Here is a 288,358-nt window from a genome sequence, read left to right as displayed (position 1 = left end):
CCCCCACGGGGCGCCGCGTCCACGGGGCCTCGGGACGTTTGAGGCTCCGCAGCAAGCAGGCGGCGGCCACGGGGAGGCGGCGACGGGGAGGGCGGAGCACGAGGCCCCGCCCCCTGCGGCCTCCGAGCCCGGAAAGCCCCCCCCCCCCCCCCCCCCCGGCTGCGCGGCGAGCAGGACCCGGGGGAGACGGGCTCGCTGAGGCCACGGCCACGGCGGGAGGGGCCACCTCCGCATCTGCCCGCCCGCGCCTCCCGTGTGCGGCCTGGGAGTGACGGGGGGGGGGGGGGGGGGCGGTGGCCTGGGGGGGGAGCCGGGCGCCGCCTCAGGGGGGGAGACCCGGCGCGGCCTTAGGTGAGGGAGGCCCCGGCGGCCTCAGGGGGAGAGGCCCGGCACCGCCTGGGGGGGGAGGCCCAGCGCTGCCTCGGGGGGGGGGGGGAGGCCCAGTGCCGCCTCAGAGGGGGGAGCCCGGAGCCGCCTCAGGCGAGGTAGGCCCGGCGCCGCCTGGGGGGGGGGGAGGCCCGGTGCGGCCTCAGGTGGGGGGGGAGCCCTGGCGCTGCCTCAGGTGAGGTAGGCCCGACGCGGCCTGGGGGGGGTAGGCCCTCAGGTGAGGTAGGCCCGGCGCCGCGTGGCAGGTAGGCCGCGGGCCCCTATGGCGGCGGCAAAGGGGCCGCGCCCCGCAGGCCCGCCCGGGGAGGCCTGTAGCTTCGGCCGCAGCGTCGCGCGGAGGCGGGGGGCGCGCTGTCCCGCCGGCCGCAGCCCCATGGCCGCTCCTCGTGTCCCCGCCTCGCGGTCCGCGGGGCTCTCGTCGCCGGGCGTCCTCGGCGCGGCTCGCCTGCTCGCGTGAGTCCGTGGGGGTGGCCGCCGCTCCCCGGCCCTGGGCCTCCCGCCGTCCCTCCCGCTGCAGGCGGCGCGGCTGAGCAGCCGGTGGCGGCGTCCGGGCGTCCGCGTGGGGCCTCCCCGTGCGGGCCACCCGCCGCCCACCCGCCGCCGGCCCAGCGCGGGCAGCTCCGGGGACCCGGTGACGCGGGCCCCGCGGCCTTGTGGGGCCGCGTGACGGAGGAGCCGACGGAGCGGGCGGACGTCCGAGCGCGTGGGCCGAGAATGGCCGAGGGCCCGGCTGCGGCTCCCGGGGGCTGCGGGGTCGCGCCCTCGGCCGTCCCCCGCGGGGACCGACAGACTCCGGGCGACGGAACCGGGCACGGCGCAGCCCCGGGGTGACCGACGGGGCCGCCGGGCGTCTCCACCACCGCGTGGGCCCCGCACCCAAGGCCGCTTCTCGGGCTTCTCCGCCGTGTGGAAACGCGTTTTGCGGGGGAGAGCGACGCGGCAGAAGCGGCGGCCGCAGTGCTCGTGCGCGCTCACACCTACTTGGGGGAAATCCAGGCCGGCCCGGGAGGGGCTTCGCGGACGCCGCGCCGGGAAGGAAACGTCGCTTCTCAGGGCGTAGGATCTTCTTTTCATTCAAAAAAAGAAAAGGTATTTCCTGTGGCGTGTAGACCCCGGGGTGGAAGCACGAGCGCCCCGGCCTCCCGGCGTCCCCCGCGCTTCCCGAGGACGCGGGACCCTGAGAGGAAGTGACGCCGGCACGTGGGGCGGCCGAAGCACGAGGAGGTGAGCCGGGGTCGCCGAGGGGGCAGGCGGTGCTGGCCCCGGCTCCTCGCCCACAGCCGCTCCACCGCGCCCTCGCGGAGACCTCGCCTCAGCCCGGGCCCGCCCGGCCACCCGGGGTCGGCAGCGCGCGAGCGGGCCCTCGGCCGCCCCGGCAGAGCGCAGGGCCCCGAGCAGAGGGCAGGGGACAGAAGCGCTGTTCCACGGGACGCAGCAGCCCCAGCAGACGCGGGGGTCACGGCGACGGGCAAGGAACAGGCGAGCGACGCCGTCGGGACCTCCAGCCCTGCCACGGCCTGCGGAACGGTTGCCCTGCGGGGCCCTGCCTCTGACACCTGTGCGTCGACGCCCTCCCTCCTCGACGGCGGGGCGGCGCGGCGCGGACGGTCACCTTAGTTCACGGGTCGGGACCGCTCCGCCAACTGCTCGGGGTGGCTCGGGGTGACGGGACATTTTTATTTTATTTTATCTTATTTATGTTATTTTATTCTATTCTATTCTATTTATTTTATTATTTTATTTTATTCTATTCTATTCTATTCTATTATTTTATTTTATTTATTTTATTTATTTATTTTATTTTATTCTATTCTATTCTATTTATTTTATTTTATTTTATTCTATTCTATTCTGTTTTATTCTATTTTATTTTATTTTATTTATTTTATTTTATATTTTATTTTATTTTATTATTTTATTTTATTCTATTTTATTTTATTTTATTTATTTTATTCTATTCTATTCTATTCTATTTTATCTTATTTATTTTATTTTATATTTTATTTTATTATTTTATTTTATTCTATTTTATTTTATTTTATTTATTTTATTTTATTTTATTCTATTCTATTCTATTTTATCTTATTTATTTTATTTTATATTTTATTATTTTATTTTATTCTATTTTATTTTATTTATTTTATTTTATTTATTTTATTCTATTCTATTCTATTTTATCTTATTTATTTTATTTTATATTTTATTTTATTTTATTTATTTATTTTATTTTATATTTTATTTTATTTTATTATTTTATTTTATTTTATTTATTTTATATTTTATTTTATTATTTTATTTATTTATTTATTTATTTTATATTTTATTTTATTATTTTATTTTATATTTTATTTTATTTTATTTTATTTTATTTATTTTATTTTTGGAGGAACATTTTTATTTTAGACTTAACGTTGGGACCCAGTTTCTTTTTGCATATTGCCTACTCCAACACTTACCTTCACTCTTTCAGGGTTTCAGCCTGGCTCGGCCACCCACTAGCTTTGCGGGGAAGAGCTTGACGTAAAAGCTCTCCTCCCCAGTTTCCTCTGCTGTGATGAAGAGATCATGCCAATCTCAGAACTGGGTTTTTCTTTTTTTCTTTTTCTCTCTCTCTCTCTTTTTTTTTTTTTTTTTTTGCTAAGACTAATTGACTTCATGTTTATAAAAGCATAACTCCCAGTACATAGAGAGTGCTTGGTAAATGCTATTTCCTTCTTCCCCATCTTTGAATATATTCCTTGTAAAGTGTTTTAACTGTTGGGAGTCGTTTCTTATGTTGTGCACGCAATTCAGCCGGGTGCTCAAGGAACGCGTAATGATCCCTTTCAGATATACGAAAAAAACTCCATTTCTGAGAGGTTAAGTGATTTGCTCAGAGTTGCACAGCAAACTGGTGCAGAATTGGAAGCCTGGCACCTACTCCTGTGATCGCCTACTCCTGTGATCGCCTACTCCTATGATCTTTCCAGAAACTTCTGTCTCTTGCAGCCCTTGCCTCCACCTGAAGGAAAACAGCTGGTTTACAGTTCCACCCCACGCCAATTCCAGCTCTTTGCTGCCTCTTCCTGGCCCTCCCTGCACTGAAGCCCCAGCTCCAATCCCATCTTACTTCTCAGGAGCTTTCCTCTTCCTCCACCTGGGGCTGGATGGTCAGGGACTAACAATCTACATGGCACATGAGTCAAAAGGAATTGGAAGGGAATGTTCTTTTAAATCAAAGGGTTGGATTAGACACCACCATACATATTATGTTGTTAAATATCTACAGCATGATAAAATCATCCCAAATGTCACCAATCCCTGGGGGACTTATTAATAATTAAGCATTTTTAGTTCACTTAGGAATGCAGATTCCATTTAACAAGAGAATGTACACTAAATATGTCCATTATATTGCAGCTTGCAACAGAGTATGTTAGAGATCGCAGCTGGGTTTCTCCAGGACAGATGACGAAGTTAATGCAAGGATCGGTCTTTTCTAAAGGCAGCGTGAGAGCCAAAAGTAGCATCCTGGATTGGTTTATAGGGTTTGCGTTTATTAGAAGTGTTTATTAGAATGACTAATAATGGAAGAGAGCCGACTTGGCAAGGGCTGGGGGAGAGCCAAGAGAAGCCCAGAGGAAATGGGATGGTCTCAAAGAATACAGGGCAAAGCAGAGACCCAAGGCCTGCAGTGGAGTGAACCATCTGCCCCCCGCCCCACGCTGTCACTGTTAAGGTTTTTAAGGACTGGAATAGGCTAAGAAGGGGTCCATCTATATGTTCCACTTAATGGGAAGGCCACTTACATTTTTATTTAGCTTTCTCCCAAAAGATACATGGCCCTGGTCCTACACACACACACACACACACACACACACACACACACACACACACACTTTTCTTTCAAAAGCACTATTCTTTATTTGCTTCGTTTTGTTTTTAAAGATACCCGATTCTCTCTCTCTCTTTTTTTTTTCTTCTCTATTTCCTGGGCAAAGTCAGAATACTGAATATCTTGAAGGAAAAAAAGGGAAGCTTGAAAACTGGTTGCCAATCTTCTTTGTGTCTTTCAGAGATTAACTGTTTTTTTTTTCCCTAGGCCCACCAAAAAAGGTCCCTTTTGAAGATGATCAAGGGGGAGAGGGAGAGAGACAGAGAGAGAATGAGAGAGAAAGAGAGAGGTGAAATCTGGGAAAATTGGTTCATCCAGCCTTTAGTCCTGGGGTTTTTCTAACTAGCTTTGCAATGTGTGATCTTTTGGGCATGTTATTTAAACTTTTTCTCTAGGCCCCTTTCCCTACCAACAGAAGTTTCCATGATCTAGAAAACCCCGCTAAGCCCTAATGTACCAGAAATCCAGGTTTGAAGCAGGAAGGAGCCTTCCTCTCAATGGTGCCTGAAGAATTTTGCAACCTTTTAGCAGAGAAAGACTGTGGTGGATATGTTTTTCCACTTCCTTGTTTCCTGTATTGAACTACATGCAAATCGAGCTGCTTCTTTACACCCTCACTGAAAGCACCTGCCAACCTAATAAAAGAGCCATAAACGTAGTTGTAAGGGCCCCAACAAAGCAGGATCCTCTCCTGACCAGGGAGGTCAGTGGGACAGGCTGCCACCAGGAAGGAGAAACCACAGGGAAGATTGTTGGCATGTCTATTGTCACCAACCTGGGTGCCAAAGGACTCGGCAAAGCGGAGAAGCAGCAGGACTTAATATGGAGAGTGGACTTGGCCTGCCTTACGGCCTCTTCACTTTCATCCTGAAGTTTTTAAGGTTCAAAGTGCAGCCAGAACTGCCTCCAGGGGACTTCTGGTCCGAAAAAGGTTGTGTGTGTGTGTGTGTGTGTGTGTGTGTGTGTGTGTGTGTCTGTCTGTCTGTCTACAGGAATCACTTCCCAAACGTTCTCTAAAACCACTCCTTCCTGGGGTGAGGTACAGGGTCCAGACAAGGGCACTGTTGAGTAGAGATTCCCACCCTACTCTCAGGAAAGAAAGGACACGGAGACAGAGGAATGTGAGCAGGAACGGGGGAGAGAGCCCAGAGGGCACAGGGAGCTATTTATCACCAAGCAAGCAGCCTTGGGAGACGCAGGGGAGGAGGGGCTGAGTTTCAAAACAAGTCGTGGACTTTGAGACTGTAAAAATGGTGGAGAAAAGATGACTTCAAGTTAAATAGATGAATAAACTCAGTTACCCTGGATGGTTTTCTTTTGCCACTAGTTTTCTCCTACTAATAACCAGCTCGTCCCAAATGCCAATGGCGTATACTCTATTTCACCATTTATAGAAGCAGATGGTAAGGTTTCTCGCTTTGCCTTCACACACACACACACACACACACACACACACACACATCCCATCACCACGGCCCTGACAGTCCAAGGAATTACTTTGCTCTCTCTCTTTAAAAAGTCTAGAAAGCACTTTGGGTATTGTCAAGGCTAATCAATCAGAATTATGCTTATAACTAAGGGGATCTCATGACCATGTTCATAAGTTGCTTCAGACAGGGACGGAAGGGTCATATCCAATGGGGCATGGCCTCGCCCTTCAGCAGATGAAAAAATACATGTGTACGTGTGTGTGTAGCGGGGGTTGTTACTTGGTTCAGCTGCTGTTAATTGCCCAGTCTGTGGCTCCTGGCGAAGAAAAGCATGTTAAAATTTCTAGGGCTCTAAGCATAATCACAGATTTTCCAAGTTTATAGGGAACCTAATGAATTCACTGCACACTGATTAAATTGTGGCCCCGAGAAGTTAGCCAGATTAAGGACAGGTCACCCAGCAGGTTAGCCACAGATCCAGAGAAGCAACATGGGCCTCTAGGCTCCTTGTCCTGTGCTCTTTCTACGCAGGGCAGATTCTAGGAGATCCGTTTGACAGAATTTCCCTTCCACTTTGTAGCCATATGATGGGTTTATTATGCAAAGTCTTTACCAGTCCAACTCTCCCCACCTGCACCTTCGCAAGGCCACACATCTGCATAGGGTCGGGGTGGGAGCACTCTGCTCCCACAGGACACTTGTTCTTTTTCATTAAGCCCTCTTTCTTTGTCCTGAGGTCAATTTCTCTTTTCCTGGCCTCGATGTCTTTTTCACCTCGGTCTACTCACATATACCAACACTTACATACGGTACCTGTAAGTTACGGGGATACCTACTAGAGCTGAGTGCAAGCCATAGTACCTGAACAGTCATGTTTAGCCTTTCCTATGTTCTTCCTTTGTGATCATGTGAAGGGTGGGACCTTTGAGTCCCATCAGTATCAAAGCTCTCCTTCTAGGAGGCGAGCTTACGTGACTTGCCCAAGAACAGGAGGCAGAGCTGAGAATGAAACAGTCCCCACAGAGTCACTGGCTTTTCTTCTCTCTCTTGGGCCACCAGACCGACCTGCCAAAACCGCATTCTACATCCTCACTTCACTCCTGTCCAACCCCTGGCAGAGATATTCACGGGCAACAAGTGGACATGACGTGAACACAGACAGAATGTGGAGAGGACGAGTGAGGCCTGAACAACGCAGTATGCACTGTTCAACACATTAGCCCCAAGCCATAACTAGATAGTATAATTAAGATTAAGTGAAATTAGGGGCACCTGAGTGGCTCAGTGGGCTTTTGGTTCAGGTCCTGATCCCAGGGTTCTGGAATCGAGCCCCGCATCGGCCTCACTGCTCCTCAGGGAGCCTGCTTCTCCCTCTCCTCCCTGCTTGTGCTCTCTCTCCATACCTCTGTCACTATCTTTGTCGCTCTCTCTCAAATAAAATCTTTAAAAAAAATTGAGTCAAAAATTTCATTCTGCAGTTGCACTGGCCACCCTTCCAAGTGCTGAATAGCCACAAGTGGCTAGTGACTATGATATGGGAAACTTCTATCGGACAGCTCTGCTAGACCCTAGGCCATCAGGGACTAATAAAAATAACTACAATTCATTGAGCGCCAACAGTATCCGAGGCACGATAGTTGGTGTTTTATGCCTATTTTATTAATCTCCAGAAAATCCATGAAGTACTATCGTTTGCATCTGAGAGAGGAAAGAACTGGTATTAGACATTCTTAATCATTTGCCCTTCGTGCTCAGTAGTAACTGGCAGAATTAGAACATGGACCAGTTAATGGCAAGCTGGAATATGAACTCCAGTTTCCTGTGGTGAGCCTTATAGACTGATCATACAGCTGACATTTACTGAGCACCTACTACTATGTGCCAGGCATTGTTCTCATGAGTAACATACATAAAAGGTCAGGACTAACCTACGGCTTGCAATTCCGATCTCTGTTTGCAGGGCCAGTTGCTCTTTCTAGATGGCCTCTCTCCTGCAGATGCCTCTGCTCGGAAGGTTCAGCTCCATTTCACCTTAGAGTTGGACAGCAAGGTCTGTTGCTTTCTCGGCCAAGCCGTCATCACGAAAGTCATGCTTGAGCAGATCTTGAAAGGAGTCCTTTGGCCTCCTTGAAGGGGTCCCACCTCAACTCACCAAGAGCATGCTGTTGACATTCCTTTCTTGACATTCGGTTGGCCCAGGAAAGACACCTTCAGTCCTGGTGAGCTGGTTGCGTTTCAGGCACTTTGGTGAACCTCTTATCCGTTAACATGAAGCAGGTCTAGTAGGCAACCCTCAGGAGCTGCCTCAAGAAGCTGGCCGTGATATTTGTGGCACTTGTCTGTAGATGTCTTTTGGTCTGGTCTAGAAGTAAGTGTTACATGGACACCGTACTCCACCTGCCCAGCCTCATGAAGATAGCTTGAAATTTTTTTTGGCCTATTTTTCTATTTCTTTGATACTTTTAGAGCATTACTGCCATCTGAGAAGCAAAATCCAATGGAGGTTTTCTCTTTTATGGGTGAAATTCTTGTGACTACCAACGGGGCTTCATTGCATGAGTTAGCATTTAATCTTGGTCAGCTTGTTGACTTTTCATACCCTTAGCAGTATTATAATTCTGCGATATGGTCCAAAATCCTCTGAAGATGGTTTCAAGGGGGGTACCTCAGCAGCCACCATATCACTTCATAAATGGCTTTCAGAGGGAGCAGCCTGTGAGTTGTCAAGTTGGAAGTACCTCCCTAAGACCTTGAAACTTAGGTTTCTTGATGTACCCTTGAACAAACACTCCACCCGGGCTCAAACTATTAGTGGTGTAGACTGGCGGTGGGGAATATCTTCAAATAGATCTTCCATATATTTATGGAATCCCATTGAGTTTCTGTAGTCAGATCAATAACAGGCCACGTGTAAGTCAACTCACATTATCAAAGACTTTTGTAAAATTGGTGGATACGTGCACTTCCTCTATATGATGTACCACAAACACCACAGGAAAGTCACTCCCACCTCACCACTAGAGCCCAAACACACAGCTGTCTTTCAAGGGTACAACTGACTTTATTGTGCAATCGTTGGTTTGCTAAGATACTGACATGAATTTTGCTACAATAGAAAAGTGTGGGGAGTTCACAAGTGCGGTCTTATTATTCTCATATTTTTTTTCTTCTAGAAAAGAACGATGAACTTGAAATCCTGCTGTATGTCCTTGGCACTCCACATAATAAAGAAAGGTAAATAGAGCTATCTAAGTAGCTTCTTGCACTTCAACTTGAAAATTTCCTCAGGTGCAGGCCCGTGACTACAATTCATGATTCCAGTTCCAGCTTCCTAGTTGGAACAAATTCATATTTTTAACCTAAACTGGCATGGCTACTCCAAGACATAGTACATTCTCTCTTGTGGAGAGACTCAAAAGCATGAGGTGATTGGCTATTTAGAGGGAGTATTGTGAAGGGGATTTAGAAACTGGTCCGGTGGCCAGACTAAATTACCCAATCAAAACCTGACAGGCTATGATTTAGCATGTTCTCTAGTCTGCAAATTTCTATATCCAGAATGCTCTACTCTTTAAACACATCAGATTTTTTTCTTCTCAGGGTCTTTGCCCACACTGTGTGTGTGTGTGTGTGTGTGTGTGTGTGTGTGTGTGTGTTTTCCTGGAATAGCAGCACATGGCTAGAGTGAGTGTGTGGTACAATTTATTGTTCAGATGTTGATTTAAGTGTTTTCTTCTCAGAAAAGTCATTATTAATCCTTCATCTGTGCAGGCACACCATGTTATTCTCCATCTCTGAGTCCATCTAAATTTTCCCCCAGAATGTACGCAGTTGTGAGTGTACCTAGCATTGTCTGCGGGTTGACTGCTTGGTAGACTCTAAGGAGAGATCCAGGTCTGTTGTATTCATTCACATATACCTGGGCTTAGTATATAATAGACATTTAAGCAATTGTTACACATTTAAGCAAATGTGTGACTGAATGAATAAATATTAAAATCAGATTAAAATTATTTCTAGAATCTAAGCCGCAGAATTTTTTGAGCTAGCAGACCTGCTTAGAGACACTCTATCATTTGTCAGTGAGACATAAATACCCTCAGTTTCTTCTTTTCCTTACCCTGTAAGATTGGTTGAGCTATGTAAATTTCTAAGCACTACATAATTGCTATTTTTGATTAGGTTACACACTGGGACTTGTGTACCATACCATCAGAAAGCCCAGCAAAAGAAAAAAAAATAGTGTTGTGTTCTGTTTTGGTTGTTTGTTAAAACAACAGCCAGGGCCTGGATGATACTGAGAGCCCACCGGCTCCTGTCCAGTTCACTTGGAACAACCTTATCAGCCTTCAGACTCCACATACCTCCAGCTCGTCTGACCAGAGTGGGCGGATCCTTGAAGGCTTCCTCTGGTCCCGTGGGTGGACAATGTCCCTGCCCATCTGACTCGTGGGGGCGGGTCACATTAAATATGATAGGACCAAAGTAGAAGGCACCAGTGACCAGATGCATCAGGAACAAAGAGGGAGGAAAGCAGGGCCCTGAAAATAGAAATCACATCAAAAAATAGATGACGAGTTGATAATGCCTTGAGGCCTTTGTTCAGGAACACTCTGGCACTATAAAGGGAAGAATGACAGCACCATATTCTCCTGTGAAGCATGAGATGGTTTTTCTTGAAGAGTTCTTCCCAAAGAAGGCCTTGTGGGTTGTGGCTAGCTCTGTTTTCCATTTTTATCTAGATTTGTTCTTTAACGCAAATGTTATTCTTTTTCCAAGGATTGCTGTATCATCACATTAACAATAAGATAAACAAACTTGACAAAAATTCACTGGAAACAATAAGTGTGGTAATTGCATATTCTTGTCCTAGGTATTCCTTTTTTGTTCTCAATTAAAAGCAGTTCCAAGCAGTCGTGTATGCCGTATCATTTGTTCACCTTAAATAAATACTTTTGAATCTAAAAATATAGCAGAAATAAAACTTTCTGAAAAAAATAAAAAACTGAAACTTAGAATCACATCAAAAATAAGGAGTGGATTTTTAGAGGATCTGGATGGTTTGCGAGAGGTGGAGGTTTCCTGACCAGCCAACTCTGTGAGGGCCTTAGATCTAGGGAGCAGAAGGGTTTGTGCAGAACAGCCCCAGAACGCTGAGTGGGAGAGATGCCCCATCGGAGATTTTAGATTTGCTCAGACTTAACAAAATCATGAGTTAACTATACTCATTGGCAGATATTTCATGAAAGAACAGGATTTCAAGTCGCACTTGGTCACCTCAAGAGTATTTCGTAGGATTATCATTTTTCATCACTCCGCTTCCATTAAACAGGAGATTCCTGGGCCATGAGTGCTGGACCGAGTTGCTGCCCAGGAGTGACCCGGCCACTCTCAGGGGCATGGCCTCCGCCACACGTTTCTGTCTGGAAATGGCCCAGGGGGACTTCAGGAAGGAGCAAAGTAAGCTGAGCACCGTAACTTCCATAGCCGATCTATGAAGTAGCCCGCTTCCACGCCCCTCGGGACATGGTAACCTGCCCCCCCCCCCATCTACAGGCTTACAACAGGATGCCCCAGAGATCTGCCCCAGCTTCCTTTTCTGTGCCCACATTTCCCCCACGACACGCTGCAACCAGCGCATCAGAACAGACACACTCATAATCAGACCAAAGAGCAGTGACAGCACTGGCAATTTTATACCTGGGCCAAGTGCCAGACCCGGCTGGGGGAAGGAGGTGCGGGCAGGGGAGGGAATGTCCTACCCACAACCCCTTTCAAAAATGAAGGTTGGGGCTGCTATTAACTCAGTCCTGCTAGGAGACTCGAGCCTGAGCTTTTCCCCCAGATGCTCTGGAGGCAAGGCCTTCAGATGAGGTCAGTGAGGGGCTTTTAGGCTCAGACATGTATACGGAACTATACTCGCAGAAGTGAGGGGGCGGGAGCCTCACTGTACCCCCCTCTGTAGCCTCTGGAAACCCAATGGTTTTCCGGAATGTTGCTAAATTAGTCACCACTGATACACCTCCTACAGCACCTCTGCCCTTCGTGTAAGCCTAAACTGTCTTGTTTGCTTGTTTATCTCACACTGTTTTCCTGAGTCAGGAATTCAGGGATAGCTTGACTGTGTGGTTTTGGTTCAGGGTCTCTCATGTGGCCAAGATGGTAGCCAGAGCTGCAGTCATCTGAAGGCTTGACTGGGGTTCAAGGATCCACTTCATGCAGGATGATGCCCTCCCACGGCTGCCACGCTGCCACCGGCTGATGGCAGGAGGCCGGCTCCTTGGTGTGTGGGGCCCCCATAGAGCTGCTTGAGTATTGTCAGCACGCAGAGGCCAGCCTTCCCCACAGTGCGTGATACAAGAGAGAGCAAAGTAGAAGTCACAATGTGCTTTCTGTGCTAGCCTTGGAAGTCACACACTGTCATTTTGTAACATTCACTTGGGTTGCACAAGTCAGCCCTGTTTAATGTGGGAGGAGATGACACCAGGACATGAATACCAGGAGGCAAGGCTCGGGGGCCATTTTGGAAGCTGGCGCCCACAGCTGCTTATTGGCCCTGCCACTGCACAGGGAATTGGTCCACGCATTGCCTGAGCTTCTCCCAGGAGCTCCACGAATCCGACGCTCGTGGGGATGCCCGAGCGTCCTTTCAGAGCAGGGTCAACAGCTCCTGACCTCCTGCCTGCCTTAGGCAGGTGGTGGCTCCAGCCACACCCTGGCCTCCGCGCTCTGCCTCGGTAGCCGCGCACGTGTGGGCAGTGCTAATGAGTCACCAAGACACGGGTTAGCCAGGCACACACTGCGGCCTAGAATGCAACCCTAAAGCAAGACCCTCCCCTAGAGAACCTTCCAGCTGGAGTGTTGCTCCAAAATGGGCGTCTGCTGGCCCCAGAAGGTCACAAGCCTATTTAAGTGTCTGAATGATACCTGTGAGGCTCTGGGGAGGACGTGCCCTCACTGGATTTCTGCTCTTTTCCTGGAGGCGAAACAAGCTTGCTGACTCGGGTGGGAGTAGGGAGGCTACCTGTTGGCCGTAGCCGGGCTCCTTGGGTGTCTGGCTGTGCAAATTCCAGTGAACCTCCATGATCTTCTGCAGGACCATCTAACCTAGCTTCCCACTGGAAGACGGGAAATTCTGAATTCACCGAAGAGATCGGCCCCGCTAGGCAGTGTGTGCACCTCACCTCCGTCAGTCTTCCCGGGAACCCCGGGAGGTCGCAACCAGACCACCGCTTTAGAGAAGAGCAAACAATCTCAGGGACCCTAAATGACCTGCCCAACTTCCCAGCTGGCAGGTGAGGGTCCAGGATTCCCACCTGCGTGAGTCCGCCTCCCCAAGCCCAGGGCATGTCCAGGGAGAGGAAGGCCAGGACCCTGGCAAGTGGCCACGGCCCAGCGCCGGCCAGGAGGAGGCTGGGGCCGAGGCCCACGGGGCCCACGGGGCCCACGGCCTTGGGGGGTGGGGGGCTGGAGCTTCCTGCTCTCCTCCAGCCCTTCTCCAGTCGGGGCAGCAGGGACGCGGGTCCCACTCAGGGGCAGAGTGTGCCCCCCCCCCAGGGAGGCTCAGGCGGTTCATAGTAATAGTTGCCGCACCGGCCCCCCCAAGCTAAGCACCGCTGTAAACCGCCCCCAGCCTTCCTGCGAGGTAAGTGTTCCTGCGGCAGGCAGCGGGGCCAGGACAGGGCGGCTGGGGAGCACCGGCAGCGGGGCCAGGACAGGGCGGCTGGGGAGCACCACAGGCCCCGGGCCCCGCTCCCGCTCCCGCTCCCGGCCCAGGGCCCAGCGCCTCCGGGGCCATCGCGGCCTCGACGCCCTGCGACGCACAGGCTCCTCGCGGGAGGGCCCGGGCCACGGGAGCCTCCCGCCCCCGGCCTGCAGGGTGCTCCCCCAGGCGGAGGCGGCCGCGGGGGGCTGCAGGCGGAGGGCTCGAGACCGGAGGGGGGCGGGGTGTGCTGGGGCTGGGGGGGGGGCTGCTGGGGCTCAGGGGGGAGGGGGTGCTGGGGCTCCGAGGGGGGAGGGGGTGCTGGGGCTCCGGGGGGGTTGCTGGGGCTCCGGGGGGGAGGGGGTGCTGGGGCTCCGGGGGGGTTGCTGGGGCTCCGGGGGGGAGGGGGTGCTGGGGCTCCGGGGGGGAGGGGGTGCTGGGGCTCCGGGGGGGTTGCTGGGGCTCCGGGGGTGAGGGTGGGGGTGCTGGGGCTCCGAGGGGGGGTGCGGGTGCTGGGGCTCCAGGGGTGGGGGTGGGGGTGCTGGGGCTCCGAGGGGCGGTGGGGGTGCTGGGGCTCCGAAGGGGGGTGCTGGGGCTCCGAGGCCAGGGGGGCGGTTCCGAGGGGGTGGGGGGTGCTGGAACTCCGAGGTGGGGGATGCAGGGCTCCGAGGCCGGGGTGGGGAGGGGAGGGGATGGGGGGTGCTGGGGCTCCGAGGCCGGGGGTGGGGGGGGCACCTGGGCTCTGAGGCCGGGAGGAGGATGCTGGGGCTGGGGTTCCGAGGCCTAGAGGGGGGTGTTGGGGCTCCGAGGCCGGGGCGGGGGGGGGTCGCGGCCGGGGCTCCGAGGTCGGGGGGGCGGGGGGGGCTCCGAGGTCGGGGAGGGGCGGGGGGTTCCTGGGGCTCCGAGGGCGGGGTGGGGGCCCCGAGCTGGGGGCTTCGGCGACCGAAGGCGGCGCGGGGGCTCCGCGCCCAGGGCCCGAGTTCCTCGCAGGGGTGGGTCCGCCCCGAGGGCGGGAGCCAGGGCCGGGGGGCGGGGGCGGGGGGGCTGCTCCCGGGCCGCGAGCCCCCGGAGTCTTTGTGTCTTCGGAACCGGATCCCCCACCTCGCTCCCCGCCCGCGCCGCCCGCCCCTCCCCACCCCGAGTCCCAGAGGAGCATCAGCAATTAGCCCGGGCGGGGGTGGGGGGGCCGGGGCGGGGGCGGCGGGACCCCCGCTCCTCCCCCTCCCCCCGCCCCTCCCCTCCCCCCGCCCCGATCGGCCCGGCCCGGCCCGCCCCAGGAGCCCGCGACCCGCCTGCGCTGCCTTCGTGCGCCCCCTGCCGGCCGCTCGGGGCCGGGCGAGCCCCCGGAGCCGGTCCTCGGCAGAGCTTCATCTCCGCGGACAATAGACAATGGAATTTTTTTTTTTTTTTTTTGGAACAATGATTTATTTTGGGGGGTGGGGATAAGGAGGAAGGAGGGAGGGAGGAAGCGGCAGTGTGTTTGTCATCGCTTTGGAAAAAAAAAAATCTGTGTTCTATCATTGTTTCTGCATATCCATTATATTGAGGACAAAAGAAGCCCGTTCTGGAACAACAAAGCCAAGGGAAGTGTTTTCTGGGGCTGACATTTAATTGTGCGCGCAAAGGTGCCACAGGAGCCTGCGGAGCGGGAGCGGGAGCGGGAGCGGGAGCGGGGCCAGGGGAGAGGGCACAGCCCCGGGCCCCAGCCCGACCCGCTGCTTGAGGCCGGGCCCCCTCGCGGCCCGCAGACCCCCAGGGCACACACTGCGCACAACCCCACCTTCCTTGCGGCTTTCCCACCCATCACGAGGCTTCCTAGCCGAGGATTTTCACAGCACCTCCCAGCTCTATTCTTTTACAGCCAACAGGGAAGACTATGCTTTGCCTCCCAACCTCTGTACACCTCTGTCCTTACCAAGATGATCCCAATTTTTAGGAGCTTTTAGGAAGCTTGGGGACACTCGGTCCAACCTCTGGTCTTACAGATGAGTGAGAGAGAATGCCTGGACCAAAGTCGCACAAATAATCTGAGGTGGAGGCAGCACCAGAACCTTTCTATCCTGAACCCTGGTTTCTATTGTGACCTGCCGCTGCACGTCCTCGATGCCCAGCACCCCCTGGCTTGCTCACCCTCATGGCCTCCTTTCTGGGAGAAGCCCATACACAGTGAGCTGTGTTGCACCAAGGTGGGTGATAAGCCCGGGGCGGGGGTGGTGGGGTGGACAGAAGCATTCCTGCTTGGTGGCAGTCTCTTCTTTCACTCCCCCTCTTTACCCTTGTCTCTCTGTGTAATGAAGCAGGGGAGGGGGGGGTGCAATGCGGATATCATTTTCAATTTATTTATTTCACTATTTTGATGTAAGTCCATATGTAAGACCTATTGTAATTATCCAAAACTCTCCAGAAAATGCTCTTCCTGGGTCTCTGGCCTTGAGCCCCCAGGGCTAACCTGGTTCCTGGGAACACAAGAAGTGCTTTCTGTCTTTGAAAACCGCTCAGTGGTCTCTTGGCAAGAGTGGTTTGCCCCTGGGAACCTGAATAATACAGATTTCCTTCTGAGGTTCATGAAAAAAAAATCCTTGGGGAGATGCAGATAGCTGATCACGCTGTAGAACAGAGACATTTTTCTTTTTCCACCTTCTAAAACATGCTACAACAGACGGCGCTCCCCGTTAAGCCCTTAACTGTGTCACAATGAGAGAAGAATCAAGTCTGAGATGAGAAGCTCAGTAAACATCTTTGCACATCCAAAATAAGGCAGCCCGTCACAGAAGTCTGCTTATTTTAAAGGTTGTTCAGTCTGTTTAAAGCAAATAGACCAATCTCACAGTCTGCAGACAAGTAGACAACAAGCAGAGGAAGTTTCAAAACAAAAGGCCAGAAGATTCCCTAACTCTCTTTAAACTGTCTTATAAAAAGCACAGAGGAAGAAGACAACACACTCGGCTTGCAAGCAATTCCTAAACCTTTCTGCTGGGTTTTGGCACTTTAAGAACTCGGGTTTATACAGGGGCCTCGTGAAATGTTAACAGGGAGCTTAGATCTCCAAATCCCCTAGTCTTCATTTGTTTGTTCCTTTTTTCCTTACCCGCTGTGATTCATCCTGGCTCTACAAAAAGCCCCACTGGTTCAATGATATTTTAATATGACAACCGCACACTTACAGACACCTTGCCTTGAGGATTTTGTGAGACTCAAATGTGATCAAATGAGATGATGTAGGTGAAAACACTTTTAAAAGTCTAAGGTACCCTTCAGATGTGAAGTGTTATTCCCATATATCCGAGGTTTTGAAAGTACTGAAGTCATCGGAGCACTTAGCATCACTGTTTGGCAAAGTTGTGATCCGGCCCATTTTTCGGGACTCAGCGGTTACGCATCTGGGGTAAAGCTTCATGTAAATTTTAGACTGTCCAGATCTCATTTTAAAGAATACCCTCGCGGCATGCTGGAATCTGGTAAGTGCTAGAACGCTGGTGACTCACTGCTTCCCCCATGTCCTTATTTGGTAGCATGCAAATAAAAATGATCATTTTCAGATTTAGAATTTCTCAGAGCATGGTGTGAGCAGCTATTTTTGCTTTTGCTCCAGTCACCATTCTGTGTAGTAGAAAGTGCATTTAGAGTTGTAAAAACTGTTTTTCCATTTGCAGCCTAAATTTAAATATGGAATACAGCAACCCAAGTACTCCCTCGGCTAGGTACAGAAGTCACCATGACTCAAGCCAGTACTCCTGGCACGTGGCCCTCGTTTCTGCCCATGAAAGGCCTGCACATCACTAGGTGCACAAGTATTCACAAGACTGTGTCACCCATGCACGTGGCATCTCTCTTTGGGGCACCTCAGGCGGGTGTTCTGTAACTCCTTCTCTTACCGTCTGTATCGGAGAGGTAGGGACTGATTGAAAGGACACCCAGTTTGTGGCAAGTGGAACCCTAAAGCGGTCCGCTGGCTTCTCTATTCCAGCCCCATGAGGTGCACAGCCCCGGACTGAAGAAATGATTGATGCCGCTCAAGATGAGCAAATCTTGAAACCCCAATTTTGCTCATAGTTGGCGCCCTATCTTCCTAAAACCAAGCCTGCTAGAAGTTTCTCCAGAGGTCGATGTCCAAATTTATCTCCTGCTCATGAGGCTGGCAGCTGGACCTGTTACCTGATTTAACCCCAGGCCCTACACAGTCCGCACCTTGAACCTGACCCGGCAGCCGAGGTCATGACCCCCTTGCTGTGACCAGGCCTTTGGATGTGAGTGTCCATGATGCCCCTTTGAGGACAACCGGTCCAGGCTGGCCAGCTGCAAGACCGATTTCAAGCTGCTTTCAATTAAACCACATTCCGGTGACTATTTCCTTTCTCTTTTAAAAGGAAACCTTCCGTGGCGTCTTGGGGCCAGGCTGGTGTCCCTAACTTCTTGGAAGCTTCTGTTTATGCGCTTTGTGGGGCAGGCTGATGAACATCAGCTCGCTCTCCTCTCCCGGCGCCTCCCTCACTGCCCTGGCTGCTCTCCCAAGCTCCAGCTCTTGTGGAGGACCAGCATCTGACGCCGCGTCCCAATGAAACAGCCGTCCCCGACTGGGCCTTGGCCACTGGGGCCTCGGAGGAGGAGGAGCTGGGCATGTGGCTGCTCGCTCGGCCTCCCTTCCCCTCCAGCTCTACCATCTGTACTGGGGACTTCTGTCCCTGTAAATTCTTGCAATGTAGGAAATGCCCAGTGGAAATGCAAAAATAATCATGTCATCTTTCACACATTTATGGTATTTTGGCAATGTTTCTAATAGCCGCTAAGGGACAAGAGTTTATCTTTCTATCTTACATCTCATAAATCTTTTCTTTTTCTTCCATCGCTAGCGTAAATTGTGCTTAGTCCAATAACAAGGTTAAAATTATAGTGCTTTTCATCATTACAGAGATGCTCTTGCCTCTGATGGGGACAACGCTACATCTAAAGCTTAGCAAATTTTTTTTTTTTTTTTCCCTTTGCCTGCATCGAGATGTTGTCTGGAAGACAAGATTTTCACTCAGCTGAGCGTCGGCTTTGTTCGAGGCCTCTGTTGGGGAGTGTTAAACACTTACGGGAGAGGCCTGTAACCTGCCGGAGAGTCAGGTACTGTGTGCCTCTGTGCTTCCCCGAATGTCTTTTCCAGACCAAAAAAAAAAAAAAAATAGAGGGATGGTGGGGAGGGTCATCTGAGGTATCTGGCAGTGGTGAGGAACCTGGGCTATCCATATAAACAAGTCACTTAACCTCTCTGAGCCTCAGGCTCCTCATTTGGGGCTAATAATCATGCCTCCTAAGTTTATTATGAGGATTTAAAGCAACAGAATGTGTGAAGAGCTTGCACAGTGGCCCGCACATAATAAGCCCTTGGTAAGCATTTGCCAGCATCCTCATCGTTAGCATTTCTATCCTGTCTCCACGTGACAGCCTTCTGCCCTGCAAGACCCTAGAGCTTCCAGAAGAATCCATGTAGCATTGCCATCTTGTACCTCTGGCTATGGCGTCATGACTTCCCAGTTCAGCTTCTGCTTTCCCAGGCCGGGAACGTTCCCTGGGCAGAATTGGCCACCAGCTCGTAGAAACTTGAATCCCAGGCAGGAATGAGGTCCTCAGCCAGCCGGCCTCTCCTCTGTACTACCGACTGCTGCTTCTCCCCACGGAGGTGGTCACGCTGCTCCCCTGTCAGCCTGCCACTCCCCCCCCACCACACAGGGGTCTGTCGGAGGTGATCTGGGGGACGTGCTCTTTCTACCTTTCCAGAAGTACATCCTCATCGATCACTTTCTGCAGCCTTCTGTGGTTCTCCCTGACGCCAGCTTCTGTTGCCAACCGTCCAGGAGACACCTCCATCCCTTCTCCATCACAAACCTACTTTTTGACTGAGGGTTCAGTTAGGATGTTTTCTGCATCTCCCCGAACAAGACGATCCATCTACTCAGGCTGTCATCCCTAACTGAGGCACTGACTCTTCTCTCTGGAACACAAGGCCAATGTCATGCCAACCACGCTCTCAGCTGAGCTCATTAGTCCAAGTTCCTTATTTTCAAACTCGGTCAGACATTCATTCACTGTAGAAGCGGAAGCGGCCTTTCGATGATGTCTGAGTTGGAGCACGGCTCTCTCACCAGAGTTTCGGGGTCTGCTTTCTCTTCTCTTTCTGAGCAATTCAGCTAGCCTCAGGAAGAGCTTGTATTTTCCTCTCTTAGGAAGCAAGCCCAGTGTGGAAACTATACTTTAGGTTTGGTTTTTGGAAAACGATGGATCATATGGACTGACCATTTCCTCCTAAACACAATCCTCCTAGCAAGCTAGCTAGCTACCGTCTAGGTGTCTCTCCATCATCGACCTATAGCGCTTCGCTGGTGACTTCCTTACATCTGACCCAGAGTACCTGCACCGAAGGGTAGATGTGCCAAGACATGGCTGACAACTGATACAATGGCCTGGTTTTTGCCAGACTCTGTTTGTCCTCAACAAGTGGGACTGGACACGTCTCTGAATTACATTATTACATTAGAATGCAATAGGGAAATGCCTGGAAATGCACAGACTGGCTTATGCTGAAGCTGATGTAAGTCAATGGAAAAATGCACTGGCAAGGTTCAGACACAGAGGAAACATCTTTTTCTCCAAAAGGTTGCATACAGCCGACCAGGGATCAATACTTACAAGATGAAAATGGGTGCTGTATTTTGATTTCTCTTTCTCCCTTGAAACCCCATTTCCCATTGGTTCTGAGTTCTTTCCTCCTTTCTTTACTTCACAATATCTCTCACTATCGTTTCTTTCTTTTCATTCCTACTCGAACCCTGGTCAAAGTCCTCTTAACCTCATGTCTGGTCCATTATAATCACATTCAGACGGCTCTATCTACTTCACCTCTTTTCTCTTTAAACATCATCCTAAAACTGCCACCTGATTAATCTTGTTAAAACACCACTTTCCCCAAACTCCACTGACTCCCAATCCTCCAACTGCCCTACAGGACAATGTCTCACATTCTCTTGCTATGGCATTAGAACTGCCCCCCCCACCCCCAAACAGGTCTCCAACTTGCTCATCCACTCCCCACCTTTCTCTATTAACCTCCACAACCTCCTCATCTAAAATGTGCTTGTGCCACAATCATTCCTGGACACACCTTTCCTTTTCCTTCCTGCTTTTCCAAATCTTCCCCTGTCTTAGAGAGGAGGCTCAAATGGACCCCCAGCTGGAAACGATCGCTCTCCTCAGAACATCCTGAGGTGCTGCTTGCATGATTAATTCCACGTAGGCATCAAACACTTTCTCTTGACTTTCCTTGTCATGTTTTGAATTGTTCCCTAGTTGTCATGTGCTTACCTCCCCTAGCAGGTCCCCGGTAGTGGAATTCCTCACACACGGTTGATTTGTAGTCCAAGTTTCTTCAGAAGTATCTTGCCCACGTCTTGCATTATGCAGGCATTCAAGAATGTTGGATTTACTGCATAGAAGAGCGAACAACTGAGAAGGAAAGCAAATGAGTCAAGCCATGTTCATCTACCAGCACAGAAAGGACACGTCCAGAGTTTTGTTCATGCGCATGTCGAATTTGAGGGGATGACAGAGAATGTGCTATTCAAAGGATTACGTACATAACCAGAATGAATCTTGTGAGGCCATCCTGCCCAGTTTCCTGGCTCTATGCCATCTGAGACAGAAACAGATCTGTCCTATGCTTCAAGACCCCGGAGATGGAAAGCCTTGGCTCCGTTCCATAGTCAAGTTTCCGAGCTACACTGCCTCTCCCTGTGACAGACAGTTCTTGAACCTGTCATGCTAGGCCAGTGCCCTGCAGGTTTAGTTTGCCTAAACTCCTACAGTGCATGTTTAAAATTTAGCTTCCCATGCTCATCCCCCAAAATAACATTTAGTCATTTGGGAGTGGGGGGCACATGGATCTGATCATTCTGATCCAGTGGTCTGGAGAACACCCTGGGAAAGAAGGAAACTACTCTGATTTAATATTGAAAGAAAAATAGTTTAGGCCTGTCAATTCCAGGACCATTTTCCGCAAACCTTAGAAAACAACTGATTAATAGTTTTTCTTAATAACTGAGCGTCCTTCCAGGAGTATTGTTAACCTCATGAATATTAAGCTCCAAGAAACATTTGCTGTTCCACACATATTTATTGAGCACCAATGTGCCAGGCATCATAGTTCTAAAGATGGATGAATTAAGTAATAAAGAAGGTGGATCCTCCTTTTGAGGAAGCTCGTAGCGTAGTGAGTGGGAAAATGAACCACTGTGGTAGGGATGGCGCTGACCTACCACCTTTCATCTGAAGTTGGGAGACATTATATGTGTCTGTGGCAGTTCAGCAAGGGCAGGCACTTGGGGTCCACTGTGCATGACGCTAGCCAGAAAGTATATATAATATGTCCCCTCCCCTGCTCCCGACTCTGTGCCTCTAGGGCAAATGAAAAGAAAATGCTGTCACCCCACCACTCCAACTACTTTCCAAAGGGGATGAGCATTATTAGTCATTCAATCAACCGTGCCTTATTAAACATTTAGGATGACTAGCACTCTGTAAGACATTTGGAAAGGACATTGTTCCTCCTTCCACCTGCCCTAGACTTTGCCATAAGAGTGTTATAGTTCTTCTCCATTCATTTGGGGCCCTTTGATTTCCCTGCCACCAGCACTAAAGGCTGAGTGTTCATTCCGTTCAGGAAATGAATATTTAGTGAGTATTCCAACATGTAAGGCACTTGCTAAGTGATGTAAGGAATATAAAGATGAATCAAGCACAGGTACGACTCTGAAAAACTCACCTCTAGTATAGAGACACATTGTGTGCAGAAATACCGTGCGGCAAAGTCAAATATAAGTACATATACCATGGGGGTTCCTTCCGGCAGGGTTGGGATTGAGAAAACGGGGAGAATGGGAGGGATGGGGAGTGAATGGGTCATGCCTAGGAGAGGCAAGTCCAGGTCTGGAGGTGTCAGCCTGGAGGTGTGTAGGGGCCTCCTGGAGAAGACGGCCAGTGGCTGGTTAGAAAATGTGTGCCCGGCGCACGGAGAGAGGTAGAGGCAAGACGCATTAGTGGCATATGGAACTACAAGACGGGGCTTTATTGCCAAGAGTCTTGCAGGCAGGAAAAGGGGAATTGAAACGTCAGAGATATGTGTCAGACATACCATATTTTCTTCTTACACAGCATGGTAATCACTGAGAAGCTGAACTCGTAAAATCTAAAAGGTGAGTTAAAATACTGTATTTACTCATATAACTAATAAAATACATTTGGTTTTTAATCCTTGCTTGTCTCGGGGGATGAGCCTAAAATATTTTCATGCAGCCTGGCCAATTTCTCCACGAAGTCTGTGAGGGGGAGATGTTTTAGTATCAGACGAATACTTTTGTGCTTATTTTACTCAGGAGAAATTGGAAGGAAGGAAACATGGAGTAAAGAAGAGAACAGGATCTCTTTCTCGTGGCTCCGATATGTCTTAATGACTGAGGAAAAAACTATCATGTGTTCTGACTGTGATGTGACTGGGATTATGTGCTTTTTAGAAGGCTGGGTTTACTCTCAGGGTCCCAAACGCTAGATGTCGCAGACCCCTTATCTTTGGCCTTTGGGTTAAAACTGTGATCTCCCAAAATCTGCCCCACAGTCCTCATGGGCTTTGCTTTTGGTTTTATCTCCTTTCTTGTCTTTTTATAGCCTCTTCTCTTTATATCCGATAAGGAGTGTTGGGTAGCAGAGGTAGCCAAGTGATAGGAGCAGGGGAAAGGGGGGGAAGCCAGTAGGGAACAACACGGAAGCGTTGATTTGAGAACTCCCTTCAAGTCACTGTTATAGGCACATGCAAATTAATGCCATGTGCATAATCCTCTGTGAATGTGTGCGTTCAGAAGATCCCAGGCAGCTGGATGCTGTCCTCAGAGGAGGTCCTGGCGGGGGTCCTTGCCAGAGTAACCAGTAGATCTTCAAAGACCTTGACACTCAAGTTTACTTTCTCGACGTCAGGTTCCCCTGTGGAAAATGACCCCTCGTCTTCCACAACTTAATTTAGGAGCATCAGTGTTGCAGAGTGGGTGTCCGAGCTCCCCGGAAGCCAGCCAGAATGTGCCAGGGCCGAGCTGGGGCACTGGAGGGGGGTGTGGTTGGCGCTGAGCAGGGCACTCTGCCTTCTGGATGTGCTCTCAGGAACTCCCGAGCCACACGCTGAGCAGCTGGGGGAGAGGGGAGCTCCTCGCTTCCGAAACACCCCACTCGGCCAAGCGGGCCTTTGTTTGAGGTGACTCTGGGAGTAAAAGCAGGTTATCATCACTGTACCCAGTGGTCTGATAGAGCAAACGGAAGAGCTCCGTGAGGTGAGGAGAGGTGAAGAGAAAATTAGTGAGGCTCAAATGGGATAATTGGAAAAGCAGAGGGAAGGCAGTAAATTATGCCTCTTTTGCTTGGTTTAGCTATCATAGCGCAAGAATGGATGAAATAGGTCAGCGACCCGCAGATGAAAAGCAAGATCAGGAAGGATCTGGGGGGGGAAGGGAGGCCTGAGCTCCCACTGCACTGCCAAGGGCAGCGGAGGGCCCCTCGGGGAGACAAACAGGGCTGGGGGGGGGACCACTTTCTCTGCCCGTCTGGAGGCCTTTCTCATGTTGTCAGAGCCTAGACCTGTCAGTAGGAAGCAGGTTGGAAAAACAAGTCTCACAGATGAAGACGCAAATCAGGAGAGGGGGTGCTAATGGCTCATGAGGGCCGGGATGGCTTCAGTGGAGCCTCCACCCCCATGGGCACCCTTGTTCTGTGACCTTGGGAGGTTAGGTAGCCTCTCGGAGCCTCAGTTTCCTCGAGCGTGATAAGGAAATAATTGAGCCAATAACGTCTTACATATAAGCTTCTTAGGACCCTTCCTGGACCTTAGGACACACAAGGCTCGCTGATTAACACTTCAGAGCATGATTTTCAATGCTCTCGAGGGCATTTTGGAAATCTGGGGGGCTTTGGGGAGCTGTTACAAGGTAGGAGGGACTACTGCCATTTAGCAGGTAGAGGTCAACAACAACATTTTCTTGCATCCCACGTGACTTTTGAGCATTCTACAGGGTAGTTTCATATATGAAAAACCTGACTCACGGTATGGGAACTTAGAACTTCACTTGTTTTTTTAAATTTACACGAGGTCTTTTTGCATTGTTTTAGCACACACTGAATTTTATACAACCATATAAATCAAGATGATTACACTCTGCTTTGTTCAGAGAAATGTCAAGAGCTGTTCATCGTCTCAGAAAAACCCCATCGCGGATGGAGAAACAGCCACCTGGATGGGCTGCCTTTGTAATTATTCCGCTGCTGGGGCCTCTCCACATCAGTGAGGCCTCATAACTTGATTGCAGCTTCCAAAGCCATAGCGCACGGTGGCTGAGCGTTCACTCACTGAAATGCCCCTTCTTATATTATAGCGTTGTGCTTTTCTATCGGTATTGCTATCTTTTTGAAGTGTGAAGAGTTACTTATTTTCTTCCGGATATTAAAGGGGGAATTATAAACCACTAGTTATAATAAAGAGGTGCTAACTCTGATAGGTTTGAACCTGCAGGTCTGGAGAGCCAAGCTCAGCACAACTGTTGTACTTCCCAGAGACAAGGATGTCCGAACCCAAATAGAGGGCATTCCACTTGGTCTAAATTACCCGTGTCCTCTCTCAGCTAGGTACTTGATGCTTGTTTGGTGGTCAGAACAGTTGGGAGCATTGCCGACCGTGCTGTCTTCTTGCCTTTGTGATTAGTATGGGCTCATCTGTCAAGTTTCTGTAGAATGCGTACCTTCAAGAGGAAAGGCCATCTTTTCTTCTCCGCATGTGACTTTTCTCTACTTTCTCACTCTGGGAGCCGGATCACTCCAGAAGTCCTCTTCCTGGGCTTTCTGTCCCCCTTCCCTGTGGAAAGAGCAAGTTTGGCCGGCAGGAAGGACTGGAGGACCCCCTTCCACTATGGTGCCTCTTGATTTGTCAAGCGCTATCTCCCCACCTGGTCCGCAGTCCCAGATCCTGCTGAGTAGGCCTAATCAAATCAACTCAGAGGTTCTATCTCTGACTTGATCACTGGAAGGCGTGTCATAGGGGAGGGAGTGGATCTGTGTACTCCCTGACATGGGCAAAGAGAATGAGGAGCACCTGCAGGAAAACTCTATGGTGGAGAATGTGCTAATCGTACCTTGAAAACGGTTGTGTGGCCAGACAGCCATGGGGAAGATGGCAAGTGGAGTCAGTCTTCTGAGAGTGGGTCCTGATCACCATTTCTTTCTATTAATACATTAGGTATGTTAGTGGTGAGGGAGTTTGAGTCTAGCCTATTGAAATCAGGAAAAAATAAAGAGCCATTATAAATATTTCAAAGTGTGTTCTGTGATCAAGCTCTATGCAGAGATGGACTATTTCCCAAAGATTAAGTTTTCCCGTCCCTAGGTATTATAAGAAAATAAAAAGGGAGGGAGGGAGGGAGGAAGAGTCGGAAGGAGGGAGGAAATCTTTGAGAAAAACTATTAATTAGGATTGAGGAGATCTATTAAGTCTCTGCCTAGGGCTCGTTGTATTTCCAAGGTTGGCCACAAAAATACCTCCCATCCCACAAGCTCTTCTGCAAACAAGTGAAATCTAACCCCCTTTTCCCTTGAATTGGGCCTATCATGAGAGCAAAATGCCACCTTCTGCTGAAGGAGAGAAATAATAATAATAATAATAATATATATTTCTATAGTGAACAAGAGGATTATTTGACACCAAACTAGACCACACTCACTGGACCTTGGAATCAGTTTACAAAAATGGATCTTTGACACAATCAAATTGGCAAAGATGCTCAAGAGTCAGTGGGAACAAGAGTGAGCTAGGAGACAGCAAACATGTAAGCAAGGAGAAGAAGCCCTCGGGGACCAGGGAGGCTGGAGGAGCCGCCGACCGAAAGTAGAGACCGGACCAGATTGGGGACTTGCTGAGAAAGGCTCTTTGTTCCTGGACAAGGTTGCATCAACACAGTCAGAATAGATATCAGTGGCTGGGACCTTCAAGCAGCTGACAGTGACCTTGGCTGGAGGATGGATAGTGCAGGGTCCTGGAGACACCACACAGAGCCGAGTGGAAATAGTTTCACAGGGTTACTGCAGGGCACGTTTTCCTCGCCGTTTCCCTTGGGTCTGTTTCTTGCTCCTTCCTTACCCTGTTCTGAATCAAAAGGCCTGACCTCTGCCTGTTGCTTTTCCAAGACTGGAGGATGGGAAGCACTGACAGTGAGTGGAGGGTGAGGAGAAGGAGAGAGAAACAGGAATGTCTTCCCCTTCCTCTTTGCAGCTGCTCAGCCTCTCTGGTCCACTACGGTGCCAGCCTCCAGCCCGTGACAATGCCCTGAGCTCCGAACTCCCTCCCCTCTTCCCTCTGCCTTGTGGCAATGCCAGTGTCCAGTCTCTGGATTCCTCGCTGCCCCGCAGCTGGCCTCTAGGCTCTCCCATCCTCGTGTAATCAATCCCCACATCGAAGCCCTTCTGTTTCAAATTCCCCAGTGGTTCCTGTTTGCTAGTTGGATCCTGACTCCTACACTGGTCTCAGGAGCTGGTCAGCTCTGATTCGAGAACCAGCTGGGGAGCACCTTGCCAGAAGAGATTTGTTGGCAAGCTCCTGGTGTTCAGGACAGCTAGGTGTGTGCCTGCCTCTCCAGAACCACATCAGCTGTTGCCTTTAGGAGGGACTTTAAGAGAGGAATTGAGTGAGGAAGAGAGGCTGGCTAAAACCTTCACTGCACCAAGGATACCAGCAGCAGGAGAAAACTTAAGTCAACTCCGTTTAGAAAGAACCAAGGTGCTCCGATGGAGGCTCATGAATTACTGAATTACCATGGCATCCTTGGGCCTCATCTGTTTGTATCTTGAGTCTGGTTTCAGACAGAACAGAGAATAATGTTGAGTGCCTCTAATTTAATATTCTGATAATATTTCCACCACATCAAATTCCCACTAGGACAAATGTATACAAATGAATCATTATAATTTCCCCCTCTTACCCCAGCCAAGTCACTTGGGCCTCTGCTAAGAAATGATGATAAAAGTGATGAAAACAAAACAAAGCATACATTATAATGTCATTTAAAAAAGAAAAGATTTCCAGGAGATCCTTTGTTGTACTGGAAGAGCACAAGCTGCATTTTTAAATGACTTTTTTGTTTTCCCTTTTGGATAATCACAGAGAATAAGGCAACCAAAATACTGCTTGGCTGCTGCTGAGGTCATCATTGTGCTCCTGCTGACACGCTGAGCCGGTCAGAGAGCCCAGGACCTCAGAGGAGGTAAGTATAGCCCTGGAGACACGACAGAAGGCGTCATTCAGAGGACGGAAGTGTTACGTTTGGCTCTGGTTGTACAGGACCCGGTCGCCATGCTGGGGACGAGGACAGAGCATACGTGCACCACGGGCCACCGTGGACTGCAGCGGGAGAGAGAAAGGCCATGTGGGACTGTGTCCTTGGGGGATATGATTTTTCATGCTGTGTAATGAACCTGCAACAGGGAAGGGCATTTCATTGTGGGTTTTACTGCACTAGGCAATTCTGACAGGTATATGGATACTTATTCCAACTTGCAGTCATAAGATGAAGACGGTAGTCGGGAAGCTGCCTGGCTTGCAGTGATGTATTTTGGAGAGAGGGCGTAACATCCAAAGTTCAGAGAACAACAGAGTACAACCATGAAGTCCTAGGGTCATTTGCTTATGTCTTCTACTCCCTTCACTAGAAACAGGGCTGCAACCAAACATCACAGGGCAGTTTAAAAACATGAATCTCTAGTTGGCAGTCCCAGCGGGGACCCCCCTTCAAGCCACACCAGCAAGGTGTCAGATGCGTGCATACATTGACCTCTTGGCCAGTACCTCTTCGAGGAGCTTCAATCAATGTCTCATGTAACAGGCCAACCTGCTGGGCCCTGTGCAAATTCCTGACTCACCAAATCATGAAATATAACAAAATGGTTGTTATTTGAAGGCACTAAATTTGGGGGCAACTTGTTATGCAGCAATAGCTAACTAGAACATACCCCTACCTAGACAAGTTTCTAATCTAGTCCCAGAAGTATCTTAGTAAGTACTGTTTGCCACTTAGTAGTGCTTCGGTGTCAAACAGCCATCAGCATCTTTAATGAGTGCCTGGTGCAAGCCCCAGTGATGCGCAGGATATGAAGCACAGGCTCCCGTTTCTGACCTACAGGATCTGATAAAATAATAATTATGGGATATTATTTATCGAGTGACTGCTATGAATTAGGCTAATAATTCTCAAAGTCGGTACTGAAAGATCAGTGTCCGCATCATCTTGGGATTGGTTAGAAATGCAAATCCTCAGGTCCTACCCCAGACTTATTGAACCAGAAACTCTAGGAGTGGGCCCAGCAATAGGTAGTTTAGTAAGCCCACCAGGTGATTCCAGGGCACGTGACAGTCTGAGAGTCACCTGAAGTACACACTTGACTTACTTGACCTCACTGAATCCTCACCGAACCCTGGGTTTCTCACTCTTGCCAGGACTGACGTTTGGGGCAAGAGAATTCTTGCTGTGGTTGACCTGTGCATTGTAGGATGTTTGACAGCATCCAGGCCCCTACCCACTAAGGCCAGTAATGCCTCTCTCCCCAGTTGTGATAATTAAAAATGTCACCAGACACTGCCATATGTCCCCTGGGAGTCAGAAATCACCTCCACATGAGAACCATGACTTTAACCCTATGAGGTAGTGTTTGAAAATAGACCCAGAATTGATTTTGAATGGGTATGGTAAGGCGGATAGACATGGAAATGGCTGTCACAAAGAAGTTTTTATTCAGAGTTCCCTAGAAACAGGAGGTGGTGTGCTACATCATGGGGAGGCCACAAAGCAGAGTACCAGGGTCAGTAAGGAGGCAGAGGGAGCAGGGGAAATAGAGGGTAAGAGCCTTTATTTTGGCTTCTGTGCAAAGGAAAGGGTGAGGCATGGTAAGTGAGCATAGGACTAGCTGGTTTGGATCATTTTAGTGGGCTCTGGGGCCAAAGGACTGTTCGTAGTTGCTCTGGGGAGATTAGGGCATGGGCTAGTGGTCAGAATATGAGACCCCAATAAAAGAGGTGGTTAGGGGTACAGGCTTTGGGTTGGTTGGCTCACACATGAGAAGGATGCTTGCAGCTAGTCCCTTGCCAACTCTAGGAATTGGCTAGCCCTGAGAGGGGCAGTCAGTCTCCTGGAGGTCAGCAAGGCCCCCGATGTCAAGGCATCAGCATACGAAGCAGTGCTTGATACAGGTAGGCACAGTTGTCCTATTTTATAGATAGCAAAGCCGAAGTGCACAGAGGTAACCTGTCATAAGTCATCTCTTCCCCAAGGGGAGGACCCATGTTGAAACTTAGGTCTATGTACCCCTCCAACCGTGCTGTTACCTGTGTGCTATACTGCTGTTCATCTAGCTGGTTGAGCACACGTGTGAGCATCTATAACTATATAAAAAGATACCTGACACAGCAGAGGAGGATGTTGAAAAATCTCTACATGAAATAATTACACGAAGCAATGAGGAGAAGAGATGGCCTACAGCGGTCAAAAAGGCTTTGTGGAAAATATGTCATTCAGACTGCTGGTACCATTATGCTTGCTGGAGGGTCTTGAAAGTTGGAGAAAACGAAGCTAGGCAAAACTGTGGAGAAAGAATATTCTGAAAAGATGGGAAATGATGTGATCACAGGCTCAAAGGCTCCTAGGAGTGTGCAAGGTCTGATGAAAACACCAAGTGTTAATAGGCTGCTTTGGTTACTTGAAAGTAGATTAGAAGGAAAAAGAAGAAAAGGGGGCTGCAGCTGGATGCCACCCACTTTAATAAGCTAAATCCATCAGAAGCAGTGCACGGAAGCACAAAATATTCAACATGATGAACTAAATATCGACACACACACACACAAAAATCCCCATTGAAGAGCAGTGCCATAATTCCAATGCCTGGGCTCCATGAAATTTAGAGTAAGAATCAAGCTGGAAATTTCTACTTTGACATCTTGCAAAATCTTCAGTTGGGCTGGGAGTGGGTGACCAACAGGGACTGCACAAAGAAAGCCCTTTCCACTGAGACTGAACGAGCGTCAAAGGCTTTGGGAAGGGGAGCGGAGCGCCATTCATTTACTTCGAGGTTTCTGGGAGCTGAGGCTGCGCCAGGCACTGTGCTGGACGACAGATCATTAGTCACGTTAATAAAACAGGATCTCTGCTGTTGAGGGACGAACAAAGTAGGGAGCTCACCCGGGCAGAGCAGAGGAGGCTTCTGTGCAGCCGGGCGGTGGAGAGGTACAGAACGAATGGGCACCTGTCCATGGGCACCTGTCCAGGTGGTGAAATCCCAAGAGGAACCTGCAAAGAGCAAGGTCCCTCCCTGGAGGCAGGGGTGCCCTCCGTCATCGCTCTCACGCCGCCGGGCGAGTGTCACAGTGCACACCATTGCTGGGGCCGCCCCCCAGGGGGACCGATTCCCTGGGTGACAAAGGGAACGCTACCCTCAGTCCTTGACAACTCCATCAATACCTTCGTTTCCAGTTGACATTTCCGCAGCAGGCCTTGGCAAGAATTTAGCCAGAATGCAAGCTCCAGCCGGGCTGAGATATTTGCCTATTTTGCTCATTGCCATATCCAGAGCGCTTGGCCCACATTAGGGACTCAGTGAGTCTTTCTGGAATGAACGAGTGGACACATACACATGCTAGAGGTAGGGGAAGGAAGGGCAGACGTCAAGAAGAAATAACAAGGGATCCCTGGGTGGCGCAGCAGTTTAGCCCCTGCCTTTGGCCCAGGGCGCGATCCTGGAGACCGGGGATCGAATCCCACATCGGGCTCCCGGTGCATGGAGCCTGCTTCTCCCTCTGCCTGTCTCTCTCTCTCTCTCTCTCTGTGACTATCATACATAAATAAATAAAAAAATAAATAAAAATAAAAAAAAAAGAAGAAATAACAAGAGAGGGGTACTTTTAATAAGGAGGTTGGAACATATGAGGTCTGGACTTGACTTTTACCAAAGTTCTGCGGTGTTTGGGGAGAAGCAAAACCCTCTGGTCTTGCTCTGCTGAACTAGAATTATGAGGTGAATGGCTGCGCTTAAACAGGCATCCTAAGAAATGGTGTGGTCATGACAAAATAACCATTCAGTGCCTTTCAAATCCTCCAAAGGCTCCTGTCTGTGACTATTTCGAACCCGCAGGCTGGGCCACAAGAATTCTCTGACGGGGCTCTGCGTCTCCTCGCTCACACACATCCACCAAGTCACTGTGGACTCAGGCCCCGGGAACAGCCCAGGTGCCCTGCCGTCACGCCTCCTTCCCAAGGCCGGTGCGCCGGCTGGAAAGCACAGACCTTGGAAACGGCGGAGGAGAAAAATCAGGGCATCCCAGCAAGTTAAGCAAACACCTAATCAAGTGTCTGGACACGAGGACTGTGTTGCCAGATTTTTATAAAATTATTTTCAATGGGAAAAGCGGTCTTGCTCCAGATGTAGCAAACATTAGGTCTTCAATGCTCCCCACCCCCGCCCCACCTCCGGCCCACGTCCTTAAGTACTTTTCAAAATTCTCAGTTCAGATTTTGACTTTAATTCGCTCCTTCTATTTACATACCTTATTGGGAAAAATATTTTTTCCTTGTCTACCTTCTCTCCTTTCTTGTCTCACTAATCAATGTCTGTATTTGGCCGAGATCTCCTTACCTGGGCCCAACAATGGGTGGGCCTCCAGAGGCGGGCAGAAAGGGAGCAGGTCTCTTTAACAGAACCAAGCAGATCACAAAATGTCTGTCAAAAGAACACGTCTGCCTCAAGCTTCCCACTCTGATGGGCTCAGTGCCGAGCTCTGATTTGCTCTAGTTAAAAAAAAAAAAAAAAAAAAAAAAAAAAATCCCCTAATTTTACTGTCAAGATTTTGAGAAGCATTCTCATGGTTTTAAAGAGATTATTGCATAATTTGTTCATGTTTAAAGAATTATATTGTTAAATAAATTTAGCTCTCCAGATTCTAAATGACAAAAACAAGTGAAGTTACATCATTTGAATTATGAAGTGATAATGTCTTCCAATTCTGCCCCAATCAAAAGTGTAACAGTTTAAAGCTTATAATAATCATGTTCAAACATATTCAGATTATAATTACTTTTCTTCTGATAATGATAGCCCGTCTGATTGGATGATTACCTATTTGACTTTGATAAGTCTCAGAGGTCAAAAAAGGGATAATTGCAGACATCTGTTTTCTATGGAAAATATAATCTCAGAAAATAGTGTTTAAAGTGACATCTGCAAATATGTGTTTTAGAAAGAAACTCGTTGCACATTTAAAATCACAGGGAAAAGAAGCAATTCCTAAGCTACTATGTATCACACTGTCTATGTAAATAGATGAACAAGTTTAACTTACTAGTATTCATGTATGCATAAGTAATTACAAGCAGGCATGATTATATTTTGTGCAGGTAAAATTAAGAGATGGAAATAGACTATGGGAAAGGAATTTGAAAGGGCCTATGATGTGGGATGACACAGAAGCTTTCTCTCTCTAGTTTAATCCTGTCCACATACATAAAGGAGTAACCATTTTCCTGGTGGTCTTTAATGTGCAACTGGAAGATTCTGTCCCCTGGCTCCCTCTTTGTAGACAGCCTCCCCCACTTACCAGATGGCTCTTAGTGTGCGGAAAGGTTTGTTCGTGGCCGCCATGAATCTCTCCGTAGGGGAGACCCCAGTTTCTCCTTCTGCAGGTGCATCACCTTTCCGACCCTTAGGGAGATGCCAAGAGCCTCTCCCTCCCTCCAGCCAACAGCTGCATTTTGCAATGAAAAGGGAAAACTTTCTTTGATATTCCTTCCCACACATGCTAAGACTCCCTTGGTTTTTAATCAGGAACTCCGAATCTTTTCTAATTTGTGGAAGGCCTGGGTGATCACTTTTACCGGGCTAAGCTTCTTAAAACAAAACTTTCACCGTAGCGCTTCCCTTCCCAGAAGCCTTCCCTGGCTCCCCAGTGTCTATAGAAGGAATTCCAAACTTCTCAGCAATTTACAAACCTTTATCACCTGACCTTATCCTGTTTTTCTCAACCTTATCTTCTTTGTGAGATTCTTCGGTTAAGTCCATCTGACACCATGTGTTAATTAAACTTTCTTGACTCTAGTCTAAATTTCCACCTCTGTATTATCATCTCTGCCTATTAATCTTTTGGTGGTGGTGGCGGTGGTGGTGGTGGTGGTGGTGGTGTAGTTTTTGCACCTCGAGTGTACAGAACTAGATAAACCACAAACTTTGGTTCATAACTGACTAGTACGATGGCTCTGTGCAAGAGCCCCTTCTGTATTTACTCACCTATATTAAAATTTTCTCAAGGTTGCCTTAAATCCTATCTTTTCAGTAAGGTCTTCCTCTATACACATAGGAATGATCACTCTGTCAAGAGAATCTTTCTCTCCTCTGAACAATTATAGCACCTATTACCTAGAGTCTAGAAGCTATTTGCATACCACACGCAGCACATGCAACCACCGTTGTCTGGGCACATCTGCAGCTGGAGTGAGCTCTGTCCTGCTATGTGGTATGGGATCAGGAGTTTGCCAGAGCCCTATAATACACAGCACTCACCAAGTTGCATTTTATCTGTCTTCTCCGCAAAAGAGTTAGCTCCTTGACACCGGACTCAGCTTCTCATTCATCTGGGCACCCCAAGTGCCAACCATAGTGCCTGACAAGTTCTGTTTAGGAAGCAGTCATTGAGTGTTTTAGGGAAATGACATCATAAACTCCTAGGAAGCTAAATAAATAAATAAATAAATAAATAAATAAATAAATAAATAAACTCCTAGGAAACAATGAAGGGAAGGACCTCCTGACTCCTGTTCCTTCTGATCTCACCGTGCCCGGCGGGGAGAGTACTGGGCAGATGTAAGCATTCAGTGAATACCCAGTGATCAATTGATGCTTAAACTTCAGAAAATTAATGAACCCTATCTATTAGGGAGGGTGGACAACTTATCTCAGTTTCCCCCTAACTGTCCTGGTTTTAAAACAAAAAGTTCCATGTCTGGGAATCCCTCTTGCGCCCCGAGCAAACCAGGACAGTTGGGCAGTCCAGTTAGAGTCACACACATACCAACAACATAAATGCTAATAATTATTCTCTCTCCTGGTTGAAGTCTTTTGAGGACCACTTTTGCAAACTCAACTTGAATTTCTGTATATTTGAAAGTGACTTTTAAAAAAGTTTCCTGAAGATTAAGTCTAAAATTCAGGCTCTTAGGGAAACAGACTACAGGAGACTCAATGATAGAGAACAAACCGAGGGTTGATGGGACGAGGTCGCGGGGAGGATGGGTTCGATGGGTGATAGGGATTGAGGAGGGCACCCGTTGTGATGAGCACTGGGTGTTGTATGTAAGTGATGAATCATGGAATTTTATCACAGAATTCTATTCCTGAAACCAATCTTGCACTAGATGTTAACGAACTAGAATTTAAATAAAAATAAAAAATAAAATAAAATTCAGGCTCTTCAGAATTTAACATTTTAAATGTATTCTTATTTCTCTACTGTATTGTTATCCTCCTCGAAATGAGTATGATTTTATTTTTTCAAAGACTTTATTTTTAAAGATTTTATTTATTTCTTCATGAGACACATACACACACAGAGAGAGAGAGAGAGAGAGAGAGAGAGATAGAGGCAGAGACACAGGCAGAGGGAGAAGCAGGCTCCATGCAGGGAGCCTGACGGGGGACTGGATCCCGGGTCTCCAGGATCACGCCCTGGGCTGAAGGCAGACGCTTAACCACGGAGTCACCCAGGCTGCCCATTAAAGTCTTTATTTATTTGAAAGACAGAAGAGGGAATCCCTGGGTGGCTCAGTGGTTTAGCCCCTGCCTTCTGCCCAGGGCTTGATCCTGGAGTCCCGGGATCGAGTCCCACATCAGGCTCCCTGCATGTGTCTCTCATGAATAAATAAAATCTTAAAAAAAAAAAAAAAGAATATTGAAAGACAGAAGAGAGAGAGAGCAGGAGCACAAGAGAGCAAAGCAGTGGAGAAGAAGCAGGCTGCCTGCCCATCAAACAGGGAGCCTGATGCGAGACTCCATCCCAGGATCTGGGATCATGACTTGAGTTGAAGGCAGCCGCTTTATGGACTGAACCACCCACATGCCCCAAATGAGTAAGATTTTTTTAAAGGTAAACTGGGAAATTTCATTTCTGAGAGTGGGGGTTCTCTGTTGAAAGCAAAAAGAGGGGCACCCAGGTGGCTCAGATGGTTAAGTGTCTGCCGTCCGCTCAGGTCATGATCCAGAAGTCCTAGGACCCAGAGCCTCACCGGGCTCCTCACTCGGCGCTCAGCCGGGGCATCTGCTTCTCCCTCTCCCTCTGCCTCTCCCCCTGCTTGTGTGTGTGTGTGCACTCTCTCTCTCTCATGTCAATAAATTTAAAAAAATCTTAAAAAGAGTGAGAGCATAAAGAGACAGGGCTCAACAGAGATTCGAGTCTATGACTTTTTGGCTAAGCAAGAATCAGGTGAGCCGGGCAGCTTCCGGCGGAGGCCACACGCCCCTAGAGTGCAGCAGCTGGGGGCACTGCTGGGAGCTGACCAGTCCCGATTGTCTAAGACCAGCCTCCTTAGATCCTCTCGGAAATCTTTTATTAAATCTCTACGAATTTTCATATTCTCCACACCGTTCCATCTTTATTCCATTCCACATCCATGGTTATTGAGGGAATATTTACTTGCTATCGAAGGAAGTCATGTGGGATGTATAGTCAATAACTTCATCAAGGAATAACTTATCTTTGTGCTTTTGGTGGAAAAAGGAGGGAAATAGTTTCACTCCAAGTAGCTTATGAGCTTTTGAAGAATATTTACGAAGGGATGTTTTTAGACAAAGAGATTATTATTTTCCCATTTTAGTAGAAAAGCAGAATAAAAACAAAGCCTGAAACAAAACAAAACAGTAGAGACATAACCAGAGACTGTGATGGCCACGGATTTCCTTATTAGTCACTTAAATACAACCAACGCCACAGAGGACACATGCTTGTTTCTACGGAAACAGTCAGATGAGAATTATCCTGGATGTAACTTACATGATTAAAGATTTGCTGGCTAAGGGGAGGGAAAAGGTAAAACAAATTTAAAAAATTAAAAAAAAAACCCACCTTTTTATTTTTGTCAAAAGTGACAAAACGTTTAGCAAAAGCAAACTTTTGCAATAGTGGATTTTGAACTTTGACACACAACGGACATGATTTACATAATTCTATGGTCTTATTTTTGTTTCTTTTGAAATGTCTATGTGAACTCTGGCTAGCTAAGGGTGTGATTCCCTTTTATGCCAGGAAAATTGACTTCCAGGTAAAAGCCATCTTCACTCCCGGACCTAACTCTGGTCCTCATGGTCATCGTTTCTTGCCTGGGCAACCACAGTGATTTCTCTCCTGTATGCACTCCGCACACCCACACCATCTGTTCTTCGCAATACAGACAGAATCAATGTTCATTTGCATTTATGATCATGTCATCCTCCTTCTGCCCCCGTCCCCATTCTTAAATCCTTACTTGGGTATGAAGTACTTTGAGGTGGAAGACCAAGATCCATCACATGGTCCTGAAGACCCTGTGGAGTTTGGCCCCATGTCCTTTCCATCTCTTCATGCACTAGTCTTTCCCCGTCTCCCTGCACTTCAGTAAGGCCTTCATCCAGTACAACTGCCATGTTTCCTCCGACCACAGGGCCTTTGCACATGTTGTCTCTACCAAGAACATCCTGTCTCTTCCACTCTCCACTTAGTTAAATCCTCTTATTCCTTCAGAGTGCATGTCCCTGGGAAAGACATCCCAGCAGCCCTTACTGAGGTCAGATTTGAGAATGTTGAACACTAGAGCTAAACAAACTCACTCAACAGCCCTGTACCTAAGCAGACCATCTTGTCCCCTCCCTACAAGGAAGTGCCTTCCCTGAAGGAGAAGAGCAGAACAGGCTTCCAGGAGACAACTTGTTCCCAAGAAAGAGGAGGAAGAGGCTCGCTGGCACTTAGCCAGCTTCTTCTTCCAAAGTCTGATTGTATTAAATCCCTCTTTCTTCCTGGGGCAAAGTAAAAGGAGGGAGGGGGCAGCCAGGAGCGTTATGCTAATGATTCTCCTTCCTTACCTATGGGCAAGAAGGGTTTTCCCCTAACAATAAAGAACGAAAAAATATTTCTGGTAATGAGTTTCTCATTTCTTCATGGGTTAAGTGAACAGGTTAAAGTAGGTTAAGCTCCGTAGCCTTTTGCTGCCCCCAAATTTGTGAAATAATTTCAACTACAACATTCACGGCTTCAAGTGTTGGTTATTTGAGTTATATGGAAGCCTCTATAGGCAGTGCTATATATCCTGCTTTTTTAAATTTTTAAGACTTTATTTATTTATTCATGACAGACACACAGAGAGAGGCAGAGACACAGGCAGAGGGAGAAGCGGGCTCCATGCAGGGAGTCCGACGTGGAACTTGATCCTGGGACCCCAGGGTCATGCCCTGGGCCGAAGGCAGGTGCTCAATCCCCGAGCCCCCCAGATGCCCTGTCTCCTGCTTTTTAGCCCATCTTTGTCACCCTGGGTCACAGAGAACTTGCCTCTGCCTCATCAGCCCCTTGTCCAGTCAGCTAGGGCTGAGGACCAGATGGCCTTCCCCATGTCTCCAACTTAAAGCCAGGGGACTGTGAGAAGCTTCACTTGAACCCACTCCCGGCTCCCCCAACCAGCTTACTTAGGGAAGAGCACGACAAACGGGAAATGGGCAGGTTGGGGGTCAAGCCCCTTGAGCAACTGGAAAGCCTCTGAGAAACTGCGGGTCTCATCTCCAACATCAGTCATCCTTGTTCTATGGTGAACAGCGCGTTTTCTTGTCTTGAGAGCTCTCTAAAATGTGTCCCTTGCAAATGGTAAGGAAATTGAGTGTCCTATATACATATAAATAGCATCCTTAATCATCATCAACCCAATGCACTGTGCCCTCCTTATGATGCTGCAGGAAAGCAACCAGGGCATTCCCATGGCCTTTACGGGGATTTTCCTTGATTCTGTAAAGCCTCGAGTAATACTGAAGCTCTATCATAACACCGAGCTACTTTTGCATTCATTCTGGTCTTCGGTTTGAACACTATAATATTAGTTGTTTAAATTTTCATAGATTCCAAGGTTCAGAAGAGTTCTGGGGGAGTCATTTAAACTCATCCCCCTGTGGGTCTCTAGGTAGAGCTGCAACGTTGCCTAACAAAGACAAATGGTTTTCTATCTGACGTGGAAAGGTCTCCAGGGGAAGAATCCGTAACCAACCACAGGCATCACAGATTACTAACACGAGTGTGCCCTCACTTTAAGAAAACCTGACGCGTGAAACCTAAGTGGTAGGATAACTTATTGAGATGTTAATCTGGGCTTTGTTCCTTATAATTCGCCTTTCCTGCCCTGCCTCCCTACCTCTTTGGGAGGTGAGAGCATTGACTTGTGCTGGGTCTCTACTGCTTTAGTAGACAGAAGCATGGAGGGATGGGGTCCACCTGCCCATGTGCTACGCCTACAGTCAGAGTCCAACCTCTCAAGGGTTGGTGGAGAGAGGCATGCTCCCTTGAGAGAGTGGCACTGCCCGAGGAGACAGAGGCAGGTAGCTCTAAGTTCTTAGAAAATGGTTTTTACCTCACTGACCTCTGATCACCTGTAAAATGAGAGGGTGATTTAATGACTCCACTCTTGAGTCTGTGGGATGATCAGTCTGTTAGGCTGTGATGCCCCAGGACCACAGTGATGCATCTGTTTATAAAGCCGTTTGGGGTAGGATGGCCAGCTGGTAAATGAAAAAGTATATGCAATATTTGAGATACACTTATCCTTAAAAATTATCTAAAATTCACATTTAATCGGGCATCCTATGTTCGACCTGGTGACCCTATTTGGGGGCACCTGCGTTTTGGGAGATGGGAGGCTGCGGACGGAAGAAGCCGACACCTGTTCGTGCCTACCAGACCGCACCCAGTGTTCAGGAAGCAGGTGCGTGTGTTTCCTTGCCCTGTGAGTATGCCCGTTTTATTTTTAAGTTTAGAAATGTACATTTTGAATGAGATCTATCCTGGGACGGTTTTCTTCAAAACCTTCAAAATCAATACCTAACAGGAAAAATATAAATGGGATCTGCCCGTTTAGTGAAAGCCCAAATTTCTAAGCTTAATAGAAATTAGAAATGAGACCAAAGAATCCTAAAGCAAGGAGAAGCCAACGGCTTAAATGATCAAAATGAGGGAATTTCTTCCACATTACCTTTCCCAGGGAGGACATGACAGGTGTTATCAGTAGGAGCTGTATTTTTCCGCTGCCCTCAAAATCTCTATGAAACAGGGAAGCAAATGGAGTCAAGGTTCCCATTGCCTTTTCTACAGCACTATAAGCTTTTTAAAAAATGTGCCTTTGAACTTTCTATTCTTTATTTTGGAATTGCATTTAATATCATTCTATGATTTAAGGAAATCATCTGTGAATCGAGCCAACCTTGATGGCACAGGATGGGCTGCCTGTGATTTCTTGACACAAAGCAGGTCAGGATCTAAAACTGAATGTGGAAAGAAACACGATTTATATTTCATCCAATTAGTGCATCCATGACCTTCGTGTGAAAGGAACGTGGCCTTGGGTAAAAGGACTCTCTCATTGATTTATCCCATTTTTAATCAAAGAAAGGTATACCAACACACACGGGATGCCCGTAACTCAGAGTTCTCAAGACTCAACGCTGTCTTGAAAATTCGCAGGAAATTTAGCATCGAACATATCCTCCCCCTTCACAAGGCGATCACTCTGTTAGTGAGGAGGTCTGGGCACAGAATTAGAAGTCTACGTCCAGCTTTAATAATTTAGTGGAATCTGAAGCTTTGTGAGCGAGAATGACTGCCCCCTAATGCCTTCGGTGCCACTACGTTGAATTGAGATTAGCATAAGTATGATGTGCAGGAAACAGTTACCCTTCACAGGGTGTGTGTGCGTGTGTGCGTGAGACGGACAGACAGTGAGACAGAGAATCTGAGAGACCACATGAAAGCCACTCATTTACCAACGTTCGATTTTCCTCAATATAAATCTGATCTCTCTTTTCATACTTTACAATCTAGAAATAGGTTTGCTTTGAGTCACAGGAAGCGCCAAAAAAAAAACCCCACCTATTACTCCGAATTTGTTTTATCAAGAGATTTTGCTGTACTTGTGCTCGTTGGAAGGGCACGCGGAAAGCATCTCGGGGCCACCGGGCTGGGAAATACACGGGCGTGGTCTGGCTTCAGAACCCTTCTCCTAAAATGCATTTCGGGACAACTTAACACGGTCACGCATTTTCTAAGGGGCAGGACTGTCCCCGCAAAATAGACAAAAACAGCCCAACTTCAAGGAGGTAGACAACTGTTCGATTTTTAAAAGAAAATTTTAATGACGCTTACCCTTGGCAATATCCTGAGGCTAAGCAGGAGTGGAGGGTCCCGGGCAGGTTTGGTCCCCCAGGGGGAGCAGAGGCTGGGTGGGAGGTGGAGAGAACTTGGATCAGATGCGATGTTGCTTAATCAAGGTTAAGCCTCAGGCTGTTACCAAGGAGAAGAGCCAGTGAATCTGACTATGTAATTGTTATTTACCTGTCTGTCTGTCTCTCTCTCTGTCTTAAAAAAAAAGAAAGAAAGAAAGAAAGAAAGAAAAGAAACAATTGGGAAAGAAGGAAGGAAGGAAGGGACAAGCTTAGACCCTGTAGGTTATTTCTGAATAATGGAAATACTTTAAATTCTTGTTGTAATTAATCAAATCTATGTTCTTTCAGAGTAGAAAACTAAATGGATGCATCATTAATGGCTTAGTGTAAAAGTACAATCATGCAAATTTAAGAGGCTTCTATTCATTCCAACCGAAGGCTAATGATAACAGTTAACATCTTGAACTTTCACCGTGTGCTACATAGACGTCGTGTCGCAAGCTCTGCGCTCATTATTTTCCTCCAACCACGGGGAAACTGAGGCTTCTAGAATCGAAGCGAACTGGCACATCTCAACGTTTATATAGGGTGCACATGGGACTGGAACCTCGGCGGTCGTACCCCAGAGCTCTGTTCCTAGGCGCTGTGCTAGATCCATCTCCCACGTCCCTGCAGCAGACGCATCCTTGCCACCAGGAACGGGTTTTTCTTAAGGAGCCAAAGGAGAGAAGAGCCAATTTAGATGATGGGAGGGGCACCGTGGCAGGGCACACCCGCCACAGCTAGCTCTCTGAAAGTCCCGGGTGACTGAACCGAACTAAATGGAAACATCGTCCTTATCAGATGCAGGGCACGGCTTACGGCCGTAGGGGATCGGCAGAGGGCAAGAGGCGCGAGGCCCGGAGCCCGTGGGAAGGGAGCCCTTGGTCACTGCCTTCTTGCTCAGGGCTGCCAAGAGCCGGGGCACTTTGTGGGTGTCCCTGGATTTCAATATGTGTGGTTTGGCTCAGGGAGGCTCAGGGAGATAACAAGAGAAATCACATGGAAGTGGGGCTTTTCCACATTTCCAAACTTCAGAGGGGAAGGCAGCGTGTGCCCCGTGGTGAAGGCTGGGTAGGGAAGACTCAGCTTCCGCATCTGGGAATCAGCTTCCCAGATCTAAGGACTGGGAATTAGTCCTTATCCACGTGGTGAGGATGCTCCTCTGGGCCGGCACGAGGGTCCTGCACCTGTCCCTGGCATGGAGCGGGCGCTTGCTAAGTGGTTGTTATCACAGGTGCCCGGTTTTCACGGAGCGGGTGGGAGAAGCCTAAAGAAGAAAGGAAAACACTGGAAAGGCTGAAAAAGAGACAGAGGGAGGGATGGGGCGAGGGCACCCGGCCTGAGGGCCCTGCTGCCGCCCCTCCTGCAGTGGTGCGCCTGCCCCCTCCCAGCACACGAGCTCCACGGCCAGTATCCTGGCTGGTTGGCTCGCAGCCCTGCGCCGGGCGCTGTGAGGCACGCGGGGGCCGGCTGGGGCCCGGTTGTAAGGACGACGGCGGCGGGAGTCACGGGCGAGCTCCTGGGGAAACGGCCTCTCATCAGCCAGTGATGCTCTGGAGCCCTGGCCCAGCCCTGGCCAAGCCCTGGCCGAGTGGAAGCGGGGGAGGGGGCGCCAGCTGCTCCTGCAAAGGGCTTACGGGCCACGTGCAGGGCCACACACCACCCGGGCACTCTACACACACGCACACATATGCAGACCACACACACACACACACACACACACACACACACACACACACCGTGCATCGCACGGGCTTGCGTGCACTAAATGTGTGTACAGATGCAAACCTCACACGTGCACATGTACCCGACACACATACGCTTTGCCTATACCACGTACATATACACACATCCCATGTGTACCGGCCACATACAGACTGCAGACACATACACACACCACTTATTGCACGCACTTGCACATACCACGTGCCACACATTACACACATGTATGCACACATACCAAACACACACACACCACACATACACACCTGGCTCATACACCCATATCCATCTACATCACTTACATATATACACACCAACCCACACTATACTCAAGCACATATACCACACACAGCACGTATTTGTACACGTACTATATACACAGGCTATAGGCATGTGCAAAATCACCTACACCCCCCACACTATATCACATACACCTCATGTCCATATAAGTGCTACTCCCATAATCATGCAACACTACATGCATATAGACATGTACAACATGCAAACACATATACCACATACCACACACACACACCACACTCACAGCACACATGTACATACATGCACACACCAAACACCCCACACATAACACATGGATGTACCCCACACACACACATAAAAACACATTCCCATGCAGTACACATATACCTACATATTACACATACACAACATATATATATGCCTTAAATGCACACCACACACGCAGAGAAATCCGCCCACACACATCACACACGTCCATATCACAGACATGGACACACGTGCACCATCCATACCACCCATATGGTACTTGAGCATAACACATACCACATGTGTACATATACACAATCCACCTTCACGTAGCACACGTGATACCCACATACAAGCCCCCCTCTGCATGCACATACCACACATACACACACATGCCACACACCTGACCATACACCACACACACATAACAACACGCCCGTTACCTTTCACACATTCCATAAACACACATAGCAAGTACATACAGGATGTACCTCGCTGTGTCCCCTTGCAAGAATGTGCCTCCCTGGGGACCAGGATACTAAACCCACAGAGCTCAGATTGGCAGGGACAGGCCGCAGAACTGAGGCAGTAAGTGACTGGGACCAGCAGACTCTGGATGATGAGGGATGTGACACGGTGAGGGATCCCATGGGTCCACTCCCTTATCTTCTCCACCATGAAGTGAGTCTTCTGTTGGATGCTACGTTGTTAGGGATTCTGGGACTGTGGACGAAGCACGCTGCAAGCCCCTGGATGGTGTGCTGACTGAGGCTCTGCGGGCAGGAGAGACAAACTCCTGTTGAGAACGGTTCTATCCCTGTGAAGCGGAGCCGCTGATCCTTCAAAGATGGGAGAGGCCCGATGTAGAGACTGGCTACCAAATGGCCCACTGGGCTCCTTGAGGAGGGCCACGTCGCGGCCTCAATATTGATCTTCGTTGCCGACATGCCGGGGACTCCAAAGGCAGTATCTAGGCCCGCCTCATTAAATGGAAGCCAGTACTGCTGTGTCCATCCATGGTCTCCATCTCTGTCCTCGTGGCCACTCCTTGGATGTGGCCATCATGCCAGTTCCACGACAGCCGATGACAAAGAATGCATAAGGCCACCTGGCCGAGTCATACTGTCTACTTGGTTATTTGGTACCTCTTCTGTGAGGGTGCTTCTTCAGTGTGTATTAAAGTGCGATACAACAATCTTGACACTTAATGCTCCACACCCTATGTCCACCCACATGCCTCCACCCAAAGACTGCTCACCAATCTTCCAGTCCTTTCACTCCCCGGCTCTGGCTACCCCAGGAGTCTCTGTACAGTCGACCCTTGAACAACACTAGTTTGGACTGTGCAGGTCTACTTGTAGGTGGATATTTTTTTGATACGGCACAGGACTCCTCCTTATGATTTACTTAACAACATCTTCTTTTCTCTAGCTGACTTTATTGTAATGATACAGTATATAATACAAGATATAAAACGTATTAATCAACTGTGTGTTATTGCTAAAGCTTCTGATCAATAATAGGCTATTAGTAGTTGTGTCGAGGGGGAGTCAAAAGTTACATGCAGATTTTCAAATGCACTAGGGTTCAGGGCCCCTGATCCCTGCATTGTTCATAGGTCAGCTGGATATTCTCACCTCAGGTCACAAAATGGATGATCCGGGGCAATGTTCATTTCTCTGCCCACTGGGAAGCCTTTTCTCCTCCACTGTATTTCAAGGTTACTCCCCCGAATATGGCTGTAAAATATAGTCGCTGTTCATTCTGGCTCACATCCCATATTGAGCCATGCAAGAGACAATTCTCCATGGGACTCTTATTTCTGCATGTTTGCAAGGAGAGGCACTGACTTCCTTTTTTCCAGATCATCTTTTCCAGGATGCTTACGTAGTGGATGGCCTTGGAAAACAGAGTGTCTTCCTCCAGAGCGAAAAGCAGTCATGCTTATAGTCCATCATAGAAAATTTGGGTTTTGTAAGTTCAAAGTTTCTCTTCTATAATGCAACCTACTACATGTGCAGGTGTCACCTGGCGTTCTTTACTTCACTTCATAGGAATTGGAACTCGGGAAACTATTGCAAAACAAACAAACAACCCCAAACACTGATACCCTTGCTACTGTTATTGTGCTCAGTAGTAAAGTTCTTGGTCTCTGACTTTACACCTTCTGCCAGCTGCAATACAACTATGGCAGGATGACCTGTTCTTGACAAGGTGACCCATCCTAAACAAGATTGGACTTTCTCTCTCCTCCTCTAACTGCTCATATGGAACACTCCTTTGGCGACACGTGAGAGCTTGGGATAGGCACCAGTGGAACCCTGATGGGTGACAAAGGGGCGTGGGCTCCCTACTCATGCAACTTCCTTATGCTTCTGGTTCCACTCATTTCCATCCTCCAACAGATTATTTCTGAGCCTATCTGACTTCACGACTTGGCAGTTCCAACAGAACCCAGATCACAATGGAGAACTTGGCATAGTCATGTGATACTCCATGGGTTAGTTCTAGTTTTCCATCAGAAACATGCCCCAAATTATGCCAGGAGCTTTCCCAAAAGACATACAATTTTGCTGTAGATAACATGGCCTTCTTCTAGAATCCCAGAGACCTGCATTTTTGTTTTCACAATGGGATTTGCCATAGATTCCATACTATATCTTTTGAAAGTACATTAACACTTTCAACACCATAGGGTCATTTGGATCATATGGCCCACGTGGCAGGGAAGCCTGGAACTTCTGCAGAACCCATTCCCACTCAAGGCCCCATTGAAAACTGGCAGTCCTCTGTGTCATCTGGTACATGAGCTGGAACAGTATCCCCAAGTTGGAATGTGCTATTTTAGAGGCCAAAGAGACCTGTCAGGTGCTAGGCTTTCTTTTTCTGGAATAAGGATGCAAGACATTTGTCTTTTACTTTAGCGGGGATATCCTGGACCCCTAGAGACTTCACTGCAGTAGCAGCTCCCTGATTCTACACACATCTCAATGTATGCATCTTCTCCCCAAGGCCGCCAGTATATAGCAACCTCTTGCTTATCTTGCCTGATCAGCAGGATGTCGTCAGTATAATCAATGTAATGTTCTGCAGAATGTCCAGGTTGCATGGTCCAAAGCTCCAGGGACTGTGTTGTGACAGGGGGGAGTAAAAAACGCCTGAGAACAAAGTTGTTTCTTAGTCACCAAATCAGAGGGTATGTACCATATACCTGAACTATGTTAGTCTGCTCTATCAATGAAATCCTGTGGCGCAGCAGCTTTATCAGGATTACTACTTGGCCAGGTTCACAGTAGACAAAAACCATTCTCAAGGACCCAAATTCAACACAGATATGTTGGGGACTACCACCCTATATCCTTTAAGTCTTTAAAGGGCACAAATCTCCACTCCTAGAAAATGATATTGCTTTTGATTTACCATCTTAGTTGGAGATTTGGGTAAGGACTGAGGGCAATTTCAGAGGCTTCCATTTGGCCTTCCCATCTGGGAGAGCTCATCCCCAGTATGCCAATTCAGCCTCAGCTGAATTATGCTGAAATTTAATCTTTGTTTCTGGTGTAGTAGCCATCCAATGTGCAAGTTACAGCAAAGGCCAAGTGTATCCAGTGTTACTCAGGGATATTGGTTGGATCCACAGACTACCCAGAGGACACCCTGGCTAAAAGTCAAGCTTTAGCCAGGACTTACTTTATTTCTTGGCCCTGTGAGCTCTAACTCTAACAGAGGACTGGGATAACACTTCAGGTCTCCAGGCATCAGTGTCAACCCAGACCTGTATCTGATAGCCTCAAAATATTTGAGTATTTTCCTTTCTCCAGTGTATGTAGGTCCCTTTTGGAAAGAACTAGGGGAATCCTCATGATATATACTTGCCATGGTGTTCGGGCCTGGTGATCTGGCCACTTTTTTAGTCAATGGGATCGAGATCTGAAAATCTTCACAGGTCCAGGAAATAAAGCAAATGGTGACAACTTTTCACTGGAGTGCACTCTGCCGCTGCTCCTCCATTCATGCTGTCTTCTGGTTGGTGGTATCAATCAGCACCCTCATTAGCTAACCATCCTTTTGCCCCCAGTCTTACATTCAACCATTTGGAACAAGCATGCTCGAAGTCTCAATTCCAGGGGTACTCCTCTGGCTCCTGCTGGTTCATGCTAGCTAAACCTCACAGCTCTTTGAGATACAGTATCTATCTTTCCTTATCAAAACCAATATATCCTCAGCTGAATTATGCTGAAATTTAATCTTTGTTTCTGGTGTAGTAGCCAGAATAAAAGATGGAAGAGTTCCTGGGGGGTGGGGGGGGGGCACACCTGATTCCTTGCCGAGGAAAGAAGCCTCTGTATCTAGCTTTTACTCTGGCAGCACTGAGCATTAGGAGGGACCCGAGGAATCAAATTCTTAGGAATATCCACCAAGATGTCCCTGTCTCAGTTTTTAAGATCTCATGCTTTCCCGACCAGAGCCTTCATCCTACAACAGATCTGTCTGGGCTGAGCATTTAAACATCACTGAGGCTTTGCAATCCTAACTATCAGATTCTGTATTTGCTCCTCAATTGTGTCTGCTCTTCCACCGCATGAGATGAAAGCTTCTTTATAAACTACCAATAAGGCCCTGTGGCTACCACACTTCGCTTTTATCTGTATTTAACTGCACTCAGTTTCTTATTATTCCCCTGGAGGCCGCAGGTACAACTTAGTAGCAACCAGTAAATTCTGCCGTCCGTGTAGGCCACGTTCCCCCACATATCTTTCAAATATCTTAATCATTGCACAGGCAAGGGCATTCTCCTTCACCAGGATGTCTTCCCAGGCAACCACACATGAAATCTTCAATAACTGAGTTGCCACCTTCTGCCAGGGAGTATCTATGTCCCACATACCACCACCCAGGAGGAGGCCCTCCTGGCCAGCCACATTGCAAGCAACTCAGTTGCAAAACCCATCTTAACAACAGCTTACTCAGACCACTCCTGGTGTCTCCTCTGTCTTTCAAGCAGCGGACACCCACATAGGATTCGATATGGAACGGACTTGTTGGAGTAAACATTTATAAAGAATAAAAGGGGAACAGTAAGCAAGAAGAGTCTTTAGACTCAATGCAGTTCTGACATCCACGAAAGAAGACAGGGAAGGAAGTGCTGAATAGGAAGAGCTATTGACCCCAGTAGGGGTTCTAAGTAAATCTTGGCCAGGTCAATGGGAAGGTCCTGAGCCAGGGTTGCTCATTAGACAATTCTGCATTTAGGAGGAATGGACTGGTTTAGTAACCCCATTATTCTCTGTCATCGATTGGGAGCAGCCTAGAAATCCAGTGGATCCCAAGGTGCAGGAGCTAGAGGCCATCAATCAGCTAGGGCTTCCACGGCAGAACTGAATGATGTGCCTTCATGGCCACCATTATGGGACAACCATCCTCCTGTGGGCTTGATGAGGATGGCTACCAAGAGGAGAGCAAAGCACAGACAGCCTCTGGGCACTCTTCAAAAAGTAAGGAGAAGCTATCCATGCAAGTAGGGTGAGGGTTCCTGGGAACCAGCTCCTAACTTAGCTTTCCCCATTCAATCATAACTTTCTACTCCTTTGGTCAAGTTGGGATGAAGTTAAAGACTCTTTAGGGTCCAAAATACTTAAAAACAGAGGCACCTGTAACTGGAATCTACAACGCACGCTGGCAGGTGTGGTAACTACCACGGCTTCCAAAACACCACGTACGGCTGAGGGAGGCAGTCTCAGACATACTGCACGTGTGTATTAGGCAAGGTCACACCACTTGGAATGCCCACCTCACTCCAACTTCCAGTGATTCTCTCCATTAATAAATAGGAGAATAAGGTGGCGTCCAGGGAAAGGTACTAAGGAGGGGGCGGTAACCTGCCCAAGCAGTTCTCACCTTACCTGCTATGGAAGCACTTGATGCCAACATGAAAACTAAGTGATTCACAAGCTAATACTGCTCTGGTGTGTGCATGAGCATAAAAGTTCCCTGCTTGCGTGAATGCAATTCTCCATTTAATTACCTAATTACCCAGCCCATTTCTAAGAAGGGCCCTGGGCCCTGGAGAGTTCATCTGGGTACACGATAATTGGCTGACCAACTGACTGAATTCTCCTGTTGAAAAACTTGGAGGAAATGAGTCCAAATTCTGACAGCAGGAAATTTTAGTGGCTGTGTTGTTTCTCGGGCTGGTGGAGATTATGTTAGGGGTCACCCTCATCACTAGACCCACCTCTGAGCACTGGGTTTGCAGTTCTAGTTTCATGGAATTTTGAGGTTGGAAGGCACCATACAAAGTCATCCCAGGCCAAACCCCATGACCTGAAATGTCAACAGTGTTGTCCTATAGATGTACAGAACTGGTGATGCCATCCATACCAACTCTGGTATCACATTTGCTTCCTTTTCTGCTGATCTGGACACAGCTAGTTAGTGGGCCATGTTCTGGCTCTTACAATTATTTGCTGTCCAAGGTTTTCGGTGTCCAAATGTCTGGGCCCTGTGACTTGAGAGCTTGCACACTGTGCACAAATGCAGTTATGATAATAAATCTGAAATCAAATTTAATACTAACTTCCCCCAGCCATCCCACACAGTCCCATCTCACCATGCAATCAGCTGGCATATGGCTTAGGAAATATCAGCCATACACCAGTAAAAACAAGGCACAGTTAGGAAGCATTTCGCTGTCAAGAAACCATGCAATTAATTTCAAAGTAAAAAATAATTGGATTATCTGTGCTATGGTTTTCTTCATTAGTGCAGATAATTGGAAGATTTTAGTAGTATATTTCCTTCCTTCTTGAAGAAAATGCTTATAATATAATGATGGGGATCCTTCCCCTTTAGGTTTCCACTGAGTGGGAGTTTGTAGGAGCCTATGTCTGGTACCTCTGACTGGCAGGTAAGGAATAAAATAGTAGGAAAAAGTAACCTTAGTGGCCGGGACCATGAAAAAAAAAAATCACTGAAGCCCTATCACCACCACCCCATGTGAACATGACATCTGCCACACGCTGCCACACTGGGGTTGAAGCCACACAGACTCATGCTCTCCAGAAGGAGTCAGTGGTCAGGGTTGGGCTGGCCAAGTGGGATCTGGCAATAGAGTAGCAGAATAAATCCAGGCAGGAAGGATCCTAAGGCCAAGGGCTGAGAGTCAGCACTAACAGCAGGGAGAGAAAGTTGAGCCCGAGATGAGAGGCGACACTGCTCAGGCCTCCGTGTTGCGCTGCCTGCTGGCTGGGCTTGGCGCAAAGTGTGGTCACAAGACCTTTTCCTACAAGGAAAAGCACCTGAAGAGCTTACCAAGATGCGGATTCCTGGGTCTCCAGCACAGACCTGTTTAACCAGTATCTCTGGGATCTGAGCCCAGGAATATGTATTAAAACAGGTTTCCTGGGTGATTCTTAGACAATGCACATTTCGGACTCACCACTCTGGGCACGTGGTACAAACCCCGGCACGGGAGCTCCACCTGCCTAGGTGTGAATCCCCATCCTACTGCGGCACGCTCATTACGGGGGGGCTCTTCACAGCCCCACCGGCATCAACATTCCCCAGGATCCAATCCAAAAGGGGTTTAATGAGCATGTTCTTTTTGAGAAACGCTTTCGGGAATCCCAAACCAGCAATGGGCAACCTCTCAAGGCAGAAAGGCTGAAAATCAGCCACAGTTTATTTTCTCAGAACTGGGAAGGGTGGAGTGGCTCTTCTCTTCTAGCTGGATGTGCTGAATTAGAACCATGCAAAGCAAATACAGTTCCCCCGGGGCCCTGTGCATGATTTATTTCCAGATTTAATGAATGGCCACGTGCCTGGGTTAGTGGAAAATAACCCGCAGACCGGCTCATCCCTGAAAAGCCTCCCTCCGCCGATGCCACTGAAGGACGCTGACCCATTTCCACATCCTAATCTCTCAGCAAAGCAGGTGACACGGCGGCTGACAAGGTGCTCGGGATGCCTGCTTTGCCTCTGAGAACACAGTTTCTCAACATCCTATGAAATGTCTATTGATCCGAGCGTGTAGCTGATGTCGACGCCGATTGTCTGCAGGGAGGCTGCTCAACATCACAAGGTCGTGATGCGGGGAGCAAACAACGGATAACTCACCAGCCTGGTGCACAGAGGACCGGGCGTTCTTCTCTTCCTTCTTGACAGTATCTTTCTGAGGCGCCGAGTGACTCTCCCTGTCACTGGCCTTGCTGGGGGATTTAGGCCTTACATTGGCTTGTATTTACCTGTTTCCCCCCTGGCTTAACTTTTCGGATTCCCGTCACAGCGAACACCTGCTTTGTATGCTCTGTCCCTGCTGCAGCCTCATCACACAAAAGGCTGATTTAACTCCTCGAGAGAAAGGCATGATTTCACAGGCCCTGGCACTCGCCGGAATCCTATTTCCTACCTGCGAGGAGCACCATCTCTCTACCGAAACCGTATTTATCAATGCTTAATTGATTTAATAGGCCCCGTCTTGCAGGTGTACTGTCGGGCTTCGTGGATTCACTCGTGCGTGAGGTTCCGGGGGCTACGCAGAGGGAATGAGGCCTGGTGGCTCCAGGAGCGCTGCTCTGAGTATCTGCTGCCACTGCCAACACGGCGACAGAGATGAACCCAGGGCAGCCAGCGGGAGGAGCGGGGAGGTCTGCAGGAGCACACAGGTAGCTCTATCCTTAGGGCCGCTCCTCTCCAACACTATGAGGTAGGCGGTTTTGTATTCCGAAGTATCACTCTCTCTTTTTTTTTTTTTTTTTTGCACACTTTGCCCCTTGATCCACTCATTCTCTCCTGCCCTCCCACAGCCCTGCTCCTTCCTCTCCATCCATCCCTCACCCCCCTTCTCCCTCCTTCTCTTATCTAGGCAACAGGCCTTGCTTGTGCTCTGCTGCCAGAAAAACAGAGGATCAACTGATGCACATTAAGGGCTAAACGACTAGTGAGGTTAACATCTCTCAATAGCATGTGTGTTTTAAGAGGACATTTCTAAATCCAAGGGGGGACAAACATAATGGTGGAAATTCACAATCGAGCACAGAAGGGAGAAAATGAGGCTGTCACTGTTTCTGAAATCACAACACTAGTTATATCTGTTTGCCTCTCCTTGAAAGTCCGTAGAAACCCGTTTCTTGGTTCACATGTGTAATAGGTATCAATTTCCTTGCACATATTTACGTGTGTCAGAAACATGTTTTGTTTCCCTTTTTCTTTTCTTTACAAGCCTCCATTCCTCTGGGCTTGCAGGAATTTAATTTCAATTAATCTGGCTTTTCCTCTTCCACTTTCCCCTGGATTGCATCTAAATTTTGGAGACTTCCACAGTGCCACGTATTGGAGGGGACATCTGGTCCTCAGGATCACTCACCATCCATGCTGGCCTCCCCCGAGGTGTCCACCTTGCCATCTGCTCTTCAGTTACTGGTTCACCAGGTGGCTGCTGACTCATCCCTTGTGCCTGACCATGAGACTCCTTCACATCCAGCTCTCTCTTGGCTACTTGCAGGACCTCTTGAGCATATGGGTGTTCACTGTTTTGCCATACAAAAAAAAACCCAGAAATCTCCAAGAGGCTGTGCAAAATCTTTCCCCATTTTTTTTTTACCAGTAAAATAATCCTACCAGTGCCCCACACCTTGTTGGGGCATGAGAACAGCATTATTTTGTGGGGTCATGCTGTTCCTAGGCTCTAGCTGGGAACCTGGAATGCAGGTCCCTTCCTTCTTGAGGCAAAACAAACCAAAGTGGGGAAAGATGAGATCTGTCCTTCCTCCCCAGTCCTGCACCAGGCTGAACCCTGGAAAGGGGGCAAAGGAATGTTTCTCAGGGACCTACCAGCCTCTAGTCCTTGGGGCTTTTTCCTACCTTCTTCCTCCCCATAGTTAATCAGTTATTTTTCTCTAATTTCCACTGGTATCATTTTCTTGAGGCCAAACATGCAAAATGACTAAAGATAGGGAAAGTCCAAGGAATGCAAGAAAAAGGAGGACAGACTGATTTTATTTTAAAATATTCATCAAATTGTAAAATACTGTGCTAGCCCCTATGAGAGATATACAGTATTATAAAGCATAGGCCTTGCCAGCAAGAAACTTATACACATAAATGTAATGCTAAATATGGACTCAGAAGTCACATGAATTTATGAGGAAAAAAGAAGTCAGTTCATAATTGCCCCCGCACTTTTCCTTTCTTTTTTTTTTTTTTTTCTCATTTTTCCCTTTCAAGGAATTAAAACTCCTCAGATGCCAGGGGGAATTTCTTAAAGTTAGAAGCTAAATAGAGTATTGACCAGACTCTATATCAACAAATATTCCTATAGCTTAAATCTGCGATTCAATTAGAAATATCAAAGTGTTACCATAGGATTTACTTACCCTGAGCGGTATTGGATACAAATGAATTCTAAGACTAAAGGATTTGAATACCACGCTTAGAATTACAATGTCATTTGCCTTCTTTAAGATCTATTAGTTGGGAGACTTTATTTCTATTATAAAAAATTTAGAGCAGCAGCCACTCATTTTTAGGGCTGGTGTGGAAGCAGATGGTCATATTAGCCAGGGTAAGTATAGCCAGCTGCTGTAACAACAATCTCTAGGTCTCCAGACCTTAGCACAGTGAAGGTGACTTTTCACTCCACAGTCCATTGGTCCCCAGAGTCATGTGGGGACCTAACCTCTGCCTTTATGCACGGCTCCCAAACCTACCCTGGGTGACACTGAGCCCACTAATGGGCAGGAGGGGGCATGCAGGATTGTGCAGGAGGTCTTTATTGGCCTGCCTTGGAGGTACTACATGTTACTTCCTCTTATTTGTCACTGGCTGAACTCATCACACGATTTAGGTTCCATCTAACTGAAGAAGGATGGGAAATGTCATCGAGCTGTGGGTCCAGGAGAAAAAGGCAACGGGGTTTGTGAGCCCATCATAGCTTCTCTGCCATATTTGTGAGCAAAACTCTGTGTCTGCAAAATGCTCCCTGGGACTAAAAGCCTTGTTAGCCAAGAGCCAGAACTGTTTCATATACAAAGAGAGCTGGAGTGTCAGGGAGGCATGATAGTTCTATCTGACCTCCCTCCCTCCCTTCCTCCTGCTCTGGCTTCCTCATCTCCACCCGCCTTCCTTGAGACAGTGGGTAGGCACATTAGAGCCTGCATCTGCACACTCGCTGCCACTGTACAGGTTTCTTCAGGAAGTAGAGGCAATAGCAGTCAGAAGTGGGCTTGTCTTCCAGGTGCTTGGCAGCGCCCTGCCCCAGCTCAGAAAGCACAGCACATGGATAATCAGCACTAATCAATGTCAGCCTCGTCACTGGATGTTGGCAGAGGCTCAGCATGGCACTGAAGAGAAAGCCTGGTAGCTATGCTGGGCATGGGGGTGGGGAAAGAATTAAGACCTACCTCGGAGCCTGGGTGGAGGACTGTCTGCGTGCCAGGAGGGCTCTGATGGAAGAGGTTTTGGTCTCTCCTGTGCTGTTAGCCAAGCCTGGGCCCTATAAAGCATTCGCCTTGTTGACTGAAAGGGAATCGTTCTGAGGCAGAAAAATGCCAACAGTGCTCCTGGGAATTGTGCTTTTGCTTTTTAGTGTCTAAGTGGCTTTAAGGAAATGGATTAACTTGGTATTTTCAAATGAGATATTCTTCACTTCCTGCCTTCAAATGCATCATGTATATAGGTGTGGCAGCCTTCTTCTGGAACAAGCCACCACCTCGGACAGAGGGCTGGCACCTCCTTAATGGCAGTGACATTTTTATCAATGGATCAAGCTTGAGGAGCCGGTTGGTTTAGGCAGCCATCTTCTTACATTACACACACCACAAAAAAACTGGGGCCTGAGGAAAGGACATCTGAGCCAAGCTTACCAAAAAAACAGTAAGGATACTTAGGTTATGGTCCAGGGAGAAGGGCCGTCATCACCCAGTAGAGGAACTGGGGATGGAGAATGAAGTCCTGGGTGAGGAGGATTACTGCATCTGATAAAGAATGTATAGTACACAGAACTCTGTTGTTCTTTCCTTTTTCCTTCTAGTAGGGTCTAAAACATAAGGTATTAAAATCTCCTTCCTAGGGCCTTTCAGCTAAAAGATAATCCATCTTCAGGGCACCTGGGTAGCTCAGTTGGTTGAGCTTCTAACTCCTGGTTTTGGCTCAAGTCCTGATGTCAGGATTGTGGGATCAGGTCACATCCAGCTCTACACTGGGCAGGGAGTCTGCTTAGGATTTTCTCCCTAATAATCCATCTTCATCTCCACAAAGTCAGCAGGGTTGGAGTATATGAAATTTGAGAGTATCTTCCCTCTGACATTTCTATACTGATAGGCTTCAAAGATATTCAATCCAACCAACTCTTCACTGCTACATACAATCTCATAACCCTTTTATTTCCCAGAGCAGGTCAAGCTCAAAATCATAGCTTTCCTCAGAGACGGCAGTTGTGCTGGATGTTGGCTCCAGAGAGATTCATTCTGAGTACCTCCCAGAACTCTGTCACCAACACCGTTTCCTGTCAGAGTGAGGTCAGGATCCTCAGAATTTTCTTCTGGAAAGATCTTTGCCCTATTCTGTCCAGCTCTGAAAATCAAATGAGATCCTGGGCCTCAGTGGTGAGGTTACAAACAGTTACAGTGGAGCTCTGGTAATATAGGTACATGTTTTCTCATATACTGTCAACCTGCCATGGAACCACATAATCATTTTTCTCTCGAGGATCTGTGTTTCCAAAAAAAAGCCTAATTGCAAAAGACGTACACGAAATAAGCTTTTGATTTCTAAAGCAATTGTTTGGATCAGCTAAGTTTTTTCAGATTATAAAACTCTGAGATAAGGTCATCGCATGTCCTGACCACAGAAGGTCAAGGAAGTCTTTGTCATTTCTTTTTTTTTTCCCCATTTTTTCATGCCCTCATCAATGATTTATTGTTGAACAGTACTATGGACCAGGAGATAAATCACACAGGAAAGAAGAATCTTGTTGCCGAAAGGTATTGAGGAAACACAGTGCTTTGAGATTGTTTTTAAATAATTGGAGGAATTAAGAGAATAATCAGGAATTATCAATTTGAATTCTGGCATGGGCACTGAACCAATGTAAGACTGCGTGGAGTTGGTTGACTATCCAAGTGTTTTCATTTTCCCATTCATATGTAAAAGCCTTAGGTAAAATGCACTAAAAATAAGCCAGATACTATTTCTAGTCCTGAAGTCATCCTGAACAGTATCTCCAGAATGGATATCGTCCTCAATGAAAATCAGGTGATTTGCTAAGATTAGAAGGGGAAATAAATCAGCTAAGTAATGCTTATGTCATTCACAAGAAACCAAAGTGAACATCAAGAGACGTTATGAAGGTAGGTGTTCCCATCCACATATAGCACTGGGAGCGGGTACTGCAGGTAGACTGTAGATGCAGTTACCCAGTTGAATATTTAAATACGTCCTTATTTGACTGTGCAATCACACAGCCAAATATATTCAAGGGTGGTTTCCTTTATAAGAAAAAAAAAGACTAAATGAAATGCTCAAAGATGACATTAGCTCAATTTTATGTTTGAAAACTTAATTGCACCCAAGTGAGAAAATACAAAATTAAAGTTCTCACTGCAACAATTGAGCCTTACAGCACCTCGTAACAAGAAGAGATTTTGCCACACATGTTGGAACTCAATGTGATGTGTGTACTGAAACCTAGACTGGAAAACTGCCTGCAAACCCATTACTGCCCCTCTCCTAGAGCTTGAAGGGTAAGCCGTCTTTTGAGGTTATACAGAGGTTTTATCTTGAGAGTTACACCTAGGATTTGCACCGTGGATTGCACTATCTATTGAATGTCCTACTGGATAGGAACTCATATAAGTTTAGGTAAAAACAATTTTGTCTTTCTGTTCCCTCTATACTGTGTCTACCAAGACACCCCTATGAATTAAAAAAATGAGACAAAGGCAATGTGAATGTTGGAAGTGAAACCTCAGGCCCTGTGGTCCTGCTTTATTATTAGAGCACATGAGTGACTAGAGAAGCCACTAACTGTGGTGACCTTCAACCCTTTTCATTGCTTCTGGTTTAAATTCTGATACGTGTCTCTCCTTTGGAGACTTCTGGAGGCTTAGAAATACCTGATGTCGCTTCTTCACACCCAAACTAGCCCAGAAGAGCCTAGGTTCCTGTCTTCTTTCTGCGGTATTATCTCCTGAGTTCCTGAGGTCAACTGGAGCTGTGGGAAATTGTTTACTGTCTTTCTGAAATGCCTTCTAGAATCCAGGAAAGAAGAAATGAGCTGTCTACTGAAATAGAGTCTGGAGACCTTTTGCCTAGAATTCCCCTGATGTGACTTAATCCCTTCCCACTGTTGTACACTTTAGGAGCACAGGCAATAAAGAAAGCAAGCATTGCCTGTGTCACTACCAAGGCCTGCTTGTCAATCTGTTCTTCAATCTAATTTTTTAAAAGATTTTATTTATTTACTTGACAGAGAAAGCGAGCAAGCACCGCAGAGGGAGAGGGAGAAGCAGGCTCCCTGCTCAGCCAGATTCACGTGACCTGAGCCGAAGGCAGAGCTTAACTGACTGAGCCACAGACACCTCTGTTCTTCAATCATTTATCCAACAAACTGTAACTGTGAGTCTATCATAGTGCTAGTCTCTAGGACATTCAAAGATGATTAAGGTATTGTCCATACTCTAAAGGGGCTCACACTAGTTTGAGAGATGATGTTTGTACACATTCATATTCATAAAAAATCAGCTAGAAAGCGATGAGTGCTATGCGAGAAACCCAAGTACCAGGAGGATTCAGATTTGAGAGGAGGCCTCAAGAAAGGAGTGGCGGTTGAGCTGGCCCTTGAAAGGGAAGAGTATGGCTCCCTGGCATGGGGAGCCACAAGAGGCTGGTGCCACTGATAGGATGTCAGTAGATAAAGAGAAAAGACAGGGATTTGGGGGGTGGTTGTGGTGGGTGTGTGCTAAGGGCTGAGGCAGCAGGTAGGAGGTACAGGAGAGTAATGCCACTGGTTCTGGACATGTTGAGTTTGAAATTGCAGTTGGAGATCCTAGTGGAGCGTTCCAGCAGGCAAAAAGAGCAGTCCTGAGAAAGTTTAAACTTGGGATCATGTCTGCACAAAGAGGCCTGTTGAGATATTGGATGTTGCTTAGGAACTGGAGCTAAGCCCTACAGCGAAGCAATTAACACTCAGCAACAGATACTAATGTCTTCGTTACTTGCAGGCAGGCCATATACCAAGACACGGAGAAATTCAGCGTTTTAGAAATCTGGGGAGACTCTTTCCTGGATTAGAGAAGTAAGGCCAGTCTCTGGTGAGTGGATCCTAGTGGAGCATTTTGGTATACTGAGCCCCATGAGTACATGATTATAAGCTCATCTGTCCCTTTAAAAAAAAAAAAAAAGCTGCACTTTGCTCCTCATCCAGAACTGCTTGAGGTTGATGTCATGAGCACCCCTGTTTGCTTCTTGCTGTCTAGTGGGCCCCATCTTCTCAGAATGATGTAGATGCGTGTTCTAGCCTTTCTGTGATTTGTCTACTGCTGTACTATTATAAGCATTATCGATCACACAATCCATTAGGGCACCATTCACCATAAATAATTTATCCCTTCAGGCATGAGCTCTTCTCTGCCACAGATGCCATCAGCAAGAATTCCCTTCAGGAGTTTGGGCTGGGTGGGGAGGGGGGGCGGGGAATAACTGCATTGCAAATGTAGTTTAAACACGCAAGGCCCAGGGAGAAATAAAAATAATGACTGAGCAAACCTTGTGCCTGGAGACTGGATTCTTTTTTTTTTTAATATTTTATTTTATTTTTTTAATTTTTTTTTATTTATTTATGATAGTCACAGAGAGAGAGAGAGAGAGAGGCAGAGACACAGGCAGAGGGAGAACAGGCTCCATGCACCAGGAGCCCGATGTGGGATTCGATCCCAGGTCTCCAGCATCGCGCCCTGGGCCAAAGGCAGGCGCCAAACCGCCGCGCCACCCAGGGATCCCCTGGAGACTGGATTCTACTGGGGATGGTCTGTCAAAGAGAGAACAGATCTGAAGTTTTCCAAGACCAGCACTGCACCCACAAAAAGCAAAAAAGCATGCTGTCCTGACACATAGATATAAGGCTATCTTCCCAGCTGAGGGAATTTGTTTAGGCAGCACATCAATATTTGTTGAACACACCAGAGCAATGCTAAATGTTATAATTGCCAGGGACTGGCGAGGCTGAGGGAGGCGTAGACACAGGCAGTAGAAGAAACAGTAGACATGGTCTTGTAACTGCATAGACTGGAAAATTCTATCAGTCAAATAGGAAAACGTGTGTAATTAAAACTACAAGATTTCTGACAAAAACAAAAGAGTGCAAGAGCATTAGAGCTCAGAGTGCATCTATAACTCGTGGAAGGACCGTCACAGTAACCGAGGGCTCGGGCCTCAGGCTTTAGGCAGGGTTGCAAAGGAGGAAGAGCCATATAGACAGAGAAGCGAGGAAGAGAGAGGTACTTCTAGCAGAGGGGGACGGATGTGCAAAAGCGTGTGGTTGGGAGCTCAGGAATCGTGGATGCCAACCAACAGATCTCAGCTGGGGCAGAGAATCCGTGGTGTAAAATCTGAGAGTAACAAGTCAGGAGCGCGGAAGGAGGCTGCTAGGTTGTGGTTTTCCCACACGACACTAGAGTCGGAGGGGCCCTTGGTAGGGTAGACAAGACCTGGGGAAATTTTTTCACCCTTTTTCCCTTTGAGCCCTTCTGTTTTGAGCTGTCTAGGACTTCCCAGCTACTGTAGGTCTTGTAGGAAAAAAGATCATTAAGCTTATTTATAATATGTTTATACATTTACCCTCTGAATTAGTCAGAGTCAAGACAAGAAAACCAGAGCCCAAGTCAGGTAGTTCATGAAAGGGAATCGACAGGGGAACTCGCCACAAATAGGTTGGAAGAAGTGAAGAGCTAACAGGAGCTGGTGAGGCCACGATTAGTAACAGCTAGAGCTGCAGACACCAAGGGAGAAGAGCCTGGAGGACACGGAGCCATGGTTGAGCTGCCTGGTAGGAGCTGGGAGCACAGAGGAAACGGCAGACACGAAAGATACCACCTGAGGCTGCGAGAGGGGTGGGAGTTCCACTTCTCCCCTCCCCCTGCCCTCTGACTTCCTGCTAAGACCTCCCTTGGGCCTAACCTAAGTGGAAGCCAGTTGGTAAGGAAACCTAGAAAATACAATTTGGATACTTGTTGATATCAGTAGTGGAAGGGTAGGGAACGACAGGTATCCCCGTCGTATACTGATCAGTACAGTATTTGCAGATGACTCTCACAGGGAAGCAATGCCTCTCACTCGCAAATGGACTTAAACTGGTGGAATTAAGCATCCAGTGAGGCAGTATTTAGGGACAAAGTCTTCTTAGAGACTGCAATTAACACTACTTGGTCCACCACCCGACCTAGAGTAGAAGAGCTGAAATCAGAATCGTAGCTTAGCTGGGAAGTTGCTGAGGTCTCTCGGAGCCTGAGCTTCCTTCCACCATGACCGCCCTGGTTAGCTCTGGACAAGAATCAGCCAATACCTGTCTGCTCCAATGAGAGGGCTGCAGGCTCAGTGAAAGCTGAGCGGAAACTGATTGAAGACTATGGCTTCTGCTCCTCTGACTCAATTCCAGAGGCAAAGTCTTAAGGCCTAGAACCCTCCAGTCTCTGGTTCCTTACAAAGGTCTTCTGATGTCATTTCTGGGACTCTGTTGTTCCTCAGAGGCCTCGGAGGAGCATTCTTGACTGTCTGAGTCTCTTTGGCCTGATTTGATTAGCAGATTAAAGTATATACAAGTTTTAACAAGGGGGCTCACACAAAAGCATTCCAAGGCCCAATGGAGGCTCTTAGACACTGGGCCTCCCGTAGAAATCCTGTCCCCAAGGAGATGCTTCTGATTAACCTTTAGGGATCCTGTGCTTTTACATTAAAGAGTCCAATTTCAAATAATGGTCACAACTAGGGATGATATGAAGACAGACTCTGTTTTGTTTTATCCCCAGAAGTTAATGTTGATGTACATCACATTCATTTAGTAGAATTCACTTAATATGGATTGATCAACCATGGGGCAGATGGCCTCCTAAGACATGATCCCTGCCCTATGCCAACTTAGTCAGGGCCAGGAAGAGGGAGTCAGATGCTTGCTGGTGGCAACCCAGGACTGTATAGGCAGCACACTGATTTTCAAGAGTGGGATATGATCACTGCATTGTTCATCTGTTTGGTACTATTGCTGCAATTCACTGATTCTTAAACAGAGCTCGACAAAATAGGCTTGTTGTTAAGCCAGGCTGCTAATTGTGCTGGTAATTAAAAACTGGCTGTACTGGGTTTGGCCCATGTTCCCTACCTCGAAACCTTCCAAATCAGCGTTTGCCTTTCACAATGAGCAAAACACCTGCTCTGTTTCCCCCACTCATTTTCAAAAACTTTCAAATGCCACTTAGCTGATGCTTTCACGGAGTCTGGAAGGACTTCTGGTATTTCATTGAGAAAGATGCCATGTGCACGGCAGTAAGCAGGGCTATATATAGCCAGGGACGACTGAGGGCGACTGCTGAGAATGCTCCAAGGAACCAAGGGGATGACTGTGCTCGTGGCCTCATCTCATCCTCCTGCCAGGCTTCTTTGATGACGTCACATTCCGTTCAGAGTTTCTGGCTCTGGGAGCCTGAATGTCAATTCCTGGAGGCTGAGGGCCACGTGGCAGTCCACAGCTTGTAGGCTTGTTTGTGCATGCACGCTCATGCGTGCACATCCACTCAGAGTTGGTGCGTCATCTTCCTATATTTATCCAGTTGCTGTTTTACTGGCTCTGAGAAGCATCTGTAAAGAAAAAAAAAAAAAACCAAAGCTGCCTCCTCCTGCTATGCAAGCTGTCTGAGCCCCAGAGACAGGCTCTACTGTCTCAATCATGTGTGTGCAAGTAGGGGTTGTGATTCCCCAGAGTGCCTGGGTCACTGAGGAGACACCCTCTCCCTCCTCCAGCAGGCTGAGAGCTTACAGTACAAGAGCATACAGCCTTTGTGCTCCAGCCATGGCCCTGCTGTCCTTGCTCACTCCCAGTTAGGTCTGATTGGGAGAGGTACGATGTGAGCAGAATGAACACCTGGGTGGGGAAGGGGAGCTGGTCAGGCCTCTGGGGCAGGAAAAATTGGTACTAACAGCTGCAGTAAGGAATAAGGACCTGGAAAGTTATCATGAAATGTTATAGCTGAAAGGGATCACTGATATCGTCCACCTAAGACTGTTGTCTCATGGAGAAGGAAACTGAAGCCAAGCAAGTAGAGTCATCCAGCACTAAGGCTGACCCTGAAGTGCAGCACTTCTGGATCCCAGTGCAGTGACTTTCTATGACCCTCTACCCAGCAGCTGGAGCCTCAACTCACCTGCAGGCCATTCTCCAGCAAACATCATTCAAAATAGAAGACCCAAAGATGATATGCTGAAGACCATCCACAAGTTTTGTCCAAGGAAGCCCATTGACAGGTGTCGAGAAGCATGTTGGTGAAGAGTAACTAGAAAGGTCATTGTAGGTCAGATCTCTGGCTTGCACCAAGGGCCACCTGCTAACATATCCCTGTCACCACTCTGTGCTTGAGCCATTGTCACATTCTACTGTGTAGTCTGGCCACCTCCTGGGCACATCTTTTCAACAATTACCACTTTATACTTTGTGAACAATCTCAGCACCAGTGTCCACAGGATGACTCAGTCTAGAAATATCCAAATGGAAAGATCCAGAGGCTTGTGGGTGGTGCAGTTGGTTGAGCCTCTGATTCTTGGTTTTGGTTTAGGTCATGATCTCAGGATTGAGTCCCACATCAGGCTCCATGCTCAGCATGGAATCTGCTTGAGAGTCTTTTGCTCTCCCTCTCCCGCCTCCTCTGTCCTTCCCCCATGCACACATGTGCTCACTCGCTCTCTCACGTAAATAAATAAAATCTTAAAAAAAAAAAAAAACAGATCTAAATAAATCTGGGCTTCTTTGCCATTCCTTAAAGTCTGTTGCCTCATAATACCAAGAGAAAAATGTATCCCATCTTTAAAATCTTGAAGAAATACAAAGATCTTTCCAAGAGAAAAATATATCCAATCTTTAAAATCTTGAAGAAAGACAAAGATCTTTATCAAAGCCTTTTTTGATATAAGAGAGAGTTACCCAGAAGTGCCTATTGAAAACTTGCTGCAAGTCACCTTCTCCATTCTGTTCTCCCCCAAATCTCACAGGTCAGAGAAGCTACTCAAATTTCTCTCTTCCTCTCTTGTAAAATCTCTACCCCAAGCTGCCTCTCCTGTCACTCCCTCCTTCCCCCTCTCTTGCAATCCTTCTTGGATCTTGAATGTTTTCTTTCCTCTGTTAGGTGGTTCTATGACTTTTTCTATGTGGATCAAGTTATTTCTTTTCACTTTCTCCCAATTCTACTTTCTACCCACTTTCCTGAGTAGCACACCAGAGGCACACGAACTGAGCCACTAAGACAATAATTGTCCTTAAAACGTGAGGAGAGGAATGGCTGTAAATTCTTATATGTTCGTCCTTGCTACATGGAATATCAAGTCAAATTGATGCGCAACGAGTTGTACTTGGTTGGGTTCCTTCATTATTGAATTCCTAAAGTTCTGCAAGTAATATAGTATTAATCAAAGACTCCCTCAATATGATGCATCCTTATTTTAAATAGGCTTCTGCTGCTTCTCAGACATGGAAAATAGCCAGCTTTTCCCCTTGACAGAAATGATTTTAGGATGCCATGGTGGGTGCATTCCCAGCTACCTAACTGCTGCCAGCTGGATTCATAGCTCCTATTTCATGAGGTTATGGTCAAACCTTAAATCAATCCCAGAGAACAATAAACCATTCAGGAACCTTCACTCTATGTGCAATAGACCTGTGTTCCTGTTTTACCTGAGTAGGAACTCACTGCCAAAGCAGCAACCAGCATGCTCAGAGCATTCAACATAATTTCTGCCATTTGAGGGAATCCTTCTTCTTCCTTCTAGGAATCTGGCCATTGACCAAATGATGGGAATTTTCACCCTTTTGAAAGTGTTGGGAAGTGGCCACAACCCCTCTCTCACCCCGTTTACTCTCCCCTGAGGGCCAAGTAGTACCTTACCTGCTTGGTGAAGTCAGAAGGACGAGCAAGAAACTCAGTCTTTTCTTTCTCTTTCTTTTTTTGGATTTCTTTGTCAGAAGATGGGAGTTTTTGCTTACTTCCTGCCCCATGCATGGCAGTCAGGAAGGGGCCAGAGCTCACTTGCTCCTAGGGCCAGCTCTAAAGACCTAGCTCTCACTTTGTTCCAATGGAGGGACACAGTAGATGCAGCTCTTTTGCTCTACATCTATGTTCTACAGAGCTAGCCCTCCCTTGGGGGAGGCGTACCAAGTTTCAGACTTGGGAAAAAGCACTGAGGAGTCTGACTGTGACCACAATGAAGTTCTACTCTTCGATCCAGATCTATCTTTCATAAAACATATTCTTAAAATCTTCATTTGTCTGATTTCTGCCATTGTTTCTCAGTAGCACTTGTGAAACCATAATATCTGCATTCAATTCAATTAAACTAATATTCAACTACCTATTTCGTACATACCCCTAGGGAGGGAGCACATTAACTCATTCCCTTATAATGAGTTAATCTATATCATGCAATTAACATTTCCCAATCATTCACCATGAGTGAGTCTAAAGCCAAGTGGAATGCTAGGACCATCCCAGGTAAGTTCCTAGGATGATATCAGGGGTGAGCATGAAGACAAGCTCCATGATCCCACTTACAGCCTATGAAACTCCCCTCTCCTTCCGGTGAACCTGGACCTGTGTTGGTAGCAACACAGTTGCTAGGCTTGAGTGGTTGGCTCAGGATCGCAACTTGAATTTATCCTTTCTGCACCTCAACCATAAAACTGTGGCCTAGTAAACTCTTTTTTTCCTAAGAAAAGATTCCTTGTCTGAGAAATTAGAACAATATCTCTTATCATTGTGGGAATGAGAGAATTGTGTAATGATCTTAGAAAAATGCCTGGCAAGTAATAAGCCCTCAATAAATGTTAGTGATCAGCAGTAGTAGTAGTAATAAAATATTTTTCTATCACCAAAAATATCCCATCAGGATGCATCTTTAGAATGTGTCAATGAAAAAAAAAGTGCTTTGCTTTTAAAATAATTGTTTTATAAATATTTTAGAATGAATATTTTAAGGAGAAACAGGTATATCGCTTTCTAGCAAATATGAATGGGAATTTGCTTGCTGAAAAACAGAAATACCATTTTTATCACTTTCCCCACCCACAGCATCTCAAGGAACATTTCTTAGCTGCTTTTATCCAGACACATGTCAGACCTAAGATGTAGTGACAACTGCCTCCTGAAAGTCTTGACATGGGCCCCTAAGTGGGGGCATTTCTAATTTTGAAATGAGCTATGTGGTTCAAAGCTCCATGCTTTCCAACAAGTAGATGATTGATAAGACTTTCTCGTTCACTGATCAAGCTTGGTAAAAAGGAAAAACAGGAACTAAAAATACCATTTATGTTTGAACTAGGGGCACTGAAAGTAAAAGGAGACCCAGATTTACATACGTGATTACATAATTATATATTTAACTGGTAGTTTGGAGTAAAATTATCCTTAAATCTAGGGATTTTTGTTGTTTGATCCCATAAACTTGTAGTTGTTATTACCACAGAGCTGAATTTTCTCAAAGATTTTATTTATTTATTCATGAGAGACACAGAGAGAGAGGCAGAGACATAGAGAGAAGCAGGCTCGCTATGGGGAGCCCGATGCGGGACTCAGTCTCAGAACCCCGGGATCACATCCTGAGCCCTGAGACGAAGGCAGACGCTCAACCACTGAGCCACCCAGGCAGGCATCCCTGAGCTGAATGGTGTTTTGCTGATGACTTTTTTAATTCAAGGTACTGGTCGTTATACCATCTAGACATTTTGCAACCTATAGAACTACCAAGAAAGAAATTCATTTGGATGTTGTATCAGCCTTCATATGGATTCTCTGTAAAACTGAGATGACATGTTATGTTAACTAAGTAAAGGTGATGTAATAAATTTAGGTTCTATTCCTCCCTTCCAGCTGGCATGCCCAGGTGACAGGCTCCTTAGAGTACCTCCCGATGAGTCCTTCCTTCATCTCTTCAGGCCAGGAGATCCTCATGTCATTCAATGTATTTGTCATAAATTATTGCATTTCTACTTGAACAAATAAATAGTCACTAACCTGAAGTTTCCCCTGCAAGCAAAAAGTTACCAAACTGGAAATGTGGATTTTAAACTTAGCATATGAGCTAATGTGGAGAGTAAGAACAGAAAATTCATCTGTTTTATTGCAAATCTTCCATCTGCACCTAAGAAATAGGCTTCTCAGGTCCAAGTGCCTAAGCTAGTATCCTGGGAGATGCGACCATTAAATTTAAGACTCTTACTAATTTATAAAGTAAAGCCAAGGAAAAAGCAGTAAGTCATCCTTTCATGAAAGAATTGGGTCCCATTCTATATGTATTTTTGGGATTCTAGTGCTTTCCATGAGTGAGAACTCAGCCCCATAATAGAAGTCCTATATATCAGGGGGTAACAAAATATCCCGGGCTGATTCTCTCCTGTGTATGAATCTCAAGGGGACAAGGAAGCAAGAGCAACAAGTGTAGAAGTTGACAGGGAACCTGGCCAACTGTTCGATGGAGTCGCCAGGGTCAGGAGGAATCAGAAGTTGGTCTCAGAGGACACTGAGATGACCAGGGCCAGAAGGGCCACTGGGACCTGCGACTCTGTATAGCCATGAATGTCCCTCCAGTTCTCCAGGAGGCATGGTTATATGGCTGCTGAGTTGGTTCCTTGCCATTTTGTGCTATCCCGTCTATTCTCACAATAACCCCCTACCACCAAATAAGTCTGAGCCCCTTGAACCCAACAGAATCAAACACTGGATCATACTTGCTGTCGAGAATCGGAGCGTTAGCTGGCAAGTCGGTGTCCCCGTAGTAGGCTGGGACTCCTGTGTAAATTACCTGGTTCTTGGACCCCAAGGATCACCTAAAGGATGTGATAGTCTCTCTTCTCAGTGAGTGAAATAATAAAAATGCAAATCTCTAATCTACCCCTGGATGTCAACAGACATTCCTTTTCTAGGGGGAAGTGACCTTTGAGTAATGGTACAGAGTAGTAGGCTGTAGCTTCAATATTTTAGAAGGGGGAGAGCCTGGTTAACAATATCTGACATTCACTGCGTGCCTCCCCAGGTTCCGCACTCCATGACCTAATCTGATCCTCACAGTAGGCCTTTGTGTATCTTCACAACTAACCGGAGGTCACATAACGAGGAAGTGGCCAAACTGGGATTCAAACTCAGTGCCACTTCCAGAGCTTGAGCCCCTAGCCAATGTGCTGTAATAGGAACAAACTCTCAAAAATATTTCATCCTGGGACACCCGGGGGGCTCAGCGGTGGAGTGTCTGCTTTTGGCTCAGAGCGTGATCCCCGGGTCCCCGGATCGAGTCCAGCGTCAGGCTCCCAGCATGGAGCCTGCTTCTCCCTCTGCCTGTGTCTCTGCCTGTGTCTCTGTATCTCTCATGAATGAATAAATAAAATCTTTAAAAAATGTATTTCATCCTGTCTCTGGATATCTTCAGGTTCCAGTAATGTCTCTCATTAGCAGGTCCAAGTAGTAGCCCACACCCAGCCTCTTTGGGCAGCACATAGGCCCTCTCAGTGTGTCTACAGTGACACCCACACTGGCTGGTAAAATTTCGCTGATTTTCTGTGCTCCACTGATAAATCACAAGGGATAACCTTCTGTCTGCATGCTCTCTGAACACTTTAACCTAGATTTTTAGAAGTTTCTACTTTACCTGCTTCTTGCTTTTTGCTTCAGCTTCCAAGAGATTCCTGGTCTCAGGCCTTTCTCCCCACCAGGGGAGAGCCGAAGTGCGGTAACATGATTGTATTAGACATCAGAAACAGGCACACATGTGCAGCAGCTTCAAGATACCAGGCTACTGGGAGCCTTTTGTGGTGGTGAAACATCGCCCAAACTAAGAAAATGAGTCCCACCATCAGGTCTCTTAATTGTGTTTCTCCACAAGGGCATCTGACAGCAGCTCCGGAAAACGTCAGACAAAATGCACTATCCCCTCAGCGCTCAGGCCCAGCGAGCCGTGGTCTCGCCGGCAGGAGCACCAGCTAGGAACACCTGTCTCTGCTGCGGTGATGTCAAGGACCTCTCATCCATACACCAGCACCGGCGCCTCAGTCCAAAGAACGAAACGGAGAGAACTGCGGTAACTGTCTCAACTGTTCACTTTGGGGACATTTTCATGCAGATGCCTATTTGTGTTTCATAGAATCCCTCTTACGACCTCGGGAGGAGGCCGGGTCAGAAGGAGGACAGTTTCCCAAGTCAATAGCCACTTCCCGAGGAGGAAATCCACGGATTTTTTTTTTCTCTCCTGGCTACAGAGTCACAAATATTCTTTAAAAATTATTTTTTATTTAAATTCAGTTAACATATAGTGTATTATTAGTCTCAGGGGTGGAATTTAGTGATTCATTGGTTGCATCTAAGACTCGGTGCTTATCACATCAAGTGCCCTCCTTAATGCCCAACACCCAGTTACCCCCAACCCCCCACCCACCTCCTCTCCAACAAATATTCTTTAGTTGTTTGTAATGCAAATAACAGCAACCATTTCAATTTATGCTTATAGCACTCTGTGTTTTCCCAGAAACAGGTTTGCTTTTATGTGAACCTTTCTAGGAACATATCTCCCACTTAAAAGAGTCAAATTGTGCCTTTGTTTCAGTGTCTTAATTGAAAACAAAATGCACAAAGACCAGGAGAGGAAAACAGGGATTCTCAGCCAAGTGCTAGGCAAGGGGAGCTACTGTGGGGGAGGAGTGGTTTTCAGAACACCTGGGGGATTTATTCAAAGTGGCTTTCCAGGCAGGCTGTACACCCTACCCCACCTCACCCTAGAAGGAATCATCAGAATTGGAGGCACTTTGAAGCCCTCAGATGCACCTGAGTGGAAAAAAAATCTTTAGTTACTAGAATCCAAAACATTTTCAACAAAACAGAATGGTAACCAGTTCCCTGGGAATTGAATCCTTTAATAGCAGGCATGATTCTCAGTCTACAAATTAAGATGTGCAAACAATATTAAATCTCTATTTTCTAGAAGTCTACTATATTGACTTTGAACTCCAATCTCCCCAAACTCGTGCGAAAATATAATCTCTATGATTACTGAGTCCACCCCCCTCCCTCAAGATCATGTAGGGTGTCTAGCATATTGTGCTGTATGAAGTTATGGATGGAGGTAGAGAACTCTGGTATTTGTCATCTGTCCCACAAGTTTCCACTAAGATTTCCATTGTTTTTGGTCCTAAGGGCTTTTCAGGACTGGTGCCATCTGCCTAGGTAGCTCTTCCTCCACAGGTTCCTGTAGTCCCTGTTCCAGCTCTATTCCAGATGTTCCTTGATCTCCAGTCCTAGTCAGGAACTACTCTCTAATCTGTCCTTTTGTTAATCCTCTTTGCTTCTTATAAACCTTAATGCTCTTCTTTCCCTGCAAACCTTCTAAATTCTACTACAGGCTCAGGATTCTGGTAACAAAACCCATAAGTCCTTGGAAGTTACTTCTCCTTTCTGTCCCACCACAGGACTCCCCCCACTACTACCACCAATCTCCCAACCTTGAGGCATTTGAGCTCCAAGTTTGAGTAATAGAAATATACAGAGAAAAAGAAAAAATATAGAGAGATACAACTAAGCAACCCAAAATATTCCATCACATTTTTATACTCTCTTCACTGGTGATTCCCAGTTCTACTTTCCAAATATTCCCAGAAAGATGTCTTTAGGTTGCTATAAAAATCTTCCAAAACTTTTATTTATTTTTATTTATGTATTAATTAAGATTTTATTTACTTATTCATGAGAGATACAGAGAGAGGTAGAGAGACAGGCAGAGACAGGAGAAGCAGGCTCCATGCAGGGAGCCCGATATGGGACTCTATACCGGGACTCCGGGATCACACCCTGAGCCAAAGGAAGATGCTCAACCGCTGAGCCACCCAGGTGTCCCTCCTCTAAAACTTTTAAAAATCAAGTTAATGCTGATGACATTTAAATTTATTTTATTTTTCATCGTAACTGTAGTTCTTAATTCCCATCACCTATTTCACCCATTCCCCTAACCCTCTCTCCTCTGGTAACCATCAGTTTGTTCTCTATAATTAAGAATCTGTTTTTTGGTTTGTCTCTTCTTCTCTTTTTCCCTTTGCTTGTTTGTTTTGTTTCTTAAATTTCACATATGAGTGATATCATACAGTATTTGTCTTTCTTTGACTTATTTCACTTAGCAGAATACTCTCTAGCTCCAACCATGTCATTACAAATGGCAAGATATCATTCTTCTTTGTGGCTGAATAATATTCCACGTATATAACACATCTTTACCCATTCATCTATCAAAGGATGTGGATTGCTTCTATATTTTGGCTATTGTAAATAATGCTGCAATAAACATAGGGATACAGCTATCCCTTGAATTAGGGTTTTTGTATTTTTGAGTAAATATCCAGTAGTGTGGTTAACTGGATCATAGGGTAGTTCTATTTTTAATTTTTTGAGGAAGCTTCATATTGTTTTCCATAATAGCTGTACCAGGTTGCATTCCTACCAACAGTGCAAGAGGGTTTCTTTTTCTCTACAGCCTTGTCAACACTTGTTTGTGGTTTTGTTTTTTTTGTTTGTTTGTTTGTTTGTTTTGTTTTGTTTTGTTTTTTTGCCATTCTGACAAGTGTGAGCTAATATCTCATGGTATTTTTTATTTGCATTTCCTTGGTGATGAGTGATACTGAGCATCTTTTCATGTGTTTGTTGAAATCTGTATGTCTTCTTTGGAGAAATGTCTGTTCATGTCTTCCCATTTTTAATTTGGACTATTTGTTTTGTGGGGGTTGAGTTGTATCAGTTCTTTATATATTTTGGATGCCATTTGCAAATAAATATCTTCTCCCATTCAGTAGGTTTCCTTTTAGTTTTGTTGATTATTTCCTTCACTGAGCAGAAAAGTTTCCTTCACTTTTTATTTTGATGTAGTCCCAAAAGTTTGTTTTTGCTTTTGTTTCCCTTGACTCAGGAGACACATCTAGAAAAGTGTTGCTATGGCCAATGTCAGACAGATTACTGCCTGAGTCCTCTTCAAGGATTTTTATGGTTTCAGGTCACACATTTAGGTCTTTAATCCATTTTAAGTTTATTTTTGTGTATGGTAAAAGAAAGGTGATCCAGTTTCATTCTTCTCATGTGGCTGTCCAGTTTTCCCGACACTATTTGTTAGAGACTGTCTTTTTCACATTGTAAATTCATTCCTCCTTTGTTGAGGATTAATTGACCATATAACTGTGGGTTCGTATCTGGTTTTTCTATTCTATTCCATTGATTTATGTATCTATTTTTAGACCAATACCATACTGCTTTAATTATGACCACTTTGTAATATAATGTGAAGTGTGGAATTGTGATACCTCCAGTTTTGTTTTTCTTTTTCAAGATTGCTTTGGCTAGTCAAGGCCCCTTGTGATTTCATATAAATTTTAGGATTATTTTTTTCTGGTTCTGTAAAAAATGCTATTGGTATTTGATAGGAATTGCATTAAGTCTGTATAGACATTTTAACATTTGTTCTTCCAATCCATGAGCATGGAAATGTCTTTCTGTTCCCTTGTGTTGTCTTGAATTTCTTTCATCAGTGTTTTATAGTTTTCGAAGTACAGGTTTCTCACCTTTTTGGTTAAGTTTATTCCTAGATATTTTATTGTCTTTGGTGCAATTGTAAATGGGATTATTTTCTTAATTTCACTTTCTGCTGCTTCATTATTAGCATATAGGAATGCAACAGATTGCCATACTCTGATTTTGTGTCCTCCAACTTCACTAAATTCATTTATCAGTTCTAGGAGTTTTTTGTGGAGTCTTTAGGGTTTTCAATATATAATATTATGTCATCTGCAAATAGTGAGAGTTTTACCAATTTGGGTGCCTTATATTTCTTTATGTTGTCCAGTTGCTGTGGCTAGGACTTCTAATACTATGTGGAATAAAAATTGGTGAGAGTGGACATCTTATTTTGTTTCTGGCCTTAGCAGGAAAGCTCTTAGTTTTTCTACCATCGAGTACTGTGTTGGCTATGGGTTTTTCATATAAGGCCTTTATTATATTTGAGATATGTTCCCTGAAGACCTACTTTGCAGAGGGTTTTATCATGAATGGATGTTGTACTTGTCTGCATCTATTGAAAGGATCATATGGTTTTTATTCTTTCTCTTATTGATGTGACATATCATGCTGACTGTTTTGTGAATATTGAAAAACCCCTACATCCTGAGAATAAATCCCACTTAACTGTGGTGTATTTTTTTTAATGTATCTTTGGGTTTGATTGTGCTAATATTTTGTTGAGGATTTTTGCATTTATATTCATGAGAGATAACTGGCCTGTAGTTCTCTCTTTTTTGTGTGTGGTGTCTTTATCTGGTTTTGGAATTGGTGATACGGGCCTCATAGAACGATTTTGCAAGTTTTCCTTCCTCTTCTAGTTTTTAGAATTCTAAATTCAATTTTTAAAATTTTTTTAAATTTTATTTTTAAGTGATCTCTATACCTAACATAGAACTCGAACTCACAACCCTGAGATCCAGAGTTGGTCTACTGACTGAGCCAGCCAGGCACCCCTAGAATTTTAAATTTTAAAACATGACTAACGGTTGTGGTTAGAGTCAGACATTTAAGAGCTGGACAAAAGCATTGTTCCTACCCTTACAATAAGAAGAAAAAAAACGAATAAGCTTCAAATTAACAACTTTTCTTACATGTATCAGAGAACTAATATTGCAGGCAAATAACTAACTTAAAATGGAGAAAAAGAAAAAGGCTTACAGGAAGAAACAGGATTCAAGCATTTGCTTACTTGAGACAGATGCTGTCGAATCCCATAAAAGCTGGTAAGAAGATTAAACTAGAAATGTTTAAAGAATTGCTAAAGGCCAAGTGTGGACTAGCATGAGAGTGCAAAGCCCCAGGGGGCTGCAGACATAGGATGCTTAATATCCTCCTGCAGATTTTTCCTCTGGGAACACCAGGTGCTCACAGGGAAGATCAGGGAAAATCCTAAGAAAATGTCCTGTAAGGTGCCAGCTGGGGAAGGAGAACAGCAGCCGTTGTCCACTGCCCAAGTATCACCCTGATACATCTTTATGTTCTCACCCCAAAACCCTTAATCTGCAGCAGGAAGAGGATCATGGTATAGACCGTGAGAGTATTGGTAGAAACTGACTCTAGCTAGAAGAGGAGAATAGGAGGGGAAAGAAGTTTCTTCACTGGGAGAGGGGCAAGAATAATTACTAGGCCAGCACTACAGCTGGAGAAGGGGCAGGAACACCTGAGACCCAGGTTTCCAGTGTCTGTCTAAGACCAAGGCTTCATGAGAACAAAAGAGGTCAACCCTTCCTCATCCACTATCACCATGCTAGTAAGAGTTGCAGTGTGTAACACAGCTGAGAGAGCTACAAGGTACAGACCTTCTCTGGGAATCAGCCTAAATGAATACCCCAAACTCTCATAGCAAAGGCCTAGCAAAAGGAAAATCTTGCTCCTCTCTGAGCACAAAAAATGTTGTTTTAGTATCTATTGTCATATACTGTATGTTCACCTTTCAACAAAAAAAAGTACACAGCATACAAAAGGGCAGGAAAAAACATAGTATGGAAAGATAAGGCAATCAACAGAACCAGAATCAGACATATGTTGAATTTATCAGACAGGAATTTAAAATTACTATGATTCATATGTTAAAGATTCTAATGGGAAAAGTAAATAAGATGCACAGATAATTTTAGTAAAGAGATAGAAATGGTAAAAAAAAAATCAAATGCAAAGCTAGAAATCAAAAACTCAGTAACAGAGATTAAGATTATCTTTGAGAGGCTCATTAGTAGACTTGACATAGTCAAGGAAAGAATCAATGAAGTTGAATATACATCAATAAAATGTACCCAAACTGAAACACAAGGAGAAAAAACTTGGAAAAACAAATAGACCAAGGTATCAGAGGTATGGGACAGTATCAGACAGTCTAACATATACATAATTTAGAATCTTGAAGGAAGAAAAAGAGAGAATGGACATAGAAATAATGGCTGAGAATTTTCTAAATTAGTAGCAAACACCAGACCTCAGATCCAAGAGGTTTAGAGAACCCCCAGAAAAATATGAAAACAAAACAAATAAAATAACCAAACAAAAACTCTAAGATATACCAAAAGACAAAGAAAATCTCGACAGAAGCCAGAAGGAAAAACACATTACCTACAGATGAATAAAGATAAGAATTACAGCAGACTTCTTGTAAGAAACTATAAAATACTATGATATCTTCAATGTGATGAAGGAGGAAAAAAATGTCAATTTAGAATTCTACATTCAGGAGAAATGTCCTAAAGTATAGAAACAATAAAGGCTTTGTGAGAGAAACAAAAATGTAAGGACCTACCGATAAGCAGCAGACCCACCTTATCAGAAATATTGAAAGCCATTCTGCAAGGTAGGAAAAAATGACATACATCAAAATATTAGATCTGCACCAAGAAATAAAGAGTATCAGAAATGGAATACATGAAGGGCTTACAAAATCATTTTTGTCTTATTTTAATTGCTCTAACAAATAACTATTTAAAGCAATAGTATTAACAAGTTGTATGTTTATAGCATATGTAAAAGTAAAATTATGGGAACAATGGCACGTGAAAGGGAGAGAAGAACTGGAAATAAACTGTTAGAGTTTTTGAACTACATGGGTATCAAGACAGTATTATTTGAAGGTGGATTCAGATTTTGTAAAATTTTATTATATAGTCTAGGGCAACGATTAAAAAAGTTTTTAAAGGTTGAATTAAATCCAGAGAAGACAGAGAAGATAAAAAGAAATAAATAACAAGTGAAACAAAAAAACTGCCAGTAAGATGACAGATTTTAATCCAATCATATCAATAATCATCTTTAATGTGAACAGTCTAAACACACAAGTTAAAAAGACAGAAATGATCAGAATTAAATAAAAAAAAAAAACACCTGGATTCAACTTTTATGCAGTCTATGAGAGACTACTTTAAATAAAAAGGCTTATTTAGTTTAAAAATAAAAGGATGGAGAAAGATACATCACACAAACACTAACAAAGTATTTGCATTAGTTTTAGACAAAGCAGACTACACAAGGAATATTATCAGAGATAAAAGATGATATTACATTATGAAAAAGAAGTCAATTCTCCAAGAAAATATAATAATCTTGAATGTGTATGCACCCAACAACAAGCTTCAAAACACATGAGGCAAAAATAGGCAGACCTTAAATGAGAAATAGACAGATCTACAATTTTAGATGGAGACTTCAACACCTCTCAAAAATTGATAGAAGTAGGCAGAAAATCAGTAGAAAGAAAATCAGCAGAGTAACGCCATCAACTAACTTGTCCCACTTGACATTTATAGAGCACTAAATCCAACAGCAGCAAAATACAAATTCTTCTCAAGTGCACAGAGAATATTCTTAGCCATAAAAAAAACTTTCACAATTTAAGAAAATGAAAAATATGAAGTATACTCTCAAACCTTATGGAATCGATAATAACAGATAATAATATCAAGATATCTGGTAAATATCCAAATATTTGGAAATTAAGCAATACATGTCTAAATAATGCATGGGCCAAAGATTAAGCCTTTAGGGAAATTTAAAGTATTTTGAACTAAAAGAAAATAAAAATATATCAAAAATTTGTAGGATGTAATTAAAGCATCTTCAAGTGGAAATTTATATTTAAATGCTTATATTAGAAAAGAGCAATAGAAAGATCTGAACTCAGCAACGTATTCTCCCATCTTAAGACATTAAAGGAAGCGAAATTAAGTCTAAAGCAAGCAGATGAAAAAAGGGAATACGAAAATAATATAGACCAGAGAACAATGAAATTGAACACAGAAAACCAAAAGCTGATTCTCTGATAAAGTCATAAAATCAGTAAGCCTCTGGTCCAGTTGCCCCTCAAAAAGAGAAAGACAATTTACCAGTATCAGGAATGAACTGATTGCATAGGTATTAAAACATATAAGGGAATACTACAAACAAGTCCACGTTCATAAATTCATCAGCTTAGGTAAGATGGACCAATTCCTTGCAAGGCCCAAGATTCACTCAAGAATAAATACTTAAACCAAGTAGTCCCACATCTATTAAAGAAATTGAATTTGTAGTTTAAAACTTCCAAAAAGAAAACCCAAATGATTTCACTAGTGAATTCTATAAAACATGTAAGAAAGAAATGATGACAATTATACACCATATCTTTCAGAATACAGAAGAGAAAGGAATATTTCCCAGTTCATTTTATGAAGTCAGCATTAGTTTAAGACCCAAACCAGAGTGTATATTGCAAGAAAACTATAAACCAAGATAGATCACAAATATAAAGTCAAAAAATTTCATCAAAATATTAGCAAACTGAATCTAGTGATATATATAAAAAAGATAATACATGACCAATTGAGATTTATCCCAGACCCTAGGAATACAATAATTACAAAGATACAAGGTTGGTTCAAATTTAAAAAAAAAAATCAATATAATTTACCATGTTAGCAACCATATCTATCTATCTATCTATCTATCTATCTATCTATCTATCTCCATTCAGTAGAAGCAAAAACAAAATTTAACATCCATTCATGAAAAAACTCAACAAATTACGAATAGAAAGGAACTTTCTTAACCTTATATAGGAAATCTATTAAAAACCTTCAGCTAACACTATACTTAAGGGTAAAATAGTGAATGCTTTTCCTCCTAGTTTAGGAATAAGACAAAGAAACCATTCTCACTCTACCTATTCAACATCATACTGGAAGTTATAGCCAGTGAAATAAGCTAAGAAAAAGAAATAAAAGGCATATGGATTTAAAAGGAAAAAGATAAGATTGCCTTTATTTGAAGACAAGATGGTTGTCAAAGTAGATAATTCCCAAAATCTAAAAAACACTCCTGAAACGAGTAAGTTTTAAAAGGTCAATACACAAAAGTCAATCATATTCCTGTCTTCTGGCAATGAATAATTAGAATGTGATATTAAGAAACGAGACCAATTACAATTGTAACAAAAAAGTTAAGTACCTAAGTATGCACTTAACAAAAGATGTAGAAAGGATGCTGAAAACTATACTGATGAAATATATTAAAGAAAATATATTGAGAAATATACAGTGTTCGGGGTTTGGAAGCATCAATATTATTAAGAGGTCATTTCTCCCCAAGTTGATCTTACAGATTCAATGCAAACTCAATAAAAGTCCCAGTAGGTTTTTTATAGATAATGACAAACCAATTCTACAATTTAGATGGAAAAGCAAAGGGCTTAGAATAGCCAAAACAACTCTGAAAAAGTGGGAGGACTCACTGACTAATGGATTGATGCATAGAACAATGGAACACAATAGAGAAATCACACATGGACCCAGAGAAATACAGACGACCGATTTTGCACAAAAGTGTCAGGGCAATGCAATGGACATACGAGAATCCTTTCAACAACTGATGCTGAAACAACTGGACATACATATAAAAAACAAAACAGAATAAAACAAACAAAACCCCTCTACGTATATTTCACATCTTGAAGAAAATTTAACTAAAGATAGATCATATACCTGAATGTAAAACTGTAAATGAATACATAGCAGAAAGTTTGAATGACCTGGAGTTTGGCAATGAGTTTTTAGAAACAATTCTAAAAGCACAATCTACAAAACAAAAAACTGATGAATTGGACTTTATTGAAAACTGAAATCTTTTCTCTGCCAAAGATGAAAAGACAAGGCACATTCTGGGAAAAAAATATTTACGAATCACATATCTGACAAAAACTTGCATCCAGAACTGATAACATCTTAAAACTCAACAATAGGAAAACAAACAACCCATTTTTTAAATAGCAAAAGAGAAGAGCACATATTTCACCAAGAAGATATTAATGGAAAATGAAAGATGCTCAACATCATTTGTTACCAAGACAATGTAAATGAAACCATGTTGTGATAGCGCTGCAAACTTATTAGAATTTTTTTTAAGGTTTCATTCATTTATTCCTGAGAGACACAGAGAGAAGCAAAGACACAGAGGGAGAAGCAGGCTCCACGCAGGGAGCCCGATGTGGGACTCAATGCGGGACTCGATCCTAGGACTACAGGATTACGCCCTGAGCCAAAGGCAGATGCTCAACCGCTGAGCCACCCAGGTGTCCCTTTATTAGAATTGTTAAAGTGAAAAAAAACCCTGACAGTACCAAATTCTGGTAAAGAGGTAGAACAACAGGAACACTCATTCATTGCAGGTGAGAATGGAAAACAACAGTACAACCATATTGGAAGACAGTTTGGTTATTTCTCATCAAGTTAAGTATATACTTCCAACATGACCCAGAAATCCTACTACTAGATATTTCAATTCCAAATGAGTTGAAACACATTGGAGTATTGATCACAACTTCATTCATAGTCATCCCAAACTGGAAACAACCAAGATATTCTTCAACAGGGCAATGGGTAAATTAACTTGATATCCATACAATGGATTATTACTCAGCAATAAAAACGAATGAGCCATTGATTCACACACAATAACATGTTTGAATCTTAAATGAATTCTGTAGGTGAAAGAAATCAGACCCCAAAGGCTACATCTGATATGACCGTATCTTTATAAAATTTTGGAAAAGGCACATCTGCGGCGATAGAAAACAGGTCAGTGGTTGCCAGAGGTTGGGGGAACGGGGAGAGATCTTCTACAAGGGGGCCACACCAAGTAATGTTTATAGTGGTGAAATGCTCTATACGGTACTGGGGTGACAGATACATTTGTCAAACCCCATAAAACTGTGCGCCACAAAAAATGAATTTTACTGCATAACATTGAAAAAAAAATCAACCAAGATGTCAGGGAGATCCCAATAGGAAATACAGAAAAAAAATACAGAAAAAAAAAACCTTATTTGCTGAATAGCAACCTTTAAAGAGTGTCAAAGAGTTTAAAAAAAAAAAAAACAACAAACAAAACCAAACACCAATAAATGTAGTATCATGACTTCAAAAAAAGTTGCCGCATGACCTTTTCACTCGGTCCACTGTGAGGAATGCTGTGTTAATGTAAACTCCAAAGAGCAAGGCCTGTGTTTGTCTCCCTCTGTAGGCCCCAGGGTTACAGTACAGAATTTCTCACACGGAGAATACACAAGACCCCCCTTTTAAAAAGAAAAATTCCTCATCGGTTGTCCACTCATACTGTTGACATCTTTTATCATCTTGTTTTAAGAATATGTATAAACATCCAAATATGTGATTTTTATGCTTATGATTCTTAGGCAGCTATGAAACTGTAACAGCAAACTGTAACCCCAATAAAGCTCAATCTAGTCACAGTAAATCGGCGAAACCCAATCACTGCCCACAGTGTGGTTGGGTCTTTTGAGGTGCACAGGCTGGACGACTGTAGAGACTACTCAGTGTTCCTCCACTATTTTCTCTATTTTCTCTTCAGTTACACAAACCTCATTTTTTATTGCATACTTTAATGTCATATAAGATAGCCTAAAAGAGATTGGGACTCACTTCCCATGTTAACACAACCATAACTGCTACTAGACCCTGTTATAATGACTCTATTCCCAATATGTACCTCGTCTGTGATAAATAAAATTCCATGTAAGTTACACTTGGTCCTTGTTGTCTGAGGAGCCTAAGTGTGAAGACATCACAGTGATGCAGGTGGACATAATCTGTCTGTGTTTGAGGAGAAAAGACTGTGTTGGTGATTATGGGGGGAGAGGGGAGGTTCAGCTATCTTTGTCAGAGGTCTTTGTCTGCTTTAGAAAATTCTGACAGGAGGAAGATGCAAACACCACCTTCAGGTGGGATTTCAAACTCTTGCACCACTACACTGATCTGTTTTGAACTATTTGGAATTCCCTAAGGTTACAATAATGCTTTTTTTTTTCTTTTCTTTTTTTTTCTTTTTTACAATAATGCTTTCTACTGTGCTTTCAAGACTGAAAAAAAAATCACTCGTAGATGGTGATAACTCAATAACATAGCGCGTCAATTTAAATAGAAATCTACAAAAATTGTCTGACACCTGGTTCTGATTACCTGTGATTTGGAGAAATTCATGTCATAACAATGGATAGCCACGTGTGCGCTGGAGTAATTTTTGATGTATTTCATATGAAAAGTAAACATGCCTTTGAATTTTTACAATGATGCAGCCAGTTTTTGCTCAAGTCTGTAAGATAGGGAGCTGGGGGCTGGAGGAGGGCTGTGTCAGAGGAGGACAATGATTGGCATATTTTCCTGTAGTGCTTTGCGTGATTCCTGGTTGGAGAGCCCAACAGACAGGACACTCAAAGATTTCCCTGCTCCCTTCCTTCCCTCGTGTGCCTCCAGCATCACGCTTGAGAAACAGCAGCAGGGAAACGGATGCACGTGTAGGTGATGGCACCACGTCCTGGCAGCCACACTTACCAGCTATGTTGTCCTTGGGCAAATCACCAGCCTCTCTGTGCTTTCATCACCTCATCAGTAAAGTAATGGTAATAGTGACGAGGTTCAAATGAGGAGATGTAGGTAATGTCTTGAGAGAAAAGCTTGATACCAGGACGTACTCCATAAACGTCAGCTACTATTACTGTCACACTTAACACACTGGGTTGGCATCACCCCTTTCCTCCGATTCTGTGAGTTCTTGGAGGACAGGGACCACAGCTTCGTACTCTCTGTATCCACAGGTCTGACCATACAACATCCCATTAAGGTGTTTGAACTGAAGACGGAGAATCGAATGGGAAAATCTCCGTGAGAGAGAGCAAAGAGATGGCAACCAAGCTAAAGGACGGAGATGAACAACTTCCGCTTTGGGGTGGAGGGTACTAAGACCTGTGTGCTACTTCAGAGTCAACCTCTGTACCCAACATATTTTCATCTCGATGCATTTAACAAATTATTCCTCAAAGTGCCTTTGGGTAGGCTACTGTCAGAATTCTGCACCTAGAGTTTGTTTTCTCTGCTGCAAAATAGACCTGAATGCTACAGAAGCAAACCAATTTTTTAAAACCCTTATTGTAAGGTGCTAGAAATGTTTTGGTCTCGATGTTGGATGTATATTACATATCTGTAATTTTCTATTTTGCAACTTTACTACATATATATATACACACATATATATATTATATCTTAAAACAACACATATATATACACACACACATATATATATTATACATATATATATTATATCTTAAATATATATATATTTATATATATATAAACACACACACACACATATATATATATTATATCTTAAAACAAACTTTTAAAAAGCCCATCGGTAGCAATCCCACCTGATACTTGTTTACAAGATCACCACTGCTACCCTGAGTGTCCTTCCCTTGGTACCTCGGAACCTACTGCTCCCAAAGGCATCCTGTGTATACACAGCATATAATCATGGGAAATCTTCTAGAACTCACTTTGAATAGACAAGCCCTCAGGGCTTCAATGCACCGGAGCTTTTTGTTACAAGAGCACCCAAAATTAACGTTCATGTCATCTATCCACCAGAGGGAGCCAGCACAGCCGGAATAATAACATACTGACCTTAGCAAACCACCAATCAAGCTTCTCAGACAAGGACTGCAGAGTTTCAATACATGCAAGTATGAATTTCTTAGTTCCTAGGAAAGCATGTGAAATTTTACTGAAGTCGGATTTCATTCATGGCTTTATTTCTCTCCTCAGATGTAGACATCTAATAATAAGAGGCAATTGACTTTGGAGGCACTAACGCTAATAGATGCCTATTGAGGATAAGGGTGTGTGAGTGTCAGGATAGCTCATCTTTGAAAAACACGTTATGGATTATGAAGAATCTTCAGAAATGAGACATGAGTTTTGACAATTTTTCTTCTTAATACAGGAATTTATAGTTTGCGCCTCTTGGAGATGAAAAAGCAGTTTCCATTGCATTGATGTTGGGCTATCATTAGCATATAAGCAAATTAGACCTGTGAGGTCCAGGGCATGGTTTTTCCAGCAGAGCATGGGATAGATTTCAGGGCCCACACACCCTACCTGACAGCTCTGTACTGGGACAGGTACATGGGCACATTTGCAGTCTCAGGTCTGGGCAATGGTGGCCCTAGGAGATGCTTTGATAAGGCCAATGATATTTTCCTAAAATCATGTAAAATGCAGTTCCAAGACAAGTGGGCAACTGCCCCCTTCCAATCAAATGCTGACCTTGAGTTCTTGCTATAAAGGAATTCTGGATTCACTACTGAGCTATGGAAATGAACATTTTCCATTTGTTCTCCTTGGCTGCAACCTGCCCTGCTGGACAGGTCTTGCTCATATTTTCCAATTTGTCTTTTTCTTTATAATTTCCATTTCCTGATCCCTCCTCATCTTCTTATTTTTGTAGCCATGAATTTTTCTCGTTGGTTGAAAATTTTTGTAGGAGGAAACTGAAACCAGGCATTCCGTTAAACATCTTTGTATGCGATCATTCCTCAGTCCTTAGTTTATTTGACCTGACAACAGCTCTTAACTCTGTTGATCACTCTATTCGTAGAGAACAATCTCTCATTTGGCTTCCAGGACATAGCTCTTCGGCTTCTCCTCCTTCCACGCTGGCTGTTCTTTCTCAGCCCCTGCATGGATTACTCCTCATATTCCTGATTTCTAAGGGTTGACATTCACGAATCATTCTTTCCTCTGCTCTGTCTACACCACTGCCTAAGGGATCTTACCTGGCCTATGGTGTTACACACCATTCCTCATGAACAACTCCCAAGTTCCATCACCCCCAGCCTCTGCCCTGAACTTCACACTCCTATTCAGTTGCCTACTCAACATCTCTATCTGGATGTTTAAAGGTATCTTGAATTGACATGCCCCAAAGCAAACCCTTAATTTTCTCCCCTTACCATGTGCTTCTCTCACAGTCTTTCTTCCTGAACAAATGATACCTCCTTTTTTGCTTTTTTGGTTGCTTATGCTTGGAGTGATTCTTGGTTCATCTCTTTCTTTCACTCCCCACACCAGCAAATGCTGTTGGTTCCCAGTTGGAAATATGTCCAGCACAGGACTACTTTATTACCACCTCCACAGCTATTGCTCAGGTCTAAATCAGCACCACCTCTTGGCCTGGATTATCACAACAGTCTTCTAATTCACTTCCCTGGTTCTGCCCTTCTTCCCCTCCCCAACATTCTTTACTATGATCAGAGTGATTCTAAGTGAACCTAAGAGAGATCGTGTCTCCTCTAGGTCATAATGTGTCCCACTTCAGAGAGTGAAACCCAAGAAACTTGAAGACTGTACATGGTCAATGAACCTTGGGTCACGGATCCCAAAGCTCTACATGGATAGCCCCCTGCTGTATTTTTGGTTATTGCTCAAGCGTCACTGTGCTTTGTGCACCTTCTTTGAATATGTCAAACCTGCTCCCACCTCCAGGTCTTGGTACTTGCTGGTCTGTCAGGAATGCTCTTCCTTCAGATGTTCCCTCAACTCTAGTATCTGCTCAAATATCATCTTAACAGATAGGTCTTCCCTAACACACTATATTAAATAATACCACACTCCTATCACTCTCAATCTCCCTTACCCTGCATTATTTTCTTTCCTAGCACTTCCTAACACCTCTCTTCATTGTATGGATATGTGTCTGGGTATATGTATTTGTACATACAAGCAGTATATACATTTGTATATGTATATGTGTGTGTGTTTGATCACTGTCTTCCCACCAAGAATATAAGCTCTATGATAGAAAGTATTTTGTTTCATTCATTGCTATATCTGCCAGTGCCTAGGAAAATGCTTAGCACATAGTAAGTGTTCAATAAATATTTGTTGAGGGTGCCTCGGTGGCTCAGTGGTTGTGCGTCTGCCTTTGGCTCAGGGTATGACCATGGGGTCCCGGGATCGAGTCCCGCATCTGGCCCCCTATATGGAGCCTGCTTCTCCTTCTGCCTATGTCTCTGCCTCTCTGTGTGTGTCTCATGAATGAATAAATAAAATCTTTAAAATAAATAAATAAACAATAAATAAATATTTATTGAATGAATGTTGAGTAAATCTAGGCAGTTTTTATTCTGACTAAAAGTTACATACAATATATAAAATAAAATGTGTTAAAATTTCCTTAAATTTTCCTGGGTTGCCCAAGCAGGATTGGGCATCACCAAAGGCATTTAAAGAGATGCAGTATTTACCCTTGAAGTACAATGAGGCCACATAACGTTTGATGAATATTGGAGTGAAATCTGCCATCTTTATGCTCCATGAGTAGATCGTCTAAAGGTAATTGGGCAAAACAGAAGCTGTTAACTAACATTACTTGACCCTTTTTGGCCTTGTGTTGAATCACAAAGCATTATATTTATTACATGTTTGTTTCTTTTAACCACGTGCCATCAAATTCTATCACTAATCAGGATTTACATACATGTTATACGCTCACCTAAAATGCATGTATTATGAATGTCATGGTACATTATTGCAGATGCTGAAGAATCCAGGCTGATGTCTTCTGAGGGAATATCCATCAGTGAAGTCAGGAATTGTTTCTATTTATCACTCGACCGCCAAAACCAGTTGTTATATGTAAAAATTTCTTGATGTGAGCTGTTAGCATATTCAAGTACGTTTGAAATTGAATATCTGATCTAAATGACATATATTTTAAATATACTTGTGAAAGCCAAAAGACAATCTCATTTAAAACAGGGTATAATTGGGATCCCTGGGTGGCGCAGCGGTTTGGCGCCTGCCTTTGGCCCAGGGCGCGATCCTGGAGACCCGGGATCGAGTCCCACGTCAGGCTCCCGGTGCATGGAGCCTGCTTCTCCCTCTGCCTGTGTCTCTGCCTCTCTCTCTCTCTGTGACTATCATAAATAAATAAAAATTAAAAAAAAAAAACAGGGTATAATTAACAAAAAGCTTCTATTAAAAAAAAAAAAGGCCCACACTAATAGCTAGTCTGATTTATAGTAGCCTAAAGAAAAAATACAAATCTAAAATCTCCTAATATTTCCTTTCTTATGTATTTTAGTGTTTGATCTTTATCTTTGAAATGAACATGTAGAGGTAAAAATACAGTATGAATCAGATAGGATATTTTAATGCTTATGCATTTTTTTAAACTTTATTTTTTTAATTTTTTTTTAATTTATGATAGTCACACAGAGAGAGAGAGAGGCAGAGACACAGGCAGAGGGAGAAGCAGGCTCCATGCACCGGGAGCCTGACGTGGGATTCGATCCCGGGTCTCCAGGATCGCGCCCCGGGCCAAAGGCAGGCACCAAACCGCTGCGCCACCCAGGGATCCCTTAATGCTTATGCATTTTAAAGGCCACGCACCAGTGTGGTTGGAACATGGGCTTTAGACCTGGACTCCCTGGGTATGAATCCTGGCCCAGCTACTTCCTGACTGTGGGTCTTGGGCAAATGATCTTGTCCACACGTTTCCGCTTCCTTATAGGGTTGTTGTGAGGAATAATGAGATGCCTCCTGGTAAAACTCTTAGGCTGTCACTGAGTGTAATCACTCAATAAATACTAGCTATTATTATCAACTATATATAATGAAAATAAAATTCTGCCTCACAAACCCCTTTGTAGCTAATGGGCTGAATTAATCCAATTTGCACTAATTTGTCAAAAATATCCAAATAGTCTCATGTGAAATTACTCCTAAAGAAAGAGAACCTTTTATACAGCAGAGGAATGCTTAGCACCTTCTTTAAAGATGCCAGTTTCTCTCCAGGAATCTGATTACATACACTTCAGATGGCATAATTGGTACTCAGGGTCCGGAGAGATGTTTCCCGAGTTATTGCTTTTAAAAAGCTCTGAGAAAGCCAATAGTAGGTACTAGCTTCTGATGTGCTTCATTATTAATATTGATATTTTGAGATTATGACAAAGGCAGTGAGAATCCTGATTAGTTAATGAATTCTCTTCATTTTATACTTTCTTTGGCTCTGTTACCCCCCCCAAACCCATTAATGTGCATATACACATGCATTTATATCTCACACTCCCCACTTAAAAAAATGAGAGAAGATGATTTGTTCCATACCCATATTTGCTTTAGTGTCTATCTTTTGAATCCTGTTTTAGGGTAGACTATTATAATAAAGATTTGTGCCCTTAACTTTTCTAGTCTTATCAATTTTGTGAGATGTGGTAGATATGATACAAGGTTTATTCTAACCCTATTAATTCTATGATAGATTGTAGACTAGTCTTCTGTTGAATTTGAAATTGTAAAGTATGTTATGATTTGGGGTACTTAACTCAGTTCTCTCATTCACATTATAGATGGACAAACCATGGATAATTTTTTTCCTAATTGGGTTTTCTCAATCTTTCTTTTTTTAAATTGAGGCAAGATTCATATAATAAGTAATTAACCATTATAAAGTATACAGTTCAGCAGCATTTAATGTGTTCCCAATATGGTTCAAGCACCACCTCTCTCTAGTTTCAAACTTTTCATCATCCCAGAAAAATACCCATACTCAAAGGCAGACGCTTAACCACTGAGCCACCCAGACATCCCCAAAATACCCATATTCATTAAATAATCACTCCATATTTCCTCCTTCCCCCATCCCACGTTTTCTGCCTCTATAGACTTTCCTATTCTGAATATACCACATAAAAGGAATCATATAAATATATTACTCTTTGTGTCTAGCTTCTTTTACTTAACATGTTTTCAAGATTCATTTAAGTCATAGCATGTATTAGCACTGTGATCCTGCTTTTTGATTAATAATATCTCATTGTGGGATCCCTGGGTGGTGCAGCAGTTTAGCACCTGCCTTTGGCCCAGGGCGCGATCCTGGAGACCCGGGATTGAATCCCACGTCAGGCTCCTGGTGCATGGAGCCTGCTTCTCCCTCTGCCTGTGTCTCTGCCTCTCTCTCTGTGTGTGTGACTATCATAAATAAATAAAAATTAAAAAAATAATATCTCATTGTATTTGTATATCACAATATGTTTATCCATTCATCCACTGACAGACATTTGGGTTGTTTCCACCTTTTGGCTTCTATGTATAACGCTACTATAAGCATTCATATATATAACTTTCTGTGTGGACATATATTTTTGTAACTTTTGGGTATATACCACAGGAGTGGAATCTCTGGGTTATACGATAACTCTATGTTTAGTTTTTTGAGGAATTGCCAAGATATTTTCCACTGTGGCTGCATCATTGTACATTCCCACCAGCAATGAACGAAAGTTCTTATTTCTCCATATCCTTGCCATTAGGTTCCAGTTTTGTTATTGTTGTTTTTATTAATGCCATCCTAGTAGGTGTGAGGTGTTATCTCACTGTGATTTTTTTAAAAGATTTTTATGTATTTATTTATTCGTAGAGACAGAGAGAGAGAGAGAGAGAGAGAGGGGCAGGGACACAGGCAGAGGGAGAAGCAAGCTCCATGCAGGGAGCCCGATGTGGGACTCGATCCCAGGTCTCCGGGATCACACCCTGGGCTGCAGGAGGCGCCAAACCGCTGTGCCACTGGGGCTGCCCTCTCACTGTGGTTTTGATTTGCATTTTCTTAATGACCAATAAAATTTAACATATTTTCATGTGTTTATTTGCTATTTACATATCTTCTTTGGAGAAATATCTATTCATGTTCTTTGCTCATTTTAAAAATTAGGTTTTCTTTTTGTTGTTGAATCATAAGAGTTCTTTATATATTCTAGAAATTGAAGTCTTATCAAATATGCAATTTGTAAGTATTTTATCCCATTCTGTAGATAGCCTTCCCACATTCTGATAATGTCCTTTGATGTACATACTATTTACATTTTTATGAAGTCCAAGTTATTTTTAATTCATTGCTCATGTTTTTGCTGTCAAATCCAGGAGTACATTGCCAGATCCATGTCAATCCTCAAATTCATCTGAAATTCCAAGGGACCCCAAATAGTCAAAACATTATTTAAAAACAAAGTTGTTGGAGTACTCATACTTCCTGATTTCAAAGCTTACCACAAAGCCACAGTAATCAAAGCAGTGTAGTACTGACATAAGGATAGACATATAAACCAATGGAACAGAACTGAGATTCCAACACTAACCCCAAACATCTATGACCAATTGATTTTTAACAAGGATCTCAAAACCATCCAATGAGGGAAAAAATGTTCTCTTCAACAAATGGTGTTGGGACAACTAAATATCCAAATACAAAGAAGTGAAGCTGCATCCCTACCTTACTCCACATAGAAAAATGATACTGAAAATGGTTCAATGACTTAAATATGAGAGCCAAAACAATAAAACTATTAGGAGAAAACATAGGGGGAAATATTCACTATTGATAATTTCAGCCCATAGATAATTCTTTTTTAAAAAAAGATTTTATTTATTTATTCATGAGAGACACAAAGAGAGAGGCAGAGACACAGAGGGAGAAGCAGGCCCCATGCCGGGAGCCTGAAGTGAGACTCGATCCTGAGACCCCAGGATCGTGCCCTGAGCCAAAGGCAGACACCCAACCCCTGAGCCACTCAGGCGCCCCCAACCCATAGGTAATTCTGCACTCCAGTTAAAAGTGAACATTCCATCATAACTATTGCCCAAAGACGATGGAGATAGTAGCAATGCTGATGGACTTGAGTTTTATCTCTTTTCATTCCCCTGTCCATTAGGATAGATATTTCATAACAAATGACCTTTTTTAAAAAAAAAAAAAAAGATAATCAAAAAGAAGGCAAAGAATCAAGAACATGGGCTAATTCTAGCAAAAAGCACAATTGGCCATGAATAATAAAAATAAAACCCAAATATGCAATTTAATCAAATGTGCCCTTTGATTTCTAAATTCTTTTGCCAGGTTAATTAATTCTTCTCTTCCATCCTCTGCCTAATAATTTTATTAGGAGTAGTTAATATAGAGGTTAAGAGCAAGTGCTTGCAGGAATGTCCTAGAAGACACAGGACTGCCCTTACGGTCAGCTTTGACTAGAGTATTCTTTGACAACCTTGTTGACACTTCCTTAATGTGAAAAATAAGCTAGGCCTTCCCTCCTGGTTTCTCCTCACTGGGTTAGTCTTGCATCATTGTCTGATGGCTCTCCCAGCCTTTCCTTTGCTCTTTCTCTATTTTTTCTCACCCTTTTAATCCCATGTAAGTGTCCAATTCTTAGAGGACTGGACACGGTCTGGCATTCAACGCTCTCTTAGATATGGCCTTACCCCATATTCATCCTTATCTCCTATGTCTTAGCTATGTACATCCTCCACTCTTGGTTCCCATATGTGCTTACTCTTTTCCCATCTCTGAGTCTTTGTCCATGTTCCTTCACTGAGAAAGTGCTTACCAGTGGCCATTTTTGCCTATTGGATTCCACTTGTCATTGATCATGCATCTCAAATGTCACTGCCTCTAGCCTTTCAAGATCTGCTAGCCAGACATACCCTTTCCCTTTTCTAAACCTCCAGAACTCTTGCCTTTGAGCTCTTTTATAAGCCTATTAACAGCAATAACCATCTGTTACTTTGAACCCTCCAAAGTCCCTAGCTTGTATAGGACAGGCACTCAATATTTATAGACTGTCATTAGAAAATTAGAGGGAATTCTATTCTGGCGAATTTAATTTTTAACATTTAGGATTTCCAACAGCTCACATCCATTTTGCTTGATATAGTAACAATGAACTCAGGTGAATAAAAAAAATCCTATGTATCAAAGCACTTAAGGTAGAACTTATTATGTAGTAACTCAATTTTGATATCTGCTTAAAATTCTTCATCAAACTTGCTGATTTATCCCCCCCCCCCCCCCCCCGCCGAAAGAGCAATGACATGACATTCTAAGATAGTTTTGGGTTTGTCTACATATCTGACTACGGATGAGATGACCAAGAAAAATAGTTATAAAAGAATGCTTCCTCCCCTAACAAAGGGCTACCGGCCTAAGGGCTGGCAAGGCTACCATCCTCTCCCTTGGACTCCTCCAGAGAGGAGGAGATCCTTCTCCAGAGAAGGGAGATCTATCATTTTAATAAGCCTTCATAGGGTCAGGTACAAACACAGTAATATGAGAGGGCACTGATGAGCTCACTACATAGCGAATTTTACTTCCTCGCATACGTCTGATGATTTGTGGTCATTACTGTGGTTGACGTTTATCAAGTGAATGTTACTCACCCTTAATTCTTACAAAAGATTTATCATCATATAGGACAGGAAACTGAGGCTCTGTGACCGAGTCCTGCTGCTAGGTCACCGACCAAAATCCTCAACAGATTGATGGTTGGTGTCCCAAAAATATGCTAACCACATAAAATTTAATCTCTTCCCCCAGCCTCATTCCAGCGCCTTTTGGGCAATGTTCCTGGGCAATTCAGCTCAAGCAAATTGTCACTGGACTGAAGGCAAGGTTTGGCTTTTGGCCAGGGTACAGCAGTAACACTAGCTCAACAGCTCCAGGTAAAGGATTGTAACTCTTTAACTTGGGTCTCTATTTCCGGGTTAGGACTGCGCCGTTCAGGTAAGAACCTCTCAGGTGGAAAGCAGGAAGAAAGGGGCTAGTGCAAGGATCAGATAAAAAAATGAGCATGGACGCTCACTTATTAATGATTTAACATGGGCGATCACATGGAGAACAGCCGTTTCCCCTGTCCTCATTTTTCTAACAGGCCAGAAAAGTGAACAAGATGGACGGGTCCAGCAAAGAGGAAGAGGAGGACAACACATTCACCAGCATTCCTCTTACAGATGACATAGGTAAGGAAGAGCTTGATGAATTCTGAAACATAAAATCCAGCTACTGCTCAGTTTTTAAAAAACATATAACTTATTATTTTTATTATAATGCTAAAACACGCTCATTATTGAAAACTTAAAAAAAATATAGCTACCAAAATAAAACAAAAAATTTTCCTCTAAGAGCTATTTTTATTTTCCTTTTAAGTTAAGTGATTATTTGGAAAGTTTCTGTGGTTGTTTTACAACTTCTTTTGAAATAAATCAGCAAGCAAAAATATAAAATGTTTATTTCCTAAAAGCCCAGGAAATATAACCTTAAAGTTGTTAACCAAAACAACCTATGTTATCACCGTATTTTGTTGAATTACAATTTCTTCTCTATTTTGTAAAATAATTTGATCATCTCTGAAAAATAAACTAGGATTTGCTGTGATTCACTAGTTTCAAATCAACTAGGATTTGCTGTGATTCACCGAAAAATGCCTTGATTTTAAGCAAGGGCAAAGTTTGGTGAATTCAACACGAGAGAAGCAAAAAAGGGGAGGATAGTGGTTCTAAAATGCTGATGGAGGGGATAAGTGTGGCTCATTCAACATCCCAGAGAAAACAGACAATGCTGAGTTGCACAATGTTAACTGGAAACACTTCAAACCCATAAGCACCCACATCTTGGGGGGTGTGTGTGTGTTGCTGGCATTGTTTTGTATCCAAGTTGCTTTAGCACAATCATAGTAAGAAGCCAGCAAGACAGAAGCTAAGCAATGGGGGTTACTGATTTTGATTAACAGAGAGCAGAGCATGAATATTTAACATCAATTGCTCTTTCATACAGCCACGCTTCTCCACTTTCTCCCTAAATGCTCAGATTCAAAAAGCCTCTTTCTAAAGTGCAGCCAGACAATTAGCACAAACCGCCAGCCAGCCAGCCGGAGCTAAGCTTCCCCTCCTGGCACCGCATAAACACGCTGGGGGCTTTGGAAATCAAAGAGGAGCGTTTTCAGCCTTTATGAGGAGAGGCAAGGTACAAGGTGCGCGGGCTGTTGAAGAAACGGGACACCGCTGGCCTTCACATGCTCCCGCCGGGGGTGCAGCAAATGACAGGCTGCAGAAGGCAGGGAAGGAAACAAAGACCAAGGGAAACCTGTCTCTTAGCTTCTAGAAGGCACGATGAGTGAGAAGGCTCTGCGTGGGGAGTGGGGAGCCGTCTATGCTGTGGGTGGGTGCAGTTCATACAGGGCGCTTGCCTGCTCTAATTTCACCGCAATCCACGATTCTTTCTAGATGGTAGCGTGGGCTGGGCCTGAAAGCAGGGACTGGGCTGTGGCAGGGAAATGAGACTTTGTGAAACGGTTCTTTCATCCAGCCCTCGGCCGTCCAGGTCTCAGCTTCGGCCACCCCCATGCTGGCAGCGCAGACAAAGGCAGATGAGGGCAGGGTGTGGGGTGTGGGGGGTTGAAGTGTCCCGTCCTCTGCTGGCAAAGGTTTGGAGAGGGACCCTGGGGAGTTGCCTGCTGAGCCTGAGCGCCCTGGGGCAGGGTAAGCAGGACCACCAGGCTGGCCAAGAGTGGTGGCCGCAGGAGGGCAGGGCTGGTGTCTCCTTGCTCCCTCTTGCTGCTCCCCCGCCTTGGTTAGAGGAGGCCGCATCGTGGCGGGCAAAGGGCCTTAAGGGGTGGGATGGTCCAGCATGGTACCCGGCGGTGGGCTGAGCCATGAGTGCTCATCTGTGCTGCTTCACGGTTTCAAGATGTCAAATACAAATTGTTCATATGCTTGTGACAAAAATGCACTGAAGCACCACGTTGTTTTTGGCTTCTGGAGATAATTTTATCAATTCGATGCGGTAACCCTGTGGTTTGCTTTTGTTAATAAGGGGTTCCTTGGTCTTTGATAAATAAAAACAGGGAAACAAATTATTCCGAAATAAATGCACCTGGTTTAGCAGACATCATTCAAATCGTGGAGTCTGTACAGGAGCAAAGCATTAGAAGGGTATTGCTTATATTAGGAAAAGTTTAATCCAATTTCTCAGTCTTCTTTCAATATATATTATGATATTTGTATTGCTACAGGCCACACACACACACACACACACACACAAAGAGGCCCAGAGAGGCCAGGTGACTTGCCCAAGGTGCACGCGGGCTAGCCTCATGTGCTATTTGAATGGAGCTACTAGCTGCTAGATAACGGAGCTTCTCATGCAGGGTCTTTGAGTATATAGTCAGGTCTCAGGTGCTCTGGTGCTGAGTCCCACCTTGGCTGCTTTAGACAGTCACTGTCTCCTTTCAGTCCCTCCCCACCCCTTTCCCCTGTTTCTTTTCTAATCAGAGGAAGGCAAGAGAAAGGAGAAGAATATATTTGTGAACTCTGGGGAAAGGTTGGTTTGGGGAGAGCACTGAAGGCACTGAACTTTGGAGTTATTTAGGTAATCCTACTTCCCAAGTTAGTATAAAGCTCTGACAACTAGCGGGGTAGCAGTTACTCGAATCAGAAACCAGTCAAGGCTCCATAAATTCATTTGTAGGTTAGTCATATGGATTTCAGACCAAACGACTCCATAGAAAGGCAGTTATAAATGACAGGATTCTAGACCAGCTCCTATTGTCTAACCCCATAGTTCCCAGACTCTGTGCCAAGGTGTCTCAGGGCACCACAGCAAACCTATAGGGATTCTATGGGGCACACCAACCTCTAGCAGACATTGTGAGCATGGCCCGCTAGAGACTGTTCACAATTTCACATGAGCTAGAGCTACATTTTTTCCAATGACCTCTCTTTCCATGCCGGGTTTACTGTAGTTGCTGTGATAAAAAGCAAGTTCTGTATAAAAATCAATGTAGATCAGTTAATGAGAGTGTCAGTTTGAGAAGGCTGGTGAAGTTTTACAGTGCCCAACAGGGGCATACATCCCATAAGTGAGTCATTGTGGTTAAGAATGACATAAAAAAAAAATAAATTAAAAATTTCTTTTAGGTATAGTATTTTTTCAAACGGTTATTAAGTTTTTTTTTTTTTTTAATTTTTATTTATTTATGATAGTCACAGAGAGAGAGAGAGAGAGGCAGAGACACAGGCAGAAGGAGAAGCAGGCTCCATGCACCGGGAGCCCGACGTGGGACTCGATCCCGGGTCTCCAGGATCATGCCCCGGGCCAAAGGCAGGCGCCAAACCGCTGCGCCACCCAGGGATCCCACGGTTATTAAGTTTTAAGGACATAAATACTTAACGTGTTTGGACCTAAATACTTAATACATGGAACTTGTTTGGTATTTCTCTTGGCCTTGGAGCGCTGAGAAAAAAAAATCACTTATACTCAAGGGCGTTGTGAACCAAGGTAGCTTGGGGATGTCTGGTCTAAGCTGTACTGTCTGTAGCTGGGCGGGCCTCCCTTCCGGGATGGAGGCTTACAACGTAGGACAGAGACACTTGATAGTGTCTCCCTCCCTCCCTTCCTCCCACCCTCCCTCCCTTGCTTCCTTCCTTCTCATGTTTCGGCTCCCCTGGATTTGATGCTATTACACTTCTCAGGTTCCCCTTCAACCTCTCTCATCCTTAAACAGGCTCCTTTGGGAATCTGTTTCCTCAAATGTTTCCCCAAACTTCTGCCCTTGACCTACTTTTCTTCTCTCTCTAGACACATTCCCTGGATGATCTCATCCATGCCTCCTAGTTCCATCCTCCCATCTAGGCCATATACCAGTGACAATACAATTCAAACGCCTTTAGGGCCAGGCAATGATTCATGGTATATCATCATTTATTTCAATTTCTTTAAAAAGCTATTGAAATTTCTATTCTTTTTTCAGTTTATTGGCTTTCTCATTGTGCTTTTTTTTTTCCTTTAATGTGGTAAGAACACTTAATATGAAATACACCCTCTTAACAGATTTATAAGTGCACAATACAGTATTGTTAACTATGGGCACAACATTATACATCAGATCTCTAGACTTACTCATCTTACATAACTGACATTCTAAACCCGCTGATTAGCAGCTGCTCCTTCTCCCTTCTCCCCAGCCACCCCTGCAACCACCATTCTATTCTTTGCTTCTATGAGTCTATCTTAGATGCCTCATATAAATGGAATCATACAGTATTTCAGTCACAGAAGGACTGGCTTATTTCACTTAGTATAACGTCCACATGGTTCATTCATGCTCTGGCATATTGCGGGATTTCTTTCTTTTTAAAGGCTGAATAATATTCCACTGCATATGTATACACATTTTCTGTTTATCCATTCATCTGCTGATGCACATTTAAGCTGTTTCCACATCTTGACTCTTGTGAATAATGCAGCAATGAATGTGAGAGTGCTCCTACCTCTTCAAAGTCCTGATTTCAATTCTTTTGGATAAATATCCAGAAGTACAGTGGCTGGGTCATATGGTATTTTTGTTTTTAACTTTTTAAAAGTAATCTCTATGCCCAGTGGGCATAGGCCCTGAGATCAAGAGCTGCGTGCTTTACTGAGGCAGACAGTTGCACCTATTTTTAACTTTTTGAGGAAACTCCATACTGTTTTCCACAGCAGCTGTACAATTTTACTTTCCCACCAATAGAGTAAAAGGGTACCAATTTCTTCACATCCCCACCAACACTTGTCTTTTTTTTTTTAAATAATAGCTGTCTAATCATTACAGTTTTGATTTGCATTCCCCTGATGATTAGTCACATTGAGCATCTTTTTACACATCTGTTGGCCATCTCTACGTCTTTTTTGATGAAATGTCTGTTCAAGCCCTTTGCCCATTTTTCATTGGGTTATTATTGATTGTGTTTGGTTATTGAGTGTGGGAATTCCTTATATATTTTGGAAGTTCACTCTTTATCAGATCTATAATTTGCCAATATCTTCTCCCATTCTGTAGGTTGCCTTTTTATTCTATTGTTTACTGTGCAGGAGGTTTTTAGTTTGATGTAGTCTCATTTGTCTATTTTTTGCTTTTGTTGTCTGTGCTTTTGGTGCCATATCCACAAAATTACTGCCACAGTCGATATCATGAAGCTTCTTCCCTATACCTTCTTCTATAAGTTTTACAGCTTCTGGTCTTACATTTAAGTCTTCAATCCACTTTGAGTTGATACACCATTGCAAATGGTGTAATGTAAGGGATAAATTTTATTCTTTTACATGTGGAAGTTTAGTTTTCCCAACACCATTTATTGAAAAGACTATCTTTTCTCCATTGTATATTCCTGGCACCCCTGTTAAAGATCAGAGGGCAATATATGCATGGCTTTATTTCTGGGCTCTCTATTCTGTTCCATTGGTTTATATGTCTGTCTTTGTGCAAGTACCATACTGTTTTAATTACTATAACTTTGTAATACATTTTTACTACACTGAAATCAGGAAGTACCATGCCTCTAGCTTCATTCTTTTTATTTTCTCTAAGACAGTTTTGGCTATGTGGGGTCTTTTGTGGTTTCATAAAAATTTTAGAATTATTTTTTTCTATCTTTGTAAAAAATGCCTTTGGAATCTTGATAGGGATTGCACTGAATCTGTGGATTGCTTTGGGTAGTGTGGACATTTTAACTGTTGACAACTACAAAATGCTGATGAAAGAAATTAAGGATGTAAACAAATGGAAAGTCATCATGCATCTTCTAAATAAAGCAGATACTGTTCATAATAAAATTTGTTTCATGATGGTATCTCAACTGTAATTCTTTCAAGAAAGACATGCTTTCTCTGCATATCAAACATGTAAGAATATTCTTCATTCCTTATCACTATTTATCTTGAAACACATAGTCGTCTTAGACTAGATTTCATTTATTACTTTTGATTGAGATAAAAGAAGAAGAAAAGTTTACTTTGCTCTTAACTCTACTGTAAGAAAGGCAACAGAACAATTGTGCTGGGAAAATGGTAACCAGTGCTGAGCCTCAGGGCCAGGAGTCCAGGCAGGTGAAGGCTCAGGCTCCCTGGAGAGCACATGGCCTGCCCAGAATGCAGAGCTGTTTCCCACTTCTAGCTGACTGTTGCCATGAAAGAAAAAGAATGCAAAGAAGCAGAATTTTCAAGAGACATTGGACATAAAGATTTGTGTGTGTGCAATTTCCTTATTTTTCTATGATTTTTACCTAATTCTAATTTTAGAAACGATATCACAGAGGTCCAAACAAAACACTTCTGCAGGACAGATGTGACCACAGTAAAACTATTTTCAGACATCTGGTCTTGAATCTTTATTCCTTATATTAATTGTCTTTAGCTCTCTTCTGAGTTTGTTTCATAATCCAACTGCTTGCTAGGCAACTAGATATGTCCCACGTGTCAAAGGAACTTATCTTTGCCTACCCTGACCCCTAAATCTGCTCCCATTTCTGATTCACAATTTTAATGAATGGTCCCATTATCCACCTAGTTCCTTAAGCTGGAAATTCATATGTCATCATTCCATTCTCATCACTCACAATCCAGTCAATCACTTACTCCTGTTCACTTGACCTTGAAACTGTTTCTCAAATAAATCTGGCTTTCTCTCTCTATCCCTGCCACCACTTCCCTCAACAAGGCCTTCATTATCTCCCACGTAAACCACAGCATCAACCTCCCAACTGTTCTTCCTATTTCAATTCTTAGAATCCCTTCAAATCAATCCTCCACATTGACCATATCACTCCCTCTCCCTGCAGAGAACAATCAATGTGTTGCATCCCCTGCTGGACGAAGTCCAAGACTCTTAGCATGGCATTTAAAGTTTCCCTCTGCTTGGCTCTAGCTTTCTCTTCAGTGCCATTTCCTGCCACGTGGTTTGGGCTCAGTAGGAAATCATGTGCCACTCACACTCTATTTCATGCCCCTGGACTTTGTTTTTGCTGTTCCCTTTGCCTGGAATAATATCACTCATCCTCCCTTTGCCTAGCTAATTCCTATTCATCCTTTAAGAACCCGCTGAGGCATTGCCTCTTCCAGGAAGCCTTCTTTGACCTTCCCAGGCTGAGTTAGGTTTCCTTTCTCCTTCTTGAGAACCCCAAGCTTACCTCTACCTATATTGTTCCACAGCATATTGTACTTGATGTATATGTGTCCTCTCCAATAGAATGTGAGCTGCTACACGACACAGCCTGGGTTTTTAAATGTCTGTGCTTCCAGAACCTCGCAGTGTCTGGTATAAAATAGACAATACGGGAATCCCTGGGTGGCTCAGCGGTTTGGCACCTGCCTTCGGCCCAGGGCATAATCCTGGAGTCCCGGGATCGAGTCCCACGTCGGGCTCCCTGCATGGAGCCTGCTTCTCCCCCTACCTGTGTCTCTGCCTCTCTCTCTGTGTGTCTTTCATGAATAAATAAATAAAATCTTAAAAAAATAAAATAAAATAGACAATACATTTTTGCCAAAGAATTCTGAGTCTGTGTGTATACTGGGGTGAGGGCCAGTTGGGCAGGCCAGTCCCTAGCTGAAAATCATCTCCTAGGGTCAGCTCTCCTAAGTTATTTATACCTTTTAGAGCTTATTTCCTATCTTCCTTCATGGATCAGTGTAGTGGTGCTTTCAAAAAGCCATTTCTTGAGCACCTACTATATGACCTGCTGGGTAGAAGACAGGACCTGGCTGCTTGAACAATTAGCTCAGGGTGGTGTAGTGGGAAGGGCTAGAACTTTGGGGTCAGAAATGCCTGGATCTGAATCTGTGACACTCTAAGCAAGTTATTTAACATCCCTGAGCCTCAGTTTCCTCAGTTCAAAGTGACCGTAAGAATATGTCTCAGAATCGTTTTGAAGATTAAAGAATAAAGGAAGCTTCTTGAACTAGCCTGGCCTACAGTAAGTGCGCAGTACATTTTAGTTCGTCCTCTGTCCCCTTCAAGGAGCTCACACAAAAGTTTCTTTAAAGGCTCCAAGATTTGGCCACATCGGTTGTCATGGTAACGGCAGCATCCTGTGGACGCTGCTCTGTGAGCCAGGACTGCCTGTTGACATCCTCCTGATAAGGAGGCTTATGGAAGAGGGAGGAGGTGGATGTGAATGAACTGTAAACAGGAGCATGAGGGGTTTTTTCCTGATAAAAATAATACAGCTCCTCTGTTTCCTCTTCGTCCTGGCCCTCGTGTCTTCCTCCACTGTTCTTCCCGTCACTGCTCTCCGTGATGCTTCGGCCTCCTTCCTGACTCTGCTCTCCAAAACCTCTCCTGAATAATATTCAAAGCTGCTTCTGCGTCTGCTTTTGGCATCAGCCAATTAGCCCTCATTGTAAGGTTGTAATAAGCCTCCCAGAGAAGTGGCACAATTGTTGTGTGCTTTTATTCGGTGCTGCTTCCTACCACTATATGGAAAATGTAACAATACCCTCCTCATGCCCGGCTGAAAGCAGCCTGGGTTTGAAAAGCTTTCACAAGGCCATCTGCCATCCCCTCAGCCAAGCAGAAGATCAGACACGAGGCCCTGCATTAGTTAGCACTCCAAGTAAAAGGTATCAAGGGCCTGTATTCCTTTTCATCTCACCCTCCATTATAATACAGCTAAAGAAGGAAACAGACTTGTGGCTATCCAGCTGGGAGACACACTGAGCCATGGCAGGAGTGCTGTCCCTGAAAAGGGAGCCGGCCTTTCTTTTCTGATGGTGAATGGAGCCGGTGTTTGCAGCTAGCACCAGGCTCCTGAGTGTCTGCTGCGCTGATGGTGATGGCTTTGCCAGTTACACTGGACCTCTTGGGAGGATAGTGTGTGGATGAGAGTCCAGGAGCAGAGAAATCATTGAATAAGTACCCAAGGATGTGGCAAGGGTCTGCATGTGTGCCGGTCAGGAAGAGGGAAGCTTTCCCTACGTCATCTCTGCTTACCCTCTCCAATAAGTTAGGCCATGAATATTAATTGAAAAGATTATTCAGACATCTTTAGGGATGTCAAAAAAAATAAAAGATCATCTCTAGCACGGTGGAAATGATTTTGTAAAAGAATTGAACAAGTGTATTTGCTGCACCGGCAATGGCAGAAAGTTTCAGCAAATCTTAATTGGCATGTGGGATCCATATAAGTATAGATAATGACACTGGTTGAGCGAAATATCTGTTCCTGTAAGCTGAAGATAATATGGACGGTGGCATTAGGAATACCTCCCCTGGCCCAGCAAAATGCCTTAGAGACTTAGTATAAGAGATTCGATGAAAAAAAAAAGGAGATTAACTCTGCTTCTCAGTAGCTTCTGAGAGTGGCATGGCTCTGGGGTCACTAATGTATTGCTAGAAATTGTAAGTGCTCTGTCCGTGAAAAATCTTCAATCAGAGGAAATCCACTTAACTGAAATAAATTATCTAGCATAATGCAAAAACTAGTTTTAATAAACAAGCTTAAGAAATAGAGCGTTAGGACAGTATCTAAATGTTTTCAGGAATCTTGAGCGTTCTCTCATTTTCTCATCAAAGGATAAGCATTAATATTTTGACTCTTCCTTTAAAAGACAAAACCACCCATCAGTTGCTTTGCATCAGCAATGTGGTTTTTTCTTCTTCGTTAGATTAACATCAAAAAAAAAAAAAGGCAAGAAATCCTTCATAATTGTGCTAATTTTCTTTCTAAAGACAAATCTGCAGGTGATCTAAAAAAAAAAAAAAATCAGGAGTGAATTGTATTTACCTGAGCTCATGATCCAGTGAGATGCTGACTTTTCCCTGGTCTTTCTCCCTTGGAGAAGGGGGCGAGGTAGCTGGTTTCCAACACTGGGACCTTTCTTTCACCAAGGCTCCAGTTGGGTTGGATCAGCTTTGGACATACTTCTTCTCACAGGTCTCCTGCCTGCCTGCCTTGTTCAGAATTTGAGGGTCATAGCCTGGTTGCCTCAAAGACCCTTGGAGTTTCCTCAAGCAATTCTTTGAATGCTCAAAGAGATGTGAAGTGTATAGAGAGGGAGGATAACTCTAAAAAACTAGGACAAACCATATGAATCAGCTTCCATTGAACTCCTCCACCCTAGGAATAAAAATTTTCAATAATCCAAAAGCGATAAGTGGACCCTACTGGAAATAACACGTCCGTCCGTCACAGAACCGGAGTTACTGTGAAAATTGTTCTAGAAAGACGTTTTTGCTTGCACAGACAGGCATCAGCATTCACTTTCAATCCCCGACATTGGGGAGGGAAGGGACTCAGTGGCAGCCCACATGAATGGTTCGGGAGAACAGTGAGCCTCCCGTGCTTTCTTTCTCTCCCAGTGACCTGGGTCTTCCCTCCACCAGCCTTCCTGGGTTGCACGTGGCCAACAACCGCTTCTTTTCAGCCCTCACTGGCTTTCTTCCCCATTTAATCATTGTTCCCTTGTTTCTTCACACACACATGTCATTGTCAGCTTAATGACTTTGGCTCAGAGTACTTGGCTGTGCACATGCGTGGTTCTCCCATGGCTGGTAGCATGATGTTAGTAAAAGCTGTTTGAAAAAGCTTGCATTTTAAAACACAGTCTTCTTTTTTTATCCCTCCTGAGAATCTTTACTATCTTTTCCCCGTGGACAAAAGACTGCTATTATTTGTTCGTCCATGTGAAATTCTGCTTTCATTTTCCTTCTTAATGGAGAGGTTAGTGGGCTTTTCTAAGGTCATGATAACTCTTTAGAAAGCTTCGTTTATAAAAATATTCAGAAGATTTTTCAATAGTTTCTTATCTTTTTTTTAATTTTAGAATTTTAAACAGCTTGAGCTATGTGCTATTATAGTGTTCCTCAACTTACACAGCGGAATCCTGCCCTTTCCGCTCTAAAATGGTTTAAAAAAACAGAATTTCTGTAAATAAAATGTAATTGATGTATTATTTGAGAGACTCAGTCACAGTTCGCAGTGACTGTTGGCCCCTAAACACTAGATTTCTCAACCAAGGTCTCTCTGTTACATACTGTGATCCCCAAGCACAGAAGTGCCCAGGGAAAGCCTCTATTTCAAGGGATTTCTCAAAGAATAGTTTTTTGCAGACTGTGTATTAACATAAATAGTAGCTCCTTTATTGGCCCATTTTGTAAGCTGGGACATTATCCTTTTTCCACAGAATGTAATCATTTGACTGTGAAAGAATTAGGCAAATTCATAGCTAACTGATCACTTTTCATAAGCAAACTGCATATGTAATATTTCTGTCATGTTCCAACAATTATATCTTTTAAGGGTTCTGTTTTATTTTTTTAACTTTTTCTTTTTTTGGGGGGGGGGGCGGATACAGTAAAACCAAAGCACGTGTCAGAGAAAGAGGATTAATCAGCTGTCACTCTAGTTTTTCTATAGGTTCTCAATTCTGGTGATGCTTAGAAAATTAGTTGGTTACTTCAGAAATCCTAGTTAGCTCTTTGGATACTTGGTACCATCTAAAAAATAACCCACCATTCCCTACAACTCAAGAGAGTTACAAAATTAAATACCTGAAGTAAGCCCACATTTTACGAACTAGTCATGATCTCACTAGATCAACAATGATAACAAATATCTGTTAAGAGCTGAACACGCACCAGGTACTATGCCAAGAACTCCGCATTCGTTATCTCATTCAATCCTCAAAAATACCATGTGATCAATATTATCCCTACTTTTCAAATTGAAAAGTGGGGCTCAGAAAGGGTTAACAACTTGTACAAAGCAGAGCAGGCATTCCAGCCCAGGTCTCAGGGACTTCAACGCCTTTGTCAAATGACAACGTTATCTATCTGGATAGAAGTTACTAGATAGAGAGCATAACCACATCATACTGACCTAGGTGGAAGCAATAAGGTGCCCATGCTGCAGCTATTGAATAATGAAATGTGGTCCCCTAGTTATATTATGAGGTCAGTGTTTCAAAAATGTAATCATAGAATCAGAGGGCAAGAAGAGCCCCAGAGGCTCTCTGACAATATTGGAGTATGTGTAGACAAGAAAGGGAGAATATAAAATTTTATCTATGTTGTGATTACAGCCATGTAAAGGTAATTTATATATATGGACTAGGATGGGAAGAGAACTCAGAAAAACATATTTATTAGCGAGAAGGGATTATAGGTTATTATTACATTTTCATGTTATATTTATGCAATAATTTCTTCTTTAACAATAAGATTATCTTGAAGAGTTTTCCTAGTGTATGGAAGTAAGATATTAATCCTAACATTGAGTGCTCATCTTGAGAGGCATGTGAAGTTACCAATGCTAGGATTAGGGGCATCTATCAAAACATCACTAACTGACTTTTGCATTTTTAGTGATGTGCACAGAAAGCTGTCTTAGAAAAATAACATGCAGAGAATGGCAAACTTAAGTGGAGGCCACACAGGGCATACGACACACACAGGTACATAAGAGCAGGGGAGATAAGATATAAATTATAAGTGCCACCCTTCAGCACAGTCATATCTTATTTTGATCTTCTATATTAAAACAATCTCAACTACAGAAAATTTGCAAGTACCCTAAAATGGATTCTTTTCTCCTAAATTATTTGAGAGTCAGTTGCCAACCCAGTGCTCGGCCGCCCTTGGATGCCTTAGCGTGTGCTTCTTATGAACAGAAGCTCTCTCCTTCATTATCACAACACAGAGAACAAAAACAGGAAAATGACATTTGTACATTACTGCCACCCAATCTTCAAAGAGAATCTGTGTCACCAGTTGCCTTGATAACATCCGTTACAGCAAAAGTATCCAGGACAGAATCATGAATTGCATTCAGTCATCATGTCGCGTTAGTCTCCTTCGGTCTGGAACAACCTCAACCTTTACTTGACTCTCATGACCTCGATATTTTTAAAGATTATAGGGCGGTTATTTTGTAAAATATTCCTCGAGATCAATAAGTTTGGCAAGAATACTGCAGAAGTGATGCTGTGTCCTTCTCACTGCATCCTATCAGGTGGTACATAATTTCACACTTTTATAAGTGAGGTTAACTTTGATCCTTTGATTATGGTGGTATCTTACTCCTTTGTCTGTTAGTAATCAATTAGTATTTTGGGGTGAGATATTTTTGAGACTATGAAAATATCCCATTTCATATCAAACTATCTATCTATCTATCTATCTATCTATCTATCCATCCATCCATCATCTATTTATATCAAAGTAAACTCATGGTTTCCTAATTTACTGCATGGGTTACAATCCTCAGTATATGCTTAGAGAAGGAAAAGAGGAAGAGCTACATAGTATTTTGAAATCTTTTATATGTAGTATGTGTGTATGTGTGTATGTGTGTATGTATTTCTGAGAGACAGAGAGAGGCAGAGACACAGGCAGAGGCAGAAGCAGAAGCAGACTCCCCCACAAGGAGCCTGGAACCCCGGGATCACGCCCTGAACTGAAGGCAGATGCTCAACGGCCCAGCCACCCAGGCGTCCCTATATGTAGTATTTAAGTCAAGTACACATATATTCTATTCCTACCACCCTGGGCTATTAAAATTCTCACTTATATTCACTTTATTGCTTCTCTGTATGTTGAGACTATGAAATACTTCAGTATTTCCTTTCACATCAAAGTATTTATTTATTTATATGAAAATAGACTCAATGTCCTAATTTATTGAGTGGGTTATAATTCTTAGTATATGAAAAGAGAGACAGGGAAGGGTGGCCAGCAAGCAAAAACTGAATACTCCTTTATTTATTCATCCATTTAACAAATACTCAATAGAGCCTATGATGTACCAGGCACTCAATTTGGGCTGTAACTTCAGTGCATCTGGTTTGAGCTCCAAGCTGCACTCTTGCTGAAGTGAATGGCCACGGGGTATAGACAGCACTTGTTCCTATTATCATGTGTCTGGGATCCCCAAAGGTGTCAGCCTTAACTCCTTTAAGTGAACCTTTATTTCTCTCAGGAGATGGGATCATTATAAACCAAACACTAGTATTTCATATGGATCTCAAATTCAGGACTCGGGTTAGGATTATGGTTTTAACTTCCACGTATCAGATATAACATCCTTACAAAGTGTCACAAAGAGATACAGACCAAAGCTAGCCGTCTTTGTCATTTCATTACACGACTTTTCATAATCTTCTTTCGACATTTGTTTTAAGAAAAACACTTCATCACATTTGGTCTCATTTTCAACAGTAATAAAAATCAATTTGTAGTAGCCTCTTTTTCTAAAAAATAATTTTTTAATTTATTCATTAGAGAGAGAAAGAAAGAGAGATTGAGAGCCTGAGCAGAGGGGAGGTTCAGAGGGAAAAGGAGAAGCAGACGCCCCGCTGAGCAGGGGATCTGGGGCAGGCAGGACACCAGGATTATGACCCGAGCCGAAGGCCGACACCTAGTCAACTGTCACCCAGGCACCCCCATAGTAGCATCTTAAATTCATTATACCACATATCTTCTCTTTTTTTCCCTTTTTCCTCATTCCCTCCACAATTCTTCTTATCCACTCTGTTCTTTGTCTTTACCTGGTTTTTTATCCTTTCTTGATTGTGCTCTGTGGCCTCGTTTCTTCCTTCCACACCTTGTTCTATCCTCCATCCCATCTTCTTTCTCTCCCATCCAAGAGGTGCTAGGTCCTCCTTTTATTTTCCATCTTGATCTCATGAGCTGACCTTTGCACTTTTTGTTCCTCTCATTCTGACATTGGCTACACTCCCTATTGGTCGTTGGCTTAAGGGTTTGGAGATGACACAACACTTCCCTAATCTGAGTTGAATAATTCTTTTTGAAAAATTTTAGCTTTATTACTTTAAGTACAAGGAAAGGAAGTCTGTGGCTCAGGTAAATTTAGGCGTAAGCACTTATAATTTGCAATAGTTAATAATCATTGCTGCTAAGTCTTGAACTGCTCGTAGGCAAACACTGCCACTAAGGTTTGTTTGTTTTCTCTTGTTTGTTAGTCTTGTGTGGAGTGAAAATGCCTTTTCTTTAGGCAGCACTGAGTAAGGATTAGTCCCCAAACTCTGCAGTTGAGGTCTCTGGAATCAAATCCTGGCTCAGCTAGCAGTGGTAACTCGGGGCAAATTCTTCAAGCTCTCTAACTTTGGCTTCTTCATCCAGAGCACAGAGACAGCAAGTGTGTATCTCATAAAACATTTTGTAAGAACTAAATAAGATGGTTCTTGTGAAAGTGTGTGGCACCTAGCAAAAGCTGAATGAATGTGATCTATTATTATAGATGACACTAGATGGTACAATGTTCTTATATGTTTTTTTATAAAAAGAAAATCTATTTAGAAATATAGTAAAAAAATATGTGTGATAATATCATGGAAATTCCCTTAAATTAATATTCCTAAGTAAACTATTTTTGAAGCACTCAAAATTCTCACTCCCAATATGCAAAAAATAAGCTTAAAATACGAACTTTGTATTGTAATTAGCTAAAATCCACCCACATTCTTTATAGTTCTACCTGAAAGAACAGTTATTTTTCTTTTTCTGTCACCACCTCAGTCCTAACAATCCCCTTCAGAAAATTCCATTAAGTTAAAACATTTAAAGATATAGGGATACCTGTTTGGCTTAGTCGGTAGAGCATACGGTTGCAGGGTTGTGAGTTCAAGCCCCACACTGGGTGTAGAGATTACTTAAAAGTAAAATCTTTAAAAAACTAAAGATATGGAAGCTGAATGACTTGTGGTTGGGAGGCTATAGAAATCTTGCTCCATCAGGTTGGTGAATGACCTCTAAAGGAGTTTGCAAATGTTCTGGTCAATGCCCAGGACTCTCCAGTGAAATGTCATTATGAGGTAAACCCTTCCCAACCTCAGCAGATTACAAGGCAGAGGAAGGGGGACCAACCCCAAGACGTGGTGGGGGTGCAGAGAGGGAAAGCACTCAGCACTTCAGGCAAGACCTGCAGAGCCCTGTAAGCTCTGGGCTGTCTACATAGTGGTACAGTGTGACCAACCAACAAGGTCGAGATTCTGGAGTCATCATTTTATGAAGGCAAAGTTCCCGATGGAAGAGAAAAATCTTTCCAAGAAAGTTCTTTACAGAGAAGACAAACAGAAAAGCAAAACAAAGCAAAACAATTAAATTCAATCAGCTGGGGGCATAAATGGTCTGAGAGCTAGGAAATTACTTAGTAAAGGTAGAACTTTGGAAGCAGTATTTTCCTGGTCAAAGTTACACAGTTTTGAGGTTATCTTCTAGACCAGCGAAGGACAAGAGTGAATAGGCTAAGTAAACGTTTCACAGTTTTCCAAAGGAAATCTTCTGCTAAATAATTACAGCCTTTCTTAACCGGGAAATGAACCATGGAACACAGAAAAGGATTTGTGACTACTTTTTCAACACTCCCAAGGATGGCACATAACTAGTACCTTTCTAGATGCAAGGAGACCATTTATTTCCTACAGTGGGTAACTTAGGAGGGCTTAATTCTCTCTCAGAACCTTAGGTTAAAACGCACCTGAGGCACTGGAGGCTAACCCATCCACAGGGTAGAGTTGCAACAAAGTACTATCATTTTTCTAGAACCCGAGGCTAAAAACCATAGTCCTCTTTGACCCTTCCCTCACCATTATTTTTGATTTAATCGTTAACACATCCTGCTTTTACTTTATTTTTTAAAGATTTTATCTATTTATTCATGATAGACATAGAGAGAGTGAGGCAGAGACACAGGCAGAGGGAGAAGCAGGCTCCATGCAGGGAGCCCGACATGGGACTCGATCCCGATCCCGGGACCCCAGGATCACGCCCTGGGCCAAAGGCAGGTGCCCAACTGCTGAGCCACCCAGGGATCCCCCCTGCTTTTACTTTCTTTAAAATGATTTTTGGTAATGTTTCCTCTTCGCCATTTCTACTGCCTCTACCTCTCACCCTGAATTACTACAACAGTCTAATACAGTCAGATGACTTAGCATCTAGGATGTCAGCATCTTAGTTTGCTCATGTGCAAAATAAACAGAATCGTAGTATCCATCTCACAGGATTATGGTGAGGATTGAATGGTTCTTTTCAGTGCTCAATTCAGCACCTTACAAATAGGTAGAAGTCAATAAATGTTTGCTATTATTATTATGTGCTCTTCCTGCTAAGGTCTCTCCCTACCAAATCCCTCCTGCCTACTACATCTATACAAATCTTTCTAGAAAGCATGTCACTTACCACCTTAGGAATCTATTTTATCAAATTCCTGCTTGGTTTTCCATACCCTCTTCAGCTGAATCATTCATTCACTATTTCTTTTTTTGAAATGTTTCTATTTATTTGAGAGAGAGAAAGAGATAGCGACAGAGACAGTAAAAGAGCAGGAGCAGAACAGGGAAGAGAGGAGGAAGCAGGCTCCCTACTGAGCAGGGAGCCGGATCCCAGGACCCTGAGACTCTGATCTGAGCCAGAGGCAGCTGCTTAATGTAATGAACCACCCAGGTGCCCCTCATTTACTCTTTCATCTATTACTTCTCTTTGGTTCAAACTCTTGATATCCCCCTTATTTCCTACTATTTCTAAGCACATATCATTCAACCATTAATTTGATATGTTATACTGGATCCCCATTATGGGGCAGGTAGAAATTAAGGCAAAAGCACTAACTCTCAGGAAATTTACAGTTGGAAGAATAAAAGATATACCAGCCAAAAAATGTCTTCATATGCCCCCAACATGTCCTATGTGTTCCTAACCCAGCCCAACAGCTCTCTCTTCTCTTCAAAATTCTATCATGCTGGGAATCCCTGGGTGGCTCAGCAGTTTAGCACCTGCCTTTGGCCCAGGGCGCAATCCTGGAGTCCTGGGATCGAGTCCCACGTCGGGCTCCCTGCATGGAGCCTGCTTCTCCCTCTGCCTGTGTCTCCACCTCTCTCTCAATGTGTCTATCATGAATAAATAAATAAATCTTTTTAAAAAAATTCTATCATGCTTAGTACCATCCTATTTTACACTGATTCTATCTAACGTGGGTTCTATGTATCTTAACAAATAGATAATAAACTCTTTGAGAGACTTCTATATTCTCTTAAGTGATTAACATTAGGAGCTCAAAATATACTTTTCAATTGACAATGACTTATTTTCATAGGACTTCATAGATTTTTATAGGATACGGAACACATGTCCTCCTTTTGATCCATATTTTCAAAATTTACATATTTAAAATCTGAAGTCTAATGAAGGGAGGAGAATTTAAATTTCCATCAATTAGAATATTCATTTGGACCAAGAGTTCTTTGATTTATTATGGCTGTTATTACTGCCTGCTAATAGATCAACTGTGATTCCATGAGTATTTGAGAAGCACATGTCACTTTGCCTTGTTCAACTGGTATTTTTTATAGGACCCGAAAAAATTCCTAAATAAACTCTTTGTTCTGATTATCACTGCTGTGTAACATACCCAAAAACTTAGTGTTGTAAAGCAACATTCACTTTATTTTGCTCACTATTTTTGTGTTTCAGAGATTCAGAAGGGCCTAGCTGCGTAGTTCTCCCGTGGGAGTCTCTCATGTTCCTGAGGTCAGATGTTAGAATGGCGGGGGGGGGGGGGGGTTCTAAAGTTTGAAAAGATCCTTAGACTGATCAGACTTTTAGTCCCACCTCTGCGGTAAGACTTCAGGCAAGTCACTTCATTTCCCTGGGATTCATTTTTGGTACATGGTGAAATAAAACCAATACATCCCTCTGAGAATTCGTATAGCTCAAAAGTTCTGTGATTCTAGGAAACGCAAAAGTAATATTTGGGTATGAACAGATACAAATCACTGTGCATAATTAAGGTTATTTTACAAGTAGAAAATGTTACTAAATGAAGGGAAAACAGGATTGATAAGTAATCTAGTTTCATTCTTCTGCATGTGGATGTCCAATTTTCCCAGCACCATTTATTGAAGAGACTGTCCTTCTTCCAGTGGAGAGTCTTTCCTCCTTTATCGAATATTAGTTGACCATAAAGTTGAGGGTCCACTTCTGGGTTCTCTATTCTGTTCCATTGATCTATGTGTCTGTTTTTGTGCCAGTACCACACTGTCTTGATGACCACAGCTTTATAGCACAACCTGAAATCTGGCATTGGGATGCCCCCAGCTATGGTTTTCTTTTTTAAAATTCCCCTGGCTATTCGGGGTCTTTTCTGATTCCACACAAATCTTAACATAATTTGTTCTAACTCTCTGAAGAAAGTCCATGGTATTTTGATAGGGATTGCATTAAACGTGTACATTGCTCTGGGTAACATTGACATTTTCACAATATTAATTCTGCCAATCCATGAGTATGGAATATTTTTCCATCTCTTTGTGTCTTCCTCCATTTCTTTCAGAAGTGTTCTATAGTTTTTAGGGTATAGATCCTTTACCTCTTTGGTTAGGTTTATTCCTAGGTATCTTATGCTTTTGGGAGCAATTGTAAATGGGATTGACTCCTTAATTTCTCTTTCTTCAGTCTCATTGTTAGTGTATAGAAATGCCATTGATTTCTGGGCATTGATTTTGTATCCTGCCACGCTACCAAATTGCCGTATGAGTTCTAGCAATCTTGGGGTGGAGGCTTTTGGGTTTTCTAGATAACGAAGTAAAATTTTCTGTTGAAGTAGAAACTTATCTTGAATCAATTTTGCCACTAGAGGTCACTAATGTACCATCTCCAAGCAAATACAGGCAATCAGGTCACTAGCGGTCTCTATGGATGGCACCCAAATAACATTCCTGGTGTCTTTAGTTTTTTCTGAATATCTCCTGACAGTTGTCAGAGACATATGTTGCGATGAGGTCACAATCGTTGGATCAACTGGTGCCCTCAAGGAATTTAAGGAATTTAAGGTATCGGATATCAGAGGTTTTGGATACAGTTTTGTTTTTGTTTTTTTGTTTTTTGTTTTTTTTTTTTTTTTATACAGTTAGTTCTTGTAGACCACGATGCTGGGCAAATTTCCCTCAGCTATTTTCATTTCATCTTTCCAACAGACCTTTAGGAGAAGCACTATAATTCCCATTCCTGTGGATGGCCACTTGTGGCACAAGAAGAGTCAGTGGCTTTTATGAGGTGATGCTTGAAGTAGACTATACACCTTTTACATCAAATCCAAAACTGAACCACAGAGATACTTGCAAGAAATGCTAAAATGCTGAGTTGGGTTGTGGCTGGTGATGCTTGTTAGACAAAAATATTAAAATTCATTTTAACAGAAAACTCTTTGGATGGGAGAAACAATGCTCTAAGTGAAATTAATGCTTTGAAACAAAAAGATCCAGAGAGATCGCCGCTGAAGGGCACTTCTGTTAGAGGGATGAACTCCAGAACACCGCTGATGGCCATATCAGTTTTCTCCCAAAAGGAATTCTACATATTTTCTTATAATTCACTTCCTGTTGTAAATAGAGAAACTAAAATCCACAATTCTATCCTCAAGGATGAGTCACAGGGCATTCTGGGCTCTTTCCATAATTGGAGGACCTGTTTCTTACATAGTTTTAGGGGGTTCTGAACTGATTTAAATTAGTTGTCACCAGACTTTAGACCAGACACAGAAGCTGCTTCTGAGCAGGGACACAAGCAAGACCGTCAACCCTTAGCAGCAAGGCTTGCTCCTGTTTTCTGCCTTCACTAGAAAAGAAGAAAAGAGGAGCCTGGACATGTCTCTGCTTCAAACCAAGGACACTTTTATCTGCTTTTGCTGTGATGAATATTACTATCCTGAAAATTACTCATTTTAAGCATTATTTTCAAATCCTTCCTTCCGACTGTTGCAAAGTGTGGTGAAACAGTCAGAAAGAAGGGTTGGACTCTAAAATAACTATAAAACACGACTTGATTTATTTTTAAAACACTCCTGTAATTGTGCCATTGACTTTCCTACTGGTGCTTCTTCCATCCCGGCTACTGTAGTTCTCTTCTATTTTGACTTATAGACATCCCACTATCACTTTATGAGACATTTTGTAGTATTTCCCTGAAATAATTGTATAAGGAAGGAGGAAGAAAAATGGGGAGTTTGTCACAGAACTAAAGATTATTCAAGTTAGAAGTCTTGGGGGGGAGAGACAGTCCATAATGAGCCCTGAGTGACAATACATGCTGGTATGTCAAGAGCACAAGGTCTTTACCTAGACCATTTCTTGGGTGTGTTTGTAGAGAGCAACTGTTTTTTTTTTTTTTAAAGAGATTTTATTTGTTTATTCATGAGAGACACACAGAGAGAGGCAGAGACACAGGCAGAGGGAGAAGCAGGCTCCCTACGGGGAGTAGATGTGAGACCCGATCCCAGGACCCCGGGATCACGCCCTGAGCTGAAGGCAGATGCTCCACCACTAAGCCACCCAGGTGGCCCTGCAGAAGCAACGTTAAGGGTTGAGGTCATGCCTCTCCCTGGTTAAAGAGCAAGCTTGCTTCCACTAGCTGCAAAGTGACAGATTCCTGGGCTCAGCGTTCCTCCCCCTGCCGTAACCCACTGCGCGTGCAAGCACCTGTCTGGGCCCTCAGCCTCTCTACTGCAGGACTTGGGGACATAGAGAACAGAAGCACATTGGCATGAAGCTCGTGCTACTGGGGAGCTATGCATAATAGAGTCCTTGGACTCTGACCAGGCATCTCCTTCCCCCTTCCAGCGTTCTCCAGTACATAACAAGCTAACTTGTTACCTGATAAGTAATGTAAAATCCTAAAGCCTGACAGAGGAACTCTCCCAAGTTCGTTATTTTTAGTGTAAGCAGTTACTAGAAGAACAAAAGAAAAAACGAGGAGGATTATGCTTGTATACTGGGAGAAAATCCATCAGCACTCTGGCATTTTAGAGCATTGCTAGCAACTCACTTGCATTCTTATACAAAACATCACTTTCACTATTATCCTGACTCCTGTGCCCTTCAAAGAAGCACTGTGTCCTATTAAACAGAATCCCCTTTATGCTCCCAGAGCCCAATGGTTAGTGTTGATTTTAAAGCAGATTGTTTCATAAAGATTTGGTGGAACATGCGACCAGCCAAAATGATTGATAATGGTAGATTTCTGTACAGAGAACCACAGAAACCGAAAATCATAGAAGCTGGAATGGAGTGACCCCAAAATAAATCACTGGAGAAAGCTTTCAGAACTTATGGAAGGCTTGTTACTAAGGGCTCAATGGTCAGACACAATCAAACCATCACAGATTGACTCTTAAATATGGGCACTGTCTGCTATCGCTCGCTTTATCGTTACTTGATAAATTCAGTGGTATTTTATGTGGTATTAGAGAAGCAGAACGAACTTTCTTACAATCCCTCATTTGAGTCTATAGTAAAGTGACTCATCCCCCACAGACAGTCAATTTCAAATATTTGGATATTCTATAGTATCTAGCTCATAATGAAGACTGAAATAAACTTTTCAACTGGTTAATATATGAAGAACTGAGCGGATGAATATAGGTTGAGCCAGAGCTGGAACCCAGGCTTCTTCTTCTTCAAGCCAATGCTTGTTGTAATGCTGGTAGATCAGGTTTTCCAAGCCAGTCATTTGCATCACACTTTTTTGCCACATTAAATTAACCACTCAAATGACATCTTTTTTTCTTAATTTATTTTTAGGTAGGCTCCACACCCAGCGTGGAGCCCAATACAGGATTTGTACTCACAACGCTGAGATCAAGGCCTGAGCTGAGATCACGGCCTTAGCTGATTGAGCCACCCAGACACCCCATAATTAACATAATTTTTTAACCTGGCTTTGTTCTAGGCAATGACATGTGTAAGTTGAGGGTTGGTTGTATTATTCATATTTTTCAATTACAATAAAGGATGTAACAATTTTTAAAAGCTAATCTTGTACAGCCAGAGATATAAGCACCCATCTTTAGGAAAATGATTAAACATTACTTCGTGAAGAGAAAAATAAGCATCAAGACTGTATAATCATTCCCAATTACTTTCACTCTTGCCATAAAGTTCAAAGCTTGATTCCATGAAGACCTTGAAGTCCTTCTGAATTCTCATTTGAGAAGCTCTAAAAATAACACTGGTAATTTCTTACTTTTTCTCTATTAAACTAATGAATGAAAATAACTGATCAAAAAGGCCAACTATTGGTTATTATCAAGAAGTTACAAGCTTGAGAAGATTACATGAACAAGGTAATTGACCAAATAGCAGTATGGTATACTATTTTTTTTTTAAGATTTTATTTATTCATGAGAGACACACAGAGAGAGAGAGGCAGAGACATAGGTAGAAGGAGAAGCAGGGCGAAGGCTCCCCTATGGGAGCCTAATGTGGAATTTGATACCAGGACCCCAGGATCACCACCTAAGCCAAAGGCAGACGCTCAGCCACTGAGTCACCCAGGTGCTCCTAAAAAAAGATTTTATTTATTTATTTGAGAGAGACAGAGGGAGAGAAGAGGAGCAGAGGGACAAGCGGACTCCGCACTGAACACAGAGCCTGATGTGGCACTGGATCCCATGACCCTGAGATCATGACCTGATCCATGAGCCACCTAGGTGCCCCAGTATGGTATACTATTAAGTCTAGTTTTGCAAACAATTTTCAATAAGTACAGTGTATTCTCTACTCACCAAATTTAGGACAGCATTCATTCTCCAATGAATTCAATAACCTTTCAAGGGAAAAAAAATAAGTAAAAAGGAAAATGTGAGTTCTTATTTAGGAATGAGATGAAACACATTTTGCAAATTAATGAGCTTAAAGTATCAGGGAACACACCTGGTTACACTTGAAAGTTATCAAAATGCCTCCATTTAGCATATTTCACTTTAAAATACCCACAGCATGTTTAGAACTCTCTAATTACTTAAGACAAGTTAGAAATTTCATGTTCTTGATGAGACTATGTCAGTCTGGAACATCAAAATGATCTTGAAGTTCTCTATTTATCATTTCTTCCTCACATAATACATTGCTTTGCAACAATAGTTTTCACTTTGGAGTTCTCCATTCTCTATGAGGAGTATTTTAATTTAATTTAGATGGTTTATGATATTAATATATGCATATCCCAGATAACAAATATTCATTTATAATCAAATATTTCTGTGCAGTTTAAGTAGTTTCTGTTTGTATGTGTATGTTTGCCTCACTCAGAAGAAGGGAACTTTTATTGCTATTTTTAAACGGTTTTTTTAATTGAAGAATATAATGCAAATATGGAACACTGTATAAAAATAAATGTATAACTTCATGAATGTTCACGTCCTATTTTGCTAAAATTTCAACTCCCTTTTTATACCCACTTGGGGGTACTGTTCTTTTTGGTCACATTTTTGTTATTTCAAGGATTTTCTTTTTCTATATTTAAGGGCAGATCTTCATTATCAGCAACACTGACCTATCAAACTTGGAACAGTCTCTGATATGTTGCTCTCTAACTTTATGGTTATCTTTGCTATGTTACATTTCTTGAAATAGTTTGTGTAAAGCCTTCCTTTAAAGCCTAAATTATTTTACAAGATATAAGTTTGGCTACAGAATCTTTAAAAAAGGTTCTGAATACTCTAAAATAATTACATTCTACTTAATGGCAGTCCTTTTCATGCATCTTTTAAATGGCTTTAGCATCCAAAATAAACGACAGGGTTTTTTTTTTTTGTCTGTTTTTAAAAATATGTATTTTAAGTGTCTTATCTACAGATTTCTTTCCATTCTTTTTCCTCCAGTGTAATTTTTTGTTGTTGTTTTTTTATTGTTTTTGTTTTCCATAGCCACATTTTGCTAACTTTGTCTAGGTGGTAGATTTAACATCTCTCTGTCCTCTGTATTTCTGTTAAATTGCCACTTTATGGGCTTGATCAGGTCAGGTTGCAATTTCTGTTTTGTAGTTGGCAAGACTATTTCATAGGTGGTGGTACATTCTTCTTCCATTAGGAAATAAATGCTGTTTAGTAGGTTCTCTCTGTGATGTTAGTGATGTTGGTGCTCTAGATCAGTGTTGCTCAACAGTCTTTTTCATTATACTCCACCCCCCAGAGTCTTTGAGACATTTTCCTCATCACGCCCTCCCCTTGTGAAATTGTCTTTTGTGAAATTTGGAAAATCATTTTTTCTTCAAGTATTTTTCAGAGCCATACTCTCCTTTCCTTTTGGGCCTCTGGTGACACAAAAAGGCATCTCTTTTGTTGTCTCTCATTCCTGAGGTTCGTCGGTTGGTTGTTCCCATCATTTCTCCCTGTTAATTTCTACTGAGGTTTCCTCAAGTTCACCAACTCTCTCCTCTTTCATCTTCACCCTACCACTGATCCTTGCAGTTTTACAGTTCAGTTACCTTATTTTTCAGTTATAAAGTTTCCTTCTAAAAAAAAAAAAATAAAAAATAAAAAAAAAATAAAGTTTCCTTCTGGTTCTTATTTGTACTTTCTATTATGTTGCTTATACTCTTAATTATAACTTCTGTTTCAGGATTTTTAATGATTGCTCATCCAAGTATTTTTTAAAAGCTGCCTAAAATCTTTTCTGGATAGTTCCAACATTTGTGCCATCTTAGTATTGGCATCTGTTGATTGTGAAACTCATGTGAATTAGATTTTCATGGTTCATAAGCTGAATAATTGTGGATCCAATCATAATCATTACATTATGAGACCCTGGGTCTGGTTTAAGTCCTATGGAGAATGTTAATATTTTTGTTTTGTGGGAATTTGAGTTGGTTAAGTAGAGGCTGCAAGTTCTAACCTACACCGTCTTTGGAACATGGTTTCAAAATCACTTCAATTTGGAAAGTCTTTGCAGTGCTTTATTTTTATTTAATTCTAGTGATCCTAATAACAATTCAATAAAGTAGGTTTTATGATACATACTTTACAGATAAAAAAGGTATGTTTGGATTCAAGCTACCTTTTCATCAGGTCATACAGCTGTCATCAGCTGTATGACATTGGACAAGACACTCTTTAAGCCGTAATTTTCCTATCTGCAAAATGGGATTGACAATACCTGCATCATTGGATTGTTTGAAGACTGAGTAAAATAACTCATGTATCATATTTAGCATACTTCAAACTCTAAAGAAATCATGGGTAAAATGATGAAAAAAATCATTTTTTTTCTCATAAAAAAATTAAGTTTCACTGAGGAAAATTAATATAGAATCAAATACAATTTAAGTTACAGAAAATTACTTTTGACAGTTGTATATACTGTATAACCACTTTACTAATAAAAATATTATAGAACATTTCCACTACAACAGAAGGTAGTACCCTCATGCCCCTCTGTAGTGAACTCTCTGTCCTCAACCCCAAGCAACCACTGATCCAACTATCACAATAGATAAGTTTTGTCTGCTCTAGAATTTTATATAAATAAAATCATAAAGTCTGTACATTTTCCTGTCTATCTTCAGTCAGAATATACTTCAGATTCATTCATATTGGTAGTTTGTTACTTTTTACTACCAACTAGCATTCCATTATTTTACTCAAATATTTTTTTATTACTGATTGAAAGAGTTCTTAAATATTCTAAATCCAAGTCCTTTTTTAGATAACATATCATGAATATTTTCCCCAGTGTATAAATTGTCTTTTAATTTTCTCAATGGTGCCTTTCAAAGATCCTATGTGTTTGTTGTTTTTTAATTTTTATAAAGTTCAATTAATTATTTTTTATAGGCATTTTTTTTTTTTTGGTGACCTTTCTCAAAAAATGTTGCCAACACCAAAGGGATGAAGATTTTTTTCCTTTAGCTATTTCCTAGAATTCTAGCTTTTATGTTTCAGTTTATGATCCAATTTGAATGAACACTTTTGTGTATGCCATAAGGTAGGGGTTGAGGTTCAGTCTTTCTCCATACTGATAGGCAATTGTTCCAGGACCATTTATTGAAAAAAAGTATATCCTTTCTCATGAAAATACCTTGGTACCACTGTGAAAATCAATTGACCATATTAGGTGTGGGTTTATTCCCAGATTCTATTGTTTCATTTATCTTTGTGTCTATAATATTCCATTTATTTTATTGCCTTAGCTTTATAATAAGACTTGAAATAGGGGGGTTTAAGTCCTCTAACTTTGTGGTTCTGTTCCCAAAGTGTTATTCTGGATCATTTGTTTTTCCATATGAATTTTAGAATCAGCTTTAGGCCATAATCTGTGAGAAAAATGAAACTCATGAAGCCAGGCTCTTGTCTAGGAGCAATTGTTGGATTTGACTTCCTGAAGGACTTTTGTGTCTATGTTCAGTTTCATATCTTTTAATGTCTTTGTCTGGTTTTGGAATCAAAGTAACAGTATTCTTATAAAATGAGTTGGAATGTGTTCTTTCCTATTTTATTTTCTTGAGTTTGTATAGAATTTAAATAATTACTTAATTTCCCAATATTTTACAAATATCTTTGTTATTAATTTCTAATTTAATTCCCTTGTGGGCAGAGAAAATATTTTCTATGATTTCACCATTTTAAATTTGTTGAGGTTTGTTTCATGACAGAGAATATGATCCATTTTCTTGAATATTCCATGTACATTTGAAAAAAAAGGTATGTTCTAAGTATTGGGTAGAATTTTCTATAAATGTCAATTAGGTCATATTGGTTGATAGGATCTTCTATTATCAACAGTTCCCAAATTTGCCTGCACTCTGTGGAAATCACCTTTGTATCTTCCAAAAATATTAATGCCTGTATTCCACCCCTAGAGATTGTGATTTAATGAGTTTGGGGTTTGGCCTGTTATTTAGAAGTCTTAAGAGATTCCCAGGTGATTCTAATGTGCAAGCCAAGCTTGGGACCTGAGGTCTGTATCCTTAATAATTTTCTGTATATTTGTTTTACAAATATACAGAGAAAGGAGTGATGAACTTTCCAAATGCACTGTGGGCTAGTCTCTTTTATTTTTTTTTTAAAGATTTTATTTATTTATTCATGAGAGACACACAGAGAGAGGCAGAGACATAGGCAGAGGGAGAAGCAGGCTCCCTGAGGTTTCTTATTTCAGTTATCAGTTTTTGCTTCAGTACTACTTTATAGCACTATTAGGATTTTGAATCTTCTTTTTTTTTATTTTTTTATTTATTTTATTTTATTTTTTTTGATTTTGAATCTTCTTAAATGAACTGATGCCATTATCTGGTTTTAATATGAATTTCCCTGATTACTAGTGAAGTACACATTTTAAAAAATCTTTCTGGTTATTCAATACCCGTCTTCTGTGAGTTGCTTATTTGTGTTATATGAATAAGGTTTTATTTAAACTGTCAGAATTCTTTATATTTTCAGAGCTTAACTATATTCTCCCAGTCTGTGGTTTTTCACTTGATTAAAATTGTCTTCCCTTCTGCTTAGAAAACTTATATCTTCTGTTTATAAAACAATCAAAATTTAATCTTTTTGGATAACAAATGATACTGTTTTGTCTGGTTTAACAACTTCTCCCTTATGATTATGTCATAAATACATCTGTTTTCTAAAAGTTTAGAGGGTTTTTGTTCCACATGTACTTCATCTGGAATTGAGTTTTATTTGTGGTGGGGTCAGAATCCAATTTCATTTTTTATATGGATAGTCTAACTAGAACCACCATAATTTGTCTTTTTCTTTTTTTTAAGATTTTATTTATTTATTCATGAGAGACACAGAAAGAAAGGCAGACACACAGGCAGAGGGAGATGCAGGTTCCCTGTAGGGACCCCGATGTGGGACTCGATCCCAGGACCCCGGGGTCATGATCTGAGCCAAAGGCGAATGCTCAACTACTAAGCCACCCAGATGCCCCTAATTTGTCTTGTCTATAGCCAATTAACAAAGTTATTGTACCAGGGCACCTGGGTGGCTCAGTTGGTTAAGGCCTGACTCTTGATTTCAAAGCAGATCATGTACTGAAGGTTGTGGGATCAAGTCCCATGCTGGGCTCAGCACTAGGCATGGAGTCTGCTTGGGATTCTCTCCCTGTTTCTTTCCCACAGCAACAACAAAGTTATTGTACCATTTATAGTTTCAATGGTCATGAATAGTCCTTCCCCACAATCTCACCAACACTTATTTCTTTTTTTTAAATAATAAATTTAATTTTTATTGGTGTTCAACTTGCCAACATACAGAATAACAACACCCAGTGCTCATCCCGTTAAGTGGCGTGCCCGTCACCCATCCACCCCCACCACCCTCCTTCCCTTCCACCACCCCTAGGTTCGTTTCCCAGAGTTAGGAGTCTTATGTTCTGTCTCCCTTTCTGATATTTCCTACCCATTTCTTCTCCCTTCCCTTCTATTCCCTTTCACTATTATTTATATTCCCCAAATGAATGAGAACATATAATGTTTGTCCTTCTCCGATTGATTCATTTCACTCAGCATCATACCCTCCAGTTCCATCCACGTTGAAGCAAATGGTGGGTATTTGTCATTTCTAATGGCTGAGGAACACATTTCTTATCAGACACCCTTATTGCATACCAACTTCCAGGTACAGGTATTCTCTGAATTATTATTATTATTTTTTTAAGATTTTTTTTAAAATTTTTTATTTATTTATGATAGTCACAGAAAGAGAGAGAGAGAGGCAGAGACACAGGCAGAGGGAGAAGCAGGCTCCATGCACCGGGAGCCTGATGTGGGATTCAATCCCGGGTCTCCAGGATCGCGTCCTGGGCCAAAGGCAGGCGCCAAACCGCTGCGCCACCCAGGGATCCCTCTCTGAATTATTTTTGTTTCTTCTTGTGTAATTACCACATTTTAAAAAGTTGCTTTTAAAATAGAAGTCACCATAAGATCCAGTAATTCTGCTTCTGGATATATACCCAAAAGAATCGAAAACAGGGTCTCAAAGAGCTATTTGCACAGCTCATGTTCACAGTAGCATTCACAATAGCTAAAAGTCGGAAGCAACCCAAGTGTCCACCAACAGATGAATGAATAAACAAAATGTGATATATACATACAATGGAATGTTATTCAGCCTTAAAAAAAAAAAAAAAAAAAAAAGGAAATGGGCAGCCTGGGTGGCTCAGCGGTTTAGCACCGCCTTCAGCCCAGGGTGTGATCCTGGGGTCCCGGGATCAGGTCTCGCATGGGGTTCCCTGCATGGAGCCTGCTTCTCCCTCTGCCTGTGTCTCTGCCTCTCTCTCTCTCTCTCTCTCTCTCTGTCTCTCTCATCAATAAATAAATAAAATCTTTTTTTAAAAAAAAAAAGGAAGGAAGGAAATTCAGACACATGCTGCAGTGTGGATTACCTTCAGGATGTCACACTAAGTGAAGTCAGTCACCAAAAGATAAATACTGTAGGAAATTCCACATACATATGGTACCTAACGTAATCATATCTGTAGAAACAAAGAATGGCAGTTGCCAGGTCCTGGGGAGAGAGATAAATGAGGAGCTGTTTTTTTAATGGGTATAGAGTCTCAGTTTTGCAAGATGAAAAGTGTCATGGAGATTGGTTGCATGGCAATAAAATATATTGAACCGTACACTTTAAAATAGTTAAGATGGTAAATGTTTTACGTTATATATATTTTATTCTACTTTTTAGAAAGCCTTCTCTAGCAACAACGACAAAAGAAGTCCCTTTTAATAGTTCTTAGTCTTTGGTACTCTGCAGTTTGATCAGGAACTCTTTAAACCTGCTCAAGAATAAGTGCATCTTGAATCCGAGCGTTCAAATATTCCACAATCCTGAAAAACTATCAGTTATTATTCTTCGAGAACAGCTCACAGCCATTCTCTCTAGTTTCCCTTTCTGACACTACTAGATAGACACTGGACCTTTCTTTTTAATTCTCCGTTTATTTAGGTCCTGTGTTGCATTCTAGTATAGTTTCTCAAGTTACGTGTCAGAGTTCCCGCCAAAAGTCTAGTTCTCAAATACTGAATGGAAGATTTATATGTGTGTGTGTGTGTGTGTGTGTGTGTGTGTGTGTGTGTGTGTTTTCTTCCACCCTAATTCTTGCAGACATCAGAGTGGTGACGGTGGACACTTTTGAAGGAATAACAAAGTTTGAGCAGATTCACATCATTAGTGTAAAAACCAGCTACCACAACTCCATCAGAAAGCCCCACAGTGACTTGTCCTCCGTCACTTAGTGAATCTGCTCCAGCAGCTGTTCCGTCACTTGGGTTTGCGGCCGTGTTTTTATATGAGATCAGCAGTTAGTTTCATTACTATAAATATTCCAGTTTTCTGGCACAAACCTTTGTGTTCTGAAAAGCCGACACACTTACAGCTCTTAACTTTTTAACGAGAATGGCTTTATGGTTGACTTTAATAAGAAATAGTTGAAAAAGAGGAAAATAAGTTTAAGTGGAATTGTACTTTACCAGATGTGAAGCAAAAATATCTAGATGCATTTTCATTCTTAATAAAAGAAAGTTGAACTAAAAAAAAAAAGAAGGAATATATATTGGATTAAGGATATATTATAGTATATTTAATTATAATAATATAATATATATTGGATTAAGGATATATTGGATTAAGGATATATATTATGGATTAAGGCAGTAGGTCACCAAATGGAACCAGAAGTGAAAAATCAAGAAACAGGGAGACATAGGCTCTTGTCCACAACTCAGGAGAACGTGCTGAAGCCAAAATGATACAGTATTACTATCCTGCACTCGACAAATATGAAACACAAGCAGGAGGCTGCTTCCTGTCAAGGGCTAGGCATCAATGAACACCACCAAGCCGGATTACATGACATCCCGAAGCCTGGCCGCCGCATCTCACGCGGCGTTTACGGCCTTGAGCCAGACCTTTATTCCTAAGCTTCCGTTCCCGTTAGGTGGGCAGCCGTGAGAATCAAAATGAGATAAGGTGGGCGAAAGAGCTACACACCGAAGTCCTGTTAGGATATTTTCTCAATCCTAAAGCATTATTGGGGCGGCCCCGGGGGGCTCAGCGGTTTAGCGCCGCCTTCAGCCCAGGGCGTGACCCCGGGGTCCTGGAATCGAATCCTGCGTCGGGCTCCCTGCAGGGAGCCTGCTTGTCCCTCCACCTGTCTCTCTATCTCATGAATAAATAAATAAAATCTTTAAAAAAAAAAAAAGGTCAACTGCACTATGGTCCTAATAATAATCGCTTGGAAAGGAGGTGAAGGGCAACAATGCACTAGGGGTGTACTTAGGGACTTTGCGATTTGGGAAGTTAAAATATAGGGAAAAAGTGTGCTTTTAGAATTGGGGTAGCACGGTCCTGTACCGGCTCTCTTTACTGTGTCCGCAAGTGCTTTTTTCTTCAATTCGAATGATTCCCCTCCCCCTCAGCGCTCGGTTTTACCAACCTCCCACCGAACAGCGGCCAGAGCCCTCCGCGCTGGGTCTCTAACCCGCGTCTCGCGGCTCCAACGGGCCCGGCTCTCTCACGCCCAGCTGCGCTCCTGCACTGTCATTGGCTGCCGCTCCCCCGGCCCCGCCCACAGCAGCGTCCCTCCTGATTGGACGCCCACGTCCTTTTGTTAGGGCGGGAGGCGGATCCTCGGGCTTTGACAAAGGACGATTGGGGCGTCGTGCCGCTAGTGCGCAGGCGTGCCTTCTCGAGTGGGGATTGGTGGGCGACGGGGCGGGACGGGGCGGGACGGGGCGGGGCTCCGGTTTCGGCGCATGCTCCGTAGGCTCTGGGGGGGCGGAGCTGCCGGCGCCAGTTGGTCCAGGCGTCGGGGCCTGAGCGGTCCTCCCGGTTCCCTCCGGCTCCCGGCGCCTCCGACGGCAGGTGAGCGCCTGGCCCCGGGCGAGTGGAAGCGCGAGGGCGGGGAGCGCGGGGTGGGCTGGACGCGGCCCGGCGCCCGGAGCCCCAGGAGCAGCGGCCGAGGGCCTGGGCATGGGGGATGCTGAGGCCTGCCTCCCTGCAGCCCCCTGCGCAGCCGCCTCCCCATCCTCCCATTCTGGCCCGGGGGTGCCTTCGGGGAGGGGCTGCCCGCGTCCCCGAGGCGGGCCTTCCGCGCCTTCTCCCGCCTCCTTCCGCGCTGCACCGGGCCTGCGGAGGGGCGTCTGGGCGGGATGGACGTGTCGGTGGCTGCTCTGCCGGGAGCCGGGCAGGTGGGAGGAGCGGGCGCCCCGGGGCGGGGTGGGGGCTGGACGGAGCCCCTAGCTTAGGTTCCACTGGGGCTTCCCCCAAGGGTCCCGCCCAGCAAGTTTTGGGGAGTTAACGGTTGGAAAAGGAGACAAGAGGCTGCGTCTCTGAAAGGCTGGACTTCAGTTATACAATGTATCCATTCCACTCCTATGACGTAAGCATGTTAGGGACCTGCTGCGCCGCGGTCCCGGCAGCGTGGGCCTGGCCCCCCCAGGGCCCAGGGCTGTGCCCGTCCTCGGGGGTTGAACCCACCACCATCCTGGCCGTGCTCTGGGGATCTGGCCGCCCCCCACCCGCCCCCCTGTTCCAGTCCTCACTAGCCCCGGGCCATGAAACTGGATTCATCCAACCACAGCAATTGAGAACTTGAACAGGCCTGCATGGACACACCCACGTCGGAAGTTGCTGCAGCTGAGAATGGGACGAAATTCACCTTCAAGTCGCTTAGTGAAACATCAAGGGAATTTAACGTCAAAGATGGCGGGGAAAAAATAATTTGGCGATTTTTAGATGAGGGCTGCATTTGCATCATACAACGGGGGAAAAAAAAAACAACAACAACCAAAAACCAGGGACTTCACAGACTTCATGGTTAGACCCGCCTGCAGCATCTTGGTAGAGACCATTGGCTGTGAAGCCTAAGGCAGGTGCATAGCCCCTCTGAGGGGCGGTATCCACAAATATAAATTACAGTGCCCTTCTGCTGATTTGATGAGTTAGTAGTATCCGCCGTGAAGCATTTAGCATATTAATGAACAATGGCATTATTTTAGTCGCCTTACTTGTTCACCAGTAAGTGGGTGACGTGAAAATCAGTTTTATTTTATTTTATTTTATTTTTAAAGATTTTATTTATTTATGATAGTCATAGAGAGAGAGTGAGTGAGAGGCAGAGACACAGGCAGAGGGAGAAGCAGGCTCCATGCAGGGAGCCCGACGTGGGATTCGATCCCGAGTCTCCAGGATCGCGCCCCGGGCCAAAGGCAGGCGCTAAACCCGCTGCGCCACCCAGGGATCCTGAAAATCAGTTTTAGATGCAGAAAAGTTGGTTGGTTGAGGTTGGATGGATGTCAGGAAACAGTCTCAAAATCTTAGGTGTGGTGGTGCGGTGGGAAAACTAGCCTGGGTAGTCCTGGCCTGGCCGGTGACTACTTCTGTGACTTGGGTAAACCATTGCGATCTTGGGCCTCAGTTTGTTTATTTGCAAGGTGGGCAGCTAGATCAGACGATTTTTGTGGCCTGAGTTAGAGCCAAAAGGAAGAGAAGATACCAGCTAACCTTACTGAATACCTTCTACCCATGAGGTACCATTGCAAGCACGTTCTATAGATCAGCTCATTGAATTCTTGCAACGAAACTATGAGGTACATACTCTTACACTCATTTTACAGATGAGGAAACTGAGGCCGAGGTGTTAACCTTGCTCAGGGTTCCAGAGCTTATAAACAGCAGAGCTAGGATTTAAATCCAGGTAATATACATTTGGTCCTTAATTATTGTGTTTTGAACCTGCTTCTTAACAGTGGTACTATTCAGGGTACTAGAAGGGAAGGTAAAGGTTTTTTTTTTTTTTTTTAAAGATTTTATTTATTTACTCATAAACAGAGGGGAGAGAGAGAGAGAGGCAGAGACACAGGCAGAGGGAGAAGCAGGCTCCATGCAGGGAGCCCGACATGGGACTTAATCTTGGGTCTCCAGGATCACGCCCTGGGCTGAAGGCAGTGCTAAACCACTGAGCCATATGGGCTGCTGGTAAAGGTTTATTTTGATAAAACAGTAGTCTTTGGTCACAGGTGTGTTAGCATGGAAAATGGGTCCATCCTGATGTTTTTCACACTTCCTAACCCTTGTTCTCTCCGTACCTTTTGCTTCCTGGACTTAAATTATCAGAGTAATTCTAGATTTTCTTCTGCTGACCAAGGCTAGATGAAGATAGGCCCCAAGACTTACTGTGATTTTTGAGGAAGGTTTGAGATCCAACCTAGGCTTAGGTCAGAATTGACAGAGCGACGGCCATATCCATTTCCAGCTTTATGATAAAGAGGTCAGCCTTAATATCCCACACTCAGTGTTCTCACACTTGAGAGACTTTGGTCTGGATTTTCTTTTCACATCAGCTTTGCATTTATGTCCAGGAACAGAAGGAATTGAAAATGAACTCATTATTTTAATTAAGTAGGCTCCATGCTGAGCGTCAAGTCAGGCCCCTGAGATCAAGACCCGAGCTGAGATCAAGAGTCGGACACTTAACTGACTGAGCCACTCAGGGACTCCAAAAGTGAACTCTTAAAAGCAAATTTCACATGAAATTGGATTGATACAATAGCAACTATAGACTGAAAAAAGGATTTTATAGCTGAAAAACTCCATCTGGTATCAAGTGCATCTTATGACATAGTACTGTACTACTGTAGGCATTGTGAGGTTTGAGGATCTTATTTTAAAAGAAAATAAAATCTGTGGCTAAAATACTTTGATATAAAGAGCTCAGTGAACCTTCTGATCTTATATATAAATAAATCAGTTTATTAGTCTAAATTTTCTGGAAGACCTTGAATATAGACAATAATAGCATTTTGAGACCAGCCTGTTTAACCGTATCGGAATAAGAGAAAATTGCTACTCATCTTTTTGTTGTTGTACAGAAACAGCTGGCTATGCTCTTGTCTGCTTTATTAGAGAGTCATGAAATACCCTTTGCCCAGGGCAGCCACATAGTGTTGGGCAGATTGTGCACTGTACAATCCTTAGGGTGCAATCTTACACAGGCTGTAATGTGAATAGTATTCTCTTGGGTTGTGCTGTGTATCCTGTAGCACTGTTCTTGTGCCAGCCAGGCTTTTGTACCCTTGTTTCCACCCCCGTCTTCAGTGTGTATTTCTAAGCTTCATTTTTCTTCTAATAAGCCCCTTCTCCATTTTTCGGCCTTTTTTTCTTTCACTTTTTCAGATGAAATCAGACTATTGATAAACCATACAAAGATTTTCTATGGTTTGGGTTACACGTGGCCAAATTTCAGAAACTGGCTTCATTATGACACTGATCAGTTTGGAACACTTTGCTTTTGTAGAAGACTTTTGGGTTTCAGTGTTAGACTGAAACTTAGGCTAAAGAAGTACACCATATCCATATACTAAACCTGATTTCAAAGTCAGTTGCTTTGATCGTATGATTGCTTTGGCTTGTGTATAGCTTTTCTCAGCTGTCGTGAAAATTTTGTTTTAGCTTGTATTCTTAAAAGCACTAAATATTAGAAATTTGAAGCACTTTTTGTACATTATTTAGCAGGCGAAATAGCCAAGCTTTTGCTTTTGGCTGTTGCCTATGTCATCCATCCCAGACCTGTGTTAACCGGGTCAGTGGTTGGTAGGAAAAGTGCTTTATGTATACACTGGAATATTCCTCAGCCATTAGAAATGACAAATACCCACCATTTGCTTCAACGTGGATGGAACTGGAGGGTATTATGCTGAGTGAAGTAAGTCAGTCGTAGAAGGACAAACAGTGTATGTTCTCATTCATTTGGGGAATATAAATAATAGTGAAAGGGAATATAAGGGAAGGGAGAAGAAATGTGTGGGAAATATCAGAAAGGGAGACAGAACGTAAAGACTCCTGACTCTGGGAAACGAACTAGGGGTGATGGAAGGGGAGGAGGGCGGGGGGTGGGGGTGAATGGGTGACGGTCAATGAGGGGGGCACTTGACGGGATGAGCACTGTGTGTTATTCTGTATGTTGGCAAATTGAACACCAATAAAAATAAATTTATTAAAAAGAAAAGTGCTCTTTGCTCTGGCAAGTGCCAAATAAAGTTTTCACTGCTAACACTCTTCCTCTTCAATTATAAAGAGATATGTTGTTGATTGAATGGAGAGGGATAATTTTTGACTGTGGGCTCCAAATATAGTAAATTGAATAATCTGAAGAATTTTTGAAAAGATCTTTAGTAATCAGTCTACTTGGGTTTGTAGATATACTAATATATATTACATATTAATATATGTTTATATATTACAATATGTAATATATATGTAATTATATATTTTTTAAAGATTTTATTTATTTATTCATGAGAGACAGAGAGAGGCAGAGACACAGGCAGAGGGAGAAGCAGGCTCCATGCAGGGAGCCCGATATTACATCTTTTTCACGTGGTTTTCTCAGGTTTTTTGTACTTCAGAGAAAGTTCACACATATATGTGATACAATATGTACACATTGTATATATTACATCTGCATTATACATATGTAATATGTACACAATATGTAATATACATATAAACTTTCTCTGAAGTACAAAGAAGCTGAGAATTAAACCCATGTGAAAACAGTGTGAGGAAGAGCGGCTCTAATGCTAGATAAATAGAAAGATTCTAGAAGACTCAGAGTAGATGTATTAAACATTGTCAATTTTATACCATTTGTAGCTAGTTCTTTAATAATGCCATGTAAAGGATGTTTAATGTCTTGCTTCTTTAGACCAACAAGTGATCTCTTATTTCAAAGGGAGTTTATACATTCGTACACTAAACATTTTATCTCCATGTTCATGCCAGTGTCTGAAGTGTCAGTTTTATTAACTGTGAGAGAATATTCAATACACTGATAACTCTTGTGATTCGAGTTCTAAAATGTAGATATCCTTGTTCAGTATGTCTGGGTTCCACCAGTTAGCATATAGAAGCGTAAGAACGCCTTGGTATAGTCGGTGCTCCGTAAGTAATTTGTAGAAAGAGTAACAATATTAACAGATCTAAATTGCTTCAGTGAGTAGATTAGATTGCTTTACCAAATCTGTCTGGTTTACTTAAATAAAATGTTGAGCACACTGACTATGAAATGAATGTTAGCTATAGAGCAGAACGTGTTTCTGGTAAGGAATTTTATTGCCTTAGTATTTTGGAAACTTTTTTTCTTCCTTTTTTTTTTTTTTTTTTTTTTTTTTTTTTTTTTTTTTAGAGATTGTACCTATACGTGAGGGGGGAGAGGGAGAAGGAGAGGTAGAGAGAGTCTTAACCAGACTCTGTGCTAAGTGTGGAGCCTGACATCAGGCTCGATCTCACCACCCTGAGATCATGACCTGTGCCAAAATCAAGAGTTGGATGTTTACCAACCTAGCCAACCAGGTTCCCCAATATTTTGGAAGCTTTTATAGAAACAATAAAATGTTCATATTTATTCATATCCCAATTAACTAGGAAGTAACAAGTTGATATTTTTCATTTATCCCATATTAGTGTTTCAGATAACTCGTATTTTTCTCTTGAACTTTATCAATTAAAAAGTATTAAACAGTATATGTAAAGTAAAACTTTAATAATGAAAAATATTTTTAAAGAGACTGGTCTTCATCCCTGTCATCATCCTTAACATAAGAGCTGTTTTAATTTTGCTGCTATTTGTATTTATGTGTACTTTACATAATTTAGCTCAGTAAATACACAATTTTGTAAACATTCTTCCATGTTATTATAGTCATCATAATTATTTTTAGTAGCCACTTGAATAGAAACTACAGTAATTAACCAGACTCTGAATGGACAGTCCATGTTGTTTCCAGTTTAGTGGGTTGTAAATAAAGTTGAAGATTTTATGTATCTAATTTTTTTCCTTCTTTGTGATTTTCCTTAGGCTAAATTTCCAAGAGCAAAATTGCTTAGTAAAAAATATTTAAATGTTTTTATGAATCTAGTTTACTATACTGCTTTCAGAGAAGATACATATTTAAAATTTGTGTCTAATATTTTATTTGTTCCATAACTTTGCTAGCATTGGTCATTATTTCCATTTAAAACTTTTAATAAATGTACAGTGATATTTTATTGCTGTATATGTGTCTTTCTAACTCTCTCTTATTGCAGACCATTCATCAAGGATTTTGTATCCAAGGCCCAAAAGCTTGTTACCCGAGATGATGAATGCCGACATGGATGGTATGTTCTTTATTTTCCTTTTTTGTGTATTCCTGGTTTTGCGGATGCTTTTGGCTTAATTAAGCAATGGGAAGAACAGAGAAGCAATATTTAGAAAGCTTGAATTTGACTAATATACTTATTTATATCTTACCTAGTTCTAGAAAGGATTGGTAATGGCAAAACAATTTATCTTCCACCTTGGTGTCCTTATCTGCCTTGTGGGCATCTAACTTAATTCCTTTGTTGGGCTCTTAAGTCAAGTAAGATAATGAATGCAAAATATTTTGCATATCTTTAAGTGCTACATGACACAAATGGTACCTAATGTTAATAGTAAATCTGAACCTTTGTATTGCAGCAGTTGATGCTGAAAATCAGGTGGAACTGGAGGAAAAAACACGACTTATTAACCAAGTGTTGGAACTGCAACACACACTTGAAGGTTAGTTTCCATTTTGTAGTTTTCTTGAATATCTAATTAGCTGAAATTGTAAGCATTTATTTTGCTAAATTTTGTTAGTGTGCCCCCAGTTTTTAAAAGTATAAAACTTCAAGTCTATATCAATAGTTTCTTTTCCCTCCTGCCTACAGCTTTGGCTAATGATTGTAAAGAACAGATGTGCTTCAATAAAAAGTCAAATAGTGTTCTTATGCATCCTCTGGGTTTAATGTAATGCTGTTTATTACATGAGAGTCTCTCTTAAGCCCCTGCACTGTGTTATTACTGAGTCCACTTTAATAAAGCTTATACTGGGATGCCTGGGTGGCTCAGCGGTTGAGTGTCCTGCCATCAGTTCAGGGTGTGATCCCAGGGTCTGGGATCGAGTCCCACATTGGGCTCCCTGCATGGACCTGCTTCTCCCTCTGCCTATGCCTCTGCCTCTCTCTCTGTGTCCCTCATGAATAAATAAAATCTTTAAAAAAAAAAAAAAAAGCTTATACTAAAGTTTTTACTTTAAAGGAGTATGTTAGCTTCAGAGATTAAAAGTGAATTGATTTGAGTTTTCATTTCCTAAATGTTTTGCACAAAATACTACCACTGAAACATCTGGGTTTTAATAAAATTAAGAGGTTGTGGGGTTTTATAGCAGAGTGAGCAGATCATGTCATTTCACTGGCTTCCCATTTCACAGTTAATAAAAGCCAGGTTATTCTCTGGAAGTCCGTTACCTCCTTTCAGAGTCAGTCATGTCGCACTCTCCGCCTCATACATCCTACCTCAGACACGGATCTCCTTACTATTCTTTCAGCAAGCTTCTACTCAGGGTCTTAGTGGTTGCTGTTCTCTGAATGTCTTTCCCTTAGGTGTTTGCATTCTATGTGGCTCATTCCCTCACTTCCTTTGGGTTTCTGGTCAGTTCCTTTACCAAAATAGCTATAGCTATTGCTGACTATACTGTATAATAGAGCAACTTCCCTTTTGCTTCGTCTGATTTTTATCCTTTTTTTTCTCCTGACCCCTACTTGGTTGGTGCCCCCTAGATGCACCATGCCTACATGCACATCAGAATGTAAGCTCTGTGAGGGCAAGGGCTTTTGTTACTACTGCCTCTAGAACCGTGCCTGGCTCCTAGAGGGTCCGCAGTACTTAGCTGTTCAGTGAATGAATGGAGGTAATGTTTTACTTGATCATTAAGAGCTGTGTCTTTTGAATTTCTTGCTAATGAAAAATACAAAATGTTCAATTGCTTGGAAACTTTCTATATCCAGTGTTTAATTCGAGTTGTGTGTTTGCCTACCACATTTTCTAAAGCATTTCTAACAAAGATGCAGTTTTTTTTCTATGTTGGTAAGACATGAATCAAAATTCACATTTTAAAAACCAAGTCTGTATAGAAATCACAATTTTAAGAAATAACTACTCAACATAGATGCTATTTACCAAGAATAACATTTAGCCTAATGTGAAATCTCTTTTTAAGAATTTTGGTCATTGATTTGCACTGTTTACTTTGTTTGCCTTAATTTCTAAAGTTACTTGAATTTAAAAACAAAATTTGAAGATTGTTTTCTTTTAAGAATGAATCTTTATTTTATAATATGAAGTCATTGCCATCATTTTATTGATAATGGGCTTTTTTTTTGTTTTTAAATACAGACCTCTCCGCAAGAGTAGATGCGGTTAAGGAAGAAAATCTGAAGCTAAAATCAGAAAACCAAGTTCTTGGACAATATATAGAAAACCTCATGTCCGCTTCTAGTGTTTTTCAAACAACTGACACAAAAAGCAAAAGAAAGTAAGGGATTGACATCCCTTCTATTTCATGGAATTGCTGCTGATCTTTTTTTCTTTAAAACTTGGATAGATTTAAAAAGTTATAGTACTTTTGTTTGTGGCTTAATTGAATATTTATGAAGATGTCAGATATAGGCAAAATTAAGAGCATAACAGAAGACTTCCATGAGTTTGTGTATAATATGTTAGTCTATGAAAATGTGCAAATGTATTGTAGAGACTTTATAATTAGAAATGCATATATTTATGAAACTTGAAAATGAATGTTTTATCAAATTTGATTTATAGGTTTAGCACTATCTTTTATTATAAGCATAAGAGATACAAGAACCACCGTGTTGTGAAAAGTGACCAAAATCATGTACTGAACGCACAGCTTTATGTACCCTGCCCACCATGTTGTGCCTCTTTTCCATTTGCTTCTTCCTTCTCATTTCCCTTCCTCTAAGGAAAAAATTGGTTTCACATTTGTAAAGGTAATAGTTAATCATCTGTGAGAGTAACCTGAGCTTGAATTGTTGAAACTTAACTAAAATAAGATACTTTCTCAGTTAGGGTTTGTCATAGTAATAGGATTGTTGATTTTTCTTTCATCAGTTGAAAACAGAGGCTATAAGTACGAAGACTTTTCTTTGCAACTGAATTATCAAATTGGGAAGGTTTGGTTAAAAACTTAACTTTTGCACAAAATAACCCCACTTGGTATCTGAAAAAATGAGCTCTGGTTATACGTTTGGAATAGAGTATTTTGAGAAAAACATTAATAGGATGGGAAGATACTTGGCAAACAGTAGTAACCAACTCCAAATGTTTTTACTCCAGATTTGTGTGATCTCTGGCATAGACTAGGTATTTTGGGTGATACACACACACACACACACACACACACACAAGAAGGTAGATTAAATGTGAATAACCTTATGTCAGCCACATGTAGAAGAGAACAGTTACAGAGTTTAGTCTTAACATTTATTTGTAGCACCCAGCAGATCAACTTTTGCAAAATCCCTTTAGAAGAGTGTTTTGGTATCAGAATCATGAATAATAAAATGGAGTTTTACATGTATACTAATTGATATTTTCTCAGTATTTTAATCTCACTACTTATCCCAGAATTTTCTGTAAACCTAACTGCTTGGTTTGCAGAGTTTTAGTCACCCTTTGACAGTTTGTAAGAATTTAGTTTGTAGATTCCATTTGGTAAGAAATTAGTATCGGAATTAATGTTAAAATATTAACTAGGTAAAGACGTCCACTAATATAGTTTTGGTTGTTAGATTTGGGCTACTTTTAATCATGGAATAATATGTTTGTATTGGTGTAAGATTCAATGAATGACTTTAGCTGTAGGAATATAATAGTTACACTGCAAATATTTTGCATCCCTTTTGTGACCTAATTTACAAACATTTAAAACTGTGTTGCAGTTTTGCTTTGCTGTTTAATAAAAAGCTGTTTCAGAGATTGTGTGTGTGTTAATACAGTAACTGCGGCGTATATAATGGTGTAGTGGTGTATCTGGGGTGGTTCAAAGCCACAGGGGGAGTAGCAGATCTTATTTAAATACCAGTTACTGTATGTGTAGGGAAATATTAAATGTTACAGGGTATTTTACATAAATTTTAAAATAATTCAGAAAAAGATCCAAGATTGCCAGGGGAAAGGTGGTTGTAATTTTTAGATTAGGCTAAGCTCCTATAACAAGAGATACACTAATAATACAGAAGTTTCTCTCCCAACTAACGGTTCTGAGGTTAAGCATTGCAAACTAGGAGGCTTTATTCCCCATAATGATTCAGGGGCATGAGCTGAGGATAGCTCTGCCATCTTCAACCTTGGCCTCCAACGCACTCTGATCTCTCATTTTCAGAGAAACCGCATGGGACACATACAAAGTTGTAAGGGTCAGGCCTCCCCGGAAATGGCACATAGGTTTTTCTTACATTCCAATGGTACAGAAACTTAGTCACATCTAGATGTCTTTGGCTGGAAGCCACCGACTCCAGCTACAACCTTATCACCATAAAAGCACGTAGAGGATTTTGCTAGCAACTAGCAGCCGCAGCCCTCTTCTCTTGCTAATGAGCTTCTGTGCACAACCTTCCCCCACACAGAACATACTCAACCTCTTCTTAACCAGTTAGTGATTCAACTCAAAATCCAGGATCTCCGACAAGGTCCATCAGTTATAGATGTGGCTTCTAATAGTCTGACAACTTCTAAACTGATGTGCAAATTATTTGGTCTCACCCTCTCCTCTGCCCATTTATAATGGGGTGGTGAGGACAGGAACCCCAAATAAAAACTCTTAACTTGGAAAATGGAATAAAGGGAAACATGCATTGATTCAAAGATTCAAATCAACTGTAGGATATTGCTGGGAAACCCTGAGTAGAGTCTGTCCCCGAAGGTGGAGCAACAAGTACCTTGATCAGACCCTGATCCTGCTCCCTGGCAAGGGACTCCCTTGTTTGTTACCCTCAGTGGCTTCCACTCTGCAAAGTTACTCTTACCCACTTCTCTCCACGGCTCTGTCTGAAGTAGGGGCTGGGAGTGTGCCTTGTGTGGGAGTTGTGGAAACAGTGCACTTATTGCTGCCATGAGCTTGGTGCCCATTGTTTTAGGGCTAAGCTCACACTTCTTGAGCAGTAAAATTCCCTCAAAAGCTCTCTATGTTTCTAGTTCCACCTGTTAGGAATCACAATCGAGCAGAGCACTTTTCTAGACCAAATTCTCCAAGTGTGCTTTCCTTGTCCCAGAACCCTGCCTCTCTTCAGTGGAGGCTACCTTGAGACCAACTGAAAGGAAGACTGCACTGGGAACGCTACACCCAGCCCATCACTGCAGGGGGTGGATCCCTTTGGCTTAACAAGGGGCAAAGAGGACTTTCGGGGCTTCCCTCTCAGCCTCCCACACTTCAAAAAGAAGACAATCAGACTTTTTTTATTATTATTATTCAGGGTACAAAAGCACTTGGCTTTTCTCATCCTTTGGAGTTCCTAATAGCTGATGTTTCTCTATTCCTCTCTGCTTGGGAGACTGCCCACTTCTTTCATGTCATGTCTTGCTAAAAACATCAAGGACCAGGCAATTCATTTCATTCTGACTTTTCCAACTGCTACCCATAGAGCTATCAACTCAGTGGGTGACAAAATGTGACCTGAAATACAAGTCCCACCTGCTTGTCGTGTGAATGGTAAGCCCGTGCTATATATATTTTGTTTTCCTTCAGCATCTCACTCCAGGCTATCAATTTCTATATTAGAAATATAGACGGTGGGGCGCCTCGGTGGCTCAGCAGTTGAGTGTCTGCCTTAGGTTCAGGGACTGACCCCGGGTCCCGGGATCGAGTCCCATGTGGGGCTCCCCGCAGGCAGCCTGCTTCTCCCTCTGCCTGTGTCTCCGCCTCTCATGAATGAATGAATAAAATCTTACAAAAAAGGGGGGGGGCAAGAAAAAAAGAAATATAGAGGGTAAGCTGTATGCACAGGGACTGCATCTGACATAGACTCTCTCCGAGACCAAACTTCAACCAGGCTCTTCTGAGCCTTTTAGCCTGGACCTCATCATAGGCCCTCTCTCTGGCCTATGCCAGTTTTCGAAAGAACGCTGCAAAGTCACTTTAGAAAGAACCCCCGCCCCCGCCCCCCACTCTCAGCATCTGATCACCCCGGTTTGCCAGGGTGAAAACAGTTTAGCAAGCATCCCTCTACCCTTGATGTCTCCTCTTAGTAATTTTCCTCTCCCTGGATTTTGCTAACGGACTTTAAATCCCCAGTTGTCTTTGCTGTCTTTGGAGTTGATCCAAGTACCTCTGCCCTACTGCTACGGTCTTGGGCACCTCCTGTAGTAGAATAAAGTCTTCCTCACTGTTTAACAAGGGTCAGGATAAATTTTTTCTTTAATACTTGTAGCACTAAATGCTGGTGGAATGATGACTGGCAGGAAAACCAGCACACTTCTCTCCTAAACCACCTCTTCCCCAGTAGGACTCCCCTCAATAGCATTCCATCCAGAATTTGTCCTCTTTATATACCCTTTGGACTTTATTTATAGCAAGTTAACTATAGATCATAATCCCTCATCTGGAGTTCTGGGGACCAGATGTTTCAAAATTTAGAATTTTTCAGATTACACAAAGTATTACGAACAAGATTTGGAGAAGCACCTATAATCAAATACATTAACATTTCCGTAGCAAATAGATGAATTTAATACTAGGTACGATAAAGGCCCGGCAGAGAGGTCAGGTTTGGCTGCCAAATGAATTTTGGTGTCAAACATGAAAACCCTGCAACTTTTCACAGACTTTTTGATTTTTGCAACAAAAATTTGTGCAGAAAAATAACCAAAATCATCTAAGCATGTAACCCCTACCAGTTGATAATGTCACATTTCTATTCCTGTCTGTCACTCTTCCCTTTGATCTTGCCCTTTTTTCCAAAAGAAAAACGAGATGATAGAATAGAAAACAGAGTCCAAAACTAACTTTGTGGTCCAAGGCAAAACAGAACCAGCTTAATTCTGAAGAAAGTAAAATCTTTCTTCACTTTGCCCAGGCAGTTTCTCCCTGTCTGGAGGTAACACCCTCTAGTGGTTGTCCGTAGACACTTCTCCAGCACTGAAATCCTCAATTACCAGCTAAGACCAAGAGATGACTTCAGTTAAGACCATTTACAAATCACGAAAGAACAGAAAATGTGATTACGTTCAAATTTAAGAATTGGTAGAGAGAATGACTTTACAGCCTCTTAGCTACTCTGTCTGCAAAACAACTACAGTTTATTTCTCTTATATCATAGAGATTTCATGGTGTTGAAACACAAATTTACCATAACAAGAACTTATGTTGTTGGCCTTAGGATCTAATTTCCCTTATAATGGAGATGGATGGTGAGGAGTGAGGACAAAAGTAAAGTAATGCAGTAGAAACACTGGTATAATGTATTTACCTCGTTTTAGGTTTTATATATTACTTATAGATGGCTTACCAAGTGTTTACGTTATTAAAACTTGAGAATAAAAAAACAAAAAACAAAAAACAAAAACAAAAACAAACAAAAAACTCGAGAATATTCCCAAATTTTACAAAGAATGTAAAATTGTGTTCATTTAACAAACTCCAACTACGTGGTAAGATACTACGCTAGGGGTTAAAAGATCCAATCATCCGATTGCCCACCTTCTCTAAAACTACCATTACTCTTGCATGCATTTGGATTTCCAGAGAAAAACTCCAACTGCACTCTAAGATACATTTCCTCTCATCAGCCTATGTCCTCTGACATACCAGATTAAGGATTTTATTTCTAAAATTCTTCACGGACATCATATATGGGAATGCATCATATATGGGAATGCATGAGAGCTAAAACTTAGGATGAGATTGTTAAAACTTAAGTAGAAATGTTATCACTCATTTACATCACAGACTGAAGTAGTTACGGGATAGTAGCTATGTGATATGCATCCCTAATTCCTGCCACGTCAATATGCAGTCATGATCAAAGAGAATGAAAAGCTGTACATGCCTAAAGTGTAATATATTTATGTCTTAACTATTCCGAATAGGTTTTGTCGAATACAAAACTATTTTTTGGATTAGTGTTCCAAATTTCTAAGATACAATAAACTCACTGCTAGTGGTTAATTATGAGGTCTAAGCAGTTCCATCCTGTATCTCAAACACATGGCCTGACACTTCAAAAAAGCTACTAATTCTAGTAATATGGGTATTCCTAGAAAAACGAGGAATGGAAGCAAGGCTATCTTAAAAAGATATTGAAGAAAACGGAAGCTACATTAGCCTGGTCAAGTTAAAAAGCCCCTAAAAAGGCCAACTAAAATAAAGAAAAGCAAAATACATTTATTTTTCTCCTTTATTAGAGAAAAGGATAAAAATTAAGTCATTTTAAACAGAATAGGGTGGTAAAAGGAAAAACCCATCTTGTTATTAAGAAGACTGTGCTTTGTCTACTACATGGACCTAGCATATGTACTTATATAAATAAAAGTTTACGTTTTGGTTAAACCTATCAGCCGTGATACATCCACAGAGGCTCCATCCACAGGAAGTAGCAGTGCGCTGGCAAAACAGGTTGCTCAGATTTTACCACTGCAAGCTCATGGAGTTTAACCAAACACTGAAAGTAAAATGAATCTGCAACCAAGAAAGAAAAAAAACCTTTAATAAATCTATAGGGAAAAATGTTCACATACAAGACACTTGTCAAGCAAAAAGTTTTCCATAAAATTAAGGATTTATCTCTTGAAGTAGTTTACCTTCAGAAACAGTCTCCTCTAGAATCACTCAATATGTCTAGCTCATTTGGATGTTCCAAATACAAAGCAAGAAAGGGAGCCTTTGCGAGATGTGTAAAGTTCAGTTAGTATTAAATAAACATAAAATATGGTTAACTATTAAGATTTTCCACCACCAATTTACGAAAGTCGGTACATAGCAATGAGAATAAAGCACTTATTTTCAATTCACTCTCTGAAATAAGGAGAGAATAGTATTACTGGCGGTTTGGTTTAACTTAAGTAAAAAGAGAAGCGCGAGACTCATTTTCCTTATACATAGGCTCTAACTGTACTGCTAGGGAGCAGGCTGTATGGGAACGGAGCTGGAGCCTGCCCAAGGATGGAGGGTATATGCACACAAAGAAATCCAAAATATTACCCAGTAGTTGGTGTAAAGTTCCCTAGATAGTATCAAAGTAGTTCCATGGTCTCAAAGATTCAGATCCCCTTCCAAAGGGTCTAGCCTGTTACCCAAATATAAAAAGTTCTTAAAATATTTTAAATGGAATGACACAGCTCCATTATAATGTAGTTCTGTGATTTCTGGTAACTACTTTTTAAAAAAGGAGCAATATCTACTATCTACCTGAGAGGCAGCTTTGAAGCTAAGAATAGATTTGAATTTGTCAGGGAAAAAGCAAGATAAAAAATACAAAGCATGATGATTGATGGCTTAGCTATTAGAATCTCTTAATGACCAGGAAAGAGAAAATAATTTAAAGCTTCCCCCTCGATACTTTACCTATTAAGAGGGTATAACTTAAAGAAGAAAAAATATCTAAATTTTACTTTCAGGAACAACGTATTCATAAGCAATCTTCTGAGTGTAGGGTAAGCCTTTCTTGCAAAAAGCAATTATAAAAGCTTAAAAAGTATCTGTACACTATTATATTGTGATGAACCTATTATCTTTGAATTAAAATGTAAAATATGCTGCACTATTAACCAGTGATTCTATGAATGACACGTAGACATTTCTGTTTTGCTGACTTGTCAACAAAGCACCTCTTTAAAGAAATCTATAATTTAAGTGAACAATAGGTCATAACTGTAATTTGACACAACTAAGCAAATGGGGACACATACAACTCTTTCAATTGTTGACAGAATCAAACAACCATACAGAAACTTTATTGCAGTTAGCTCTGTACAACAGAACACACTCTCATTTTTATTATAGAACTACCAGTTATATTGTTGTATAGCTGTTTAAGAGGAAATTCCAATAACTGATTTTCCAACAGCAGCAAAGCTGCTGCATATTATTTTGCTCTGTACAAACCAAAACTTTCTCCAACTATTAAAACTTGGTAACTTCTAATGGTATTAGTCTCTTAAATCTGATACGTAACATGCCCCTCTTTTTTACTCTAAATTCAAAGACCAGGTAACTTGAAAGTTTTTTTTTTTTTTCCTGAAAAGAAAGACTAAAATAAGTGTCTGAAAGAATAACATTGCTAGATATTAGAAACATGTGCAGACTGACTCAAGTTCAGCTCTGGCACACTGATTTTAGAATGCCAAATATCTCGCTCACGAATTAAAAATACTTGAATATAGTTTATTCCTTTCGTACTCTTCTTTTGCGCACTGACTTCACTGGCCCATCTCCAGATCCTGTGCTCTCATCCGCTTCTTTCATCTAGAAGAAAGAATTGTGCAAATATTTGTTTTCATACAATGGGTAAATAGTAGTAAATAACAGATTTCTTATCCTCTAAAATACAAGTTCTAACAAATGCTACCGTACATGTGGTCTTTAATGCATGAAGCTGATCAAAAGTGTTATACATAAATTAGTGTGTCTTATTTTGCTCACCTTTTGGCATGACTACATTTTCAGAATAACTCTGCTTATCAAATATGTCTCTGACAGGGAATACTACTAACAACTGAATTCATGATTTTATCATTTAGAATTTAATCTGGTTAATTCAGGGCTAGATGATCTTTTCACTGTGGGATCTTAAACACTAACTTCATCGTGATAGTTCTGTAAGTAATGAACTGCTGAGCTAGATTTGCAGAGACTTTTTCAGAACTTCTGGCACACGGTACTTTGAGAAAATTAGGAGAGGGGAAAGGAAACATCACGTTTATAGTTTGGGTTTTTTCTTTCCTTATCCAATAAGCACTCGTACATAAGTTAAACTTGTGTAACAAAATGAAATAATGAAGGTATTGTATGGTTTTTTACAGATAGTTTTTATTATTTTTCAAGGTCATACTATACAAAGGTTGGCTTACTTTAACTTCCTAGCATATAAGAAGACTAAAAGACAAAGACAGAATCAAGATGTTTTTAAAGGTACACAAAATATTTTGTGAAGCAAAATATAACTACATATTCAAATGAATACTGCAAGTTTTCAAAATTGCAATCAAGATCAATCAGTATCGATATTGCAAGTATTATTATTAAGAGTGACAGGTGAAACAATGACTGTTTAAAAACTCTGTCCTGGAAATCATCTTCATTCAGCTTCCTCTATTATGGACATTCAGACTAATGTTCCCCCAAAACCCCTTTAAAAACTCACAAAGCAATTAGACCAGTAACCAAGTACATATACTGAATAAGCTTTAGAAAACAAACAACAATAAAACAAAATTTGAGAGATTTCTTCAAACAGATAAAACAAAAAATTTATGTCATCACGTACAGGAGCACAGGCAACACTGTGCTCTTTCCCTAACCTAGCACTGAGTAAGAAGGGTGATGAGGATGGTGACCGCGGTAGGGTGATGTAGCCCCTGACGGTTAGCAGGTAGAACGGGTCTGAAACACATCCTGGATGGTTTCTGATTCCGTAATAACTGACTAAAAAACGGGCACTGTGGAAAGTTCTATCATATATCAGGATGCAGGAAGGCGTAGACATATTAAGTTAATGGAAAAACTAGTTTATTAAAGATTTGAGAGAAAAAAAAAAAAAAAACACCACATCAGGCAGATAGTAATCAACTACCCAATGGATGAAATATTACAAAATGTGACAATGAATTATTCAGACCATGAGAATGTTTTTATAATAGGTATAGAGAAAATTATCTTATAATAAACAGAATTACCTTTTAAATGTTCAAGTGGTCTGTTTATTATAATTTTCAAGAGAGTATTTTTATGATACAGTCATAATTTTTTACAGATGCAGCTCTCTGTATTTTGTAAACCCCTGGCTTACTTTATACTGTTTCTCATTAGGCATTAAGATGATAAAAATTACAGTATTTTCTTGCCCCCCCCTTTTTTTTTTAAGATTTCATTTATTTATGGGACACAGAAAGAGAGGCTAGAAACACAGGCAGAGGGAGAAGCAGGCTCCATGCAGGGAGCCCAACGCGGGACTCGATCCCTGGTCTCCAGGATCAGGCCCTGGGCTGAAGGCAGCGCTAAACCACTGAGCCACCTGGGCTGCCCTTGCCTTCTTTATAGATACATTTTAAAAACAATATGGAGGATCCTATGAAAACTTGGGAGAAATATGGCCAATATTTGCACACTATGGCCTTGAAAAAAAATTCTCTATAACCAGACTGTTTTGATTAAAATAATTTTTCATGAAAAAAAAATTTTCATGGATAATTGTACATAAAATCCAGTGTATTTTCTGTTAAAGAGCTGCTTACCTCATCCTCTGATCCAGACTTATTTGATTTATTACCTTCTTCTTGTCCTTCTATGATTTCAATTTCTTCTTCACTCTTTTCCTCAGGTTCAGCTTCCTCTTCTAGAATACAGATTTTTATTACAGGCAAAGACTTGCATTAAAATTTTGCTACTGAGAAGCATAAATAGGATAAGGAAGATTTATTTAAATTCCAATATCTAAAAGCAATTTCTATCACTTGAAATTTCTAAAAAATTAATTGCAAATATTATAACATTTTGTAAATGAATCATTATGTTTGAGGGAAGAGACAGGTTTAAGAAATTCTTAAGTATTCAGTCTACATGTAATGCAAAAAGCATGTATGTATGTCCAATTTTTTTTTCAGAGTATGATTTTTAAGTCAACTGTTTCATCAACTATGAAGTTAAAAACAGTGCTTAAGACATAATTTCAGTTGTAAGGACTCAATCTGGAGCTTGGCTTAGGACACCTGGCAAACATCAACAGTTTTATTTCTACCTAGATGAGTGCAAGACTCACCAAAAACCTCACTTCTTCAGTTCTAACATGTTTAGGAGTTTAGTATAAGGTGGGAAGGAGACATATGATTAGCAGTTCTTTTGAGCCATTAAATTATTCATTTGATAAGATAAACTATCTGATGAATAAACAGTCACTAAAGGACTTGGTGTTGATTTTATGGCCACAAGTAACTGGCCTTAAACCTATTCTTCTCCTAGAGGCTGTGCTGTCTGTACTTCCCATCTCACCTACATTCTTGGTGGCAAGAAAAGTCCGGGCAAACAGCTACAACACATGGGACTCATACTTGCTCTTAAAACTCTTCCTAGAAAACAAGAACTGTAAGCAGGATGGCTGCTCAGGGTACAACACCCAGGCGGGGGGCATTACTCACTCCTCCTTGCCAAAGTCGCGGATTCATGGGGATTCAGATGGTATATATTTGACAATAAGCAAGCGTAACAGCTACTGTTTACCAAATACTCTGCTCTTTTCATGAACTAGGGTCCCCATTATAACTCACTATTACACTATCCACCTTTGTCCCCATTATAACTATCATTATCCTACCTTTTTCAACAGTTTCACCATCACTTTGCTTTTTTTCTTCTTCCAAGTCTACTGGTTTCTCCAGGGCAGCTTTCTTTTCCTTCACTTCTTGCTCTAGTGCTCCCTTTGTTTGTGGCTTGCATATGTCAGTCTTTTTATACTCTGAATCTTCATATTTTTTCTGTGGTAGTTTAACATAAGCTATTTTTAGTAAAAGCAAAGCTTTATTTTTTAAAAGGGTTTTTTTTGTTTTGTTTTTTGTTTTTTGTTTTTTTTTTGCAATAACTGATATCAAATACAGTGACTCAGCAGTAAAAACCTAGAGGACATTTAGCTTATTGCGTTTATACTTGCTCAACAGAACTCCTAAACACTATGACATTTATTTTACATTGAAGAAAATTCCATTTCTTTACCTTGACTTTTCTTGGCCAACAAAATGAAGCAATTAATGCTATTGGAAGCCCTGCTGTCACAAAATAAATGAGCCAAAGCCATGGGCGCTCTTCAGCAGCTGCCATTAACTGTTTAAATATACCAGGCTATAGAAGAAATAAGCATAAAAATAAAATTCAGATTTTATAAACATTCACTAGGAAATACAGCCTGTAAAAAAGCCAACTTAGTTTACACAGGTGTTTATTAAGGAGTGATGGACTTGCAGGCTAAAAATATTTTCCCATCTTATACTCTGTACAGTTTATTTCTTTTTTAAAGATTTTATTTATTTATTCATGAGAGACACAGAGAGAGAGGCAGAGACATGGGTAGAGGGAGAAGCAGCTCCCCATGGGGAGCCCAATGCGGACTCAATCCCGGGACTCCATCTGGTACTTCAGGATCACGCCCTCAGCCCAACTGTGGAGCCACCCAGGAGTCCCAACATACTGTACAGTTTAAACTCTATTAGTATGTATCACTGTTTGAGATTTTGTAGTAGAAGATATGTTACCACATAGGTAGAAATCACTAACCTACCAGCAAGAATTATAATTTTATTTTTTAGTAAGCTTAAGGATAGAACTACTCCTTCATTTAGATGTATACAATGCTCTGATAATTCATTCTGTACTTTTAAAGAACTTATTAATAAGATCAACCTGGGAATTATGGTGTTTTCCTTTTCATTAACAAATTTCACACGCAACCTTCAGTGAGGAAACTGTTTCTCTTAAAATCTAAAATGATTAAATGTTTTAATTTTAAAAGTTTCCATATGAAAACCCCTTTACCTACTCTATTGATGGCTTTTGTCCAAAGATACCAAATGTAAGGTATTTTTTTCTTATGGTAATTGATTTTAAAGATATATTCTCCAAGGTGCATTGTGTTGAAATATTTGTAAATAGTGTTAAGATTTGAGTAAAAAAGCACTGAACATAATAATAATAAATTTTAAAATTCTCTGTACTCCTCTAAGTGAAAAGTAGTTAAAATTCATAAAGAATACTATTTAGATTACTATTACACTTCGGCCTTGAATTGACAAGGTGATCAGGATATTAAGTAGTATCCTTATAAACAGCAAGTAGGCAATTAAATCCCATTATGCTATCATAGTTTAATGAAGACATACACCTATATATATAGTTCATGATGAACTTGCATCATAATAAGGCTAAATATTTTACCGACAAATTTATTTAAGTACATGTAGTAATGACTACATATTCATTTACCTTTAAAGGGTCAGTTGTATAACCTATAACCAGGACCAAGCCCTGTGACTACTCTATGGTAAATACTGTACCTCGTTAGCATTTGCTACCAGTATCTTCACTCCCCACCCATCTGCAGCCCAGCGATCTGCTGTTTCCTTTTCTGAGCAGATAATAAAATTATCAAAGTAAATATTAGAGGTCATCGACCAAAGCTCTAAACCAAGAGCACGGAAAGAAGTCAGAAGAAATGGATGATCATCCTCAAAATAATCTGGATTCGGGATTTTTCGAGGACTCCAGATTCCCTAGAAGAAAACATAATTTAAAGACATTTTCAAATAAAATAATCTCATTATAAATGCTATTCAAGAAGCCATTGCTGTTGATGGGACACCTGGGTGGCCCAGTCAGTGAAGTGTCCAACTCTTGATTTCAGCTCAGCTAATGGTTGCAGGGTTGTGAGATCAGCCCCATGTCAGGCTCCAAGCTGGATATGGAGCCTGCTTGGGGTTCTCTCTCTCCCTCTCCCTCTGCCCCTCCTTCGCCTCTCTCTCCCCCCTCCCCCACCCCTGCATGCACTCTCTCTATCTCTCCTTTTTTTTTTCTATCTCTCCTAAAAAAAAAAAAAAAGGCATTACTGTTGAATGAAATCAGCAGTACTAATTGGAAAAAAAAGAAAACATTAACTGACATGAATTCATTAGCAACTTATTGGAAATAAATATTTGTTTCTTCTCATTCTGTACACAATGTTCCCTATGAATAAAACTGGCCTGAAACTGCAAAAAAAGGCAAAGTTAAAATCCAACACACTGAAACTTGGGTAATTATTTTTGTTTGTTTTTTGTTGTTGTTGTTGTTTTTAAACTTGGGTAATTAAATTTCACTAGTAACTGATACTATTTTTAGATAAGTATTTTTACATTTAGTAAAGTTATTCAAGGCAAGAAGTCATTAAAATTGCCCAAATCAGAGAGATCACGGCATGGTAAATATGAAGACACTTATTTTAATTTTTGTATAAAGTACCTTTTAAAAAAATTATTTATTTATTTGAGAGAGAGCACAAGCAGGGGTAGGGGCAGAGGGAGAGGGAGAAGCAGACTCCTCATCGAGCAGGAAAGCAGATGGATGTGAGACTCTATCCCAGACCTCCAGGATCCTGACCTGAGCCGGAGGCAGACGTGAAGCCACTCCTCTTATCATAGACTCACCCTGGGCATCAACGATCAGACATGGTTGAGCCTCAGAAAAAAAAAAACCTCAACATAAAAGTTCCACTAGATTTTAAATGATTAAACTTAACCAAATCAAAAAAATTCAACAATATGATTACTCATTCACTCTGCCATCATATGTATCTATTCTGTGCCAGGCACAGTGCCAGATGCTAGGGACAGAAGGGCACAGTCAAGAAAGACATGGATCCTCTATTATTAAATCTAAAGTAATGAGGGAGACAGAGATTCAACAAAGAAGTTAGCAAAATAAATATTCTGTGATAAATGCTATGAAAAAAAAACACAGTAAACAAATTGGAATATGTCACTGCATCCATATAATAAATATTAGAAAATATCAATGAGTAATTAAATGAAACTACAGGGTTAAATGGACAACACAGATATTTCTACCCAAAAATCTAGGTATAATCAAAAGATATCTAATTCATATTTTAAAAAATCTATAGTTTAACAGCACCAGAAAGTAAGGAGCACATTAATTAAATACAAGCATTAATTACTAAAATGTACAACGTGAGGTCTTCTGATCAGAACTCATTTACGTCTAATTCTAAAATAGAATCAGAGTGATCATCAGTTATCAGGGAAAAATATAGTATGAAGTCACTGATCTTTAGTCCTTAATATTATTCCCCCAGAAAATCACATAAAGAATACTTAAATTTTTTTTAAAAGTAAACTCTATGCCCACCATGGGGCCTGCACTCATGAGGCAGAAATCAAAAGTCACATACTCTATGGACTGAGCCAGCCAGGTGCCCCAAGAATACTTTACTTTTTAAATATAAATTAGTTGGAGTCTATTTTCTTTGACTTCTTAAATAGTTAATGCATACTATTACAAATCAAATTTCTAAAAGTTAACATTATTTTTTAAAATATTTTATTTATTTATTTACTTATTTATTTAAGAGAGTGAGGACAAGCGGGGTGTTGGCAGAGTGATAGGGAAAAGCAGACAACCCACTGAACAGGAAGCTGGAGCCAATCCCAGGACCCTGGAATCACGACCTTAGCCAAAGGCTTAACCGACTGCGCCACCCAGGCGTCTCCCAACATGACATTAATAACAACTAGATACATAATAGAAATATCACAGCATTTTAAACTTTACTGTGGAATTGGAAGAAGTGGTTATTACCTGGTAGTTAGGATTATCTATCATTGGAGGTCTCCATACTCCTTTGTATTTGGGATTATCTATCATGGGAGGTGACCACTCACCACACCCAATTCGACATGCTGGATTAGAAATACGAGGTGCCTCCCATTCTCCATCCATGTCTTCATTCCTTAGGAAAGTAGGGGAAAAAATTCAACATAAAAGCTTTACAGATGAAAATGTGTATCTACGCATTTATAGTGACCTCAAGTATAGTAGCTTCAAGTCTCTCCTGTAAGTCACATGAACTAGTAGCAAAAAGCAAGAAAGAAATTGACATTTGAAGATGAAGAATATTTACCAGTCATCAGGTTTTTCAGCATTTGGATCTGGAATAAATTTTGGTTCATCATCAAGCCAGCCATCAGGTTTAACAACACTTAAATCTTCTATTTGGGCAGGTTCACTTTCATCCCTGGAAATAGAGTATTTTGTGCCAAGTATTAATTATTCAAAAAGTTTAAAAATACATATGTTACAAAATTCAGAAGATATTCAACCGGTATTTCCTACCCTTCTGTCTTTTGTGCCTACTACCTCCCCCATCTCTCATTCGCCAAAATCTTCTGCTAACTTGTCACTTTTTATTTTTTATAATTTGTTTTAAAAATTTTTATTTATTTATTCATGAGAGATACACAGAGAGAGAAGCAGAGACACAGGCATAGGGAGAAGCAGACTCCTCGTGGGGAGTCTGATGTGGAACTTGATCCTAGGACTGCAGGATCACAACCTCAGACAAAGGCAGACACTCAACCACTGAGTCACCCAGGTGTCCCGTAATTTAGTGTTTTCATTTAAAAACACTTAGAAAACAAATTCTAAAATATATAAAAATAATCATAGTAAGTACTGAATAGAACTACTAATGATAGTTTTCATCTTTTTAGAAAAGTAAAAATTTTAAACAAAAGGTTACAGTATGATTTTTCAAACAAACCTAAGTAAGATAAACTCAAATAATCAACTCCCTGTATGTAAAGACTTGTACTTGCCTGATATCAATGTTATCTTAAGTCTCTCTGGGTTCAGAGTAACTATTAGAGTTTAAAATTTTAAGGAAACATTTCTTTTAGCAGTTTATAAAACAAATTCTAACAGGTATCACCAATCAGAAAGAGGTTATCATAACCCATTTCTCTTATTTAAGGGCAAACTTCTTTCTCAGCCTTACTTTTTATGGGTAAACAAATATGAAGCAATGTAAGACAATCCACATGAAGGGATGTAGTCCTACCCTTTTCTGAAAGTGAATTCATGAAAGTTATGCATTAATAAGTGACTTTTTATTAGTTTTTTTAAAAAACTACACTGTTCTTCCTACCTTATAAAGGTTGTTTCCCTATTACACTATTTGCTTGAAGGCAAAGACATTTTTATCAGTAATCAGAATCTCTCTTTATCTACAAGAGAGTTAACAAGTAAAGACTTTTGGTTATCCAGAAGCAACACTCTTATTTCTGAGCACTTAGTAACCCCAATGTTTACAAACAAGTAAGAATTTGAAATAGGAGTAGACATTTTCCAAAATGAAGCAGAGAGAAAAAAAAATTGGTTTAAAAAATGAACAGGGGTGCCTGGGTGGCTCAGGCAGTTAAAGTCTGCTCTTGGCTCAGGTCATGATCCCAGGGTCCTGGGACTTCGCCTTGAGCCTCTCATCAGGCTCCCTGCTCAGCAGGAAGTCTGCTTACCCTCTGGCCCTTCCCATCCTGCTCCTGCCCACCCCCCACCCCCAACAAATAAAATCTTTTAAAAAATGAATAGATCCTCAGTAACCTGTGACACCATGTAAATGTAAACATACATTTTACATAATGTTCCAAAGAAAGGGGAGACACATATAAATATTTAAAGAAATAATGGCCAAATATTACCCAAATTTGATACAAACTATACAGCTACATCCCAAAAAGCTCAGAAGCAAAGTAAACCAAAGTAAACACATACACACAAAACCAAACTGTTGAAAATCAGTAATAATAAATCTTAAAACCAAACAGGAAAAAATTACGTATTAGGTAAAGGAGAAAAAGGATGAGAATAACAACTGACTTATCAGAAACAATTCAAGCTTCCTCAAGACAACGCAAGAAATTATGGTTTTAAAATAACTATCGGGCAGCCTGGGTGGCTCAGCGGTTTAGCTCTGCCTTCATCCCAGGGCATGATCCTGGAGACTGGGATGGAGTCCAACATCGAGCTCCCTGCATGGAGCCTGCTTCTCCCTCTGCCTGTGTCTCTGCTTCTCTCTCTCTGTGTCTCTCATGAATAAATTAAAAAATAAAATAAAATAACTATTAACCTGTAATTCAATAGTATAAAAACATCCTTCCAAAATTAAGGTAAAATAAAGTTTCAGATAATTAAAAGTTGAGAGGATTCAATGACAGCAGACATACGCCACAATATGTTGGGAAGTTTACTAGGCAGAAGGAAAATAATAACAGATGAAAATGTGTATCTACAGAAAAGAAGAGTACCAGAAATGATAACTATGAGGGTAAATAAAAGAACTTTTCCCCTAATAATTGTCTGATTAAAAGACACTGACTGCATAGTATAGATAGAAGAAGTAAGTGTATAATAGCAGCATGAAAGAGGAAAATATAAGGCCCTTGTAAGATTAACTTAGACATAAAGTGGTATGATGACAGTAGACTGAAATAAGTTAAAGATGAATATAATAAAACTTACAGCAACACTAAAACAGTAAACCACAAAGGAAAAGGTAATATGACAAGAGAAAAGAAAAAATAGGAGACTAAAATAAAAGAAAACAAAATAACTCAATCTAAAAGAATTTAGGGGAAAAAATACCTTATAAAGGACCACAGAATATATGCGACAAACAGAAAACAAGTAGTAAGAAAAGAAAATAAGCATAATTTATATCCAACCATATTAATAATTACATTAAATGTAGATGGTTTAAAACACTCCACTTAAAAGACAAGCTCCACATATAGGTTGCCTACTAGAAAATCAGTTTAAAAATAAAGGTATATATAGCTTACAGGTAAACAATGGAAAATAATATTCAATGGAAACATGATTTAATAGAAAGCAGGACTGTTGACTTAGTATGAGACTAAAACAGACATCAAGACAAAATATTACAAGAGTTTATAAAGAAGGATATTATTCTATAATAATAAAGTGTTTAGTTCCTCACATGAAATACTGCAAAAAGATGTAGTAACAGATCTTCAAAATACATGAAGCAAAAACTAACAGAATTCAAAAGATATAGACAAATCTACCATCATACTTAAAGATTTTAATATTCTTCTCTCAGTAAGGGAACAGACTGAAAACCTATAAATATATCAACCACATGACATAGTTGACATTTGTAAACTTTCTGACAATAGAATTAAAAATTGGGAGTCAAAATGAAAATCAAAGTAATTAAACTTCTGGGGAATCCATAAATAATTGCCACCAAAGCAACACATTTAAAAACACATGAATTAAAGAAAAAATATCACTAGTGAAATTAGAAAACAGTATGACCTGAATGTTCTTGTAGGTGACATACATTTGTGAAACATAGTTAAAGCAGCGTTTAGAGAAAGTTTATAGCTACTTCTACTGGAAGAGATTTTCTAACTTAATAAGGCTAAAAAAAAAAAAACAAGAAGCAATTATTTGCTTCAAAGTAAGAAGAAAAAAGCAAATATAAAAAAGTCAATAGAGGGGAAAAACTAAGACAAAAGCCAATTCTTCAAAAAATGAATAAAATTGATAAATCTCTAGTTAGACACATCAAGAAAAAAAACACAAATTACCATACTAGAAATGAAAGAGGAGTCATCAGCACAGATCATTACAGATAATGACAAGAGGTGTTGAAACAATTAGACATCCATATTTTTTAAAAAATTGATCTTGATTTAGATCTCACACTACATACAATTAACCTAGAACAGAGTTTTACTCAAAATTATTTGTCTAGAAAAAAAAGCACGAATCTCTGTAACACTCATTTGGGCAAAGATTTCCTAGGTAAGTCACTAAAATCATGAATCATCAAAGACAAATCTTGACAAAGTGGACTTCATAAAAATTTAAGACTTTCTTCTCTATTAAGAAAATTAGAACAATCCTCAGAGTGAGAGGACATACCTGCACCAGTTGCCTATTGCTGTATAACCCCAAAATTTAGGGGCTTAAAAATAATGTTTATTACTGAAGTGTCTGATTCTGGGTACCCCCCTTACTGGGTCCTCTGCTCAGGCTCTTGGACAGGCTGCAGTCAGGAATGGGTATGGGCCAGGACTGAGGCAGGGGGCTTCTGGAATAGTTTCCAACGATCCCTGCCTCCCAGTCCTCATGTCCATGTGTGTTCCTCTCTCCTGGAGTGTGGGTTGGATCTAAGAACTCGCTACTGATGAACAGAAATTACCGATGGGATGTTACCTCCAAGATTAAGTAATAAAAGACCAAATATTAGTGTCCTGAGGCTGCTGTAACAAAGTACCACAAACTGCAGCCTGAAAATGACAGACGTTTATTATCTGAGAACTCTGGAGACTAGAAGTCCAAAATCCAAATTTTTGATAAGGCCATGTTTTCCCTGAAGGTTCTCAGGGAGGATCCTTCTTTGCTCCTCCTTAGCTCCTAGTGTTTGCTGGCAACACTTGGCATTCCCTGGCTTGTCGATGCATCACTTTAATTTCTGCCTTAGTTGTCACACGGTGGTCTCCCTGTGTGTACCTGTCCAAATTTCCCTCTTCTTCTAACAACACCAACCATATTGGATTTAGGGCCCATCCTAATTTAGTATGACTTCATCTTAACGTGATTACATCTGCAAAAACCTTAATTCCAAATAAAGTCATAATCATAAGTTCTGGGTAGATACGGATTTTTGGAGGACACTGTCAACCCAATATGGATTGTGGCTTTCATCTTCTCTGCACCCTCTCTTCACTCGGTTTTGCTTCCTTGAAGGGAGCCTATCATATTGTGAGCTACTCTATGGAGAGGCCTAGATTGGCAAGGAACCAAGGGAGGACTCTGGCTAACATCCCGCAAGGAATTGAGGCTCTCAGTCCAACAATGACAATTCAGTCCCTTGAGAAACAGAACCTTGCCAAAACCTGCTTGAGTGGACTGAAAGTGGTTCCATTCCCAGTTAAGCTTTTAGAGGACTACAGTCTCAGCTCCTAGGTATTTACCCAAGAAAAAGGAAAAATTATGTTCACACAAAGCCCTGTCCACATTTATAACAGCTTTATTCATAATTGTCCCAAACTGGAAACAACCAAAATTCCCATCAATGTGTGACTGAACAAATAAAATAAATCTCTACAAATAAATCTCTGCAATCTCTACAAATCCCTAAAACAAAACTAACTACTGATATAAGCGAAACTATGGATGAATTTCAAAAAGTATTATTCTAAGTGAAAGAAACCAGAAACAAAAGCTATATACCATATGATTCCATTTTATAGGATATTCTGGAAAAGGCAAAGCTCTAAAAGACAGAAATCAGATCATTGGTTACAGGAGATAAGGGTGGAAGGAACTGATTACAAATACAAAGGACCTTTTGGGGGTGATGGAAATATTCCATATCACGATTGTGGTAGTAGTTACATCACTGTCCATGTCTGTCAATACACATGGAACTGTATATCTAAAATAAATGAATTAACCTACATGAAAATTATATTTTGATAAATCTTACATGCAATTAGAATCCAGGAAATATAAAAAGGTCAATATTTGCTGACAACGAGGACTGCTGCAACGTTAGCCTAATATTGAAAATCAATCACTATGATACACTATACTAAAAAAATAAAAGAGAAAACCCACATGGTCATCTCAACGGCTATACAAAAGCACTTTATAAATCCAACACCCAATCATGGGAAAAAAACACGAAACTCATTAAACTAAGAAAAGAACTTTTTAAAATCACAGTTAGTGGGGCACCTGGGTGGCTCAGTTAAATGTCCAACTCTTGATTCTGGCTCAGGTCATGACTTCAGGCTCATGAGATGGAGCGTGGATCCTGCTTAAGATTTTCTCCCTCTCCCTCTGCCCCTTTCCCCTCTAAAATAATAAAAAATAAGATCATACTTACTATCTATACCTTTGTGTAGTCCCCTCCCAAATGTACCAGGCAGGTTAGTCCGAAATGTGACAAACAGAATCAGCTGAGGTGCTCAAGTGAGGACAGGTCACTTCAGAGATAGGTTATAAAAGACATTATAATTTCTGTGGTTGCACTTTCTCTCTCCCTTCGGGGGAGCCAGAAGGAGAGGCCACCTGGCGAGGCACTGAAACTTCATGACAACAGCCACATAAGCCAGCTAAAAAGTGAAGCAGATGCTCCCGTAGCTAGAGTCAAACCTTCAGATGAACGCCTGAGTCCAACCTCAGCAGAGAGCCTGAGCCAGAACCAGTCAGCCAGCCACTCCCAGTTTCCCAACCCCTAGGAACTGAGTGAGTTAGGATGAGCCAGGGTGAACAAAAATGGTATCTCTTGCCATCTGAGCTCAGAGCTATGGGAACTCAGGAACTGAGTACATTTAAGGAAAAAAAAAAAAACTCCTAATCCTGTAGAATGAAAACAACACAAATACTCAGCTAAGCAATCTAGTATGAGTGAGTCCTATATAGGTGTACACGATCTTGAACATATGGCTATTTTAAAGCCAGTAATCATTAACTGAAAAGACTATATATTTCATACAGTATACATGATAAAGATCAAACTAGGAATTAAAATTAAAGTGTTGGTGTTTTAGATTCACGGAATCCTCCCTATCCTCAGCATTAGAAACATAAAAAATATTGAAAAAGACAATAAAATTAAAATATTAATTAAAATGAAAATTAAGATAATTAAAAGGTAAGGATATACAAAATCTATTTTGTTTTTTTTTTGGGGGGGGGCTGGTGTATAAGGGTGGAGGGAGAGAGAGAATCTTCAGCAGGCTCCATGCCCAGTGCAGAGCCCAACAACCCTGAGATTGATCTCACAACCCTGAGATCATGACCTGAGCCGAAATCTAGAGTCGGGCAGATGTTTAACCGACTGAGCCACCCAGATGCCCCAACAAAATCTATTGTAGAAAAATACTTCACCCAAAATAGTCAAAATATATAATTTTGATGTTTAAAAGAGTATGCTTCACTGGTTGTAAACTTCGCTTATATGCAGTATCTCATTACTGAATTACACCAGCTAATGCTTTGCTACTGAATTCTTCGCTTACCAGTCTTCTGGTTTGACAGCAGAAGGATCAGGGATTTTTGCTCTTTCATCCCATTCATCAGGCTTTTTATCACTGGGATCTTCAATTTCTTTGGGAGGATTGATAGGAGGAACCACATCTTCTAGGAGGCTTCCTTGGTTTACAACTACTTGATCAATTAGTACTTCAAATGTGTCATCTGGATTCATCACTAAAGACCAATTTAAATATATTATTACACTTATCAGAATGACTGACATTTTCAAGGCCATCTTCTAAATAATAAAATTACCCTAAATTCCATGGGTAAATATTTTTCTCAGCCAGAAATAGAGGAATTACAATATATTAAATCAAAACATCCTGAGATCACCAGGTATAATGTTTTCTAAAACCAAAGATAAAATTTTGTCTTAAGTAATAATAATTTAATAAAATCCTCCATTACTTCTCAAGTAAAGAATATCCAATAGCTAAGTCAGTTTTGGCACTCACACAACCAGTCAACTTCACTTTTGTGTAATTACAGAATGCAGCCCAATCTTCTTCAGCATTTCAAAATAACTTTTTTGAAACCATCTCAAACTTCAAAAGTCACCAAGTGCACTGTAAGGAGCTTTTTTCAAGAACCACTTGAGAGTAAGTTACTGACCTCATATACATCATCCTGGAATGCTTTAATGTATATTTTCTACATACGAGGACATTTTCCTATGTAACGCCAATCTAGTTACCAAAATCAGAAAATTCACATTGATACATTACTACCATTTCCCAGAAAGTTTTAAAGTTCATTGACACTTCAAATTCAATGATTCATACACTGTAGTGTATCTTAAGGCTGACTGAAAATATTCAAGCTCACACTCACGTTTGTTCGGAGGGGAGTTCTAACTCTCTAAAAGTACTCAAGCCAAAAGTTTCATAAAGAACCCCCTTTTCTATTGTAATGACAAAATAAAAGGTCTCTCCTCTTCCTGTAAATTTGGGAGATGGGGTCACTAATAAACTCTGTGTCTTTGGAAAGGATGGTACATGAAAACAGATACCTAGGGTTTCCTTTCAGTAAACTAAGGCAGTAGAGCTGTCAATGAATGTCAGGGCCATCCTGACTTAATTAGTAAGTGGGCCACCGCTTCCTGAAGGAATAGTTGTGAGGCAAGACCAATTTCCAGAGGTTTTAGTTACAACCCCAAATTACTTAGCTCGGAATTAAATACTGCAACTTATACTCAAACGCAAATGACACAAACACACTCAATGTTCTCTCCCTTCCCTTTTTCTTCCAATATTTCTTCTTCTATTATAGCCAAGAGTATAAAACTATACTACTACACAAAGGGAAAAATCAAGGTTTAAGCAGAGCTAAGAGTAAGATCTTAAATGTAAAAAACTATTAGATTTTTCCTGATTCAAAAAAAAAGGCATTTTGCAAGAAAAATCTGGAAAAGAATGTGCTGAATAGATTCTGCAACTGAAATTCTTAAAAAATTAGTTAAAACAAAAAAACATCTGACAAGTATTCATATGTGAAAAGCCATCTTTGTCTAAAACTGTTATTAAATATTTTACATGAATTTGCAATAAAAGGCATTGGATTATAAAGCCTTTAATTTAAAGGTACTCCGTAAGGTTCTTAAAACAACTACAAAATGATGCTATAAAAATATAATAGTAATATGGAAAATTGTTTTAAAAGGCATTCCATAATCTGAATACAACAAAGTTTTTGTGTATAGTAGTAAGAAAAAAAATGTTTAAGAGTCAGATTTGAATTTCAAGTCCAGTCTTACCAGTTACTTTTACTTCCTAGAGCAAGTTACTTACCCTAAGTTAAGGTAAAATAGAAACTTCTCACCTCACATGATGACTCTAAACTAAGTATGTGCTATGTGCCAGGTAACTAATGAAAATTAATCCTTTTTTTTCCTGGTCTTTCTGTTTGCATAAATTGCCTAATGGCCACTATGATGATGTACCTCCACTTTGAATCTCATTTTCTTTTAACATTTTAAAATTATAAACATTTTCCCTTGTTGCTAAATACTTCCAGTTATTATTCTCGTATGTAAAATTCCCACTGTAAGATTCGAGCTGCTTTAAATTTGCAGTATATTTTCACACATAGTGCATTTTGTTTCTTCTGGATTATTTTCTGTGGATAAATTCCTGAAAATGGAATTGTGGTTTCTAAACACATAAACTTACGGCCTTTGATATAGTTGCTTTTCACCTAATTTGTACAAAGTCCAATGAAATTCATTTCTTCTGTTCTAGTTATAATTTCTCACTACTTCTAGAGCTTATGTGCCCCAAAACATCCAGTTCCTGTTTTCTAATTTCAAAAAAAAAAAAAAAAAAAGCTCTTGGGTATCAACGCTGACATTAAAAATAAAATTGTAAAATTGGTCATTGGTCATTGCCTTGGCAGATGACATGAATGTTTCTACAACTGTAGTCTTTGGAAAGGAAACTAAAATACCAAAAAAAAATTAAAAATAAATAAATACATAAATAAAAAAATAAAAATAAATAAATACCTAAATAAATACAAATAAATAAATAAAATACCTTAGTCCTGGATAGAGTTGTCTAGTCAGGTTCCGATGTGCTAGGATTTTAAACAATCATGGAAACATCAAAGTTCCACAACCATACGCACTTGGGAAGAGGAGAAACAAGCCCTTGTAATGTTCCTTCCCCTTAATGTCTATGGAAACTCCTATTTCCTAAAGCAAAGCTGGGTATGGGGACATAATGGTTGCTCAATGTTTTCTCTTTCAAAGTTTAAATATCTGTGCCACAACAACCATGAGGTAGGACTTAACCGTAATCACAACGGTCTGTAAAGTCTAAGCTTCTTCACTTAGCATCGAGGACTTCCTCTTTCACCTTATTTTCCAGTTTCCTGTTCTTACGGCACCACTAATGTCACAGCACCTGAAACATCCTTTTCTCCTCTTATTTTCCATGTTCTATCCACACTTTAAGACTATTTCATATATAATCTCCTTTACTAAGTTTTCTCCGAGTCTCCAAACTGGAAGTAATATTGCTTTTGAACTCTCACCTCATCTGCACCTCTCATACGGCACTTTACTTTCTACCTGCACTATAAGCATTATAATTATCCTGAAAAGAGAAGCTCCTTAAGGGTAGGATCCATGTTGGTTTCTCCCAAAGCACCTGCCATGAAAATGTCAGTAGTCAGTAAATATTTTTGAGTTAATTAATTAAAAGGATATACCAAGGGTATAAAGATGAGTCTTCCTGTCTGTAAAGAACTTTTTAAGGTCTACATCTGGAGGTTTGGCATGTTTCTCTTCAAAAACTCCAGTTTTAGGATGTTTGTGTCTGAAGATGAAATGAAGTTTATAATCTTCTCCACATTTATCTGGTCCAAACATAATGGTATAGGATGTTTTATCATAAAAGTTTTCCTTCAAAGAGAGATGAGTGTTGGGATTAGTCCAGAATTAGAGAATTTAATGAATCTTCCTATTGTATACAATTGAGTAGAGGTCATAAAAATGTATTAAATGCTAATTCACCAAAGAATTATTTGACACAAATGACAATAAAGGATGTAGAGAAAAGACCATTTTTACTTCAAAAACAGATTTTTAAAAAATGCACATGCTCCTTCCTTCCTGAAAATGTAGGAGAAGCTGAAACCACCCTAGCAACATCACAATAAGCTTTAATTACTTTATGTAACTCTGTACTATTAATATTTTGTTAAGAAAATTAAGTATAAAAAAAAGAAAAAAGAAAATTAAGTATAGAGGAAAGCATACTTATGACCTTAAGACTACAATAATTACCCATTACTGTTTTTCAAGAAAACACCAGGAAACGACCTTCCTGAGCACAGAGTGAAGAGAGATTCAGACACAAAAACAGACACAGAGACACGCTGCCTGTTTTACTACTAGTAGTTTCTTTTTATTTGGCCTGGTCCATTAGTTAAAAGCATGGGATATGTTGTCAGATACTGGGGTTCAAATCCTACCCCTGCCACTTAGCCAGCTGTATGTGGTCCTGAGTAACTTTCTTAGCTTTTGTTGTCCTGTTCCCATTCCCTCTCATATACGGAAGTAATAGTTGTACCTACCTTATAAGGTTTCTCTGAGGATTAACTGAGTTAATCAGATAAAGTGCTTAGAAAAATGCTGAGCATTTGTTATGCCATTATACCTTTGAGTCATAGTCCCCTTACAGTACCCAAAACAAGAGCTTCAACATACATTGCAACAGACACTGGCCTCCCCTTTAACTAATTTTAATAATAGTAACATGGATTCTCTAATCCATGTTTTTACAGCCTAGCCATGGCCCTGCATTCTGACAAATATGTCACCGGTGTTCCATTTTCCTTATTCTGTTACGCAGAAGCCCCGACACAGCCCCCCGCCCTGCAGAAGAATGCGACAAGAAATGTCTCCAACCCAATACATTTGCTTCATTATGAAAACATTTCTAACCCGGTTATTTTTTTGTGGACTGCCAACTCCTGAACCGGCCCACCCTTTTTATGAGGTTCTTTGGCCATTTCATTTTACTGCTTTGCTCTGTTATTTTACTTATCTGAGCAAACTTTCGATTCTTAATTTGTAAAAAAAATAAATATAATAATAATAATAATAATAATAATAATAATAACTGATCTCTCAATGACATTTATAAGCACCATGGTATTTTTTTACTGTATTATAGGGCAAACTTTATTATGTTGTTAAAGATTACAAAACCAATGCCATCAAAAAAAAAACAAAAAAAAAAAACAAAAAAAACCAATGCCATCAAGTATCATAGCTACGTATGAAACTTAAAGGCACACTCTTAAAGTTATACAAACTCACCCTGGCTAAAGATTTTTAAGGTTCTTTTTGATTTCAGTTGATAACAGAAATTTCAGTTTTCTTAATTACTCCTTAAAAATATTAACTTTAATAAGGTTTTCTTAAACATTAAAATATCATACCAGATTCAAACCATCAGTGTCTGCTAGGAGTTTAATGTATGCACCTCCACAATCAATACCATCTTGAAAATTTACTTCATATCTAAATGAAGGGAAAAAGAATCATACTGCTGATAAATAATTGCTAATTGCTCTTCAAAATCTATGTATTACTCTCAATTCATTTAACATAAATGTTTTTACATTACCAGAAAGCTCTCACAAGGCATATCTAACAACATTAGGGAATAAGCTGAAATGTTTTTTCTATGCACATCCTTAAAATATTAAAAATAGAATGATTACCATCAACTATAGAAAAGCCAACCAACTCATTGAAATACTTTTTTCCATCAAAACTGCTGAATTAAGAATAAGATACTTTAAAAATATAATAGGAAATTTCAAATTTAGATAAAGTATACACTATGCATATTTCTTTATAAAAAAAAAAGCAAAAATGATGAGGACCATAGCTATAGTAACAGATTTCTAAGACATTTCTGATAGATACATCCAGTTCACTAATTTGTATTTTAGTTCAACTACATCTAAACCATATTAAATAACTTGTACATTTAATTAAGTACTTCCAGCAAGGAGATTTCATGATCTCAATCAATAACCTGGACTATTTTCAGACCTTAGCAGTTAGGAAATACAGAAAAACAACTGAAAGAGTAAGCTGATGTGAGAGCCTTTTCATGGATTTGCAGCGCTGTGATTTTCAGCAAAAGATTTTTTTGTTGTTTTGTGTTTGTAAAGGAAATAGTCTTGTTTAGGCAGTAGACATAGGAAGACTGGGAGAAATTTTTGGTAAATTGATGAATTACATGTGAAATAATCAATGAAAGAGCCCTCAGGGTGAAAACCAGTAAGAACCAAAATGGTTGTTTACTTGGTTTGGTGAATTAAAAGAAAGAGATGAAAACCAGAGAAGCAACAGGAACCAGTGCTAATTTTAAGGAAGGGCTGCAGTTAAAAATGTCTCTAAAAAAACTTCAGTGATACAAAAGTAAAAATAAACAGAAAAATAGCATACAGAACTCTTGACAGTTTGAACCTAATTAGTGTATATATTTTGCACTGAAAAGAACAAAGGAAATACGGTAAAATTTTAAGTGATTGCCTGCATTGCCAGATTATGGGGTGATCTTTCCCCCCACTTTCTCCTCTGCTTCTCAAGAAGCCTACAAGCGGTGGTTACAAGCATGTACTGTGGAGTCAGAGACCTGAGGTTTATTCTTAATTCTGCCACTTACTCTAGCGACACCTGGGGTAAGGCAAGTTACTCAAGCTTGAGGACCTCAAAAGACTGTGATTGCTTAAATGATAATGCCACACATGGCGCTGGACAGATGCCCAAAATGTTAGCTGCTCTTATGAACAGAAGAAAGGGTTTGTTCTTCTCTACTTTTTAAATAAAGGACAGTTTGTTTTCCTCAAAGCCTTGTCACTATTTTTATTCTAAGCAGCGACAAAGAAATTTTTTTCTCATGGAACATGTTCTTAGAGACTATAAAGTGGGACCCTTGCGGGGCTCAGCGGTTTAGCGCCTGCCTTAGGCCCAGGGCGTGACCCCGGGGTCCTGGAATCGAGTTCCGCATCGGGCTCCCTGCGTGGAGCCTGCTTCTCCCTCCACCTGTGTCTCTGCTTCTCTCTCTGTGTCTCTCATGAATAAATAAATATAATCTTAAAAAAAAAAAAGACTATAAAGTAAAAGAAATGGTGCACAGGGGCAATTAACAGTAAATGTTCATTATTTTAGGTAAAATAAAATAAAAATATAGTTTTATTATAGGTGATCTAAGGACAAAGTGTTCTGTGAAAACGTTAAGAACTGAAAAAGACAATTTTGTAAACTGTGTCTCTAAATATAAACATAGCTTTGTGGTTGTAATATGCCTAGATCCAATTATTGTGTCTATTTCTTAACACTGCAAACTTTCAGAGTTTTCAAATCATTAACTTGTGCCCAGTATAAATGATTCACAGATTAGAGATCAGTGAAATGTGTGTCATTAGTCTCGGGAAAAGGAGGACGTGTAAGAGGATGTGGCCCTCTTATTTTGAGTCAGAGCATCATTCCCCATACTGTCCTAGGAGGCAGTAATTACGGTTAGGGGGAAAGTTCTGTGGTCAGATACTTCTGGAAAACACAGTACTGAAGTCAGAAACAGGCTTTTGCACACAGAACTTCTCCAACTCTTTAAAGCGCAAGCAAATACGCTTCCCTAGGCCTGCAGATAGGACACTCTTCATTTCTGAAACTTACGTGATCCCATAATGCATATTAGCATACACCATTTGAGAAAAGCAGCTTTAGATCAAAGTTATATTATGAATTCATCGTATTTTTATTAATTTAAAATCTATTTATCCCATTTCATTTTATCAATATTAAGACATTCACTCTCCTTCTTTGAGTTATTTTTAAGCATATCAAAGACTGCCATTCAATTTTTCTTGGCCATCCTCCTCTTTTTTTCAAGATATAATTTCACAATTACTCAGTAATTTCACAAGTACTAAATGTGATTCATTTTACTCAAAATATTATGCTATTACTCTTCTTTACCCTTTCATTTAAGCCACAGTCAAAATAGAAAGTGATATTATATTCAACTAAGTTTCAAAAGAATAAGATTACTTTCAAACTTCCAAGAAAAAAGAAAAACCAAACCCTGAATAATGACAAATAATATCAAGCTCAAATATTAGTTCCAGTAAGTACTTATAAAAATATTTTTGTTAAAATAATAGTCATATAATCTTTGACATTTAAAATTTTAGATTTATGGACATGAGAGTGCAACTAAAGCCAAACAACACAACAGAAAAATTAAGCCAATTATACCAAATGCCATATTTCCAAAAAATTCTAAAATACAAAATGGCATTCTAGTTATACTACGTAGGAACATGTTTAACATATTAACAAAAAAAAAGAAGGGGTTCTAGAGTGATATACTTTATGGGTAATGATATTTCTTTGTGTTGTACTTAACTTTGGACAGCCAAATCTTCTAACATAAGGGAAAAAATAACATTTATGTTTTTTCTTTTCTTTGTTTTTAATATGAATTTTATCAGCTTTGTAATTCGATTTGTATAGATTTATTTTGTTTTATACCCATTTTACATAGGTGAATCTTGAGGAATTTATACCTGATTTTATGACAGTACACATATAAGCAACATCATCATAAAGCCAGTTTATGTCACGTTGTGGGGGAGGGGAGAGAAGGACTGTCTCTGAAAACGTGTGCCCTCTGATAGGATGAGCACCGGGTGTTCTATGCGACTTCGAATCTCTAAATTACCTCTGAAACTAATAATACGCTACGTGTTAATTAAATTGAATTTAAATTTTAAAAAGTAAAAAAATAAAAGGGCTCTATGCTTGGAAGATACTGATCTACATATGCGTATTCTTTCTAAGAGAAATTTGTTTCCTCTGAATCTTATAACTGGTTTAACAGTAATATTTCTGGTTCTAGTCTGAATTTACTGAAGTTAATATCTGCAGAGCAAGTAGTTTTAAGAAAAGAGTTAAAATAAAAACAGTGATTGTTGTATTATGCAGCCTATGGTGACAGAATTTTTTATATAACAGTATATATTACATAATTTTTAAATTAACCTGCTGTTCCCTCAAATCCTCAGAGGATCTAGGTGTATACACGCATTGTATATTTAGGTAAGTGAAATTGAAATCGAAATCTGGATTTTTATGCCCATTTTATAACCATCATAGCTATAATCAGAAGCCAAAATATATAAAACTAATACAAATTTCAGAAAAAGTACTGAAAAACACAATACAACTTACTGAACGATCAAGGGTTTGTCAGCAAAAATGAAGGGTTTTGCTAATACAGCAGCTATTGCATGATGCTTTGCTCTAGATTTCAGTACCAGCCCTCTGTCACCAGGCACTCGGTTTTCTTTCAATTCTTCTATTTCCCATCTTCCTAAAATATAAAGCAAAGCAATTAAACTAAAACTCAAAACACTGCCTTACAAATTACTAACCAGCAGTGACCAATTTTCTCATGAAGGCTAATTTGGGAAAAATAAAGTTTTAAAACAAGAAATAATATCTGCAACTGTATGCATGTCTGCTCTTTTCGGCTCCTATCAGAGTGGTTCCATTTTCTTAACTAAAATTGGACTATATTTCTCTGCCTTTTCAATCCATGAAATTACAAAATGTGGTCTGTCACATGGATGTATCAACACTGTATTTTTAAAATGAGATATTTTAGGGGGCCCTGGTGGCTCAGTGGTTGAGCATCTGCCTTTGGCTCAGGGTGTGACCCCAGGGGTCCTGGGATCAAGTCCCGCATGGGGCTCCCTGCATGGAGACTGCTTCTCCCTCTGCCTGGGTCTCTGCCTCTCTGTGTCTCTCGTGAACAAATAAATAAAATCTTTAAAATAAAACAGAATGAGATATTTTTAAATTACAGATAAGATAAAGAGCATCCTTAACACACACACACAAAAAAAAACAGTTTGCAACAAGTGATTTATTTTGAAATATATGGTACGCATCAGCTACTTTTCTTACTTTGCCAAAGTTACTGTAGGGATTTAGGGGTGCCTGGGTGGCTCAGCTGAAAGAGCATGTGACTCTTGATCTTAAGGTTGTTAAGTCTGAGCATCTATATTAAGTCTATGCCCCTATGTATGTTAAGTCTGAGCCCCTATGTTAAAATTTATTTTAAACAAAACTTAAAATAATAAAAAATAAATTTAAAAAAGTTATTGTGGGCATTTTGAAAACCGTATGCCTAATGAACACCAGTTAAGGTCACCTTCTCAGGCTAGGCCAATAAGCCCTCAGAACTTTTGGCCAAGAAAGTAGCAAGCACTGGATAAGCACGTAGCGGTAATATGGTAAAGTTTGGTTAGTTCCTCTCTGGGCTGGGATTTTCCATGTTTTAGATCAGAAAGCTCCTGAAATTAGATCATGGGCCACAAATCTTGTAAAGTTCAACAGGCTGCCTGTAGCCCAGAAGTTCTGTGTTGGACTTTTCCTTTTTTAGAACAGAAAATAACCAAATCAATATTAATTTGTATAAAATATTCTAGTTTTGAGAATTATAGGTATTGCCTTTTCCAAGGACAATCAAATTAGCAAAAACTAGCTATTTTCCAGTATTATACCAACTTCGAATATTGACAGGCACTTATGAATCACTATTGCTCTTTATATTACTTTTTTTCCTTCCTAAAAACAAAACAAAAAACCAACAGTGCAAGAACCTCAACAGTCCTGAGCCAGAAAGTATTTTTTGGTCTATCACTGTGCAGAATTTATTGGGCTTTATAAAATGCATTTTTTAAAGATTTATTTATTTATGATAGAGAGAGAGAGAGAGAGAGAGAGAGACAGAGACAGAGACACAGGAGGAGGGAGAGGCAGGCTCCATGACGGGAGCCCGACGTGGGACTCGATCCTGGGACTCCAGGATCGCGCCCTGGGCCAAAGGCAGGCACTAAACCGCTGAGCCACTCAGGGATCCCCTATAAAATGCATTTTTAAAAGTTCATAGGTTTATATTCCTTTTTCTCTCCCTAATTTGGTTATACTATACCTCTTTAAGAAAGATGAATTCATTTGATATTTTTTCTCTCACATTGATAATAAATTGTATTATCACTACTAACCTGTGGTTTCAGCAAAACAAAAGGTATTCTTTTAGGAAATAATAATTTTATCTTCAGGATCTTCAGAATATTTAAATAATTTTTAAAACTATCTTGGTTTTTTTTCTTGCAATTATGCACATATATTTATCAGCTATGCAAAAGGCACCATCTAGCACTTTTAGAAAAGTTGTGACAGGGAAATTATTGCTCAATGACAAGAGGTTTTCCCCAATTCCAAATAATCAATAACTTTCTATTAAATGATCACATAGCCAGGCAATCAGTGAATAGAAGTTCGAGTATAAATAAAAAAAATTTAAGATTTTTTTTATTTATTTATTTATTTATTTATTTATTTATTTATTTATTTATTTATTTTAAAAGAGAGAGAGAGAGAGAGAAAGAGAGTGTGTCAGCGGGGGGAAGGGGCAGAGGGAGAGAGAGAATCCCAAGCAGACTCCATGCTGAGTGCACTGCCATCCCATGACCCTGAGATCATGACCTTAGCAGAAACGAAAAGTCATATGCTTAACCAACTAAGCCACCCAGGAATCCCAATTCTGGTGAAAATAAAAATTATCAAAGGATTTCACATGGTTTTACATCCTGAAAATTGGTCACTTAAATAACTGGTATTTATTCAATATTTATACTTTTATTAATAACTCAATCTGGAAAATGTGAGTTTATTCCAAATGCAAACTCTGTATCCCAGCATGTGTCATAGGTGTGCTTACTCCTGAAAAGTTCAGAATGAGCTTTATTCAGGTGGCACCTGAAGAAGCTGCCATTAACTACTGTGAATAATATTCCTGCAAAAGAATCTAATATTATTAATCTCAACCTACCACTTTGTAAACAATGCTACTACTATCAATACGCAAAATACCATTTTCAGGATCTAGAACTTTAACAGATTCCATATTTTCTGAAGTTGCTTTCAAGACATTGACAAAAGCCATTCAGAAACTACACTAAATCTAACTTGTGAGAAAATTATTTTCATGGATATTTGTTTAATGAGACTATAGACCAAATCTGGATGATAAGTTTGGTTTTTTGCTTGCTTGTTCGATTTTTCATTTTGAACTGGAGAAAAAACTCATTTAAACATTAAAAGCCACTTTTGTCCAGCAAGAAATAGATATTTAAACTCACTTGTAAGATAGACCATAGCTTAATTTTAGGAAACTCAATGGATTCTTCTAAAATACAAATGTGAAACAGATATCTACTTAAATATTTTGTTTTGTTTTGTTTTGCTTCAGTTACCTCTACCCCCAGTGTGGGACTTGAATGCAAAACCCTGAGATCAAGGTTCGCATTCTCTTCTGACTGAGCCATTCCCGGCATCCCTAAACACAGATGTTTTAAGCCAAACATTCTGTTTAATAATGTGCATTTCTGCACATTATATAGGGTATATTTTAGGGTGCATTAGATCTCTGCAGACTTCCTGCTTCTTTGAGTAAAATTATTCTTTTCTCTAAATGGATTTAGACTAAATGCAATATTCCTTGATCCGTGTATGGTAGGGCTCTTTATGGAGAATATAAGCACATACAAACCCAAAGGAAGCGCTGGGATGGAGAACACTGCAAAGGGAGACATGCAGGTACAATCTTCATCTCACACTAAAATAAACTATGAAAAGGAAATCAATAGGTGACATCCTACACATGCTATTATCTCATGTACTGTTCTTGTTATTGTTCTCATGTAATAGCCTGTTGGAGTCTGCGTGTGAGGTCACATCCTTATGGGCATGAGGTCCTCTGAGAGAGGGAATTCCCATGATCAGGCACCTTGAGAAGAGGCTGATCTTGCTTTAGGATACAACCAAAGAGGAGGCTGATTTTAGACTACAAAGAGAAAGAAATTCTTCCTTCATACTCCAAAAATTCCTCTTGGGGAAGAAAAGATGACTCTTGCATACAGGACCTTTCTTTCTATGGTTAACCCTCAAGATAACCCTAGCAGAGACCCAATAGTAGTGGATGTAAGGCCCTGAGATCCGAGCTCCAGGAGCAGCCACACTTCTTGTAGCTCTCATAAATTACCCTCTATTCTGCTCTGGCTAGGACAATCTTGTCCTCAGTTACAACTTGATATAAGTGTGCCCATGCTTGAGATGAAACAACAGAGAACAGCGGGAGCCAGGGAAATACTGCTGCTGGACGTGTAGTGACTAACTGCAATGGAATGAAAATTCAACTCTTCCGAGTTAGGAAACCCGATGGTGGCTTAAGCATGGATCGCCCAGAGACTTTCAGAAATATCAGAAAGGAGACAAAGGACTGAACATTCTGCTGTGAAGCACAATGGGGCCCCGGACTACATATAGTTAAGAGAAATATAATCTCAAAAGCTAGCAAACTCTGGACTCATACTGGTTTTCTCGAAAGTTTAAATAAATATTTTACCATCATATATGGAAATCTCTGCATCTGTATCATCTTTCTTTGCTTTTGATAAGACCCACCTGTAAATAAAGATGAAAGCAAATATGTATCATTAAAAATAAAACCAGCAATTTATAGACACAATGAATATTGGAAATATAACAAAAGACTACCCAATAGTCACTGCTCATTAAAAAATAAATGCTTAGAGGCTGCACAAAGATGCCCATATAGAATCTTGCAAGGCTACAGTTAAATCATATTTGGAATCCACAATCTACTAGTTGTATGATCATATTTAAGATATATTAAGCCTCAGTTTCCTCACCTGTAAACTGAAGATAAAGATAGTATTTACCTATCCCCTTGGGGCAGTGTCTGGTAAATAATCAATAAATAGTAACATTTATTTTTTTTACCAATATTTAGAATGGAACAGTAATTTGAATGTCATTTGAAATCAGATTCATAATATCTGTCTTTAGGAATGAAGAAATGTCATAAATTTTTACTATTCTCATAATTCATTGGTGTTATTTTCTTTATATAAATGACTTCAAGTTAAACATTTCTATCAACAACAAAAATGTGATAAGGTACTGGTTTACACTGTCAAATAAAGTACTTTAACATTTTTTATAGATCTGTAGTAGAGGCAATTTTCATAGGCCCATAACCAAAAACTTCAAAAAAGCTAATTAAATCAAAGAAAACAAATCAAGAGAATTGAATGAATACTCACCCAGCCAACCTTCCACTATCAAAAGTTTCTGTAAAATATACTTCTCCCATAGGCTGAGGTGTCTTATAATTAATCTATAAAATAGAGTTTTTAAAATCTAAAGTTAATCATCTTTGCAAATATTTTCATTAAATAATCTCACTAGTTAAGAACCTACTTTGTAATGCACATATAGGTAAAATAGATAAAAAATGACATGGCCTCAAAACTTCAGATCCTTTTGCACTAACTTACAGGAGAATATCAGAGATACGATGACAGAAAAAAAAAAAAACTGTAAGCGCAAACAGAGAATACACTGATTCCTTCTAATACAGGAGGGATGGGAAAAAAATTCTACCAGAGAAGGCCTCATGACACAGCTGACATCGCCTTGAAAGGGTCCTAACAGGTGACAATCTTTGGAAATATAAATCATTAGAAACAGGAAATACCATGATCCAACACATACAAGATGAAAAACTTAGCAAGCATATAGACTGGTTTAAGATTAACTGTTACATTTTACTGTTACAGGTTAGAGGAGGAGGATACCATTTTGAGAGATGAGGAACCCAGAAAAAAAAAAGATTCTATAGAGAAAGATCTGCAAAGCACAGTTTCAAGTGCCCTATAAGTGTTAGCTGCTATGATGGTGGTAATTAAATTGGTGCTAGTGATACGGTCGTTCTTTTAATCCTCATAAGACTTCTGAGAGCAAAATACTATCATTGCACGCATATTATATCAACTGTTGCGCAGTTAGATGGTTACAGGACATGATGGGACTCCAGCTGTCTGGCTTCAAAGCTCATACACTTAACCACTATGCCATAAAGAACATACCACCAAAACAATTTAAAAGACTATAAAGATTATTTGACAAATTATCAAAAGATAATTTGAATTGATGATGAATGAATAAATTCTGCCTAAAGTAACAGATCAAGTTGGGTCCTTTCTGAATCAATCTCTGTGATTCAATCTGTGTGACTATGAGATTTCTTTTCTCAGCCTTTAGGGAAAAGGATGAAGCGCTTTTTCTATTCACTACCCCTACCCTAACCTGATAGTACATTTACTGTCTAAGGGGGGGGTAGACATCAATAATCAAACATAATTGTATGTAATTACTGACAAGGTGAAGGTTCCACGTCCCATCGTTTTTTTTCTCAAATGTCACCAAATGCAGTTAGAGTGGTAGGTATCTCCTAACTCCTTTGAAGTATTAACCTCCAGAGACCCTTGCGGGGACTGTACCTAAGTCCATCATCAGCGCTTTGATTCCTTACTCTCTCTAGATGGCATAGCTGGGTCTTTAAAAGAAACGCCCTTACGGAGTTTAAAATTTAACAAGAAGCAGAATATTGACCTTAAACAGCTAAACTACACCTTTCATCTGCAAATAAAAAGCTCTCATGGTAAGCGAGGCCAAGAAGTCTGTACCAGCTCAAGGCTATGGCCCTCGGCCCCTTAAGCAGCCACGGGCGTCCTTACCCTCAAAAAGATTTCTGAAAAACTTCCTGATTGTCCCCAGATTACCTAGGACGACTCCTCGATGTAAAAGTTCTTCTGGATCGTCAGGATGCACAAAAATCTCTGCAAGGTTTTTCAGACTCCTGTTAGTCACCGCCTCAAAACACATCTTAACGACGCTGAACCAGAAACACAGATGAGCCTTATGACAGGCCCCCTGCATGATCACCTCCCTTTCTGATTCCTCCTCCTAGTTGACATTTCCTTTCCTTAGAGGAGTAAGAAAACCTACTTAACTTTACTTCTAGGAAGAACTGCAAATTATACAATCTTCTATCTGAAGAAGACTAGCAGTGTCAGAAATAAGGTTGAAAACCTTTCTCTTAGACACAAGTCCTCAGTCCTCTTCAGCCAGGGACAAATTCCTATTATGACAGTAAAAACCTTCCCCATATTTACTGAGTAATAAAACTGTGCTAGGTGCAATGCATACATTTCTGTAATACATGGGCACTCTAAAACACAGCAGGAAAAAAATAAAAAATAAAATAAAATAAAACACAGCAAGAACTAGCCAAAAAAACAAAACAAAACAAAACAGTGTTTTTCTATTTGTTTAGAAAATGAATACTATTAGAACTGAAATGAATCTTAAGAGGTCACTGTCCTCGGTATCCTGAAAAGAAAGAATTTACAACTCATTTCTCAGTAACCATACCTCTGAGGGGAGTTCACCTTCATTAACATCAATCTCTTCTGAATTTTCATCAAAATCTTCCATCTCAACATCATCATCCATAAATTCTGCATTAACTGAGATGAACAGAAGTCCCAGACATAGCCAAAAGCTTTGGAAATGCATACTGATTACCTGTGAAGTTAAAAATTTATCAGTGAAAATAAAAGTTGTGAAAAATATGTATGTACACTTAACAAAGAAATACTTTCTCTTTAATACCTCCTCTATTCTAGGATGGCCTTTAAAACGACTCATTAACAAAATTATTTAAATTATACCTTGAACAAATAAAAATACAAACTTCAAATCCCACAGGACACAGATTCTAGAGCTACCTACCTGCCTCTAAAAACAAAGAGCCAAGGGGCACCTGGGTGGCTCAGTCAGTTAGGTGGCTGACTCTTGGTTTGGGCTCAGGTCATGAGATCCAGCCCCACATACCACCCTGCCCAGCAAGGAGTCTGCTTGTCCCTCTCCCTCTCCCTCTGCCCCTGTGCATGGTCTCTTTCGTAAATGAATGAATGAATGAATGAATGAATGAATAAATAAATAAATAAATAAATAAATAAAATCCTTAAAAAAGCTAACACCTAAAGATATCAACAACAGTGATTATCAAACTCAAATAATATGTGGGCCCTTTAAAAAAAAGAAATGAGCATCATGATTCTCAAATGTTTATTTTTTATTACAATCTTGCTTAAATATATATAAACATAGAGTTTCATAATTATTAAACCAAAATATATTACATATAAGCACCAAAAAAAAACTAAAGAAAAATAATTTTATCACAATTTAATGTGACAGTCTTTTCCTGAATCAAATCACAGCTAAAAAAAAAACAAAAACAAAAAAAAACAAATAAATATGAGACTTATCAAGTTTACTGTATTAAATAATGCTCTTTTACATTTAACATACTTTGAAGACTCAATAATCAAACTATTTCCCCACTTAAATACTGCAAAATGTCTTTTCCCCATTATAGTATTACTTGAGTAGAAGCCAAATATAATTTGGCTGCCCCTTGGCAGAAATATATGATTTGTATAATTATGTTTTGCTCTATTTCCACTAACGTGTTAAAATTCAAGTTAAGAATCTGCTTCTTGGTTTCTTTTTTTTCCCCTTTGTTTCTTAAAATACCACATATGAGTGAGATCTCATGGTATTTGGTTTCTCTGATTTATTTTGCTCAGCATAATACTCCCTAGTTCTGTGTTGCAAATGGCAAGATTTTTGTTCCTTTGTTATGGCTGAGAAATACTCCATTGTCTACGTACACCACAACTCCACAACTATATCCATTCATCCATCAATGGACACTTGGGCTGTTTCCTTGGTTTGACTGTTATAAATAATGCTGCAACAAACATAGGGGCACATATACCCCTTGAATCAGTGGTTTGTATTTTGGGGGTAAATACTCAGTAGTGCAATTCCTGGATTATAGGGTAGTTTTATTTTAATTTTTTGAGGAACTCCCATACTGTTTTCTACAATGGCTGCATCAATTTGCATTCCCACCAACAGTGCAAGAAGGTTACTCCACATCCTTATCAACATTCGTGTTTGTGTTTTGATTTTAGCCATTCTGACAGGTGTGAGGTGATATCTCATTGCAATTTTGATTTGCATTTCCCTGATGATGAGTGATAGTATCTTTTCATATTTGTTGGCCATCTGTATGTCTTCTTTGGAGAAATGTCTGTTCAAATCTTTTCCCCATTTTTAATGGACTATTTGGTTTTTGGGTGTTGAGTTGTATCAGTTCTTCATATATTTTGGATACTGACCCTTTATCAGTTTGCCATTTGCAAATATCTTCTCTCATTCCATAGGTTTTCATTTAGTTTTGTTGATTGTTTCCTTCACTATGCAGAAATGTTTAAAAAAAAAAGAAATGTTTTATTTTTATGTCATCCCAATATCTTATTTTTGCTTTTATTTCCCTTGCCTCGGACACATACTTAGAAAAGCGTTGCTGTGGCCAGTGTCAGATTATTGTCTGTGCTCTCTTCAAGAATTTTTATGGCTTCAGGTTGTAAATTTAGGTCTTTAATCCATTTTGAGTTTATTTATGCATGTGGTGAAAGAAAGGTGGTCCAATTTCATTCTTTTGCATGTAGCAGTCTAGTTTCTCCAACACCATTTGTTGAAAAGACTTTTTCATTGTATATTCATTCCCCCTTCATCGAGGATTAATTGACCATAGAATTGTGGGTTTATTTCTGAGTTTTCTATTCTGTTCCATTATCTATGTGTCTATTCCTATGCCAGTGCCATACTGTTTTAATTACTACTACTTTGTAATATAACTTGAAGTCTGGAATTGTGATGCCTCCAGTTTTGTTTTTCTCTTTTAAGATTGCTTTGGCTATTCAAGGTCCTTTGTGATTCCATACAAATTTTAGGACTGTTTGTTCTAGTTCTGTGAAAACTGTTGTTGGTATTTCAGTAAGGATTGCATAAATGTGTAGATTGCTTTGGGTGAAATAGACATTTTAACAACATTTTTTCTTCCAATCCATGAGCATGGAAATGTCTTTCTGTTCCCTAGTGTTGTCTTGAATTTCTTTCATCAGTGTTTTACAGTTTTCAAAGTACAGGCCTTTCACCTCTTTGGTTACATTTATTCATAGATATTCTATTGTTTTGGGTACAATTGTAAATGGCATGGCTTCCTTAGTTTCACTTCCTGCTGTTTCATTATTAGCATATATGAATGCAGCAGACTTCTATACATTGATTTTGTGTCTTGCAACTTTACTGAATTCATTTATCAATTCTAGTAGTTTTTTGGTGGAGTCTTTATAGAGTTTTCTATATATAATATCATGTCATCTGCAAATAGTGAATTTTACTTCTTCCTTACCAATTTGGATGACTTTTATTTCTTTATTTCATCTAATTGCTGTGGCTTGAACGTCCAGTAGTATGTTGGAATAAAGGTGGTGAGAGTGGATATCCTTGTCTTGTTCCTGACCTTAGGGGGAAGCTCTCAGTTTTTCACCATTGAGTATTGTGTCAGCAGGGGGTTTTCATATAAGGCTTTGATTATTTTGATATATATTCCCTCTAGACCATTTTTTTTTTTACCATGAATGGATGTTGTGCTTCTTCAGATGTTTTTTCCACATATACTGAAACGATCACATGGTTTCAATACTTTCTCTTATTGATGTGATGTATCATGTTGATTGTTTTATGATTATTAAAACTTGCAATCTGGGAATAAACCCCATTTGATTGCAGTATATGATTTTTAAACATATTGTTGGATTCAGTTTGCTAATATTTTGCTGAGGATTTTTATATCTATATTCATGAGATATTGGCCTGTAGTTTTCTTTTTATGGTGATGTTTTTATCTGGTTTCGGTATCAGGATACTGGCCTCATAGAATGAATTTGGAAGTTTTCCTTACTGTTGTATTTTTTGGAGTAATTTGAGAAGAATACGTATTAACTCTTTTTTCAATGTTCAGCAGAATTTATCTGTGAAGCCATCTGGGCCTGTAACTTGGGTTTGTTGAGAGTTTCTTTTACTGATTCCATTTCATTGCTGGTGATTGGTCTGTTCATATTTTTGATTTCTTCCTGCTTTAGTTTTGGTAGGTTACACATTTCTAGGAATTTATCCATTTCTTCTAAGTTGTCCAATTTGTTGACATATAGGTTTTCATAATACTCTTAATTGTTTATATTTCTGTGATGTCAGTTGTTATCTTTCCTCTTTCATTGGTAATTTTGTTTATTTGGGTCCTCTCTCTCTCTCTCTCTCTCTGTCTTTTTTTTTTTAAACAAATCTTGCTAGAGGTTTATCAATTTTGTTGTCTTTTCAAAGAACCAGTTCCTGTTTCCATTGATCTGCGATTAGAACCCTCCCTAATGAGATCAAAAGTTTATGTGAATATGTGGGCCAGTTAGCCTTGATTTCTTCTATGGAACACTGACTATATAATACTAAAATTTACTTTGAAAAATGCATGTTTTCGGATGCCTGAGTGGCTCAGCGGTTGAACGTCTGCCTTCAGCTCAGGGTGTGATCCTGGTCCGGGGATCGAGTCCCACATCAGGCTCCCCACAAGGAGCTTGCTTCTCCCTCTGCCTGTGTCTCTGCTTCTCTCTGTGTCTCTCATAAATAAATAAATAAAATCTTAAAAAAAAAAAAAAAGAAAAACTCATGGTTTAAAAAAAAATCAACACCAAGCACCCATAATAAGAATATTCTATATTAAAAAGTATATTAATACAACCCTCTTTATGGACAACATAAAAAATGATGTATGCTGTTATGTGCTAGAAGAGTTTGAGTTTCCTGAATCATAAGTAAGAGGTGTAACTGACATAGGAAATAATTTTTTTAAAAATTTTATTTATTCATGAGAGGCACACAGAGAGAAGCAGAGACACAGGCAGTGGGAGAAGCAGGCTCCATGCAGGGAGCCCGACGTGGGACTCGATCCCCTGATCCCGGGATCATGACCTGAGCCAAAGGCAGATGTTCAACCACTGAGCCTACCAGGTGCCCCGAGGCAGAAAGTAAATTTAAGGAGATCTTTTTGACTCAATAACCATAGTTAGGTTTATTTAAATATTTTTACCTTTTGGCACAGGAATAAGTGCATATGCAAATTGTTTATGAATTGTTAATGATTCTAAAAGCTTCGGTTCTCAAGTTTTAAGAGAGTCCCACTATTTCCATAATGTAATAAAGTGTTTTGCTTGACTCGCTATCAGTAACATTTAAATAAAACAGAAGTGCCTAATAGCAGCAATAATGACCATTAATATCACTGTGATCCATATCTTCCCCTTCAAAATGAACACACACTTTACCTTCTTAATAATTAATTTGTTGGAAAAATATATTCTAAGTGCTTTGTTCTGGTGTATTGAGCTGCTGGGAAAGTTAAAGGGAAATCAAGCACACAGTGCTGTCTCTGGAACCCTATTCTTCAGCCAGAGCAACCCCATTCTATTTTCTGTATTACAATTCTTCCTAACTTTCCTTCAGGAATAAATAGTTGACAAAGCTTCAGGAAAAAAAAAAAGGTCTAGAAAACCTTTCATCTTAAAAGTCTGTCTTGTCTCTAAAGTTCTATGACTATGATCATGTATTTGCATAAAATAATGAGCTAAATTGATCTCTGCGGCCCAGGACACAAATAGGATAGGCATTATGACCTCCAACCTACACACTGAAAACAGATTTAAAACTTGGTAAAGTCACATAGGTTGGAAATGGGAAACAAGACCAGAATCTAGGATGTACATCAACATACCGTGCTACCTCTTATTTTAATCTTATCCCACTGCATTATTATATGATTTTGATAAAGCAATGGAAAGAAATTACAAATATGGTAACAGCATATACTTTTGAACCTCTAAATTTACTTCAATTTAATCTAAATTTTCAAATTTAGATTATTGTAATCTAATTACAATAATTAAATAATTGTAATCTAATTACAATTAGTGATTGTAATCTAATTATAATCTAAAATAATCTAAATTTCTGAAATTTAGATTATTAGTATTAAGCTATTAAGATATTTACCCAGAAATGACCATATTACCTTACAGAAGTGAAATAGTCAAAAATAAATTCCTATTGGTCACAAACCATCCTGCAGGCAATATGGTTCTACAGATAATAGTCTCCATTTAAAAATGATGTACTTCAAGGTAACTGGGTAACTGAGGCTATTTATTCCTTTTAAAAAAGAATAAGAGATACAGACCTAATAGTTTCTGCTTAATTCTTGAGTGCTCTATTTACTGTTCAGTGATGCACCAGCTGACAACTAAGAATTAAGCCACAAAGGTCACAGTCTCACTTGAACATCATCACGCTATGGTACCAATACGTCATCAAGCTCCAAACAAGCTTGTGAGGTTTGTGACATATCGTTTCTTAAAGGAAGGGGCAAAATATGGCCAGGCCTGAACCGGAGCTTTGAGAGGGCTGACAGTGAGATAATACTACAAAACACAAGTAACTAAATGCAGTTAAAGACATTTTTTAATTGTGGTAAAATACACAAAAGTTACCACTTAAACCAATTTTAACCATTCAATTCAGTAGTGCTAAGTACATTTACACTGTTGTACAACCAATCTCCAGAACTCTTTCCATCTAGTAAAACTAAAACTCTATATCATTAAACCACAACTTTCTCATTCTCCCTCCCTCAAGCCCTGGAAACCATTATTCCTTTATTAGTTCTAACATGTTTTTTGGTAGAGTCTTTAGGGTTTGTTTTTTTTTTTTTTACATAGAAGATCATGTTATCTATGAATAAATTTCTTCCTTTTAAATTTTATTTCTTTTTTTTTTTGCCTAATTGCTCCTGCTAGGACTTCCAATACTATGTTGAATAGAAGTGATAAAAACAAGCATACTTACTTTGTTCTAGTTCTTAGAGGGAAAGTTTTTGGTCTTTCACCATTGAGTATGGTATTAGCTGTCGGCTTTTCACGTACGGCCTTTATTATGTTGAGGTAGTTTCTTTCTGTTCATAGTTTGTCAAATGTCTTTTATCGTAACTCCCACTTGTTCATGGCATACAATCTTTTTTAAAAGATTTATTTTATTTTTTTAAGATTTATTTATTTTAGAAAGAGAGTGAGAGAACATGCAAGTGGAGGGGAAGGCAGAGGAGAGGTAGAGAGAGAAGCTCAAGCAGACTCCCCCCTGAGCATGGAGCCCAATGCAGGGCTCAATCTCACAACCCTGAGATCATGACCTGAGCTGAAATTAAGAGTTAGATGCTTAACCGACTGAGGCACCTACACGCTCTGGTGTATAATCTTTTTAATGTGCTGCAGAATTCTATTTGCTAGTATTTTGTTAAGGATTTTTGCACCAATATTCATCAGGGATATTGGTCCATAGTTTTCTTGTAGTTTCTTTGTCTGGCTTTGATATCAGGATAACACTACCTTTACAGAATAAGTTTGGAAGTTTTCCTTCCTCTTTAATTATTCAAAAGAATTAGAGGAGAATTGGTATTAATTTTTCTTTCAATGTTTGATAGACTTTACTAGTCAAGCTATATGCTCCTGGGCTTTTACTTGGCAGGTTTTTGATTACTGAGTCAATCTCCTTACTATATATAGGTCTGTTCAGATTTTCTGTTTCATCATGATTTAGTCTTAATAAATTGTATCTTCTAGGAATTCATCCATTTCATGTAGATTATCCAGTTGTTGGCATATAATTGTTCAGAGTATTCTTTTACAGTCCTTTATACATCAATAGAATTAGGTGTAATGCCCAGTCTTTCACTTCTGATTTTAGTTGAGCCTTCTTTCTTTCTTATTCAATGTAGCTAAAGGTTAATTTTGTTGATTTTTTCAAAAAACTCTATGTTTCAATGATTTTCTCTATTGTTTATCTACTCTCTATTCCGTTTATCTCTCATCTAATCATTATTATTTTCTTCCTTCTGCTAGCTTTGGTTTTTCTAGTTCCTTAAGGTGTAAATTTAAGTTGTAAATTTGAGATTTTTTTATTGTAAACATCAACAGCCAAACATTTCCCTATTAGGAAAATTTTCACTGTATCCCATAAGTTTTGGGATGTTGGATTTCTGTTTTCATTTACCTCAAGATATTTTCCAATTTCCTTATGATTTCTTTTCTTTCTTTTTTATTTTTTTTGGCCTTTTGGTTGCTTAAGAGTGTTTAATTTCCACATGTTTATGGATTTTCCTGTTTTCCTTCTGCTATTGATGTCTCATTTCATTACATTATTATTATTTCATTACATTATTATTACATCATTACATTATTATACTATGTAAGATTTCAGTTTTTAAAAATTTATTAAGATTTGGGTTTGCAGGATGCCTGGGTGGCTCAGCAGTTAAGTGTCTGCCTTCAGCCCAGAGCATGATCCTGGGGTCCTGGATCGAGTCCCACATTGGGCTCCCTGCATGGAGCCTGCTTCTCTCTTTGCCTATGTCTCTGCCTCTCTCTCTGTGCCTCTCCAGAATAACAAATAAATAAAATAAAATCTTTAAAAAAAAAAAAAGACTTGGTTTTGGGCCTAACATAGTTTATCCTATAAAATATTCCATATGCACTCAAGAAAAATAATGTATTTGAATCAATATTCATCAGGGATATTGGTCTGTACTTTTCGTGCAGTGTTTGGCAGGCTTTGAGATATGGGTGATACTGCCCTCACAGAATGAGTTTGAAAGTATTCCTTCCTCTTCAGTTTTTTTGGAAGAGTTGGGAGGAAAACTGATATTAATATTTATTTCAATTGGCTGGTATTAATTTTTCTTTGTTGATAGATGGATTGTTCTATGTAGGTCTATTAGGTCCAATTGGTATATAGTGTTGTTCAAGTCTTCTGTGTCCTTATTGATTTTAATGGTTGTCCTAAGTTACCCAAGTTTAGTGCAGCAAGCAATTGTTTATATAGTATAAGGTACAACCTTTAATGCTAATGCTATCCCTTTCCCTGCTTAAAAACGTAGAAAAGCTGGCAGGTCCAGGATTCTAAGCTTCCCATGCATTCCTTACTCCATACAGATAGCTGAAATCACCAAACATCTTTGCACCTTCCTGGGGAAGAAGGGAGGCACTAGAGAAGCACATCCATTTTTCTGTGTCTTTGAGCTCGTGTATGTTCTCTGTACTCCTTCTGGCCTGATGCAATAACAGATTAAAGCATAAGTAACTCTGGCTAAGTATGAGATACTACTCTTGCTAATATTTGAAACCAAGACCAAGCAGCCTGTTGAACCTTCAAGAGTTTTCACCAGCATCACCTAAAAGCCCTATTCAATCTCCACTGTGAGCCCACAGTCACAAATTATAAAGTGCAGCTCATTTACTGGTATTGAAGTAATGCTCACTTCTATATCAAAGGTAGCTGGAGCACTAGAAGAAAATACAATCACAGGAAACCTAATAGTTGTTGTCAAGTGTGAGAGAGAGATTGCTAGCTGTGATCACCAAGCTTTCTTCTCTTTTTCCGGCAAACGTGACTGGACTATATTTTCCTTGGAGTTAGGTGAGACCCAGAAAAGCCAATAACGTAGGTGTAGTCTGAAGGCCTGAGAGCCAGGGAAGCCAATGGTTTAGGTTCCAGTCTGAAAGCCAGCAGGTGCAACACCCAAACACAGCCAATGCTTCAGCTCTGAGTCCCAAGACGGAAAAAGACAGAAATCCCAGCTCCTCCAGCCAGGCAGGAGGAATCCCTCTTCCTCGCTGGAGGGTCAGCCTTTGTGTTCAATTCAGGCTTTCAGCTGCTGGATGAAGGCTGCCCACACTAGGGAGGGCAGTCTGCTTTACTCAGCCTATCAGTCAAATGCTAACCTCATCGCAAAACACCCTCACATACACACCCAGAAAAATGTCTAAGTATCTGGGCACCTTGTGGTTCAGTCAGGTTGATACACACAATTAACCACCAGAGCCACCCACTCTTCCAGAATGGCAGCAACCAGAAATTATCTTAGGTCTCCGGGATATTTTTATTTTCTATTTGAGCATTATCTTAACTAATACATACTTTTGACTAATACTGGGTTGCTTTTTTTTTTTAAGCAGAAAAACCTAGAAACAATGAAAAGACCTCAAGCAATATAGCAAAAAGTAGAAAAAGAACAGAAATAATAGAAAATACAATAGAATAATAGAAATGCAAGAGACAGAAATAATAGAAAATACAACTTTCTGGCAGTTCAGACAGTGCAGTACTATAAAACATTCCAAGAAGCCTGGATCTGATCCTAATAAGTGACAAACTACTAAAGTTCTGAGATAACTGGAAGAAACAGAGCTGAAATCCTGGATATAAAAATATCATTTGAGTTATATACTAAGGTCATTTTCAAAATCATGTTTATATGAACATTATAATGATATACTTATGTACTTAGGATTTACACTGCCTTGGCACACTTCCAAAAATATAGCTTGAGGCATCATGTAAGATACAAAACAGACAAAAATATAAGCCTGCTGAGGACTGGAACTCCTTCTCATTTCTATATTCACACTATCCAAGAGTGCCAGCACATGATGAATAGGAACAGATACACGTTTACAGAATGAATGAATGAATGAATGAATGAATGAATGCCTGAGAGGGAAAAAAGGTCAGGTAGGGGAGGGAAATAGATGTTACTAAGCAACCGACTAGAATGAGTTTGTTGTCGAGGCAGTACTGCAGCAATAAATTTAGCAAAAGGGTTTCCATGAAATTAGAGGAAAGCCAGAAATAAAATGAGGGAGTTTTCATTGTCTACAAAAGTCTACAAGATCCTCAAAGAGAAAAATCCTTTTTTAGAATTAACCACTAGAAAAATTTATGGGCTAAATCCTTATGTAATAGATGTCTGTAACTATTGTCAAGAGAGAAAAATAGTTGTTATATAAATACTTCTAACACTGGCCCTTAAAGTTTGTTAGAACACTGGTAAAACTAACACAATTAAAGCATTTCTATAGAGGAGAGAGATACTGATCCAAAAGTTTGCACTTTATTATCTAATTTAATATGGGAAAATTAATCATATTTTTATTTTTTTAATTAATCATATTTTTAAATTCTACTCTATATCTACGAAGAGGCATCTCTTACTGTGAGTTATTTCAGAATCTTGCTACAGACAGACTTCATTCTAACAACCCAATTTATAATTTACTAGAAAAGATAGTAAACAGAAAAATCATATTAAAAGATTTTGTGTTACCATATCACAAAAATAAAATGGGACAAATTCTCACCAAAATTAGAGAGCATTCTTGGAATTCTCCATGTGCTACATGGATCTCTGAAGGATCACAGATGAGGTGGAGAGGCAGGAAAGTGGCCTCTCAGAAGGCGGCCTTCTTCCAAAGATGCTACAAGACTCCATGTGAAATGCAGCTATTTTCCACAAAAGAAACCAGCATCCTTCAGAATGAGCCACACCAGGGTTTTATTAATGTTGCGATGGCTGATGTGTCCAGAAATTCAGGGGAGGTCAGCCAGTATATAATAACATTCATCATTCACAAATTCATTTAACAAATATTTCTGATTGCCAGTTATGTGTCCGGAATTATGTCAGACACTGAATTTACAGTCATTAGCAAAACACACATAGTCCTCGTCTCAAAGAGCTTATGGTCTAGGATGGAAAGCAGACATTGGACAAATAACCCAGGTATTACATGTAAACCACAGTAAGTGATATAAAAGGAAGTAAGTTCTAAGAATTGGTAGTTGAGGAACTGAATTTACATGGTAGGGGGAGAGGTCAGAGGAATCCTCCATAAGAAAGTTCAAGTGTGATGCAGGGGAGCCTGGGTGGCCCAGGTGGGTAAGCATCGGGCTCCCTGATTTCGGCTCAGGTCATAATCTCAGGATTGTGAGATCAAGCGGGGGGCAGGGGGGCCTCCATGTCCAGTGGGGAGTCTGCTTAAGAATCTCCCTCTCCGTATTACACTGAGTGAAATAAGTCAATCGGAGAAGGACAAACATTATATGGTCTCATTCATTTGAGGAATATAAAAAATAGTGAAAGGGAATAAAGGGGAAAGGAGGGAAAATGAGTGGGAAATATCAGAGAGGGAGACAGAACATGAAAGACTCCTGACTCCGGGAAACCAACTAGGGGTGGTGGAAGGGGAGGTGGGCAGGGGGTGGGGGTGACTGGGTGACGGGCACTGAGGGGGTCACTTGGCGGGATGAGCACTGGGTGTTATGCTATATGTTGGCAAATTGAACACCAATAAAAAAATATACAAAAAATAAATAAATAAAAGAAACTTAAAAAAAGAATCTCCCTCTCCCTTTTCCCCTCCCCCTGCTCGCATGCACTCTCTAAATAAATAAATAAATAAAATCATCTTAGAATATTTTAATTTTATTAAAGATAAAGGAGTGATTTCCCTAAGCCAAGGACAAAGGAAGCAGCATGTGAGGAAGGAACTGAAGGGGGAAGAGTGGTAGGAGAGAGCACGTGCTGTTGTGAGTACACAGTATTTTTCAAACGCATTAATTCCAATCTCTGCAGCCCTCTGTGGTGGAGGTATTATGCTTCACTCCCTTATACTAAGAAAGTGTTTTCTTACTCAAGAACACAGAATACTACTAAGTAGAAGGGACAAGACTCAAAGTTGGGTCTAGTTTCACATGATACATTCCCTTTATTGGGCTCTAGGGTCAGACTGCTTAATAATTTAATCCTTGCCAAAAAGGATTAAAGTTCTAGGTCTATAAAATATAAGATTAAATATTTTATATTCCATCCTTCAGACATACAGTCCATTTTCTGTAGCTTTTATATTTGAAAAGCCATATTTTTATATGTATCCAAACTATGATTGATGCACATATATTTAGTTTAAATGGCTTTTAAAATTGGGGCGCCTGGGTGGCTCAGTGGTTGAGCCTCTGTGTTTGGCTCAGGACTTGATCCTGGATTTCCAGGATCGAGTCCCACATCGGGCTCCCTGCATGGAGCCTGCTTCTCCCTCTGCCTGTGTCTCTGCCTCTCTCTCTCTCTCTCTGTGTCTATCATGAATAAATAAAATCTTTTTAAAAAATGGCTTTTAAGGGATCCCTGGGTGGCGCAGCGGTTTGGTGCCTGCCTTTGGCCCAGGGCACGATACTGGAGACCTGGGATCGAATCCCACGTCAGGCTCCCGTTGCATGGAGCCTGCTTCTCCCTCTGTCTATGTCTCTGCCTCTCTCTCTCTTGCTCTCTCTCTGTGACTATCATAAATAAATAAAAATTTTAAAAAATGGCTTTTAAAATCTTTCTAGCAAAGACTTTAAAGCAGTTCAAGGCTATATAAAAATATAAAAGCCAACAACTTCATGCTAATTCCTTACATTACTATGATCCTTTAAAATTTTATAGATTGCGGGCAGCCCAGGTGGCTCAGCAGTTTAGCACTGCCTTCGGCCCAGGGCCTGATCCTGGAGACCCGGGATCGAGTTCCAGGTCGGGCTCCCGGCATGGAGCCTGCTTCTCCTCTGTCTGTATCTCTGCCTCTCTCTCTCTCTCTGTGTCTCTCATGAATAAATAAATAAATAATAATAAAATAAAATTTTATAAATTGCTTACATAAATTTCAGGATATTTAAGATAAATGACTTACTGTTGGAACAAAAATTATCACATACTAGACAATATAAATGTTTCTAGCTATCTCCTCTCCTTAACAAAAGCTAGAATATTTTCATTAACTGTTAATACTTCTAATTTTCTACAGTAGATAGAATAATGACACCCCCCCCCAAAGATGTTCACACCTTAATCCTTGGGTCTTGTGAATGTTACCTCACATAGCATAAAGGGCTTTCAGGATGGAATTTAGGTTGGTAATTAGCTGACCCTAAAATAGGGGGAGTCTCCTGGATTATCCAAATGGGCCCAGTTACATGGGCCCTTAAAAGTAGAAGAGGAAGTCGGGGAGAGATGGGTAGAAGAGATCTAAAGAGTGAGAGGGACTCCACCCGCCAGAGGGACTTTGAAGAGGTAGGAAGGGAGCCATGGGCCAAGGAAGGTGAGTGGCTCCAGAGGCTGAAAACAACCCTCAGCTGACAACAGTCAGCAAGGAAACAGGAACCTCAGTTCTACAACTACAAGAAACTGAAATCTGCCACCAACTCAATGAGCCCGACTTTCCCCAGAGCTTCTAGGAAGGAATGATAGGTAGCTCGCTGACCAATACCTTGATGCTAGCTCAGTGAAACCTGGCTCAGACTTCTACCTACAGGAAAATTCTGTGGGAAAATTCATATTGCTTTAAGATGCTGCGTTTGTGGTAATTAGCTATGGCAGCAATGGCAATGCATACTTTTATCTCTCCCCCGAGTTCCTTGATTACAGCTTCCTTGAAACTGTTGCTACACACCAAGTCTTGGTTGGTGAGCGCAATGACATTTTTCAACTCTATTGCCTAGTACTGCCCCTCCGGACAGGACAGCCTGCTTCCTGGAACCATCTCCTCCTCTGGTTTTCTTGTCATTCCTGATTCTTGATTCTCTTCCTTTCCTCTGCCTTGTTCACAGGCACTTTCTCTCCAATATTCTCTAAATGCTGCTATTCCTTCGGGTTCTGGCCCCAGGCCCTTTTCTTACACTACATATACTCTTGGCTTCTACCTATAAAAGCTAGCCAGGGACTCCCAGATCTTATCTGCAGCTCAAAAGTCACTCCTTTCACTGATTTCCCTCAAATCACTATATATCTTCAAGGTTGTCCCAAAATTCTGCTAATCTGAACACAGTCTTTCTGCCCAACCCTGCTTCTCTATCTTCTGAATGCTCTTATTCCATTAACTACCTCCAGTCACCTAAATCAGTTAAGTTACTTTGCCATTATCTTTTTTTTTTATAGTCACAGAGAGAGAGAGAGAGAGGCAGAGACACAGGCAGAGGGAGAAGCAGGCTCCATGCACCGGGAGCCCGATGTGGGATTCGATCCCGGGTCTCCAGGATCGCGCCCTGGGCCAAAGGCAAGCGCCAAACCACTGCGCCACCCAGGGATCCCACTTTAAGATGATTCTTTCTCACTGATCCCCTGCGTCACTGGTAGCCGAACGCATTTGGGTATCTCTTAAATGTCTTGTTCTATCCCCAAGCCACAGCCTCACTTAGGAACCTATCCTTTCTGGAGTGGATTAGCAAACTCTCGCTTTGCCTCTTGACTTTCAGTCTTGCCAATCTCTAAATCTATCTTCCACCTTCTCCCTAGCATGTTTTCTTATTTTTTAAAAAGATTTTATTCATTTATTTGAAAGTAAGAGAAAGAGAGAGAGCATGAGCAGGTGGGAGGGCAGAGGATGAGGGCGAAGCAGGCTCTGTTGGGCTCCATCGTGGGATGGAGGACCGTGAGATCACAACCTGAGCTAAAGGCAGACGCTTCACTGGCTGAGCCACCCAAGCGCCCCTAGGAGGAGTCTTATTTTACCATTCACAGAAACATACAGTACTTCTCTGTAGTTCTCAGGATAAATTCCGTCCTTGTAAGGTTCATTCCTTTCACCCTCTGCCACACTCACCTACGTTAATACATGAATACTTTTCTGTACACTATGTCTTCTAACTGTGATGCCTTTCTACGGTTCAGTCTCAGAGGCTGACTGAGGAGGACTCATCCAACACTGGCATGCTTCAAAAGATGTCTTTGAAAATCATAATTTTTAGAGTTTTCGTTGTCCCGCAGCTTCAGGAGGGACTCAACTACAGAATGATACAACAGAAAGTACACTGACCTTGGCACCATCACACCAAGCTCCTAGCTCTAATATTGAAAATGCAGGAGGTTAAAACTGCCTCGGGCCTGTTTTGTTCTTCATTTGCCAAGTGAAAGGGTTAAAATAGGTGATTTAAAGCTCCATGAAAATGGACAATTCTAGTTTTCGAATTAAGAGCACTAAAACTTACTAGGCACTGGAAAGCAGCAAGGCTAACTTAGAAAGCTGCTCAATTTCTGGAGATCCATCAACATACTTAGGTCACTCATGCACAGTAATTAACTTTATCAACCAGATAATCTAGATGATCTTGTTCTAAGGCTTTGGGGATTGGTCTAAATAAATGGAAGATCAAACCAACTAGATGTGAGGGCGACACTGTACAGTGAAAAGAGGCCACTTTGCAGTGCACTTTGAGGCTACCTGCAGTGACTAAATGGCCTAGAGTAATGTAAAAAAAATTTAAAGCAAGCAAAATCTTAGGGCCAGATCAGGGTTTCGAAGGCTTTCATGCATCAAAAAGTTTCAAAACAAATTTTTTTCTAACCCGAGACTTTTTCCTAGGGCCACTTTTCTCTCTGCCCCTTCTGAACTTTGTTGCCACTCGCTTTTAAAGCCTCAAGCAAATGCCTCCTGGTTGCTTGGGCGAGGCTATAAATAAAATCGGCTAAAGTGTCCCATTGACGGTAAACAGGCTTTAGGCGATAATGAGTCGAGTAATTAGGGCGCGGCTGGACTCCACCCAGCGCTCCCGCTCCCTCCCCCCGGGGGCTCTCCGCCCTCTCGGAGGCGCGGACTGCGTGCCCGGAGCCTTTTGGGGGCTTGCTCACCTTTTTGTGCAAAGTGGCGCGTGGAGGGAGCGGCGCCCTCGCACGCCCCGGCCGGCCCTACACCCCTCGGGGGCGCGCCCCGGGGCTCGAGCTTGGAACGGGGCTGAAATGGTAACCGCTGGGGTAACGGCCCCGGGGCCCCGGGGCCAGGCGGGATGCGGAGGGCGCGGTCTGCGCGGCGCCGCAGGTGGACGCGGCAGGTGGACGGGGCAGGTGCGCGCGGCAGGTGGACGCCGCATGTGGACGCGGCAGGTAGATAGATGGGGCAGGTGCACGCGGCAGGTGGACGCCTTAGGTGGACGGGGCAGGTGCGCGCGGCAGGTGCACGCGGCAAGTGGACGCGGCAGGTGGACGCCGCATGTGGACGCGGCAGGTAGATGGGGCAGGTGGACGGGGCAGGTGCACGCGGCAGGTGGACCGGGCAGGTGCACGCGGCAAGTGGACGCGGCAGGTGGACGCCGCATGTGGACGCGGCAGGTAGATGGGGCAGGTGGACGGGGCAGGTGGACGGGGCAGGTGGAAAGGGCAGAGTGGACGCCTTGGGTGAACGCAGCAGGTGGACGGGGCAGGTGGACGCGGGACCCAGCGCGGCACCAGCTCGGCCGCCCGGCGCGGGCTTCCCCCCCGCGGAGAGCCGCCGAGCCCCGCCGCCGAGCCCCGCCGAGCCCCGCGCCCGGGCGCCTCCATCCCGGAGCCTGACTCCCCCTGCCGGGCCCCGCGGTCGCCGAGGCCAGGGGAGCGGCCCGGAGCCCCCGCCCGGACTCCCGACTCGCACCCCGGCTCGAGCGCAGGGGGCGGCGGGGAGGCGGCCCCGGCCCCACGCACCTGTGTTGCGGGCCCGTGTTGGGCAGCGGCAGCTCCGATGTCCGAGGCGCTGCCACCCGGTCCCGCTCGCCCCAGGCCAATCCCGCCGGCGGCCGCCCAGCAGCGACTGCCAACCGCGCATGCGCGTGCGGCCCGGGCGGGGAGCGGCGGCGGGAGGCGCGCGGGTGCACCTGCGGCGGGGGCCCAACCGCCGCGGGCCGCTCCTCCCGCCCCGCCCCCCGGCCCCGCAAACGGCGGCAGGCGCGGGCCCCCTGGCAGGGGCGGGCCCTCAGGACCCCCGGCTTGCCCCCCAGGAGCCCCTGTGCACCTGTCGCCGGACCCTGGGCTCCCAAGGGATGGAGCTTTACAGACCCCCCCCCCCCAACAGCGTCCAGTTAGCACCCCAGGCCTTCCCTAGAGCCCTGGACGTCCAGGGATGCCAGGTCCCTGCGCTCCGCAGGGAGCCTTCCTATGGGGGGGGGGGGGGTGATAAATACGGATCTATTAAGTGTCAGCATAGCAAATGCATCCTCCTTTCCGAAATGCTCTTAATAAGAATCGGTGACCTTTATTGTGCTCACCGTACTCCAGGGGCTTGACATTATTTCATTTAACCGTCACAACCCCCCAGGCAAGGAACTGAATGAAGACCCTCCTTTTGCTTGAGCCTTGGATTGACAAACAGGGTTCGAATCCAGGTGTGTCCCTCTCGGAGCCTGTACTTTTAACCCACACACCGAACCAAAGTATAGCATAGAGGTGGGATTGAATCACAAGCTTCTTTGCCCCCTTCCAGTTTACCATGTAGCTTTCACCGATCTTTGATAGTAGATCTTGACTGGGTTTGGATGGCTGCGATGTACATGGTAGGCAGGTGTTGGACTCTGAGAAGGTGCTGAGCTGTTTTCCAAAGTGGCTGTTTTTATGCTCCCACCAGTAACGTAGGAGAGCTCCAGTTCTGCTACATTTTCACCATTGCTTGGTACCAGGTCAGTCTAGATCTTTCCAGAGGTCAATCGATGATGCCTCACTGTAGTTTTATTTTTATTTTTAAAGATTTATCTATTTGAGAGCCCATGCGAGCAGGGGAAGGCAGAGAGAGAGAGAGAGAGTCTCAGGCCGACTCCCTGCTGATGTCTCACTGTAGTTTTATTTTTATTTTTAAAGATTTATCTATTTGAGAGAGAGACAATGCAAGCAGGGGAAGGGGGAAAGAGAGAGAGACAGTCTCAGGCCGACTCCCCGCTGAGTGCAGAGCCCCAGGCAGAGCTGGATCTTAAGACCCTGAGATCAGGACCTAAGCTGAAATCAAGAGTCTGGGTGTTATGCTATATTTTGGTAAACTGAACTCCAATAAAAAGAAATTTAAAGAGTCTGTTGCTCAACCCGCAGAGCCACCTAGGCCCCCCACACTGTGGTTTTAAATGCTATGTAGTTGTCTCACATACCACCAAATCCCCTCCATAGGAGCTCTATTTTGTATCCCCATTGACAGTATATGAGAATGTCTGTATCCGTTTCTACATAACTTCACCCAAACGGAATCCACTGGCTAGCTTTTGAATTTCTGTCAACCTGATGGTGGGGCAGTTTTTGATATCTAATTGCAGTTTTAGTTTTTACTTGTGAGGCTGGATACATTTTTATATATAAGGGCAAGGTTTTTTCTTTTTTATTGCATCCAGATTTTGAGTCATAGTTAGACTACCTTTTCTGACTCCCAGGTTGTAGAGAGATTCACCCATATTTTCTTTTAATGCTTGTATAAATTTATTATTTCTGATTCACTTGAAATTTATTTTCATAGAGCATGTGAATCTTATATTTCTCCAAATGCCCATCCAGTTGTCCCAATGTCATTTGCCCACTGATTTAAGATACTGCTTCTATCATTTACTAAATAACCTTATGTGGTTGAGCCTATTTCTGGACTTTCTATTCTATTTCATTGATTTGTCTACTCAAGTGCTAGTACAAAGTACCACACTGTTTTAATAATAGAGGCTTTGAAAAATATTTTAGCATCTGGTTCCCCTTGGTTCCCTTCTGGCTCTTCCTTCAGAGCTTTTCTAGATATTTCTGAATGTTTTTTTTCCCATATGAACTTTAACATCAATATGCCAAGTTTCAGATTGTTGGCATATTTATCAGGATCACAATAAAATTGTAAGTCAACTTAAAAAGAACATTTTGATGAGATGTCCTATCCAAGAAGAAAGAAATTGCTTGAGTCTCTTGGAACTTTAGGAGTGTTTTATAGCTTTCTTTGTATAGGTTTTGCACGTTTATCTCTAGATCACTGAGATTTACATACAGTAAACATCATTCATTTAAAGTTCACAATTTGATGAGTTTTGGCAAGTGTACACACTTCTGAAACTACTTCCACAATCAAAAGATGGACTATCACTTCTAAAAGTCTCCTGCTTTTGTACATTTCTTCTTAGGTTTATTCCTAAATATGTTTTTCACTGCTATTATAAAAGAGGTTTTCTCATTCATCACATATTCTAAGGGTTTATGATCACTTTTAAGAACTTATTCATTTTTGGATGTTAAATTTATATTCTGATATCTTGCTGAATTATTTAGATTTGTGATTAAGTCCCATGATTTTTTCCACTTAGAGTATCATGCTATCTTTAAATAGAACTTTACTTTTTATTTTCCAACTCTTGTGCCTACAGTTGTTTTGGCTAACATTGCCAGAACAACCTAACAGTCCAGAAATAGTGGGGATCATTTGCCCTATTAGTAGAAATGCTAATAGTAGCCTAGAAAGGCTAGTAGAAATGCCTTGTGTTTCCCCATTAAATAAAAAGACATTTTTAGGATTGAGGTACATGCATTGTGTCTATCATTGTCATATTTAGCAAGTTAAAATATAGGACAACCAATGAGAATCTAATTTCATGTAAACAAATAATTCTTAGTACATATATTTTTCATATGTGAATTTCATCTGGCCCATAATTTTGTGTTGAGAAAGTATCCATTCATTGCAATTTTAATATTTTTTAAAAGATTTTATTTATTCACTCATGAGAGACACACAGAGAGAGAGGCAGAGACACAGGCCGAGGGAGAAGCAGGCTCCCTGCAAAGAACCCGATGTGGGACTCGATCCCTGCAAGGCCTGATGTGGGACTCAATCCGGGACCCTGGGATCACTCCCTGGGCCAAAGGCAGACACTCAACTGCTGAGCCACCCAGGCGCCCCTTTAATATTCTTATAGAAAACAGTTAAAAATAGGTGTTGCATTTTTCAAAGGCCCTTTCAGCATCTGTAATCATACAATTTTTCTCCTTAAGCCTATTACTAAGAATCCTGCCCAGATTCTTCCACTCCTGAAACAATTTTAAAACATTGGGACTCTCCAATTTCTCAAAGTTCAGTTAGGTTCCCTTGTGCAATCATCTGTACCTGCTGTCTCTTTGTCCCTATGTCTCCATAATTTTTTCTATTCTATAAAAATTCATTGATTTATACTTTGTCTCTATTCACATCAATTTTGGTAAACTAATTCTCCCCCCAAAAAATCCTCACTTTACCTGGACTTTTATTTTTATTTTTTTTAAAGATTTATTTATTCATGAGAGACACAGACAGAAAGGCAGAGACAGGCAGAGGGAGAAGCAGGCTCCATGCAGGGAACTCGACGTGGGACTCGATCCCGGGTCTCCAGGATCAGGCCCTGGGCTGAAGGCGGCGCTAAACCGCTGAGCCACCCAGGCTGCCCCTTACCTGGACTTTTAGAAAGAAAACTAGTATCAGCAAGACAAAAACCCCTTACATAAACTTCCTCATTGGAAGTTTGTATATTGACAGTATATTGACATACTGTCAATGGGGATTCATTGCCTATGACTGGCTATTAATAACACAGCATCTAAAAATGTAATTGGGGGGGGAAAGGTAAAGAAAGGGGGGAAAGAGTCAGATGATGGTTTTGATGGGAAAAATGCCTGCCCAGATTTAGCTCCCATTCCTGGTTCACAATGGGCTGTGAACCTGCCACAGAGTGGAAGGTCCATATAAAAATATACAAGGTTAATTTGCTCTCTTAGAACCAAGAGTGTTGTCACATTTGCTATTACTACCAACATCAGTAATATCACCATGTTTCTATTTATACTTTGATGGTGCAGTTGTTGGTAGCTTATCTCAATACCTGAGAGAATTTCACCTATCATGTCTTCAAAGTTTGCAGAGCTTCTATTTACTTCAAACACAGTGTTCAACGGAAAATTTTTTTTTTTCATTAGAATCTTGTCTGAATATGATTTCTCCAAACTCATCTGCTATATTGAGCCAGGGGCATAAATACATCACATGACTTTGTGTATATGCTCAAAGGAAAGTGATTTTTTAAAAGATTTTTATTATTTATTTATTCATGAGAGACAGAGAGAGAGAAACAGACAGAGAGAGATAGATAAAGGCAGAGACCCAGGCAGAGGGAGAAGCAGCTCCATGCAGGGAGCCCGATGTGGGACTCGATCCCGGGACTCCAGGATCAGGCCCTGCATCAAAGGCAGGCGCTAAACCGCTGCGCCACCCAGGGATTCCCAGGAAAGTGATTTGAAACAGCAAAATCACCATGAATGCTATAAAACAAACGCCCAAACCAAGCAATAAGCATTTTTGCTGTGCTATATCCCAGATGGGTGTCAGGGGTTCTCCAAATTGCCCGTTCCTCATACACCTCAGACCAGACACCATGGGTGGTGAGTGAAACAAATGTCAGCATTTGGGTAGCAGGGATGGGGATGGAAACTGGGGGCATCTGTCCTGGCTGCACTATGAACGTTTTCTGGAAATGCTTTGTGCTGACCATCCAACTCTCTGTCCTGGAATTATTTCAGTAAGGACGCAGCTATTGGGTTGAATCTTTAAGGTTGCTCTTCAATGTCTCTCTCTCTCTCTCTCTCTCTCTCTCTCTGTCTCTCTCTCTTTCCTTCTATCGTCTGCTACTCTCAGGGTACTTTGGTCCAAAATTTAAGTCAAATTAAAAATTTTTGTAACATACATGTAACGTGATGTCCCCCACCAGCCGCTTTACTGAAATATACTTGACATATTGCTGCTTCTCTTCTAAAAGGGCAGAATGAGATGGACACATTTGAACAGTTCAGCTTTCATATTCTTCTTGTATGTTGGTATGTAATGCAGTTCAGACGAAGGTAAGTATGTAAAGTTTTGGCCCTCAAGGATAGATAATACAGCAGTATAAAGTACAATTTTCATATTTTATTGAGGAATCAGAAGAAAAAATCTCTTATTTCACAAAATAAATAAAGTAAAATTCAATAGAATAACAAGAAGAACGGACAATGGGTAATAGACTCCTATAAGAAACTAACAGATCAAGCAAGCAGACAAAAATTAGTAAGAATTTTAAAAACTTGAAGAAGTAAATTAAAAAGCCTGATATAAGAGAATCCTTTACCCACTAAATAGGAATATTTTAAGAAGACATTTTAAAGGCATAAAACACTTATTAAAAAAACAAATGAATGCAACATATTTTAAAGGGAGTGTACAGAGACTATACATTCTTTTCAGATTCATATGAAACCTAAGAATTCATAACAATTCTCAAATCTTATTGCACAGATAAAATTAGCTAACAATAGTATAATTGAGAAATCAATAGTAAAAGATGGCAAAACCCATTATATTTGAAAAAAGAAAAAGAGAACACACTCCCAAATAACCCATGAGCTAAGAAGGTAATAATATGAGAAATTATAAAATCTTTAGAACTGAATGCTATCAGAATACTTAAATATCAAGAGGTTGGTAATCAGCTCAAATGGCACTTAGGGATAAGTTTTTAGTTTCAAATGCATTTGTTTAAAAGACAAGAAGATACTGTGGCACTGCCAGACTTAGGCTTGCTTAAATTGTGCCTTCTATTTCTTCAGATATCCTAACAAAATGGGTAAGAACCTATACTAATTGACACAGAACCTGTTCATGACAATGGCAAGTTTCTAAACTTGTAGTTATTTATTGAGATTCTGTGGTAGCATCACTATCCAAGTCAACAAAATACATTTCTTTTTTTTTTTTAACAAAATACATTTCTTAATTTTCAAAAACTTACTTGCCTTTATTATTTTTAAATTAAATTGTAATAGTAGTGGTACAAACATCATAAATAAACATTCTAATTTTTCTTGACATAAGAGGTAGTAATTTAATACTTCCAAGCCTAGTAGTTCTATTTTCTCCTCTTCTATACAATTATGCATTTTCATTATTATAATTTCTGAAAGATGCCATGAGCAAGTAAGGTTATCTGAGGTTTCAAGGTATTACAGAGTTTTTTTCTTGTTACACTTATTATTCTTCATATTTTCTGAAATAAAAACAAGAAATCTGTAACATCTAGAAATAACTAATTCACAAGGATGTAATTATTTTCATGAAAATTTTTGACAATATTCCTTCCTTACTATGTCCTTTTGACCACACTTTTCCCTTATAGAGAAGATAATTTTACATTGGCAAAAGATTTGATTCTTAAGATGTACTAGACAATATCAGTTTTAATACTATCATGGTGTTAAAATTATTGAAAGTAGACTTCCATCACTGGGATACCGGGAAAATCTATATTGTTGGATTATCATTAAAGCCAACTAACTGTTACAAATAAGGTATGGATATTTTTAAACATTCACTTTACTTTTATTTTTTAAATTTTAAATTAAATATTGAAAATATTTAGGATACCAAAGTAAAAACGTAATAATCTTTTAACACTAACATATGAAAGAAAATCAGATATTTATTATAAAATTAGAACTGTGAATATAAGATAATCTGTGTACTACATTTCATATGAAATTAGTTTTGAATTTCTTGTCAGTCAAAGGGAACAAAAATACCCACAATGGGCAAAAGGAATTATGACAATTCTTTGGGAAAGAACATTTTTTTTCTAGCTCCAAATTCTAAGAGAAAGCTGTCACATATATCTTTACATAGAAAAGAAACATAAAACTTGAAATAACAGTTTTGAAGGAAATGCAAATAGGCCATACATCATTCTTTAATGAAAGTCAAACGCATAAACTCAAATAATTCAGTTAAAGCATTTTGATGGGAAATATCCATCTACTTCCTTTCCCTCCATCACCTCCAATAGGCTTAGCAGATTTTGCAACAGCAATAAAACAAATGGGTCATACATACAAAAAAAGTCTGTGTTTAAATTTAAGGTTGAGTGGGTATCCTGTATTTTACCTGGTAACCCTACTTCCAGCACACAGAAACATTTTGCCCCGTTGCCCAGTAACTGCAGTAAAACAAAAGTTAACTTTTCATGTAGAATGAAGCAGTAGCAAATTTATAGAAACATACTATTCTCTTGCTTATCAACAGAAAAACTTTAAGTATCTTTTTTTAAAAAAAAAAGATTTATTTATTTTAGAGAAAGAGAAAGAGAGAGCGGGAGGAGGGGGAGAGGGAGAGGGAATCCCAAACTGATGCTGCACTGAGTGAGGAGCCCGATGTGGGGGCGGGGGGGGGGGGGGGCGGGTGGATCCCACGACCCTGAGATCATGACCGGAGCCAAAGCCAAGAGTCGGACATTTAACTGACTGAGCCACCCAGGTTCCACAAAATGTAACTATCTTATTTGAGTTTTAAGTATCTTATTTGAGTTTTCAGAAATTATTTGTACAGAAGTATTTGTTTCTAAAAGAAATTTATTTTATGTTCATTATAGGTATAGAACATGAGATGATAAAAGAACACTTAAACTTATGAAATAGTCAAAATTTTTAAAAACTTAAAACTCGACTAATTTATCACTAAGACAAATTTTTCGTTTATTATCATTTTTGACCTACAAGCTAGATGAATAGAAATAAACCAAACTATTTTTCTCCATAATGAGCTCTAGAAAATTTATCTTATGTTTTAAAAAGTTTTATGAGGAGCATAAACTGGTTAAGGCACAAATTTCAGAAAGGGAGACAGAATATGAAAGACCCCTAACCCTAGGAAACGAACAAGGGGTGGTGGAAGGGGAGGTGGGCGGGGGGGGGGGTGACTGGGTGGCGGGCACTGAGGGGGGCACTTGACGGGATGAGCACTGGATGTTATTCTATATGTTGGCAAATTGAACACCAATAAAAAATAAATTTATAAAAAAAAAGGCACGGATTTTACATAAAAGATATTTTAAAGACTTAATTTAGGAAACTGTAGCAATACTCATGCTGCTATGTTGGACCGGGTTAAAGAAAGGAGAGTGACATTTATCTTGCTGGGGTCATGAGTGTAGATTTTATTTTACTTAATAAAATGAAAAGTTGAAAAAATGTCATATCTAAACTGGTTCTAGGTGGTGGACACCTAGGCCCCACTGAAATGATCATAAATGCACAGGAAAGGAAAGATGTAACTCCAGACAACGTAAAGCATGGAGGGGGCTCTCAGCTGAGGAGACGTTTAATCAAATAAACAAAAGATATAAATCTGATGGAAAAGTGGGGCCTGACAGCAGAGCTGAGGAATCTGCGACCTCGGCACCGGGGACAGGGCTGGAATGGAGGTGGCAAGTTTGATGAAAGACAGGAGCCAAACTAGGGCTGACCCTGGAGAAGGAAGGGGCCTGTGTCAGGAGCACCCCGCAGGAAGGCCTTCAAGCCCTGGGCCACTCACACACAGTCTTACCTGAGGAAAGCCGAATGTGCCACCTGGATGGAGCCACCGCAGGCAGTGTGCGAACTAATGCCCCAGAACAAAGCTCTCTGCATTTTGGTATGTTGTTGCCCCTTCTCTCAAATCACTGGGAAAACAAAACAAAACAAAACAAAAAAACAGGAAAAAAAAAAAAAAAAGAAAAAACCAACACAAAACAATCCCAACCCAGGCACCCGCATACTCTAAAGCAGAGTGTGTAGGCCAACACATCCTACCCATGGACCAAAGACTCTCAGGAAATCTCATTCCTTTCAATTTTATGAAGGAATATGAAGACAAATGCAGTGTCAGGGGAGGAAAGAGGAAGGAGAGGAAATAAATTACTCATATTGTCACCAGACAACCGAGACTCGCTGAATATTTGAGGAAAGCGTAAACCTGAGAGAGACGGATCAAAATAGACAAGCAGAGTGATCTGGTCACAGGAAAAACCCAGCTCACTCAAAATACAGAAGAGAACTTTAAAAATGTTTCACGAGAAGATCTAATTAACACTCTTGAGATTTGAGGAAAATTGTATCTGCAAAACGAGTACAGGGTAGGAAAAAAGGAACAATAAAAATGGAACCTTCGTGAGGAAAGTTAGTCAAGGAACCCACCTAGTACATAGAGAAACAGGTGACAGTAGATAAGAGCTATGACATACAGAAGATCAATTCCGTAAATTTCAGATTTGATTATTCTTTCAGAAAAGAGTAGTTACAAAAGAAAGGAGCAAAATAATTAAAGTCATGATATGCTATCGGCTATTTGTGTCCCCTTCCTCAAAGTCACACGTTGAAGTCTTAAATCCTCAGTGTATTTGGAAATGGGGCCTTTGGGAGATAATTAGGTCCCGAGGGTGGAACGTTCGGGAATGAGTTTAGTGCCTTTATAAGGGGATAAAGAGACTCGAGATTTGTCTACCCCTGGCCGTGTGAGGATGTAGTCAGGAGACAACAGTCTACAAACCAGGGAGTGGCTCTCACCCAAGCCCGCGCTGGCACCTGATCTGGGACTTCCAACCTCTAGGACTGTGAGAAATAAATTTCTTTCCTAAACAGTCACCTGGTCTGTGTTCTTTTTTGTCATAGCAGCCCAAACCGACTAAGACATAACAAAATGAGTAAAGCATCTGAGCTAAATACCCATCTATACTGCAGGAAAAATCATGCGGATAAATAAAAATTAGTAGCAGAAGCATATTATGTAGCAATAGGAAGGAAGCTACCAGGGGCATGTAAACCTGAAGTGATGAAGTGCCACTGCCTGTGGCGAGTGAGACAGGGCTGGGGAAGTGCAGCGGTGGCTTCCTCTCCCTGGGAGCACCTCTTTGTATCGATCCTTCCCCAGGTATGTGCATATTGCTTGAAGCACACATACAGGCTAAACAGCTGGTACGGCTGAATTCTGTTCCATTTTGAAATACACCCTTCGGAAAATGAAAGGGGCAGTGACCCACTCTGCAGCTCTTCCATCAGTTTGGAAACATCTAGTTTTAAACATCTAACAGTCTTAGCAAACTTAGCAAACGGACGGTTCCTGGGTTCCCTGAAGTTGTTTTTGGTAAGGCCACGTGGTTGCAGCGCAGGGTGCTGAAGGCGTCCCCAATCCCTACCGTGGGAGGGAAAGCACGAGGTGCTGGCGGGCTTCTTGTTCTTGCAGGAAAGAAGGGAGGCGTCCTGGAAGGAGCTAGTAGAGAAGGACAGGGGCTGGGAGCATGACGGATGAAGGCTCCTGGAAACTGGCCGGCCGAGCTACCCTCTTCAAACTTTTGCTGATCTCAGTCCCATTAAAAAGAAAAGAAAAGAAAAGAAAAAAGCAAAAACCTTTTAGCCCGATGCAGGTCGTCTTTCTGGAAATGACCCACGTGTCGGTGGAGCGGTACGTGTCTAAATAACGCACGCTCCTGTGTGCTCTGTGCCCCCTTTCCTGCGGAAGCGCCCGAAGGTAGCCCTGCACGAACACCCCTCCACGCACATGAACCACGCACAGGGAGCGTTAGGCGGAAAGCAGATGCAACTCGATTAGCAGGGGAAGAATTCAAGTTCCAGAAACACGGGAGAGCCAGCTGGGGAGGCGGTGGGCCCGGCCCTCAGGACTGACCCGAAGCCAGAGGCGCTGGGGAAGGGGAACAGGCGGGCCGTGGCTGGAGCCTTGGTGGAGATGGAGTCGATACCCCTCAAGACTGGGGTCTCCCCCACTCAGAAGAGGAGCAGCAGATGGCCCCACAGCCCCAGGTCCGGGAGGAAGGCCACAGGAAACCGTGGACAGTAGAGGCCAGAGGTCAGGCGAGGAGGCCCACGGCCCCTGAGGTTTGAGTCTGAATAAAGAAATGCACGGCCTGCGGCTCGAACCCAACTGGGGGGGGGGGGCCGGGGTCAGGAGGCCACCTTGGAAGCCCTCAGCAGGGCCGCGGGCCACCTCCAGACCCTGCGAGCCAGGGGAGCTGCCAGGGCTGAGCCCGGCCTCCTGCCCACAGCGGGGCCTGCGCCCTCTCGGGCGCCTCTCGCAGCTCTGCCGGGTGTCCCTGCTGACGGAGCCCGCCGCGGGCCCTTGGTGGGGAAGGGCACTCTGCGGGGGGGGGCGCCCCAGGTTCGCCCTGGAAGCAGGGAGTGAGGAGGAGGACGGCAACGACGGGTTCGGGGAGCAGTTCCAACGGGGGATGACACAGGCCCTGGGGACTAATGCCTGGGCATAAGGAACTTTCTCCGAAAGGCAGCAAGGCTACTGTGTGCATCAAAAGAATCAACGGAAAGTCCTGGTAATTAAAATTTTGTTTTTGTAGGTTAAAAAGCAAACGGGCCGGAAAGTAAAAGCTCGGGAAGGAAACAGCAGCAGGCCCCATAAGGACGGCGGACCAGACACAACTCTTTACTTTCTAGAAAGGACTTGGCCATAAGGGCCGGTTAAAGACCCGAGATCGTACAGCTGGAACAGGAGAGCAGACAATGGACCAGTCGGAGGTCTGAGGGCGCTGACTGGAGCTGCTGGAAGCAGGGAGCACGGTCTGCAGCGCAGAAAGCCCCCCACGGCTACAAACGAGGGGAAGGCGGCAAACCATGAGGATGGCTCCGAGTCTCGGCAGTGGGTAAAGCTCTGAAGCTCCTCTCCCACCCCATGGAGCCAGGTGATTAGCTTTCCTTCACTCTTAAAGGGTAATTCTCAGAAAAGGCAAACATGTGGTATCTAGACTCAAACCAGGGGAGGGACAAGAATGCTAAGTAGGCCAAATAGGGGCACCCACCAGGTGGCTCACCCCATTAAGCCTCCGACTCTTGACTTAGGCTCAGGTCGTGACCTCAGAGTCAGGATTTCAAGACGTGAGACCTGGCCCCCCTCCCCCTGTTGGGCTCTGCACTTGGCAGGGAGTCTGCTTGAAGTTCCCGCTCTCCCTCTGCCTCAGCCCACCCGCCCCCCGCCCCATAAACAAACAAACACACAAATCTTTAAAACAACAACGGGACACATAAGTAAATACTGACAAAGTGAACACTGAAAGGCCCAGTTATCTGCCCACTCGGCTCCCAGACTCTCTAGCAATCTGACTGGCCCACGCAGCAAGACTGAGGCACTAACCCGGCTAATTCCTTAGGGAAAGAGCCGAGCCACTCCTGCCCTACAGTGGAACTCGCAGGTTCAGCCATGTGCTCGGAGGCTCCAGCCAGCTTTCTCCACCTGAACAGACAATCTCTGACCACTACATACATGACGAAGCCCTTAGCAACAGTGACCAACAACAACAACAAGAGAACAACTCAGAGGAAATTGAAACTGCAGGAAGAAGAAATTTTTTAAAAATTAAAAAAAAAAAAACCCAACTGTTAAAATCCTGAGAGGGTTAAGGTGAACCATTTCAAACATAAAATAAGAACCAAGTGTTATAAAAGGGGATGATAACAGTAGGAGAGCACAAAAGGGGTCCTTAGACATTAAAGCTATACTAGTAAAGACAAAAACCAACCAATCAATGAAAACTGCCTTTCCCCCCCAAAATAGGGTTCCTTAAAAATAACATAGAAAATGTATCAGCAAAATAATTTGTATTTTCCAGAATTGAAACATGAGTTTTCAGATTAAAAAGTCCTACCAAATATTAAGAACAATTGATAAAAAGAGACCCATACCTACCATCATCATGAAATTGTAGAATTCTAAATACAAGAAAAATTTTAAAGGTTGATGGAGGGGAAAATGGGTCCTATACCAAGAAATAGGAATCAGAACGGCTTTCACTACTTCTCATTGGTTACACTCGTGCATACCTTCAAAAATCAGAATTCAGAATTCTTTGCCTAGCCACCCTAATGATGAAGTCTGATAGACTGCAGTCATTTTAAGATGTTTTAGTTCTCCAAGAATTTACCTCCCATTTGATCTTTCTCAAGAAATTACTGAGGGGTGTGGTTTACTAAAACAAATAAGTAGACCAAGTATGTTGCAGATTTGGGATACAGAAAACAGGAAAATCAACCCCCTGGTTCCTAAAATATCTGCTAGAACTGTCAGGTTGCAGGAGAAATATTTTTCAAGATTAGGAAGTGGCATTAGGAAATGCAGATAAGGCTTTGAAAAATATTCAGCATTCATCCACGGTTTTTAAAATGTTTGAATACACCGAGAACAGATTTGGATAATTCACAGGGAATCTGAGGGTGAATTAGTGGTAAGTACATGAAATAAAGCTGATTTAAAACTAAAAAAAAAAGTTGTATAATAAAAGAACATACTTTGTAGCTTAAGTGTAAATAGCATTTATACTCTCATTATAACATTATTGAATACTGAGCAAACCAATCACATAACTATATGGACAGAGTGAAGGTTTGGGTGGAGTGCACTCTATCAAAGTTAAAATCTTTTGTTCATTAAAAGGCATTATTAAGAAAATGAAAGAGCAAGCCATAAACTGAGACTTGTGGTCAGACTATATATGGAACTATAACAATCCAAAAAAAAAAAAAAAAACAGGTGAACAACCCAATTTTTTAAATGGACCAATACTTAAGACATTTCACAAAATATACATACATTTCATTAAATCCATATTTCATAAGGATCTATATTTTTATATATATAGATACACAACGAGCACCTAGCATATGAAAATATGCTCAACATCATTGGTCATTAAAGAAATGCAAATTAAAATCATAAATGAGGTATCAGGATCTGGTTTTTCTAGCACTCCATACAAATTGAATCGTATAGGATATAGTCTTTGGCATCTGGCTTTTTTCATTTAGCATAATGTAATTTTAGAGATTCATCCATATTGTTGCATCTATTGATAAAAATGAGGCTTCAGGGGCACCTGGGTGGCTCAGTGGGTTAAGTGTCTGCCTTTGGCTCAGGTCATGATCCCAGGGTCCTGGGATCGAGTCCCACATTGGGCTCCCTGCTCAGCAGGGAGTCTGCTTCTACCTCTACCTCTCCTCCTCCCCCTCCCCTGCTCATGCTCTCTCAGTCTCTCAAATAAATAAAATCTAAAAAAAGAAAGAATGAGGCTTCCAACTCAGATGTATTGTCTCCAAACTCATTGTATGTCTACAGTATAAGATAAAAAAGGAAAACACTTATTCACTCTTCTAAGACAAAATATTAGTATATCAAAAAGTTATCTGTATAAACTTTTAAAGGACACAAAATATATAAAATAAAACTAACGAGTATCTGATAATTTACTATATATCAATTTTTATACTTACCACTATATTGTCAAAGGTTTAAATTTTTGTATATGATAAAGTCTCTTATCCACTATGAAGAAAATTGAGAACTAAGACTAATCCTTATTATGCCATTGTTTCCAAAGAAAGATGCCGATCATTTTGAAAGAAGGTGTTTGAATTATGAGACTCATTAATAATAAATATCCTGTAAGAAATTTTAAAAATAATATAATTAAATAATTGTAACAAAATAATATAAATTTTTAAAATGTACAACTACCTTTGACATGTCATTAAATTGTTATTTATTTCTATTTTAATTGGGTGAGGTATAAAAAGGGAAAAAGCTAGATTATAATATGAAATATGAGTGATTAAATTTTCTACTTAGTAGGTTGTGAATTTACAAAGGTAAGGTTAAAATACCTTATTCAGCAAAAACTAATGGAAGAAAAGAGTCCCACTATAATAGCACCAACAAATAGAATGGTATTGATCAAGTGCTTTCTGCATCACCTGCGACTATGTTTTATGTATTTTCATGGTGTTATTTTCTGCATCAAGATTCATAACAGTTAAATTTTCATTATTCCTGGCACTTGTTTGTTTTCCTTAATGAACACTTTTAATCTAGAATTTCACTTTGCCTAATTGCTAATAGCTAAATTTACTGAATTCACGCTATTTTTCAGGCAGTGTTCCAAGGAGTGCAGTACAACAAATACACAGAGATAAGGAGTAGAAAAAGTGGAAAGAGGGCAGGTCATAAATAATGAATGAAATGATGGGAGTACGTGTAGGTAAATGTCTCTCATTTCTACTGACAAAAGAGTAAGGCAATCATCTGTTTTTTTGTATGAAGAAACTAAAAAGGGAGACTCTTTCAAAGGTAGGAAACATCTTAAGGCTCACCTAATTTAAACCTCTCTTACCATAACTAAAAACTAGTTGTTTTGACTCTAAAGTCTCTGCTTTTTCTACCGTACCAAGATGCTAAGTAAATTACAAATAACATTGCTTCCAAAAATGATGGAAAATTAAAGAATGATTAAAAATCAAACGATACCGAATTTTTCTTCACATGGCAAATAGTGATCTGAAAAAAAAGAATGCTGATACACTTAAATTCTACAACAGGGGCATTTTATTTAGAAATATTCTTCTATAACTCTAAATATTAAACTAAAATAGTGAATTATATCATGATTTTTAAAACACATTTGTAGTCTTTACTTGAATCATACAGCTGGTAACAGTAAGGCAAAGAAGTTTACGTAGGCTGGATTTTTCTCTCCATGACAGATCACTCGGGTCTCGAAAAGATGATGGCTCTTCACAACATATAGTTACCAAAGGATGAATTATGTTTAAACAACCATGTTTTACAATCTCATATTTTCATCACCCCTTCTCTAAACACTACAAGTTCATGAGACATTGTATATTACTCAAGTTACATTTCAAAATCTTACTTTGGAATATTGTTCTCTTCCAGGGAATGATGACTGTATACCCACATGCTGGAAAAGAGAAGGTTTATATCGAATACGAATGTGCTTATTTCGTTCTGCGCATTTTTCCTGGGAAAAATAAGAGAAACAACAATCTTCCGTAATAAGCCAAATATACTCCCTTTTTATTGCATATATGGATGGCAGAATTTTGGGTTATATTGTTTTATGTCAGAATTCTGTTTTAATATTTAAAAATTAAATAAAACTTTCTTAGCTTTTTAAATTTTCTTTATTTTTATTTTTTAGCTTTTTCTTCCTAAGTATAATAAAATACAAGTTGAGATACAAAAAGGTTTCAGTTAAAGCATGTATTTTCTACTGTTGTACCAGCTATCATTTTCTGCTCCTTTCTTTTTATTTCAATGACATAGATGAAATCTTTTGTATTTTCTATCCATTTCTTTCAGACTACAGTGTTCTTTCTCTTTCCATAGTCATTCATTCCTACACTGAGGTACACCCTCCTGAGTTTCTTCTTAAGTAGGAAAAAACATGATTAAAACAAAGAACCAATATTATACTTTATGGAAAAATATTTGATTAATCTCATTAAAAATAAAAATAAGGGACACCTGGGGGGCTCAGAGGTTGAGCATCTGCCTTGGGCTTAGGACATGATCCCAGGGTCCTGGGATCGAGTCCTGCATCAGGCTCCCTGAGAGGAGCCTGCTTGTTTCCCTGGCTCTCTCTCTCTGTGTCTCTCATGAATAGATAAATAAAATCTTTAATAAAAAATAAAAATAAATTAAAAAGATAAAAATAAGAAAGATGACCTGTGACAACAATCCTATTGAAGCAAATATCTGAAACTACTGAGTGTTGAGAATGATTTTTGTATACTGTATGTGTAGAAAGTTCATAAAAATGCATCTCAAATTTATATACTCAATAATTTTTAAAAGATTCATTTATTTGAGAGAGAGAGAGAGAGAGAGACTGAGCAAGCACCCCAGGGGGAGGGGTGGAAGGCAAGGAAGAGACATAATTTTTTTTGAAGAGACATAATCTTAAGCTGACTCTCTGCTGAGCACAGACCCAGATGAGGGGCTGGATCTCACAACCCTGAGATCATGACCTGAGCCAGAATCAAGAGTCAGACGCTTACCTGACTGGGCCACAGGCGTCCCATACTCTCTAATTTTTATTCCAGTATGGTTAACATGCAGAGTTACATTAGTTTCAGGTGTACAATGTGGTGATTCATCAATTCTGTACGTTACCCAGTGCTCATCATGAAAAGTGTACTCTTCATTCTCCTCCCCTACTTCACCCACCCCCCACCCACATCCCTTTGGTAACCTCCACTTTGTTCTCTATCGTTGAGTCTATTTCTTGGGGCAGCTGGATGGCTCAGCCGGTTAAGCGTCTCACTGTCGATTTCAGCTCAGGGCATGATCTCAGGTTGTGATGTCAGGCTCTGCAGTAGGTGTGGAGCCTGCTTAAGTGTCTCCCTTACCCTCTGGCCTCCCCCACAAAGAAAGAGTCTATTTCTTGGTGTCTTTTTTTTCCCTTTGCTCATTTGTTTTGTTTTTTTAGATTGGGCCTATGAGTGAAATCATACTGTATTTGTCTTTCTCTGATTTTTTTTCACTCAGCATTATACTCCCTAGCTCCATCCATGTTGTTGCAAATGCGCATATTTCATTCTTTTTTGTGGCTGAATGATATGCTGTTGTGTATACACACCACATCTTCTTTATCCATTCATCTATTAATGGACTCTTGGGCTGCTTCCATAATTTGGCTATGGTAAATAACACTATAAAAACGTGGGGTATGTATACCTTTTCCAATTAGTATTTCGTTTTCTTTGGGTAAATATCCAGTGTGGAATTACTGGATCATATGGTAATTCCATTTTTAATTTTTTAAGGAACCTCCATATTATATTCCACAGTAGTTGCACCAGTTTGCATTCCCACCAACAGTGCCTGAGGGTTCCTTGTTCTCCACACCCTTACCAATACTTGTTATTTCCTGTGATTTTTTTATTTTGGCCATTCTGACCAGTGTGAAGTACTATTTCATTATGGTTCTGATTTGCATTTTCTGATGATGACTCACGTTGAGCATCTTTTCATGTATCTGTTGGCCATCTATATGGCTTCTTTGGAAAAACGTCTATTCAGGTTATCTGGCCATTTTTTCATTGGCTTGCTTTTTTTAGTGTTGAGTTGTATAAATTCTTCATATATTTAGGATATTAACCCCTTATCAGAGGTATATTATTTGTAAATATCTTCTCCCATTCAGTAGGTTGCCTTCTTGTTTTATTTTTTAAATAGCAGACTTACTTAAATGCATTTACTTACTTAAATGCATTTCTACTCAGTACTAACATGTAGTAAAATATTATATTAAATGATTGTTTTTAAAACTGTAAACTAAATAATCTAGAGTTAATCTGAAACTAAAGTCAGATAAAATTAGTTGAGGAATTAAAATTTAGGAAATATGCTTACATTTGCTAAGCTAGTAATAGGAAGTACCAATGAGATGGTATTATCAAATTCTGGCTTCCCCAAATCCCTCAAATAACCTGTTGATAAAGAAAAGCTGAGTTCATTACTTATTGCAGTAAAGAAGAAAATACCTTGCTTGGTAGTGTCTATTGAAGTCTTGTGCCTATTTTTTAATTGGGTTGTTTTCCTGTTGTTAAATTTTGAGTTTTATATATATTCTGAATACAAATCCTTGTTTATATGGAATTTACAAATATTTCCTCCTAGTCTGTGGTGTCTTATACTCTAACAGTAAAATTTATAGTACAAAAGATTTTAATTTGGATGAAATCCAATTTAGCAATTAAAAAAAATGGATCATGATTTTAGTGTCATGTCTAAAAACTCTTCTCCTGGTCCTGGATCCTGAAGATGTTTTTCCACACTTTCTTCTAAAAGTTTTATAGTTTATATTTAGACAGATGATCTATTTTGAAATGTTTGTATCAACTGTGATGTTTACGTTAAGATCATATAGATATATATGTATAGAGATATATATGGATGTATAGTATATATCATATAGAGATATATATAGATATATATGGGTGTATACATACACAATCTCATATATATACATATACACACACACACACACACACACACACACACACACAGCTCCCCCAATACACATTTGTTGAGAAGACTATTCTTTCTCCATTGAATTGCATATGCTCCTTTGTCAAATATCAATTGGCCATATTTTATGGACCTATTTCTGAAGTGTTTTGTTCCATGGGTCTATTTGTTTACTTCTTTACGTAGAAATGTGTGTCCTGCTTACTGTAGCTTTATCAAAGATTTGAAATTGAATAGTGTGATACCTCCAAGTTTTTTCTTCTTTTTCAAAATCATTTTAGCTAAAATAGTTCCTTTGGCCTTTCTTAAAAATTTTAGAATTAGCTTGTCTGTATCTACCATAGAAAATCCTGCTGGGATTTTGATTGGACTTATGCTAAATCAATAGATCATTTTAGGAAGCATTTGTCTACTTACTATATACAATCATGATCATGGTATGTCTATTTCTCTCATCAGCATTTTTAAGATTTCAGCATACAGATAACCTATATATTTTGTTATATTTACACACACACACATACATAAGTGTCATGACATTCTCTCTTAATTTTAATATTGATGATTTATGTTTTGGGGTTTTCTTTGTCACTCTTAGAAATTTATCAGTTTTCTTGCTATTTTCAAAGAACCAGAGTTTGGCTTCATTAATTTTCTCTACTGCTTTTATGTTCTCAATTTTCTTTCTTTCTGCTTTCATAGCTATTATTCCCTTTCTTCTGCTTGATTTGAGTTTATTTGGGTCTTCTTTTTCTAGTGACTTAAGGTGGAAGCTGAGATTATTTATGTGAGATCTTTCTTTTCTTCTAAGATAATGATTTCTTCTAGGATAAATTTCTCCATAAGCAGTGCTTTGGCTGCATCCCACAAATTTTGATAGGTTGTATTATCATTTCATTCAATTCAAAGTATTTTCTAATTTCCTTTAGAGACTTCCTCTTTTACTCATGGCTTATCAGGAGTATACCATTTAAATTACAAGTACTTGTAGATTTTTCAGTTATCTTTCTGTTGTTAGTTTCTTAATTTTACTTCATTGTTGTCTGTCAGATTTTAGTTTCATTTTTGTGTGTGTGTGATTTCATCTTAAACACGCTAAGCTCTGTTTTATGATACAAGATATGTCTATTTTGGTAAATGTTCTATGTGTATTTCAAAATAATGTGTTTTCTACTGTGGTTGGACATAGTGTTTTTAAAACAGAAATTAAATCCAAATGGTAAATGGTGTTGTTCAATTCTTTTATCTCTTTGCTGGTTTTCTACTCACCAGTTCTGTTGCTTACTGAGAGAGGAGTGTTGAAGTTTCCAAGTATAATTGTAGACTAATCTATTTCTCCCTTTAGTTCTGTCATCTTTTGCTTCATGTATTTTGAGGCTTTGTCGTTAGATGCATACACTTTCAGGATTGTTATATGTTTCTGATGATTCGACCCTTTTATCAGTATATAGTATCTTTCTTGATCCCTGGTCAAATTTTTTATTTTTTTGCACCAAAGTCTACTTGATATTCATTTAGCTACTACAGATTTTCTTTGATTAGTGTCTTCATAGTCTTTCTTTTTTCACCTTTTACTTTTAACCTTCACCTTTCTTTATGAATATTATTATATTTGAACTGAGTATAGACAGCAAGTAACTGCATAGTGTTTTTTAATCCATTCTGATGAAATAGCTCTTAATTGATATATTTTGGTCATTTATATTTGATGTAAATAGTGGCATATTTAGATTTATATCCATCATTTTATTATTTGTTTTGTCCCCCCTTTTTCTGCTTATCACTAACTTATGGCCTCTCATTACTTCATTTAGTAAGTATAAGTTTCTGTAAAACTTCTGGATACCAGAAGTTAATAAAATTAATGCACTCATCAGGATTAGTGAGGTATTAGTGAGGTATAGGGAGGATTAGTGAGGTAAACAAATTTTAGGGAATTACATTAGACAGAGAGTATTTTCCTAAAATATTCTGTATTTACAAAGTAAAGAAATACTCACAGGTGTTTCTCCTGGGTCACACATCTTTACCTGAAAAATATCCCCCAAGAGCAAATCTATGGGTTTATCTTTGTAGAACATTAAAAAAAAACGTACAAAGTCAGTTAAGTCCTCAGATTTAAACAGCTTTCCTATGGAGAAAAAGTAAACAAATCCAAATAACTCTTGAGTGTTTACACTACATATCATAAAATAACACTTATATATAGTTGTTCATTCTATTAACATGAGCAAGGACCAAAAAAATCATTAAAAATTAAATACATCATATTCCTTCAAAATAGATAAGGCTTAAAGTATTAGTGAAGTTGAAGGATAATAAAACAAAATACTATATCTGCCTAAGTATTAAGGATTACCACTTCTGGGCAAGAAAAGGTAAGGCAGGTTTAGGATAGTGACTACTCTCAGGAAATCAACTTTCTCATGACCAATGAGATCAATTTTCCAAGTCACATGAAAGATAAATACATTGTAATAAAAAAGATACATAAATAGGATGAAAAGCATAGGAGGTATAATCTTTTACTTAATTTTGCATAAACTGATTTATAACTTGACTTTAGTAGAACTTTATCAATCTACCAGATTTTTTATGTTTAGTACTTAATTTTGATTAAAATACAGTATTATTTCAATATTTGAGCATCATTTTATGTGAATTTTGTTTTATATTTGTGATTCTTAAGGATTTGCTATATTTTAAAATAATATATTTCATTAGGCCTAGTTGCTTTTTTCCTAACATACTGCATCTTTAATTTTAAAATTAATTTAAATGAAGTTGAAGGTCTAAGAGTCAGGTAAATGGTCAGTTTAAAGTAAATAGTATAAAATACATGTAATCATTTAATAAACACGGTAGTATGAAGTAAGCATGCTTCATTTTATCGACCAGGGGCTGAGTCTGTATGGGTTATGTAATCAAATATATGGTTGTATTCTAACTTTTGGGCACCCATTTATGTAGTGACCAAAACAAGTGATTTAATGATGGAAACAGATGATTCAGTATTTGTGTTTTCCTCATCTGCTATCAGTCTGTTATAAAATTGTGTTTAGCAAACTCATAGTTTTGGTAATATTGAGTAAAAAAAATGGTTATTATTATTATTATAACAACAAAACACAAAGCCCTTGTAAACCTAAGTTCTAGTAAGACTTCACCTGTCAATGTGGTCTTGTGATCAGAACATGAATATCCTCTATCCTTTTCCTACCTGACTTTGTTAAGAAAGAGAAAAAGGAATTTATAGTTCACAAAGTAATGTATCAACAAAATGACTTCCTCTTCAAGCTCATCAGGTATTACTTTACCTACAATTTCTCTTCTTATTTAAAGCAAGGCTGAGCATAACCTCTGGAGTCTTAAAATTGGATTCTACAACACTTGACAGAAAGTATGGAAAAGAAGATGTCAAGTAAGTATATGAATAACAGATTTCCATAGCATTCAGAGAAATGCTTTACATTACTCCCAGTGGCCAAAAAAAAAAAAAAAAAGTCATGGATAGGATCAAATGCAAATGTTGTCAAGAAAAAGGAAAAGAAGGAATTCAGACGCTGCTCAAGGGAGTATAAATTGTACAATCTGCAAAGCAATCTGGCACCATGTAGAGACACTGCTATATTCACCCTCAGTGATCCTGCTTCCAGGGATATACACGTCCCTTCATTTCTTTGTGACAGCAAAGAGTTGGAAGCAATCAAGGTCAACCGCTCTGATCATGGATAAATCAAATGGATTAGTACGTAGGACTTATGCAACAGCAGTAAGAAACAACAAACTAAAAGGACATAAGTCGACATGTTGGCAGTTTTAAAATCTAGTTTTGAGGACAGAAGCATAAGGGGTATGAATAGGCTTATCACGTCACCGTTTATGTAAACTTTAAACAGTTACAAACATGATAAACACCAAGTATGTGACACGGATACATGCATATTTCTGTGTATTCTTTGAACATAGTAGAGTGCAAACCTATTGAGGGGCAGGAGGAAGGGGAGTATGGACTGGGCATAAAACAAAAGAATAAAATAAGAGAGGGCTCCCACATGAAGAAAGAGTTGACATGCATAGCGAAATAAGTATGGTAATTCAGCCTGCTGCCTCAGGATTCAAATAAAAGGACAAGTATAGAAGGAAGGGTGGAAAGACTGGAAGGAAGAAAAAAGAAAGTCTATAGAAGACATTTTTTAAAAATCACATCATGGGCACAATTTTAGAAACTTTTCCATGGTGGGTCTGACTCATATATTTTTATACTTTTCTAAGTATGTCAGCTTTGGCATACTGGAAATTACAGGAAATTTAGAGTAGAGTAGTTCTAAGTTAGAATTCCTTTCTCTATAACTTCAATTCTTTAAACGGAATATTTTTCCATATAAAATAGAGAAATACACCTTCGTCACTGAGCTAATAACACATGTGCACCAGACTCCCAGCGAGCATTTAGCAAGTGGTAGCTTTCTTATGTTTTTATAACATATATGTCAACCTGCTCATTTATATTTCCCATCTAGGAAAAATTGGTTTAAAATATATTTTCTGAAATTCAGATACTTGAATTTGTTCTTATTCTTAAGTTAGTATTATCTTTTATAGAAATCATTGTTATTCCTTTTCATTTAGTAACAAACTGGTAAGTTCTTTTAAGATTATCGTGTGCTAAAAAATAGATATGTTGCTTACCTATGAATCCAAGAATTGAAAACTCAATATAAAACCAATTATTTGAAGTACCACTACGCACAAAATCTGTGATTTTCGTAAAGTACATCTTTTTAGCTATGATATCATCTTCTAGCTGGAAAAAACCCAAAAGGTCATTAGTACTTTTGATACTTCCATTGAATAAGTTGTATTAGCTTGAGAATTGAAAATACTTTCAATAGGATACACTGAAGAAAACCTTTTTATGAGGTAAATTTTATTTTTAGTTCAAGTCACTTAGGGTATTTACTGTTTTTTTTTAATTTTTATTTATTTATGATAGTCACACACACAGAGAGAGAGAGAGAGGCAGAGACACAGGCAGAGGGAGAAGCAGGCTCCATGCACCGGGAGCCCGATGTGGGATTCGATCCCGGGTCTCCAGGATCGCGCCCTGGGCCAAAGGCAGGCGCTAAACCGCTGCGCCACCCAGGGATCCCAGGGTATTTACTGTTAATTGGTTTTCACTTTCAGGTTCTGAGACCAGAGATCATCTGTTTGTTTCCTAAACACTAATATGGAACGCTCAATCTAACTCCTTTTCTTTTTTTTTTTCAATCTAACTCCTCACTGAAAAAAACTTATTTGAATCCATTTTCATCCTTACAAATACTGCAGTTTCTAATTTAAGGCCACGCAGGTTTATGTTTGAGATGACAGGTGCCATGTCCTCTTGCCAGGAAATGTGGCTGGCATAGAGATGACAAAGGGGGAATTGGCATTGTCATCCACAACTAGCTCTGTAGAATGATGGTGCAGGCAAGCCTAAAAATAGTTCTCCATAATAAGAGAGGGGAAAGGGGAAATTAGAATTTTCTTTTTTTAATTTCATATATGTTATGTGTAATCTATGCACTAAGAGGCCATCCTAAATGACTCACAAAAACGTGAAAGTCTCTAAGCACAAAAAAGAATTGGTGCTTTTTCAAATTGGGAAGAACACACTGGCTGGATCTCGTGTTTCTGTTACATTCCACTAGCTAGGAATCAAAAGGGATTTCTTTTTTCTGCCAGTAAAAGAGAGAATCCTGCTTCGGGACTTTATAACATTCTCTCTTCTCCAATGGTATCTTACAAACTCCTCTTACAACTGCACTTTGTCACATGTAGTAAGGCACAGACTCACTGCTGGGAAACATAACCCTATTGTTTAACAGTGTGCCACAATTCAGGGAGTACCAGTGATATATAATTGATTTATTTCAGAAATACGGTGAGGCACTGTAGAACTGGGAAGAACATACAATGCGAGCCAAGGTAGGCAGACACACTATCTGACATCTAAGATGCGTTCAAATAGGTCTGCTTAATGTAATAAGCCTGTGGGAAGAGAAATGTAGGAAGTACAATTTCTATTTTTTCTAATTTGAGAATTTCTTTTCAGTTTGCTTCAGGTATCTATAATCTCCTCTGTTAATAGTAAACCCAGCAAGAAGACTTATATAAAATCAACTCTGGGACGCCTGGGGGGCTCAGTCGGTTAAGCATCTGCCTGCAGCTCAGGTCATGATCCCGGGGGCCTGGGACCAAGCCCCATATTGGGCTCCCTACTCAGCGGGGAGTCTGCTTCTCCCTCTCCAGCTCCCCTGCTTGTGCTCTCTCTCTCTCTCTGTGTGTGTGTGTGTGTGTGTGTGTGTGTGTCAAGTAAATAAGCAAAATCTTCTTTTTTTAAAATCAACCTTAAACTTTTTTTTGGAACTTTGATATAGCGATTATTTTCTATTTTCTGAATAAAAAGTAAGGTGGAGGAATATAATGAGGAAGGAAGGAACCAAAAGGGAAGGAGAACATACCTCCACTTTAAATCACACACACACACACACACACACACACGCACACACACACACCATGGTCTTACCTGTAAATAATACTTAGCCTTGGGTTGGGCATACAACATCAAAAAACAAAAATCCAGTACTTGTTTGATGCGCCAACTAAAGATAAGTAATAAAATCTGTTAATATTTGTCATTATTATGTAATTCTTATTTATAAGCACATTTCAGTAATCAATTTTTTACCCTTTACTAATATAGAGTACTATCTACAGTAAGTAAAATTGAATGTTATGCTGAGAAGTTATATTACAGTGTTCCCCATCTTTACCCAGTGTACCGTATCTGCCATCACTAAACTAGGATAAGCACAATCTATTTATTTTACATTTTGGTCAGTTAAATTTTGATCTGTGTAGTAAAGTTAATACTCTTTCTAATCTTAGGTCTTGTTCAAATAAAAGAAAGAAGAAACTAAATTATTCTAATCTATTACTAAGCTAAGTATTAGCCCAGTTCCCGAAGATACAAAGAACAAGACACGATGCAGGTCTGCCCTTCTGGGTTTCATAATCCAGTATGAAAAGACAGAAAAATAATAAAGTCAGAACAATGAAAGAACTGCTATATAGAGACACTGGCAATGATGATGTAAAATAAGATGGGCCAGGTGGCTCAGGAAGCCGGGCATTCAGTGAGAGGACTGGAATTGCAAAGGCATGAAATGTGTGGGAGCACATGCCACCTTAGATCCAGAGCACCAGGAGTGGATGGAAAAATCTGACGATGGGGATCCCTGGGTGGCGCAGCGGTTTGGCGCCTGCCTTTGGCCCAGGGCGCGATCCTGGAGACCCGGGATCAAATCCCACCTCAGGCTCCCGGTGCATGGAGCCTGCTTCTCCCTCTGCCTGTGTCTCTGCCTCTCTCTCTCTCTGTCTCTGTGACTATCATAAATAAATAAAAATTTAAAAAAAAAAGTTGTTTAAAAAAAAAAAATCTGACGATGGTAAGGTGGGTATAAAGGCCAGATCATGAAGAAAGTTGGACCTGATCTCCTATGAAAAGGGATTCTTCTTGGTTACCTTCCGGAGAATGAATTAGAAGAGAGAGGCCAGATTAGGCAAGGCTTAGGGAAAACAAATAAATCGTGAATGGCCTGAACTAAGTCGAAGGCAGAGGAATGGGGATGAGAGGGATGAGGCAGAGATTTTTTACAAAAGAAGAAATTATGATAGAGACAGAAATGATGAGATGTCTCTATATGATAGAGACAGAAAGAGCAGAAAGAAAAAACAGGATCTAGAATGTCTCCCTGCGACCTAAGAACCGATTACTTAATTCAAAGCAAAACAAAACCCTTAAGAGATGTCCAAACTCTGACATGCCATTTATTATTGTAAAACAAAACGAAAGCTCACAAGTTTCCTGGGATTGGATTTTTTTCTTAATTTTGACATTCCTTTTAAAGTTCTGAGAAACCAAACTATTACATTTCTTACAATACATTTATAATCAAACAAAGTGATCCTATATACACGTATAGACCTTTAAATTCTTCAAAATTCTTTCATAAACACGATCATATTTTATTCTTACAATGACTTTTCCAAATGTATAAAGTAGATTTTATCATGCACACTGGAAAGGTGAGGAAGCTAATACAAAGGCTACATTACCTGTCTAGCATGACCAGTAAACAGAAAAAAAGTTGTAACTAGAATGTACATGTAATAATTTATAACCCCACACTTTCTTTCTCCCATCCTTATGCCCTTGCTAATTACTGGCTGAAAACGTGAACATAGATAATCAATGGTGTGCTGTTGGTAAATGTTTAACAACTCATTCTTCCCGTAATGGGGTGGGGGTGAGCCACGATTTTTAGCTTTTGCCCATTTCCATGGTGTAAATGCTCCTACCAGGGCTGATTTCATGCTACCAACTTGATGTCGCTGAATGCAGATTGGGAAGTAATGCGCACAGTCAGCTCTTGCAAGCTAGTAGGAGCTGGCGGTGTTTGAAATGGGATCTATTAGAGGCTGGTTCCAACATTACAACGGATGAAGTTATTTAAGGTAATATGTCATACCTCTCTAATTTTCCCGAGTCCTCAGTTGACTGTGTGAGAGGTAATATGTTTGGATAAAAAAAGGCAGGTATTGAAATGACTTCTAAGGATCCAGACTTAAGTTGCCTTTTGAATCTGTAAACAGAAGTAAATGGAAGCTTGCAACTCAATTTTTGATTTACCAAAATAGCAAATACTTCAAAAGAATGTCCTCATGCCTGTCCACATAATATTTTTATTCGAATTTTCTCACGTTGATACACGATATCCACATTATGAAACTAATACTTTTTAGCCAAAGTATTTCTTTTATAAATTAGTGAGCAACATAACAAAAAGTTAAAATATACAATATAAATTTAATTTAGTCTCATAAAAATTACAGGCATTTAATTTTTTTGCAAGTTTACAATTAGATATGTACTCTAAAAGATTCAAAATAATGGAACTAATAAATTAGCATAAAACATTAGATGATTTTTTAAAATGCATAGTTTGGGGATGCCTGGGTGGCTCAGTGGTTGAGGTGCATTGGGCCCCCCCACAGGGAGCCTGCCTCTCTCAAAGCCCATGTCTCTGCCTCTCTGTCTCTCATGAATGAATAACTAAAATCTTTAAAAAAATGAAAATAAAGTGCATTGTTTAGAGTAGTAAGAGTCCTACTGACTAGTATCGTGGCTGCTGAAGCTATAGACTCCTCATAGCAAGCAAGGATTCAGTGTGACTCTTGTCCAAAATTCACTGGATGACTATGTATGCTTTTTGAATCTTTATTTTTAAAAGTTAATATTTATAAACCAACTAGGACATCATTAAAATGCACAAAATATTGCTCACAAAAGCTGTAATACACATCTTGTGCCATCGAGGTAAAGGATGGGCCATACCAAGTAGAGCATTTTAAACGGTTTTCCTTTGGAGATAGACATTATGACTTTAAATGGGATTAAAACTTAGGCATTAGAATATTTATTAAAATGTTAAAACCTCAAGAAAATGTTTGTTCTGTGCTAATAGTGAAAACGCAAGATGGGAGTTTTATATGCACAATCTCAATTACGTGCAAAATAGGCAGCCCCCACTTTGCCCAATTCCACTATGGGAACCCCAGTTACCATGTCTTAGTTAAATGACATGTATCCCTCAACCACACTGTTGGAATTTGGCTCATCCTACTGTATTAACCGTGAACAAGCCCATACAGTACAAACTCGCTTCGGGCTCTTCAGCTCACAAATCACTACATAAATGACAAATGCATATCGTCGTCTCACTGTTCCTTTCAAAGTCTGTTGGTGCCCAATCCCTGTGACTCTGTTGTTAGGTCACCTACAGACAGGAGAACATGCGGCTGTGTTGCCTCCCTGTGCCATTGGAATGTGGACAATTATGCTCCTTTCATTTGCTTTTTAAATGATTTCCAAATGTTTCATCATAGACATGTGTCAGGAGCCTGGGGAAGCAGCAGCTACCCGCTAGAGAGCAGGTAGGGTTTAGACCCAGAAAAGGGTCTCTACCAACTTTGCTTCCTTCACTGACAAACTTTAAGCAAGTCATTTACCTTCTCTGACCTTCAGGTTCTTCATCTGTAAAACTGGAATAGCACTACATACTCTTGCAGAAAAAGAATTGTTCTACACGCACTCAATTCTTCTCAGCTCTATGCACCAGTGGAAGATTTCCTGGTTATTTGTTTGTTTGTTTGTTTGTTTGTTTATTTATTTATTTATTTATTTATGGGGGAAGTGTACATGGGGAGCATGAAAGTCTTATTGGCTCTTCATATTTTATGGTATATCAAATGGAAAGTTTTCCAAAAGCTTATTTTAGTATGTTTCTTGAGGAGCAGAAAATGTTGGTATGGAAGAAAAGACTGAGGAATTCTAGTTGATTTGGGGTTAGTAACATAATATCTACATTTTAAAAAATGAAATTGCATAACTTCATACAGCAACTCAGAATAGCATAGACGAGCAAAAATAACCTCAAGTTGCAGTATATACAATCATCAGAAAGTTTGGATTGCAGACGCTTCTAAGTAAATTTTGTCCTCTAGAAAATTTCATACCAAGTCCCAAAGCAACAAAAGTCAAGTTACAAGTAATTTCTATCTTGATGGTATAATTTCCCATTATAGATAAAGAGGAAGATCCGAGGCTCAGCTTTATTTAGTCTGTCTTAAGCAAGACTTTTGAAATTCTGTGTGGTGACACCTTTCTAGGATTCCTCAAATCTTTTCTAGCTTGTTAGGTTATGGATAGCATCAAAAGTCCTTGAGACAATGATACCAGGCCTGCTAGTTGCCAATGACTAGAGAAATAGTATAAACTGTACATCGTTGCCATTATAAATGAATGATTTTACTTTATAGTTATAAAAAAGTGGAAACTTTACAGCTTTATCATTTTATATAAAGTACACAGTTATATACAACCTCATATAAGGTCGTACATAACCTTAGTTGGTCCTTTAACAATTACTATATAGTCTCAAATGTAGGATCAATAAAATATAGAGCAATCTCTCTTAACCCCAATGAGAAGACCTAGAAAAAGGGTCTTGGCTTAATTAAATATATAAAATTTAGGTATATAAATGAAAAGTTATGAATCTATATTAACAATCTCATTTAAATTGCATATTCTATAATATCTATTTAAAAATTAGTTTTACTCTATTCTCACAAAATAATTAAACAATTTTATTCCAACTCTTTATCCTGCATTGTTAACATTAACATTCTTATCACCATGAGAATCTCTTTTTGAATCATCTAACATATGATCATCAAGTCTAACTAAAATTCTACTTAGTGACATTGTCTTTGCACATTTCATAGAAAACACAAGTGTCTGTCTACATCAAGTATTTTTACTGTGGTCCTCACAAGTAACCACATACTATAATACTTTTTGAAAGTCATCTTCAAAAAATTTGCAAGTATGCAAACATATCTCCAGGAATTGTTTATAAACCTCTGCCTGCTTTGTAACTGATTCTGTTAAGACTCCCTTATAAGGACACCAAACCAGCATAGACTTAAGTCATTTCAGGCTAATGTGTCTTCTCCAAACAGTGGTCTATGATGCAGAATAAAGCAACCAAGAGAAGGCGTCCTGGAATATGAGAACACTTTAAGGATTCAAGTATGAGGCAACTTTTTTTTCCTGGGGAACCTTTTTTTGGGTAAAACGAGACAGACAAGGATGTTTTAGTTGATCTTGCCCAGTTCTATCTCCTTCCATAACATCATCTACTCCTCTCAGGCTTCACCACCACTCTCAAGTTCAAGTTCACTGCTAATAAAATCCTCATTCTCAGCACACCTCTCAGCTTTCTTTCACAGAGGAAAAAAAAACCCTTTAAGGAGGGAATGCTTTCATTTCACCGTCTTTCTCAGACTAATCATTTTTTTTCTGCTCCTTCACCTGTTTTTATCTTTCCCCCCTTTATCTTAGCTTAGTCCTGTCTAAATCCTTCCATGTGTATCTTGCATCCAACTCCCCCTAGACCTTGCCCATCAGCTTCCTCCCGGGGGATGAGAGCACATATAAAACCACTCCTGGTGCTCCCATCTCCAGACCTCCCCAAACACCCTAAGGCTGCTCTGGTTTAACACCTCTCCCCATCAGTTGAGGTTGCTGAGAACAGTCTAACTCAATTCTTTAAATTTTTATTTTGAAAATTACCTCACACACACTGAAAAGTGGGACTACGATGAATCCCAAATCACCTGATTTCAACCATTCATTTTTACTACGTTTGTTTCATCCATACAGCCCCCTTTTTGGTGTTGAAGTATTTTAAAAGAAATCCTAGGTATCATTTCTCACCCTTTAATTTTTCAGTGTCAAATCAAAAAGGACATTTACACAACTACATGCCATTATCACACCTTACAAGACTAAGAATAGCTATTTAATATCACATAATATTCAGTTGATATTCAAATATCCTCAGTACCCTAAAAAGTATCTAACAGGTGAATGGGTAAAGGTGGGGTGGGGGATGGTGTTCAAATAAGTAACCACATAAGATCCTCTTATAATAAGCTGTTATCTCTGGGTTCTTTTTAAAATCTATTTTCCAGACCAGGTATTTCAGCTTTTATTTTTTTTTTCCCTCAACTATCTTTTTGAAAAGAACTGGATCAACTATCTTCTACAATGTCTTGAATCCTAGTGATTACTACAGACTGCTTCCTCTAATCACTGTGTACACTCTAAACTGGACTTTAGATTAAAGGTCATTCGGTCTTGAACACATGATATCACTCATATGTGGAATTTAAGAAACAAAAAGATAAAATCTTTTTTTAAAAGGTGGGGGCGGGGGGACACCTGGTAGCTCAGCAGTTGAGCATCTGCCTACTCCCAGGGTCCTGGAATCGAGTCCCCCATCTGGCTTTCCACAGGGAGCCTGCTTCTCCCTCTGCTTGTGTCTCTGCCTCTCTCTCTGGGTCTCTCATGAGTAAACAAAAAATCTTAAAAAACAAACAAACAGATGAATATAGGGGAAGGGAAGGAAAAATAAGATTAGAGGAAAACAGAGAGGGAGGCAAACCATGAGAGCCTAACTCTAGGAACCACAGAGGATTGCTGGAGGGGAGGTGACCAGGGAGGGCACAAAATATCTGATGAGCACTGGGTGTTACATGCAACAGACAAATCACTGAATTCTACCTCTGAAACTCACAAACATTTAAAAAAGCCTGTTCTGTCTTGTGTTGTGTTATATTGTATTTTGGAGGGCGGTGGGAAATCGCCATGATTTCACTGTATTTCACTAGCTACACATCAGAAGACCCAAACGTATGTCTGGCATCCAGGGACACTGAGGCTGACCCGGGGTTGAGCTGGGGGCACCTGAGCCCACCTCGGGCTTGCCTGCCTGCTCTCAGCTTGGTCTCACAATTGTGCTCTGCCGGTATCGCAGGGGCAGGGGGTCTGCACGCCAACCCCGGGCCCTCGCTAGCTGGATCCTGCTGGGTTCCACCTGCGGGGGGCAGCAAGAGAGGCTGTTCTTCCTACCTTGGGGCTCGGTGAAGGCCCCCCAGGAGTGGGGTCCACGGGGGTGGCCCTGCGACAGAGGCCCCCGTGGGTAGCACAGCAGCGGGGCGCAGCCACCATCAGACCTTGAGCTAGCTGTAAGCCATCTCCCTTTAGGCTTCTCCCATTTCCCTTCTTCTCTTTTGTTCTCTCAGCCCCTGTAAACACTTTTTTTGACCAATCCTTTGAATTCCCTCCATCTCAACTACCAAAGGGTTTTCCTGTTTGGATGCTGGCAGGTAGGCCTTCCTCCTAAAGTTCTCCAGCCACATGTCACTTAACGACCTGCCTGAACCAACTGTTTCAAAACGGTGATTTTCTGATTCGATTCTTTCTACAGTTACGAGCTGGAATTCTTTTGACTAAAATAACTTTGCCTCCTCCCCTTGAGCTGTTTGGTAAGGAAACAAAACACTTTGCTAGTGAAGCCAAATGGTCTGGTCTGTTGGCCAGATTCAGCTTGAAGGCCATGCTTGCAACCCAGGTCTGTAGCATCAAGTGCATGATCCTTAGCATGTTCCCGAAGGCTCTTCATGACCTTATGCCAGCCTGTCTTAATTAACTCCTACTCATACTCCTTCCTTAATCTCAAATATCCACACTCCAGGATATACTTCTTTTTCCATAAATCTAGCATGCTCCTTTTAGGCCTTTCTGCCTTCTCAAGCAATCCTATTTGCCAAGCATTCCCTTTCTCCTTTTATCTGCTTTAAGAGTATCCTCTTACACCTTCACACTCAGCTCAATTATTACCTTCTTCGTATCTTGCAGGCAGAGTAAAATGCTTCCTCCTCTACGTGTTTTCCACTGCCCTCCCTATACCAATACAAAACACCAGCGTCCCTGTTGTGATTGGTTTTTACCAGGTGTATTACCCACTGGAACATAAAGATCTGAAAGGCTGGGTCCATTCCACAGCATCTTGCTTGATAACTAACAATGTTGGTTCATCATCATGTGCTTGCATCTCCAGGGTTACATCCAGCAGATTGTAAACAGAAGTGGAGAACGTCACTGCATACAGTAAGGTACACAAAAATGCTTAAAAAAGAATCTAGCAGGCTTCTGTCAGAGGAAGTGGATTTCATGGAGAAGAGATACAATGATAATAACATGAAAAAGGTGGATTTAATTAAGCAGACAACCTGCAAAATTGGGGAAAATCATAAGCTATAGTTGATTACAGCTTAGAACTACCTGCAGATCTCAGTAGTTCTTTCTATACAGCTACACTCATCAAAATGGATATGATCACTAATAAAGTAATATAACTGGGCAGAAAAAAAATAGAAAAATGAAAGAACAGCTATTTTTAAACTTATCAGACAGTACTTACCTTTTTGTAATCATGTCCACAACATATTTTAAATAATCTTCATTTCTCTAAAAATGAGAAAAGTATTTGACTGAAATTAAGCATGCTTAATAGTTTCGCTGCTGTATGGTTGCTACACATAAGTCTAGTTTATATATGGAATGTTACCGTGTCCTAATTTTTTTATTTTTCCGCCCTCTATAAAAGAATTTAAAATATCCATGTGTCTAAAAGATCTGACTTCAGTACTGAAAAGATTTCATTCTTCCTTTGTCACAGTACAAAATATCACTATACATTATTTAACACTTAAATATTAGCATGCAGGGTGCCTCTGTGGCTCAACCGTTGAGCGTCTGCTTTTGGCTCAGGGCATGATCCTGGGGTCCTGGGATCTAGTCCCACATTGGGCTCCCCACAGGGAGCCTGCTTCTCCCTTTGCCTATGTCTCTGTCTCTCTCTGTGTCTCTCATGAATAAAAAAATAAATCTTTAAAATAAAATAAAAATTAGCATGCAAAAGCCTATGTATCTAAAACAGTTTTGTCTAAAAACTGCCCTTTTTGAAAATGTCTTCATTTTATGATAATAAAAGTACTCAAAATTATACCAGCTTTCCAGACAGTATTACTCAGCTTAATTCCCAAATTTTCTTCCATCAGCAAACCTTGTGTGCCTACTCTTTATCAAATTCTGTGCTATATTAGATGAAAAGATTCCTATGTAAATAGCTTTTGATAGTACATTCTCAGATTTTTTTTTTTTTTTTTACAAAAATGATGGCCTTCACACAACATTGCCTCAGGGCCCCAAGCATTCCTAATACAAAATTCTGAAAATTTTTGAATAATGACAGTTCTATTGTCAAATCTGAGTACCCTAAAAGTTTATAGTCAGATTGTTTATTTTAAAATATCCATCATGATGTATGCAGATAACTCTATGACAGTACCTAAGGTTCTTGAGACAGCCATCGATTGACTCACCAGCTATTTGTTACACTGAAATATTTTGTATTTTAAACCTAATACTAAAGTTACACTTCTTAAGCATTCTACATTCCATTTAACATTTGTCCTTAATATTTTATTACTCGCCTAAACATTTTAAGTACATGTGCACTGTGTCAGCAGCAAAGAAATAAAGATTGTAATATTTAATGTACAGAAATGTGACAAAACATTTGGAGATTATGTATATGCTTTCAATATTAAGAAATTAAACTTGGACAGAATGTTTAATTTATTTATTAATTAGATTAATCTTTTATTTATATTTTCCTCTTAATTATTCTATTGTTTTTGTTTTTTGAGTTTTTTTCTGCATCCAAAGACATGTTTATTATAGAAAATTCAAATAGAGAAAAGAATATATAAAGGACAATAAAGATCCCTCCAATCCAGAGATAACCATTATTTATATTTTGGAGACCATTATTCCAAGGTTTGCTCATTTTCTTTTTTCTTTATATATTTTCTCTGTATATTTTTTACCTCCTTCCTTCTATCACATTTTACGTAGATAATATTATGTTAGATGTGATGTTCTGCAATGTTTTCCCACTCAACAATATGATATGGATATCATTTTATGTCAGTAAATATATGTAGCTATTCATTCTCTTTTCCATGGTTAAAATTGCACTGCAGATTACTGCAATGTAGACATAAGGATTTAATCAGCCTCTTATTGATACATATTTTTGGTGGTTTCCAATATTATGCTTTTAAAAAGCACAGTGCACTGAAAATCCTTGAAATAATTACTTATTGGACACTCTCTACATGCCATGCATCATTCTAAATACTTTAAATAGCTAATTTAATTGACAAAACAACCCTATGACATAGATGATATTATTATCACTGTTTTGCAAAGAAAAAAAGTGAAGCATAGAAAAATGATGGAACTTGTTCAAGTTCACAAGCCAAAAAATGACTTTTGAACCAGCCAAGGCATTTGAACCTTGGCAATCTAGATTTAGTTTAAGTGTTCTCAACTACCGTATATTCTGTCAATTTTTTATTATTTTGGAATTCTTGCCTGATTATCTCCCTAAGATAACTTCCCAGAATTGAGGTTTCTGATATAAAGGATATACACATTTTAAATCTAGTACAAGTTGCCAAACTCCCTCTCCAAAAGGCTTTATAATTTTAATATTTATACAGTGCTTTATATAAGCTTTCACATGGCGTTAGAAGATAGAAAATTTGGGTGCCATTAGACATAGATTTGAATCTGATGTATTAATTACTGGGCAACTTACTTTCTATAAGCTCCAGTTTCTTCACCTGTAAAATAGCCACACCCACTTTACAAGGATGTAATGTGAGCCACAAATAATGTATATAAAAATTGTCTACAATCCTTCACACATAGAAAGGAGTTCCTCAATATTCATGACGGTTATTGTTACTTAAGTTAATATAAATTATCTCGGTTCATATACCTACCTTTTATTGGGCTGGCAAGTTTTATTACTCCAGCTTCAATTTTAATTTTAATGTTCTGTTTGTAAATATAAGTTCTGTATCATATAGTATGCAGGGCTCCTGGTAATATATTTAACAACATAATCTTATTTCTCCACATGAACCACTATATTTTCTTTTTAGACTGATGTATTTAATTCCTTCTCAGTGGTGCCAAATTAGTACTGAATACATTGTCTGCTATCCAAAAAAGGCATCTATGAATTGCTTTTTTAAATTTAAGGAAAAAAATCCAAAACGATACAGTGATTACCATCAAGGAAGGGTATTTGGAGACCACAGGCTGGGCATGAGGAAAGCCACTTATTTTTCATACGTACATCTGCAACAGAGACAATCACCACAGAGTCCTTCTCTTCTGAAGGAGACATCCTGGAGACAACATAATTCAGTGTTTGACTCAGGTAACTTTGATTCCCTCTGTTAACAGTGGAAATACCCAGTGCAAAAGAGACTGCAGACATAGGAGCATGGAATCATCATTTCAAGCCACAGAGAAAAAATATAATTCATCATTAATATCTATGCTTATTACTATGTTTGGGTTAATTCTTTGGTCATAAAGAGTGTCTGAAACTATATTACAAGAAGTACCCAAACTACTATTAATTTTTATCACTAAGTTCATTTTCTGCTTGAGCAAATTCCAATTTGTAGTGGACTGTTAGTAAATGCATTCAGTAGACTCCAAGATGTTCTCATGTTGGAGGGTTTCAGTGTAGTGAAAAATAAAACTAACCACTCTCCATTTATTTTAGCTTTTACTTAACTTGGGTACAAAATGTCACACATTGGCAGATTCTCTACTTCTGTTCCTAAGGAGATGCTGGAGCTCAAAACAGAAAATACTATGAAATATTTTCATCTGTGAAAAAAAAATGCATGAAGTAATTTCCAAGTGATTTGATGGAATGAATCCATGATCCTAAGTTATTTTCATTGCTCAATATTGACTGGAACAATGGGAGAACAGATCTCATGTCATCCTATATAGATACTAAGATTATATCAGTAAAGTTTGCCCAAACTCAACACCAATCCTGGGTGTATGAACTTGGGTAAGATACACAGCCTCTCCAGCCTCAATTTCCCCACCTTCAAGATGGGGATAAGAACTTCTAGAATGGCTAAGTAGGGAACTCAGAAATTCTTCTCTCTAAAAAAGCAATAAAAGTAGCAAAAATTTGTCAAAACAATCAGGGCTCTGGTATACAAGACTGAGAAGCATTTAAATGTAACAAAAAACTATTGAACTTCAGTGAGAACAGTAAGAATTAGTTATTTCCCTGATTACTATGGAGTTCGAACATATTTTCATATGTTTATTGGTCTTTGGACATTCTTTTGTGAAATCCCTGTTTAAGCTCTTACCTGTTTCTCTATTGAGTTGTCTGGATTTTTCTTATTTATTAATGCTCTTTATAGATTCTGAATATGAACGCTTTATTAGTTACGTGTCTTACAAATATCTCCCACTCTGGGTTCCCTTTTCTTTTTTTTTTTTAATTTTTATTTATGATAGTCACAGAGAGACAGAGAGAGAGGCAGAGACACAGGCAGAGGGAAAAGCAGGCTCCATGCACCGGGAGCCCGACGTGGGATTCGATCCCGGGTCTCCAGGATCGCGCCCTGGGCCAAAGGCAGGCGCCAAACCGCTGCGCCACCCAGGGATCCCTGGGTTCCCTTTTCAATGTTTACCTCTTGATGAACAGAAATTCTTTGTTAGGGTACCTGGGTGGCTCAGTCGGTTAAGCACCTGCCTCCGGCTCAGATCATGATCTCTGGGTTGGGATGGAGCCCCACATGCGGCTCTCTGCTTAGTGGGGGAGCCTGCTTCTCCCTCTACCCCTCAACCCTGCTTGTGCTCTTTCTCTCTCTTGCTCGCTCTCAAATAAATAAAATCTTTTTTTAAAAAAAAATTCTTAATTTGTTTAAAAGATTTTATTTATTTGATAGAGACACAGCACAAGCAGGGGGAAGGGGAAGCAGGAGAGGGAGAAGCAAGCTCCCCACTGAGCAAGGAGCCCGATGCAGGACTCAATCCCAGGACCCTGAACTCCTAACCTGAACTGAAGGCAGATGTTTGACTGAGCCACCGAGGCACCCCAAGAAATTCTTAATTTTAATAGAGTACAATTTATCCATCTCCTCCTTTACATAAAATTAGTGCTTTTTCAATTCCTGTTGAGAAGTCTGTATCTTCAGGTCATAAAGACATTCTCTTGAATATCGTCTGGATGCTTTATTGTTTGCCTTTTATATTTAGATCTACAGTCCACCTGGAACTGATTTTTATGGATAGCGTGAGGCAGGAATCAAGTTTCAAACTTTGGGATCCACTCTAAAATGCAATTCCTAGGGCAGCCCCGGGCTTAGCGGTTTAGCGCTGCCTTCAGCCCAGGGTGTGATCCTGGAAACATGGGATCGAGTCCCACGTCGGGCTCCCTGCATGGAGCCTGCTTCTCCCTCTGCCTGTGTCTCTGCCTCTCTCTCTCTCTCGAATAAATAAATAAAAATTTTTTAAAAAAAAATAAATAAAATGCAAGTCCTGAAGTGACTTCCAATGCCTTAGGGTAAGAAATACTGTTTATAAACATTTACAAGGCTTTTAATGACCTAGTCCTGACCTACATTTTCTGTTTCAATTATCCTCTAAGTCAGTCAGTCTTAGAATCTTTCAGCTTCTCAGATTGACCAAACAGGACTCTATCATCTCTAGGCCTTTGCACACATCATCCCTTCTCTACCTGGAACACTCTTTTTCAGGTTCCTTGTGCTAATTCTATTATTCATTCTTTCTAAACTAGGTTGGGTGTACCAGCTGTATACTCTTAGTTCATCCACATAGCACTTATCATCTAATAAAAAAAATGTTATTAGAAAACATAATAATTGGAATAAATTTGGGGTGAATCAGCGAATGGCCAAGTCCCTTTATTATTTGGCCTCTGCCCCATGTTATACTGCTAATAACTTCTAGCCCCAATTGTGCACACATGCCACACTTTTTGCCTGGGTCCTCTTGCTGTTAGGCCTTTCCTATTTCTTTTCCTCTACCTGGATGAATATCCTCTACTTTTTTCCACTATCCATCACCCGCTTTTTCCCTACTTAGTCTATTCCAATTCTGTTCACCTGAGTCATGAAGGTTGACTCAGGTGAACAGCACTTTGTCCAGAAAGTCTTCCCTAATTCCACAAGTATGGATTACTTGTTCCACCTCGTATTTCCCTTGTCACAGCACTGGTCACTTTACACTGTAACTGCTTTCTCACGTGTCCGTAGGAGGATGAAGGCCACGTCTTATCTGTTGCTCCTCCCCAAGGCCTAGGACCTGAGAGAAGCTGGTTACTTGAGGACATGGAGGACTGCACAGAGAAGTTGCCAACTGAGCTGAAAAGTCCTATTGAGTAAGGGACTTACATGACAAGTTAATCATGGTTGATAGGAGGTGGTGTGTTCATTGAAGGCATGTGGATTGTAAGGGTTCTAGGGTTGCTGAAAAGGAGGGGAAATGGCAAAAATTGAGATTTGAAAGATACAGTCTACTGTGCACACTCCATGTTAAGGAGCCAACTTCATCCTATATGCACTGAGGGAGGATCTTCTAAAGGATTTTAAGCAAGAGTTGAGCATGATGTTACACATTTTAGTACAAGCTCTGAGGAGGGTATGAAGAATGGATTGACCGTAGTCAATTTACAAGTCTATTTCAATACACTGGGGAAGAAATGAAAGCTCAAAAGGAATAGTTACAGAGGGTAGAGAGAAGAAATTATTTGAGATATACTCAGAATCTAGAATAAAGAAGACTGATGACAGCTTCCCCAGTAGGCCTTGCTACAGACTTCAGTGTTTTACAAATGTTTTATGTCTTATGGTCTTTTAGTTACTAGGAAAAAGAATCTCCATTTAAATGGCCTTTGGTAATGAAGGTTTATACGCAAGCTGGTCCTCCCAAGAACCTATGAAAATCCACCAAAGGGGACTCAAAAGGAGGATCAATATATACAGCATGGTTGGAAATCAAGAAATAGTCGGGGAATTAGAAAATTATTCAGGATTTAACACAGTTCTGCTAACTGGGTTACCTCAACACCCCCAAACCCCCATACAAAGAGTTCTGTTCTTCCCAATTATAAACACCTCTCCCTCCATCCTTTCTGACATGGGCTTCTGCTTATCTTTGCTGATGTTTACTTAAGGCTATGCTTATTCTTAGTATCTAGTATTTTATAGTTTCTATGTACTGGGTTTTTTTTTTCCCCCTATGTCTTTCATCGCCTCCTCCTGTTCCCTATAACCTTTGTGTAGCACACACTTTCTCATACATTCACACACATATGCATGTCTACGTACATACACGTGCCACATTCAAAATACTCTGAAGAGGGAATCTAACACAGTTAAAGTCCCTAGTGTGATCTCAAGATGTACCCTGGTATCTCTAAACCTCAATTTTCTTAGGCATAAAATAGAGATAATTGAAGGTCCTGCTGTATTGTGTTGTGAGGGTCAAATGAGACAATGAAAGAAAACATTTAAAAAAAGAAAACACAGTAACTCAGTATACAGAACACAGTGAGAATTCAGATGTTAAAACAATGCCACATGGCACCCCTGTCCCAATACAGTGGGCTTGGCAGAGGCACGTGCTATGGAACAACACTCCTTATTCTCAAGGAACTACCTACATCAGTCAGAGGTCAGTAAGACTTTTCTGTAAAGGACCAGATAGTAAACATTTTTGTCTTTTGGGCCATACAGTCTCTGCTGCAACTACTCAGCTCTGCCGCTGTGGTGTGGGAGCAGTCACAGAGAAGTAACAATGAGCACTGACTAGAGTCCAACAAAATCTTATTGTAAAAGAGCAGATTTGGCTTGGGGGCTGTAGTTTGCTGCCACTGGCCTAGAGTGACTCACGCATTAGAATAAATAAGGCTTGTGAGGATGGCAAGCATTCTGAGACTTCCCAAATATCCCTGTTTCTAACTTAAATGCTTTGTCTCTTCTTTCATACCTGCTGGAGTTAAATTCATTATTTAAGGATTAGCTCAAAATCACCTCTTCTGTAAAGCTTTTGCTGACCTTGGTCCCCAGAAAGATGAGGAAATAAGACAACCAGGTAAGAATGAGTTTATCAAAACCAAGGGAGACCAGGTACTCAGCAGATGCTTAATATAAGCCAAATGCATATGTGACTTAAAATGACTTCTTTTCGAAATATCTGTATTAAAATTGAATTCGAATTTAAGTCTCTAAATATTTATTGAACTATTTTTTTCCTGTCAGGTCAGTACTGATTTCTGGCAGTCCAAAAATTAATGCCACATAGGCTGGTGGTCTATATATCAGAGTATTATATTTATGGGTTACATTTTATTTTATTTTATTTTATTTTTTTAAAGTTTTTATTTTTATTTTTATTTATTTATGATAGTCACACAGAGAGAGAGAGAGAGAGGCAGAGACACAGGCAGAGGGAGAAGCAGGCTCCATGCACCGGGAGCCCAACATGGGACTCGATCCCGGGTCTCCAGGATCGCGCCCTGGGCCAAAGGCAGGCGCTAAACCGCTGCGCCACCCAGGGATCCCTGGGTTACATTTTAAAGCCTAAAATCATGCATAATAATAATTAGAGAAACGTTCAAAAAAACTTAAGGGGCGCCTGGCGGGCTCAGTTGGTGGAGCATTCAACTTTTGATCTCAGGATTGTGAGTTAGAGCCCCACGCTGGGCATGGAGCCTACTTAAACAAACAAATGTGGTTTATATATACAATGGAATATTACTCAGCCATTAGAAATGACAAACACCCACCATTTGCTTCGACGTGGATGGAACTGGAGGGTATGATGCTGAGTGAAATAAGTCAATCGGAGAAGGACAAACATTATATGGTTTCATTCATTTGGGGAATATAAACAATAGTGACAGGGAATAAAGGGGAAAGGAGAAAAAATGAGTGGGAAATATCAGAAAGGGAGACAGAACGTGAGAGACTCCTGACTCTGGAAAACGAAGTAGGGGTGGGGGAAGGGGAGGAGGGCGGGGGGTGGGGGTGACTGGGTGGTGGGCATTGAGGGGTGCACTGGATGGGATGAGCACTGGGTGTTATTCTATATGTTGGCAAATTGAACACCAATAAAAAATAAATTTATTAAAAAACAAACAAATGACACAACTTAAAAGCATGTCCTCAAAGATCAAAATATCTATATTTGATTTTCTAATTCTAAGTTTGCTTACCGCCTGTTCTCTTTTTGCCAAAGATTACATCAGGATAAATCCTGCCTACTTTCCTTAGATGAGGAAAAAAGAACTTTAGGATTTCAAACGTATCAGACACGGTTTCATTCTTACCCAATGTATTCACTTTCTTCTCAACTAAAAGAGAGAGAAAAAAAAAAAAAGGGTTTCTAAGTTCTAAGTTCATGGCCATAGGGATTTTTCTCTCTTTGGCACAATATTTCACAATGAGATTAACAGGTTTACTATTCAATATATAAGAGAAATACAACTAAATGTGAATTACTAAAATCATACTGCTACAAAATATAGCTCAGATCCTATTCATACTTATTTAAAACATCATAGTTAAGTCTAGCACTAGGAGCTACTTAACCAGAGACTAATAGAACTGTCAGTTCCAAATGAAGTATACTGAACACACTATAACTGATCTGCTCTGCTCTTTTGATTAATAGCACACTAAAGTTTGTATCTCTAACAACTTTGTTACGTAGCTCAACATTTAATGACTCCACGTGTACCATTCATTTGAATATACCTCTACAATTTTGAAAAAGAACAAAATTAGAAGACTCACACCCCATTTATTTCATTCATAATACATAACACAACAATCGAGACAGTGTGGTCAGTGTGGCATTACATTTTAAAAAGATACACAGACCAATGGAACAGAACAGAGAATCCATAAATATAGCCACACAGCTACTGTTGATTGATTTTTGGAAAAGGTGCAAAGGCAATTCAATGCAGAAAGGACAGCTTTTTTGAGAAATGGTACTAGAATACTTGGCCACTCACTTGAGAAAGATTGAATCTTGACCTGTACTTCACACTGTTTATAAAAATCAACTCATAAAAAAAAAAAAAAAAGTGCAGCCGGGGTGGCTCAATGGCTCAGCGCCTGCTTTTGGCCCAGGGTGTGATCCTGGAGGCCCGGGATCGAGTCCCGCATCGGGCTCCCTACATGGAGCCTGCTTCTCCCTCTGCCTGTGTCTCTGACTCTCTCTGTGTCTCTCATGAATAAAATCTTTAAAAAAAAAAATCAACTCAAACGTTTCATAGACTCAAATGTAAAACCTAAAACTATAAAATTAAAAACAAACACATAAAATCTTCATGAACCCGTGGAACCTAAAGTGTTCTTAAAGATAACACCAAAAATACAATATATAGAAAGAAAAATTGATAAACTAGACTTCACAATTAAAAATGTTTGCTTTCTGGGATCCCTGGGTGGCGCAGCGGTTTGGCGCCTGCCTTTGGCCCAGGGCGCGATCCTGGAGACCCGGGATCGAATCCCACGTCGGGCTCCCGGTGCATGGAGCCTGCTTATCCCTCTGCCTGTGTCTCTGCCTCTGTCTCTCTCTCTGTGACTATCATAAATAAATTAAAAAAAAAAAAACTAAAAAAAAAAAAAAATAAATAACCAAAACTTTAAAAAAAAAAATAAAAAAAATAAAAAAAATAAAAATGTTTGCTTTCTGAGGGACACCATAAGGAGAATGAAAAGACTAGCCACAGACTGGGAGAAAATATTTCCAAATCACATATCCATCCAATATGTATTCAAGATATATATACATATATATATGAAAATTCTCTTCATACAAAAAACCTGTACATGAATGCTTATAGCAACATATACTTGTAATTGCCAAAAAAATGTCCTTCAATTGGTAAAAGGATAAACTATCTGCTGTACACCCATACAATGAAATGTTACTCAGTAATAGAAAGAAAACAAAAAAATTGGGTCATATAACAACTTTGATGAATCTTTGCTAAGTGAAAGAATTAGTCTCCAAGCTTTACACACCATATGATTCCATCTGTATGGCATCTGGGAAAGGGAAAACTGTAAGAACAGAGAACCGATTGGGGGTTGCAAGGGATTAAGAGTGAGGACTACATGACTACAAAAGGGGCGACAGAGATAGGACTTGCTATGCTAGAGAAACGGGAGCCACTGCAGGATGATGCACAGGACAGTGAGGCTTCGCTTTGGCTACGGTGGAACCAGACAGGGGAGGACAAGTCTGGAGAGAGAGAGAGAAAACAGAGAAGAATGTTAGCAGTGATTCAGATGAAGAATGAAGGTCGCCTGACTAGAGTAGCAGAGACGGTGATGGGAAAACGTGGACAGATTTGTGAGATACACAGATGGAGAATCAACAGGATGGCTTATTGGCTGAAATGGGGCTATGCAAGAGGAGGGAGGGGGAGTCAGGGTGACGCAGGGGTTCTGGCTGCATCTATGGGATGGGTCACGATGGTGGTGCAATTCATACAGGAAACATAGGAAGACCATTTCCAAGCTACAGAGGAGAGGAAGTTTATTAGTGTTATCTCCTACCTGATGTTTGTATCTCTCACGATAAAAGAACAAGTACTAACTTAGTTATATTTGTTGGGAGGAAGTGTCCTAAAATCAGAAAGTGCAAAATCTAAATTCCCAAACACAAAGCACAAAACCAACAAACAAACCAACACACACAAAAACAAAAGCAACACAAACCTAAGTTTACTGGCATATTTTTTCTCTGTGTCATTTCGTACTTTATTTTACTCAAGGCTTTGATCAGCTCTTGGCGATTTCTTTCAGTCTTGTTTTTTAAACGTAGCATTTTTTCCTTAAACTCCAAAATATGGTTTCTACAATTAATTAATTGATTACCTGCAAAGAAAACATACGTGTATATATTTATTATGTAGCAAGGGTATCACACAATTTTCTATAATATACAACAAAAAAAGTAAAATCTATGCTTCAATGTAGCTACACATAAAACTATATATGTGCATATACACGTACATGGCTTATATATAAATATGAATGTATGACACACAAAAGAGTCTAGAGAAAGAGTGAGCTGTTAAAATCGTACTCTCTGGAAAGCGGCACTATTCTAAACAGTTTTTGCTTTATTACTTTGTGCTTTTTCTATTTTCCAAATTTCCATTTTGTGCACATATTAGATTTCTAATTGGAGGGAAAAAAATCAATTGAACCCCAAAATTCACTTTTAAGAATTGATCTGAAGAAAATAACCATAAATATATACACAGATATGGCTCTCAGGATGTCTAACACAGGCAGCATTATTTATCATTGTAAGAAAATCAGAAACAACCTAAATGCTGGATGGTGGAAATAGGCTAAATAAACTACAGGATATCCTTTTTAAAAGTTACAGTGGATCTGGTGTTAAATCATGTATAACTGAAACCCAGTTTCACCACTTTGTGTCTGTGTGACTTTGGACAAGCTATTTAAAATTCGTTAGCCTCTGTTCCTTCACGTACAAATGGCTATACAGAAATCCTTGCCCGAGTTGGGAAGAAGTGATATGATAATGCACGTAAGCCACGGGGCAGAGCACATGAAAAAAAAATGCTTTGACAAATGTCTGATAAATATTATTTATCAGTGGGCCACTTTTTATTCATTTAGCAATGAAGATGGTCCTTCTCGGAGAACAAAAGGAAAGATTTCCCCATGAAGGAAATACAGGTACAGTAAAGCAACATTTCAAGCCCTGGCTTCTAGAGACAGTTTCAATGCACAGAGGGCATTGGGTCCCCCCAAGAGGGGATCCCCTGAGCGAGGATCAGGGCAGGAAGTCAGAGGAGGATCTGCAGGCCAGGCTGCTTGAGGGGACCCTGCAGGGAGTGGGGGTCCAGCAGTCCAGGAAAGCAAGGGCAGGGGTTCCATTTGGAGCACTGCTGGGAAAGCAAGGAGGCCTTCAAAAACATGGTCACTACACACCTAGAGGCTATGCAGTATTTCAGGGACAACACGGGGAAATTCAGAGGTTGAAAGAGGAACCTGGTTCTGCTGATCTTTTTTTTATATATATATAAATTTATTTTTTATTGGTGTTAAATTTGCCAACATATAGAATAACACCCAGTGCTCATCCTATCAAGTGCCCCCCTCAGTGACTGTCACCCAGTCACCCCCACCCCCCACCCACCTCCCCTTCCACCACCCCTAGTTCGTTTCCCAGAGTTAGGGGTCTCTCGTGTTGTCTCCCTTTCTGATATTTCCCACTCATTTTTTCTCCTTTCCCCTTTATTCCCTGTCACTTTTTTTTATATTCCCCAAATGAATGAGACCATATAATGTTTGTCCTTCTCCGATTATTTCACTCTCTGCTGATCTTTTTGATAAGCTATGATAAAGAGGTGGAACATGACCCTAGTACACCTGTGTTTCTCAGAGCTTTCTTCTAAAAAATCCCCTAAAGATGGCATATTTGAATAAAAGGGATATGGGTGGAGGCATAACTTGAAATAGCCCTCCACAGTCATGAAATTTCTGTGAAGTTTCTTTAAAATGTTTGCAGATTTTGTAGCCCCATTCTACAGTACATATTTGTTTCATTTTGGTTTGGGGTTAACTGATTTTAATTTACTTATTTTCTAAATGAGGTCCAGTTGACGTAGAACATTAGTTTCAGGGGTGCCACATAATGCCTTGGATATTTGTCTATACTGCGAAATGATCACCACAATTAGCCTAGCTAAAATGTATTTGATATAAGATAACAGAATCATCTTCTGCCCTCCTCCCAATTTTTTTCCAGGTGATTTTATATATTTGGAATAGCATCACTGGCTGTCATGGGAAGAAGCATTTCAATTGAGAAACACAGCTCAAGACTCTGAGGTGCAACATGTGTTTTTAGAAAGATCCTCCTGGTGGCCATATAGAACATTCAGGAAGGCCAAACCAAAGTCAGAGAAACCACCAGTTAGGAACCTGTAGTGATAGTAGTTTCACGTGACAGATGATAAAAGAATAAAGCAGGGCAGAAAGGATTAGGAAATAGGAGATAATGTGAACAATATCTAAGAGCTTCTATTGAGAAGACTTTGAACTGCCTGAGAGAGAGGAGACTAGGATCCCTGCTAGGTTTCTACACGACTACAGATTTCTCCAGTCTGAACTGGGAAAACAGGAAAAGGAGCAGTGCTGTTGCTTATGAGGCATCTCAGTATGTGGCAAACATGTGGCTATAGGACTCTGAAGTTGGAGGGAGAGATAGGGCTGGTGCTACAGATTTGAGAGCAAAATTGAGATTCACTTATAAAATGGAGCAAGAAAATGTAGGGATAAAAACTGTCCCAGGCTCATCTCCTGCTGTGTCCTTCCTCCCTGCCTTGGCTCACACCAGTCTTAGCCTCCAGCAGAGGGTTCAGCGTTTGAGATCCAGCAGGGTGCCCAAGTGCCTGGTTCCCAGGGGTCTTGAATCCCTGGCCAAGGGCAGTCTTGGCCCCTCTGGACAGCGCTGTACACCCATCTTGCTGGTTCCATTCACCTTTCAGATAAGCCAGCTTGGAACAAAACTTGTGTCTTCCCTGAGCTACCTTACTGAAGATAGAAAGCAACTAATAAACCGTAATATCCTAATATTTTTCTGCCAAGCCTCAATGGATCATCCATCCCAAGCTACAACAGAGGAAAGTAAACCTGCTGCTTTACTGCCCTCTAACAAGACGTTCTGGCTCTCCCCTTTGGGTTGGAGGGAGTTCCACTGCTCCGCTCCTCCCTTGGTGGCCCCCCTCCATCTCTAGGGTCTGTCATAACACCCTCCATCTCCAGGTATGTGTCACTGACTGTCTCGAATGCAACAATTTCATATTATATGGAGTGTCCTGCCAACGGGGGCTCCCATTAATGGGGTACACACACAAACAAGTAGATTTGGGTTTTTTTCTTTAATTTTTATTTATTTATGATAGTCACAGAGAGATAGAGAGAGAGGCAGAGACACAGGCAGAGGGAGAAGCATGCTCCATGCACCGGGAGCCCGACGTGGGATTCGATCCCGGGTCTCCAGGATCGCGCCCTGGGCCAAAGGCAGGCGCCAAACCGCTGCGCCACCCAGGGATCCCGTAGATTTGGGTTTTAATGGAGTTGGGCTTGCTGAAACAGGGCAGTGGAGCTTTAGGGAAAGACCTAACTGGCTGGCCAATCATTACAGAGAATTCCATAATTATAAAGGATCCCGGCCCTCTCCCACAGTGAGTGTTGTGCACCATCCATACACAAGTTCCCAGCTTGTTAGGATACAAACAGCAGAACCCAAGACTCTGCATCTGTGGTCTTCACTAGTGAGTGGGTGGTGGCACAAGATATACGGTTTCCTCCCTCAATCCACCTCCAGGGAAAGGCCAGACAAGAGTGAATGACAAATGACAAGAGTGAAAAGGCACTGCTACATCCAAGCCACAGTGTAATCTATGCATATAAATCACTCTGTAAGGAAAAGATGGAGGAACTTGCTACTTTGAACTAATTTCTTCTCAGCAGCCTCGTGAAGGCCTCCTAATTTGGGCCCTAGAATCAGTCCAGCTAAAGCAACAACAGGTTGGTCTCCAGGACCTATCAGTGTACCTACCGGTTGGCAATTTGTGTTGGTCATCACCTCCCTCACAGTGCAATACTAGGAATTTTGCATATTCTCTGCAGATGGAAAGACACGGCCATAGCAGAGAGATCACCAACCATTTGTTCTTCATAGACAAGGGGATGTCAAGAACAAAGGCAATTTTTGGTTTGTTCCCAAAATGCTGTGAAGGAGTATTCAGAATTTATTTACAATTCCAAGCAAAGCCTGAGTTTTTCTTTGAAAAGGGGTGCTCTTCTCAGGAGCTCTACATCTCCCTAGCCAGAACAGTTGCCTGGCCACTCAATTCATTCCCTCATTCAACAATTATTTATTAAACTTAATACTGCTACATGTTCTGGGGATATGACAATGCACAAAACAGAAGGAACTCCTGGCCCCCTTGGAATGTACCTCCTACTGGATGGAAAAAAATAAATAACTGAATTATACGTTTTAATAGAAGATGGTAAGTACAAGAAAATGCAATAGGGAAAAAAGGATACAGAGTGTTGATGGTGCAGGGAGGTTTTAACTGTAAACAGGGCGATCAGAAAAAGGCTTTTCTAAGGAGTTAACATGTGAGCACAGACAAGACCAAAGCGAAAGCAGGGATGCTGCAGGTAACTTCGATGTAGAGAAAAGAGCACGTGCAAAAGCCCGGAGACAGGAGCGTGCCCATTATCTCCAGAAACAGCATGGAGACCAGTGTAGCTGAAGCAAAATGAGTGACAGGAAGAGTAGTAGGTGATGAAATTACAAAGCCCCCTTTGTAAGGACTTGAGCTTTTACTTTAAGCAAAGTGGGGAGCCAGTGAAGTCCATAGCGCGGTCACATAATCCGACTCATCAGAACAGGATCTTTCTATCTGCTGTGTGAAAAACAGAGTTGGGGAAACTAAGTCGGGGATCAGGAAGCAGATGTCTGTGGCTTAGAAAAGATTGTTGGTGGCCTAAGTGGTGAGGCACAGTTTAATTCTGGATAAAGTTTGAAGATAAAGAGGATAGGATTTGCGGACAATGAATGTGGGCAAAAGAGACAATGATACTCTGAGCAACTAGAAGAAAGGAATAACCATTTACTAAGGTGGAGAAGATGAAGGAAACAAGTTTTGGTGTGAATGTTAGGAGTAGAGTTTGAGACATAGTAGATTTGAGATGATTAACACACATCTCAGTAGGCAGGCAGCCCCATGTGTGAGTCCGGCAGGAGGATGGGCCTGGCCTGGCCATAGACATTCGGAGAGACCTGTCTGTGCTTAGATGCAGGAGATCACTAGCAGAATGAGGATGAGTAGAGGAGAGACCAGGCCCAAGGGCTAAATCCTGGGGCAGCCCATGTTCTAAGTTGAACAAGTGAGAGGAAGTCAGTAACAGAGCTAAGACGGATTAGCCGGTGAGGCAGGAGGAAACTCAGGCCCGTGTGTCAAGTCCTGGAAACCAAGTGAGAAAAATGGATCCAGGAGATGAAAGGCATCAACTCTCAAGTGCTGCTGAAGAGGACAAGGAGGATGAGGGCAGGGTGTGGACGTGAGATGGCAACGTGCAGTCCCCAGGGGCCTTGATGACAGTGGGTCCGTGGAGCGGTGAAGTGAAAGCCTAGCTGGAGAGGGTTCAGGAGAAAGCAGGAGGACAGGGCTTAGAGACAGGACATGGGGACAACTTTTTTTTTTTTTTTTTTTTTTTTTGAGAGGCAGAGAGAGAATTCCAAGCAGGCTCCACATCCAGCACAGAGCTGGATGCAGGTTTCAATCTCATGACCCTGAGACCATGACCTGAGCTGAAACCAAGAGTCAGGTGCTTAACTGACTGAGCCACCTCGGCGTTCCAAGTGATTTTTAAACTGAATTGTGCTTTAATCAAAAGAACGGCAATGATCCCAGATAAATCTTGTTGGAGATTTATAAAATAGCTGACTATTTGAAGATGTGGACAAACTTTAGAAGCAGACACAGCTTAACCAGTATAGCCAGCCCTATGTTATTGGGGCTCCTGGGGTAATATTCTCTCTGCAAATTGAATCCTGTATTAGAAGCTGATAGCACGGCTGATGTAACACATCTAAGTTTCCACAGTGTTAAGTCAGTTCCTGAGGGATCAATTTGGTAACATGAAAAGAGTTTTCTCTAGAGGAAGTAGTATTTGCAGAAACAACCATGCAAAAAAGTTAAAGGATATATTCCCTAGTCTTAGATCTGCTTCTTATATATTTTTACTTAATGATTCTATTCAATAATATTCTATTTAAGATATTTACATCACTTGCATGTTCATTCAGGTATTTCATGAGGGTGAAATGTTATAAAACTATGTTGCAAAGATTTGAAATAAACAATAATTTGTTGTTTTGAGTTAACTGTGGTGAAATTGTGAAAACAAATACCAGTCCATGTGTGTGATGGGCCAATGTAACTTCTGCCCATAAGAAAGGGGTCAAGTGAGATCTTAAGTGTCGCTTTACTTCTCACAGCAAGAGTCCAAGGCACTACTATCCAGCAGAAATAAAATGAAAGGCACATTCGTAATTTTAAATTTTCTAGTAGCCACATTTCAAAAAGGTAAAAAAAGCAAAGTAATTGTAAAGAATGTATTTAATGTAATTCAATATATCTGAAATGGTTTAACATGTAACCAACATAGAAAATAACTAAGGGAATAGTTTACATTATTTTTGTACTATGTCTGCTAAGTCTTGTGTATATTTTATACATCTTAATTCACATGCTCAATTTTAATAGTAACAGTGAAATGCAGTCTTACCAAAACAATAAAATTTTGCTTAGTGGAGAAATATTTTGCACTGCTTCAGTCTTTAAATCAGTCAAAATAAAAGAAAATTTAAAATTCATTTTCTCTGTTGTACTAAGTATATTTCAGCGCTGGACAGTCACCTAGATAGGGGACAGCAGGTTCTTGGCACCAGCTGAGTCTGCCAGAAATGTAGCATCTCTTGGGATGCCTGAGTGGCTTAATCTGTTAAGTGTCGACTCTTGATTTCAACTCAGGTCATGATCGAGGGTTGAGATCCAGCCCCTTGTTGGGTTCCACACTGAGCATAGCGCCTGCTTGAGATTCTCTCTCTCCCTCCCTCCCTCTGCTCCTCCCCCCACTTGCTTGCTTGGTTGCCCATGTGCTTTCTCTCTCTCCCTCAAAAAAAAGGGGGGGGGGGAGAAGGACAGAAATACAGTATCTCAGGCCTTACCCCAGACCTACTCTAATAAGATTCACAGGTGATTGGTATACATGTTAAGCACTGTTATAGATCTCTTTAATTGTTTTATCTCTCTCGTCATTGGCTTTACCCTAGTTCAGGTCATTACTGCCTCTAGCTGCACTATTATAACTGCCTCTTAATTAGTCTCTCACCTCCAACCCACAATTAATCTTCTGGAAACACTGCTCAAAGACTTTATTTTTTTTTTACTTTTTATTTTTTTGCTCAAAGACTTTAAATGGTTCCCTGAATGCTCACTGAATTAAGTCCAAACTCCTTGCCTTAGTATACAAGATCCTGTCCGACATGGCCATGACCAGACTCTCCCACCCTATTTTATTCACTAAGCCTCTCCAGCAATGAGAAGCATCCCAGGGTGCTTTCTGCCATTTGAAACTTAGCGTGTGTTATTCCCTGAGCTACGTGACAGGTAAACAAACACGGATAAAGTCAGGTTCCTGCTCTAAGCTACCTGACGACAGATGGAGGAAGGAGCATGTATTTAAACAACCAATTAATGTAATTGTGAAAATGGAGTTATCCTCAAGTGCCACAGGCAAAGAGAGGCAGAGATGCTTAACTAGTAAGGACTGAGGAGTGAGGGAGGGGTGGGGAAGGGGGGAAGGTTTCAGAGAAGAGGGAATATTTGAGAACTTGCAGAGCGTACAGAATGTTGCCATATAGCGAAGGGCATTTCAAACTAAGACAATAACATAAATGTGTAAGTTTGAAATGCTTCGGTGTACTCAGGGGAAATCAAGTATTTACTGGGGGTGGGGGTAAAAAGAAAGAGGAATGAAGGGCATGAAGTTGAAGTATCGGCAGACCACTTCAAATTTATTCTTCATTTATTTGTACCCATGTGGTTCCAAAGAACCACTATTTGGGCAGGTGGTCGATGAAGCTAACAAGGCGAAATATATTTTGGATCTCTCCACCCCACGCATGCTCTGCAATAATCAAATCACACTACGAACCACGCCCTCTGAACGCCCTTTGAGTGGTCCCTCATTAGGTTTTATGATGAAATATTTCAGACACCGCAAAGCATATATAAGCTAGTTTGAAAGACGATAACAAGAACGAACATCCACGTACCCACTACTACCTTAGCCTTAAATATTCCATCTATTTCCTTCCAAGATCATGTTCCCCTTCCTCCTCTCAGGTAAGCAGAAGTCTGAATTTTGTATTAATCATCCATTGCTTTTCTCTCAAGTTCTACCACTTGTGCAAGCTGACTCACACTTGGTTTCAGCTATTAATAAATAAAGTAATACTTGTATGTATTCTTCTGTACTTGCTTCTTTTGCTTAACTTACATTCTGGCAACCCATCCACACGGGTAAGTCAACTCTAGGCCATTCATTTCCACTCCCGTTAATTGTTCCACTGAACAATTTTTTGAATATACGGCAACACATTTAGCTCTTCTACTGTTTTGATGAACAATTATAAAAAGTGCTACCAAGAATCTTCCAGGTCAACACGTTCAAGAGTTTGCCTGGGATATATCTGGTGGTAGGGATGTTATTTTAAATACTGAATAATCTACATGGCATGGGGTACTGATCCGGTGACAAGAGGAACTGGCCATAAACCACCGGGTAAGGCTGCATACCCGTTTCAGTCTTGACTTGCAGGAGAATTGCTAGGACACAGGAAATGCACATCACATAATGAAAATGATTGAGTATCTACTCCCCACTGGCAAGAGGAGTGTGTGCAAATTCCTGCACTTCCATATCCTTACCAAATGTCTTATCTCTTAAATTAAAAAATCTGAATGGTATGAGATGCTATTTGCATTTCTTTGATTGCTAATGAAGTTCCTCCGTGTTTACTCAGCATTTATGTTGCACTTGGCCTTAGAGTCTATTTTGCTGATATTAATATAGCTCTACCAACTTCCTTTTTGGTTCAGGTTGCTGGTATATACTTCTTCATCCCTCTTCGAACATTTCTCTATCTTTATTTTTTTTTAAGATTTTATTTATATATTCACGAGAGACATGGAAAGAGAGAGAGGCAGAGACACAGGCAGAGGGAGAAGCAGGCTCCATGCAGGAAGCCCGATGCAGGACCCGATCCCGGGTCTGCAGGATCACCCTGCCCATTTCTCTATCTTTAAAATTTAAATGTATCTCTTGTAAACATCATCAAGTTTGGTTTTGTTTTTATATCCAGCCAAAATTCTTCTTCTTTTTGAAGCATTAACTATAATGAGTCATATATATAATGAGTGATACTAACTATAATGAGTGATATTAGACTATTACAGTCTAATACAAATTCTCACATTCTCACTTTTCAACAGTGCTACAAGTTTAGTACTATTTAACTACATTTACCCCTCTTTTATTTTATAATTTTTATACATTGTTGTTGTAGATATGTTTTTTGTTATATTTTTTATTTTTTTTTATTTTTTTGTAGATACATTTTAAATTCCACAAGACATTTCCATTATTGTCTAGAATGGCCCACACTTGCATCCTGGACTCTGCTGACTCAGAGCTACACCTGCTACTGAAAGAATAATAGTTCATGATAATAGAATATATATAACTTCTTTATCCATTCATCCATTGAAGAACACTTAGGTTGCTTCTGTAGCTTGGATATCACAAATAATGCTGCAATAAACATGGGAGTACAGATACCTTTTCAAGCTAGTGTTTTCATTTTCTTATATAAATGCCCAAAAATGGAATTTCTGGGTTAGATGAGCAGTAGCATCTTTAATTTTTTGAGGAAGCTCCATGCTGTTTTCCGGTGGCTGTACCAATTTACATGCCCACCAAGAGCGTGTAAAGGATTTTTTTCTCCACATCCTCACCAACACTCCCTATTTCTTCTCTTTTTAAAAATAGCCATTCTAGGGCAGCCTGGGTGGCTCAGCAGTTTGGCGCCGCCTGCAGCCTGGGGTGTGATCCTGGAGACCCGGGATCGAGTCCCACGTCGGGCTCCCTGCGTGGAGCTGCTTCTCCCTCTGCCTGTGTCTCTGCCTCTCTTTCCCTGTGTCTCTCATGAATGAATAAATAAAATCTTTTAAAAAAATAAAATAAAAATAGCCATTCTAAGAGGTATGACGTGGTTTCTCCTTGGGTTTTGATTTGTGATTCCCTGATGATTAGTGGTGTTGACCATGTTTCCATGTATATGGTTTCCTATTTTACTCAGAATAAAAGTCACAGTTCTCACTATGGTCTCCATAATCTTACCGTCTACACTTCTTGCTCACGTTAGCCTCTTAGCTGTTTCTCAGACATTTCAAGCTGATCGCACTATAGGCCCTTTGCACCTGCTTTTTTCATTGCCTGGAAAACTCTTCCCCCACATATCCACACAACAGTCTCCACTACTTCACTCAGGAATAAGTATTAATATGACTTTCCTTAACCACCCTATCTAAAACAGCACTTTCTCTCGCAATATCATTCCTGTTTGTTGTTTTTTTCCCTTAATGAGAATATAAACTCCTTGAAAGTGAGGGCTTAAAAATATTTTGTACAAAAAAAAAATATTTTGTTGCCTAGTTCCTACAACATGAGGAAGTATTTGTTGAATTCATTAATTCACTCATTTATTCAACCATTCATCAAATACTTAACATACCTATTATATAACCAGGCATTTTTCCTGATGCTGGGTACACAGCAGTGAAGAAAACAGGCAAAGACAGAAAAAAAAAATTCTTCTCCTCATGGAGTTTACATATTTATTGAGCAAATTAATGAACTGTTAATACTATGAGCATAGAGAAACAAAAGGTTATATGCAGATAAAAATTTAAAAGGGGAAAGAATAAAGCACTAGGTTGTGGCCAACTTTTTTTTTTTATAAATTGGCTCCATGCCCAGCATAGAGCCTAGTGTGGGGCTTGAACTCACTACCCTGAAATCAAACCCGACCTGAGATCAAGAGCTGGACATTTAACCAACGGAGCCACCCAGGCACTCCCTGGCTATCTTCATAATATTCCCAAGTTTTCATTGATAAGAATTACAAAAACAATCAATATGATTCATCATAACAGCAAGAGAAAAACCAAGAACCATATGATCCTCTCATTAAATGCAGAGAAAGCATTTGACAAAATACAGCATCCATTCCTGATCAAAACTCTTCAGAGTGTAGGGATAGAGGGAACATTCCTCAACATCTTAAAAGCCATCTACGAAAAGCCCCCAGCAAATATCATTCTCAATGGGGAAGCACTGGGAGCCTTTCCCCTAAGATCAGGAACATGACAGGGATGTCCACTCTCACCACTGCTATTCAACATAGTACTGGAAGTCCTCGCCTCAGCAATCAGACAACAAAAAGACATTAAAGGCATTCAAATTGGCAAAGAAGAAGTCAAACTCTCCCTCTTCGCCGATGACATGATACTCTACATAGAAAACCCAAAAGCCTCCCCCACAAGATTGCTAGAACTCATACAGCAATTTGGTAGCGTGGCAGGATACAAAATCAATGCCCAGAAATCAGTGGCATTTCTATACACTAACAATGAGACTGAAGAAAGGGAAATTAAGGAGCCAATCCCATTTACAATTGCACCCAAAAGCATAAGATACCTAGGAATAAACCTAACCAAAGAGGTAAAGGATCTATACCCTAAAAACTATAGAACACTTCTGAAAGAAATTGAGGAAGACACAAAGAGATGGAAAAACATTCCATGCTCATGGATTGGCAGAATTAATATTGTGAAAATGTCAATGCTCCCCAGGGCAATGTACACGTTTAATGCAATCCCTATCAGAATACCATGGACTTTCTTCAGAGAGTTGGAACAAATTATTTTAAGATTTGTGTGGAATCAGAAAAGACCCCGAATAGCCAGGGGAGTTTTAAAATAGAAAACCATAGCTGGGGGCATCACAATACCAGATTTCAGGCTGTACTACAAAGCTGTGGTCATCAAGACAGTGTGGTCCTGGCACAAAAACAGACACATAGATCAATGGAACAGAATAGAGAACCCAGAAGTGGACCCTGAACTTTATGGCCAACTAATATTCGATAAAGGAGGAACTACTATCCACTGGAAGAAAGACAGTCTCTTCAATAAATGGTGCTGGGAAAATTGGACATCCACATGCAGAAGAATGAAACTGGACCACTCTCTTGCACCATACACAAAGATAAACTCAAAATGGATGAAAGATCTAAATGTGAGACAAGATTCCATCAAATCCTAGAGGAGAACACAGGCAACACCCTTTTTGAGCTCGGCCACAGCAACTTCTTGCAAGATACATCCATGAAGTCAAGGGAAACAAAAGCAAAAATGAACTATTGGGACTTCATCAAGATAAAAAGCTCCTGCACAGCAAAGGATACAGTCAACAAAACTCAAAGACAACCTACAGAATGGGAGAAGATATTTGCAAATGACCTATCAGATAAAGGGCTAGTTTCCAAGAACTGTAAAGAACTTATTAAACTCAACAGCAAAGAAATAAACAATCCAATCATGAAATGGGCAAAAGACATGAAGAGAAATCTCACAGAGGAAGACATGGACATGGCCAACATGCACATGAGAAAATGCTCCGCATCACTTGCCATCAGGGAAATACAAATCAAAACCACAATGAGATCCCACCTCACACCAGTGAGAATGGGGAACATTAACAAGGCAGGAAACCACAAATGTTGGAGAGGATGTGGAGAAAAGGGAACCCTCTTGCACTGTTGGTGGGAATGTGAACTGGTGCAGCCACTCTGGAAAACTGTGTGGAGGTTCCTCAAAGAGTTAAAAATAGACCTGCCCTACGACCCAGCAATTGCCCTGCTGGGGATTTACCCCAAAGATACAGATGCAGGGAAACGCCGGGACACCTGCACCCCGATGTTTCTAGCAGCAATGTCCACAATAGCCAAACTGTGGAAGGAGCCTCGGTGTCCATCAAAAGATGATGGATAAAGAAGATGTGGTTTATGCATACAATGGAATATTCCTCAGCCATTAGAAACGACAAATACCCACCATTTGCTTCAACGTGGATGGAACTGGAGGGTATTATGCTGAGTGAAGTAAGTCAATCGGAGAAGGACAAACAGTGTATGTTCTCATTCATTTGGGGAATATAAATAATAGTGAAAGGGAATATAAGGGAAGGGAGAAGAAATGTGTGGGAAATATCAGAAAGGGAGACAGAACATAAAGACTCCTAACCCTGGGAAACGAACTAGGGGTGGTGGAAGGGGAGGAGGGTGGGGGGTGGGGGTGACTGGGTGATGGGCACTGGGTGGGGGCACTTGACGGGATGAGCACTGGGTGTTATTCTGTATGTTGGTAAATTGAACACCAATAAAAAATAAGTTTATTTAAAAAACATTAACTGTGGCCCACTGTTTTGGCTGAATGCCTTCCCTAAATATACGTAGTGTGCAGCATGAAAAAAAAAAACGATAAGAATTACAACTATGGATTAAATTTTAAAAACCACTGGGATTATCTTTGGTGTCTTATAAAAATTGCTGCTTCCAAAACTAAATGAAGTCTGTTTTCTTTTGTTGACATAAGAACATCTCAGGATTGACTTTTTACTAGGACTGATTTTGTAACCGTTTTAGAGCTAGGTTACACAGAAACAGAAACATATAACGCGAGAAACCTGTTTCATCTGCTCTTCTAAGAGTGGCGCATTTTCAAAAATAGTAGCTCATATTCTGAATCTGAACATATGAATGATGCAGAAGTGCCTCGAGGGACTAAACTTCTTTCTCCTGGTCATAATACAAAGTTCACAGTTTATAACATGTAACAAATATTAGCTATATTAAAATGCCTTCTGAGGTTACCAATGGAAACTGCCTTCCAAAATTAGTCTAAAAGGGAGTTTATACTTTACTTTCTAATTACAAGTAACGATTTATTTTTTGTTATACACGTGCTAATTGTTCACGGTCCTAAAATACATAAAAACGCATTGGGATAATGTTCCTTATGGAAAACGAAAAAGAGGAAAAGTGTATTAAATGATCAGATATCAATAGTACAAATCAGATGTCAATATGCATTCCCAAACCTTTGAAACAAATGGAGTAGAATGTCGATATTATGTATGCAAGACAAAATTTAGTATTAATTAAGAGGACGAAGCCACTTCCAAACTTGATTCTTGACACTACCCCCAAGGTTGCTTTGTTGAACCCTGGGTCATATATGTGTTTAATTAGAATGAAAATGTGGCCTAAAACAGCCTAGTGACAGTCTCAAAGGACTTATGGGATTCCTGAGCTCAAATTCAAAATCCAAGTACTTGGACCCTAAAACGTTACAGCTGAGGTTGGGAAAGTAGAGCTGGAAGCAAAAAAAAAAAAAGGAAATGTAATTAAATTTTAATTTGAGAGACAATACATGGAATATAAATACATCTTTGTGCCACCTTTACCCTAGAATCTTACTCTCGGTTTCTCTAAAGTTCAAACGTCCCCGGCAAGCTCTACTGTTCTCTGCTAAACCGGGAACCCCCGGAACACAGGGAAGTCAGGCCTGGGGTGCTCCAGGGGAGCGGGGAGGGCGGGTCGCGGCCCCAAGCGCTGCGCCAACGCGCCCCCAGCTCGGCCGTGCGGGCCGCGCCAAGCCACGCGGGGGCCGCGCGGGGCCCGGCCACGGCTCGGGACGCCCGTGGGGCTCGGAGGGGGCCGGCCTCGCCAGCCGAGCCGGGCGGACCGTCACGCGGCTGCAAGCGGCGGCAGGCGGCCACGGCCCCGGGGGGGGGGTTGCTCCCGGGGCGCCCGTTACCGCCCAACCGCCCCCGGGCCACGGCGTGGGCGCTGCCTCTGGCCCCCGCCCCCGCCCCCGCGCCCCTGCCCGGAGCCCCGGGGAGGCGGCCGGGGGAGGGGGCGTCCCGCGGCTTACTGGTCTGGGTCAGCCTGGAGATGCAGAAGCAGGAGAAGCTGAAGAGCAGGACGGCGGCCACCGCCACCAGCACGTTCCCGCGCTTGGGCCTCATGGAGACGGACGCTGCTGCGCGCAGCCCCCAGCGCCGCGACCCCACGCGACCCCCCGCGCCCCCGGCGGGCCCCCCGCCGCCAGCGCGCCCCGGACCCCGCCCCCTGCGCCGCGGCCCCGCCCCCTGCGCCCCAGCACGCGCGCCCCGGACCCCGCCCCCTGCGCCGCGGCCCCGCCCCCTGCGCCCCGACCCCGCCCTCTGCGCCCCTGCACGCGCGCCCCGGACCCCGCCCCCTGCGCCGCGGCCCCGCCCCCTGCGCCCCGACCCCGCCCTCTGCGCCCCTGCACGCGCGCCCCGGACCCCGCCCCCTGCGCCGCGGCCCCGCCCCCTGCGCCCCGACCCCGCCCTCTGCGCCTCCGACCCCGCCCCCTGCTCCCCTGCACGCGCGCCCGCCCCCTGCGCCCCGCCCCCGCCCCCTGCGCCTCTGCACGCGCGCTCTGGAGCCCGCCCCCAGCGCCCCGACCCCGCCCCCTGCGCCCCGACCCCGGCCCCTGCGCCCCTGCACGCGCGCCCCGACCCCGCCCCCTGCGCCCCTGCGCCCCTGCGCCCCTGCACGCGCGCACCGACCCCGCCCCTTGCGCCCCGCCACCGCCCCCTGCGCCTCTGCAGGCGCGCCCTGGAGCCCGCCCCCTGCGCCCCGACCCCGCCCCCTGTGCCCCTGCACGCGCGCCCCGGAGCCCACCCCTTGCGCCCCGACCCCGCCCCCTGCGCCCCCGCACGCGCGCCCCGGACCCGCCCCCTGCGCCGCCGACCCCGCCCCCTGCGCCCCGGACCCCGCCCCCTGCGCCGCCGATCCCGCCCCCTGCGCCCCGACCCCGCCCCCTGCGCCCCGACCCCGGCCCCTGCGCCCCTGCACGCGCGCCCCGACCCCGCCCCCTGCGCCCCTGCGCCCCTGCGCCCCTGCACGCGCGCACCGACCCCGCCCCTTGCGCCCCGCCACCGCCCCCTGCGCCTCTGCAGGCGCGCCCTGGAGCCCGCCCCCTGCGCCCCGACCCCGCCCCCTGTGCCCCTGCACGCGCGCCCCGGAGCCCACCCCTTGCGCCCCGACCCCGCCCCCTGCGCCCCCGCACGCGCGCCCCGGACCCGCCCCCTGCGCCGCCGACCCCGCCCCCTGCGCCCCGGACCCCGCCCCCTGCGCCGCCGATCCCGCCCCCTGCGCCCCGACCCCGCCCCCTGCGCCCCGACCCCGGCCCCTGCGCCCCTGCACGCGCGCCCCGACCCCGCCCCCTGCGCCCCTGCGCCCCTGCGCCCCTGCACGCGCGCACCGACCCCGCCCCTTGCGCCCCGCCACCGCCCCCTGCGCCTCTGCAGGCGCGCCCTGGAGCCCGCCCCCTGCGCCCCGACCCCGCCCCCTGTGCCCCTGCACGCGCGCCCCGGAGCCCACCCCTTGCGCTCCGACCCCGCCCCCTGCGCCCCCACACGCGCGCCCCGGACCCGCCCCCTGCGCCGCCGACCCCGCCCCCTGCGCCCCGGACCCCGCCCCCTGCGCCGCCGATCCCGCCCCCTGCGCCCCGCCCCCTGCGCCCCGCCCCCGCCCCTGCGCCCCTCCACGCGCTCGCCGGACCCCGCCCCCTGCGCCCCGACCCCGCCCCCTGCGCCCCGACCCCGCCCCCTGCGGCCCTGCACGCGCGCCCCGGACCCCGCCACCTGCTCCCCTGCACGTCCCGTCCCCTGCGCCCCCGCACGCGCGCTCCCGACCCCGCCCCCTGCGCCCCTGCACGCGCGCCCCCGATCCCCGGCTCCCACGCCCCGGCCCCCACGTGGCCCCGTCTCTTGGGGCCCGCAGCTCCCCCGGCCTTCGGGAGTCCCCTTCCGGGGCTCCGCACCGAGCATCTCCCAACCGCGGAGTCGGGCGCTGGTAGTTAAATGCCATAAACTACGGGCAAGCTCTGCCGTGTCCAGCCTGTGGCGGGGCTCAGGATCTCCGTTTCGTCTTCCTGCAGCTGTGACCTCTGTGCCAGACCCTGGGCTAAGTAGTTTGCATATATTACCCCAGTAAATCCTCACAACATCCCAATTTTTTTTTTAAGATTTTATTTATTTATCCATGAGAGACAGCGAGAGGGAGAGGGAGAGACCCAGGCACAGGGAGAAGCAGGCTGCCTGCGGGGAGCCCGACGCGGGACTCGAATGCGGGTCTCCAGGATCACACCCTGGGCTGAAGGCAGCGCTAAACCCCTGGCCACCGGGGCTGCCCACATCCCAAATTTTTAAAGGCAAGGTAACAATAGTTCTAACAGGCTTTCGTTTTATCTTTAAAAAAAAAATGAAAAAAGAGCCATTGTGAGATGGAGCGATTTGCTACAGGACACACAGGTGCAAGCGGTTCCTTACAAAGATAACAAGTCCATGATAACCTAGATAACAAGCTTATGAATAAAATGTGTTAAGTTCCTAGGTAAAATATGCATCTTTAGCTTTAAACGAAAGCCATCAATGCCCAAATAACTTAGCGGGCTTAGATGTTTGTGCGAGAAAGGGCCAATGCCAGAGACTCAGCTCCATCCCTCTATCTTTTATCTTTCGGCACCTCCCGCCGCAGGGAAGGGCAGGGAAGGAGCCAGGATTCAATTTCTGTGAAAGGAAGAAGTTACCTGGACGTTGAGCAACGCAAGGGAGACCTGCTAAGCTCTGCCAGGTTCAAGGCATCATCAGTTTCTCAGCCCCTTAAAAACAAAGACTGGGAAACACGGGAGAAACCCAGGGGGGAGAGACTGTGGGCTCCTCAAGCTGTGGTTTGATTCGTGGGTTCTCCACGCTGATCAATCTCCCTGGCGGCGCCTGCCAAGAAGGGTCCTGCTTCAGAGCAGCGCGTTGCCACTGGCCGGGCCAGCTCCAGGCAGCTTGAAAGAGATGCGAACACCTGCCAGCCTGAGGATGCGCTGCAAGCTGTATTTTCTCAAGTGCTCTTGGCCCGGAGTTGTCACTGGGGAGTGGGGCCTGACCCAGCCAGATCCCAGGATTGGGAGCCAGCAGGACACCTCAGCTCCATTCTTCTTCATTCCTTTGGTCTCTCGCCAGTGCCTCCCGTTGGCCAAGCTCTCCTGGAAGCCAGAAGGCAAGGAAGTTCCGTGGGGTGCACTAGATCCCGAGCACCGCCTCCTGGGCTCTGCGGCTGGGCCCGGGAAGGGCCCACTGGCCTGGGGGAAGGAGCTACGCAGACAGGATCTCCCCGAGCTGAACATCTCACAGTCCTCTTGCTTGGTCTCCAGCTTCACACTTTTCAGCTTTTCACTGAATAGCACACGATGTTACAATCCACTAGCAGCATGTTGGGAAAGTTTCTAATCCTCTCTAGGCGAGGGTTCCTCCACCAAAAGGTGGCATGAATGAGGTCTGCTCAAGGTTGCTGGGTTAAATAACGGGCAAAACCAGTTAGCATATCCCTTGTCATCGTGGAATGCTCCATGCATTCTGGTTCTCTGGTTGCTCATCAGAAGCACTATTAATTTTCTCACTAATTCTAATATATGTTTTTAAATATTTATTTCAGAGAGAGTGTGTGCACAAGGTGGGAGGGGCAGGGGGAGACAAGCAAGCAGACACCTTGCTGAGCAGGGAGCCCAATGCAGGGCTCGATCCCAGGACCGCCCATCATGACCTGAGCGGAAGGCAGACACTTAACCAACTGAGCCACGCAGGTGCCCCTAACTATTCTTCTCCCCACACACAGATTACCTGCTCAAAGATCCTTCGGCAGCTCTGTTAAAAGTGTTGTTAGCCTGGAATCCAGGGCCGTACCCAATCTGGTTGTATCTACCTTTCCAGCTATGTAAATACCTCTAATGTAGTCCTCAAAAGTTCTACTCCACTCAAATTCACCAAATACCGTGTTTTCAAGACTCAAAAAAGCACTTTGCTCTCACATCTTAATGCTCTTAAAATCAGCATGTGTCTTCTGATTTTTACATTTTATATAGTTATTTCTTTTTCCTTGGTCTTTTTCCCAAAGGACAAAAAAACCCAAAACTTGACACATCACTTAATGGTTTGTCTATGGGTCGGAATACATGATATTTCCTGAACATCTACTGTGTGCCAGTCACTGGTCTAGGTACTAGGGACATAAATGGTCCCCTGCTGGTTCTTGGCGCCACCTTCTTCATGCTCAAACATGGATTGCAGTGCGCACACACTCACATCCCTACCTTTCAAAAATATTCAAGACTCAGCTGAAATGCCACTTCGCGAAACCTTCATTGATCACCCACGTATGAAGAAATCTCGATCTTCTTTGAAATCCTGTGGCACTGGGGTCCTCTCTCAGGACACTCAATGTGCATCATATTTATTTGCTATGCACATATTTCATTTCCTTTACCATGTTACAAATTCCTATGAGAGAAAGATGATGCCTTACATATTTCCATACCATATTCCCCACTGTGCATTCCAGGGTGTTTTACAGATCAAAGTGTTGATTGAAACACAAGCCTGTAGCACGACTGAGCTATATTTTCAACCAGCCACCTGCACTTACTACCTGCTATCACTTAAGCCAACAATAAGCGTCACTCCAGGAAATCCAGTGGATTAAGAACGCCATAGCACTTTCTTTTCTTTTTTAAAAAAAGATTTTATTTATTTGAAAGAGTGAGAGAGAGAGAGAGAGAACAGGGGTAGGGTTAGAGAGAGAGGGAGAAGCAGGCTCGCTGCTGAGCAGAGAGACTGACTTGGGGGCTCCATCTCAGGACCCCGTGATCACGACCTGAGCTGAAGGCAGATGCTACACTGACTGAGCCACCTCGGCGCCCCTGCAGCAGCCTTTTCAAAGACCTTCAGACTTCCCTTTTGTGATTTGTTTTCTAAAATTAGTGCACAGTCAGACCATGGGAAATAGAGAATTGCCAGACCAAATAATTGCTAACTATGTATAGGAATATTTGTAGGAATGATAAAAGGGATGGGAAGAGTATCCTCTAGGCATATTACCAGCAGGATAGTCATCCGGGCTTCTTGAGTTAACTTCAGTCTCAATGGTGGTCTCAAGACTGTTAGTAGCACAGAAAAATAAACCTAACGGGAACAGATTTTTCTAGTCTCACATATATGTAGGATCTTGAAGGTGAAAACAATCTGAAAGATAATAACTTAATAAAATGCCAGTTGTCCTGGCCCTATTTTCTGTTTCAAGTTATTTAGAAAGAAGTCATCTGTACCCAGTGTGAGTGCCATCTGTTCAGTGCAATTCAGCACAAAATGACAGTACCGAAAGGAACTTTTACAGATCATCTATGACAGTTGTTCTTAAATAAGAATGACCTGGAAACCTTGTTAGACAGATCTCTGGGCCCACTTTCAGTTTCTGACTCAGTAGGGTAAGGCTGGGACTCCAAAATTTGCATTTCTAACAAGTCCCAGATGATACGCATGCTACTGGTCCAAGGGATGACACTCTGAGAATCACTGCACAATCACTGCACTTCATAGGATCACAGGTTGGACTTAGAAAAAGGTACAGATTACCGAGTTTATATTCTCTTTGCTCAAACCATACCAAAATACACATTTAATAAAGACATCACATTCTCTGCCACCAGTGAGGGGGATTCCATTATGTATCCTGGTCTTTATATTCTAGAAGTTAACGATGTCTATAAAAATTCGTCTCTGGTCACCCGGATGGCTCAGTGGTTGAGCATCTGCCTTTGTCTCAGGTCGTGACCCCAGGGTCCTGGGATCGAGTCCCACATCGGGCTCCCTGCAGGGAGCCTGCTTCTCTCTCTGCCCGTGTCTCTGCTTCTCTCTGTGTGTCTCTCATGAATAAATAAATAAGATCTTAAAAATAAATAAAAATAAAAATTTGTCTTATATCCCTGAATATACCAAGACAGGCCTGATTTGGGGAGGGGGGAGCTTAAAAAAAAAAAAGTTTCAAGTTTCTAGAATTATCTCCTGAATTGAAAGGCTGTAATCCTACCAAAGAGGCCTGCCTAGGTGAAGGCTGAAAACAGTACCTGTTCCACCTGTACTCTGGTGCAGGATTGTGTTTGTTCAGAGCAAGGAATGCATCTTCTATTAATTCACATGAAAGCATCAAGTAGGCTGAATGAAGCCTTAGCATCCTCGGAAAGGGTTGGAACAAGGACGAGGCATTGTGTTGGTCCCAACAAAAACTAGGAAGCCACCTAGATTACCACATAAGATACCAGAATAGCAGCTGAAAAACAAATCTTATAAATCACAACCCAAGTGACAGTGCCAGTCTGCTCCCATTGAGGCAGGGGCTCAGGGGTCCTGTGTCCTGGTTTTCTCCAGATTATCCTGGCAAAGTTTTCAAGCCAAACACGTAAATCAACTTCAATCTAGTTTTCAGAGAGAACAGACAGACCTGAGGGCTTATCCCATCATCAATCATTACGTGGCTTTACATCTGAGAGAGATCACAGTCATAAGTGGTATTGTCTTACTATCATTCTTTTTTTTTTTTTTAAAGATTTTATTTATTAGAGAGAGAGAGAGCACAAGGCGGGGGAGAGGGAGAAGTAAACTCCCCATTGAGCAGGAAGCCTGACATGGGGCTCAGTTCCAGGACCCTGGGGTCATGACCTGAGCTGAAGACAGATGCTTAACCAACTGGGCCACCCAGGGGCCCCTACTACCAGACACACCCTTGAGGACTGAGAATAACAGTCTCCTTCTCCAGCATCATCATTTACTTATTTTCCTTTGTTTAAAATTTCATCTTTTTCCCATTTATCACCTGTCAGAATAGACCTGGTCTCCGCAGGCCAGGGCCTCTGGTTCAGCCACACTCTCAATCCACAAAGACAGCAGCGGTGGTTGGAAACTTGCCAGGGCCTCCCCTTTGTCCATTCCTAGGAAGAAGTCATAGAGTTGCCTTGGTCAAGTGCCACATAGCTATATTCCCACCCTCGGGGGTGACTGGGAAAAGTAGAATGAAACACATAGCCAGTCTTTGTTTGGCCACGTGATATGAAGTCACTACCCAACAAGGGGCAGGGGGTTCCCTAAAAATACATGACGTCAAAAATATGTCAAAAGGAATGGAAATTGTGTCTCGGGCAGCAATCCCCTCTTCCACTGGGTCTTCCAAGCGTAATATTATTGATCCCCTAAACATAGGATCCAATAAAATAAGTTTGTATGGTGGGAAAAAGAGAGTTCTACCAGAACACCATCCTCCACCTCTTTATTCTCATTGCCATATTGTCACTTATAATAAGAAATATATATTATGTATTCAGCGGGTCCTGGCATGGAGCTCCTAAAACCCTAGGAATTTCCTGAGAGGGAGTGGTAAACGTGGTATTTGTTATATTAATGAAGCCACTTTTGGAAAGCATCTAAGCAGGGGTGAGGGGGGTGAGTGTCGGAACATTCAATCCCATCCCCCAACCTCTGGGGATGGGAGAGGGGTAGGAGATTGAGTAAAATCCCCAAGGGGGCCAAAGATTTAATCCATCGTGCCTATGTGATAAAGCCTCCATAAAAACCAAAATGGACGGAATTTGGAGAGCTTCTGGGTTGAGGAACACGTGGCGATCAGGGGGGAAGTGGAGCGCGCACACACTGTCCAATGCATCTCTTCCATTTGACTCTTCCTGAGTTATATTCCCTTATCATAAACCAGTCATCTAGTAAGTAAAATGTTTCTCTGAGTGCTGTGAGCTGCTCTAGCCAATTAATCCAACCCAATGACAGGGTCTTTGGAACCTTTGATCCATGAGGGTGGGTCAGAAGCAGTTGACAACCTGCAGTTGGTGTCTGAAGTAGTGGGGTGGAGGAGCCCCTACCCTGTAGGATCTGACACTATCTCCTGGTAGATTGTGTCCGAACTGGATGGAACTGGAAGTCACCCAGCTGGTTTCTGAGCCTGGCTCCGTGGTGTGGGAAAAAACCTTACGCTGGACTTGGCGGCCAGAACTGGACCCATCGCCAGCACCCAGAAACCTGGGTAAAGCCTCCTTGACTCCCCCTATATTCGGACAAAACGCACATTCACCTAACTGATCCAGCCAGCCCTCCGCGTCTTCATGTTGTATTTTCAATAATGTTTCAATTACTGGCTGTGGGATCAACTTAACAACTACTTTACAGATGCCAAAGAGCTTGATGTGTCCATATCGTGTTAGGATTTGGGGGCCTATTTCTGCACCTTGGAATACAGGATGCATTTTTGGTCCAGAACGTAGAGTGAGGTAAAAGGGCCCACAGCAACCATCTACCAGTGAGCCAACTGTAAACAGGCTATGCAAACAGCATACCCACCCCAAAAACAGCCATCGGCCCTACATGGCCAATTAAACAAGGAGGCACAGTGCCTAAGATTACCAGAAAAGGGAAAATTCTACACTCAGTCCTACCTGTAGCTGTGGCCCCTCACCACCGCCTCGTCCCCTCCTCCTTTGCTGTCCTGCCTGCTGCTCCCTTGCTGTGCATTCATAAATTTTTCTCTCTTCTGTTCTGCCTCGGGTGAACTCTTTCACTGGCCCCACTGCCGGCCTCCACCCTATCAGAGCACCCCACATTTGGGCCCCCCCATACGATCGGGACACCTCACACTAAGAGATGTATGACGGGAACCAAATAGCACTCGACATTGCTTAGGCTTTAATCCAGGACAGAATAAATGTCGAACTCATGTGGATCCTGTAGACACTGCTAATAGTAACCCTGTATAGCTCCCTGGCTTTTATGCTCGGATTCTTTAACACAGGAGATTTTTCTGAATGCCATCTTTATTTTTTTTAAAGATTTTATTTATTCATGAGAGACACAGAGAGAGAGAAAGAGAGAGAGAGAGAGAGGCAGAGACACAGGCCCCACGCAGGGAGTCTGACATGGGACTCGATCCCGGGTCTCCAGGATCACACCCCGGGCCGAAGGCGGCGCCAAACCGCTGGGCCACCGGGGCTGCCCTGAATGCCATCTTTAAATGGCTAATTTTGTCGTTGTTATTAGCATTCAGCAGTCTCTTACCACATTAGTGGCACAGCTAAGAGACAAGTGGAATATATCATTATTCCACCACTACTGCATGGCTTTGGCACCACTGTACCCATATACAGCACCCACATGGCTACTTCTAGAAGGTGGCAGGGCACCGCCTTGGCATTCCATTCCCCTCTTGAACCAGCTCAATTCTTGTTGTGGGCATTTCTATGATCACTATAATCCTCCTTGGGAAGCCCCATTGCATCTTCCACAATTTTATCACCTACACTGTAAGAATTCTTATGTTCATTCTCATTTGATTATTGGCCCATGACTGTCTAAACATGCAAACATTGCCCTGACCTAAATAAAAATGAAGTTCTTCCTCCACTGTCAAGTATACTGCCTTCAGCTTGGCCCCTTGCGTCAACTTACCTTGGCATTGTTTCAGTTTTTACTGTCCCTACAGCAAATGGTAGCTGACTTTTCTTTTTTCTTTTTTTTTTTGGTAGCTGACTTTTCTATTGGAGTTTTTACTATGCAGGACCTCTCCTGGAGAAAGCAAGAAACTTGTTTTATTTTGGTGAAAGGAAAGCCATGAGGTTTAGACTGTCCGGCAAGAGAAGTGGACTGTCATTTAGTCCTCACTCAGAGATGCTACTTGGTCACAGGTGTGTTACAGCTCCTCAGAGAGCCCTCTCATGACATAAAATCCATTTCACTCGAAAATTTGTGCAGCTTCCTCTTTCTCACAACTTCTTTCTGGTGTCACCCACATCATATCATAGGTAGTTCAGATCTTAATATAATTTGCTCCTCTTAAGTTATGGGGGCTGCTGTTTCCTTCGCAAACCTGCTCTCTAGCTCCATCATCGGAAACTTCTGGAATTAAAAAAAAAAACAAACAAACAAACCCAGTGGTCACCACAAGGCGTCAGTATTGTACCTTAGTCAAAGCCTCCAATCTGCTTGTGTTCTGGTGTCAAAGACTTCTAAAATTACGTGTGAATGTATTAGAATCAGAGGGTCTCGGAGCACACTTAGGCCACTGCCCATTATGTATTCTTCATAGCTTTCCAAATAGTTCATAAAGGTATTGTTCCTTCTTTTTATTGGCAGCGTCCTGGAGGGAGAGTTATTTACTATTTTACTGTTCATAGAATACCTCTGGTAGCCCAAAGTTATATCTAGAAATTTCAAGGATTACAAAAAAAAAAAAGAAAAAGAAAAAGAAAGGAAGAAAAGAAAAAAAGAAGAAAAAGAAATTTCAAGGATTGCAATAAGTTCTAAATCATATCTGGATTGACGAACCATTTGGCTAGTCATATTTGCCACTACATATCTCAAATCTTTTGAGTTTCTTCCTTCAAGGGCAAAATGATCACAATGTCATCAATAAAATGAATTAATAGGGCACCTGGGTGGCTCAGGGGTTGACCATCTTCCTTCGGCCCAGGGCTTGACCCCGGGGTCCCGGAATTGAGTCCTGCATCGGGCTCCCTACAGGGAGCCTGCTTCTCTCTCGGTGTCTCTCGTAGACAAATAAAATCTTTTTTAAAAAGTGAATTAATAATTTTGATGGTCATCATCTCCAAACCCAATCTCACCAATCGTGGCAGTCAGTTGGAGAGGTCAGGTATCTTGGGGAAGGAACATAAACATATATTACATTCCTTCTCATATACAAGAAAATTGTGCTTGACTTCTGAGAGTGGATCAAGAAGACAGCATTCGCTGAAATGATCACCAAAAAATCCCAGTCCCAGTCAGCATATGGAACCTCTTATAGTTTTTACAATGCCTAGCACAACAGACACTTGTTTAAAATCATGGAAATTACCTTGGTTAAATCATAATACTTAACACGTGACTTTCAAGAGCCTTCTTTTTTTAGTCCTGGGCCACAGAGGATTCATACAAAGCATTAATGGAGATTAGCTCTTCTGCTCCCATCGTTTCCTTAATGAAAGGTGAGATTTTCTGTGTCCTTCCAGAATCTGACACTGCCTGATATTTACTACAAAGGAAGCCTTGGGAAGTTCTCAGGACTTCCATTTTGTGAGTCCAATTAAAACGACACGAAGGGCAAACTTCTCTGTCTCTTAAAAACATTTGGCCTTAATCTGGTAGTAACAAGGACCATCATCACATCCATTCTAATTATATATTCAGGTAAAGTCAAGAACTGGATAGTTCTTTCCTATTTCTTCATCTTCAGCTTCATGGTGACTTCGGTGCTACCCACCCTACATTTTCATATGGTCCAAACTTTAATTTTCATACCTTAATATTGTCTTTCCAGTCCCCTGCTGGTATTATGCTACATTTTATATCAGTAATCCCCAAAAGGTGTTCCACTACCCTCTGTCACTCAACCTTAACTCTATTAAACCATCTTGGACCTCCTACCAGGGGTGAAATGAAGACTCTTTGACCCTCAAGTTAAATGTCCTTTTCTCCCACAACCTTAATGGATGAATTAAAATCACTATTCTGTGCTAAACACTCTTTACTTCCCTATTTCCCTTTAGCATCATTGGCTTTAAACTCTCCTAGGTTGGGATCATTGGAACAGATCATTGGTTCAGCTTAGGTGAGGTGGATGTAGGAGCCAGAGTAGGTTTCCCTCCTCTCAGCCACCGTTACCAAATGTGCTACCAAAACCCTTGTAGGCAGTCCAATTTCCAGCCTCTCTGTACTCTCTCACCCCCCCCTTCTTTTTTTAAACAATCATATAAATCATTTAACCTGACTCAACGTTTATTTCCTTTGTTCTGGTTACCATTTTCACCCTAGTCCAATAACTTAATTATGAATAGTCTAAACTTTCTTTTCATCAGTGAAGCTCAGTACTGGTAACTTTGAGAAACAGTCTGCTTTGGTATTCTCTGTATTTCCTATTCTTCCACTAAAGGAATCATACGGGGAACCATATACGTATGAGGTAGTCCCCCTAATTACAGTGTCTAATAGAGCATTTAAAATAGTTTTAGGGAAGTACGACCCAAATCATCATAAAAATAATCAGGGTTGCCACTCTCCTTAATATTTTTTTCATCCTTAATATTTTTAATGCTTCCACAGAGATAATCCACTTTGCTGTTAGTGAAAGTATGCAATTTTCCTTCTCACTATAAATTTGCTGCATTCCAGACCTTACACACTCCAAAAGGGGGCACTGATATTTAATTTGTGTCCTCTATGGGTCACGTGCTGAACGCTGCAACAAGCTGTTGATTAACGTCATGGCAAACAACCTTTCTATTAGCCAATTTCTAAAATCAACAGTGCTAAAAAAAAAAATAAATAAATAAAAAAAATAAAATAAAATAAAATCAACAGTGCTGGATTGTTTAGTGTGAGAATCTAAGAAAACAGGGATTCTTGAGTACTACTCAAAAATATAAGCAAACACCATTACACTGTAGCCTTTGTTTTCCACATAGGTGATCTGATAGGGCCAGGTAAAAATTCACAGATTAGTTCAGAGACCTAAGTAGGTTCCACGTTCTCCCTGAAGTCAGAATTCTAATCCAAACTTAGCCACCATTGAGCCAGCCATATGGAAGAAGAAAACCAGAGTGGATAAGAGAGAAAGAGAAAAGGCCAATCTTCCCCAGCAGACAAGAAGGGCTTAATATACCTACCCGTTACATGCAAATGAGTTAGTGGAAAACAGAAGCAATCATATGCACGTGACATTTTAATGTAAAGTGATCTTGCTTCCAATGAATGCAGTTCGATCAACTTTTCAGGATCTGACCAAACAGTTACCATTATTTTTCTCTTGGAGAAAAACATGGATACAAGTGGGCCAACAGGCAGCATGGAGACAAGGAGACAGTTCCTCTTTATCCTCCCTACGCTCAGCATAGCAAATTTAAAAGGTAAAAGGATTATATAATTGTACCACAGGATCATCTCATTTTCAATTATATAAAGATCTTGTGTCATAATTGAGAGACCTTTGAAATAGAAGTTTGTTTCTACTTCTTAACTTGCCAAATTGGTTGTGTACTTTGCCTTTCTGAGTCTTTTTGTGTACAATAAAAAAGTATTCAAGGAGATGATCTTTAAGTTCCCTTCAAGGTCTAAGATTCTATGATTTTATTATTATAGTACATGTCTAGGTTTTATTACCAAGTTGAGGGATTGGTTGCTTCTATGGGGCTTCCCCTGCCTGTTTTACAATTAGCACTTTAAAAAAAAAAAAAAAAAAAGGAGGGGCAGCCCTGGTGGTGCAGCAGTTTAGTGCCGCCTGCAGCCTGGGGTGTGATCCTGGAGACCTGGGATCGAGTCCTACGTCGGGTTCCCTGCATGGAGCCTGCTTCTCCCTCTGCCTCTGTCTGCCTCTGTGTGTGTGTGTGTGTGTGTGTCTCTCATGAATAAATAAATAAAATCTTAAAAAAAATAAATAAATTTTTTAAAAAAGGATTTTCTTTATTCATGAGGGACACACAGAGAGAGGCAGAGACAGAAGCAGAGTCCTTATGGGGAGCCAGATGTGTTTCTTGAACCCAGGACCCCAGGGTTCAAGACCTGAGCAAAAGGCAGCAGCTCAACCACTGAGCCATCCAGGTGCTCCACAATTAGCATCTTTTTAAAAAAAATGTTGGGCAGCCGGGGTGGCTCAGCAGTTTAGCGCCCGCCTTCAGCGCAAGGCATGATCCTGGAGTCCTGGGATCGAGTCCCATGTTGGGCTCCCTGCATGGAGCCTGCTTCTCCCTCTGCCTGGGTCTCTCCTTCTGTGTCTCTCATGAATAAATAAATTAAATCTTAAAAAAGAAAAATGCTTAAGTGTGGAAAAGTGTATATTGCTGCTTCGATGTGTGTTAGCAAAGCGATGCAGGGAATATACAGATACACACTTGCATAAAACATTCCTGGAGGTATAAACAAGAAGCTAATACTGGTTGCTTTTGAGAAAAGGGGTTGAGGGATCTGGAGCTGTGGGGTGGCTAGCAGTAAGTTGTTTCTCAATGGAGGTTGTCCTTTGGACTTACATTGCACTCTCCGCTTGTTCTTCCTCCTCCAGTCACACTGGCCTCGCTATTTCTCCCACTGATGAAATATGCTCTTGATTCAAGGCCTTTGCACTCGCAGGTCTGGAATACTCTCCCTCCAGATACTCTTAAATTTAAAACAAAGCCCAAACTTCTTTACTCAACATTACTCAACATATAGAGCTCTCCCCCCGCCCTTTTTTTTGGGGGGGGGGGCAGGGATAGCATGGGTAAATCATTAAACCTAAATCCCGATTCTTCATCCTTAAGGTAGGACTATTAGAATCACTTTGCAGGATTAAGATTAATTGCAGGTCAAAGTGCTTTTGCACAATCGGTGCTACGAAAGTTCCCGAAAGCACGCTGTTTCTCCCGAGCGGGGAGTGTAGGAGGAGCTCACAGCTCCCATCAGCGCACACCCCCGGGGTTCAAGGGGACTAAGGTGTCGGTGTCTGGAGAGGCCGACGGGGTGGCCGTTGCCAGGCAACCGCCGGGCGTCCCAGGACGCCGAGCACGCGCGCCCGCGTCTCCGCGCGCCCTCCTCCGGGCGCCGGCGATTGGCGGAGCTCCGGCCAATCGGCGTGGCGGGAGCGGCGCGGGGGCGTGGCCTCGGGGCCGGCCCTCCCTCCCCGACTTCCGGGTCGCGGTGCTTGCAGGGAGCGCCCCGCGAGCGGCGTCGTTTCCGCGGCCGGCCGTCTGCAGTTGGGGAAACCGAGGCAGCTCCAGCTCCCCCCGTTCCCCCGTAGCTCTTCCGCTGCTGTGAGGTGGCTGCTGTTTCTCTTCCTCTCGCGCCGCGCTGCTGCGGTGCGGCCGCGCCCGGCGGCGTCCCGAGGAAGCCCGCGGGGCCGCCCGGGGCCGGCGAGGCTTTGTGCGAGTCCGCGCGTCCCCCGCCCCGCCCCCCGCCGGCAGCGCGCCTGCGCGCCCTGGGCTCGGCCGGGGCCCCGGAAGGGGGGGCTCCGCGCCGCGGCTCCCCGGGGCCCCGCGCTGCCTTTGTCCCGGTGCCTTCGCGCTGGAGCCGCCGGGAGCGGGGAGGGCGGGGGGGGACGAGCCGCCGCGCTCTCCTGCGCGGGACGGAGGCGATGGAAGGGGCCCCGGGCTCCCAGGAGCTGCGGCGGGGCGGGCCCCTCGCAGGTGTCGGCGCGCTCGCTGGGGCTCCTCCGCCCCGCTCTTCTGCGAGATGCGCACGTAGGGGACGGAGCGGAGCGGCCGCGTCGTGGGGTTTCTGCAGCCAGTTCCTGGATGCGGCGACGCGTCGGGGCCTGCACTGCCTAACGCCTCGCAGCGCTGCTTGCTGCCCCGACGCCCGACCTCTTTCCCGCCTCCTGCATCCCGCATCCCGCATCCTGCATCCTGCATCCCGCCTCCTGCATCCCGCCTCCTGCATCCCGCTGCGCGGCCAGCCCAGCGCCGCGACCTGAGATGCGCAGTCCGGGAGTTGAGCAGTCGGATCACCTGCATCTCTCTCTTTTTTTTCTTTTAAGATCTAATTTAAGGTCATTAAATCTGTCGTATATTTCCTTCTCCAGGAAAACAAACAAACAAACACACCATGTTTATTTCTTTGTGGGAGTTCTTCTATGGGCACTTTTTTCGGTTTTGGATGAAATGGCTCTTACGACACATGACTGGCAAGTGTGAACTGCAACGGATTTTTGACACCTATGTAGGTGCACAAAGGACGCACAGGATAGGTAATGTCATCTGAAAAAGAATACATCGATTTTAACTCTGAATGAATCTTTTTTTTCTCCCCTCCCCCCTCCACCTCCATATTCACAGTGACAGACGTACTCGTTTGTGTATCCTGATCAAGAAACAGTGATTTTATTTTATTTATTTTTATATTTTATATTTTATTTATTTTATTTTATTTCATTTTTTATTTTATTTTTTATTTTTATTTAATTTTATTTTTGTACCTTTTATTTAATTTTTATTTTTTAATTTTATTTTTTAATTTTATTTTTATTTTATTTTATTTTTTATTTTTTTATTTTTTTATTTTATATTTATTTTTTATTTAATTTTATTTTTGTACCTTTTATTTAATTTTTATTTTTTAATTTTATTTTTTATTTTTATTTTATTTTATTTTATTTTTTATGTTATTTTTTTATTTTATTTTTATTTTTTATTTTATTTTATTTTTTATTTTATTTTTTATTCTATTTTATTTTTATTTTTTATTTTATTTTTATTTTAATTTATTATTTTATTTTTTATTTTTATTTTATTTTTTACTTTTTATTTTGTTTTTTATTTCTTTATTTTATTTTATTTTTTATTTTTTACTTTATTTTGTTTTTATTTTATTTTTATTTATTTTATTTACTTTTTATTTTATTTATTTTATTTTTATTATTTTATTTTATTTTTTTATATTTTATTTTATTTCATTTTGTTTTATTTTTAGACCTTTGAAATCTAGCTTCGAATGATTCCAGTTCTAAAACGATGATTTTGTAGAGAGAGAAACATGACTCCATTCCACTTCTGTGCAAAGAATGATCTTCTCTGGCACCCCCAAAATTCGTCAGTCGTACCTTACATTATGGCTTCGACCTATTTCCCAGAAGAAAAACCTCTCCCATTTCTAGGCCCTTGGAAATCTTCCTTTGAAATGATGGGGGAAGAGGGAGTATCTGAAATCTAGATCCATTTTTATATTCGGCACCTTTCATCAGTCTCTTAGTCTTTAATGTAATTCGTGGACGAAAAGTAACAGGTATCCAGTGATCCCTGGTGGAGACTTACACAAAGTCTGCACTGACCAGTGTCATGGCCGGTTACCCACATGAGGCTGATGGGCCCTGGAGATGGGATTGATGTGGATTGAGATGTGTGGAAATATAAAATGCACCCTGGGTTTCAAAGACTAGATTTAAAAAGGAATGTAGAAATACCTCATTAGTAATTGTTTATATTCATTCTATGTTGAAATGGTAATATTTGGGATATACTGGGTTAAAATCTATAAAACTTCTGTGTTTCTTTTATTCCAATGGGGCTACTAGAAAGTTTTAAAAGTTACACACGTGGCTCACATCTTGGGTCGCGTCATATTTCTGCGGAAGAGTAGCATTCTCTTACCTTTCAAATTCATCAGCTCCCAATGCTTTGTTGTAAATATATCGCTTAAAATTAGAACACAGAGGAGTGAGAAATCTGGTAGAGGAGAGAGAGGACTCTTGGACCAGAGTAAGGAAGACCAGGGATTGGCCACAGTTCATGTTCACGGTGTCACAGGGAAGATCATGACTTAACTAAATCTTTACTCTTTTGTGTCCAACAAGTGTACTTCAATTAAGAACTCCACCCGGGTGAGATCTGGGGAGTGGGTGTCTGTATCCAAGGCAACGTGGGAGGAATAAGAGAGAAGGAGGGAGTAAGCCTCAGGGCAGCTGGATGATTGAAGTTTAATTACTTCCCTAGTTTTTTCACAACTTTGTGGCCGACTTCATTTCCTGCCTGCTCTTTTGATTTGCCCTTTTGGCTGCCCTCAGAACAAAGTACCTCTTGATAAGAAATCTCTGTAGTAATGGTTTACGCTTTATACTATGGGGGAAGAACATAGGCATTGATTGGTGGTAAAACCATTTTTCTTGAATTTTTCAAATTGCTGAGAATAAAGAGACTTGGTAAATGTGCCAGAAAAAAAAAAGTTTAAATAGTCTAAGAAAAAGCTGTAGTCCTTGAAACAGAAGACAGGAGTGGAGAAGCTATTTGTCTGGTTAGAAGATAGTTGGCCAATATAATCTAAGTCTCAACATTTTTGCCCCTTTGTTATTGTATGATTCAGTCTCTGGCTCCTCAAATCTAAATGCTTACTCCAGAAGAGCTACAAGTGAAGAAAATGTTGTAGAGAGCTCTTTCCTTATAAGGTCTTTAGATGAGTTTCTGGGGCCTAAGCTACCGGGAGGCACCCAGTGAATGAATTTGCAGTGATTAGTAGACCCTTGGGGATTCGCACAGAAACATGATCCTAGGAAAATTAGGAGGGTCTCACCTCTTTGGCTGTGGTGTGTTGAATTGAGTTGAGGGTCTTGGAATCATACCTAGCTCCCTATACTATGAGGATAACATTTAAAAATGTTTGGTATGTTACACATGAAGAAATTTTATCTTCTAGTGCTATTGATTTATTACTGGCTCTATATTTATACTCTTTGTATATCGAGTAATTTACAAACAATAAGTGGTAACATTCTTTTTTCTTTTTTTTTCTTTATTTCAGAAAATTCCTTGACATACTCCAAGAATAAGGTAGGATTATACCAAAGTGGTAATTCTAGAAAAACTTAACCTGGAGATATTTTTAAGAGAATGCCTCCATAGAATGAATTTATTATTATTATTATTATTATTATTATTATTATTATTATTATTTTATTTATTTATTCATGAGAGACAGAGAGAAAGGCAGAGACACAGGCAGAGGGAGAAGCAGGCTCCATGCAGGGAGCCTGATGTGGGATTCGATCCTGGGTCTGCAGGATCAGGCCCTGGGCCAAAGGCAGGCGCCAAACCACTGCGCCACCCAGGGATCCCCGAACGAATTATTTTTAATGTTCTACTAGAAGAGTCTTTGCTGTAAAGAGAATTACATGAAATTTCCCACTTTAAAGGTATTTTTTTAGTTTTGAAACATTTCCTGTGTGCGTGTTAGTGTGCCACTCATGCACAAAGACAGTATTTGAGTAATTTGTCCTTATCTGACGTTTTGTTTAAGTTTGCCTCAAAACTTGATAGCCTTTGGGAAATAGGTTCTTAGAAGGAAAACCTCAAAAACTTTGTGTCCTTTGGATAAATTCTTAGGTGAGAAAAAAGCATTTTGTTTAGTTATTAAAAAAAAAAAACCCTGAATCATGTGCCTTTGATCCAAAATATATCATAACCTCATACTACTTATTAGTAGCTTTTGCTGTGTAACAAACAAAATCTCAGAGGCATATATAACAGTACATTGTTTATTTCTTGCGTCATGATCTGTGGGCCAGCTAGACAGATTCTTCTTCAAGTAATTCAGATCTGTTCTAGTTGTGTCATTATGGGACCCAGGTTGCAAATGTAGTGGGTACCTGGAGAATGTTCTTTTCACAGCAAATCATTGAATGTCCAACCACACAAACATGTCTGAAGTTTCCTTCTGTTATGTCCATTAACATTCTATTGGTTAAAGTAAATTACGTGGCCAGCCTAAGTTAAGGAGTAGAGAAATACACTGTGCCCGCTATAAAGCCGTGGTAAACCTGTGAATATATAATTTAATTATAGGGAAGTTAAATATTGGGACCAATGATTCAATCTACTACATGCTATACTTCTCTATAGTAGTTCACAATTTTACCTATATATGTATGGATTATTTGGCATGGCCAAGGTAGAGTATGGTAAACAATCATCTAGATCATTGTTTAAGATCCTATGGTAGATCACAGCCAGCATTAAACAACACAAAAGGAATAGAATAGAAAATAATCAGGGATGCCTGGGTGGTTCAGCGTTTGAGCATCTGCCTTCGGCTCAAGTCATGACCCCAGGGTCCCAGGATCGAGTCCTGCATTGGGCTCCTTGCATGGAGCCTGCTTCTCCCTCTGCCTGTGTCTCTGCCTCTCTCTGTGTGTCTCTCATGAATAAATAAATAAAATAAAATCTTAAAGAAAAATAATCAGAAAACACTGGTTATAAGGTTAAATATTGTTTTATAAAATTTTAATTTTAGTTATCTGTGTGTGTGAATCTATTTATATTTTAGATATCCATAGATATGTTTGTACTTGGTCAAGATGTACAATGTGGATAAAAAACAATCAAAAACTGTTGACTTGCCATTGTCTAGTGATAGTGATATGAGTTACTAATTCATGCCAGAAAGAAAATGGACATCATTGAATGTTGCAAGCATATCAGTTATGTTCTGGGGAGTGGTCCATAAAATAAGTGCCTTATTGATTTAGTTAACAGTCTTCTTTTATGAATAGTCAAGGTAAGAATAACTCATATACTTGGATATATATCAGAGAACAGGAGTCTGGAGTCCTTTTGTTCAGAATCCTAGAGAATGATTAATATTTTTGTTCTTTTTTTTTTTTTTTTTAATAAGAATGTAGGGATCTAAAAAGTTAAATTTCTGGTTCTAAAGATTTATTCACCCATATTGTTCCTTTCATTAATTGAAACTCAGGATGCACTTTTGCAAAGTAACTGTCATAAATTGTGGAAGAACCTCTAGAGAAGTTCTGAAGCTAGCAACTCAGAGTCACAGCTGTCTCTGTAACTGTTGTCACCACAACCGATTATAACAACGGTTTTGGTCACAGATTTTACGAATAAGATTTTATGTGTGGCATAATTATGCCAAACTTAAGTGGGACCATACATAACATGTTGCTTCTTAAGAACTCTAGTGCCTTGGTCAAACCCTTGACCAAAGATTTGAGTGGTGCCATATGTTCAGCATTTCACAGGGTCTTTGGGATATACAAAAGAAATAAAGAACAGTGTTGAAGGTAATTATGCATAGGCATTTAGAGAAGGTACAGGTAAACTTCATTGGGACCTTTAAGGTCATGGTAATGAGTTAAAGAAAAATAGAATGTTTATTCTTTTTTATCTGATTTACTGACTGAAAAACCCACTTGAAAAGTAAACATTAAAATTGTATTGTTAAACAGTTTTATTACTAAAAAGTATAGGTTGCTGATAATGTTATGTAGGGCATACTAAAAAAAGAGATGGTCAACAGATGGGTAGTTACTTAATTAAATCACAGAAGCTTTGTTTTCATGAAGTTTTAACTCTGAGGTGAACTTATCAATAAATAAATGGAGGGGTCCTCATCAATTTAAACATATCATTTCTGGTATGTATTGTATCTCACTTGTATATTTCCATTTGCTTTGTAGAGTAAAATCAAATTCTAATTTTGTGGTATTTCTGTTAATCCTGATCTTCTTTTTTATCTGTCTGAGAAAAGTCAGGGTTCAAATCCTGATTTTATCACTTGCTAGTAGTTTGACTTTTGTGCAGGTTACTTATTTTCTCCTCATAAAAAGAAGCTTTAATACCCATGTATTTGTCAGGATCACAGATACTAATATGAAAGCAGTCTAAGAGAATGCCTAGTACATGACAGGTATCCAACAAATAGTTACTAGTAATATTGATGATAATGGGACTGAACCAATATATACTACAAGATTTTTAGAAGTTTAAAATATTCACAAAAACTTCTACGATATGTAAACACTTAACATTATTGATGATTGCTGTGAATAAAAGTGATTTTAATCTATCAAGGCCAATTCTCTAAAGCAGTGATAGTATGGTCCTATTGGGTTGTGAACTATTTAATGGTGGAAATTCTTTGATTATTAAAAATTGAGTCTCATTTGCTTGTATTCTAGGCTAAGGACTACTTATTAATCGTATATTAAGGGTTACTGAACTTTAGAACTTATAAATGAAAATGAAAATCTTAATGGAATTTGAGCAATCTAATTCAGTATTGTGCTAACAAGTCTGGCTGCTGTGTAATATTTGGTAATGTTGCAAAGTTCCACTGTACTAATGCATATGCAAGTGTTTGAAAATTTGAAATTTAGGGCAAGAACACTTTGTCAGTATAATAGTGTTTCTGACTGGCTGTGCTTTTCAATTGCAGCTGCTCTCTTAGCTTTTAAATAATAATAACATTCTAGCTGTTGAATAATAAATTAGTTTTATGGCATCAGTTTAGTTGTCTCTGAGTCGATGATATAGTGATGTACATTTGCATATTTCTTTGTCTTTAATTTTGCAAAAGCTAGACTTTAAGTACCTAACTTTAAGTATACAACCACATAGGTATTGTGGTTTACAAATGAAACGTTCATACTCTGTATGTATAATCTCCCCAAATTTGCTTGCATAGTGAAACCCACTGTTGATATTTGCTGCCCATGAATATGTGTCATCAAGTAACTTGTAACCTACTCTCAAAGTAGGTGTTATTTTACTTTTATGTTCATCAAATGTTGTTTTACATAAAAATCACATGCATAAGCATATATAAAATATATATTTTGAATATAAAATATGTACAATATAAAATTCAAACTATATGATAAGTGATTCATATTTATTCTCTTATTCTTTATTATTACCTACTTTTTCTTTAGTGCTGACTTTGGCAGCACATATACCTCCTTTTGCTTTAGTATAAAGTAAATGATGCTGGGAAAACAGTTTTTGGGTGCCTACATGGTTTGAGGTTAAAAAGGAAAGTTTTAGAATTACTGACTTCAGAAATTCTTTAAGTACAATATATTCCAGTATTGAATATGCCTTCAAAATGAACTTAGAAAATGTTGTGATGGTTTATATGTTATCCTCCATCCAGGCTGCTATTTTATTTTTGTTGAGGAAGCAAAGACCTACCAAAAAGTTAGAGCATAAGCCAGAGATTGACAGATGGATAAAAAAGTAAGACCCAATGAACTGAATGTTGTTTCAAGACATATACTCTAAACATAAAGACACAAAGAAATAAAAAGCAAAAGGATACACCATGTAAACAAACATAAAAAAGCCTTTTTGACTCTGTTTCAGAAAACATAAACTTGGAATATGACCAGTGACTAAATCTTTTTTGTAATGATACAAGGATTTATTTATCAAGAAAATATAACAATATTAAAAGTATATGCACTTATTAACAATGCTGCCAAATAATTGAAGCAAAAATTGACTTAAGTAAAGGGAGTAATATATGAATCCACAATCGTAGTTAGAAATTTTGACATACTTCTGTCAGTAATTGACAGTACAAAAAGACAAAAAAAAAAAATCAGAAGGAACATACACTATTTGAACAATACTTTAAACTGTCTTAAGCTAAATAACATTTATAGAATGCTACACCGAACTGACAGTGAAACACACATTCTCAAGTACATGTGGAACATTCATCTACATCATCAATATATGGGTCTTTAAATTAGTCTCAATACATTTCAAAGGCTTGAACTTATACGGAGTATATTTTCTGTCTCCATTGTACTTACTTAGAAATAAGAAAAGTGTGAGACCTCGAAAATCCCCAAATATATGGAAATTTAAAAATTTAACTCATGGATCAGAAAAGAACTCACAAGGGACATTTAAAAAAAAAATTTGAACTAAGTTTTCAGGCCTCAAATCAATGATCTGTGCTTACACCTTAAACCAGAAGAGGGCAAATTATACCCAAAGTAAATAGAAGAAAGAATATAATAAAAACACAAAAGTTTAACAAAATGGTAAACAGACAAAAAATAGGAAATAACAAACTCAAAACTTGATTCTTTGGAAAGATTTGATTCTTAGTGATATTAATAACCCTCTAGCAACACTGATCAAGAAAGAGAAAACCCAAATTACCAATCTCAGGAATGATAGAGTAGGTATCAGACTACAATCATTAAAAGTATAAGGGGATTCTGTGAATAGTATTATGCCAATAAATTCTGTAGCTTAGATGAAAGAGGCAAAGTCTTTGAAAAAGACCATTTATCAAAACACAAAAAGAAATTTAAAAATATAAATAGCTATATACCTAACAAATGGAATTTGTAATTAAAAATTTTTGCACCAAAACCCTTCTTTTTACTAGTGAATTCCTTTCAAACATTTAAGAAGAAATAATACCACTATTACCTAAACTCCTAGGAAAAAACACATTTTGCAAAGCCAGTATGACCCTCTTACTAAACCAGACAAGGACAGTCTGATAAATGAAAATTATAAAGCAGTATCCTTCATGAACGCAGATGCAAAAATTCTTCATTAACAAATTGATCTCAGTTATCTACAAAAAAGCTAATACATCACAATTGAGTTTTCAGAGTCAATGAATGTAACTCACCACATTAACAAAGTAAATGAGAAAAATAAGATCATTTCAGTAGACACTGAAGAACTATTTGGACAGAACTCAATACCTATTCATGATTAAAAACTCAGCTAGGAATAGAAAGAACTTCTTCATCCTAATAAAGACCACCTGTGAAAACTATGCAGCTGATGTGATGTATAATACCGAAATATTGAATGCTCCCACCATGAATTGGAAACAAGGCAAAGATGGTTCTTTGATTTTTTTTCAGCCTTAAGAAATCTAAAACATAATGGTTGGAAAAGAAAGAAAACTTTATTAACAGATGACATAGTTTGTGAGTACAGAGAACCCTGAGAAATCTACAAAAATGATTAGCATTATTAATATATGAATTTAGCAGTATCTCAGGACACAATCTGTTTCTGTAACTTAACAACAAACTTTTGGAAAACAAAAGAAGACTACTACTTATAGTAGCATTCAAAAACATAAAATATTCAGTGATTAGTGAAAGCTACACAAGACTTCTGTACTAGAACTCCTTTTCCTTAGGTTAAAGGGGGGAAAAATACATGGTAGCCATCAATTGGAAGACAGTGTTGCTAAGATGTTCATTCCCAAATTGATCTATGGATTCAGTGTAATTCCAGTCAGAATCCCAGCAGGCTATTTTTGAAGAAAGTGACAAGATCATTTTAAAGCCTATATAGAAATGTAAGGTATCTATTATAACCCAAGTAATCTACTAAAAGAACAAAGTTGGGGCACCTACCTGTCCGTTAAGTGTCTGCCTTTGGCTTGGGTCATGATTCAGGGTCCTGGGATGAGCCCTGCATTGGGCTCCCTGCTCAGGGAGGGGTCTCCTTCTTCCTCTGCCCCCCACTACCCTGCCCTGCTCATGTTCTCTCTTGTATGCTCTCTCTCTCTCTCAAATAAATAAAATCTTAAATAAAAAAAATTGAAAGTCACAGAATAGTGTCTTTAGGAAAAAAGTATTTGCCGAGAGACTAGACATTCCTAATCTGAATTCTGTCTCTAAGTTTATGTAGACTTGAGCAAGTTCGTTCAATCGGTTATTTATTCATCCATAATGTAAGAGTAAATAAGACAAAGCCTGGTGGCGAATATGTAAAAGTAAGTAAATATAGTGTAGTAAGTGCTCGTTCACTGAGTATGAGCATAAAAGAGAGTAGCTAACTGCAGGGCCGAGGAAGGCTTCACAAAAGGAGGTGATATTTGACCAGGTTTTTCATGTTTTAGGAGACAAAAGGTTTCTATCCACAGTAAAGGTTACCTTTACCTCAGGATTTGACCAACTGGACCTTGTTGACCGTATGTGTATCCTTACTGACTGTTAGTCTTTGATGATTTTCCTTCTCACTTTTTAATTTACTTTGAGGAATCTTCTTTTTCTTTCCTTCCTTTTCTTCCTTCTTTTAAATCATCGTATGCATTACTGTACATGTCTTTTACTGAAACAGTTGCCTTAAGGTTTTTATCTATTAAATATCTCCGTTTAACAGTTGTCAATTATCTTTTACATGCAGGATATGAAAAGATGAATTAGATGCAATCTCTGTCCTCAAAAAATTTTCCACTTAATATATAACAGTAACTATAATACAGAAAGTAGAAAGGATCATCAAAAGGTTATAGATAAATTATTATGGGAATTCTAAGAGAAGAGAGGTTAATTCTATTTAAATAGAATCGGTGGGGGGGGGGGGGGAAATAGAATCAGAGAAAGCTTCTTGGACCTGGTATGTGAGCTAGCTTAAAAATGGGCAGCATTGATATGTTTAGTGATTGGGAGAGAACATTCCAGAAGAAAGACCCAGGATATGCAGAGACATAACCCCAGGTATGATGAGATTATTTTGCCTGGAGTTATAAGAGATACCCAAGAGGATTTCAGTGGTAGTTTACAGAAGATGAAGAGTCAAAGAAATTTCTTAAGGGTAAGAAAAGCCTGAACTTGCTTTTTTGTTGGAAAAAAAAAAGGATCCAGGGGACATTTATAGGACATACGATATAAGAAATCTGTTTTATGTGCATAGAAAAAAGACTAAGGATATTGGTTACCAGTGGCTGTCCCTGGTGGTGGTAAATAATTACAATAATATTTGAGTTTTCTTCCTTTTGCTCTTCTGACTTTAAAAGTTTTTTGACTTCTGCATTAATATTTTTGTACACGTATATGTAATTTAAAAATTTTAGAGAAAGTATCTGCTCCATACACCCACTATGGTGATTTGTTAAGAACTTATCAGTTGAGAACCTGTTGCTTCTCAGTTGAGGAAGCCTTCATCTTGATACATCATGCTGTTTCTCTTGTATGTATGGATGGGTGTATGATTTTAGCCCTAGTGAAACAAATTTGGTTTCATTTTGCATTTTAATATATGCATTGTAAAGTTGACTAAACACCCCCAAACTCATTGTTCTGTTTCAGCTATAAGAGATTTTTCTCATTCAGCTTTCTTTCACATAAATAGATTTTGCAGAAAGCGACACTTGTTGTCCAGACTGAAGTGGACAAATGCGTAGAAGATATAATGAAGGAAAAGAATATTAACCCTGAGAAGGATGCCAGGTATGCTCTTTTTATGGTGTTCTCTCTTATTGTACCCTTTTACTGTGAGGTGTGGGGATCGCACATCGTTGTAAGACATTGAAGCCGTGAAACAGTTATAGAGATCATCCAGTTCAACCCTTTCACTTCTACTGGATGAGGAATTGAGGAAATGCTTTCTAAATAGACATATGAACCACAAGCTATGGATGGCACTATTTTATTGTGATAAGAAGGTATGATTTTTAAAAATAATAACTTTCTCATTTTCAGCTTTAAAATTTGTATGAAGGCATGCTTGCTGCAGATATCCGGTTATAAACAGCTCTATTTGGATGTAGAAAGTGTCAGGAAAAGACCATATGATTCTGAAAACCTCCAACATGAAAAGCTGCTTCTTAAGGTAAATTTTTGTTTTCTGTATTTGGAGTTAGTAGACACTGGAAAAATAAATCAGACTTGAGCTAGTAAAGTCAGTGTGCCAATTCTAGAGGCTCTTCTACAGTCATCCAGTTTCTTTGCCCCTTACTATGTTGGTGAAAGATTTTGAGTTAACTATTTTTATGATTTTCTGATAAGCCTCATTGAAATATATACTCGTAGATTTTCTCTTAATGCTTTTACTTCTGAAATAAATTATAAACTTATTAACAGAGATCTTTTCAACTGATGAGTCCGCAAGCTTCAGAGGTTCCCTTACTTTTATATAAACTGCTCGTATACGTTAGGCATTTTTTTTTTTCAGCTTACTTTCAAATTGTAAACATGGCTGTCCCTTTTCATATTATTAGATCAAGTATTTTGGGATTTACAGAGTATGAATTGCCAAGTAATGTCACGATAGATTTAAAGCTTAAGAAGGTACTAAAATTAAATTTGAATTTTCCTATTTTTTATTTCTAAAGTATAAATACATAAGTTCAGTGAGAGGCCAAAACTAGAGATTATTGTAAGCTTTCTAGATCATCTAGTCTATCACCTTCATTTTAATTTAAGGGATGAGGATTCTGAGGCCAAGGGGAAATGAAATAATTTGCTTTTGAGCCAATTTTATTTTTAAATGGTTAAAATCAAAGAACATAGCACATTGGACTTGGAGTTAAGAGTTTGTTATATCTAAAAATGTTGTGGAAAGACATTGGTAATATCTAACAGTAAGAGACAGATAAGTTTTTTTTTAAAAAAAAAACACCTTTTTTCTGAAAAAGTATAGATATACACCTCACCTAATTTTAAAATTAAAAATAAAACTTGATTTTGTAAAATGAGAATGAAAATACCTCAGGGGGCTGTTGGTGTGGACCGACCCTTTATATTTAAAGTTTTAGAATGGTGCCTGGCCCTCACTGGGGGTTGACCACCATTTATATCCTCATTGTTAACCATTATTCCCTTAACTTCTGACCCTTTCTGCACGATACCTTCCCTTTAGAAGGGGTAAGATATAAATCCTAACATTTCAGTCCAGGGAATTTTTATCTTGTTGATTCATTACGGGACTCAGTTTTAAAGGTAAAGAGTCATTTGCTGGGCGTGAATCACGCAGCCACTGCACATACTCCGCAGGCTCTGTGGGTAAAGCCTTAAGTAGGTCCGTGTTTCTCAAAGTGTAGTTTCTTAAATCCATAGGTAGTTTCTTAAAGCGTAACGACCTTCACTAAGTTAACCAGTGTCTTAATATTTAGAATTTAAGGTTCCACCTTTGCCTCATCAGAATCCCCAGGGGCGCAAAACCCAGAAATTCGATATGTATGTGTGTTAACCTTGACTATAGCTGGTCTTATTGTGTCTCTCCCCACATCACTGAGGCACTATCACTGGTATGATCCAGCCTCTTGCCGAGAACTCAGGGAGAGACGCTAATGTGTTAGTAAAAAGAGAAGGGACCAGATAAAAACCCAGTCTAATGATTGGATTAGCTTCAGGGCCAGAATCCTGACCCTGTCTTAAAGTAAGGTCACAAGTCTTCACATTTTATTTTAGGTGACAGGATACTCCTTTCATTAGGAGTCCTTTACTCAACAATGCCTGAAATGGTAGTGAAATGGAAAAAAAAATGCAAGTATTTCTGTTCTGCAGATATTCACAAACTTTTTAATCAACTTTTGTAAGTCTGTTTTGTTTGATGACTTGTGGTGTTGAATTTAGAAAATGATTAAATTTTTTAAACTTTGTTTTGTATTGGTTAGTTTGTTGCTAATATTCAATTGCTGTTCTTAAACCCTCAGTCTTAAGGAACATACTTAAAACCAAGCCATATTATTTTATTTTAAAATTATGAAAATTTGTAAAATAATCATATGGATTGAAATACTATCAGTCTTATTTCTTAATGATTCTTTCCATCTCCCTTCTTCTCTTTAGGGACTAATGACCCACCACTAGAGTGGAGCCTACTTATGTATGTAGTGTTTGAGCCAAGGGCCAAGTGCCTAACACTGTTTTTTGTTGTTCGTTTTTTTCCGTAAGGAGGCAGTTTACCACTCCTGGTATATATTACTTAGTAAACAAAGATTTCTCATTGTTTTAGATTTCTGTATACTTGTCACTTTTTCCAAATCCACTATTCTTTATATTAGCCTTTTAAATTGGAATAAGTGTGCTGCATTTTTTAGGGTAATTGAAAAAGTTCTCTACATATAGTCTGTGTTGAACCTCTGTTTTGTCTACTAAAGCTGTTTAATTGAAAGCATTCAACTTAGTTGTATGTTAGCTATGAGAAGAAAAATGTCTTAGGAAATTAAGAATACTACTATTATTTGTAATATGGAAGTATGTTTGTACAGCTTTGGAATCTTCTAATGCCTACAAAAAAGTTGAAGGCTAGAATCTCCAAGCAGTGGGCTGACATTGGTTTCCAGGGTGATGATCCCAAAACAGACTTCAGAGGCATGGGCATACTTGGATTAATCAATCTTGTGTAAGTGAAATAAACTTTTTCTTCTTCTCTAAATGAGATTACATGTAACCTCCAATATTAAATTCTAATAAGAATTGATTTAGGTGTTTCCCGCTATCTCTGAATTTTAGCAGTGCTTAAATGTGCTGGCACTAATGTGCTGGCAACAATATGAAGACATTGGAAACAGTGTGTGTGTGTGTGTGTGTGTGTGTGTGTGTGTGTGTGATTTCTTTACTTACTGATATCTTTCTTCTTTCTCTTTCTGACCCCCTTTCTGATACCTCTTAAGGAATTATGTATACTCTTTTCTTAATTATTTTATCATCTTGCCTCTTCTCTCTAGGCTCTCTAATTCTGTTTTGGGAAATATAACTTGATACTAATAAAGTCTCTTCACACTTATTCTTCACCATCTGTGATAAATTATCTAAAGCCCTGAATTTTCAGAGCCTATATGAACTTCCTTTTTTTTTTTCTCCTTCAATACTCATGCTTGGGCACATAAGTCATCCCAAAATATGTAATTAAAATCAGAATTGATGACCAAAACTATTCTAGAAAATAAACTGGAAGATTAGTAGGATGTGGATATGAAAATGAAAAGATTTCAGTTAGAGTCTGTCCATAAATTGATTTATAGACTATAAAATGCCTAGAATGGGAAACCTAACCATTAGCAAAGTTTGCATAATTGCTACTGTGAAAAAATTAGTCTTAAAACTGTTAAATTGTTATATTGAGAAAAAAAATGACTAGATCTGTATGGATAAAGCTATTTTGGGGGAAAATAGAAGACATAATAGGGTTTCAGTATCTACAGTTTTTTCCATTTACAAAAGTATTTAATTTTCTGTAATACCTAAATTTTATAAGTATAAAGATTCCTTGTAAGTATCGCCTAGGTGACTCAGTTGGTTAAGCATCCAGCTTTGGCTCAGGTCATGATCTCAGAACCTGGGATCAAGCTGTGCATTGGGCTCCCCACTCAGGGGAGTCTGATTCTCCCTCTCCCCTCCCCCTCATGTTCTCTCTCTTTCTCTCTCTCTCTGTCTGTCTCAAATAAATCTTAAAAAAAAATTAAAAATAATTACAAAAACTGAGATTCTACTTTGATAAACTTCCAGTTGGAATTGAATTAGAATATGGAATTGAAGTAGAATAAATGCAGTTTGTTTCCACTTGGAAAAATTATAAAATATTTTAAAACTCATTGTTTTTCAGAACACATAGATTCTTTGTTCTTAGCCTTTAAAGACCGTCTTTATTCTGGTACTTGCAATCACAGATATTGAACCTCAGTTTACTCTACACTATTCTGATGTTTCCTTTTTTTATTTTTTATTATTTTTTATTTTTTAAGAGAGAACGTGTGAGGGGTTGGACAGAGGGAGAGGGAGAGAGAATTGTAAGTAGGCTCCATGTGGAGCCCAGTCTTGGGGCTCAATCTCACAACCCTGATATCATGACCTGAGCTGAAATGAAGTGTTGGACCCTTAACTGACTGAGCCACCCAGTCACCCCATATTGTATCTTTTCTTTTATGAATAACCTTGCTTCTTACTCTTTTTTTAAGAAATTAAGATTTTTCAGCATTTGCCAGAGGAGAATTTAATGTAGCTTAAAATTTAAATAAGTTAGTAGGATTTGATTCAAGACTATGGTAAAGGATTCTAATAGACATTAAAATGATTTACAGATATTTTATTTAGCGTTAGTATCTACTAATTTGAAAAATGACCAAGACTCATATGTATTAGTAGTTACATTTTATTGCTGGTGATATACTAGAGATGGTTGAAAACATGAAAAACTGGCTCGGATTCCTCTATAATTATGTTTGTTGTCCTGTGTAGGGAGCTATGCATCTTCAGGGTCAAAGTAAAGATACAGTCGAGAAGCGGACAAGCTCTTCAGATTCCCTATGTGATTTATTTTTTAACTTTCGTGGCCTTTGTCATCTAATCTCTTGAGATATTTTGTTGCTTTGAAGAATAGCTGGTAGTTTGATAACGGTGCCCTAGGCACTGAATGTTGAGGCAGGTGTAGAAAAAAAAGGATATTGTACAGAAAATGAAATCAGGAGAGACAGAAGAAAGCTGAATAGATGAGGAAATAGAAGAGGTGAGTAGAAGAATATGCTAATTAAGCCCAAAAATGTATGTAGGAAGGGAAAAGGGATGGGAAGGAAGGAGAAAGATGGAAGGCAAGCAGGCGGTAAGGAAGGAGGGAACCCAGTATGGATTATTGTAAAGAATAGTTTGCCGTATTGCAAAGATGTTCGTTTTTCATAGGTGCTGTTAAGATAGGGTTTGATTAAGTTCATCAAGGAAATTAAAAATTGTTCGGTGTTACAGACAATATTTTAAGAGTAGCTTGATTATTGAAATATTAATGTAATACTAAATTGTATTAGGAGTATCATATATAAAAAAAGAAATACAAATAGTTTAGTAAGGATATCCTTAGAGCCAAACTAGGGATAAAGTAGAAAAATTAGTGTATGTAAGGAAAGCATTGTGCTAAAACAGGACTTTTTCTTGTTTAGGGAGTTACAGATCCCTTTGACAATCTAGTGAGAATTTTGTATGTTCTCTCCCCAGAAAATGTACACGCAGAAAAATTTATGTGTAATTTCAGGTAGTTCATGGATACCCCCTCATTCATGAATGAGTCTTCATTCATGGACTTCTAAATTAACAGCCCTTGTTTTAATGGTCTGAAAATCAGCCAGTAAAGAAAAATGGAAGCCTGTTGTGTTAATCTAGGGAAGGAAATCTGTAGGAAAATTTGGTTAGAAATTTCTATGCTTTATGAAAATTTCAACAATTGTGCCCTCTAAAATTTAAATGAGCCATGGAAATCCACTTTTTATTCTACTTATCTTCATATAAACATCCAGTCAGTCATCGTGTATGTATATGTGCATGAGTACGGTGTACTGAGGTGAAGAAGATTTAATCTCTATCTTTAAGAACTCAAAGAAGTTGCATTAGTATAAGCCAACGGGATGTATGAGCCTACAAATAGATTTATATATTCTTCTGTTGTACCTGCTAATACTTCTGTTTTATGGCCAGCATTTTAATTATACCACTGATCAAGTGAAAAAGAAAAGTTAGTGCAAAAGTTTAGTGCAAAAGAAAGGTTATGGAGTTTCCTCTCTGTGCACAGAAAATGGTGTTAAATAATATATATTTAAATTACAAAAGAAGGAATATACCAAGGGGAAAGGATGAATGTCCTAACAGGTACACATGGACTATTTTATAGAAAATTTAAAATAACAGCAAATTTGGTATCACTCATGTGGAGTTTAGGAAACAAAAACAGAGGATTATAAGGGAAGGGAGGGAAAAATAAAATAAGATGACATCAGAGAGGGAGAGAAACCATGAGAGGCTGTTAACTATGTAGGAAACAACCTGAGGGTTGCTGGACAGGAGGGAAGGGAGGTGGGGGGAGGGGGTAATTGGGTGATGGGCACTAAGGAGGGCACATGATGTGATGAGCACTGGGTGTTATATGCAACTGATGAATCACTGAACTCTACATCTGAAACTAATGATATGCTGCTATATGTTAACTGAATTTAAATAAAATAAGAAAAAGTAAGATAACAAAAAACTAGATTTTGTTTTAAAGGTAAGCAGAAAGTTTCTTGTTAAATCATTTATTTTTAAAATATTTTAAAGCATTGCCAAGGGCCCATGTCCTGTACTAACTAGATAGACCTGATTTCTCAGAATTAAATTTTGATTCACAGCATTTCCAAGTCACTCAAGTGATTAGAGATGGAGATTGAGATGATTGTGTCAGTAGTGGGACTATCATCTTAATAGTCAGTAGCTTTTTAAATTTCTTCTGGATATCTTCAATTTGAATAACATATATTAATTTTATTATTAAACTTTTTCAAGGTATTTCAGTGAAAATTATACCAGTGAAGCTCACCAGATTCTTTCCCGTTCAAATCATCCAAAATTAGGGTAAGCTGGGTATATCAAAGAAACTTTAACTTCTTGAATTTTAAAAAATGTTGATTGGATTATCTAAATTTGAAAGTATTTCAAGGTATTTTTTAAATGAGATTATTTTTACTAATGACTTTGTAAAAGATATTACATGATACATTATTTTTAAAGCAAAATCTTATAAACCAATTTTGTATTATTTTAATATATTTTTGTCGCAAGATATAGTTTGTCTATAAAATGGAGGTAAGGAACTTTCCTAAAGTTTCTTGAATAGATTTCAGAATAGGAAATAGCTTTGTGACATAGAAATAGGAAAATGAGAAATAGTTTTGAAAATTGTAAAATGAAATGCAATTGAAGGTCTATCGGCTTTATCATTATTATTCTATTTTTATATTCTAATGATACCTTCCTTTGAAAAAACATTATAACAATATTATCTCATAAAAATAAATACCCTGATAATGGAGGAGAAAATGTCAGATTACCAACTGTGTTTTAAAAACCAATGAGAGTGTACTCTTTTTCTTTTTTTTTTTAAGGATTTTGGTTTTTGGTATTTGAACGACCAAAGCTTCATTATTCCCTCGTATATATATCCAGAAAATCAACAGCATCTAAAAGAACAAAAATCTTCTATCTATTCTGGTTTATTTTTTTTTAATAGGTAGAGATTATTGTTAAACGAATACTGTATTAGAAATGGATCAAAGTGGTTTTTCACTAATTTCTTGCAGGATTTTAAAGTTATTTTATGAGCTATTTGGCTAGCTGGTATAACTGGTAATGTTTCTGACATAGGTATTCTTATGCAATAGTTGGAATCAACCTTACCGAGATGGCTTATAGCTTGCTGAAGAGTGAAGCTCTGAAGTTTCATCTCTACAACTTTGTTCCTGGTATACCAACGATGGAACACTTTCATCAGTTTTATTGTGAGTATTAAAATGAGTTAAAACTAGATATTTCTAGATATAATGTCTCTATTAAATATATAATTTATGCTTGTCATTTTATTATTTAGAATCTTTGTAAAACAGGGAAATAATAATGGAGGTGCCTGGGTGGTTCAGTTGGTTAAGCATCTGACTCTTGGTTTCAGCTCAGGTCATGATCTCAGGGTTGTGAGATCAAGCCCCATGTGTGGCTCCATGCTGGGCAGAGTCCACTTGAGGATTTTCTGTCCCCTTCTCTGCTCGTGCACTCTATCTGTCTCTAATAAATAAATCGTAAAAAAAAAAAGAAAAAAAGAAAAAGAAAAGAAAAAGAAAAACAGGGAAATAATGGAAGATGAGTCCCTAAGGGTGTTTTTATAAGCAGTTTATATATTTGTCCTTAAAAAATTTCAGCAAGACGGTTTTTTCACATATATGTAAATTTAGGATGTACGCAGTTTTTCCAGTCAATTGTAAAATGAATTTTACCTCTTGAATACTGGTTAGTGAATGCTACTGAGTCAAGGACAGACCATTCACAGGTTATTTTGTTAGTCTTGTAAGGAAATTTAATTTAAAGGAGCATCTCTACCCTACAACCACCTCCCCTTTTCAAGATGAGGTTTCCTTGTGTTAGGTCAGAGGTACTTAATAACTGTTCCTAATGCAGTCATTATTACCACTGTTCCATTAACTTCTCTTGCGGTGATATTTGTACACTGAAGGTTTAATTAAATGAACTTGTGAAGTTATTGCTCAGAAGCAAAGAATGTAAACCTAGCTTAGTTTCATATTCTTCTTTTCTTGATCTTTTTGTGTGTTCCGAATGCCATTTTGCATGTTGGCAGGATGCAGGAAACTAGCTAGGTAATAAATGGGCAAATCATAACTTCTTCATCTCCATCATTGAAGGTGTCGTCCAGGTCTCCCCTTCCTGCAACCTTCCCTGTCTTCACTTAACTCCTTGTTCCGGGTTGGTCACTTGCTGACTTGCTCTTGCCTTTGTCTACTCCCCCTCCCCCCCATTGTAATTGTGCAGGAGGAGACCTTTGATACTAGGTTACAGTAATAACTTTTTCAGGAGTCTGTCTGTGATGACCTTCTTCCAGTTTCTTCTCCACATTGCAGATAGAAGGATTTAAAATGGAAATCGAATCATTTTGCTCCACTGCCTGCAATTCTTCAAAAAGTTCCATTACAAGGCCTTTCGTAATCCCTACCTTGGTAACCTCTCCAGGTTCATTTTTCTGCCAAACACCAACTGCCCCTAGCCTGAAATGTGGGCACACTGGCCTTTTAGTTGTACAGATGCATTATGCTCCCTCTTGACTGGACCTTTCACTCTGCCTGGAACCCCCATCTGCTTCTTTCTGTCCAGGTCATAACTACTTGTCTTTCCAATCTCAATTTAGACATGACCTTCTTTGGGAAGTCTTACCAGAGATTTTGTTTCTTCAGTTGTCCATTTCATTATTCTTTCCTTCTCTTTTGGAGTATCCCTATCAGACTAGGGACCTGCTATCGGACCTCCCATTCATTCATTCATTCATTCATTCAGTCAGTCAGTCAGTTGTTGTTCTGGGCACTAGGGATAATAATAATCCGGGTAGTATGAAAAATAAGACATCTATCCAAACTTTATGGTACTTTTATATCAGTATTTTTGGCTATTCTGTTTTAGCTATTTACCATTCACGTAAGTCCTTTAAATTGCCCCTTTTTAAAAAAAAGTGGTTTCCATGGCTAGGCGTGGAGCCCAATGCAGGGCTTGAACTCATGACCATATCAAGACCTGAGCTGAGATCAAGAGTTGGACGCTTAACCAACTGAGCCACCTAAGCCCAAAACTGCTTTTCATTACTGCCTAAGCAAAGAATTAGATTTATAAATCAAGTAGAAAACAGCTTTCATGTACACTTTACCTTGTCTCATGTTTTCTCGTTACTTTCATATTTGTGTTTCAGAGGTCTCTGGGGATAGCTTTTTTTCCTATTCTCAAGGTATCTTTTGACAGTACTATACATACACCTCTTAACATTTGAGGGATTTTATTGATATTTGAGGCAAATAGTAAATATACTAAATATTTTATTGACATTTCTTCTTATTTTGAACATACAAAAATATTTCTTATGAGGTTTTCCAGGTTTCTAGTAGTTTATTAATATAATTTGTGATTATTGTATCTCTTTTTAAAATTTTTTAATTTAAATTCAATTTAGTGAACATATAGTGTATTAATAGTTTCAGGGGTAGAATTTAGTGACTCATCAGTTGCATATAACCCCCAGTGCTCATCACATCACCTGCCCTCCTTAATGCCCATCACCCAGTTACCCTGTCCCCCCGCCCAAGTCCTGTCTAGCAGCCCTTCAGTTTTTTCCTGTGGTTAAGAGTCTCTTATGGTTTGTCTCCCTCTCTATTTTCATCTCACTTTATTTTTCCTTCCTTTCTCCTGTGTTCATCTGTTTTATTTCTTAAATTCCACATATGAGTGAAATCATATGGTATTTGTTTTTTTTCTCTGATTTATTTTGCTTAGCGTAACACCCTCTAGTTCCATCCATGTCATTGCAAAGGGCAAGATTTCATTCTTTTTGATGGCTGGGTAATATCCATTGTATATATGTACCACATCTTTATCCATTTGTCTGTCGATGGACATCTGAGCTCTTTCCATAGTTTGGCTATTGTGGACTTTGCTGCTGTAAATGTTGGGGTGCACGTGCCCCTTCAGATCACTATTTTTTTATCCTTTGGATAAATATCTAGTAGTGCAATTGCTGGGTCCTAGGGTCTGACTATTATAACTTAATGTGGAATTTAAAGGATGGTTCTGCACTTTAAAATGAGATGTTTTCGTTGTGATTTCCTTGAGCACTGTATTTATGTTTTATTTTTCTTTAACTGCAGGTTACCTTGTCTATGAATTTGACAAGTTTTGGTTTGAAGAAAAGCCAGAAAGCATTATGTATTTCAACATGTATAGAGAGAAGTTTCATGAAAAGATTAAAGGACTCTTACTGGATTGTAATGTATCACTTACTTTAAAAATATGAATCATCCATAGTATCTTCTATTTCTACCACATTTTGCACACACAACAGAATTTATATGTTGTAATAGAAATTATCTGATCAATTACACTCCTTATATATAATTTCCTACAAAAATATTTCAGAAATTCTATTTAAGAAAGCTAGTGGACAATCAGTGTATGTTTACAGTCGTTTATACACTGTTCTCCAAAGGTACCTTATCCTTCCAAAGATCCTTCTGTAGAGGCCTGTGAACTACAGTTTGGAACTTGGGACTTAGCCCATTTAGTGTAAAAGTATAAATCAGGTATTTGTATTAAATTGGTCGATTAAAATGTGTAAAAATCGGTTTTCATTTTTATGTGTTGTAGCTATCAAGTCAGTCTCTTTACAGAACTCTGAAGTTTTCTTGTGTTTTAGTTTGGAAGTGATTGTCTATTTCCTTCGTCTTGTTTTCTTCCTCGGTTAATTAACAGGGAGAGTAGTTCTTCATGGCTTTCTTTGTTTGCATCTCAATCACATGTCCTAATGTTGCTTCATTAGTAGCAAAAAGCATAGATATGTCAGACAGGATAAAGAATCATGACCTCTTCCCCTTTGTTTTCTCTGATTATTTAGCATTATAGATAATGAAAGAATGACAGTATTGGTGACTACCTTTCTGTTGTTAAATACCACACTTGAAAATATCACAGTGGTATTTTAAAACTTAAAGGCATTTTGTCATCTTCAGTATTTGCTTTTCAATCAGTTGTACGAGGAAAAGGACTGTAGTTAGTGCTTGGTGTGGGGCCTTTTATGAGGCTTCTCTACCTGTGAGTGTTTATGAAAAAGAGGTGTATTTGCTAAGAAAATCTTGACTGTATTCAAAGGACAGTGGCTATTCCAATAAAGCTGTCTTTGAACTTAAACAAAAGGAAAACTTAAAGCTTTTTAAAAATACCCGTTAAACACTGTTGGTTTGTTTTACTTACTGTTAACTGTTGCTTCTTTTTGCTTTGCCTCCATAGTGTTTCTAGATAATGGTGTGCGATTTTATGGGTATTCTTTGCGTTAATGGTCTGTGGGATTCTAAAGTAGCCTGAGGATGATGACTGTGCATTTCGTATAGCTTTATTCTCAAATCTCAGGAGGGCATCAAGTGCTATCAAGGATTATATAATGATGAGATTTTATTGGGAATAATTTCTTCCTTTTGTGTTTTAGAGATTTGTACTCTTAGCAAAACTAGAAAGGTTTAAAGATAATTTGTCTGATAACTAAGTTCTTCTTAAATCCTACAGAAACCAGCCTGTTAAAGACATTATTTAAACATAAGAGCACATCTTTTAACATGGTATATATATCAAGTGTTTAAGGACTGACTCACATGGTATAACACAGCCCGAGACTTGCAGTATTTGTTCATGTCTATTGACAGACTTCTCTCTGCAAACTTGCCAAAGAGAAGAGCGATAAAAAAGATATCCGAGTGGAAAAATACAGAAGCAGTGCTGTTTAGCACGTACATTGAAAGCCCAGCATTAAAACTGTTATTTTCTCAACAGGATAAAACTTTTAAAAATTGGGTTCATTTCATTATAAACATGGTGGTTTAGTGTCTGAGTATCACAGGAATTTAAAAATTGGTTTCTTATAGGAGACCTCTCAATCTTGGGATTATCTTAATTTTTTTTTTTTTTTTTTTTTTTAGTGTTTTCAATGCTTTATTATCCAGCTCTAGAGTTATAGGAAATGTAGCAAAATCCTGGTAAGGATCAGGTGCTAACCATTAAAGTTCGTTTTCTATAGAAGTGTTTACTCTTACATGGAAAGCAATTCTGTTAGTTTTTTAATTTTCATGCTGAAAATACTCATATTTTAATTTTTCAAAGCTGAGGTCTTGAACTGATGTAAACCTTTGTCAGTATGCCTCATAAAGAATGATCCAACTGTGGAAGGGGAAATTTTTTAAGTAAATTTTTCCCCTTCTAGGGAGGAAAAAAAACTTTAAGAATGTCATTAGAAAGTTTGGTCAATAATATGTTCTTTAAATCATCTCTGTTTGTACAATATAGATATTGTCCTGTTTTTGCTTAAAATAATCAGTAACCATTTCAGAAGTCCTGTAGTGAATTGGTCTAAAAGCTACCAATAAATTCTAATGTTTGATAGTCTGGAAGCCAAGCTAAGTGTCCCCACTTGTAGATTAGAATGTAACATAGTGACATACATGAAAAGAAAAACATAATTGTGTGTACCTTCCTACTTTTCCTTGCTTTCAACTTATGTATGTTAGAATTTTATGTAGTCTTAAAAATCCATATTTAGAATCTTACCTGTTTCTGTAATAATGAATAAAATACCAAAGTAGTGATAGGTTTGAAGTAGCAGGAAAATTATGTTTGCTTTAGCATCAGAAAAGTGAATCGATACCGAAAAGAATTTTTGTATGTGCCAGGTCGAAGAGAGTGTGCCAGTGACAAGAATAGTGTAAGAAAATAATTACACTGGTTGTGGTTCAAATATGTTCTGAAAGACAATCTTTAAGGAAATAAGAGAAATCAGGGGATACCGGGATACCAGTGACCCTAGACCAGCCTCTCTTTGTATATAAATATGGTGGGATAGTTAGATATAAAATCAGTGTCTTACTGGCACCAGTTGAGAAAACAAGATCTTTTCCTTCAAAATGCCCTTCCTGCTTTTTTTCTACTTTAACAACTACTTGGATTTGTATGTATTTTTCTATGTGAAAAACATATGTAGTCTCCATTTTTATTCCAGTATTAATAACTGTTTATGTACTGTTTCTCCCCTTTGTATTCAGTGAAATTGAACTTGTTCAAAGATTTGCTCAAAGGAGCAGGATTACATGAGTGAAAAGCGGAATGCTCATTGCCAGAGCAGGAAAGATCACACACTGTGATGGCTCAGAACAGAAGAGGTTTGGCTTGGAGAGTAATAATGTTTATTATCCTCCTTGAATTAACGATTGGGGTCCAGCAGCTATTTCCTCAGGATAAATGGTCCACCCAGCTTCTCTGTGAACAAGTCTGGAGAGGCTTACTTTCCTTTTTCGCATTTATGAACCTCTCCACACAAGCAGATTATTAACAAAGATTAATGGACTTAAACATCTGAGAGAAATCATGAATGAGCTTGTTTTGTTTTGTTTTGTCTTTTTCTGGCTTCAGCTTTTGACAAAAAAATTTAAATGTAGTTCAGGTAAGACCCAACTATTATAGGGCGATTTTTTTTTTTTAAATTATAGGGCAAATCTATGTTTCTGTTAATGTATTCAAAAAATAAGCAGTGGCTTTCCCTGGGGGAAAAAGTGCTGGTTGGCAACTTAAAGAAATAGATTTTTGTCTACTTTGGATAAAACAATTAACTTCTTATGTAAAAGCAATAGTCGAAATGTGATGTCATTTTGTTCGGAATGTTGTGAACAAATAAAAAATGTGTCAAAATTGTTATAAGCCTTTCTGTTAATCTTTCTGTGTTTCCCCACCATCCTCATCCCTTAAGTCCTTTGTATTCATGAAATAGTGCCTTTATTTAATCCCTTAATCATGCTCCTATAGAGTAAATGAGAATACACAGAAAATTTTTATTTTTGTGATTTTAACTCATCCACTAATTACCTATTTAAGATGTTACTGGGTAACAACAATAGGTTATAAGACCAGAAAAGAAGCTACCACTCCCACCCTCCATTCTTACAAAGGATAGGAATAATTCATACTGCACTGCAGTATGCTGTACTTAGCAATGTATCTTAGGTACATTT

At 40.8% G+C, this 288,358-nt stretch overlaps 4 protein-coding genes and 1 long non-coding RNA gene across 13 annotated transcripts; 3 read left to right on the top strand and 2 right to left on the bottom strand.

Annotated features, from left to right (window-relative positions):
- The first annotated feature begins 51,132 nt into the window (after positions 1–51,132).
- LOC140598495 (uncharacterized) lies at positions 51,133–58,950 on the top strand. The gene is made up of 2 exons (XR_012000914.1): positions 51,133–57,802; positions 58,408–58,950. It is a non-coding gene; the product is annotated as an uncharacterized lncRNA (long non-coding RNA).
- A 31,908-nt stretch (positions 58,951–90,858) lies between these two features.
- Positions 90,859–133,570, top strand: SCOC (short coiled-coil protein). 5 transcript variants are annotated; one of them, XM_026018461.2, is made up of 5 exons: positions 90,859–90,915; positions 91,064–91,151; positions 129,819–129,890; positions 130,231–130,314; positions 131,971–133,570. In XM_026018461.2, exons 2-5 carry the CDS (start codon positions 91,082–91,084, stop codon positions 132,111–132,113), a joined length of 369 nt encoding a protein of 122 aa, XP_025874246.1. In that variant the 5' UTR covers positions 90,859–90,915; positions 91,064–91,081; the 3' UTR covers positions 132,114–133,570. The 5 variants fall into 5 exon arrangements, with proteins under 5 accessions (XP_025874246.1, XP_072611315.1, XP_072611314.1 ...); XM_072755214.1 differs by lacking the exon at positions 90,859–90,915 and having other exon boundaries at positions 91,013–91,151; positions 130,234–130,314; XM_072755213.1 differs by lacking the exons at positions 90,859–90,915; positions 91,064–91,151 and adding an exon at positions 123,478–123,593 and having other exon boundaries at positions 130,234–130,314.
- Positions 133,571–137,969: 4,399 nt separating this feature from the next.
- Positions 137,970–187,369, bottom strand: CLGN (calmegin). 2 transcript variants are annotated; one of them, XM_072755210.1, is made up of 15 exons: positions 187,216–187,369; positions 170,313–170,465; positions 168,140–168,213; positions 167,419–167,477; positions 163,173–163,314; positions 159,362–159,443; positions 157,625–157,817; positions 154,399–154,588; positions 147,465–147,578; positions 147,143–147,293; positions 144,847–145,062; positions 143,513–143,638; positions 143,118–143,277; positions 142,042–142,142; positions 137,970–140,053 (listed from the first exon to the last, which is right to left on the bottom strand). In XM_072755210.1, exons 2-15 carry the CDS (start codon positions 170,454–170,456, stop codon positions 139,973–139,975), a joined length of 1,833 nt encoding a protein of 610 aa, XP_072611311.1. In that variant the 5' UTR covers positions 170,457–170,465; positions 187,216–187,369; the 3' UTR covers positions 137,970–139,972. The 2 variants fall into 2 exon arrangements, with proteins under 2 accessions (XP_072611311.1, XP_072611312.1); XM_072755211.1 differs by lacking the exon at positions 187,216–187,369 and adding an exon at positions 181,094–181,235.
- Positions 187,370–192,425: 5,056 nt separating this feature from the next.
- On the bottom strand, positions 192,426–247,468 carry MGAT4D (MGAT4 family member D). 2 transcript variants are annotated; one of them, XM_072755199.1, is made up of 12 exons: positions 247,315–247,468; positions 232,343–232,501; positions 229,822–229,959; positions 223,894–224,027; positions 221,101–221,147; positions 214,738–214,851; positions 212,733–212,808; positions 210,854–210,968; positions 208,162–208,292; positions 203,040–203,147; positions 201,604–201,772; positions 192,426–193,559 (listed from the first exon to the last, which is right to left on the bottom strand). In XM_072755199.1, exons 1-11 carry the CDS (start codon positions 247,406–247,408, stop codon positions 201,758–201,760), a joined length of 1,131 nt encoding a protein of 376 aa, XP_072611300.1. In that variant the 5' UTR covers positions 247,409–247,468; the 3' UTR covers positions 192,426–193,559; positions 201,604–201,757. The 2 variants fall into 2 exon arrangements, with proteins under 2 accessions (XP_072611300.1, XP_072611301.1); XM_072755200.1 differs by lacking the exon at positions 192,426–193,559 and adding an exon at positions 193,870–197,677.
- A 14,444-nt stretch (positions 247,469–261,912) lies between these two features.
- On the top strand, positions 261,913–288,042 carry ELMOD2 (ELMO domain containing 2). 3 transcript variants are annotated; one of them, XM_026018454.2, is made up of 9 exons: positions 261,913–262,073; positions 262,836–263,000; positions 265,544–265,572; positions 273,661–273,758; positions 274,011–274,140; positions 276,524–276,657; positions 280,557–280,625; positions 281,415–281,548; positions 284,462–288,042. In XM_026018454.2, the coding sequence occupies exons 2-9, from the start codon at positions 262,859–262,861 to the stop codon at positions 284,605–284,607; spliced, it is 882 nt and encodes a 293-aa protein (XP_025874239.1). In that variant the 5' UTR covers positions 261,913–262,073; positions 262,836–262,858; the 3' UTR covers positions 284,608–288,042. The 3 variants fall into 3 exon arrangements, with proteins under 3 accessions (XP_025874239.1, XP_072611298.1, XP_072611299.1); XM_072755197.1 differs by lacking the exon at positions 261,913–262,073 and adding an exon at positions 262,332–262,494; XM_072755198.1 differs by lacking the exon at positions 261,913–262,073 and adding an exon at positions 262,333–262,440.
- Positions 288,043–288,358: the final 316 nt, after the last annotated feature.

Source organism: Vulpes vulpes, chromosome 4 (genome assembly GCF_048418805.1).
Source record: "Vulpes vulpes isolate BD-2025 chromosome 4, VulVul3, whole genome shotgun sequence".
Classification (NCBI taxonomy): Eukaryota; Metazoa; Chordata; class Mammalia; order Carnivora; family Canidae; genus Vulpes; species Vulpes vulpes.
This window is presented reverse-complemented; position numbering and strand designations above follow the sequence as displayed.

Coding starts and splice junctions, on each gene's coding strand:
- SCOC (XM_072755212.1), top strand. CDS start 123,485: ATGCTCCGTAGGCTCTGGGGGGGCGGAGCTGCCGGCGCCAGTTGGTCC. Junction 123,594..129,818: donor CCCGGCGCCTCCGACGGCAG/GTGAGCGCCTGG, acceptor CTCTTATTGCAG/ACCATTCATCAAGGATTTTG. Junction 129,891..130,230: donor GATGAATGCCGACATGGATG/GTATGTTCTTTA, acceptor TTTGTATTGCAG/CAGTTGATGCTGAAAATCAG.
- CLGN (XM_072755210.1), bottom strand. CDS start 170,456: ATGCATTTCCAAAGCTTTTGGCTATGTCTGGGACTTCTGTTCATCTCA. Junction 145,063..147,142: donor TAGATAATCCTAACTACCAG/GTAATAACCACT, acceptor GTTTTCTTCTAG/GGAATCTGGAGTCCTCGAAA. Junction 140,054..142,041: donor AGTCTGGATCAGAGGATGAG/GTAAGCAGCTCT, acceptor TCTTTCTTCTAG/ATGAAAGAAGCGGATGAGAG.
- MGAT4D (XM_072755199.1), bottom strand. CDS start 247,408: ATGAGGCCCAAGCGCGGGAACGTGCTGGTGGCGGTGGCCGCCGTCCTG. Junction 229,960..232,342: donor AAATATGCCAGTAAACTTAG/GTTTGTGTTGCT, acceptor TCTCTCTTTTAG/TTGAGAAGAAAGTGAATACA. Junction 212,809..214,737: donor GACTCGGGAAAATTAGAGAG/GTATGACATATT, acceptor ACTTATCTTTAG/TTGGCGCATCAAACAAGTAC.
- ELMOD2 (XM_072755197.1), top strand. CDS start 262,389: ATGGAAGGGGCCCCGGGCTCCCAGGAGCTGCGGCGGGGCGGGCCCCTC. Junction 274,141..276,523: donor ATGAAAAGCTGCTTCTTAAG/GTAAATTTTTGT, acceptor ATGTTTGTACAG/CTTTGGAATCTTCTAATGCC. Junction 280,626..281,414: donor TCAAATCATCCAAAATTAGG/GTAAGCTGGGTA, acceptor TTTCTGACATAG/GTATTCTTATGCAATAGTTG.